The following is a 243,793-nucleotide window of genomic DNA, read 5'->3' on the forward strand; positions in this document are numbered from 1 at the left end:
CAAGGTAGGCAGACCTGCGACCAACCGGTGGAACAGGCCCAGCGGCCGGCCGGGGTGGTAGGCACGTCACCCCAAATGGAGTAGGAGCAGAGCAGAGCCTTTGCCCGCGCCCGGAACAGGCCCAGCGGTCCACGGGCGTGGTAGACAAGTCACACCAATTGGAGGAGGGGCAGAGCAGAGCCGCCGCCCGCGCCTGCAAGGTAGGCAAACCGCCGCCCTACCCTGCAAGGGAGACTTTTCAACTATACAAGAGCAATATAAATATATAGGGGGAAAAAAATTTTCAAAAACACAACAGTTTCACCAAGCAGAAAGAAATGCAAGCAGTATGAAAAGACAAGGAAAGAAAGGACCACAAGCAATGCAGGTCAACTCAACTTTAGAAGAGGTAACAGCTGCAGCAGATGGAATGTCAGATAAAGAATTCAGGATATACATGCTTCAGATGATCTGGAGTCTCAAGGAAGACATTAGACAGCAAAATCAGACAATGAAAGATCACTTCGACAATGAATTACACAAACAAATCCAGGAAGCAAAGGATCAACTATACAGGGAGATAGAGGTTATAAAAAACAAACAAACAGAAATCCTAGAAATGCAGGAAGCAATAAACCAACTTAAAAACTCAATTGAGAATACTACCAGCAGAGTAGAACACTTAGAAGATAGAACATCAGACAATGAAGACAAAGTATTTCAACTTGAAAAGAACATAGACAGCTCAGCAAGACTGTTAAGAAACCATGAGCAGAACATCCAAGAAATATGGGATAACATAAAGAGACCAAACTTAAGAGTCATTGGGATACAGGAAGGTATAGAGCTCCAAACCAAAGGAATGAGCAATCTATTCAATGAAATAATATGAGAAAACTTCCCAGACTTGAAGAATGAGACAGAATCCCAAATCCTAGAAGCCTACAGGACGCCGAATGTGCAAAATCATAAGAGATCCACACCTAGACACATTATAATGAAGATGCCCAACATACAGAATAAGGAGAGAATTTTAAAAGCTACAAGAGAAAGGAAGCAGATTACATTTAGGGGTAAGCCAATCAGGATAACAGCTGATCTTTCAACACAGACTCTGAAAGCTAGAAGATCCTGGAATAACATATTTCAAACACTGAAAGAAAATGGGTTCCAACCAAGAATTATGTATCCAGCGAAATTAAGCTTCAGGATGGAAGATGAAATTAAAACCTTCCACGATAAACAGAAGTTAAAAGAATTTGCAGCTAGAAAACCATCTCTCCAAAACATTCTTGGCAAAACATTACAGGAAGAGGAAATGGAAAATAACAATGAAAACCAACAGTGGGAGGTAGGACAGTAAAGGGGGGTGGAAATAATCAAAGAGGAAAACAAACCATGTTTAGTAACATAAATAAACAAATATGGCTGGAAGAACAATGCATATCTCAATAATGACCCTAAATGTTAATGGCTTAAACTCACCAATTAAGAGACACAGGCTAGTAGAATGGATCACAAAACAAGACCCAACAATATGCTGCCTACAGGAGATGCATTTGATAGGAAAAGACATATATAGGCTGAAGGTGAAAGGTTGGGAAAAATCATATTACTCATATGGACTTCGGAAACAAGCAGGAGTGTCCATACTCATATCAAATAAAATAGATTTCAAGCCAAAGTTAATCAAAAGGGATAAAGAGGGACACTACATACTGCTCATGGAACCATACACCAACAAGACATAACAATCATAAATATATATGCCCCAAACAATGGTGCAGCTATGTTAATCAAACAAACTCTTCTCAAGTTCAAGAGTCTAATAGACCACCATACAACAATCATGGGAGACTTCAACACACCTCTCTCGCCACTGGACAGATCTTCCAAACAAAAGTTGAATAAGGAAACTATAGAACTCAATAACACAATTAATAACCTAGACTTAATTGACATATATAGAATATACCACCCAACATCAAGCAGTTACACTTTTTTCTCAGCAGCACATGGATCCTTCTCAGAAATAGATCATATATTATGTCACAGGGCAACTCTTAGACAATATAAAGGAGTAGAGATAATACCATGCACCTTATCTGATCATAATGGAATGAAACTGAAAATCAACGATAAAAGAAGGAAGGAAAAATCATGCATCACTTGGAGAATGAACAATAGGTTGCTGAATGATCAATGGGTTATAGAAGACATCAAGGAGGAAATTAAAAAATTCTTAGAGATAAATGAAAACACAGACACAACATATCAGAATCTATGGGACACATTGAAAGCAGTTCTAAGAGGAAAATTCATTGCTTGGAGTTCATTCCTTAAAAAAAGAAAAAACCAACAAATAAATGATCTCATACTTCATCTCAAAATCCTAGAAAAAGAAGAGCAAAACAACAGCAAAAGAAGTAGAAGGCAAGAAATAATTAAAATCAGAGCTGAAATTAATGAAATTAAAACAAAAGAAACAATTGAAAAAATTGACAAAACTAAAAGTTGGTTCTTTGAAAAAATAAATAAAATCGACAGACCCTTAGCCATGCTAATGAAGAGAAGAAGAGAGAGAACTCAAATTACTAGCATACGGGATGAAAAAGGCAATATCACAATGGACACTACAGAAATACAGAAGATAATTAGAAATTATTTTGAATACTTATACTCCAATAAATTAGAAGATAGTGAAGGCATAGATAAATTTCTTAAGTCATATGATCTGCCCAGATTGAGTCAGGAGGATATAGACAACCTAAACAGACCAATATCAATTGAGGAAATAGAAGAAACCATCAAAAGACTACCAACTAAGAAAAGCCCAGGACCGGATGGGTATACAGCAGAGTTTTACAAAACCTTTAAAGAGGAACTAATACCAATACTTTTCAAGCTACTTCGGGAAATAGAAAAAGAGGGAGAACTTCCAAATTCATTCTACGAGGCCAACATCACCCTGATACCTAAACCAGACAAAGACACTTCAAAGAAAGAAAACTACAGACCAATATCTCTAATGAACCTAGATGCAAAAATCCTCAATAAAATTCTGGCCACTCGGATACAAAAACTTATCAAAAAAATCGTGCACCATGATCAAGTAGGATTCATCCCTGGGATGCAAGGCTGGTTCAATATACGGAAATCAATAAATGTTATTCACCACATCAATAGACTTAAAAATAAGAATCATATGATCATCTCGATAGATGCGGAAAAAGCATTCGACAAAGTACAGCATCCCTTTATGTTCAAAACTCTAGAAAAACTAGGGATAACAGGAACATACCTCAATATTGTAAAAGCAATCTATGCTAAGCCTCAGGCTAGCATCATTCTGAATGGAGAAAAATTGAAGGCATTCCCTCTAAAATCTGGAACAAGACAGGGATGCCCTCTCTCACCACTTCTGTTCAACATAGTTCTCGAAACACTGGCCAGAGCAATTAGATAGACGAAAGAAATTAAAGGCATCAAAATAGGAAAAGAAGAACTTAAATTATCACTATTTACAGATGACATGATTCTATACCTAGCAGACCCAAAAGGGTCTACAAAGAAACTATTAGAGCTAATAAATGAATTCAGCAAAGTGGCAGGATATAAAATCAACACGCATAAATCAAAGGCATTCCTGTATATCAGCGACAAATCCTCTGAAATGGAAATGAGGACAACCACTCCATTCACAATATCTTCAAAAAAAAAAAAATACTTGGGAATCAACCTAACAAAAGAGGTGAAAGACTTATACAATGAAAACTACAGAACCCTAAAGAGAGAAATAGAAGAAGATCTTACAAGATGGAAAAATATATCCTGTTCATGGATAGGCAGAACTAACATCATCAAAATGGCGATATTACCAAAAGTTCTCTATAGGTTTAATGCAATGCCAATCAAAATCCCAACGGCATTTCTTGTAGAAATAGAGAAAGCAATCAGGAAATTCATATGGAAAAATAAAAGACCCAGAATAGCAAAAACAATGCTAAGCAGGAAGTGTGAATCAGGCGGTATAGCGATACCAGACTTCAAACTATACTACAGAGCAATAGTAACAAAAACAGCATGGTACTGGTACCAAAACAGGCGGGTGGACCAATGGTACAGAATAGAGGACACAGAAACCAATCCACAAAACTACAACTACCTTATATTTGATAAAGGGGCTAAAAGCATGCAATGGAGGAAGGATAGCATCTTCAACCAATGGTGCTGGGAAAACTGGAAATCCATATGCAACAAAATGAAACTGAATCCCTTTCTCTCGCCATGCACAAAAGTTAATTCAAAATGGATCAAGGAGCTTGATATCAAATCAGAGACACGCCGTCTGATAGAAGAAAAAGTTGGCTACGATCTACATACTGTGGGGTCGGGCTCCAAATTCATCAATAGGACACCCATAGCACAAAAGTTAATAACTAGAATCAACAAATGGGACTTACTCAAACTAAAACGTTTTTTTCTCAGCAAAAGAAACAATAAGAGAGGTCAATAGGGAGCCTACATCCTGGGAACAAATCTTTACTCCTCACACTTCAGTTAGAGCCCTAATATCCAGAGTATACAAAGAACTCAAAAAATTAGACAATAAGATAACAAATAACCCAATCAACAAATGGGCCAAGGACCTGAACAGACACTTCTCAGAGGAGGACATACAATCAATCAACAAGTACATGAAAAAATGCTCACCATCTCTAGCAGTCAGAGAAATGCAAATCAAAACCACCCTAAGATACCATCTCACTCCAGTAAGATTGGCAGCCATTAGGAAGTCAAACAACAACAAGTGCTGGCGAGGATGTGGGGAAAAGGGTACACCTGTACATTGCTGGTGGGACTGCAAATTGGTGCAGCCAATTTGGAAAGCAGTATGGAGATTTCTTGGAAAGCTGGGAATGGAGCCACCATTTGACCCAGCTATTCCCCTTCTTGGTCTATTCCCTAAAGACCTAAAAAGAGCATGCTACAGGGACACTGCTACATCGATGTTCATAGCAGCACAATTCACAATAGCAAGACTGTGGAACCAACCTAGATGCCCTTCAATAGACTATTGGATAAAAAAAATGTGGCATTTATACACAATGGAGTATTAATCTGCATTAAAAAATGACAAAATCATAGAATTTGCAGGGAAATGGATGGCATTAGAGCAGATTATGCTAAGTGAAGCTAGCCAATCCCTAAAAAACAAATGCCAAATGTCTTCTTTGATATAAGGAGAGTAACTAAGAACAGAGTAGGGATGAAGAGCATGAGAATAAGATTAACATTAAACAGGGATGAGAGGTGGGAGGGAAAGGGAGAGAGAAGGGAAATTGCATGGAAATGGAAGGAGACCCTCAGGGTTATACAAAATTACATACAAGAGGAAGCGAGGGGAAAGGGAACAATAATACAAGGGGGAGAAATGAATGACAGTAAATGGGGTAGAGAGAGAAGAGGGGAGGGGTGTGGAGGGGAGGGGGGATAGTAGAGGATAGGAAAGGCAGCAGAATACAACAGACACTAGTATGGCAACATGTAAATCAATGGATGTGTAACTGATGTGATTCTGCAATCTGTATACGGGGTAAAAATGGGAGTTCATAACCCACTTGAATCAAAGTATGAAATATGATATATCAAGAACTATGTAATGTTTTGAACAACCAACAATAAAAAATTTTTTAAAAAAAGAAAGACTTTATAGAATCAAGTTTTATCCTTTACATTTTAGCTTCTTCAACCTTTCACTGCTTCTGATTATCATAATAAACTTGGTGAAAAGCCACTAACTATAGCCATGCCACTGCCTGAATGCTATGCTGCTTTAAAATTTCTTCCACCAGATTGATTATTAGTACTTCAGCTTTAAATTCAGCCTCACAAAAATTCTCAGGATATGAACAAAATGTAGACAAATTCTTTGCCAGAATGTAACAAGAATGGCCTATTGTCCAATTTCCAATAAAGTCCTCCTTCTCTGAAACCTCATGAGCCCAGTCATTACGGTCTACTGTCCTGCTCTTCTAAGCTCCCACCATAATTTCCCAATAAGCTCACTTATGACATTCTGAAGCTTTTTCATCTTGTGTCTCTAAACTTTTCATTTCCCCCCCGTGCAAACAAGCTTCAAAGACATAGTCAGTAAACAAAACAAAACAAAACAAAAAAAACAAACAAACATGTTTTATTGTAGCTGGAAGGTACCAGAAAATTTTAATCTTTTGAAAAGTCTTACATATTTGTTCATCAATAATGTTGTTTATATTGTTTTTTAATTAGCTATACATATTCTTGCTTATGAAACCATTTTGTTTTTGGAAGTTCTTAACCCCTATATAGCTAGTTTAGAAACTTTTTTTTTTTTCTTGAGATCCAGCCCAGGGTTCCACACAGGGAAGAAAAGAGTTTTTATCACTGAGACACATGTCCAGCTCAGAACTTTTTTTTTAATCATCTTGCTTTCCTAATTGGTTTGTTGCTTAAAAGAATGAATTGATATATAATACATCAGAGCTATTCCAAGTCTATAGAAAAATTATAATAGAAAAGTTTAGACTGCCTACTATCCACTGCCCCATCTGACAGTAATCTTATTTCCATTTTGAGAATAACTTCTAACTCTATTACAAAAGTCCTGTGAGACTGACATGCCTTTGATGATTATCCCTGTATCCCAAACTAGACATGTTGGAAACTCTTTGCCTGGAATACAATTTTTTAAAAGTGTTTCACCCTTTTTATTGTAAAATAAAACACAGACATAGAAAATCACATAAGACAAATATATGGTTTAGCGAATAATTATAAGGCAAACACCCCTATAACCCTTACCCACATTAAGAAAAAGAATTTTTTCAGCCCTTCAGTAGGCTTCAATTTGCTCATTTCCAAAGACTATTCCCTCCTTACAAAATAGTAATCATACTAAGTTATTTTTTTTCTAACAAAGACAATATTAACCATAGAGGGCTGGGGTTATGGCTCAGTGGTAGAGTGCTTGCCTAGCATGTGTGAGGCACTGGGTTTGATCCTCAGCACCACATAAAAATAAATAAATAAATAGAATAAAGAATTTTTTTAAAGATTAATTCCTTCAAAATAATAATAACCATAGACTATGTATATTGGTATTTTAGGATTTGGAGGGACAGCTTATATTCTAATTCTGTCATAAATGCTCTTCAGATAGTTTTATTACCTAGTACCCCTGGTACTTTCTTTCTAGAATTTGGGGTATTTGAATCTTGAGTAGACTAATAAAAGGTTTTGAAAACAGTTGAAATTTATTCACATCAGTGAAGATTTCCTAACTTAAATTTCACCAATAAAACTTTTTTTTTAGTTGCTCAAAACATTACAATGATCTTGACATATCATACATTTGATTCAAAAGGGGTATGAATTCTTATTTTTCCACGAGTACAGATTGTAGTGTAAAACTTTATTATAGCTGGGCACGGTGGCACATACCTGTAATCCCAGCAGCTTGGGAGGCTGAGACAAAAGGATTGTGAGTTCAAAGCCAATCTCAGCAACAGTGAGGTGCTAAGCAACTCAGTGAAACCCTGTCTCTAAATAAAATACAAAGTAAGGCTGGGGATGTGGCTTGGTAGTAAAATGCCCCTGAGATCAATCCCCAGTACCAAAAAATGAAAAACAAAAAAAACTTTATTATATTTCTTATTTATTGATATCCAGAGCTGCCTTAGTTCTCAATGACCCTTTGACAAATACTGTTTTTACTTAAGTTAGCCAGAGTTAGTTTCTTTGGTTTTAAAACAAAGAAACAAACTGCAATGGAAATTTAAAGTCAGTAGTGAAATTTATAATTTCAGTTCCAACTTTGGAAGTTACTGCTAACATTCTTTTAACAAGAACAATTTGGACAAATTTAAAAATCAGTAACTTTTTTTGGACTCCGCAGAGAACTAACACTTTGGAGTAAATCACTACCCTACAATCTGGAAAGATACATATTTCCAAAGAAATAGAGCAACAAATATCTACTTACTTGGAGTAGAAACCACTGGATACATAAAAGAGTAAGAATACTTTAAAATGTAAATTTTGATAAATTGCTAGAGACTCGAGTATGGACTAATGTGAGAGTGAGAAACTTTAGGAGATGAAGTCTTAGGAGGCCCCCATACTTTCATGTGCTTTCTCTCTAGGAGTCCTACCAAGTTCTTATGGTGATCATCCTAGAAAAATTCCCTCTTGGTTCTGGCAGTGAAAGATAAAAAGTAATATTGCAAACCACATCGATACCTTGCTCCATAACAAATTTATTCTCCTGGAAAAGTCTTTGCCAGAGCATAATTCTGATAACATATTCCAGTTAGGAAAAGAAAATTCCTGCTCACTATAGTCTTCTGTCTCATATAAAGGCAGGGAGGGAGGAAAAGTCAATACAAAATAAGAGCTGGAAAATAGATTGAGAATACTGCAGCCAAAAAGAGTAGGGAAGATGGGATAAAGGCTATATCAGTGAAGAAAAGGCAGAAACCTGTGAAGGCCATAGACCTAAGATATGATCTATAAAATCCTGAGACTCAATCAGAAGATTATATACTTCTCCTCCTCTACACCCTATATCCATCTAAACCAGAAATGTTCTAGTATAATAGCAGTGGTTTATAGCTGTTACAAGACAGACTCTTTTGGACATTTGTCCTCAAAAGTGGAGGTAAAAGAAAAAAAGTAAAACAAAACAAAACAAGAACACTAGAGAAATTTAAAGCCACTGATAGCTATTTAAAAAAATCTTTACAAAGCATGCCTACTAGCAAGATTAACATTCATTCTCTCACTAAAGGCCCATTGCTTAATACAATATGTTAGTTTTTAACATGAAATTACCAGGCATACTAAAAAAGCAGGAAAACACACAATCTTGAAAGATAAAGTAATCTTCAGAAATAGATTCAGATATGTCACAGATGTTGAAATTATAAGATAGGGGGTTTAAATATATGTTAAGAGTTCGAGTATACCAAGTAACAAATGCAAGATTTTCTGGAATATAAGCAGAAAGATGGAAAATTGCAGAAATAATTGAAAGGAAATGCTAGAAATAAAATTAGAGAAATAGGAATAAAGAATGCCTTCAGTGGATTCCACTGGCTTAGATTTAATATGGCTAAGGAAAGATTAGGCGAATTGGTAGATAACTCTATAGAAGCTTTTCAAATTGAAATGCAAAGAGGCAAAGAGTAAAAAGAAAGAAAAAAGAGCTTCCAAGAATTGAGGAACAAAAGCAAAAGGTTTAGCTATGTACAGATGTAATACAAAAGGAGGAAAAAGAAAACAGACCAGGAAAAATATATGAAATAATAACAGCCAATAATTTTCCTCAATTAATGACAGACACTAACCCAGAGATCCAGGAAACTCCAAGAATACCAACAGTATAAATAAAATAACAAAAGGTACCCACAACTAGGCACATATTCAAATTTTATAAAACTTAAGATGAGAAAATCTTGAAAGAAGCCAGGGAAAAAACACACCACCTCATTTATGCTGTAAAATGGATAAAAATTATAGCAAACTTCTCAATAGAAAGCACACAAGTAGTGAGTAGGGATGTAACTCAGTTATAGAGCACTTGCCTAGTAAGCCCTTGGGTTCGATATCTGACAGAGAGAAAGAAAGGAGGGGAGAGGGAGGAAGAAAGAAGGAGGAGGAGAGAAGGAGGAAGAGGAAGAGGAGGAGGAGGAGGAGGAAGGAAGGAGAAAGGAAAGAAAACATGCAATCGAGAAAAGAATCATGTAACATAAGTGTTGGAAGACAATAGCCAAATTATGGAATCGACCCAGAAGGTTATCAACAGATAACTGGATCAATAAAATGTGGTCTGTATACACAATGAAGCTCTACTTGGCCATGAAGAAGAATGAAATAATGGAATTTGCTGGTAAATGGATAGAAATGGAGAAAATCATACTAAGTGAAATAAGCCAGACTCAGAAAATCAAGGGTTGAATATTTTCTCTCATGTGTGGAATCTAGATCAAAATGAGGAAAAGAGGGGATCAGATATCACAAAAATATAGGGAAAATCAATGGAGTATAAGAAGGAGAATAAGGAGGAGGAAGGAAGGGAAAGGGAAAGAAATATGGTATGAATTTAACAACATAATGTTATTTAAAGGTATCAAAGGGAATTTCACTTTATGTATATGTAGAAAGTACCAATCAAAAATAAATAAATAAAGGAGAAAGGAAGATCAGCAGAGTATAGGAAGGAGAAGAGAAAAGGGTGGGGAGAAGAAGTGGGCAAGAACAGGGATTGAAATCAAATTCCTTACATTTATGATTCTGTCAAAATGAACACAAATATTATGCACAATTATAATTCTCTAATTTTATTTTTTCATTTTTTAAAAATACTTTTTAGTTGTAGAAGGACACAGTACCTTTGTTTATTTATTTTATGTAGTGCTGAGGATCAAACCCAGTGCCTCAAACATGCTAGTAGGAAAGTGCTCTACCACTGAGCCATATCTCCAGCCCTTAATGCTCTAATTTTTTAAAAAAATCAACTTAGAATTCTATATTCACTGAAATTATCCTCCAAAAGTCAAAAAGGAATGAACATACCAGTAGTATGGGAAATATGGTAGACAGATCCTAAAGCTTTCCCTCCAAAGCCTCCTATAATTTCAGGCAAAAGGTGAACTAGTAAAAAAGAAATTAGACTCTGTTGATAACAAAATAGATGTTCTGCCTCAGTATTGGCTCTGGATAGATGTTAAAAAAAAATCTCCTAGCCCAAAATTATGACAACCATCTGAACTTTAGAAGAATTTGGAGCCTAAATCTACATTAACAGAATATTGAAATTTAAATGGAATTGCATGTGTTGTATTTCTGGGCCCTTGGAAGAAGACAATACAAACTCTCCCTAGAAGAACAAACTCTTATGCTAGACACAAGGAATTCCTACAGTTAATTTCCTAGTATTATTTAATAATAATTCTAAACTCACAAACACAAAAGAAAATAAATTATCAAATGCAAGAGTAAACCAATAGAACAGATGTTGACACACTTCAGATACTGGATATATAGATAAAAGTCTTTTTAAAACTATGTTTAGTATGTTTTCAGAAATATACATTGTGAGCAATGAGAAAATATAATATTGTGAGCAATAAGAAAAAGACAACCAAAACTAATCAGGAAAATTTTAAAATTAACCATACTGAACTTTTAAAAGTGAAAATGTAATAAATACAATTTAAAACTCAACCAAGTGTTAAAATTATATATAGCTGATTATAATTAATAAATGGATTATGAAACTGAAAAAGTATTCAGATTTTAGCTTAAAGAGATAAGTAAGTGTGAAACACTAAAGATAAATTTAGAGACATAAATAAGAAGGACTAATTAAGAGTTCCAAGAAGAGGTAATTTAAATAAGGACAAACAATATTTGGGGGAAAAAAAATCAAGGCTAAGAATGTTCTAAAGCTTATGAAAGACATCTTTTGTTACATTTAAGAAGCCAAATAAATCCCAAATAGTAAAAATAAAACAAATCCTCACCTAGACATGTAAAGCAGAACAATAAAGACAAGAAGAAAATCTTAAAAGCAAATAGAAAGAAAAGTTATATTGCCCACAGGGGAGACACAAACATATAGCTAATTTCTTGGTAACAGAAATGGGAGTCAGATGGTAGTGCAATAATACACAATTGAGAGATCTTCTGAGATGGAAAACATAATAAAGATATTAGAAGAAGGAGAAGGAGAAGGAAGGAGTGTAAGAGGGGGGGAAAGGGAAGGAAGGAAAATAAAATCCTAAATAGAGAGAATTTATCACCCAAGACCTTCATAGAGGGAACACAAAAAGAATGTTTCAAGAGTAAGTCAAGTGATTCTAGTTGGATGTGCTGAGATGCACTTCTCAAGAAGGAATATTGGAACTTTACTGAAACAGACACTAATGGTGACACATGCTTAGAACCCCAATGACTTGGAAGGCTAAGGCAGAAGAATCACAAGTTTGAGGTCAGCCTCAGCAACTCAAGAAGTTCTAGCTAAATTAGCAAGATCCTGTCTCAAAATAAAAAAATGGCTAGGGATATGGGAATGTAAGTAAAGCACCCTGGTACCCAGTACCATGCACCCCTCCCCACAAAACAAAACAAAACAGGAAACTAATGATTCTCTGGACTGTATATAATGAAAACTGTATTTATTTCTTTCAAACATAGTTTTAGATTTACATATATTTGATTTTCCCATCAGGTTCAAAAGCTTCTGTCAATAAGAATTTGATAGACATGTACAAATTAAAATTTAAAGTTAAAAATATCACTAACTAGGTGAATATAGTAGAAGAATATTGTATATTTCTGTCATCCAAGAGACTTGCTTTTGGCTAACGAGTACATTTCTAGGACAGCTTGCTCTATGTGAATCAGAAAGCAGAGCAAAGAAGCAGTCAGATCAGCAGGAAGAACAAATGTTGCAAATGAAAGAAAACATAGACAGATGGTTGAATCTGTGGTAATCACACTGAACCATTGTGAAGGATGTTAGTTTGGAGCATATACGTAGTGAAATGAGGGGAAATTATTAAATATTTGCAATTGTATTTCCTGATAGTCTCTGCAAAAAGACTATTAATTTACCTACATGATGTTACCCTGGAGAAAATGAAAATTTGACATTTCTGTCAAAACACATCTTAGTTTCATACTTCCAGAGAAAGGGTCTTCACAGAACTATTTATCCTCACTTCTTTTTTTATAAAAAGGATTTTACATTGGTTTAAAGGTGGTAAATATTAAAAAAAATTGCTTACTATAAAGTCTGGTTGCACGTCCTCATTATTTTAATTGATACTAGATGTACTTCAACAATTACTATAACAAATGTGACAACTTTGCTGGTCAGTGGCCATATTGTGAAGAACTCAATAGTTTTTCCCCATCATACCCTACATTTAAAAATAACTTATCTTTTTTCAACATCTTCCCCAGGAATATTTGACCTCCAGAGCAAAATTATTGTTCTTAGCTACATTTATTTCATTTGTATATCAAGAAAACGCAATATAATCTAATTTACACTATAGTATTTTTCATTGGTATCCCTTCAAGGGTTGCATTTTAAAAAGAGTTTCTTTCTAACCAAAATGAAACATTAATTGTTAGAATATCCATCCAAGTTGGCTAATTTCTAAACATCTATTATATCAAGGTCGCATATCAACTCATTTAGGAAAAAGAAGTATTTTGGGGATAAATGGCTATTCATTTGGGGAGAGGAATGAAATGAAACCCCAACCTCAGATCATTGACATAATAATAAAAGACTTGAGATTAATTGTCATAAAGTTAAAAATAAAGGCATAAAAATTTCAAAAAATATAGTAGGAAATATTTTTATTATTCATCATCCTAAGCCTTTCTTAGCATGAAACAAAACTAAGTAAAATGAAGAAAAATGAACGTTTCATTTTAAACCCCAAAGTTTCATCTGAATAAGAATCACAGTTAACTGTAACCCACCTTTAGAGATTCTGATTCAGTAAGTTGGGGCAGACTCCATGAATGTACATTTCTAACAAGCTCACTGATGATGCCAATGCCACTGTTGTGGAGAGTAGAACTAAAGAGTTAGGAACAATTGAGTAGAAGATACCTGTTGTGGTTTAGATATGAGTTGTTCCCCAATAGCCCATATGTGAGACAATGCAAGAGGTGAAATTATTAGATTATTAGAGATACAAACTAATCAGTGGACTAATCCATTGATATGGATTAACTGGGTGGTAAATACAGGCAAGGAGGGTATGACTAGAAGAAATAAGTCACTGGATGCATCCCTTTGGGGTTTATATTTTGTCCCTGGTGAATGAAAAACTCTTTTAATGTGTGTCTAAGATAGAAACTCACTTTTAAATTATGTGAAAAAAAATATGAATAAAACAATTTTTAACACAACACTAACCATCTGTATAGATTGCATGGGAGTGAAAAGAACCCAAGAGTTGGAAAACTAGGATCATGTCTAATATGATCCTGTGCTATAAGCCAGCTCTGCAATCTTGGAAAAGTCATCAAATCTGGATTTCAGTTTCCTCATATGTAAAATTTGGATGTTGGGCCAAGTTATTCTCAAATGTTCTTTCTGACTTAACATTTTTATGGGTTAGAGACATAATACATACTATAGAAGTATACAGCAACAAAAATACTCCAAGTGATACGGAGATTATTATTACTATTTAGGAAACTATATTATAAAGACTTTTATTATTTTTTATTATTATTATTTTTTTTTGGTAGTTCTGGAAATTGAACCCAGGGCTTTGTGTGTGCAAGGCAAGCACTCTACCAACTGAGCTATATCCCCAACCCCAAGACTTTTATTATTTTTAACTAACTTTTTCACATATAACATGCCACTTTTTCCCCATTGCCTATTATTACACTTAGTAAAACAATTAATTCAACCTAGGAAGAAATAAAGATGAAAGAGTTAAGATGGATTTATACTCAATGGCAGAGATTATATCACTACTATTTTGCCAAAACATCATTTGCTAAATTGTATCTAAGAAGATAATCAAAGATCCCACCCTTGAGTTGTTGTCAATTATTTTCCTAATAGTGATGATGAGATGAGCAGTTTTTATCCTTCTACTAGACCCATACCTCTTTGTACAAGAAAAATGCCTTTTTGCAAGATGTCTGCCCTTAGCTAATTTAAGGGGCAGTATGTCATAAGTTCAAGCAAACCAAAGTAATTTTTTAGAGTGGTGGTTAAGCTCCCTAGTGACTCCTCATTACTAAAAGTTTCTACTCTGATTATGCTGGAGGCCTAGAATAATTGTGCTGTCAATTATCAATCATGAATACTAAACAAGGAAAGATTTGAGGAATGAGAATTGATATAAATCCAAGGGATTTTATATTAGATTTCAGAATGCACTGTTTATATAGAACTTTCAATTTGCCTTCATAATGATATTTTCTTTAGAATAATCAGTTTTTATTACTTGAGTCAACAGAGATAATTGGCAACAAAAAACTCAGTTACCCATTATTATAGATGTATTACCAAGAATATGCTATTTTTTAAAAGTAAATATATTCATATACATGTGACTTTGACCTCCTGCCTTTTAAGGAACTTTTTTCCCAGATGGAAATCAGAAGCTATAGTAATCTCGTGTTGAAACAAAAGGTGAATAAGATGAATTCTAAAATGAAATGAGGTCAAAACCCTGTGCAATGACTTTATATATAGTTAAAAAAGGACTGAGAATTCACCGATTGGAAGCATCTTAGAGAAGCAGCCACCTTCTATTCAGGAATAAATAGAATGGAAGCTTTTTGAGTTATTTGCTATTTATTCCTAGGTGGTTGTATTCATGTTTTGTTCTTGTAGAATGGATGTTCTTAGTTAACACTGAGATTAATCTAATTATTTGTGCTAATTGAGAAGCTGTACAAAACAGTTTCTTCTCTTAAACCCTAAATATGCCTCACCTCTCCAGGTAAAATATGAACATGTTATCAGGAGTTAGACTCTTCTTGTCTACACTGCCAGAAACACTGAGAAATTCAGGGAAGGTAAACAAGAAGATCAACATCAAGGAGAAAAATCACTGGTGGGCTAGTGGAATCTTGCAACTACCCTGAAATTACAGTATCTATGCATAAGGGCTGGAAAATACATTTTAAGAGAATTGTTTGTAAATGGGAGGTATCAGCTCTGTGTTCTTACAGAAAAAAACTCTATCATTCAAAATCATGTAAAAGATATTTGTAATAGAAGAGGTAACCTGTGCAATGAGGAAAAACAATACTAATTCATATTTGTACAGTGTTCACAATGCTTTATAAATGATTTTATTCATCATATAATCCTATGAGGGAGATAAAGTAAGTAAAAGCCCAATTTTATACAAAGTAAAAAAGATTTAAATGGAGTACCAGAAATGGTATAGCTAGTACATGGTGGGAAGAAAGGGAGTTTCTTGCACTCAAGAAACTATAATAATAACTACCATTTAATGAATATTCACTATGTTGCAGTCATTATGTCATACATTTTTAAGGATATTACTGCATCTATTAAAATAATATTATTTCTTAAAGACCACAGATGAATGTGTACTAACATGAGGGAGATAAAGAATAGGATAATTTCTTACAAAAATAATTTAATTCAGCAAAATAATTTAAGTTAGACAATGATAACCATTATTTGTTGAAAGCAACTATTTACTGGACACTGTAATAAGCATTTAATCTAGATTTTTTTTTTTTTTAATTTTTTATTGTGGGTTGTTCAAAACATTACAAATTTCTTGACATATCATATTCCACAGTTTGATTCTAGTGGGTTATGAACTCCCACCTTCACCCCATACACCGATTGCAGATTCACATCAGTTACACATCCATTGATTTACAAATTGCCATACTAGTGTCTGTTGTGCTCCTCTGCCTTTCCCGTCCTCCACCCTCCCCCCTCCCCACCTCTCCCCTCCCCTCCCCTCCTCTCTCTCTACCCCCTCCACTGTATAACCCTGAGGGTCTCCTTCCATTACCGTGCAATTTCCCTTCTCTCTCCCTTTCCCTCCCACCTCTCATCCCTGTTAAATGTTAATCTTCTTCTCCTGTTCTTCGTCCCTACTCTGTTCTTAGTTACTTTCCTTATATCAAAGAAGACATTTGGCATTTGTTTTTTAGGGATTGGCTAGCTTCACTTAGCATAATCTGCTCTAATGCCATCCATTTCCCTGTAAATTCTATGATTTTGTCATTTTTTAATGCAGAGTAATACTCCATTGTGTATAAATGCCACATTTTTTTTATCCATTCGTCTATTGAAGGGCATCTAGGTTGGTTCCACAGTCTTGCTATTGTGAACTGTGCTGCTATGAACATCGATGTAGCAGTGTCCCTGTAGCATGCTCTTTTTAGGTCTTTAGGGAATAGACCAAGAAGGGGAATAGCTGGGTCAAATGGTGGCTCCATTCCCAGCTTTCCAAGAAATCTCCATACTGCTTTCCAAATTGGCTGCACCAATCTGCAGTCCCACCAGCAATGTACAAGTGTACCCTTTTCCCCACATCCTCGCCAGCACTTGTTGTTGTTTGACTTCCTAATGGCTGCCAATCTTACTGGAGTGAGATGGTATCTTAGGGTGGTTTTGATTTGCATTTCTCTGACAGCTAGAGATGTTGAGCATTTTTTCATGTACTTGTTGATTGACTGTATGTCCTCCTCTGTGAAGTGTCTGTTCAGGTCCTTGGCCCATTTGTTGATTGGGTTATTTGTTCTCTTATTGTCTAATTTTTTGAGTTCTTTGTATACTCTGGATATTAGGGCTCTATCTGAAGTGTGAGGAGTAAAGATTTGTTCCCAGGATGTAGGCTCCCTATTTACCTCTCTTATTGTTTCTTTTGCTGAGAAAAAACTTCTTAGTTTGAGTAAGTCCCATTTGTTGATTCTAGTTATTAACTTTTGTGCTATGGGTGTCCTATTGAGGAATTTGGAGCCCGACCCCACCGACTGTAGATCGTAGCCAACTTTTTCTTCTATCAGACGGCGCGTCTCTGATTTGATATCAAGTTCCTTGATCCATTTTGAATTCACTTTTGTGCATGGCGAGAGAAAGGGATTCAGTTTCATTTTGTTGCATATGGATTTCCAGTTTTCCCAGCACCATTTGTTGAAGATGCTATCCTTCCTCCACTGCATGCTTTTAGCCCCTTTATCAAATATAAGATAGTTGTAGTTTTGTGGATTGGTTTCTGTGTCCTCTATTCTGTACCATTGGTCCACACGCCTGTTTTGGTACCAGTACCATGCTGTTTTTGTTACTATTGCTCTGTAGTATAGTTTGAAGTCTGGTATCGCTATACCGCCTGATTCACACTTCTTGCTTAGCATTGTTTTTGCTATTCTGGGTCTTTTATTTTTCCATATGAATTTCATGATTGCTTTCTCTATTTCTACAAGAAATGCCATTGGGATTTTGATTGGCATTGCATTAAACCTATAGAGAACTTTTGGTAATATCGCCATTTTGATGATGTTAGTTCTGCCTATCCATGAACAGGGTATATTTTTCCATCTTCTAAGATCTTCTTCTATTTCTCTCTTTAGGGTTCTGTAGTTTTCATTGTATAAGTCTTTCACCTCTTTTGTTAGGTTGATTCCCAAGTATTTTATTTTTTTTGAAGATATTGTGAATGGAGTGGTTGTCCTCATTTCCATTTCAGAGGATTTGTCGCTGATATACAGGAATGCCTTTGATTTATGCGTGTTGATTTTAAATCCTGCCACTTTGCTGAATTCATTTATTAGCTCTAATAGTTTCTTTGTAGAGCCTTTTGGGTCTGCTAGATATAGAATCATATCATCTGCAAATAGTGATAATTTAATTTCTTCTTTTCCTATTTTTATGCCTTTAATTTCTTTCGTCTGTCTAATTGCTCTGGCCAGTGTTTCGAGAACTATGTTGAAGAGAAGTGGAGAGAGAGGGCATCCCTGTCTTGTTCCATAATCTAGATTTTTATCTTATTCTCACAGCCATCTTGTTATGGGAATTATTTACTTCATTTTACATATGAAAATATGAGGCAAGGAGGGGTTAAGTGACTTATCCAAGATCACATAGCTGGTAAGTGATCAGACATTCTGCTATATGTCATGTGATAACAAATATCTGGCTACATTTGAGTTTTTCTCATAATTATTCTTTATCTGGCATGTAAATTCACCTGTCATAGACTTAACTACATAAGTCATATTTTAACTAATTTATTTGTATTCCCCATGATTTTTTCCATGATTTTTAATATGGACATCCCTTTCCCTACCCTTGGATTAAAACTTAGGGAGGCAGGCCCCACATTTTTTCTGGCCACCCTTTCATAAAGTCCTATATTCACATTTGGCCACAAATACAGTCTGAACACAGTAATGATAAGTGTCCAATAGTAGACAATAATAAAAATTCCAAAATTGTTTTAATGTTAAAATCTTCCTCTCACAACAAGGGCCTGCTGAAGTCTAGACATAATCAAGTTGGGAATGAGTACAGTCCTTCCTTTCCCTGCTCTTCTTCCCTTAGTATATTAACTATGGTTCCTGATTTTTCTGTTTCCACCAGAGTAAAAGTTCGGATTGAAGGAGAGAAGAGGTGAAAAGAATGAGAAAGTTCTTGCATGACTCTCTTTGTTGAAAGATGGCTTACAACAACCTGCTGAAACAGATTGCTTCTAAAGCTAGCTATAATATTCTCCCCTCATCCCATTGCTCTTTTGCTCTTTTGTAATGTGAACTTTCTACTCCTTCCATCAAGATTTGGAGTCTATTTTCTTCCTTTTAAAACTGGGATGATCCAATAAAATGCAGCAAAAGTGATGCTGTGTGACTTTCAGGTCTATACCTTAAAAAGATCTTGTAGCTTCTTTTTAGTTGTTGTCTTTTTAAATTTTTGCTCCCCTACCCCACCACTTTTGGGGTCCAGAGTCTTCATTTAAATAAGTCCAATTACCAACTGGAGAGAGAGACTCAACCAGATCAGGTGTTCTAGCCATTTCACTTGAGGCCCAGATATAAAAATGAAGACATTTTAGATCCTCCTCCAACACAGAGCAGAAACATCCCAGCCAATACAATAGAAATAAGCCAGTCGTGCACCTGCCCAAATTGCAGACTCATTAGCAAATAAATTATTGCTTTGTTTTACCCTTATGATTTGGAGTGATGTATGGGCTGTTTGTTTGTTTGTTTTAGCTATAACTGAAACAAAGACTTTGGTTTACAGTAAACACTCATGTGTTTCATATTCCAACATATTCTGGGAGTGTGAATTTCTCTCCTTCACTCAGCTGCTATAGTTATCAATGCATCTTGAAGATTTTTGCAGGGGCTAAGGGTGTAGCTCAGTGGTAAAGTATGTGCTTAGCATGCATTAGGCCCTGGGTTTCAATCCTCAGCAGTGAAAACAAAAAAAACCCCAGCATTCCAATAAAGTTAAACATGAACTTAACATATTGTCCCAGAAATACCACTCCTACCCTAAAAGAAATGAAAATATATTTACACAAAGACCTGTATGCAAATGCTTAAAACAGCTTTATTCATAACTACCCAAAATTGGAGCAATCTGTCTTGGTCCATTTTCTATTGCTAAAACAGAATTATACAGACTAAGAGTTTGGAAAGTTCAAGATCAAGGAGCCATGTCTGATGAGAGCCTTCTAGCTTCTTGGGATTCTGGTCACACCTTTTATTCTCCTTGCTCCTTCAGCTTTGGGAGTAGCAACAGCTTCCCATTGTTGCTAATCTCTTGAGTGTCTCAGAATCTCGGTTGGTTTCTCCAACATTATCCATATCTCTGTAAGCAGTCCACATACTCTTTATTTGAACCATTTGAGTTAAATTTTGTTTCTTTCTTGGATCATGATTGGAAAAACAAGTTTTTTAAAGTCCTTTGAATCTCAATAGAGCTCTTGTGTGCACATGTGCGTTCTCTCTCTCTCTCTCTCTCTCTCTCTCATTATATATGGGGAGTCAAGAATCATTTGAATTGTTCCCCTGTATGCAGTGGGTCATTTTCCTAAATCTTCTTTCAATATTTTCTCTTCACCTTTGTTTTTCAACAATCTGACTATTTGACTGGATATTTTTGTTTGTTTGTTTGTTTTGTTTTTCGTTTTTATATTTTGCTTGAGGCTTTCTGAAATTCTTGATGCTGTAACATTTCTTACTTTCTTTCGCCAAATTAAGGAAAACTGCAACCATTATTATCTTGCTCTTCCCCTGATTCTAGGATTCCAAGTACACAATAGATCTTTTGATATTGTTCCTCACACCCTTGCAGCTATGGTCATTTTTCTAACATTTTCTCCTATTCTTCAGGTTATATAATTTCTGTTAATCTATCTTTTAATTAATTCGTTATTTATTCTATTTACTCATTCTGTGCTAATCACATTAAATGAATCTTTTTATCTCACATATTTCATTTTTTAGTCCTATAAATTTCATTTTTATAGTTCCCTATTCTTCTGCTGAGATTCCTTGTCTTTTCATTCCTTTTGAGCATATTTTTCTTTATGTCTTTTTAACATATTTGTAATAGCTGATTTAAAGTCCCTGTCTGCTATTTCTAACATTTGGGTTTTCTTGGAGGTCATGCTTCACTAACTGTATTTTCTCTTTAAAACTGTTTTCTTCCTCAAGTTATTATGGATCATACTTTGGACATTGTAAATGGTTAAAGCCATGTAGGAGTGACTCTCAGGCATAAACTATAGTTATAGAGAAATACTTTCACCAGTAGAAAGTTTCACTAGGCATGAAAGAGACAAAGAAGAAAATCTGGTCTCTCTCTCCTACTATCTCCCTCTCCACCATACGCTTCCCACTGGCAGAATTCAACCAAGAAGCCCCTGGCAAGAAAGCACAGGAAATAGAGGTTATAGGAGAAAACTCCTGAAAGGACACAGGTATAAAAAGGTGAATGGATTTGGCAAACTATAAATAAATAACCAGTCTGCTTATATAAAATAAATTTGCCAGATTTTGCAAACAAAAATATAGGATGCCCTGTTAAATATGAATTTCGGGTTTAAGATTTTCTTTTAGTGTAAGTATGCCAATTATTCATTTTTTACATTAAATTCAATTTTATCTGGCAACTTGGTTTAGATCACTAAGAGAACACTACTTTTTTAAGTATTTATTTTTAGTTATAACAATATCTTTATTTTAATGTGATGCTGAGGATCGAACCCAGTGCCTCATGCATGGTAGGCGGGCACTCTACCTCTGAGCCACAACCCCAGCCCAAGAACACTACTTTTAATCCAAGTCTATAGCCAACTTTAAGTAGTCTTTGTTTTATTATCCCAGAACTTTTTGTTTCTTTTTTTAAAAATTTTTTAGTTTTCGGCAGACACAACATCTTTTGTTTGTATGTGGTGCTGAGGATTGAACCTGGGCCGCACCCATGCCAGGCGAGCGCGCTACCGCTTGAGCCACATCCCCAGCCCCTTGTTTCTATTTTCTTTTTTCACTTTATGTTGCTACAACTGAATGCCACAGACTGGGTAATTTATGGAGAAAGGTAATTTATTCTTACAGTTCTGGAGGCTGGGAAGTTCAAGGTTGAGGGGTAACATCTAGTGAGAGCCTTCTTTCTGGTGGGAGCTCTACAGAATCCCAAGATAGTGCAGGGCATCACATGGCAAGTCAGCATAAGCTTGCTAGACAAAACTTGCACTTATAACAAAGCTACGCCTACTCTTGCCCATTAACTCATTAATCTGTTAATCCATTAATCCATAGATGGGTAATCTGTTCACAAGGACTCTGCTTCCCAAAGGTCCCATCTCTCAAATACCATTACATTTTTGACTCAGGAATTTGGAGAACGCATTCAAATCATAACACATAATTACCTTGAACAACCATTTCCCTAACCGAACTTAAGGTTTCTTAAAGAGAAAGAACATATCTTATTCATCTATGTATCTGATTATTTTCCATCTCCTCCAACCCTATATTTTTGCATGATCTTGTACATAGTAAGTGTTCAATACTTTTGTTGAGCATGAGGGAGTCCTTTATGAATATTTCATTGCATCTAACTTTTTGTTACATGTTTCTGTAAGATACAGCTAAAGTCACATAATGATTTAGAGGAAAGTCTAATGTCAGGTCAATTGTTATAAGTATTCAGACTCCGTTTTATGCCTTTACTTTTCTTTTCATCCTTTCCTCTCAGACTTCCATAATGAGCATACAGCATAACTATTATCCAGACATCTTGCTTCACAGATTTCATGAAGTTTCTGTGAATAAATGACTGAGCATTGGGTCAACACAGCCTACACTGGAAAATCCAAGCTTTTAAAATGTATTTTGATCTTCATTAAATATTTAGGGGGAAAAAAAACCCCTGCTCCTTGCTCTAGTATAACAGACCGAAAAAGGCTTCCAAATCTGAGAGAGATAAGACCACAGTCCTGAGAAGAACAGTTGACTTTCTTATGGATCTTTTAAAATCCTGCTGTTTTCTCTTTAATTCTGGAGCAAGTTATCAATAGATCTGTTCTTTCTGGATGATTTGCAGGACTCCTGTATTTATTATTAATGAGTTTTCTGTGTGTGGGTGTAAACACCAAAGTTAATGCACAATAATTTTCAAGTAGTTAAATCATTGTCACTTATTTTACCTCTTTATGAAACTTTGAACCTTTCTCTAATGAGTTTTGCAATAATGTTAAAAAGCCAAAATCCCTCAAATCTGAAAAATAAGAGATGAAACAACCTGCTGCTTTCACAGCTCCTAGAATTATGTACTTAAACACTTGATTTTTATCTGTATTGTGTAAATATTTTTTAAATGGGACTATTACTTTTTATTACTCAGGTCATCATATGCTAGTTCATCAGTCCCATAAAAATTATTTTGTGGTCTATCTTCCTTAAAATGTGAAGAGATTTGCCTAAATAATATGTGATAATTGAAGCTTCTCAGACCATAATAATCTCTAATCAGTGTCTCTGAGTGAAAGAAAACCTTGGGTTTAGACTCTGATATTTCAAAGGCTTCCACATGACTCTTCTACATGACCTTCTCAGTTATGAAAGTACCTAATATCTTTAAGAGTAAACTATGCTATAAGCACTTTGCATTTGGTATTTAATTCACTCTTTAAACAACCCTAGGAAAGAGGTATGATCATTACCATTTTACAGTTAAGGACACAGAAGTTTAGAGGAGATATGTAACTGGTTTAAGATCACACAGCTATTGAGAGGCAAGAATCAAATCTAGGCCTACTAGAGAGGCCTACACCAAGCAAGTGTTCATAACTTTTACACCTCTAATTCTCTAACTTCTTTGACCTTAAGTTCCAGCAGTTAAAAAAAAAAAAAAAAGTTATGGAGCAAATTGTATTCCATGCATGTGTGATTATATCAAAATGACCCCCACTATTATATGCTGTTAGATTGTAAGTATGTACAAATAATAATTGAAAATTTTAAAATGTTGGTATACACGTTCTATTAGACTGACATTATGTAGACTATAGAACATGTAAAATTTGCAATTTTAAGAAGATAAGGAAAAATAAATAAAAAGAGAAGCATCAGTAGTGTCTTCACAAGTCCTATGGGTTTTTTGCATACGCCATTGGTGTTGAATTCTCACTCTAGATAATGTTGCTCTAAATTCGATTGTCCAAAAAAATTGTTCAACTTTTTAATGAAAATACTATTCTCAGCTTTTGCCAGATCTAGATACACTATGTATTATTCAGTGGTCTCCAGAGGAACAGAAACAATAGAATATATATGACAATTCCCAGAACATCATAATGAACATTGCTTTGATCATGAAAACTGAGCGGCTGAAAGCCACCATGATTTCATGAAGATTCCACTTCATTGTAGCCATTCAAGGGTTCCAGGCAAACCTCCTTTCTACAAAGCTGTATTGGGAGTGGGCACATGCACCAGACGTACTGCCTGTGCTTTTTCCAAGGTTACAATTATGAGCTATCTTTTTTATATCTGTAACTCCTGGGAAGTAAACTCTTTGCCAACAAAACCAATCACTTTAATTCTTCAAGTCGATGAGGTATAATCTACTAAAGTTTTGTTGGTATGTGTATATATATAATATTGCATGATTTTATTTTTTATTTCTGGAAGTGTGTTCCTTCAAACTTTTTTTTTTTTGGTACCAGAGATTGAATGCAGGGGTGCTTAACCACTAAGTCACATTACCACCTCTTTTTAAATTTTTTATTTTAAGACAGGGTCTTGCTAAATTGCTTAGGGCCTCACTAAGTCACTGAGACTGACTTTGAACTAGCAATCCTCCTGCCTCAGCCTCCAGAGCCACTAGGATTACAGGCATGTGCCACCGTGCCTGGCTCTTTAGACTTTTTGACATTCTTATAATGGCACTTGCAACACAAACACCGATGCATGTGATTTATAACATCAATTAATTAGATAAATAATTTACTTTATTATTCAGAATAGATGTAATAGATATTTACTCATTTTCATTTACACTCTGACCCCTTCCTCAAAGAATTTAGATGGTAACATAAAAATTTTAGTATCTACAATGTGAAAACTTAGAGCCAACAGTTTTTACATTGTGCTAGGTTCTAAGTAATCTTAGTTAATCATGGTAAATACAAACAGTGGTAGATAATAAGTTAAGCTATGTTTAGCTATATGTGGTTGTATTTTGAAGTTCTATCACTCTACTTTTAAAAAGCAAACTTAGTGTACTAAAGAATTAAATGTTGACAGGCAATTTAATCAACAACATAAATTAAATCGATAAATATATGATGAAGATATGGCTTAGCATTTTTCACTGTGGAAATAGATTTTTAAGTTGAAACACTGTTAGCTACCTTAGTAGCTACCTAATTATACAAGGATGGAATATAATTTGCTCTAACTCAGTTTGCAGTAATAAAAAAAATTTTACATTTGTTCTACATTTAAATTTTTTTTTCATGTCACAACATATATTGATGTACCTGTTCCATACTATGAAGGTATATTATTTAACTCCTGATGGTTATTCCTGTCATCTCTCTCTCTCCCTCCCCCACTCTCTGTTGTTGTTGTTGGCACTGGGAATTGAATATATATGAATATATTCAATATATATATATATATATATATATATATATATATATATATATATAATTTATCAATGAGGTACATCCCCAGTCCTTTTATTTTATTTGTTCTTTTTAGTTACACATGACAGAGAATATATTTTGACATCACACATACATGGAATATAACTTCCCATTCTTGTGGTTGTACATGATGTGGAGTTATACTGGTCCTGTATTCATATATGAACATAGGAAAGTTATGTCTGATTCATTCTACTCTGTTTCCCATTCCCATCACTCCTCCCTTCCCCCCATTTCCCCACGTCCAATTTGGATAATATCCATTCCCTGCCCCCTGCCATCTATTGTGAGTTGGTATCCCCCATCAGAGAGAACATTTGACCTTTGTTTTTGGGGATTGGTTTATTTCACTTAGCATGATAGTCTCCAGTTCCATCCATTTACTGGCAAATGCCATAATTTCATTCTTCTTTATGGCTGAGTAATATTCCATTGTGTATATATATGTACCACATTTTCTTTATCCATTTCTTTATTCATCTGTTGAAGGGCACCTAGGTTGGTTCCATATTTTAGCTATTGTGAATAGAGCTGCTATAAACATTGATGTGGCTGTCACTGTAGTGTGCTGATTTTAAGTCCTTTGGGAACATGCTGAGGAGTGTGATAACTGGGTCAAATTGTGGTGCCATTCCAAGTTTTCTGAGGATTCTCCATACTGCTTTCCAGAGTGGCTGCACCACTTTGCAGACCCACCAGCAATGTATGAGTGTACCTTTTCCCTCACATCTTCACCAACATTTATTGTTACTTGTATTCTTGAGAATTGCCATTTTGACTGAAGTGAGATGAAATCTCAATATAATTTTAATTTGCAATTCTCTAATTGCTAGTGATGTTGAACATCACATATTTGTTGACCATTCCTATTTCTTCATTAGGGGGTTAATTTTAATAGCAGCTGGAAATACTAATTGTGTAAAAGAGCAGTCATGGGGCCAAATAGAGGCTACCTGAAAAATTTAGCTCTCTGTTCCATGCATAAATTTCATCAATTCCCAAATTTCCCAGAGTAACACACAATCTTAGTTTTCCACATTTTCTATGTAAACCTTGTCTTCTTTCAATCAAATTTCTTTCCCAGGCCCTTCATATGTAGAAATTTGGGAGTTACCACTAGCAATTTGCAAGTTGCAAAGAGATTCAAGTATGTCAACCTCAGTCCAAATCTCTATATGTTACTGAACTTGTTTTCAAAGAGTAACTAAAAGAATGAAAGCACTTTGGAGTTAAAGAAAAATGAAAATTCTACTAACTTAGTTGTACTAGGAGTGGATAATATTTATTAAAATGTTTGATATAAACCAAAAAAAAGCCCAAGTGGGGAGAGATATGAACTTAACATAGATCCAAAAATTATCATTGAAATAGGCCTAAAAGCAGTGTTGTCACTGCTTTTTAAATAGGAATATATGTTCATGTTTGAGTTGTCTCAAGTTTTTTTTGGTTTTGGTACAGGGAGGGGATTGAACTCAGGAGCACTTGACCACTAAGCTACGTCCCAAGCCCATTTTTGTATTTTATTAGAGACAGGTTCTCACTGAGTTGCTTAGCACCTCACTGTTGCTGAGGCTGGCTTTGAACTCACCATCCTCCTATCTCAGCCTCTGGAGCCACGGGAGTTACAGGAGTGCACCACTGTGTAGGTTTGCCTCAAGGTTTTAATGTTCATGGCCTATATTTCTTTCCATTCTACTCACTTTTGATGGTAGGTGGGGGGTGGCGGTGTTAGTATTGTCATAATTGGAACTATACCTACATACTATTTGCAACTAAGATCTGAGCATTTGGAGCCAGACATGGTGGCTCAGTTGAGTGCCCAAGTTCAATCTCTGGTACCCAGAAAAAGAAAAAGAAAGAAAAAAAAATCTGATCATTTGGGTTTGGGGATTTAGCTTAGTGGCAGAGTACTTGCCTAGGGCACACAAGGCCCTGAGTTTGGTCCTCGGTCCGGAAAAAAAAAAAAAAAAAGAAAGAAAAAAAAGCAAGGAAGACCTGATTATTTAACAAAAGTTTCACAATTATATCTAATTATATTCTAGAATCTCCTCTAGATACTTTAACCATTTCCTCAATCTCGACTTGTCCAAAATTAAACTCATGGTATCTTCCTTAAACCTACCACTCCTCTTCTAATTATTTAATCACTGGCACCACATTTATCTGATCACCCATGTTAGAAGCTTTGAATCTTTTCTCTCTCTTACTTTCCACATTCAATCAACTATCAAGTTCTGTCAATCTAACTTTACTTTTAAAATCCTTAACCGTGAAGGCCCTCATTTTTGCTCACTTGAAACAATGATCTACTAACTGGTCTCTCTACTATCAATTTTGTCACCATACAGTTGTCTCCTACACTATTTCCAGAGACTTTTGAGATGCTACCAGTGTATTCTGAAACTCAAATTGTCCTTGTTAATTATCTGTTTAAAATTCTTAATGGGTTCCCTAGATATTTCTGCACTACTTCCCAAAATGTGCTTCTCTGTTTGAAGATCATAATACACATTCACATATTTAAGTTTCCACAAAATTCCACTGTAAAGAAATCTTGTTAAGATCATGTTTTCTGAACATTGTTTTAAACATTTTCTTCCTCTCCTCTGGCCCTCTCTATTCTCCAATACCACTGAAGCTCTGCTTCTCACTTGTTGAACCCCCAAACTACTTCTTCCTTCTGTCTTCTTCAAGACTTGTTTCAAAAGTCATTTCCTGTTCACAACTTTCCTAACCCCTCCTATGTGCTTCCATAGCAGCCAGTACTTGCTTTGCCACATTGTCACTCAATGTAACTTATCTAATGAATTTCTTTTCCCACTAAACTTCTTGAATGCAGTGGTTATATTTAATCACCTTTGTATTCCCTACATAAGCACATGCTATAATTTGAATCATTATATTTCCTCAGTATTCCTAAATTGAAATCTAATTTCCAATGCAACAGTTTTAAAACTTGGGCCATTGGGGAGATAATTAGGTCATGAGGGCTCTGCCTTCATGAATGGGATTTAGTGTCCTTATAAAAAGAGGTTTGAGGGCTGGGCTGGTGGTGCATAACTGTAATCCAAGCAATTAGGGAGGCTGAAGTAGGAGAATTTCAAGTTTAAGTTCAGCCTGTGCAATTTAGCAAGACCCTGTCTTTAAAAAAATAAAAAATTAAAAAATAAAAAATAAACGGCTGAGAATGCAGCATCCCTGGGTTCAATTCCCCAGTACAAAAAACAAAAACAAAAAAAAGGCTTGCAGGAACATGTTTGCCCCTCTGTCTTAATGAGAAGGCATGGTCTTTGGAAGAGAAAGTGAGCCCTTACCAGATACTAAATTTGCTGGTGACTTGATCTGGGACTTCCTAGCTTCTATAACTGTAAGTAATAAATTTGTGGTATTTATCAATTACCCAGTCTATGGTACTTTTGTTATAGTAGCCCAAATGTACTGGGACTGAAATGTATTTAGCTTTCAGTAAGAGCTGAAAAGAAGCAAATAGTGCCTGGCCTATGTATCAGGTACCAATAAATAAACTCCATTAAATATTAGTTGAATCAGAAACAGGTTTTCGTCAACCATACCTATGTATCTGAAGGTCTTTGAATACAGAAATCTACCCTTCTAATGGTGGCTTTGTATCCTTAACCACCTCTGTGCTCTTACAGACACTGGTATTCTGGCAGTGTATCTCACACATGATAATGTTGTTCTATAAATCTGAACAATGTGGCATTTCATTGAGTTTTCTTTTAAGCTAAATCTTTCAGATGTACAGAACTAAGTAAGCAAAGGGAAGAGGCTGTGGTTAAAGATTCTTGGCTTTGTTCACCAAAGGATATAGTGAAGTAAATTAATGCTGACACAGTGCCCTCTGTCAAAACAGCCTGCTGGTCTAACAAAATGATCATAAGCAGCATATGTGCTGGTTAGGGAAGAGCAGAGCATTCCAGATGGCTATATTTCATTTGATTTTTGAACAGTCAGATTTTTAGAAGAAAGAAGGAAAAAAAAAAAATCTGTATCCAGGTCATTCCTGACTCTTCTCCTGGGAGATATCTAAAGTTGTTTTTTTAAGCACCCACGAATCCTGACTGATACTGACTACGTCATTGTAAGGCTAAGCATCCCCTTAAAACTAGAAGCTAGGTGGATATCTACTAAAAATTATGCTAAAGTACCTTTCCCCACTTCTTTCAATTCTGTTTCCTTTTATTACATATCATGTATAATTTCTATTATGCTTTTTCAGAGCAATTCTACCCTTACTTAGCTTTAACTTAATGTGAATCTATATATTTGGATCCTTTAATATTTCTGGGTAAGTCAGTCTTTAAATATCTCTTCCACTCTTTAATACAACAGAAATAGAGATTATCTGCTGAAAAGTATACTTCAATTACTTTATCCAGTTATGCAGGGAGGGGCCGTTTCTTTTTCTATAGTATGTGATTTCTGAATTGTTTATTTCATAGCAATCACACATGCTGAATTTCATCAGGTCATTATTTATACAGTGGAGAAAAGACTTCTTTGAAAGAATTTTAACCCTACAAATTCCAAAATTATAAAAATAAAAAAAAGTCAATTAAACAAACAAAAAGAATAGCCCTGGCCCCAGTCCCCTGGCATCAAGAGTATTCATAGTATTATAGATGGAATCTCTACTGACTCCCTAGCTACAGTTAGTAGCTACAGTAAGGCTGCTTTTTTCCAGACCAACAAATTAGTTAGGATTTATTAAGGCAAAAATTCCGTTTCTTTGTTTTTCCAATGAAGCAACAGAGAAAAGCATAATATACAACAGAGGAAAGAAATACCAATTTCCTTCTTTTCCCCTCTCTCTCTCTTTTTTGAGAGAGAGAGAGAGAGAGAGAGAGAGAGAGAGAGAGAGAGAATTTTTTTTAATATTTATTTTTTAGTTTTTGGCGGACACACATCTTTGTTTGTATGTGGTGCTGAGGCTCCAACCCGGGCCGCACGTATGCCAGGCGAGCGCGCTACCGCTTGAGCCACATCCCTAGATCCTCCCCTTTCTAATTCCTCCTTTTTTCCCTTTGATTTAAATGGTATTCTAAGGATACTACCTGCACATTCACAATTCTTTTAATACGTAGCCCATCCCTTTACTTGTTACTATGATATTGTCTCAATTACCACACTCAAAATATTTATATTTCCAATATAATAAGAGAAATCTTTCTATTCATGAACTTTGAGATGAAAAATTTTATGTAAATGTATATAAGTACATAGTTGTATCTTGTTTTTTGGGGTAGTCTCCATCCAAAATTATAATCTTGTATCATTGTGCAAACTATACTAACCTCCTTTATGTTTTTCCTCATCATTTTCTATATCTAGAATTTCTGGAACCAATTTCTATTCAAAACTTGCTTTTGAAATGTACTCCTACTGCATTCTTCTTGGCATATATATCTAAACTTGTATTTACTTTCTTTTATTTCTCTGTTTTCAGTCACAATGACAATGCCCCCAATTTAGGTCACCAAAGGACTTCATTATCTTGCTCCTTGCCTTCCCTGAGTCTAGATAAGGAACAAAATGTCCATTTAAGTAAACATGACCTTATTCTGACTCCTATGGCACTCAATCAGGCATCTTAATACAACAGATTCATTCTTATTCTTTATCTATGACTAAAAAGTATTGTTCAAATCAGATGAAGCCAGATTTCAAATGATATATACCATCTTATGTTTTTAAAATCTCATGAGCCAAATACACACACACACACACATGTGTGTGTGTACATGAGATATATATGAGATATTTATATATCATATTTTTAAAAAATATTATTTTAGTTTTTTTTAGCCCTATATCCTTTCTTTTGTTCAACAATTTTAAGGGAAAAAATTATTTAGTATAGTTGATATACTAAATAATTTTTAGTACCACTCTCTAGAAAAGAAAACATAGCTTAGAATTCTATTACACCTAAGGTTCACACATTTTTTTCCTTGGTATTTTATGTTAGACTCAAAGGATTCCTACCTCCCTCTCTCCCTTCTTCCCTCCTTCCTTCCCTTCTTTTTCTTTTTGCCTTGGTTTGTTCCATGTTGTACTTAGTACCTCAACTCGATGCCACTTGATTTTGAGGGTAATCCATTAGATTAGCAGTTAAGAAGCTTGGTTCTAATCCTAGTTCTGCTATAACTAGGTATATTTTTTGTTAAGTCAAATTGTCAAGACTTGACCTCTTTCATCTATACAATGAAAAAGTTAGATTTATTACATTTCTATGTGTTCTATCTTTTTGAGTGTTTTAAAACTTCCTTCCTTTAGACTGGTTCTAAGGGAAGATTGAACATGGGCTACCAAAGCAAATCAATTTAAAAGCCTCTAAAGAGTCTATATACCACAAAACATACACATTTCTCTGCCTTCTCCCTTGTTTGAATACAGTTATCTCATACTAGGCAAAGATACCATAATATGCATTGGAGATAGCCTCTTCAACAAATGGTACTGGGAAAATTGAAAATCCATATGTAGCAGAATAAAATTTAATCCCTATCTCTCATTCTGGATCTCAAAGTGGATCAAGGCCCTAGGCATTAGACCAGAGACCCTGTGCCTACTAGAAGAACATGTAGGCCCAACACTCCATCATGTCCACCTAGGAACTTACTTCCTTCAACAAGACTTCTAAAGTGCAAGATTTAAAAATAAAAAATCAATAAATGGGACTGTGTCCATTTAAATTTCATCTCTTAATGTGTTGTTTGCTTGTGTAACAGCTAAGGAAGAAGAGGCATAATCTCTTCCTGAATATGATTTACTCCTTTACTGAGGATTAACTTAAGTGACTCTGAAATTTGAAGGTGTGAAGGACAAAATAATAAATATATCTTGCATAAGTAAAGAACTCTCTAAACTTCATTATCTAAATGAAACTTTTCTACCTAAATGAAGGGACATGCAGAAAAAAAAATTGGAGTAATTGGCCTCTGACAAGTGATGCTTAAAGAGTATAGTTTTAATAGCAACTAACATGGGTTCATTGATTCATTCATTCTCATTTGATGTGCTCTTTCTTTTTCTCTCATTTCCATTTGCCTAACAATTCCACAAAGTTCCAAGTACCTTTGACCTACCAATAAACTTTCTGAGATACCCCAACACAAAATTCTCACTAGAATTGCCTTTCTCAAGTCAATTGTAACCCTACTTTTTACCCAAGCTGCAAAAATTTTCATCAGAATTTCCTGACTCTAAATACAGGAACCTATGCTTATGTGTCAATAAATGCTATCTTCCTAGATAAAATAAGGTAGGTTTCATAGAAAGAGAGAGGAAGATCTTTCATTTCTTTTGTTGATTCCCAAGTATTTTATTTGTTTTTTATTTTTTTAGGCTATTGAGAATGGGGTAGTATTCCTCATTTCCCTTTCTGAGGATTTGTCGCTGATATACAGAAATGCCTTTGATTTATGGGTGTTGATTTTATATCCTGCTACTTTACTGAATTCATTTACTAGTTCTAGAAGTTTTCTGGTGGAACTTTTAGGGTCTTCCAGGTGTAGAATCATATCATCAGCAAATAGTGCCAATTTGAGTTCTTCTTTTCCTGTATGTATCTCTTTAATTTCTTTTGTCTAATTGCTCTGGCCAGTGTTTAAATTACAGAACCCTAAAGAAAGAAACCAAAGAAGACCTTAGAAGATAGAAAAATCTACCTTGCTCTTGGATAGGCAGAATTAATATCATCAAAATGACCATACCTCCAAAAGCACTATACAGAATTTAATGCAATTCCAATCAAAATTCTAATGACATTCCTCACAGAAATAGGAAAAGCAATCGTGAAATTCATCTGGAAAAATAAGAGACCCAGAATAGCTAAAGCAATCCTTAGCAGGAAGAATGAAGTAGGCGGCATCACTATCAGACCTTAAAGTATACTACAGAGCAATAGTAACAAAAACAGCATGGTATTGGCACCAAAACAGACTGGTAGACCAATGGTACAGAATAGAGGACACAGAGACTAACCCACAAAACTATAATTATCTTATATTAGACAAAGGTGCCAAGAACATGCATTAGAGAAAAGATAGCCTCTTCAACAAATGGTGCTGGGAAAACTGGAAATCCATATGCAACAAAATGAGATTAAACCCCTTTCTGTCACCATGCACAAAACTCAACTCAAAATGGATCAAGGATTTAGGAATAAAACTAGAGACCCTGCGTCCAATAGAAGAAAAAGTAGGCCCTAATCTCCAACATGTGGGATTAGGTCCCAACTTCCTTAATAAGACTCCTGTGGCACAAGAATTAAAATCAACAATCAATAAATGGGATGGACTAAAAAGTTTCTTCTCAGCAAAAGGAACAATCTGTGAGGTGATTAGAGAGCCTACATGCCTACATCTTGGGAGCAAATCTTTACCCCTCACACATCAGATAGAGTACTAATCACTAGGGTATATAAAGAACTCAAAAAGCTAGACACATACAAAAAACAAATAACCTAATCAATAAATGGGCCAAGGACCTGAACAGACACTTCTCAGAAGATGATGTACAATCAATCAACAAACACATGAAAAAAATGTTCATCATCACTAGCAATTAGAGAAATGCAAATCAAAACCACTCTAAGATTTCATCTCACTCCAGTCAGAATGGCAGCTATTATGCATACAAACATAATAAGTGTTGGCGAGGATGTGGGGGAAAGGACACACTCATACACTGCTGGTGAGACTGCAAATTGGTGCAGTCAATATGGAAAGCAGTATGGAGATTCCTTGGAAAACTGGGAATGGAACCACCATCTGACCCAGCTATCCCTTTCCTCGGTCTATACCCAAAGGACTTAAAAACAGCATGCTGCAGGGACACAGCCACATCAATGTTTATAGCAGCAATTCACAATAGCTAAATTGTGGAACCAACCTAGATGCCCTTCAATAAATGAATGGATTAAAAAAATGTGGCATATATACACAATGGAATATTACTCAGCAATAAAAGAGAATAAAATCATGGCATTTGCAGGTAAATGGATGGAGTTAGAGAAGATTATGCTAAATGAAGTTAGCCAATCCCAAAAACCCAAATGCCGAATATTTTCTTTGATATAAGGAGGCTGATTCATAGTGGGATAGGGAGAGGGAGCATGGGAGGAATAAACAAATTCTAGATAGGGCAGAGGGGTGGGAGAGGAAGGGAAGGGACATGGGATTAGAAATGATGGTGGAATGTGATGGACATTATTATCCAAAGTACGTGTTTGAACACATGAATTGGTGTGAGTATACTATGTATACAACCAGAGATATGAAAAATTGAGCTCTATATATGTAATAAGAATTATAATGCATTTTGCTGTTATATATAGATTAAAAGAAAGAAAGAAAGAGGGAGGGAGGAAGAGCTTTAAACAAAATAAGTTGCTTTATAGGAACGTTGAGAACTAAGGCAGCCAATGAGAGATACTTTGAGGCACTTTAGGACCTGTAGCAATCTTTTTTTTTTTTAAATTTACTTATTTATTCTAATTTGTTATACATGACAGCAGAATGCACTTCAATTCATAGTACACATATAGGGCACAATTTTTCATGTCTCTGTACACAAAGTAGAGTCACCATTTGTGTCTTCATACATGTACTTAGGGTAATGATATCCATTTCAGTCCACAATCTTTCCTACCCTAATCCCCCCTCCCCTTTTGCCCTATTTAAAGTTCCTCCATTCCTCCCATGCTCCCCACTCCCACCCCCATTATGGATCAACATCCACATCTCAGAGATAATATTTGGTCTTTGGTTTTTTGGGATTGGCTAACTTCATTTAGCATGATATTCTCTAACTCCATTCATTTACCTGCAAATGCCATGATTTTATTCTCTTTTAATGCTATGTAATATTTTATTGTGAATATATACCACATTTTCTTTATCCATTCCTCTATTGAAGGGCATGTAGGTTGATTCTACAATTTAGCTATTGTGACCTGTATCTATCTTTAAACTACAACAGAAAAGAAAGGAAGAACTGCTAACAGTATAGGCTAACTAATTTGACTAATATGTAAATTCATAGACTTCTTATCAAAATTTGCCTTCTTACATTTTGTTTTCTAAACTTGTCAAACTTGCCAGGCATGAAAGTAGTAGTTCAAGCTACTCAGGAGACTGAGATAGGATTGCTTGAGCCTAAGGGTTCAAGACCAGTCTACACAATATGGTGAGATTCCCATCCCCCCAAAAAAACAAAAAACTTGTAAGGCTGGGGTTGTAGGTCAGTGATAGGGCACTTGACTAGCACCTGTGGGGCACTAGGTTCAATCTTCAGCACCACATAAATATAAATAAATAAAATAAAGGTATTGTGTCCACCTAAAACTAAAAAAAAGAAAAAAAATTTAAAAAGAATAAAATTATGGCATTTATAGGTAAATGGATGGAATTAGAGAATATCATGCCAAGCGAAGTAAGCCAATCCCCCCCAACCAAAGGCCAAATGTTTTCTCTGGTAAGTGGATGCTGATCTGTAATGGGCAGGGGGCAAAAGAAGAAGGGAAGAACTTTGGATTGAGCAGAGGGGAGGGAGGGGAGGAATGAGAAGGGAGGAGTTTAAGTGGGGGAAGATGGTAGAATGATATGGACATTATTGCCCCGATGTATGGGTATGAATTCATGAGTTGTGCTCCATTTGTGTAAAAAAATAAAATTAAAATTATTGAAATAAAAAAATTTAAAAATTGTCAAACCAAAGACATATATTGGGGTTGGGGATGTGGCTCAAGCAGTAGCGTGCTCGCTTGGCATGCACGCGCACTGGGTTTGATCCTCAGCACCACATACAAATAAAGATGTTGTGTCTGCCGAAAACTAAAAAAATTTTTTAAAAAAAGACATATATTATCATTCATTAAAGTTGGTAAATATATTTATGACAATTATTTATTCTTATTATAACTATATTTAAAGATATTGACCAGATATTGACTCCTCTAACCTTAAATTCTTCCTCATTGCATTTTTTCTGATTAGAAAGAACATATGTTTGTATACAACTTTAGAAAATACAAAAAAAAGTATAAATAAGCAAGAGATAGTAAATTAAGTGAATAATTTAACTAGTTGAAGAAAATCAAAATAATACCTAGAAGTGTTTCTTTTTAGTCCTTTTCCTTAAAATCTATAATAATTATATGTGTGTGCATATGGTTCAGCTAATCAATATCCTAAAAACAAACATGCTTATGCAACCTATGTGTGTAAATGTGGGAGGCCATCCTCTCACGTGATTTGAGTTACCTCCCTGGCTGGGTGAGAGGCGCTTAGACACAGCTGTGTCAGAGCTATTCCCCACCCTTTTCCAGGTGTGAGGGCTTGTCCATGCAGAGGCGTGCCTGGCCACTGCCCTGAAGACCCAATCGTCGCCCCTGACCTTGGGATGTTGCCCCCCTTAACCTTCATTGGATGGGATTTTCCCTTGAATTTTTTGTTCTCCAATAACAGCCCACTCCCTGGTGAATTCTCTCTCTCTCACTAGTCTCTTATGTAAACCTCACCACCGCATTAGGTGGCTGAAGGCGGGAGCCAGGAGAAGCCATCCTGGAGCTGGTATTAAAGGTAATAAGAGTCTTTCTTGTCTCTTTAATTTAAAACTCCCTAGCAATGACTTATGAATCGAACCTTCTTTCATGAAGCCAGCACTGGTCTCGTGGCAGATGTAACCTATATTATGTAGTGATTTTCTTGTTCTAAAACATTTGTACTGAACAAACCATGATGCTAAAAAGAAGCCTATTCCCATCTCTATGCTGTGAAATCCCTATAAATACAATGATTGGGTAAAAAATTCAAATATTTTATGAGCCTTGGTTGTATATGAACTTATACTTGAATAGTGCAAGTAGTAAATATGTTAGTGATTTATAAAAGATAATCAATATATATTTTTCTTTTCTTTCCTTATTGAAAATAATGACTGTTAAAAATATGATGCTATACTATAGGGACACAGCCACGTCAATGTTTATTGCAGCACAATTCACAATAGCAAAACCATGGAATCAACCTAGATGCCCTTCAGCAGATGAATGGATAAACAAAATGTGGCACATATATACAATGGAATATTATTCAGCAATAAAATAGAATAAAATCATTGCATTTGCAGATAAATGGTTGGAGTTGGAAGATATAATGCTAAGTGAAGTTAGCCAATCCCAAAAAACCAACTGCCAAATGTTTGCTCTGATAAAAGGAGACTGATTCATAGTGGGGTTGGGAGGGGGAGCAAAAGAGGATTAGATAAACTCTTGATAGGGCAAAGGGGTGGGAGGGGAAGGGAGGGGACATGGGGGTAGGAAAGACAGTGGAATGAGACGGACATAATTACCCTAAGTACATCTATGAAGACACAAATGGTGTGAATATACTTTGTATAAAACCAGAGATATGAAAAATTGTGCTCTATAAGTATAATATGGACTGTAATACACTCTGCTGTCATATATAACAAATTACAATAAAAACAAATAAAAACAGGATGCTATTAATGGATTTATAACAATATAGATTTAATTTATATGACAATAGTACTAAGTACAAGGGGTAAATTAAATTATACTATTGCAAATTTTCTTTATCTGGAGTAATTAAAAATAATCTAAGTATATTGGGATAAACCAAAGATCCATTTTGTAAATCCTAGAGAAAGTAAAAAATAATGAAATGTAGCTAGGAAGTAAATAGAGGCATTAAAATGGAATATTAAAAAATATTTGATAAACATAAGAGAAGGAAAGAAATAAGGAAAATAAGCAAAAAAACAATGAGACAATAGAAAATAAACAGCAAAATGGCATACCTAAATACAACTATATCAATAATTATATTAAATGGAAATGCACAAAACACTCCAATCAGAAAAAAGAGACTATACAACCAAATAAAAAAGCAGCACCCAACTACATGATGCCTATATGAGATATATTTTAAATACCAACACAAATAGAATGAAAATTTAAAAGATGGAAAAGACACTGAACACAAACAGTAAACACAAGAGATTGCTATATTGATATTAGACAAAATACACCTCAAGGAAAGAAGTATTACTAGAGACAAAGAGGGAGGCTTCACAATGATAAAGGATCAGTATGTATTATGAAGAGATGATTTTAATGAATACATATGTAATCCATGATGAATGGTGGCTCCCCAGTGAAAACTCCATCTTAGGGAAAGAGGAGCATGAATTTTGGGTAGACAGCTAGCCTTTTCTGCCTCAAACAGATTATTCACTCTCCCTCTAAAATAGGGTAATGCTTTACAGGATTGTGCTAAGGATTAAATGAATGCCTGTGGTAGGCACTTAGTCATGTAGGTTGATGTTGATGTTGTTACTATCATCTTGTTGAAAACTTTACTTATGAGCAAAAGCTTAGTTAAGATAAATTTGCCTCTCTTTACAGGAAGAATTCTTAAAGAAGGGGTAAAGCAAGCAAGTACAATGCCTATCCCAAAATTATTTAAGGATCAGAGACATGGGAGTGGAACTTGACTCCAAGAGAGGAAAAAAATATTATAAATAGTTGTGGAGATGAAGTTTAAAGGGAATTCCGATCTGGGAAGAGATGAGAAAGCACTTGTATCATGAAAAGATTAAAGTTTCTGTGTGGTGTGAAATATTGCTTTCTCCCCCATCTGTATACATATATGTATGACCAGACAATGAAGAAAATTTGATGATACTTCAGCACAGGTCAATGCCCCTTTCAAGACCATCACCCAGGATGATTCATTCTTTTATTCAACAAATATTCACTGTTATTGACTGTGCTCAGCTGGCTGAAATTCTCTCTGTTCCTTTCACCATTGCATACTTAGTCTCTAGCTTAGAGTGATACATGAGCTTAATTGTTACAATGGACCCTTGATACATACATTTGGTATTTCTGATTGGAGTTCAGAGTTTAGAATAAAGCTTTAAAAAACTTGAGAAAAATATCTTATTATTAATTGAATCTTTAAGTTAGTAAAATAAATCATTTCCACAATGCTCCTAACAACCAGTATGTGTTTTATATGAAATAATTGTTCGTTTTCCAGCTTTATTGAAGTATAATTGAAAAATAAAAATTACATATATTTATGGTGTACAACATGACATTTTGATATACATATATGGAATAATTACTAAAATCAAGTTAATAACATATCTAATACCTCACATAGCTACTTTCGTGTATTTGGTAACAACACTCATGATCTTGTTTTCTCAGAATATTATTAATGACAGTCACTGTGCTGTACATTAGATCTCTAGAATTTATTCATCCTGTATAACTGCCACTTTGTGCCCTTTGATCAACATATTCTCATTCACTCCATTCCCTAACTCCTGGTAACTATTATTCTACTCTCTACTCCTGTTGAGTTCAATTTTTTAGATTTTATAAGTGAGATCATGCAGCATTTGTCTTTCTCTCTGGCTCATTTCACTTAGTATAATGTCCTTAGTTTCATCTATGTTGTTCCAAATAACAGGATTTACTTTTCTTAGAAGGAATATAATGAATATATATTCTATATCCATTATATATATATATATATATATATATATATATATATATATATATATGGATATCCATTCTGTATCTATATATATATGGATATCTCCATATATATATATGTATATGCACATACAATACATCACATTTCCAAATTCATCTATTGATGGACACTTATTACTGACTCCATAATTTGACTTAATATGATTAATGCTACAATGAACATATATAGAAGTGTAGATATATTTTGGATACATTGATTTCATTTTCTTTGGATTTTGCCCAGAAGTAGGATTGATAGATCCTATGATAGTTCTGCTTTTAGTTTTCTGGAACTGCCATAATGTTTTCCATAATGGCTATACCTTGTTACAGTCTCAGCAATAGTTTACATGGGTTTCCCATCCCTACATCTTGGCCAGAAGTTGTCATCTATTATCTATTTTTTGTTGGTGGTTGTTCCTTTTAGATGTACATGATAATAGTGTATTTTGACATATTATACATACATGGAGCACAACTTATTCTAATTAGGATTCCATTCTTGTAGAGTTACACTGGTAGAGTATTCATATGTGATAGAAAAGTTATGTCCAATTCATTGTACTGTTTATCACCTTTTTGATAATAGCCATTGTAACAGGTATGAGAAGATACTTCCTTGTGGTTTTAACTTGCATGTCCCTGAAGATTAATGGTATTGAACATTTTTTTCACACACTTTTTGGGCATTTTTATTGTATGTCTTCTTTTGAGAAATGTGTGTTTAGTTCCTTTGTCTACTTTTTTTTTTTTCTTCTAGCACTAGGGGTTGAACTCAGGGGCACTTAACCACTGAGCCACATTTCCACCCTTTTTTATTTTTTACTTTGAGACAAAGTTTTACTAGTTGCTTCGGGCATCACTTAGTTGCTGAGGCTGGCCCCAAACTGTGATTCCCCTGCCTCAGCCTCCTGAGTTGCTGGGGTTACAGGTGTGGGATACCACACTTAGTCTTTTGTCTATTTTTAGAGGGAAGGGGTACCAGGAATTGAACCCAGGGGCACTCAAACACTGAGTCACATTCCCAGCTCTATTTTGTATTTTATTTAGAGATAAGGTCTCACTGAATTGCTTAGTGCCTTGCTGTTGCTGAGGCGGGCTTTGAACCTGTGATCCTCCCGACTAAGCCTCCCCAGCAGCTGGGATTACAATCATGCACCACTGTGCCCAGCCATTTTGCCTATTTTTAAATTGGACCGTTTTCTTACTATTGAGATGTTTGAGTTCCTGATATAGTTTAGATATAAATCCCTTTCCAGATTTATAGTATGTAAACAATACTTTCTTTTCATTTCTCTTAATCTCCCTCTACAGACTTGGGGAAGTTCCCTGTGATTCTTTTTTAAACAAGTTTTTTTTTTTCCCTTTATTTTCCCACTTCCTCTGTGGGAACTCTCAAAATGCAAATGTTGAGTAACATGTTGGTGGTGTTCCATAAGTCCTGCAGGCTTTTTTCATTCCCTTCATTCTTTGTTATTTTCTTTTGCGTTTACCTGAGTAATTTAAAATGACCTGTCTTCAGTGTAACTGGATCTTTCTGCTGCTTGATCAAATCTGCTGTTGTACCCATATATGAAAATTTTCAGTTCAGGCATTGTCTTATTCAGCTCCAGGATTTTTTTTTTTTTTAATGGCTTCTATCCCATTGTTGAACTTCTCATTTTGTTCATGTATTATTTTTCCTAATACTGTTTAGCTGTCTCTCTGTGTTCTGTTGTATCTCACTTATGTTCCTGGAGATGATTATTTTGAACTTTTCATCAGGTAGTTTATAGATCTAACTTTTTGTAGGGTGGTTGCTGGCACTTATTTGTTCTTTTGGTGGGGTCATGTTTTCCAACTAGCCATGATCCATGTGACTTTGTATTGGTGTCTGCCCATCCGAAGAAGTAGGTCCTTCTTCCAGTCTTTAGATACTGGCTTTGGCAGGAAAACTCCTTCACCAGACAGTCTAGATATTCTGGGTGGGTCTTCTAGTAAGGTCTGTTGGCAATCATGGTACTAAAGTCCTCAAGCAGGTTGGACTGGTATCTGGGTTCACTTAGATTGGCCACGTGCATGGTTCCATGGCCAGGCATGTAACTCTGGTCTATAGGGTGGACTTAAATTTGGGTCTGTGGAGGCCAACCTGATGCTAGTCCATTGGGGTGGGCCTGTTTATTGATACTACATGGTGAGGCCTAGAGCCAAAATCTATAGGGGCCAGTCTAAAAGACTAAGGTCCACCACAGCCAACCTGGCACTGAGAAAGGCTTGTTACCTGGGTGCTAGGTGGTAGGCCTGGAGCCCAAGTCTAAAGGAGAAGGTCTTGGCCTTCGGTACATGGGGTTAAGCCTGAAGCTTAGGTTGGTGGCATAGGCCTGGAATCTGAGTCTGTTTGATCCTAGGGCTACAGGGACTGGCCTGGTGCTAAGGTAGGTCTGTAACCTGTGTCCACAGGGGCTAGTCTAAAGGGGCCGGGCTGGCACTGGGATGGACTTGGAGCCTGTGTCCATGTGGATTAGCCTAGTCCCTGAGGCAGTGAAGGATAGGCTGGTCCTGGGCTGGGTCTGGAGCTTAGAGTTGCAGAGACCAACCTAGGGTCTAGAGTCACAGGGTCTTGCCTGGCACTGCGGTTCCTGGGGTGGGTCTGGTGCTTGAGTTCTTGGGAAATTCACATGCTTAATTCACTTTCTTTTCCCATACAGAGTGTATGTCCCTGCAAGTTGTACTACTTAGGCTTATAGGAGGAGTGACACCATGTTTTATCCCATTTTTTTACTATAACAAAATATCCGAGATTGAGTGATTTAATAGTACTGGAGACTGGAAACTCTAAAATCAAAGTATCAGCAGATTTAGTTGTCTGGTTAGTGCTGTTCTCTGCTTCCTAAATGGCACATTGTTGATGGGAAGAAACATTATGTACTCACCTGGAAGAAGACAGAAGGGCAAGCAAGCTGAACACTGCCTGAGGCCTCTTTTTATGAGGGCCTTAATCCATTCATGAGGGTAGGAGCCCTTATAACCTAATCACTTTTTAAAGTCTTCATCTCTTAATGCCATCACTTTAGATATTTTTAACACCTGAATTTTGGAGGAAACACATTCAAGTATTGTAAAACTGTACTTTCTTTTTCAATGCAACTTTTCTTATTTCTGTGCTACATTCAATTCTGTAATCTCTGACCTAAATTCTTTTGCTCTTATGAAAGTATTTTGGAATTTGGATACTTGTTCAAATTGATGTTTCTGTGAGGAGACAAATGCTGTAAACTCCTCTTCTACCATCATGTTGATCACCCTTCAAAAATTTAATTGTTTTAATCTCCCAACATAATTTTGATTTTCATTTTCATGTTTGACTTACTTTACCATTAGGTGGCACTCCAAATTAAAGCTGAGCATAATATTATTACCTTTTCCTCCTCCTACCCAACTCCCCTCAGAAAGTTTTTCATTGATAACAGCTTAATAAGAAAGTGGTAATCAGTAAGAAAAGTATTTCACATTTTTCCTTGTAATAAATTCTTCATACTCTTACTTGGCAATTAGATAGTTCTTGTTACAGAAGAATCCCTAAGTAAATTCATATATGCCACAGAAGAAATTCTAAGGAAGGAGATAAAAGTAAAAATATTATGTCTGGCTTTCCAACAAATTTAGAACTGAGGAGAGGTGAAATGTAAAAACAAGATCAAAGGAAATGGGAAATCAAATTGCTACTATATATTTTCAAATCCACTCATTTAGAGATCTGACAAATTTGAACTGAGTGATTGGCAGCCTAGGTTATTATATTAGAAGTTCTCAAAAACAATTTTCCTAAGGCTTCTTATTGCATCAGAGGTCAGAATATTCAACTTTACACATAGCCATTATTGTACTAGCTGGATTTTTTTAAAATTAGGGATTGAACCCAGGGTACTCTATCACTGTGCTACATTCCCCAACTCCCCCCACCTTTTTAAAAAAATTTGAGACAGGTCCCCCTACATTGTAGAGGCTGGCCTCGAATTTATGATCCTCCTGCTTCAGCCTCCTGAGTTACTAGGATTACAGGCATGCACCACTGGGCCTAGCTTGTAGTAGATGTTTTATGGAAGATATATATATATATATATACACACACACACACACACACACACAGAGAGAGAGAGAGAGATTCCACAATTCCACAGATAAGATTTTTAAAAAGAAGAAAAAAGACTGTATTATGTGGGATATCAGCAAAGGGGCACATTGTAAGCCTATAGGAAGAATAAATGGTTTAGGAGTAGTGTTAGTAGATCCGTTATTTAAGAGTATAGGATCTTGAAGCCAGATTACCTGAATTTGAACCTCGGCTCTGCTACTTACCAGGTGTATGACCCTGTCCAATTTCTGTAGTCTGTAGATGACAAGAAAAAATATTAATATTTACTTTGTGTGTATTTTGCAAAGGAGGAGTTTGTAGTGAGGGAAAAACAACTTAATTTTAGAATTAGTCATTTTAAATATCTGTAGAATATTTACCACTGACATGAAATAACACCAGTGAGATTACTTTCTAGTGAGATTTTATTATAACTAGGTCATTTTCATTATTTAATTGTCTATGTAAAGGTCATATACTTAGAGAAAGCCTTCTTTACCTATAAAAAGTAGTGTACTTATTTCCTAGCACTGCTTTAACAAATTAACACAGACTGGGTGCTTTAAACAATGTAAATTTACTTTCTCACAGTTCTAGAGCCTAAAAACCCCAAACTAAGGTATTGGCAAGGCCATGGTTTCTCCAAAGTCTCTAGGGAAAAATCTTTTCTTTCCTCTTCTAGCTTCTGGTGGTTGTTGGCAATTCTTGGTGTTCCTTGGCTTGTGGATGGTTCACTCCAATCTCTGCCTCCATTTCACATACTTTTCTCTTCTATGAATCTGTACCTCTATTTCTCTTTTCATAAGGATACCAGTCAATTGATTAGGGGTTACTCTAATCCAATATTACTGTATCTTAATTTTTTACATCTACAAAGACCCTGTTTCCAATATAGTTATATTCTGAGATTCTAGATGGATGTGAATCTGGGGGAGACATTTTCAACCCAATACAATAAAGTGTTGCTAATAAGTCTAACATGCCATAACCATTCTTTATCAAAAACAGATGTTTTCTTAATAGCACAAATTTACTTTTTCCCACTTGTTATTTGTCTCTCTCAACTAGATTTTAGGTTTCATGAAGGAAGGAACCAGTACAGTGCCTGGTATTTAGTTGAAGTTGTAAAAACATTTGATGGAATGAATTAATTGATTTTGACTGGGAGAAATGTGGCAAGTTAATTCAGTATAAAATAAAACATGAAAGTTATTGCTTCAGAAACTTTTCTACCACTTTCAAATCTCATTTTTATAGTGACTAGTAAATAAGCAAAATAAATCAGTTGAATTATAAAAAGTAAGTCAATCAACAGTGTTCAGGATACAACACAGCCTTTTAAATAACATTCTGAATCATGGAATTTGTAAGTATTCCTTCAGAGGTTAAACAGGGAATTGAAGAGGGAATTGGGTAAGAAATAAACAAAAGCTACATACACCTCCCTATCTCCTACCTATACCCCACTTCAAAAATACTACTTTGTTTTATGTAATTTTTCTTGGGAAAACACAGCTTTTTAAAGTTTGAAAATCCCTGCTCTATAGACAAGAAGAAAACAGGTCATTAGATTATTTTTTCTTTTAAGTATTTTGTCTAAGTGGTATTCACTTAAAGCTGAAACAAATAATTACTGTTTGGCATTGTCTTCATGGTAAGGAGAGCTAATTTGAATCTTAACGCTCATTCAATGTTAGTTTTTTTTTTTTTTAAGCAATCATTTCAGTTGGTTGACTTTTAAATTTTTAATTTCTAAAAACTACTTTCAGTCAATATTACAGTTCTGTCAATTTGTCTTAATGTTTAGACACCAACCACATAGCAGTATGGTATCATTTTTAAAAGCATGGGTTTGGAGGTCATATAAAATGGGTTTGAAATTATCTTGGTGATTTTGTTTGTAAGTCACTTCTCAGCATCCTTATCTGTAGCGATAATAATATCTATTTCATAGTATTAATATAAAAATTATATGTATAAATTATGTAAAATCACTTCATACATAGTACCAAATAAATGTTGATTTCTTCCCCTCAAATAGTATATTCAATATTTTCAAGGATATATTATGGCTCTTTTCCTAATCAACTTACTCATGTTGAAAAATATAGTATTTTCTTATTACATAGTGAAGTTTAAAGTTTGCTGATATTAATGCCTAATTAAAAGTTATTTAAAATCAATAAATGACTAAAGGCCTTTCTAAAAATCTAATTCAAAGAGATTAAATAATAGATGACTTATACGACACTATATTGCCCATCTTTATTTATGCATGACTTTTTGAAACTGGCATAAATCTGAAGAATGGGCATAATGCCCTATAAACAGATGGGTATGAGAGCTCAGGTGCCAGAAGTCCAACATGACCAAAGTTCATGTAGAATGTTAAAATAGTAACAGTTCTTGCAATTGGTTTTCTGTTCCTACTAATAACTATGTTTATCAGAAATAGAAAACAAATCCTGAAATATATGAATGTTTATTCAATATCCAGCAGGAATTTATAAATATTTTTATATTAAAATATTTTTGGTATCCTTTAAAATCTACCAGTATGCATCAGATGTAGATAATCTGTTCTTTTTATGGTTATAGTAAAAAAATCAAAAAATCTGAGTTGTCAATTTACAGTCATAGTTCCACTGCATGTTTCTTCTTTCTAGTTGAACTTCTGTCATTTCTAAACTTAAAAATGTTAATTACTTAGTTAATAACTAAGTAATGTAGTAATTATATTGCAAAAATATAGCAATGCAAATAGTAATTTTAGTGGTACTTATATTAGAGAAAACTGGAAGATGTGTAGATAGTCAATAATAGAAAATCGCTTAAATAAATTGTTCTATATAGAATGGTTAAATTATGCTTCATCCAAACAATGCCATGTAGTCACTAATACTATATTTCAGGAGTATGAGAAATTGTCATGATATATAAATATAGTAGGTAGCAAAATGATATGATAATTATATATCTATCTATATATACACATGAACAAACACACATGTACATACACATACATACATATACACACACAATAAGAAGGAATGAAAGCTGGGCATGGTGGTGCACACCCATAATCCTAGGTACTTGGGATACTGAGGCAGGAGGATCACAAGTTAGAGGCCAGCCTGGGCAACTTAGCAAGACACTATCTCAAAATAAAATAAAATAAAAAGAATAAGAAGGACTGGGGATGTAGTTTAGTGCTTGCCTAGCATGTTTGAGGCCTAGGCTCAACACCTAGTAGAAATAAAAAAAAAAAAAATTAAAGAATGAGAGTCGATTTTTTTCACTTATATTTTTCAAAAAAAAAGTACCATGAAAATATAGATCACAAATGATTGTAAAATAATATTTCAAACAATGATAGACTAAATAAATTTTGGAGCTCTTTATTCTTTATCCAGAAACTACTTGCTTCTCACCATCTTTGTTATACCTGTGGTCCAAGTCATTATCTCCTTTCACTTGGAATATTGTTATAGCATCTTACCTGGTCTTCCTGTTTCTCTATTTCTTTTTTTTTCTTTTTGAGAGAGAGAGAGAGAGAGAGACAGAGAGAATTTTAATATTTATTTTTTAGTTTTTGGCGGACACAACATCTTTGTTGTATGTGGTGCTGAGGATCGAACCTGGGCCGCATGCATGCCAGGCGAGCGCGCTACCGCTTGAGCCACATCCCCAGCCCTGCTTCTGTATTTCTTATCTCACTTGGGTCAGATCCTCTTAGCAAAACAGGTCATGTCACTCCTCTACTCCAAGTCTTCCAATGGCTTATCTCAGAGTTAAAAGTCAGTTACCAAAATAGTCAACATACCTTATATACAATCAGAGATATGATAAATTGTGGATAAAGGTGTATTAAGAATTATAATGCAAAAATAAATAAATAAATAATATCTTACATTGATTTATGACCAAGATTCTGTACCCTTCTCTGCACTGTCACCTCATCATTTTTCCCACCTTGTCTGCTTAGACAATTTGCTCACTCCTTTCCAGGCCTTGAACACAACAGACCTTGGCATTTGCAGTTCCCTCTGCCTGGAATGCACTCATCAGATATTCAACGCTAATACTCGTTTTTCTCCAGTTCTCTAGTTGCTCATTATTTCAGAGAGGACTTTCCTTTCAGCCTATCTAATATTGCAATCTACCATACCCTCATCTCTACCCAGACTCCCTACTCATTCTCTGCTTTATTTTTTCCTGGCTTTTCCTATTGCCTGCCTCAAAAGGAAGGGATTAGGGTAGGTTTTGCTAACTTAAGTATCTGTCCCATAGATTACATGATGAGGATAGTATGGGATTTCATTCAATAATATTCAGTTTCTCAAAGCTAACAGCAAGTTTCAAAACTCAAGAGAGCAACTTAGGTGACCTGAACTTAAGTTTTGTATCATTTGTTTTACGAAAAAATTGTCACAGTGATACTTATAATGCCTATATATCAATTTCAGCCATTAGTTAATTAGATGGTAAACCTAAAAATTCCTACTCAGAAATTAAAAAGAAATTTTGTGTTAGGTTGGCTTTCTTAACTGTTACAAAGTTTGTAAGGAGGAAAGGCTTATTGATCTGTTATAATAGATTGGATTGAAATGTTCTTGGTCAATTCTGCTTTCTACATTATGAATATATGCAAACTAAACAACTTTAACTAGGCATATTGCAATTTAACTGTTGTACATTTTAGGTTCTAAAGTCATAAGATTGTCTGACAAATGTAAAATGTAGTGCTATTTTCCTAGCTGTCTAATGATTACTTTTTTAATGTAATAATGCTCATTAACAACATTATTTATTTATTTATTTATTTATTTTTGTGGTGCTAAAGATTGAACCCAGGGCCTTGTGCATTCGAGGCAAGCACTCTTATCAACTGAGCTATATCCCCAACCCTGTCTAATGATTACTAATGATCAGGTCAACAGAGTGACTACTTGGATAACACTAGGGTTCCTTTACTAAAGCACAATTTTTTACTAATGAGGCCAAAGAAGGTTTGACTATGACAAATTCAAACTGATGTCATTTACTTATAGAAAATAAAACCTAATGCTGCTTATAAAAATCTCATTCTTTTAACAGAACTTAAAGGGGGGGATTTTTTTCTTCTTAGGAAATCTGAAATTTTTTAGACTAATAAAAAAAATAGGGTTTAACAAATACAAATTTCTGGATTTTTAATATAGTATACATTTTAATTTTGAATATGTAAAAATATGCTAATAATAACTCTTTATAATATCAAATGCTTTCCAAATAAAACTTTAATAAATATAGGTACTCTTAGAGTTCTTACAGGAGACAAAATTAGAAGTTCTGTTAGGCACAGTCATAGGCTTCTAGGATTTTTATTGTTATCTTGCACTTCTTATATTTTAGAGCCTGCTTCATGAGCATGCAACCTGTGTGATCACATAGGGCTCTGTGCTTCATTGTACTGGATTGTCAGATTAATCACTTGATATGCTTTTTAAAGTAGGGATCACTTGATTTTGAGAAGATCATGTTCAGAACAAGTGAATTTCCAGAACAAGGGAATATGTCTAGATAGCAAAAAATTCAGGGAAGCTATAGCTCAGTATGAACTGCTCAAAATTTCTACATTTATAGTTGTGAACTGAAGTTCACATGAAGCTCCAGCTCTGCCCTAAGTCCACAGACAAAGCATAACTTTGAGTTTACAAGTATAGTGGAAAAATTACTTCTTGAAAAAAATTATCATGCTAACTCATAAGGACTGGTTCTTATGGTTACAGTTACCACCCAGAACAGTAGTCCTTTCAAATTACTACAGTGAATAGATTAGTACGCTGGTTAGGTTATATCTCTCATAATTTAATCACTTTACTTCCTGCATTTACACAGGGCCTTTTGAGGGACATCTCATAGCTAAACCATAACAAATTTCTTGTTAGTTGAAGTATACGAAGTGTTTAAAAAATATTTATTAGCTTTTTAGTAAAAAATACTAAATCTGAAGTTATAAAAAGTTACCTATTATTGAACACTGACCCAAAAATTAACACAGAAAGCAATTTGAAAAAAGAAAATACAGTTATATCTAAATGGCTAGTTGTGATTAGTTAATTTTTAAAATTATCATACCTTAAAAACATAATGGTTAGAAGATTTTACTTAAGTCTGCAGAATAACAAATATAATATGTGGATTAACAAGAGTTGTCTAGAATAGTCAAAGCAATTTTAAGCCAATAAAGCAATGCTGGAGGCATCACAATACCTGACTTCAAATTATACTGTAGAACTTCAAAACAAAAATTGCATAGTATTGGTGTAAACGGTACAGAATAGAAGACACAAAGACAAACCCACACATCTACAATCATCTGATCCTTCACAAAGGTGTCAAAAATCTACACTGGAAAAAAAGGGAGGCTTTTTAACAAATGGTACTGGGAAAACTGGTTATCCATATGTAGAAGAACAAAACCAGACCCTTATCTCTCTCACCCTGCACAAAAATCAACTCAAAATGGATCAGAAACTATGCAACTCCTAGAAGAAAACATAGGGTCAACATTCAGCTTTTAGGCACAGACAATGATTTTTAAATAGGATCCCTAAAGCTCATGAAATTATGCCAAGTGTTAATAAATGTAATGGCATCAAATTAAAAAGCTTCTGCACAGGGCTGGGGATGTGGCTCAAGCAGTAACGCGCTCACCTGGCATGCGCGGGGCGCTGGGTTTGATCCTCAGCACCACATAAAAATAAAAAATAAAGATGTTGTGTCCGCCGAAAACTGAAAAATAAATATTTAAAAAATTCTCTCTCTCTCTCTCAAAAAAAAAAAAAAAAAAAGGCTTCTGCACAGCAAAGGAAACAATTAGGAATGTGAGGAGAGAACCTACAGAATGGGAGAAAATCTTTGCTAATTATTCTTCTGATGGAGGATTAATATCTAGAACATATAAAGAGCTCAAAAAAACTTTACACCAAAAAATCAAATAACCTAATTAATACATGGACAAATGAATTAAACAGAAACTTCTCAAATAAGAAATACAAATAACCCATAAATGGGTGAACAGAGTTCAATGTCATTAGCAATTAGGGAAATGCAAATCAAAACTACATTGAGATTTCTTCTCACACCAGTCAGAATGGCAGTCATCAAGAACACAAATAATAATAAATGCTGGAGAAAATGTGGAGACAAGGAACACTTTTACACTGTTGGTGGGACTGTAAATTAGCACAGCCACTATGCAAATCAGAATGGAGATAGCTGTCTTTAAACAAATTTGTAATAAAGTTATCAATGTCTAGAAGACAGAATAAAGCCAAGGCAAGATAAAAATGTCAAAATTATTCTAATTTTATAGAATGAATAGAAGTTCACTTTTCTAACTATTCACACCAATAAAACATCAAGCTTGTTACTCTTGTACTCAATTTATAATATGAAGCAAGTAATCTACCATTTTCTCCAATATTAAATTATTTATTTAGTTTTCTAAACATAACGTTAAAAACATCATTACTTTTTAACAAGAAAGGATGTAGTATAGTTGCTATGTGACCTACAAATGCCAGTATGTAAATATACATGTATTTCTAACAATAAGGTTATTTTAAGTGCCTTTTAAAATATTTTTTCATAATATCAGATGATAAAAATTTAAAATCACATACAGCAGCTATTTTCCTAATAAATAAAAAATAATATCCACAACTTCCTGTAGGTAATATACAATTATAATGTATTGTATTTATTTTTATTAGCTAGGAATAATTAGGAAAAAAGTAAAAGTGTATGCATATATATATGTACCCATGTATGTCAATAAGAGCTGTTCCCTCAGAGGAGCACTTGGTATACCTGTAAAGATGTTCAAGTGTTTGTTTGGGTCTCATTGAGGCTTACCCTACTTGCCTATTTACCAGCAAAACTTATCCTTTTCCTAGCCTCCTTTCTTTCTGTTGTACTTTTCAATCCTTACAGTATAAATTACCTTCTAACAGTATATAGTTTATTTATTATACTATTTAGTATCTGTAATTTCCTGTTGGAATTTGTTGTCTCCACACTGTCAGAGATCTTCATCTATTTAATTTACTGTTATATTGCAAGAGCCTAGAATAAAGCCTGGAATATAGCACTCTAAGATCTGTTAGATTAAAACAGAAAAGATCAGAAGCATCAAATAGTTTTTAGAAGATGTATGTGTGTGCATGTGTGTATCAACATGCACTTGATATAACATCAGTTCCTACAGATGTTTTGCTCAACTGTAACCTCAGAAATGTCTTCACTGACCACTTCATTTAAAAGCCTCTCATCTCCTTGTCACTCTCTTTATCTTGCTTCATTTTCCTTCACACTTCTTTTCATTGCATAATATCATATTCATTCATTCATTCTTTCTTTCTTTATAGTTTATTATCTATCTCCTCCACAAAAGGGACCCCATCTGCCTTTCTTATTGCTCTATTTTCCTATGTGTGGATAAGTACCTGACAAATGGTAAATATTTGTTAGCATGAATACACTGGGAATTTGCATGCATTAATGTTGTTCTTCATATAAAATAATGACTCAATTGTTTGTCTTCAGACCTGAAGTTGGAAAGCAATCACATGTATTGTTCCCTCACCAATTAAACAACAACAAAAAACAGTTCTTCAGGTTTCACACCATATTAAGTAAGATAGTTTAAAGGGTTAATTAGATATATGCAAGATATTATTGCAACAAATGTTAATAAAACTCAATATTCATCTCAATGATTAAATATTAAGTTTTAGATTTACTCTTTGCTCTTTTATAATTGAAACTATATTACTTTTATTTTATTAGATGTATAAACACTAACTTAAAATGCTGAGATTTTTGTCTGACTTAACTTTAGCAAGGCCAATGCTAAAAGTAAAGTGGCAATTCAGGCTCTTTTGCTTTTTAATCCTACTCTCATGTTTAAAATCCCAGCTGGGTGACAATATCCAAACTGATTGATATTGCTGCCTGTGGGTAACAATATCAGGATTCAGTGATACAGCTTCCTATCTTAGTAATGGGTGGCAAATGCAAAAAGGAGCAGAATTTTTAAGAATATCATTCTGTAAAGAATGTTTCTTACCTGGTTGTTTCATCTGGGCTCCAAAATGTCAGCAAAAGGATCAGTTGTACATGGACTTTTAAAATATTTGCAAAGATGTTTAAATTGCAGAATTTCATAAAGTTTGAAAAATAAATTGATAATGATTGAAAACATACTTTGAAATGAACTATATAACTTAAATGAACTATATAGCATGAATGTTTTAAAGTATTTCTGCCTAGTTTATGAAAACATTTCAGCATGTTGGGAGTTTAAACAAAAAAAGCTTTTTTAATTTTTATTTTTTTCCCTTCCCCTATCCCTAACAATACCAGGTAGAATTTCCCTTTATTCCCTGAGTGGTGGCTCTCTTAATGGTATCTTACATAGAATCTATAATCTTCAGCCAATTTTAAGTTCTTAGAACAGTCACAATTTAAAATTAAAGCATCAGTCTTGTTAAACTTTAAATTTCAGACTAGCTTAATTTGAAGCTCTTCTCACCATCCCCCACCCAGCTACTACCCGCCATGCAGGGAGAGCTCTAGTGACTTTGAACCTGTGTGGGAGAAATCTGTTTTAGACATCTGCTTCTTCTTTCAGTGCTCTTGGTTTGTGGCAGAAGAAAGGGAGAGAGAAAGGGGAAAATGTTTATCCTTAAATGGGTGAGGATGCAATTCTTATTAATCAGATATTGATAATTTTCATAAGACCTTGTCCAAAAGCTACATCTCCAATGAGGTTTCTTTCAAGGAGCCTGCAGAGTTTCTGATTACCAGTTTCCTAATGGTGCCCATCTGGATCAAGCTTACCCCTTTCATTCCTCCTGCTGTGATCAGCCCTTAACTGACAAATGGTTCGATCCTCCTATCTTCCCTGTTGTTCTTACCACCCATTGCAATCTTCATTATTCTTGCCACACTAAATAATGTGTGTGGAGTCCACTGTCCTGCTGTCCTGTCTCTTAGTCTATCATCTCTTTCCAATTACTTTTCCTCTACTCAGAGAACTTCAGAAGTTCTCCTGCCAAGTCAGCATCCTACAGAGAAAAGAAATGTCTTCCCTTCTTTCAGTAATCTCAATCTTTAAAATTGATTCTCCCAAATACCCCTATTCCAACTACATATTGGAAGAACCCTTGTCCACAAACACCATTTCCCTAAAAGGCCTCCTTTGTATCTCTCAGGCCTTTTTTGTTTTTAACGAAGGGTGGGTGGATGTGAATGCTGTTGATTGTGACACTACTTTTTTTTAATACTATGGGGTTATTCAAAGTTATTTTAACTTAGGACGGGGAACCCCACCTCCAGAGTACTTACCAGTAGCTCATGGCACTAACGCACTGAGAAACCGAGAAACCTAATTTGGGTCTCTTTCTTCTTTTGTAGTTTTTGTTTCTACGAGAGAACTCTGCAGATTTCATATAAAGTTCTTCAATTTAATTTAAAAGGTGTAGTAAATATGTATGCTATTTGTTTATTCAAAATAAAGATTTTCTCTTCCATTACTAAAGAGGGTATTTTTGTTTTTTAATTTGATTCCCCACACTTTTAGCAAGAATAAACTAGGATGAGGCTACCAAAGAGGTCTGCCCTACAATTTAGAAGTTCTGTTTTATGATTTCTTCTTGTGCTTTATTATCAAAGTTTCTTCTTAGGGGCATCTGTGAGTTTGTCAGTGATCAATTAACTATCTCTTTGGATTTTGCCATTCAGTGGTTCTACTTACGTATGTGGGTTGTTATGGTTTAAATATGGTTTGAGTGGTTCCCCCAGGGGTTCATATGTCAGAAGCTTAATTCTCAGTGTTGTAATGCTGGGAGGTGGTACCTTTAAGAAGCAGAGCATAGTTGGAAGTTGTTAGGTCATTGGGGATGCTGCCTTTGGAAAGGATTAATTAAGTTGTGGGATACCAGTCAGTTTCTGCATGAGTAAGTTGTTACAAAAGAGCAAGACTGGCTCCTCTCTGTTCTTTGGCTATGTAAACTCTTCTACATACATTACCGCCATTGAACCCTCACAAGAACTAGGCAGAGGCCTGTGCCATGCTCTTGTTGGACTTCCATCCTTGTGAGCTAAATAAACCTCTTTTCTTCACAAATCATCCAGTCTCCGGATTTTATTATAGCAATAGAAAACGGACTAATACATGGGTTATACTTATGAAGAACTCCTTCTTAATTGTAGGATATTTCATTAAAAAGAATAGAGAAGTTTTGGGTATTATATTCCTCCAGGACCATCTTTATCACTCATAGAAACTAACCTTACTGTTATTAATGAAATACAAATGTTTTATGAATACAGTGCTTACCTCTATTCTAGGCAGTTGTTTTTAAAACCCCTTAACTGATTATGACTATAGGTTTTACTTCATATAGAGTGGGATATTACATTAAAAATGGAATGTTGAGAATTAGGTACAAATATTTGGTAGATATCTTCTTATAAACAACATCTTTTTAAAAATTGACGTGTCTTTTAAAACCCTGTAAATAATTATGAAAGAAAAACCTTCATGTAAGCTAAGTAAGTTAACATTTATTTTAAAAAATTTAAAGTGTTATTATTATGGCAGCAAAATAAATCAAGATCACTAGGACAACTATAAAATGTAATAATTTTCTACCTTATTTATTTTTTATTTTTGGTATTGGAGATTGAACCCAGGGGTGCTTTACCATAGAGCTAAATCCCTAGCCCTTTTTTATTTTGTGAAAAGGTATAGCCAAGTTCCTGAGGCTGGCCTTGAATTTGCCATCCTCCACTTGAGCCTTCTGATTTTAGAGATTATAGGTGTGCACCACTGTGCCTGGCACTTAATTTATTTTTTTTATCTCAACAGAAAATATATAACTCAGCCAGCACATTTATGTTTCTGTTACTATTTATTTAATGGCCAGTTATGTAGCCTATTTCTTGTATTTCCTATTTTGGATGCCTCATTAGAATTATTATACTTTTTATTTAAAATCCTTAAATTACATGTAGTCTTATATAAAATCGCTGTCATCATCATGATCGTCATAACAATTATTTATTGAATGTTTGGTTCAATCTACACATTTATATATGCTATCTGACAAAATTTTTACAATTCTAAAAGGTACATTAATATTTCTAATGCACAATTTTCAGATAGAAAAACTGATATTGGAGAGGTTATTCAGTTTGCTCAAAGGTATGTTTTAGTTGGATAAAAGGGTATGTAGGTTTTAGTTGGATAAAATTCCAGGTCTTAGTTATTAAAAACCCTCAAATTCTTAAGCTTTGCTTCTCAAATCCCTAGTGATCCACTTTAATATTTGTGACTTCTCACAAAAACTTCAGTTTTATACTTTCATTTAAAAACCATCTAACAATGAACATAACTACATTTGGATCATAAAGAAAATGATTATATAAATAATCAATATCACTTGATTTGGATGTCCATATTTTTGTGTTTATGACAGTCAGAGCCAAGCTATACATTTTAAATTGTCTTGGGCCATAGAATAAACAAATGAATAAACAAAGAATAATCAAATGAATGATGTGTACATACTAGATAAAGACCAAATACTGCAATTGCTTGTTACTGGAATAAAGGTTTCAAAAAATTACAATAGAAAACTGGTGGGAAAAATGAGTAATTACATGATGATTTAAGTATCCCAAATTCAAATAAACCTATGCTGTCTTAACTTCTAATAATGATTTAGGCTCAGCAAAACAATATTATTTTTTATATCAAAATTAATTGTTATTAGTTTTAAATATTTTGATTTTATTCCTAATTTTTTGAAAAATATAGTTAAAAATAGCTACCTCTGTCTACCTCATTTTCTATTTGTACATATTAGAGTAACTTTATAATAAATTTAATGTAACACTTTAGGTATCCACAACAATATTTTTTAGTATTTATTTTTTAGGTGTAGTTGGACACAATGCCTTCATTTTATTTATTTATTTTTATGTGGTGCTGAGGATCGAACCCAGGGCCTCACATGTGCTAGGAGAGCATTCTACCCGTGAGCTACATCCCCAGCCCCTCCACAACAATTCTTAAAAGGTGTTCTTATGTTGCTGAACATTGAGAAACAGCAATATATAGTATGTAAAGCTAGTATATAATGAGAACTCAATAGTAAAGTTAAATCAGAATTTTAATCATCTATCTGGGTTCCCCATAGTTATTCATTTGACCGACTTTTAACTCTTTTAAACTTGTTGGACGTATTCTGTGACCAGGCTATTTCAGAATTACTTTTTTCACCATTGTAACTGTACTGAATTTACACTGGAGAGTTTTAATGGTTTCTTTGATATTTTTTTTTCCTTATTAGGGATCCTTTGGAGAATCCTATGAAATCTATGGAGACTCTCTCCAGAAGAATGAAGATATAAAAATATTTCATATATTTCAAAAGAAAATGGACTAGGTTTTGGAATTAGAAGATCTGGATTCCAATCCTATCATTTTTTAATCTATGTAATCTAAAGCAAATTCTCTTAAAGTCTCTGTTTCCTCATCTGTGAAATGAAAATACCACCTATCTGAAATAAATGTTCTACAGATTGTCATACAGTGACATCATGTAATTATGGCACTTGCAAATTAGTAGCTGCCAAACTAAGTGCTATAGCAAACTAGGTGCTAACAATATTAACCTCTTATTTTATCTCTAATTAGTATTGTTACAGTTTGTGTGTGTGTGTGTGTGTGTGTGCGTGCGAGCATGCTTAGTTTGCTGCACCACTTCTTAGTTTCCAAAGATCTTACATTCTTCTCATTAACTTATTTATTTGGGTGTTTCTTTCAGGCTACCTAGTTTTTACAGATGATAGTACCCATAGAAGCATTGAGGGTAACAGCATCTTTAATGTTCAGTTCAGAATATTAAATGAGTTTTAATATTGATATAATTCCAAAGGTGATGAGTAATAACAGAAATTCGGTATATGTACAAGTACTTGAAAGGGAAAATATGGCTCACAAGTTTAAGCTGGAGAAGATCTGCTTACATACACGTGACTACAAGAAAATGGGGAATTATACTACTGTATCCACATTATATAGTTTTCTTGAGACCTAAATGACAATGTGGAAAGATATCTTATATAAACATGTTTGATTTTTGTTTCTGGTTCTTAGCACAGAACTCTCAAATCCCTTGGAACTTCCTGGGAGATAGGAGAATCTTTTGTTCTAATGAGGTTACTCTTGGTGGTCTTCTGAATATCTTCAGAATGGGGACTGGTTGCTACAGGAAACAGCCAAGTGAGTGGAGGATTGAAACTTTCATCGCCCTCCACTCCACAGCTCTGGGTAATAGAAGGTGCTGAAGGTTGAGTTGATCAGTGGCTAATGATCTAATCAATCATGTTTATATTCTGAAGTTCCCATAAAACTTAAAAGGAGTTGTATGAGACACTAACAAATTAATCAAAATGGAGGAGGGGGTCATGGGAATACGGATTTATAGTTCATCAGTCAGAAGGGTAGGTGACAACCTACTACTTGCAACTGATATCTGAAGTAGGGAGTAGTTTTGTGGGACTGAGTTCTCACTTGTGAGATTTGATACTATAGTGTCAGGATTGAATCAGAGGATATCCAACTGGTGTTGGCTGAATAACTGATTTCTTGGTGTGTGGGGAAATAAACCCCAAGTATCTGTTGTCAGAAATGTGTTGAGTGGTGTGAGAATAGGGAAAAGCACACTGTTTTTCCCTTCTCTCAGAGATAAAATTCAATGCCTGGCATATACCTGCAATCACATTTGAATAGTGAATGACAAATACTGAGTAGGAACAGAACTTTATATTTAAGTGTGGAAACATTCTATTATTTTCAAAATTGGCTGTATTAAAAGGGCTGGGATTGTGGCTCAGCGGTAAAGTGCTCGCCTAGCACTTGTGAGGCCCTGGGTTCAATCCTCAGCACCACACAAAAATAAATAAATAAAATGAAGGAATTGTGTCCAACTACAACTTAAAAATAAATATCTTTAAAAAATTGGTTGTATTAAAAACATATTCTTATATTTATATCCAGAATACTATTCAGAAAGGATAGAGAAAATTTACAAAGAGTACAGAAAAAGAACTATGAAAATAATGCAAAGCTTTGAAAACTCATAATTAAAGACAGATCTTTATACAACAAACTCTAAAGAGCCATACAAATTCTTTTTATTTTTTTAAATAATCATTTTGGTATTTCAAGCATCAAACATTGCTTGAAATATGTAAGCAAGAATAATAATGTTTTGTGTTTGACATAAGGTCACTATAGGCATCATAATGAAATTTCACAAAAGGCTAAGTTTTCACAAAAATTTTCAGCAATATATAATATATATATATATATAAAATATAAATATAAAATATAAATATAAAAAAAATATATAAAATATAAAATGCTTTTTATAAGTAAACAGTAACCTCAATCTGTACACAAGATTTGGACCCATAAAATGAATGTGTACAATGCAACGTGTCCCCTGTCTGAAATGATGGCATCATTAGAGATGCTGGCCATTTCTTGCCATAAAGTCTCTCATTTTAGAATGGTGAATATGTGTCAAAGTACATTATGACCTAGCTTTTAAAATACATTATTTTAGATCTTATGGTTTCATGATTCTATGCAATTTCTAAAAATGTGCATAGAAACTAAGCCTGTGTTCCAATATAGTTTTATTGAATTTGTCACATATTGGGAAGACAAGCTAAAGGCTTTCTGTCCTTTATCTTTTGAATGATTTCAGAGTTGAACACTAGTCTCCTTAATCTGTCACTGACTTTTCTTAAACTTTAACAACTGGAGGCATTCTGGTAATTTAGTGAAACATTTGCCTTACTGCACAGACTTGTGATCATAACTGTTTAGTTTGTTTAAATGAAACTGGTATCATCTGTGTCCTCTAAAAGTTTCCAATGCGGGTTTTGAGAACACATTTAACTCCTCATGTCTTAACAGTGGTTTCCTTTTTGAAACAAACTGCTCTTCAATTATTATCCAAGCTTTTGATTTCAAAAGCTGTTTCTGATGTGAACTAAACAAATGTGTGTAATTTTCTGTGCCAGACTTTTAACTTTGTTTTCCAGTCCTGTAATATAAGATACATGGTTAGAGAAAATAATGTGTTAGGGGTTCTATTTAACCCTCTCAGAAGTTAACTTTATCCCTTTTTATTAACTCCTCTTCATGATACATGTTTGCAAACACATCTGGACCAACAGATGTAGGTTATATGCTCATTTTTAGCTTATTTCTTGTACTTTTCAGCATGCTCTATACATTCAGTCCTTAGGGATTTATTTCACTGTGTGCTATGAGGTTGATCTGCAGTAGAAAATTGAGTAAGCTTATATAATAATTTTATAGAAGATATTTGCTCAATTCTATTTCATCCATAAAAAATCTTAAATGTGAACAGTTTCAAAGAATACATAAAAATAAAATGTAAAGCCAAAAAAGTAATGTGAAAGATTAAAAAAAAAAGTTATGAAAGGCCAGGCGTGGTGGTGAACACCTATAATCAGAGGCTTGGGAGGTGGAGGCCAGAGGATCGAGGGTTCAAAGCCAGTGTCAGGAACTTAGCGAGGCCCTGAGCAACTTAGTGAGACCCTGTCTCTAAATAAAAAATTAAAAAGGGCCTGGTGATGTGGCTCAGTGGTTAAGCGTCCTTGGGTTCAATCCCTGGTATCAAAAAAAAAAAAAAAAAAAAGTCACTCAAAGCAAAAATTAATAGAATGAGATTATCTTGAAGTAGAGAATATTTAGGTTGTCTCTTCAAACCCAAGATTTTCTTTGGATTGCATTTACTTCAAAATCATCATTTCATTTGTAATAAATGTAGTTTTGCTTTAAGTTCCTTATTTTAAAAAGTAGGTTAATATTCAGCATTTTAATGACCTTCATTAAGGCCTTTAGTATTCAAGAGGAGTAAATAATTCTTTCATTGATCTATGTATATGTAAGTTATCTCATTCCTGTAATTTCAGTATTTAATCCCTTTTAAACAGATTTCAGTTAATTTTTCATTGCTAGCAAAAATGTATTAGTTGGTTATTTGTGAGTTTCAAATTTATTTAGTGTTACGTGCTCTTATTATAATAACTTTTGGGAGGTAATTTTACTTTTTCTTAAAAAATGAAATATATCTTACATAGAATAAATGGTGTTTTGACTGAAAAAACATTTTAGCCAAGTATTTAAACATTCAGCAAAAATGAAATAGTTGAGAAAGGTAAAAAGTATTTCATTGATTCTACTGCATGAGTGGGGGATATATTTTATTGTATGAAATAGGGTTAAAAGGATAAAATTTATGACATTAATTCTGAGATGATTTTTAGATAATTTAATTATCTTGGCAAGATAAGAAGTCGTGTTAGATGATAAAAGTGGATATAATATGTAGTCAGGTAGTACAAACTATTCTAACTTGATCTCCCCCCACCCTTTTGGTGCTAATTAAACATCAGGAATGGTTTGAATAGCAGTAATTTGTTTAAAACCATCCATATTGACTCCTCTGCCTGGCATTTAAAACACTCTAAAATCTTGCCACCCTAGTCAACACAAATTCCACCAGCCCCAAGTTTAGTTTGTGGCTCATAGTCATTTCTGCCTCTCTGTTATAGGCTGAATTGTGCTCCCTGCCTCCCAAATTCATGTTAATGTCCTAATCCTCAGTACTTCAAAATGTGAGTGTATTTGTGCTTGTAGAAATAATTAAGGTAAATGGAGTCATATGGGTGAGCCCTAATTCAATAACGGGTATTCTTATGTTCCTTCCTTTTATTTACATCTATTCGAACTACTTGTTATTCAACATGAAACTCAATTTAGCCACTTGAAGCTATCCCTGTCTTCTCTCCACTTCCTTCTTCTGAACTAGCAGAAAATTTACAGTCTGTAACAGATCTTAGCATTTACTATTACATAAGTAGACATAAAAATTTAATGAGTAATTATATAGGTAAAAAAGTATAAAAAACAGTGTTAGCTTGCATTGAGCACAAGTGTTTTCTATTTCTGTTGCTACTACTGGTGTTTCCAATTTTTTTCTGACTAAATCATTTTACCTCATGGAAAGGAGTTTGTACTTTTATCCTTTGGGTGATAAGGCATCATTATAAGAATTTTATGCAGTAGATACTCCTAAGACATGAACAGTAGAAATCTAAATCTGATGGTAGTCTGGCAGACTAGAAAGATAAAATTCAATGCATTAAGTCCAGTTTAAAAGAACCTCTTTTGAAAGTTCAGATGGAGCCCAGTATGGTGGTGCATGCCTATAATTCCAGCAGATCCAGGCTGAGGCAAGAGAATCGAAAGTTCAAAGCCAGCTTCATCAACTTATCGAGGGCCTAAGGAACTTAGAACCTGTCTCAACCCCCCCCCCAAAAAAAAAAAAAAAAACCAAAACACTAAAAAAGGGGTAGGGATGTAGCTCAGGGGGTTAAGTCCTCCTAGAATCAATCCCCAGTACAAAAAAAAAAAAAAAGGTTCAGATGGAGGTTTATGAGTATATAATAAAGAGAATGGTTGTAAGGATGGATTTTAGAAGATAAAATATATGGGAATTGGTTTAGTTGGGGGCATATGGAAAAGGTTTTAGGCTTGACAACTGTGTATGTAGTACTAGTCCCAGAAACACATATGTGTTTCTTAAAACAGAAAAGCAGCCTTTTACTTAGTATTATACAAATTTTATTGTATGAAAATTTTAAAACTATGAGAATGGGGAAGATTTCTAAATTACTTGGGCAATGTTGATATAAAATACCTTGTGTATATTGTTAGGCCTTCTTTATGAGACAAAGATTTAAAATTTAAAATATTTTACAACTTTTTCTTTACACTTCACCATTTATTGTATCAGTAAAATTTTCTCCATATTATTTTTAATGGTTGAGAATCATTCATTGTAGGTATGTTTCCTAATCTAGTTAATAAACAATGGAATAAAGCACACTCTTGCAATCAAATTACTACACACATCCTTATTTCCCTCATTTCCCCCCCTGGTGCTGGGCACTGAACCTAGGGCTTCACACTTGCCAGGTAAACACTCTATACCAAGTCTCATCCCCAGGCTGTCCTTATTTTCTATGATACATTTCTAGAAAAGGAATTACTGGGTCAAACATACACTCAAGACTTTTGACATATCCTGCCAAAATGTACTCTAGAAGTATCCTGCCAGTTTATACTCTCCCAAATATTGCTTCTGTGAACTTTTGTCAGTACTATCAAGATAAAATTACTTCTTAAAATAACAGTTGAAGATTAAATTAGTAACACATTTTTGTCATTCTTAAGTTTGACTTACTATTATTTTTTAGGTACTGGGGATTGAACCCAGGGGTGCTTTACCATTGAGCTACATCCCCAAACCCTTTTATTTTCTATTTTGAGAGTCTCACTAAGTTGCTTAGGCTGTCTTTGAACTTGTAATTCTGTCTTGGCTTCCCAAGACACTGTGATTATAGGCATGTACCACTGCACTGGCACTATTAAACTTTTTTTCACTCAAAGCTGAAGATTCTTATATTTTAGACAAAGAAATTCAAGTTTGGTGAAATACAAAATAAATCAGACTATTTAGAGAGACTTTCCACCCTAAATGTATTGCTAGTCTTTTGATTTGCTAGTATGCTTCACCAATTAAGCTTTGTTTTTCCTTTCTTTCTCTAATAACCTTATAGGTTTCCCAGAAAAAGATAATACATCTTCATTATCAAGGGCTGGAAACTAGGGATATCCCATTAGTTTAGCACTGTTTTTTTTCTAGCTAGTATTTTACAAATTGTCTAATTATCCCTATAGAAGTTTGTATGATAGAGAATAAATGGGAAGACAGCTACCCTTAGATACAGTGGCCGACGAAGGCCTGTCAGAGATGATGTGTGAGTAAAGACCTGAAGGAAAAGAATGAGTCAGCCACAGAGAAGACTGAAAAATTACATATCAGGCAGAAAGACAATAAATAGCAAGCGCAAAGACTCTAAAATGGAGTTATCAGTTTAGTACGAGGCCCCAATTAAGGGCTTTAATGAGATAAAAGGTTACTTTCTTTCCATATCAAAACTTGAAGGTAAGGAATTTAAGGCTAGAATAGTGTTTTTATCCATAAACTCAGAAGGATCCTGATTTCCACCAGTTTAAGGATTTGCCAATCCCTAGGGTAAGAGTACTTGCAAATGGTCTGAATTCAAATTAGAATTTCAGGCCATCTCATTCCAGGGTACAAAATACAGAAAAAGCAGCAAAGGATTGAAGGGTGTAGCAGGTGCCATTTAAGAATAATTCTTCAAGGGTGTCACATGATATATCTGCTAATATTACACTGGCCATCACTATTACTACAAGGAAGGCTGGAAAATATAGTCTTTATTCTAGGCAGTCATGTATCCATGTTTATCACTACAAAAAAAATGGAGGAAAGTTTAGAGACAACTAACATATCTCTGCTACAGACTAGAAAAAGCCTGGCACATGACAGAAATAGAGAAGCAATTAGATGGGTGAGAACTAGATAAAGTTGGAGAATAGGCAGTGGCCAGAGTATACCATCTTGAAGGTCATGGTAAGGGATTTGGGTTTTATTATGTGTGCATAGAGAAGCTATTTTAAGTTTTAAGTATGGAAGGAACATAACATAAAAATTTGAAATGATGGTTCTGGCTGGTATTATGTTTGAAGGGGGAAATTTTCATGAGAAAGCAGGGAAAAATAGGAGTAAATGATGAGTATGCGGCTATGATCCAATAAAAAATGATGGTGTCTTAGTGGCAGCACTGAAGGTGGTAAACGGCTGAATTCAGAATATAATTATAAGGCAAGTTTATGGTACTGGTTGATGAGTTGGATGTAGAATGTGAGAAATCAAACAAATTCTTAATTTTAAGCACAAACAACCTGACGAATGGTTGTGCTATTTATTGAAATCAGAGACTAAGAAAGAAGATTTAGGGGATGAGCAAGGGGATTCAGATGTTCTGTATGAGACCCATCAAATTTGGGAAGCCTGATCTTTTTATCCATTGCCATGGCAAAATTGCTATTTATAGCCACATCTTTTTAAAAATGGGAGGCATGCTGTTTTTATATACAAAGTCATTCTTCCCTTAACAAGCTATTTTTTTTTTCTCAATTCAAGTCAGTAATTTTTCTGTTAAATCTTTTCTGTAAAGATTTAACACACATGGGGGCTGGGGCTAGGGCTTAACAGTAGAGCATTTGCTAGCACGTGTGAGGCACTAGGTTCGATCCTCAGCACCACATAAAAATAAATAAAAATGTAAAACAAACATACATACATACATATGCCCAATAGTATGGACTGTTTCTCAAGTAAGAAAATCTATCAACTACTCCCCACTCCCCAAAAAAACCCTCAAACTACCAAATGGGCAAATAAAGGTGGACTTTTTGATGCAATAATTTTAAAAATGCACCATTTATTTTTTACTAAAATATCAGTCATATAAGCCCTTAACAAAGCTAGCTCATTTAATGCTGAGAACATTCTTTGAGGCAGTTATTAAAACTGATTTGGCATATGGCATAGGAGTTAAAAAATTTGTTCAACAAGGCTTTTAGTGGATTCATCCTAAACAGTGCTCTCAAAAAAGCAATAGCGTCAGGGTATTTTTTCCCTAACATTTCCATAAATTTATTATGAAAGTATCTGTTGTTCTGTCTCTTCCAACAATAATCCACATAATTAAAACTTTCAAATCAGACTTGTCTCCTTTGGAAGTGATTTTTCTAATTTTACCAATGGTTATACTATTTAAAATCTGTGCTTTTAAGTAAATATAGAGATGGTAAGGATAAGGTCCATTTCTTGGACTTAATCAAGTGGGCCTATATATAAGTCAAATTAATAGATTAAAATGGTAAATAATGGGGCTTGGGTTGTGGCTCAGCAGCAGAGGACTTCCCTAGCATGTGTGAGGTCCTGGGTTTGATCCTCAGCACCACATATAAATAAAAAAGGTATTGTGTCCACCTACAACTAAAAAAAATTATATATATATATATATATATAAAACCAAAAAGGTAAATAATATTTAATGTTACTATATACATGTAAGTATCCCACTTTTTTTTTAAAACATATTTATTTATTTATTATTTTTTTTTAGTTATTGGCAGACACAACATCTTTGTTGGTATGTGGTGCTGAGGATCGAACCCGGGCCGCACGCATGCCAGACGAGCGTGCTACCACTTGAGCCACATCCCCAGCCCCAAGTATCCCACTTTTAATCACTCCATTTCATGGCTTCAAATCACTAGTAATTACATTTTCAAATTATTAATAGCTAGATTAGGTGTTCAATAAAGCATATTCATATGTACGCGTACTCACATATATATATTATGTGTATACAGAGGCAGTCTTTTAATACACAGCCTTAAGAGAAGAGAAAGCAGAAGCAGCAGTAAGAAGAAAGGGTTGGGGGAGGATTTTTTCCTGAAATAAAAACCACAGTGAAGCAGAAAGTTTAATGAAAGGAATGATAAGAGAACATTTTCTACTGGTTACACCAACACCATTTGGAGTTAAATTTATACATCTGCTGGTATATCAAAAAACCTTGTATTCAAAAACATGATAAGGTTATCTTTGATTTCAGAATATGCTATTTTTCATGCTATTTCCTGATTTTGCCTTCAATGACAAATTTAAATTGGATTATAGTGATATTTTGGGGAGAAAATGATTTTATAAAAGAAACCACCAAGAAAAGCAGAAATTTTGTTTACTTCAAATTAACTGTGCTTTACATTAATAAACTCTATTAAATAGAGAACATTTTTTTTACATTATGAAACTACACAATTTCAAAACACATACAGAGGCTTTCTTTTTTTTTTTTTTTTAGTATTTCATTTATTTATTTTTATGTGGTGCTGAGGCTGGAACCCAGCGCCTTGCAAGTGCTAGGCAAGCGCTCTACCGCTGAGCCCCAACCGCAGCCCCTACAGAGGCTTTCTTTTAAACCCAAAATGCACAATAATTCTAAAAACTGAATTTATGGATACAAAGGAATAAAGGGAGACTACTGTATTGCAAAAAAAAAAAAAAAAAGGTTTAATTTCACTTTCAGAGACAACTACTTTTCTGGAAAGCAGATGTCACTCCCTAAAGTTTCCACTAAAGCCATCATCATTTCAAAAGGTCTTGGTGATGACCCAGATGGTTACCCAGGCTTATAAGGACAATGGGGAGTGGCAGCTAAATAAAGTGCCATAATCCTAATTGGCTTGAGTAAATTCATACACCAGTGCTTTAAAAACCAGCTCTGCATTTTTACTTTATACCACCGGTTTAAAAAAAAAAAAAAAGACGGAGGAGTGATTAGACACCAATGGTTTCGGCAGAAGACAACTCACTTCTCAGGAACTGACGGTGACGGGCTGTCGGTATCTGGAGGTGAGTGCACGAGCACCGGAGGCTGAGGGGCTGGGGAAGGAAACGGGACGGACATCAGATTTGCTCCAAGAGGTGCGAGGGCGCCGGTCTCGAAGCGGACGTGGGGGGGGCGGGGAACAGCACACAAACACAAACACAAACACGCTCAGCGTCCCCCAGGTGGGCGGACCGACGCCACCTCACCATTCCCCGCCCCTGGACCCCGCTGCCCCCCTCGGACCCAAGGCCGGAACCCAGTGCGAAGCAACCTGGCTTTAGGAGCAAGGCAGCTGCCGCAGAGGCTCCGCTCACTGTAACGGCCGCGGAGCGACAAGCCTTTCAGTCAGTAGGTAGGAGACACCGTAGAGTCTCGATGTGGGCGGTGGGGGAGTGAAGCATTTCTCCTCTTCCTCTCACAAGCGCGCGGGAAGCAGCTTACCCACCCCCAACCCTGTCGCAGCTCCCACCTTCCGCCGCCGCCGCCTTGAGGGAAGTCGGAGCGACGGGGGTCACGGCGGGGGTCAGAGGGTAAAGGTCTTGCTCCCAGCAGCCTCCGCGGTGGATACGTCGCCATCTTGGATCCGCGGGACAAGAAAATTCATGCGGTGAGTTTTTGGCAAATTTTCGGAAGTCTGGCAGCGGGGCGCGCGGCGGGGGCGGCGGATTCGGGGCCCCCGCAAGGCGGGGGAATGCCTCGGGGCCGGCCCTGTCGCACTCGGGGTCCGCGGGTAGCGTCCCGGCCCGCCGCTTCCCGTTGCTTTTGTCTCGGCTCCAATCGAGAGAGGGAGAGCGGAGCGGGCGGGGAGGGGGGGTGGCGGCGGTGGAGGGAGGGAGGGGGTGTGTATGGGGGGTGGTGGACGGGACGTAAAGCGTCGCTGTACTCGGGCCGCTGCAGCGCCGGCTCCAGATCTTAGGCCCAGTCCTGTCCGCGGGCGGCCGGGCTTTTCCCGGACTCCACTCCCCCGGGCTCCCGCCAGCGCGGAGGAGCGGCTACCGCCGCGCTGCTTCCTGGGGTGAAAAGAGAAGGTGGCAGCGCCGGCAGCCGAGGAGCCCCGGCCCGCTTTGGTCGGCTTTGCCACCTTCCCAGCAGCTGCTGGTCCCTGGTTCTTCACATTCTCTCAATTCACGCACATCATCCTCCACTTGTGTGTTTTTGTTTGTGTATGTAAGTGTAAGATGGGGGACACTGGTTAACGGGCCTCAGGAGCTTCCAGGCCCTGGGCTACCGAAGGCCGTGCATGGTGGAGGCAGGAGGAGTGCAACTGTGATGCTGCTTCTGCCACCGCACCCGGAGGTTGAAGCTTCCGTGGTGTAGTAGAGACCGAGTCCTGGCCGTCCTGGGGAGGCGGAGGAACCCGAGACGCTGTTTTTGTTTGTGAAGTTGCAAGCCCTAATGTTTTTACTTCCGCCGGGGCCTCTCCACTTTTTGCTTTTAGGTCTTAAACTTTAAAGTTTCATGGAAGAAATGAATCGCATTAAGAGAAGCCCTTCCTAATTCTTAGTTGAGGTACTGTTGTATGTCTAGAAAAAGCTTCTGATTCTTGGTAACTATGGCCCTTAGCGAAAACGAATAAGTTTTTTTTGTAAAAGCATTTTTAAAATTTGCATTTATTCTGGGCGCTGTGAGTACGCTATCGTCCCCACAAAAGTCTTACATACGGGTACCACTGACTTCGGAAGGCACCTTAACATCAACTTCCTGCTAGTCCTAGTAGGCAGCTTCACTTTTCAACATCCAAAGACCACAAGTGCACCATATTTTCTTTCATTTTCGTAAAACTCTTGGTCAGAGGATCTTACTCCTTTGTTTATTGTCTGGACAGTTCTTAATAATTAAGTACTCTGATAACGTTTTTGGCATAATAGTTGAAAGTACTGTACTGATCACATGGAAAGCCATACTTGAATTTAAATGTTAAAAGTGGAACACATTTCCTGTCATGCTTGATAGTAAGAATTTTTAGAGCTCAAGAATCATAGGTGCCATTGTCCATTTGCTTGAAATAACATAAGTGGAGATTATTAATAAAGAATGGACTGGGGGGCATAGAAATTTAAAAGTATCTATTTACATACCCAGCTCTACATTGAGTTTGTGAATACTAGGTATATTTGACAGCAGTTCTTTGCCAAATGTCAGTAAGTTGATATCTTACAATTTGGGGAGGTAACTTTATCCCAGGTTTAAAGGGCTTATTAAGAATCTCAGTAGACTGAAATGATTAAATGTACATTCAAATGCATGTCCATCTACATTCAGGTCTTGTTTCATTGAAATGTTTCTTAAATGAACTAGAAGACCGAGATCCTTAGTAAACCCTGTATATTACATTACTCTTTGGTTTGTAGTTGTTTTGTAATATTAAATCTAAAGGAAAAGAAATACAAAATAAACTGAAAAAAGAAAAAAATTCCTCTAAAATTCCTTCTACTCTATCCACTTCTTTTCTTGACTTTGCAAGACCTCACTTAATTTAAAATAGTACTTCCCCCCTTTTATCTAAAGATTTGGATTGTAGGGCTTCCTGCTAATACCTTGAGTGGAAAAATGAGGGCAAAGTGCATGTTTGAATGATTTATACCATCTTCATTTGAGAAGTACCTGATCTTAAATATAAAATAAAGAATTCCAAATGATATACCTCCCTAAAAGAACTACTTCTTTTTTTTTTTTTTTGGTTTATTATTTTGGATGTTTAATTTACTTTTTGTTTTTTCAGAGGTGCTTTATAGTTAAAACGTGAAAGTTCTCTTTATTCAAAAATTAGTAAGTACTTCAGATTTATGAGTAGATTTCATTGGGAATAGTTCCAACCCAGTACTTTTGGGTTTTGTCTCTTTAGTAGATACTGGTGTTAAAAGTACTTAAACTATGAAAAATACCACTAAAGAATTTTTCACATCCCACGAGAAGTTATAGTTTTACCTTTTTTAGAGACAAATTGGCTTTATAAAATTGTCTGATAATGCGGAAGAGTTTTAAAAAGTACTTCATATGTAAATATTGTGAGTAGACATTCATAAGCTAGTAAATGTAATTTTAGTTTACAATTTAATTTTTTGCCCTTTAAAAGAGATGTTCAGTGATAATAATACATTTTTAACTAAAGTTTTTGTTAAGATCACATATTTAAAAATAAATTCAGGATCTTATATGCTTCTTTAAATAAACATTTGAGGACAACTTAATGTGAATAGTGATACAGTCTGTGGAAAAGATACTTTTAAATATTTACAGTTTTATTTGTTACCTGGGCCCCTAGTGGACTTATTAAAACAAAGAAGCAGAAGAAGTTACCAGATAGAGCAGTTTTGGGGGCAGAGTTAATCTGAGTTCTACTGTAATGTTTGAATAGAATTACATACAGTATTTATCAAGATATCTAGTACTATGATAGGAGTCATTCTGGTCCTTGAGACAGGTGATTGTTCTTCCTTATCAAGGATGATTTCTACCTATAATATTTAAAGGAATTAAATTATGACATATACTAGATGTGTTGAAAAGAGCTTTGCTAAAATTGATGTTGTAGACAATTTGTCTTTGTAAAAAAAAAAAGTAGAAGAAAAATTAACTTTTACCTGAGCTTTATTTATTAAGCCCCTTTTCAATTTAAGTAATATATAATTTTTCTTGGTTTTCTGTTTGTCATGGTTTGATTTCTACTTTAGCTCATCACAAATCATGCTGATAAGGCATATTCATTTATATACTATTAAGACTGACCTGGAAATGAAATTCTTACTATTTTCTGACAGCTTGTTTTCTGAACTTTAGATGCAAATCTCTTGGCATGTCACTTAGGGGATATGCTGCATTATGAAATAAGAAAATGCTTTACCTTATTTCTGGCTAAGAGCTCATAGCTTATACAAGAGGAAATGCACAACAGTGAATTATGTAGGAAAAATTTTCTTTCCTGGACACTCTTTAATATTTTGTCTGTTCTTAGACTCAGGATCTAAGTTCATTTATATATAGTTAGGTATTTCATTTATATTTGCCATTTACTCTGAAATTTCCTTTTTCTTTTCATTCGTGTGTGTGTATGTGTGTGTGTGTATGTGTGTATGCATTTGTGTTGGGGGTTAACTGTCACTTCTGTTGCTTCATAAACTTATTTAAAATTCTTCTCTGATATCACTTTGTTCATGAAATTTTTCTTGAGTCCCAGAATTCTCATGCTATGTTGCATTTTATTCTTCAGACTTCCATTATCATATGTGTCACATTGTTTTGTAATTGGCTGTCTCTCCTTACCTTCCAGTGAAACATCCACTGGACTGTGAGCATCTGAGGGGTAGGGCTCTGTTTTGTTTGTATTTGAATTTCTGGTGCTTTCTATACTGCATAATACTTGGTAGGTTCTCCATAAACATGTCTTAACTGGAACTGTTTTGCCAGATTGTCTTTTGACACTTAATACTGACAGAGTGTTCATTTTCCAAGCCACAAACCAGAAGCAACAAGTTTGAAAAGATGGGGAGAAAGATGTCCTGTATTCCTTTACTGTCTTGAATCCTTTCTTATATTTGCTTAATTATCTATGATAAAATAAGTGGCTAGCTTCTTACAGAAATGTGTAGTCTGTATGGAACTAAGAAAATAATGTTAGGAATCAAGTGATTAAGGTCCTGTTTTGCTTTTGACTGTGTTTCTTGCAGTATTTTATATGGCTACAATCATTAGTTGAAGAAGATACTTTGTATTTGTATTTATAAGGTAATACATATTTACCCCTAAATGGGGAGTTCCTGTTAGATTTGGGCTTTCTGAAGTTAAGATTCTGTGCCCCTCCCCCCTTTCCTGCTAATACCTGGTCCAATACTTAGTGCAAAGTAGAAGTTCTCAGTTTGAAAACCATTGTTCTTATGAAATTGGGTGAGAAGGTTTCATGTATACTTATCAGAGATGCAAGATACAAAAAGTTCTGAAAACTGATCTTTTTTTGTTTGTTTTTTAAACATGGTAAATTTCAATTGGAATTATTTCTCTTAACTTAATTAGTATTATATTATCCCTCTTACTGTAGTTTTCTAGCAGCTTAATATAGATATGTTAGTGTGTTTGATTACAGTTGCTGCCTAGACCACTTGGAGGATGTGATGCTATATGTGATATACTTTTTTACTTTTCTTTCTAAAATCTTAAAGATTATAATTTTGAGAAATTTCTGGCCATAAGGGTTTGGATAAGAGATTGTGAGCCACCTTTTGTTTGTTTTAGAGTTGTAGATATCAAAACAGGATAAATGACTTATTTAGTTGAGATGCTAATGTTTGGCTTATAATTTTAGAAATCTTTTCTTATATATTACTTGCCTATATATTTTCCAGGGACTTTTTGAATGACAATGTTTTTTTTAAAAAGAGAATTTGATCTGGTACTCAGGCTACTAATCCTTTCTCTGCTTTTTCTGAATGGAAACTAAGTGTCTTATGGGAAACTAAATCTTCATTTAGTAACTAAAATAAGCAAGAGAAAAGTACTGTGGCCTGGCAATTTAGGTAGCAATAAATTGACTTGATTTTTGTCCAAACATATTGATACACCATTTTCCCACTTATATATTCAGAAGTAAAAACAACTCCATTGTGAGTCAGCATCTGGACAAAATGTAATGATTGATTATGTAAGATGGTATATTTGGTAGAGGAACATTTATTGGGTTTTATGACATATCTGACAGGAATGTACTTTTGTGTTACTTTTACATTGTAAGGTATAGTGCTTATCCTGCTTATAAATTTCATAGTTTTCTGTTTGTAAGAGTCTTTCATATATAAGTAAAATAATAATATTCATTAAGTTTACCATACCAATTCAAAAGATCTGGATTCCTTTGGCCTTACTGTGGTTAGTATTTTAAAAATGCTTTACAGCTTGCAAAGTACTTCCAAATACATTATTTCAATTTTATATGGTTGTGGTTTTGATGTTAACTTTTAAAATAAATTTAACATTAACAATTACAAAGAATAGTCAGGATATTTAGATCAGTATAAAAATTAGAAGTTGGGAATTATGAAGGCCGTTTTCACCTAACTCAAAAGTCGACTTTATTTATTTTAGTACCCTCTATAGAGAAAATGATAAGATTAAGTTAGTGTAAGTGGAAGGTTTGCTTTTTGAAACTTGATCATCTTGCAGATAATTGATAGAGAAATTTGAAAGAGAAGTAGCAGTAGGAAAGTTGTTTCAAACATTATTCTTAACAATACCCAACAGCTGTTCATTTTTTAAAAAATTCTAAACATTCATTTAGAAACACTCAAAACTTAGAAGAATACTATGAGAATAGGTAATAATACATTATATGATGTCGATGCCACATTTTGCATATTTCCTTATTGCACAGTTATTCTGTGAGGCAATCATGTGCTTAAGTAGATATGCCTTGAGCTTTCTCTTGATTTAGTAGTACACAAAATAGTACTTTTGGGATGTAGTTTTTGTGCTTTCTGCATGAGTGAGCATGTCTGGACAGAAAAATAAGCGTCATAAAACGTTCTAATGTGTGCAGTTTTATGAGAAATTCTAGGTGTATTCTTAGACATGTCAGCCTAAACTTTGAGGTCTACAGCAAAACCAATTAACCAGGCAGTAGAGCTAGCAATCTCAAAGTGTTTTAAAATTTAATCTGTAATGCACTTTTGTGTATGTGTGTGAATCACATGTCCCAAAATATATGTATATATTTAAAACAATTGTAATCATATGCTTCTGGGATTTTGTGAAGCACATATTTGTGAATTGCTGGATTCAGTGATCTCTAAAGTTACTGTCAATCCTAAAATTCTCTGTTTTTTATATTAATTTTTTTTATTTATATATGATAGTGGAGTGCATTACAATTCTTATTACACATAGAGAGCACAAATTTTTCATATCTCCGGTTGTATACAAAGTATATTCACACCAGTTCATGTCTCATACGTGTACTTTGGATGATACTGTTCATCACATTCCACCATTATTTCTAACCCCATGTCTCTTCCCTTCCCCTCCCACCCCTCTGCCCTATCTAGAGTTAGTCTATTCCTCCCGTGCTCCCACTCCCTATCCCACTATGAACAGCCTCCTTATATCAAAGAAAATAGGCATTTGGGTTTTTGGGATTGGCTAACTTCACTTAGCATTATCTTCTCTAACTCTATTCATTTACCTGCAAATGCCATGATTTTATTCTCTTTTATTGCTGAGTAATATTCCGTTGTGTGTATATGCCACATTTTTTTTTTATCCATTCATCTATGAAGGGCATCTAGGTTGGTTCCACAATTTAGCTATTGTGAATTGTGCTGCTATAAACATTGATGTGGCTGTGTCCCTGTAGCATGCTGTTTTTAAGTCCTTTGGGTATAGACGGAGGAGAGAGATAGCTGGGTCAAATGGTGGTTTCATTCCCAATTTTCCAAGGAATCTCCATACTGCTTTCCACATTGATGGCACCAATTTGCAGTCCCACCAGCAGTGTATGAGTGTACCTTTTTCCCCCACATCCTTGCCAACACTTATTGTTGTTTGTATTCATAATAGCTGCCGTTCTGACTGGAGTGAGATGAAATCTTAGAGTAGTTTTGAAATTCTGTGTTTTTAAAATATTTATAAGACTTCTTTCTGCAGATGCAAGATTTGTAGAATTTACTTGATGTTGATTTGGATAGAAATTGTTTTAAACTTTAGGTTCTACTGGTTAGATGTTAGCACTCTAGATGTTTTCAACTAAATCCTTTAGTGTTTGGGTGTTCTGTGTTAGAAATTATTTTTAGATTCTGTAAATATGATGGTGGTCAATAGAAGTTTTCATCTTCATCAAACTAATATTCTGTTGGGAAGTAAATACTTTTAGGTAGTCATAACCAATGAAGAAAATAAAGGTGGTTAAAGGTAACAGCAGTTGACTGGTTTTGAAGAACAGATTATTTTAAATAGAGTGTTGAGAGAAGACTGCTGTGAAGGGGTCATTTGAGCAGAAACCAAAAAAGAAGAAAGCCATGCAAAAATCTTAGAGTGAATGGTTTACCAGGCAGAAGAAGTAGAAGGCTCTGAAGTAGGATCAAGTTTTGTGGTTTTGAAGATACCAAGATATTTTATAAACATTTGCTTAGTGCTTTCTGCATGAATGGGGTAAACACTGAAGTGAGGGAAGAGACAAATAAGATGTAATCCATTTAACTGCTGAAAATTTTGTGGTGGATCCTATAGTTACCCATGTCATTGTCTTTTTTTTTTTTTTTGAATACTGGGGATCCAACCCAGAGGCAAGAGCTCTACCATTAGCCTTTAATAAATTTTATCGGGAGCTCAAGGAAGAAGGAATTATTTTTCATTAAGTGAGCTTAAAAGTGTTTTCTAGTTCTGATGGAATTCAGGGTTTGTATACATTAGTGGAAAATGACATAAGAGAACAAATTTAAAATTTTCATCAATTTGTGTTTCCCTAAAATAATGAATGGTTTTAGGAATTTTTAGTTTTACAGTTTTAAATACTTCTTAGAAATCAGTTCATATTGTTTTTTATGTTTAATCAGATTACCTTGTATAGTTCAATAAATGTTAACTACGAGCTGTGCACCATTATACGTGTCCTCCATATTTCTCAAGCTTTTAAGTTTTGGTGGTGCATGCTGTAGAAATGCACTAGACTAGAGCAATCTTATTTTAAGTAATTAATGAATTGGTTCCAGGAGATAGTGCTTGAACTAGATTTCAAGTTTACTACATGGAAGCGGTAGGTCATCAGCAGTGTATTTGTCGGGAGGATATGCTGGATTTAGAAAATGGCAAGGTAATTCTTCATCAATCTTGATGGGGTTCTGGGATCTCATAGTTGAAGGAGTAAAATAGCTGCAGTATGAGAGATCTTTATTTTACGTTGGCTTTTTAGAGTACTACCAGTTTTTTAAATGGCTTTTTTAAAAACAGTAGTGATCAGATTTGTGCTTCAGAGGAAATTTTTATAATTACAAGCTTGATGGTGTATTATATGCCACAAAGTTTTAAAGAATTGTTTTGTCTCCCATTAGACAAATAAATATTTTGTATTCATAGATTTTTTATTCTTGTTTAATTATGACTTCAGAACTCTGTAATGTGTACCATCTGGAAAACTTGTTTGTGATACATATATACTAATGCCAATAGTTGGAAGTTTTGACATTAATAGATGAAATTTGATATGTAAGTTTTGAGGCAGGGGGCTGGGGTTATGGCTCAGTGGTAGAGCGCTCTCACACATGCAAGGCTCTGGGTTCAATCCTCAGCACCACATATAAGTAAATAAAATGAAGTTATTAAAAAAAAATGTTTTGAGGCAGGCAAAATTTGAATGTTGTTATTTGACATAATTTGTAGGAATGATATTTAACATTACTTGGATAAATCAGAATAATACCAACAAAATCTGTAGTGAAAAAAAATCACTCATAGAAGCTGATACTCTTATGTTCTTAGACATGCCTTTTTCCCCAATTCTGTGATACATGTGTTTTTAGATAAAAATATTATACCCAACAGTTATGCATTGATGTTAGATTGCCAGCATTGTTTAATTCTGACATGCAGAAACACCCTAGATGAATGTTCTGGATAAAAAGAATTGATTCCCTATGAATGTAGTTTGAATTATTACTTTGATAGTATGCATTATATACCATTTTATAATGGCAAAAGTTAATGTTTTTACCATGGTGATTTGGAGCTACTCACGTTGTCTACTGGTCTATTTAGTTCATTTTTGGCTGAATAAAATAGAACTGATTATAACTATCTCCTATTAAACACAGTTAAATTGTGCTGAAATTTTACATAATTTTGCCTAAAAGTCTGAACAGCTAGCCAACCTGAATTTAAATCACTGTTTTGCTTTTAATTAGCTGTGTGACTTATCCTCCCTAAACTTCAGCTTTCTCGTTTGAAAAATGTGGATAAATAAAAATATTTACTTCAGAGTTGACATATAAGGACTAAAGGTTCATTTTGTTTTGTTTTTGTTTTTTGGAGTGGGAAATGTTACATTAAAGAAAAGCTTCTGAGGCATTTGAGAACTAGCTACTGTTTGATGCACTGTGCTCTATTATGTATCAAATTTGTAAATGTAAACAAGACTACAGTCTTGCTTTTCCAGTCTAGACATGCTTTTCCTACCAGAAATTTTGTTTAAATGGTGTCTGTGACGTATTATGTGTAGTATTTGGATAATAAATCTTAGCATTGCTCTACCTGTAGCACTTGGCACAGAATAGGGGACATTATAGATTATAGGCATATAATAATTTGTTAAATGGTATCTAATTGATCTGCCATTTACAGCCTGAATAATGTGGAGTTATTTGTAGTAATTTTCTTAGTGCCTGTTTTCATTTATTTTTCTTTTGTACTGGAGATTGAATGCAGGGGCACTTTACCAGTGTGTCCCCAGTTCTTTTTATTTTGAGACAGGGTCTTGCTAAGTTGCTAAGGCTAGCCTAGAACTTGCGACTCTCGCTTCAGCCTACTGAGCCTCTGGGATTATAGGCATGTGCCACTGCACCTGACTTTATCTCTATTTTCTTTGCCTTAAAATGAATAAAATATTTTTTCTTGGATGTGTTTAATGTGTTAAATTTTGATTCTGTAAAACTCATAACAGTATGTTTTTAACAGTGTTGGTTCTTACCCTTTTCTTTGATTTGAGCAAATATTTCCAAAATTCTGGAAATTTAGAGGAAATACTTGACATAGTACCTAAAAAAAAAAGTGTATTTTTAAATATTTTTAATTTGTTATATATGACAACAGAATGCATTACAATTCATATTACACATATGGAGCACAATTTTTCCTATCTCTGGTTGTACACAAAGTAGAGTACTTAGGTAATGATGACCATCAAGTTCTACCTTCTTTCCTACCTGTATGTCCCCTACCCACCCTTCCCTCCCCTTTTCCCTTTGCCCTATCTAGAATTAATTTAATATTCCTCCTGCCCTTGCACGCAGCATATTATGGATCAGCATCCTTAAATCAGAGAAATCATTTGGCATTTGTTTTTTGGGTTTTGGCTAAATTTCACTTATTTTTTGAAAGTTGAAAAAGTCTGCCATCTATTACCTTTGAAAGTATGCTGATTTTTAATGGAGAAATAACATTTTGTGAACATTCCACATGGATCCAGAAGATTCCACATGGATCCAGAATCTAGTCTGGGCCTTAGAAACTTTTAGTTATGTGCTTAAACAAATCAATTAATATTGAAGAACTTTGTCTTTTAAAAAATAATTTATGCCTCCCAGAGTAGCTGATGACAATTAAAGATAATTAAAAGCAAAGTATTTGGCTAACTGTAAAGCATGTTGAAAGGGTTTTAGTAGCTATTTCTGATTACTGGTTGTAACTAGTTAAGATGAATCTACTTAAATATGTGATATTATCTTGTGATGATGTTACATTCATGAGATTTCTCCTTTATGCAGTTTAGTTTAATGAAATATCTGGCTTATTAGACTTTAGGACAGGGGAATTGAGAGATTATTGGAGTGGGCAAAAAACATTCTATGTTCATCATAGCAGGCCATTTAATATAGTACTTGATAATTTTGCATGCTGAAGTCCTGAGTCTTTCTGTTTGCAATTATATATAGTAGGAAGCCTGCTTCATACAGTTCATTCATAGATAAGGGTGAAGATCATGGATATTTTGGGGGTTATTTTTATTATTTCTTGTAACTATTTGCATTTGCATACTTTATCATGGTTAGTCAAGTATATTTTTTGTAAGTAGGCTTGTCTTTTAAAAATTCATTTGTAACTGAACATAGAGAACATCAGTGTAATAGTTTGAAACTACTATATATTCTTTGCATATATAATGTTTGAAAAACTTAAGTTTCCCCCTCCCCCCTTAAATCTGTAAGCTCTCTTATTTGAGGACTGAGCCTTTTTTGAGGGGTGTACTGGGGATTGAACTCAGGCACGCAACCACTGAGCCACATTCCTAGCCCTTTTTAGTATTTTATTTAGAGAGAGGGGCTCACTGAGTTGCTTAGTGACTCACTGTTTTTGAGGCTGGCTTTGAACTCATGATCCTCTTGCCTCACCCTCCTGAGCCACGGGGGTTATAGTTGTGCACCACAGAGTCTGGCTAGTGATGAGTCTTTTGAAGCATTAAAAGTAAATACCATATAAGGAAAGCAGAATAGCACTAAGTAGCTGCAATAGCAAAGTGAGGAAAGTGAATCAGACTAATGAATGTAGAAAATGATGGCTGTGCATTGAAGGAAAAGCACAGCTTATACTGTCATTCTTGTAAAACCTAGTTATTTTAAGTGCTTATTGTGTTTGCTGATTGATTATTTAACCTTGCAGTTATAAAAAGCTACTTTCAAGTAAAATACTTTTTTTGTTCTAATAACATTAAAACTCTATAGTAACTCACTCTGCCACCTCAGAGTAGAGCCTCATTTTTTTTTCATAGTAACCAAGGCAGATAATTAAAAATCAAGCGATTCATCTAAAATTTATTTATATAAAAACCTACAGGGCTGGGGTTGTAGCTCAGTGGTAGAGCACTCTCCTAGCACATGGGAGGCACTGGGTTCTATCCTCAGCACCACGTAAAAATAAATAAATAAAGGTATTGTCCCATCTATAACTAAAAAAAAAATTTAAAAACTACAGATTCTTGACAAAATATGCCTGTTCATAATTAATAATTTAATAATTAATTTAATAAACTTAATGATTTAAATTTAATAATAATTTTATAATTATTGTCAGGCAAAACAGCGTGCTTAGGCATCTTATTCAGTTATGTCCATAATGTGTATTATTCTAAGAAAAAGATAAATTAGCACATTTTGGAAATTAGAGTAATTAGAGAGTTTATTCTTCAGAATAGTCTATATCCCAAGGTAAAATATTGATAAGGCCTTTCTTTGTAATTGTATATGCCAGCATTGGACAAATAATATCTGTGCTAAAATATCAAGACATAACAAAGGTATATGTTTGCTTTTCTGTTAGCTTTAACAGTATTTCAGAAATGATTTATCAGTTGTCTCAAGAAAAAAATGATTTAAGTTTCTTGATTTCTAAAACCTTATTCAAATTGATAATTTGAAAAGTTTTTATACACTGGGGCATCTTCAACCCAGGGAATTCTGAAGTGAAGTTTTTTTTTTTTTTTTTTTTAAGGGAAGACTCTTGTACAGAAATGACTAGTATTATAACTTAGCTATTTTAGTATTTTGGATTCCTCTCTGTGTATGTATATATATACACATATATTTGCTTATGTAGCAGCATGCTAAAGAAGCACTACTGTTAATATATTGGTTTTAAAATTTTTAATATGATGTAAAAAATGTGAGGGAATTGCTATGGTAAAAAGTAATAGTTATGGCATGCGTTTAATATAAGAAGGGTAGTAAGTAAAAATTAGGAAAAAAAGAAAAATTACTTCCAAGCCTGCAACCTCGAAAACTGTTAGCTAGGACAAACATTATTTGTCACTTTGTGTGTGTACGCGCACATATCTTGTCTGTTTCTATTTGTAAGTACTACAGCCTCTTTGTTTTGCTTCCTGATTATTAAATAATACATGGTGTGGAAACTTAGAAAATGAAGGAAAGTATAAAAAAGAGGAGGGAAAAGCTATCTAGAGACATCTATCGTTTACATTTTTGTAATAGAGAAATTGAGATATACTCATTTGTAATATTTACCCAAAACAAAACTCTTAATGGCCAAAGCATAACTGATTTAATGATTTCTTATTGTTGAATATTTCATTTTATTTTTATTTTCAGTTTCATAAATAGCACTCTGATGAACATTTGGCTGAATTTTAGTTTGTATGTTTGAATTTTTTTTAAAGAAAGCATTCCTGTAAGTTTAATGTAATTTTGATGTACATGAATTCTGAAGTTAAGTAGCTCCAATGCTTCACAAATTTTTGTGTCCTTAGTCAAATTACTTTTCAAGCTTTAATGCCCTCTCTTATAAGAGTAAACATAATAATGGTACTTACTTCATGGGTTAGAAGGAGTAAATGACAATATTTACAGCATTTAGCATAACCTATGTACTGTAGGACCCATCTCAGAGAAGGCTTTCCCTAACTAACATTAAGTAAATCCTGTTCTCCATAGCATCTAAGGTTGAATATCCTTTATTCAGAATTCTGGGAAGTAGAAGTGTTTGAGATTTTTGGAGTTTTTTTTTTTTTTTTCATTTTGGAATATTTATATAGACTTTGCCAATTGAGTATCCCCAACCTGAGCAATATGGAATCTAAAGTGCTTAAATTTGAACTTTTTTGAATGTTATGTTGGCACTCAAAAAAGTTTTGTATATGATTATTTCAGATTTTGGATTTTTATATTAGAGATGATTAACTTGTACTGTAATTAGTCATTTAAAAGTTTGTCTTGCATTCTACCACTGGGTCATGAGTGGGGACTAAAGTAATGTTGTTTACTGATGTGTATTTGAAACCTCACACAGCCTGACAAATGACTATTTATTAAATATGAAAAGCTGTTTTTCAAGGCTTTTAATAGTTTATTAGACCAAAGCTGTGCTGATTTATATCCTTATTCTGTGAATTTTCTGTTTTTCACTCTGTTGTCAGTGATACTTAATATAGCTGTGTACAAACATTGTTCTATATTTTAAAGGTATAAATGATATTTTTAAAAATGTGAGTTTTTTAAATTTTTCTAAAGATTGAACTCTTTGTATTGTGTGATGACTTATATTTTATGTGTCTTCTGTTTATTTTCTTCATTCTCACTGATAAGAATAGAGTTAAAACTAATATGGGTTATATAATTCTGTCTGGTCCCTTGACAGGCATCATCCATACTTCTTGGTGTGGGGGAGGAGTAAATATGAGATGAAATTAATACAAACACAGTTCTTTTTCCACAATTGATCACCAAGTGGTTTAAACAGGATAAACTTAATGTAGGAATTTAAGAGAATTTTCGACTACTTTATTGTATCAACACAAAATGTAGTGAAGATAGGAAGTGTTAAAATTAGATTGTACTTTCATTTAAGCTTATGCTGTTTGGAGGGCTTGAAAATCTGAAAATAGTAATTTGCTCTGTGGGGTAGGCAAAGTGTGTACTGCATTAGATACTTTGTGTTACTAATTTATTTGTGCATTAGACAGATATTTGACTCTTATATGCCAGGCCCTGTTGTAGAGAATACAACAATATATAAAATAAAATAAAATAAAAACAAACATTGGTATGGCAGAAGGTAGTAAGGATGTGGAGAAAAAGACTAGGAGTATGTATGGGATGCAGATTTACATAGACTGGTCAGAAAAGTTCTTCCTCGGAAGGTGAATGGGTGAGCAATCCTGTGCATAATAGAAGAAAAGGATTTCAGGAAATGACAACAAAGAGCAAATACCCTGGAGAGGTAGTCTTGGTGTTTTATGATTGAAAAATTGCAAGGAAGTTTGTGTGGCTGCAGTGTAGCAGGAAAGAGAGACAATGGTAGATGGTTACAGAAAAGGTGGGGGACCAGGGCAAATGAGGAAAAAACATTGCTGAACCACCATAAAGACTAACTTTTACTTGGGATAAAATGATCTCATAGATCCTTTTTACATGTTATATAAAATTAGCTGAATTCTTTTCATTTTACAGTTGAATAGAGGTTCTGTTGCGTAACAAGTATGGAAACTTCTCTACTTAGAATGAGTTAAATATCTTAAGTTGAAAGTGCATTTAATACACAACCTACTTTAACAACATGGTTTACCAACACAATATTTTATACATTGCTGTGCTTCCCTGCTGCCACTCAGTACGTTGAAACAATATTGTACCACATGCTCCTAGCTCGGGAAAAGATCAAAATTCAAAGTTTGAATCATATTTTCTACTGAATGTAGATAGCTTTGGTACCATCATGATATAAAAAAAATCTTTCTGTGGAACTAGCTCTTTAAGTTGGGAAGCAAGATATAATGCAGTTAGATTATAACAGTCCATATGTGATGTAAATTCTTTGCAGAGAAATTAGTAAATAAACTTTAGATGGCTGAATTAAATATAAGTACTAAGAGGATCAAGCAATTTGGACCAAGAAAGCTAGTGCTGCTACTGATTTCTGCCAAACGTTATAATTTTTTAAAGTAAGTTAATATGCTACTTAAAAGTTTTAGGAAGACTTTTTTTTTTTAAAGTTGTCGAGGGACCTTTGCTTTATTCTTTATTAATATTGGAGTCTGAGAATCGAACCTAGTGTCTCATATTTGTGAGGCAAGCACTCTTCTACTGAGCCATGACCCCAGCCTTAGAAAGACTTCTTTAAATTTAAATGTATCTCTTGTTAATAGAGTTTCTCAGGACAGGGTCCATTATTTTCCATTTTAATGCCCATAGGAACTACTGTCATTTTTATATTTATTATATTTTAATAAATATAAAGATGTTTTTACAGTATTACAAGTCACCTACTTAAGTGTCCTTTTCTGTGAGTTTTGACAAATTTACACACTTGTATGACCATTACTGATTCAGATTCAGAATATTCCCATCACCTCTGAAGTTTCATTGATGATGGTGGTCATCGTGATTGTCCAAGCAACCATTGACTGACTGTTCTTTTTTTTTTTTAAGAGAGTCAACCAAATGGAAATGTAGAGAGTGTATTTTGTCTGATTTCTTTTGCTACATAATTTTAAAATTAGTATTGCATGTAACATTCATTCACTTCTTTTGGATAGTGTTTTTTTTTTGTCTAGTATTTTACTAACTGGTACCTGAAATGTTTATGGGATGAATGCATTGGTACTGTAATATTCTTAGTTTTTATGAGGAAGATGCTACAACTTTTTCTAAGTTTTGTATGCTGCTAGGCTTAAATTTGTGTATAGATTATCTGACGGATATGTTAATTATGAAAAATGTGCAATGTTTAAAAGTGTAATATGTTTGTTCACACTGTCCCTTCCCCTGTTGATTTATCTTGGAACTCTTTGTTTAACATGAATTGAATGTAAATGTGAAGATTTATTTCTGGATTCTCAATTCTGTGTAACTGATGTGTTTATTCTTATGCCAGTATGATTATAGACTGCAAGTTTGAAAATAGAAAACGATAATCCTCCTACGACCTTTTTCTTTTTTCAAGATTGTTTGGATTAGTCTGTGTCCCTCTAATTTCCATTTGAGTTTTAGGATTATCTTGTTGATTTCTGCAAAGAGGCCAGGTGAAATTCTGATAGGGATTGTGTTCAATCAGTAGATTAGTGTTGAGTATACTGCCATCTTAAAGTGTTCTGATCTGTGAAACTTGGATAGCTTTGTATTTATATAAAATTTATATATAAATTTATATAGCTCTTTAATTTCTTTCCAGAAATGCTTTGTAGTTTTCAGAGTAGAAATTATATACTTCTTTTGTTAAACTTATGCTTAAGTGTTTAAATCTCTTTGGTGGTTTGGAAATAGAATTGTTTTCTTAATTTAGTTTTTGGATTGTTGCTTGGAGATGCAATTAATTCTAGCATATTGATTTTTTACCCTGTAATCTTCCTGAACTTTTTCATTTACATATTGCAAAATTTGTTGCTATATTGTCATTATAGAATCTAAACTATTATTAAACTGCTGTAAAATCTAGACAATTTAGTGTCTTCCTTAGGATTTTCTACGTATGTGATCACCTCATCTGTAGATAGAAAGTTTTACTTCTTGTTCAGTCTAGATGTTTTCTATTTTATTTTCTTGCCTAATTATTCTAGTTAGAATCTTCAATACAGTGTCGAATAGAAGTGATAAGAGTGAACAGTCTTATCTTTCCTGATCTTAGAAGGAAAGTATCCAACCTTTCACCATTAATTACTATGTTACTTTAAAAAAAAAGCCTTTTTATAAAATATCTTTTATCAGTTTGAAAAAGTTTCCTTCTGTTTTGCTGTTTTTATCATAAAGGCATGTTGGAGTTTTTCAAATACTTTTTCTGCATAATTCAAGATGTGAATTTTGTCTTATGAATGTAGTATATTGCATTTTGTATATTGAACAACTTTTATATTCCTGGGATAAATCTTATGTAGATAAAATGTGTAATCCCTTTTATGTGTTGCTGAATATGATTAGCATTTTGTTGGGGATTTTTATGTCTAATTCCATAAGAGATTCCATAAGAGATATTGGTCTTTGTGATGTGATTAGATTTGTGATGTCTTTGTTGTTATCTAGTTAAAAATTCTCTCAGAAATTGAATTAGGAAGTAGTCCAGGTATTTCGGTGTTTTGGAACAGTTTACAAACTAGTGATAACTAATTTCTTTTTTTAACTGTTTAGTAGAATTCATCAAGGCCTGGCCTGGGCTTTTTTTTTTTTTGTAATTTGTCTTTTTCAACAGTAAACTTAAAATTTTTTTCTCTTTTGCTATTCCATTCCCATTTTACCTACTCTTGCTTTCATTTTACCTACTCCTGTTCTCATCTTTATTATCTCCTCATTGCTTTTGGTTTAGTTTGTTCATCTTTTTCTAGTTACTTAAGGTAGAAGTTTAGATAATTAATTCTTTTAATGTAGGCATTTACTACTGTAACTATCCCTCCAAACTTTGCTTTCAATGTATTACATAAGGTTTGGGTATATTTTATTTTCAAGTTCATTCCTAAACTAGAAATTTATTGTGTGTGTGTGTATGTGTTTTTAACCCTGTGGCTATTTAGAAGGATGATTTTTATTTATCTATGACAACGGAATGCATGACAATTCATATTACACATATAGAGCACAGATTTTTCATATCTCTGGTTGTATACACAGTATATTCACACCAATTTGTATCTTCATACATGTACTTTGGATAATGATGTCCATCACATTTCATCATCATTTCTAACCCCATGCCCTCTCCCTTCCCCTCATACCCACCCTCTGCCCTATCTCCTATTTCTAATTTCATTCCCTTGTCTTTGGGGAACTTGCTGTTATTCTGGAAAATGTTCCATTAGCTCTTGAAGAATGTGTTTTGCTGTTTGTTGGCTAGTCTATAAACATCTGTCAGATCTTGTTGTTTCATAGTGCTTTCAATTATCTGTTGGCTTGTTGATCTGTTTAGTTGTTGTACTTCCCCATCTTGTGGGGGGCGGGGGGAGCATTGAGCCTGCCTGGCATGCCAGGCAAGCATTCTACCACAGAGCTGTATCCAACACCTTTTCATTTTATTTTGGTATAGGGTCTTGGTATAGGGTCTTGCCAAGGCTGGCCTTAAACTTGAGGTTCTCTAGCCTCAGCTTCCAGAGTTACTGGGATCACAACTTGCAGTATCACCTGGCCACAACTGTTATTGAAATGGATTATTATTAAAATCTCACAACCACATTTCTTTTTTTTTTTAAGTACAGGAAATTGAATCCAGGGCACTTTGCCCCTGAGCTACATGCCTAGTTCTTCTTCTTCTTCTTCTTCTTTTTATTTTTTCTTTTTTTGAGACAGTGTCTTGTTAAATTACCCAGGCTGCGTGAGCCTCCCTAGACCTGGGATTATAGGTATGCTATACTGAGCCCCAGTCTCCCAACTACTACTATTGAATTGGCTCTTTTTCTTTTCAGTTCTGTGAGTTGATTTGATGAATGTTTATTTAATCTGGTAATAATAGAGTCCCTCCAGCTTTCTTATGGTTGTTTTTTCATAATATACATTTTTCTGTGCTTTTATTTTTCTATTTTCATTTTAAAAGATATATACTTTGGTCAGCATTTTTCTTTTTTCAGTCTGACATTCTCTACAATTCTGTAGAGAATTGTTTACATTTAGGGTTTACATTTAGAGTTGTATAAATTGAATAGATGTCTGTCATTTTGTTGCATTTTTATGTTATCTCTTTTTAGGTTCTGAACTTTATTTATTACTTTCTTTTATATCAAGTGGTTTTTATACTGTAACAGTTAAATTCTTTTAGTGATACTCCCATAGTATTATTTTGTATTACTTTCTTACTTGGTGCCCTAGGGTCCATCTTAACCTTATTAGAATCTACTTTGAAATTGTACTAACAACTCCAGTCAGATTAAAAGAAAAAAATCTTTTATAAAACTATTTTTTTTATCCAGTTTGGTTCTACAGTTAGGCAGCTATATATTACAAACCCAACAATGAATTAGTATTGTTATTGCTTTACACAATTTCATGTTATTTAAAGGAATTGAGAAAATAAAGGAGAGCAAATATGTATTTATAGAATTTGTGATATTAACTTTCTTTTCTGGTTCAGATAAACAGTATGTTTGTAAGATCTGCTAGCTATTGATTCTCTGTGTCAATAAACTGTGACTCTACTTGACAAAATTGACTCATTATTAAAATTCCAATGAAGAAAATCATAGAGAAAATTACTGAAGGAGGAAAAAAACAGTTCTTGAAAGATTGTTCTAAAGAAATACAGTAAATAAAATATTTAATAAACTGAGTTTAATTTGTCTTTTGAAAGATAGTTGCACAGGATATAAAATTCCTCCTGGATGATGTTTTTTTTCCTTTGAACACTTTTTAAAAAATCTTTTTTTTTTTTTTTTTAGTTATACATGACAGCAGAATGCAATTCACAGTACACAAATGGAGCACAATTTTTCATTTCTTTGTACACAAACTAGAGTCACACCATTCATGTCGTCATACATATACTTAGGGTAATGCTGTCCATCTCATTCCACCATCTTTCCTATCCCCATGGCCCCTCCCTTCTACTCCCTCCCCTTTGCCCTGTCCAAAGTGCCTCCATTCTTCCCATGCCCCTTCTTTTGAATATTTATAATATATTACCCCACAGTTTTCTGGTCATCATTGACGAGAAATCAGTTGTTAATCTTACTGTCCCTTGTGTATGACATGTCATTTTTATTGCTTTCAAGAGTTTTTCTTTGTCATTAGCTTTCAACATATTTTCCTGTGATGTTTCTGGGCATGAATCCTTCTTGTAGTTAGTTTGAGTTATTTGGATATTAAGATCTTCTTAAAGATAATTTGTTATATGAGATATAGTCCTTGTATCTTCCTTTATTTTTAAAGCATGGTTTTCTTAAATTAGTAAACATACTTATAATGACTGCTTCAAAGTCTTCATTAAGTCTGACATCTAGGTCTTCATACAGGTAGTTTCTATTGCCTGCTTCTTTTCTCCTTTGTATTACTCTATTTCTTTGTATGTCATAATTTGTGTGTGTCAGGGAACTGAGCATTTTATATAATACATTGAAGCATCTCGGGACACTGATTCCCTCCTGAAGTTTTTTGTTTGCTTGTTTAGAACATTGCTTGTTTAAAATGTTTGAAACAGTTTAATGAAATTTTATATCCCCTGTGGTGTATGAAATACCTGATGTGCCACATCAGAGGGTGCAGCTTTGGACATGGGCATATTTATCTTGGAATGATTTTAGTGATTTTAACAGGGCTCTCTATGTCCTTTCACTTGTATCTCTATTAAGCTCTCTGCTACTGTTGGTATTATCCCTAGGTGTTCCTCTCCAGTAATATTTCTGTTGATTGGTCTATTGTTTTGGGTCATAAATTGTTTCACAATCTGATTGAAATAAATTTTGTGCCCTTTGAGAGTAGATATGTATATATATATTATATACAAGATATGTAATAAATATTATAATTGTGATTATATAATTGTATCACATTAATGTGTTACATATTGCATATATAACATATTAACATTATATCTATTTATATGCCAGTCTTTAATGTTTATTCTGAACCTAAAAGGGTTCATCTTAGCTTCCTAGCTGTCTCTTAACCTAGTTCTCTTAGTAACTAGCTGACTTGTGGTTTAGCTTTTTGTTTCCTTTTCCTTTTAGTCATTTATCACCATATTCACATTTTTGAGATTGCTCTTAGGTTTGAACTTCGCTATACTCTGTTCGGATAAAGTCATTTCTTTGAGGAGAGTTTCAGAATCTCTGCTTTTAATGTTCTTCTCTGAAGCAGAATCTCTGAGCCTCTGCCCTGGGTAAGGTAGTAACCTCTGGAGTGTGGGCCTTACTTTCTTTTGTGTGGAACCTCCATTATATTATGCATCATATGGAGATGGGTTGAAGGCAAATGGGGCATCAGTTATTCTAGGCCTTTCATGTTTAGAGTAGAGCCTGTGTTTAAAGGCTGGTGAAGGAAGGTAGGGGAAGGATATAAGAAATTCTGTTGTTCTTCCTGTCTTGGGGGGTGGGAGAGTACCATAACCCTTAAAAGGGAAGTGAAAAGAAAGTGTCCGCTTTCTCCATCTATCCTGAGTAGAGCTTCCATTATGTTAGCTCGTGGTAGTAGGGAGAAAGCAGTGTGGCTTATGTACCATAGGTTCTTATTATTCTTATTGAGATTCAGTAGATTGTCTTAAATACTTTTTTATTTACTGTATTTCTAAAGCACAACCTCTTAAGAACTGTTTTCCCCCTCCTCCAGTAGTTTTCTCTTTGTTTTTTTTTTCATTGAATTTTTAATAGTGAATCAACTTTGTCTTGCCTTGAACAAATCTTACTTGTTCATAGGACACTTTCGTGAATTTGATAAACAGATATTTTGTTGAGGATATTTGCTTATATGTTCAACAGAAATATCAGTCTTTTTGGGTTTTCATTGTTGTAATGTCTTTGGTTTGGGTGTCAGGCTAATGCTAGCCTTATAAAAGTGAATTAAGAATATTCCCTCATTCTATTTTCTGGAAGACATTGTATCTTCTGTAAATATATTACTTATTAAATATTTGTTAGAATTCCCTGATGAAACTACTTGGGACTAGACGTTTTTCAGCAGGTTCAGTTGTTAAGTAGATATGACAGGCCCCCCCCCCCCTTTTCTGAGTAAGTTTTGGTAGTGTGAAGTTTTTAAGGAATAGGTCCATTTCATCTTATTTGTACAGAGTTTTTCTGGTAATACTTTATTATCCTTTTATTGCCTGTAGTTCTGTAGTCTTATATTTTCTCTGTTATTCTCAATATTGATAGTTTCTGACTTGTCAGTTTGCCTAAGAGATGCATTGATTTTTTTTTTTTTTTTTTTTTAGAACTAGATTTTTTTTTTTTCTTTCTTCCCGGCCTCCCTCCCCCTTTCTGGTGATAATGATTTTTTGCCCTCTTTGTTATTTTCTTTGCTGTGGTCTGTTTTGCCCTTCTTTTTCAAAGTGTAAGCTTAAATGGTTGACTTCAGATCTTTTCAAAGATGAACACTTAAAATTATAAATTTTTCCTTGGGCATTGCTTTGGCATCATTCTACAATTTTTGTTTTATATTTATTTTTGATTAGTTTAAATATTTTACAATTTGCAGTGATTCCATGGTATATGAATTATTTTAGAGAACATTTTTTATATAAATTTGTTCTTTTATTTAGATTTATTGTTAAAAATGACCTAAGTTGTGATTCACTTTGGCAAATGTTTTATTTTCCCTTTTAAAGAATTTTGAAGCTATTATTATTGTTATGGTGTTCTATGAATGTCAGATCTAGTTTGTTCATGGTCATCTATTTTTCTGTACCTTTGCTGACTTTTATTAACTTGGTCTATTGTGACTTTTAATTTCAAAAGAGTATTGAAATTTTCAAGTGTATTGATGGATTTGTCAGTTTCTCCTTTCTGGTTTACCAGATTTTGATACATTTATTTTGAAGCTCTGTTTTTTAGGCCCATTTTGGAGTATCTTCTTGGTGAATTGTCCTTTTTATCATTATTTAATATTTTCTTCATCTGTGGTGATTTTTCTTTTATCGTCCTGAAGTGTACTTATTCACCTATTAATGTGACCACACTAGCTTTCCTTTATATTTGTTTTTCAAGGATATGTTTTTCGAAGTCTGTTTATTAGCCTATTATTATATTTAAAGTGTGTTGCATGTAGTTAACATACTGTTTTTTAAAAGCCACTTTGACAGTGTCCTTTTTAATATAATTTAATATAATGATTATATATAATTATGATATTTAATACAATTGTTAATTACATATAATACCATTATTGATAAATTTGGATTTAGGTAAAAAGTGTAATATATAAATTTTCTATTGCCTTTGCTTTTTTTGACTTTGATTCTTTCCTGCCATCATTAGTTGTCATCGGTGTTGGCGGCCTCCTCCTCCACCTCCTCCTTTTATTACTGGACTATTTTTAGTTTTTCATTAAAATTTATCTATTTGATTTTTAGTATGTTTCTTTGGCTGATTTTTTTTTTTAAGAGATTGTTTAAGAAATTACATGCTTAACTTTTCAGAATTGCTTATTGCATTACTTGCTTAGGTCTGCTGTAATAAATTGTCCCAAACTGGATGACTTAAAGTAACAAAAATTGATTCACAGTTTTGAAGCATAGAAACCTGGAATAAAGGTGTCTCCAGGACCATACTTCCTTTAAAGACTTTAGGGAAGAATTTTTCCTTGCCTCTTTCTTGCAGCTTCTAGTGGTTGCCGCCGTCTTTGGCATTCCTTGGCTTAAATTCTGCATCTCTGGTTTTGGACTCCATCTTTATGTAGTCTCCTGTCCCTTTCTGGATTCAAATCTCTTTCTCCTTTCTTTTATAAAGGCACCGATGGATTTAGGGCTCCAAAATCCAGTATGACCTTGTCTTTGATTGCAAAGTTACCCTGTTGCCAAATAAGGTTGCATTCAGAGGTCCTGGGAGTTAAGTCTTAGATTCTCTTTGGGTATACAGCTCATCCCGCTGTTCTTTTATTAGTTCAAGTGGAATGTGAAAACCTTGTCATCATGCAGTTCCTTTTACTTCTCTTTATGTTCTAATTGTGATCTGCATATTTCAAATACTACTACAAATATTTCAAATACTACTCCAAATACATGGTAGGGTAATTTTTGCTTTAACTATCATGCCTATTCTTAAAAAAGAGGAAAACAGTAGTCTACCACAGGGATTGGCAGGGAAACTCTCTGGAAGCCAAATCCAGCCTGCTTTTATAAATAAAGTTTTATTGGAATGCATCCCATTTATGGTACTTATGTAAGGTCTGTGGTTGCTTTTGCACTACAGCACAGAATTGATTAATTATAACAGAGCCTGGCCTAAAGCCTAAAATATTTACTGTCTGGCTGATCCATTACAACATAGTTTGCCAACTCTTATTCTATATATTTGCCATTTTTGTTGTTTTTCTTTAATTCATGAAATTCTAAGTTTCCTACTAGGATTATTAGCCTTTTGTCCAAATAACCTGTTTTGTTTAATACATCTGTTTATGATGAATTATGTTTGTTAATCTGAAAATGTCTTTATATCAGCTTAATTTTTGAAGGATACCTTTGTTCTATATAGTGTTCTGGCAGCTACCCTCACTAGAATGGTTCACTAACTCTCCCTTTTGCTACAGTCCCCTCTACTTTCTGTTGATACTGATTGCCACTTGATATTTAGTATTGAGCCTATATGATTGTATTTCTTATTACAGCATCAAGAACAAAGTAAAAATTTCACTCCACTTTTGTCTCTATACTGAGAAAATAGACCAAGAAATGTGTGTTCAAGAAAAGTATTAGCATTCAGAATATTTCAGCATACTCACTATGCAAAAAGGGTCTTATCTCTGTTTTCTGACTAGTCTTTAAACATCAGAGTTGACATCTCATGCTGTATATAGCATTATTTTCAAAATGCTTTTTAACATATTAAGCCATTGTGGTTTTTTTTTTTTCAAATCAGCTTTTTCTTATATCTTTTATTTCTTTCCCAGATAACTTTTGAGATGAATTTTCAGCTTAATTTTTGCACTGACTTGCTGGGGTTTTTTGTTTTTTTTTGTACTGGGGATTGAACTCAGGGGCTCAGGGGGCACTCAACCCCTGAGCCACATCCCCAGCCCTATTTTGTATTTTATTTAGAGACAGGGTCTCACCGAGTTGCTTAGTGCCTCGCTTTTGCTGAGGCTGGCTTTGAATTCTCAGTCCTCCTGCCTCAGCCTCCCAAGATGGTGGGATTACAGATGTGTGCCTGCTCTGACTTGCTTTTTTTTTTTTTTTTTCCAGCCAAGTCACATTAAAGTTGGCGTACCCCTAGATTTGGAGCTAGAGATCCTATATTCTGTTTTCCCTGGCTCTGTCTCTGGTTGTTTATGCAAGAGCTTTTATAGGGCACTCCTACCAAATTATAATATCTTTAAAACAAGGTATTTCAACCAAACTCTGAGGCTTATTTCGGCTCTTAGAAGGCTGTGTGTCTACATAGCTCTCTGCCAACAACATAATCTATGCATTGTTACTTTAATCCAGAGGTTCTTAACTTTTTTGTTCCAGGAACTTTTATGGCTCTTGGAAGCATCTGCAACTTTTCTCTGGATGATATTTTATAGATGCAAAACTAAATATATATGCTTATGTAGACCCTGATTATATTGGAATAGAGTTTTTAAAATATTGATTGAATAAACAAACTCAGTGCCATGCATATTAACACAATATAGTGGAAGGTAGTAATTTTTAGACTATTAATGAGTATAAATGATAACTTGAGATTTGCAGTAACTAAAAGGATTATGAAAATATATATGGTTTCAAGTAGTAACAAGTATTACAGATGCTGCTACCTAATATCACTAGGGCTTATTGCCTGCATTTTTAATAAGGAAATATTAAATTTCAGAGGGTTAGTAAAATAAAGATGAAGTTTCTCCCCTCCCCCCCCCCCTTCATAAATTAGTTACTGGTAAGGGGTAGGGCAACTGTATTGGATTAGATTGATCATTTACTCTTGAATCATGGGAAAAGTTGAATATATGAACAACCATGATAGTTACAAAGTAAAAGGGCTCTTCAAGGAATCAATCAGGAGTATTTGCTTTAGTGAGACAACTATTAAAAAACTGGAAAACATTTGTGAAAGTTTATAATGATTGTACTATTTAAGCATCTTTAGACAAAATTGAAACAGGAAATATTAAGTGGTATGGTTTACACAAAGAAACGTGTAATTAGGTTATTTTGCCTAAACTCTAAAAGCCTGGCAATACATCAGAATATCAGGGAAATAAATTTACATTTATGTCTTTAAAATATTTTAAATGATTTGCAGTAACTAAAATTAGCCTTTGATTGCTAGTTGTCTTATCATCAGACAAGATGCTTCTACTGTAGTCCTTTTAAAGAATGATTTTTTGTAAATTGATGGTTAATAAAGAATTTATATTCTTGTGGTTTATTTGTTCAGTAAAATGTATCTGTTATGTCTCATGATTTTAGGTACTTGAGATAACAGTGGAAAATATAATAGACAAGTTTCCTTTGTTTAAGGGACTTAGCATTCTAAGGGGGAAGAGACAGGAAAAAACAAATGAGACCAAAATTCGGAAAGTTGAGTGTTCAGTGAAGGCTTCTCTGAAGACAATTAGGCAGAAATGTTAATGTCAAGAAGCCCACTAGACATTAAAGATTTGGGGTTAGATCATTGGAATGTAGCAACAAAGGTAAAGGCTCTAAGTTGAGAACTGACTTGATGTGTGGAACAAAGCTAGTATGGCTAGGACTTAATAATACAAGGATAAGATAGCCTAACTTTTTTCTTCCTATCATTATAATTACTACTTTGCCTAAATCCCTAATCCTCTTGCCTTTCATGCTGTTAGATTATCTGTGCTTAAATCCACCTCTGCCTACACTGTTCCTGTACCCCTGTGGCTACCTGTGGCTGGAAAGCACCAATGTTGAGTAGTGGGTCTTTGTACTACTTGGTAGTTCTACTTACTGTATTTCTCCTAATCTTTTTACTCTCTCACTTTTTTAGAAGACTATTCATACCTTTTCCTCTCTCCTTAAATTTCTTATATATATGAAAAAATTAATTGATCATACAGAGGTTAATAAGTTTAAGTTAATTTAAGTTTCATTCAACAGGAAGACTACAGAAACACCCCCCATCTTTTAAAAAAATTTTTTTTTTAAAGTTGTAGATAGACACAGTACCTTTATTTTATTTATTTATTTTTATGTGGTGCTGAGGATCCAACCCAGTGCCTCACACATCAGAGGCAAATGCTCTACCACTGAGCTACAACCCCAGCCTCCCCATCTTAATACCATTTTCTTTAAAACCTAAAGGAATGGCCTTTTAATTTTTAAGTGTGTGATTCAGAAATTATTGAAATTTTGTCATTTAAGCTCAGCAGTACTTCCCTTACTATACTTCATTTAGGACTTTAAGCCTTGGTGGTAGAAATCTGTCTTAAAATGCTAGACCATTTTAGACAGATCTATGTATCAGATGTCCAGAATTCCTGAAATATTTGTGAGAGAACTATATACATATACTAGAAGTAGTATTTCAAGAAGACTTCCATGACAGTCTCTTGCCAGATGTCTTTGGGAGCGTGACATCATCTTTAAACACTATGTGACAATCCCTAATGAACTGCTGTGATGCCCAGGCAAGAAAGGGCAACCTGGAAGTTCAGCCACTTCCTTAAGATTATTTAGGTTTTGAATGACTATGCAAATGCTTCATTGTGGGAGCAGTTGTGCTCCATGCAGATGCAGCAGATCCAGAGGGAAGACTATGGTGCTGATGGGCAGGAACACCATGATGTGCAAGGATATCTGAAAAACAACCCAGCTCTGGAGAAACAATTGCCTCATATCCAGGGGAATGTGAGCTTTGTGTTCACCTAGGAGGACCTCACTGAGATCAGGGACATACTGTTGGCCAGGTTTCAGCTGCTGCCCATTGCTGGTGCCATTGCACCTTGTGAAGTCACTGTGCCAGCTCAGAACAGTGGTCTGGAGCCCAAGAAGACTTTCTTCTTCCAGGCTTTAGGCATCACTACTAAAATCTGCAGGGGCACCATTGAAATCGTGAGTAATGTGTAACTGATAAAGACTAGAGACAAAGTTGGAGCCAGTGAAGCTACCCTGCTGAATGTACTTCTCCTGTGGGTGAATCCAGTAGATGTTTGACAATGGCAGCATCTACAGTCCTGAAGTGCTTGACATCACAGAGGAGACTCTGCATTCTTGCTTCCTGGAGGGTGACTGCAGTGTTGCTATTGTTTGTCTGCAGATTGATATTCCAACTATTGGATAATGCCTCATTCTGTCATCAGTGGGTGTAAGTGGGTCCTGGCTTTGTGGAAACTGAATATACCTTCTCACTTGCTGAGAAGATCAAGGCCACCTTAGCTGATCCATCTGCATTCATGGCTGTTGCCCACATTGGCTGCCACCACCCCTGTTAATCCTGCTGCTGCTGTGGCCCCAGACATGGGTGAAGCAGAGGAAGAGTTGGATGAGGATATGGGATTTCATTTCTTTGACCAATTTAGTCAGCTTTGTATGCAAAAAAAAGGAAATAAATAAATAAATAAAGACTTGTTTCTCTTAAAAGAAGAAAGCCGCTATCATTACAGAAAATTAACAGTCACAAAATTAAGTTAATAAAACATTAAATTATGACTAAGTTGATTTTAGGGAATATTGTTGATTATATTTTATTTTTCTTTGTAAATGTAGGCAGCTTCTCATTTTGTGTGTTAATTGTAATCCTTTGAAAACAGTATTATTTAAAATATTCAGAATAAAGTTTAAGTTAATGTGACGATATTCTAAGACCAAATATGATATGAAACTGAAATTCTTAAGTTTATTTATTTTTGTCTGCCCTTGGTATGCACCATTAGTCATCAGTAGAGTTCTGAAAACATTCATTCATTCCATCAAAGTAAAAATTCGTTTATAGGAACAAGAATACAGTTTTGTGATTATAATTTATTTACAAGAAAAAGTTACTTGACATAATTTCAGAATTTGAGAAACTCTCAGCTTTTAAAAATAATGGCAAAGTGCATTTACTTCAAGTTTTATTGAGCTTCTGTGAAATTTGTCACATCTTGTAGTTCTAATTAATAGCCAGCCTGGAACATAATATCCTATTTATAAAAAAAGAAAAGAAGAAAAACTGTTTTAACCTGACTAAATTCAAATTTAACTTAAAGCTGAGTGTATAATGACTACCAAATTACAGATGTTTTAGATGCCATTTCCAACCTCCAAAATATTTGGACATTGTTTTAAATACTATTGAGCAGTGAAGTGGGAGAAAAAAGGAAACATGGAAAAAATTAATTGTAATTATCCACTTTTCTGAATAAAGACATGGAATGTTTAAAATAGAAAATTTTGGAGCTGTAGGCATTTAAAAAATTCCATCTAAAACACTATTTTTTATCTTTGAAAACACGCCTGAGGAAAGAAATTGATCAGTTGTTGCTTTTTTTTTTTTTGCCTTTTCTGGACTCATTAGTGGTCTTTTTTCATCCTGATTCTTTCCAAATTAAGATTGGCATATGTGAATGAATTCGTAGTTGATTCTTTTTTATTGTTGAATTATATTCTGTCATATACTCTATCCATTTACCTATTGAAGAACGTTGTTAGTATAGATGTTCTTCTATGGGTTTTGATGTGATCATGGTTTATATTGTAAAGTTTATACTGCTGAACTGTATTCTAAAGTGACTGTACTTGTTTTCATTTTTGAAAGCTGAGTTTTAGAATTCTTTGTTGATAATTTTTCTTTCTGTATTTTAAAAATTTTCATCCATAGTACCCTGATTTGAACTGTTTCTGATGTCATCCCTACACTTGTGGGCTTTAAGATTCTTTCTGTTTTTTTGGAGGGGGCTGTACTGGGCTGTGAACCTTGGGCCTCTCATATGCTAGGCAAGTGCTCTACTACTAAACTACTTCCCCCAGCCCTTTTTAATTTTGAGATAAGATCTTGCTCTTTTATCTGTGCTGGCCTTAAACTTGGAATCCTGCCTCATCTTCCTGAATAATTTGGATTATAGGCATATGCTATCATACCTGGCTGAGGTTCTCCTCTTTATTGCTGTTTTTTTAGTAATTTTCCTCTATAGTGTTATGATTGTTCCCTTTAGAGGTTGTGAGTTTGTAGTATTGTTCTAAACAAATATGATTGTTGTTTTTTTATCTTTTTCATTCTTCCTTGGATAGTAATTACACGAATGCTAGACCCTTGAAAAGATGCTATTTGATACCATTCCAAAGTTCATAGTTCACTTTTCCACAGTTCTTTTTTTCTTTCTAATTATTTTTCCCATCATTTAATTTTGGATTTTTTTCTACTGCTGTATCTTCAAGTTCATTAAGCTTTTTTGTATTATTGAATTTCCTGTTAATCCTAGTCAGTGTGTTTTTCTTTATGTTTGAATTTTTATGTCTAGAAGATAAGTCTCAGCCTTTAAAATATATTTTTAATTTTCAAGTAAGTATAAAACTCATAAAGATGTTTCATATGCCCATAACTTTTCCTAAAGGTGTTATCTTATATAACTATAGTGCATTATTGAAACTAGTGGTTGATTGGCACAAAATAATCAGGCTTTAGATCTGTCTCAGATTTTACCAGTTTTTGTATGTACCCACGGTTTTTAATGTATTTCTCTTTCATATTAGGCTATTTTATCACATGTCACATAACACCATCAAAACCAAGATACAGAACTTTTCTATTACCATCAAGAAATTCCCTTGTGTAGCCAATTGGGGTCTTTTAAGTGTTTGGAATATATTTTTAATACCTTGTTTACATTTTTTGTCTACTAATTCTATTATCTGTGATGATTTATTTCCTTTTATTGTATTTCACTTTGTTAAAGGTTGTATTTCCTCATTTTGATTGAGTGCCACATACTTAATTTTACATTCTTTTATGCTAAAGTGTGTTGAATTATTTTCTGTATAATTGGGCTTTGTTTTGAGGTATAGCCATGTTACTTAGAATCAGTATGATCTTTTTAGAGGTTGGTTTTAAGCTTTGTTAGTGCCAGTCCAGAGCATCTTTTGGTCTAAAGCTTATTTGATTTTATTGCTGAGGCATTCACTACCTTCTGAACTGTACTTGGTACCCCATGTTAATAAGTCCTTCTAGTCTGGTTGATGCTAACATGAACTCAGAATTGTTTTGACTATTCCTCTTCAGAGGCCTTTTCTCTAGACTCAATAGTTTTGTCACACACACGCTTAAATCATTACTCTGCTTAAACCTTAAGGTAGAAATAAAACTTCCTTTTGTCCATTTGCTCTACAGATTCTAGCTGCTTTGGTGTCTCCCAAACTGTAAATATTTTTTAGACCATTGGTTTAATTCTGTGAGAACATTAGGTTCTCACTGAGTTCCACTTTCCCCTTTTAGTATCCTCAAAACTAGAGGCAATGAACTGGCAGCAGATAGAGCTCACTTTATGTTCTTTTTCTTGATGCTCTTTGTTTTAAGATGACTGTTGTTTAAATGTCTTAAAAAAATTGTTTCTTGTGTTTTTGTGTAGTTTTCTGGTTATTTAAGTTGGAGTAAATGTATTTGTTTACTGTCATGTAAGACATTCCTGCCTTATAGAAAATTTATTTGTAGTTTGGTAAATCTGTAGTTGTCCTTTCTGACTTTTTTAATATTTGTAGGGCTTTGGAGGAAAGTAGTGTATAAATCTTAATATATACACATATTTTTTTCTCATGCTTGTTGCTTTTTACATATTCTCTTTTTAACATAATGCTCACATCCTCTTGCATTTATTGTGCATTATCACATTCCAAATATGAAGATTATGAACACAGTGTAATACCAAACATTTTTATTTAATACAATATACTGAAGATAGCGGTGACAAATGTTAGTTTTTTACGTTACTTGGAAGAAGTAAATGTATACTCTTTTGTATACTAAAAGGAGATCATGATGTTTAGTTTAATATAGATTCCTATATTGGTAAGCATATATGTTGGCTATGGATTAAAACCCTAGGCCATGAAATATTTGAAATTATCCCAAAAGGAGGAAGCAAACAATGAACAAGGTTTTTCTTCATACTAAAGTCTGTGGTTGGGGCTGGGGTTGTGACTCAATGGTAGAGAGCTTACCTAGCATGCTTGAGGCACTGGGTTCAATCCCCAGGGCCACATAAAAAACAAAAACAAACAAACAAACAAACAAAAACAAATAAAGTAAAGGTATTGTGTCCATCTATAACTAAAAAAAATTTAAAAATTAAAAAAAATCTGTTCTCCCAATTGAAGCTTTTTCTTTTATCTGGTAAATTTACAGATTAAATATTAATTTTATTGTTAATATATATTTAGCATCAAAGGATTCAATTCTAATATTTTCTGTACAATTAGGTTGTATTGTTAAAGGTGTGTATGGCATTAAGATTATTAAAATTATTTTGCTTGAGTTTTGATTTTAGATTTTCAAATTTACTAATATTCTGAAATTATGATATTAAAATTATTTAAAAAGGAATAATGTTTAGATGATAATGCTTTTCTCTTTTTGAAACAACTTAAGTTGGAGCCAAATGTCTGTGTCACTTAACAATTCTTGGACATACAGTTTGTTTGGTAGTTTTTTTTTCCTTGCTAAATGATAAAGGATTTGCGTTTTTATTGCAAATATACTTAGGGTTGAGAAACCTTTCCACCTTACTATATTTGAGAGATAGACTCAATTTTTAAGGTACATATGAATTTAGTAACAAATAATTAACAGTATTGCCACATAGTAAGGTATCCTCAAATATTTCATCCTAATGTATATAATGTAAGATGGTAAAAAAAATGAGTAAAAATACAGCTTTCACTGACTTTATAATCAAACATATAAAATGGAGCCAGAAGATAGGTAATCATCACCTGAATTCTTTTAAATATTGAATCTAATAATATTAGTTTTTTAATGATTTGTTTTCCTTAAAAATAGTTATTCCCTTCTTAGCAGATTGGTTTTTAGAGGTAATTGTGTGTGTGTGTGTGTGTGTGTGTGTGTCTCTCTCTCTCTGTCTCTTTCTCTCTGTTGGTTTTACTAATACTGGTTCATTCTCCTTTTGAATTATAAATTAAGATGATTTTATTATCCCCTTCTAAAGTGTATTTCATATGATAATAAATAATTCTTCTAAATTTGAATATAAATATTAATCATTAGCAACATTATTGGTTCATTTGGTATAAATACTACTTAGGGTAATTGTTTTACTTAAATTTAGTTGTAAGACATTTGTCTTGATAATGTGTCTATATAAATTTTTTTGTAGACACCATCTTTGACTCTTTCAATGTTTGATTTTCAATATACATTTTTGTGGTAGCGTTTCTGATGACTACCATCTCTGCTTCATTGATTTTTGTACCTGACGTGCACAGTGCCTAGTTACTTTGGATTTATTTATCTCTGTCTAGGTTAAGAAATGAGTCCCATTATTGTTTTTGCCAATGTGAAAAAAGTGAATTCTGTTGGAGTATGCATGAAATAGGAATACTGAAGGACCAAGGCATCATAAGATTTGGGATTTGTTGTTTTTCAGTGGAGTAAAATTTAACAGAATATTGAATTAGGTTTGCATCTATCAATCATCCTAAAATATATAATGTATTTCCATTTTATGGCATAGGAATAAGCCTCATGAGTGGCATGAATCAATAGCTATATAACTTATATTTCTGTATTACCTAAATTACGTAAGCTTTGGGGAGAATATATAGTTACGTGGCTGAATCTAAATTGAATATTTCTGAGAGTAACCAGAGAATACTTAAAAGAAAAAAATATATTAGGTGAGGAGTGAGCTTTTTTTACCCACTTAATTTTTTATTTACTTTTAATTTTCTTTTTGATAATGATATTTGGGAACACTTATAATTAAAGAAAGTAGGAGTAGCAGGAGAGAGTTTTTCATATTTAATAATTTCTGTCTCAAAGTATGTATGCCAATTTTAACGCTAAATGTTTAAGAGGAAAGATAGAGTATAAGATAATGACTTTTTATTTTCTTTCTCATGTTTTTGTGTATCATATTGGATAGTTTTGCTACTGTTCAAATATTTTCATGTTAGTAATTTTGATGGCTTTTGGATAATTCCACTCTAGAGGGAGAACTGGTGGGCGGTCCTTCCTGTGACACGACCCTTGAGTGACAGTTCTATTTGATTGCCTCCAGTACTGTGAGGAAAGGACAAGACTCTATGGTGAGGACTGATGGACATACATTATCTGAGAAAAGAAACTACCAGGTAAGACCATTCTTTCTTTTCCATTTTTAAAAAAATATTTGTCATATAGCATTAAACTGTTTTGGTGTGTTATATTTAATTGGAACTAATAAATTCCAAGGAATACACCTTAATTTGGAAAATTTGGATTACAATTTTAAAGGTATGTATTGGATTTGACAGTTGTAATAGTTGGGAACATTTTTCTAAATAAAGCATGTTCATAATGTACTTTTTTTTAGTGTCAAATTTTTCTGATATTTTAAAACAGATTATCTGATACATAATTTATGACTTTGTAGCTGGACTCAGGTAATAATTAATGAAACAAAGTGTTGATTGCCTTTACACATATCACTGAGAGACTAAAACCTAAGCCCTGGTTATATTTTGCAAAATAGACTCGTAAAAAATACAGACAGAATTTAATAGAATGTGAAAGAAACAGAAATGAGACACCTAGGGTATTTAAAGATCCAAATTCTGTTAAATTTGTAGTAGTTGGCTGTTTTTACAATGCTAGAGTCTTGTTTCTCGTTTAATAGGTTGGTTAATAATATCCATCCCTTATATAGTATGTAGGAATGCCAAAAAGATATTTGAAATGTAACATTCCTATTTCTTTTTGAGCTTTTAAAAAAGGGTGAATATTAGTACTGTGATGTTGCTCAGTGGTAGAGCACTTGCCTAGCATGAGTCAAGCCCTGGGTTCAATCTCCAGCACTGTAAAGAAAAAAGAAGGTGAATTTTAAAGATAATGCTATTAAACAGTGATTTTTGTAAACCAAACATTTGACTTTAGTTTTTTAAGGGAAAGTTGCTTTATTCATTTGATAGTGACTCTTTATTAAATCATGTAATAATCTAGAATAGAAAATAGTTTAAAGCTCAAATAGGAAAAATACATTTCTAAGGCTTTTTGCACAGACATATGTCAACCTTTTTCTCTCACCCCACTAGTTTCATTCCCTCTAGTTTGTCAAAGGTAACTAGTGTGATAACAGCAGCTTTGGTTCATTACTCATTTATCTACCAGTCAATTGTTTTAGTGCAGTTAATCCTTTTTCCCCTGAAATTGGGAAAGTGAACAGTGGAGAAAAATGAAACTTTTGAGTTTTTCACAGTGTGTATTAGCAAAGAGCCTTTGATTATGAGTTTTGGTTTGGGCACTATCCCTGATAAAAGATAAGTTCATATTTAATCTTTTTAGAGTTTGGTCTAACTTGATTTGTGAAGTTTCTTGCCAGATCTTTATGATTTTAATAAGCCAGAATAAGCTGGAGCTATGTTGAATCATTTCTTCCTGTAACCATTTTTTCTGATTTGTTCTATAGACTTGACCAATATAGACTTTACTGATTATTTGTACTTGGTGTATCTCTTTCTGCCTTATAACCACTTCCAATAAGCTTGACTCATAGATTTTGATTGATCATATTTCTTGGGCCTTTACATCTTTTGGTAGGTTCTGCTAAATTATTTTAAGAATATTGAAATTGTAGGTTATGTGGCATTTCAGTGCTCACTATTCAGTTTGTAAAGTGTGAGTAGAGAATATTTGTTGTAATTGTACAGTTAATTTGCCTCATGGAACCATATTCACATAGAATTCCAAAATTTCTACTTAAGAAAGGAGTAAAACAGAATTGTGCTTTACATGTGAAGAGATTTGCTTATTCTTAGCTCATGCTGCACTAAAAATATCCTGTTATTCCAGTCACCTTATTCACGAATAATAATAGGTTTTTGAGCTTACCTGGAAAATACAGTCTTAGTTAGGGTTTTGCTGGCTAAATTTTTTTTCCTTTTTTCTTTTGTTGTTATATATTGATGCTTAACAAACCTGTTGAAATATCCTTGGAAACAGTTGTTTACGTTGGCATTATAAAATTGTTTTATTTTTAAAGCTTCCTCTGAAAAAAACATGTATAGAAATATGGTTTCCTGTCTAGTTTAAGAGCATATGGGAGAGTCAAAGGAATATTAAGTAAATTACTAAAATAACACTTATATTCATGCTGATAACTTATTTTGTATATTCTGAGATGAAACTCATTTAGGTTTTTAAAAATTTCTGTTAAAGAAATTTTATTATTTTTCATGGGTAAAATTGAATTTCTTTATCCATATTTATTGCTATTTTAATTTCTCTTTGAGGGCTTTTGCTTTTGGAAGGTTCTTGATTCAAGCATCCTGATAATATACTAGTATTCCACAGTTTAATAAGCATAGTATTTCTCCAGTTTTCATTTCTTATGGACTTGATTAAAGCCTTAGGAATTTAGTTTAGAAAGGTGCATTTTTTTAGCTGTGTGCTGAAAGTGATTTTCAGGGGCTGGGATTGTGGCTCAGCGGTAGAGCGCTTGCCTAGCACATGCAAGGCTCTGGGTTCGATCCTCAGCACCACATAAAAATAAATAAACAAAATTAAAGTATTGTGTACAACTATAACTAAAAAATAAATTTTTTTTTTTTAAAAAGTGATTTTCAGATCGGCCGTGGTTAAACCATTGATTTTTATGGTGGTATCTACTTTGTATAGCTTCTTTTTCACCATAAACATAAGCCCAGTTTGGCATTCAGAGTTTAAATACAGTAAAGTTTATTTACTCATATAGATTTGTGTATTAGTTCAGGTCAGACAAAATGGTTCACAGTTCATTCATTTTGGAAGAATTATCAAACTTTCTTCGTGGAAATGTAATGTCAGTTTTTTTATAAAAATTTTCTTACCTTCCTCTAATTTACACTTATTTTACCTGAGATAGGAGCGTACACAGATTTACATCATCTTAATTACCAATTTAATTTACCAATGACTTTTCCTTTTTTATTTAAGCTTCTAAACATTACACATAGTCTTTGTACATTCTGATCTACCATATGGTTTTTACCTTTCCAGTGCCTCTTCTCTTATTCCTTATAGTAGACTTTTCTATTTAGTAACACAAAGATGCTTTTAGTGTCCTGCTGTCACTTTATACTTTCAAGGCTTTACTTATATTGGTTCCTTTTATTTAAAATGCATCTGTTACCTTTCTTCACAAGTCAAGAATTGTTTTGAATTTTTCTAGAAGCTGTGCTACCATTGGTGTAGTGCTTATGCTTTCTTTCATAGATTTTCTGCATACTTGTAGTTTACTGTTTACCATAATACATTGTACTCACCTATCTGTTTGTTTGTTCTTGTTTTCCTGTAGACCTGTGTTTTCTAATACTGTGGGCATTAGTCACAAATGGCTACTTAAATTTAAGTTCGTAAATTAAATATTAAAATTCTGTTTTTGTCAGTCATAAGCCTCATTTCAAATGTTCAAAAGCTATATGCTGCTAATGGCTACCGTATTTGAAGAGTGCAAATTAGAATGTTTCTATTACTGCAGAAAATTTCATTAGACAATGCTTCAGTTTCAAACTTCTTGAACACTAAAACTGTACCTATTTAGTATTGCCAGTACCTAACATGGTACCTACTATAAAGATAAGGATTCAGTGCCTATTAAATAAAAACAGTGAAACAACGGAAATGAAGAAGTACGGAAATATGGTAGGTAGCCTACTACTGATATTTCCAAGATTTTTAGATGTTACTCTGAATGGAACTTTTCAATATGAGCTAATTTCCTCTTTTAATTTTTTAAATCACCTAAGTAATAGATACTCATTGCAAAAATGTTGACAGAAATATTAAAATATAGGGTTGGGGTTGTGGCTCATTGGTAGAGTGCTTGCCTGGCACACATGAGGCACTAGGTTTGATCCTCAGCACCACATAAAAATAAAGAAAGAAAATAAAAGTATTGTGTCCATCTACAACTAAAAAATATATTTAATTAAAAAGTATTAAAATATCTTTTTTTAAATACTTAAAAAAAGAATTGTGATAAAAAAAATACAGTGTGGTAGTTAACCTTCACAACTTTACTCTTTACAGTTTGGAGTATATATTATCTGATCCTTGCTAGTAAATATTTAAATGAGATGTGATTTGTTATCTTTGCTTTTAACAAATATGTATTTTGCAGCTTGTTCAGTATACTTACAGATATATTTCCATGCCCCATTTCTTTCCTTGCCTTCTTGTCTAGAAGTTGTCATTAGTTTGAATTTTGTGTTCTATTATTCTTAATTTTATATTATTAGATATGTGTGTTTCCATGTCTATGGGTGCATCCTCCTTTATGTGTGATGATTTTTGGGGAAGTGGTACCCTGTATTCCATTGTTTTGAATAGGAAAATTAATAATGATTTTCCAGCCACACAAAATCCTGAACAGTTTCCCTGATATCATTTTAACACTCAACGTATATGACAGTTCACCAAGGATTTCTGCATAATATAAAGCATTTAAGACACAAGTTACCTAATTATTTAACACATACAAATGTGTAGTAGAATGTTTCTATTTAATATGTGGGAGTGTTCTGTTATCTCATATACATTAACATTTGTTGTCTTATACCACAAAAAATGGAAGTGTAGCCAGGTGTGGTGCATACTCTCCTATGTATTCCTGGCCTGTAATCCCAGGGAATCAGAAGACCCAGGCAGAAGAATTACAAACTCAAGGCCAGTGTCAGGAATTTAGCGAGAACTTTTAGCTCAGTAATAGAGCACCCCTGGATTCAATCCCCAGTACCCCCATCCCCCAAAAAAGTAAGTAATTGTAAATAAACAATGAAGTATTCCTTTTCATTTTTTGTAAGTTATTTATGGGAAGGTTTTGTCTCTCAGCAGTTCAGGATGCATGTTATAACTGATACTGTCTTAGAATCATAGTTTTGTGGCATAGTTAACATGAATTTTCTGTGGATACTTTCTAGTATGAGTAAAAACATTAAAGCTTTTTAGAATGTGTGCATGGTATACTAAAGATAAATAATTTTAATAAAATAAACAAGGAGAATATTTTATAAATGAATTCTTAATGGTTGAGGGTTTGTTAGGGTAATCTGGTACCCAGAGAAGAAAGTTGGAGGTTTTAGTCATTGCTGCTATTTGGTATTGGAAAAGGTGAACAATAGTGAGCTGATGAAGAAATAGTTTAGAAAATAAGTACCTGATTCAGTGAACTGGTTCACAGTTTTCTCTGCTCCTGAAATTCTTAAAAACAAATGACTTCACTTAATGTTTCTAGCCAGAAATACTGTAAAGGATTAAAATGTATGACTTCATGTTTTGCTCACTTATAGTAATGCAGGTGCTATAAGGAGGTTGGTCTTATTACATTACATTTTTAAATGTGATGCTTCTGTTCATGTCATGATCATGTTAGTAGCAGCGTAAGTCATTTGACTTAATAAGCTAAATATTTATTAAATAAAATTTTAGATTTTATTTGGCATTCCTGGCTCCTCTTTTTCCAGTTTTTCTGACCAATCAAGAATTATCAAGTTAAATGAATCCCCGGTTCCCCATTGTTTGGTTCATTGCTACATGATGCCTTTCTTCAAATGTGTTATATGTTATGGCACTTTCTTCCTTATCTTCTGAAATCATCATTGAATTGACTTTTTTTCCCCTCTGAAAAGCAAATTTCAAGACACTTGGTTTATGACACCTTTAGTGTCTTGGTAATTTTTTATACTTTCTCTAGACTGAAAGTAATTTTGCTGAGTATTTAAAACCCACTCACTTATGGTAGTAGTTTGATAGCATCATTGTGTGCTCATTGTGGTGCTTTTTGGGGAGAATTTAGGCTGTAGACTTTCTATGTGAAGTATTGTTTTCTTTCAGAAAAATAATTTACATGCAGTTAATTTGTTTCAATTATGAACATAAAGTATATGTCATTAAATTGAAAGTTAACATATTAGTACAAATATTTCTGTGAACCAGAGAAAATGTAGAAGTAAGAACTCTTTTTACACAGTCATTGGCCTTGCTTGTATTCTGGGATGATAGCACTTAAGGTGACAATTTAGATGTTGTTGTTAATTTTTTAAATGCCCACTAAAAATAGAACAAGTTGAAAGCAAACCAAAAGTCGTTGAACATGTTTGAAATAAAATCGATGACACAGAATCCCCAGGAACCTAAAAATATAAGCAGATGAGAACTAATAAAAAGACCCATATTTATCAGTTTTTCTGGATTAAAAAAAAAAAAGTAAAGGGAAGCCTTGAGATGTCCAATAGACCTAAGGACTGGGAGCACCCAAAGTAATCAGTAGGTATCTACCGATTAGCCACTTTGAAATTGGGATAGATTTTGCCAAGTTCATTAGGTAAAGAGTGTAAAGGGCCCATGGAAAGGCTAGAATGACTGGAGCGGCCTAGCTGCCTGAACTCTTAAGAGTGATCTACCAGTGTTCCCTCCTTAGGAGAATAATCATGTAGAGAAGGACATGCACATCAGAGACATTGGAAGGAGAAGGGCCAGATAAAAATGGGAAAAGGGAACAGAGCCCAAAAAAAGTCTCAGAAATCAAGCCTTCGTGTTTTCAAAACTACATGAAAGCAACAGAAGAGAGAACTTTATGAAGTTAGAGAAATTATATGAAACAAAGCCATAATTTAAAATTTCAAGAGCATTAAATCCACAAGACTTCTTCTAGGAATGTGTTTGGGGATATTCATATTGATCTGATACTTGAAAATATCAGAATTTAAATTTGTGTGTTTGAGACTTTTTTTTCCTATAGCAATTAAGTAAACAAAGGTGTTTTCCTAAAATATTTTTCATTTCACCTTTCATATTTAAATTTAATCTATCTGAAATTGATTTTTGCATGTGGTGTAAGATAAGAATCCATTTTTCCCCCCTGTACCTAGAAATCCAATTATGAGCATCATGTATTGATTGTTCTACCTTCCTTGACTAATCAGCAGCGGTGCTAGCTTCCTAACTCTTTTATAAACTCTGTTTCTTTATATTCATGGGGTTTGTTCTTCTATCTCTGTTCTGTTACTTTGATGTATTAGTCTATGCCTATACCAATCACAGCTCTTAAACTATAATCCTTTGTTAAATATTGATATCTGTCTCTGTCAATCCTCATCTGCATGAATGCCTTGACTTTTCTTGACCTTTTGCTCTATGACACATTTAGAATAGACTTGAAAAAAAAACTACCCTCCAAGAAAAAACGGATTGTTTATATGTGAAATTGCACTGACTTTATTTTTATTGGAGATGAATTTATAAGTTCATGATATTCTTTCTATTCATGAATTCATATACTGAGATCATCTATATTTTATCTCAAATTTTTATATTTTTAATGATAAATTTGTAAATTTTCATTCATTTTTGTTGCCCTTTTTTTGGTTAGTAAAAGGTATTTTTTAAGATTATATTTTACACGTGTTCCTGTTAAATTGTAACGCAAGTTACTTTCTAAATTGAATTTTGTAACCATCTGTGTTGCTTAACTTTTTTATTTTTATAATTTATGGAATTTTTGGATGTTTTCATGGAAATAAATATATCATTTGAAAATGACAGTTTCAGAACTTCCTTTGTAATTTTTACGACTTGCATTCCTTTTCTGAATTCATTAGTACCTCTATAAAATTTTGAAAACTGGTCTGGGGTTGTGACTCAGTGGTAGAGCGCTTGCCTAGCGTGTGCGAGGCCCTGGATTCTATCCTCAGTGCCATATAAAAATAATTAAAATAAAGGTATGTGTCTAATTACAGCTAAAAAATAAATATTTTTTTTAAAAAATGTTGAAAATGGTTAATAGTAATATTTCTCTTATTGTCTTACGAAGAAACTTTTAAGTTGTCACCACTAAATATGTTTGATATAGAATTTTTCTGTAAATATATCTTATTAGGGTAAAGAAATTGTTCATAATGCTACATTTATATATATATAAATGTACACACACATATATATATGAGTGTGTATGTGTGTGTGTGTATGTGTATTTCCCCACCCCACCCCCGCTGCAGAACTTTTTTTATTTTTAAAATTGTTTACTGTATGGCCTTTCCCCTTTTTTGATCAGTCTTGGTAGAGATTGATCAGCTTTGGTAGTAATCAAATTTTAGCTTCATGTAGTTATTTTTAAATTTTATTTTTGTTTAGTATTTATCAGTGCTCTTTAATGCTTTCCTTTTGTATAGGGTTTGTTTTACTGCTCTTTAATCCTAAGTGTTTAATTTTCCAAACTTAAATCAAGTTTCCTTTGCCTTTCTGTTGCTGGTTTCTCATGTAATCTCATAATGATTAGAGAATGTGGTTAGTAAAATACCAGTCATTTGTTCATATAATTAAAATGTCTAGGTGCTGAATTTCATTTCCTTCCTTCTAGGTTCAGCAATATATTTGAAAATAAAAATGTAATCTCTATAGTGATTTTTTTCATTACTGTATCCCTATCTGAGAATAATTAGCTGACATTCAGCAAATATTTGTTGGTTGGATAAATCAGTATTTTGTGGGGCATTTTAAATTGTTCTTGAACATTTTAATAATCTAATGTGTTACCAAAAAACATTATATATATATATATATATATATATAAAATTTTTGGGTCTCAGCTGAAATTTCATGTCTAAGGGAAATATTTTCTGCTTAGTTCTCTGTTTACATATTCCTCATTGTAATTTTACAGGCTGTGATGGTGTTATTTCTGCTCTTTATTGTTATCTATAATTAAATAGATTTGATGGTTCTTTTTCTTCTCTTCCTTTCTCTCCTTTCCTTCCTTCCTTCCTTCCTTCCCTCCCTCCCTCCCTCCCTTACTCTGCCTACTTTCTTTCCTCACTTCCCTTTCTTTTTCCTTCCTTCCCTTCTTTATGGTATCATTTCCTTTCTAGCTAATGTACTAAAAATTTTTTCTAACTCATTTCTAGTGATAAATTCTTTTAGGTTTTGTGTGTCTGAAAAAGTATTTCTTTATCTCCATTTACAAGAATATTTTTTCTGCATAAGTAATTCAAAATTGGTCATTATTCCTTTGGAACTTTAAAGATGTGCTCCAATGTCTCCTGACTTATTTCTAACAAAAAAATCTGTTGTTATTTTATCTTTAGTCTTCTGTACATAATGAGTCATTTTCTCTGACTACTATTAAGATTTGCTTTAAAATTTTTAAGTTTAAAATTTTTTAAATGCGATACTTTTTTTTTGATGTGTGATTTTGATTGTGATGTGTCTTGGTATAATTTTTTCATGACTCTAGTGTGGGGTTTTTGAAATTGTGACTTTATAATTTTTATCAAATTTGAAGACTTTTATAGTTCTTTAGACAGCCCTGAGGTTGTTCCCCATCTTACTGTCATTGTGTTCATTTTCCCTCTATTTTTTTTTTTTTTTTGGCGGGGGGTGGTTGGATTCTGGGTATTGAACTCAGGGGCACTCAACCACTGAGCCACATCCCCAGCTCTATTTTGTTTTTTATTTAGATATAGGATCTCACTGAATTGCTTAACACCTTTGCCATTGCTGAGACTGGCTTTGAACTTGTGATCCTCCTGCCTCAGCCTTCTGAGCTGCTGGATTACCGGCGTGCACCACCACACCTGGCTTCTCTACATGTTTTATTTAGGGTAGTCTTTTTTTTTCCTTTGGCGGTGTGAGATTGAACCCAGGGCCTTGTGCATGTAAGGCAGGCACTCAACCAACTGAGCTGTATCCCCAGCCCTAGGGTAGCCTTTTATTATGCTTTCAAGTTCACTAAGCTGTTTTCAGGATGCCAGTCTACTTTTGTATATGAAATGTAATTAAAACTTTTGTTGTTATCTGTGTCATTTCTATCACTAAAGACTATGCCTGTTTCTCTTGATTTTTGGGTTTTTGTTATTTTTTTCCTAACTATTAGCTGTTATATTTTATTACTTCTTTGTATGCTTGGTTATTTTTGCTTGGGTACCAGTCCTTGGTAATTTTATTCTATTGGTTGTTTATGTTTTGTACTGTTGTTACAGTTTTTTAGATTTCATTGAGTTGTAGTTAAGAAACTTAGAAAGCATTTGATTCTTTTGGGACTTCCTTTTTAAAAAACTTTTATTAAATAGAACCACAGTAGTTTTTAGTTTAGGACTAATTTTCCTCCAGATATGGACCTAGTACTTTTCTAAGTACTTTATCCAGTACCCAGTGAATTATGTTTTTCTACTTTAGTTGGTAGTAACTTTAACTAATTTTCAGCCCTGTGTTAACTTGTATGATTGATTCCTCTGTTCTTTTGAGTCGGTTCTTTTGCCAGCTTGAGATAATTCTCTCATAATGCATGTACTAAGCAGTACTGGCTCAAGACTCCAGAAACCCTCTCCAAATCTCTAGAGTGCTTTGTCTGTAATTCTATTCTAATTCTCTAGCCGGCTTACTCTAGCTGCCTTCAACTACCCTGACTCTCAGCTCCACTTCTTCAATTTATAGAAGTTTTTGTGCTCCACCTACCCAGGCTTTTTCTCCCTTCATTGCAGCCTGAAAACTCTTTCAGTCTCTAAACAGTCTGTCTGAAAACCAGGGTTTAGTAATCTTTGTTCCCTTTTGGGGGAAGGGTGTTCTACTCTTACTCTTAGTTAGAAGTGGAAGTTACTTTGTTTTATAAAATTTTAAGGTGAGAATCACATTCCAATATAGAGAAAAAGCTTTTGTTCAGTATTCAGTCAAGGTTTGGATATTTTCTGTTGTTTATGTAATATACAAAAATATCAGACCTGATCTTAGCACCAAAGGTCATTTGGAAAGAAATAGAAAACAGTATAGATCATTAAATAAAGTTCAAATTATAATAGAGACATCACAGCCCTGATTTCATTTGGAATAAAGCAGAAAATTATACCATTTACTTTGAATTCCCTCCTTCTAAGATTTCCTCAAATCTACAGGCCTATAAATTCAGTGGCCAAAACATTGGACCATATCACTTGAATCCCCTCCTTCAAAATTCCCTCAGATTTGTAGGCCTGCCTGTAAATTCAGTGGTCATTCATCATCTCATCTAAGGTAATAATTTTATTAATTAATATTTCTTATTTTAAAAATCTGTTATACAGCATAGAATAGGATATTACCTATTATTTAATCTGGCTCAGTAAATTGAACACAGTATAGTAAAATGCTAATGAAAATAGGAAAGTATGTTTTCAAGGGTATAAAAAGGTAAGGAAATTGCTAGGAGAGAGCCTTGTGGCTTATGATATTTTAAATCCTTTATGTCAGGATAAATGTACTATGGTAAAGCTAGGAAAATGTGGTTGTTAGTCAAGACCCCTGAGTTCGAGTCATTGTTCTCACCTTCTGACCTTTGGGCCAGTTATAGACAATTTTTGAAAAGCTGTGTTTTTAATTAAGAGAATGAGATTATTTAAAGATGATTTATTTACTTTCGGAAAATATTTCAGTTAAAAAATATAGAAGGAATAAGGAAAATAGAAAATCACCGTTAGAATACCATAGTAATAGGTGTTGCAAGCAATATCCATGGATGAGTGCTATAATTAGGGGGCAAAAATTTAACGACAGATAGACTGCATGCTCTCAGAGTACTTCTTCAAAACATTATTTTAAAAGAGAAAAAAATAGCAATGTTGAGAAAATTAGCAAATGTATCACCTTAACCAACATCCAGGTAACATTACCTGTAACAAGAAATGTTAATATCATGTGCTCACGTATTGGAGTCTATTGATTTTATATGATGCATGTAAGAAGGGCATGCCTGTGTGGTGACGTGCCATTAAAAATGGATAACTTCAGTCTTGTTATGGGAAAACATCAGACAAATCACAATTGGGGGACATTCTACAATGTATTTGACATGACCTCAATGTTGTGAAAGACAAGGAAGTACTTGAGTAAAAAGTCTCAGGTTGGAGAGGACAAAGGAAATGACACTAAATATAAGTGGTCGGTGAAAGGGCTAATTTTAAATAGACGGGGAAATATAGACAGGGAAATTCTTACTGAGATGATTCCCTTGATAACTGAAGTGAGTGAGATAGAGTAGAAAGCCATATGGGTATATATCTAGGGAAAGAATACTTCTAGAGGATACAGCAAATACAGAGATCTGGAGACAGGAATATACCCCCGTGTTTGATGATCAACAAGAAAACCAGTGTGGTTGGAGCACTGTAAGAGAAGGGGAGAATTAGAGGTAACAAAGGGTAAGGTCAGTAAGGTCTTTGAGGCATTGGTAATGGTGCAGTAAGCCATTGTAAGTGTGTTTTTGCCTCTGTTTCCTTTTATTTGTGATGTTTCACTATTCTGAACATCAAATGGATAAAGTATGTAAAAGTCTAAAGTGTAGTATTTAGCATCTAGCACTTTTGGTAGTAGATGCTCAATAAATGTTTTTGAGAATTGATTTATATGGTAAAATGTTTAGACATGTTTTAAAAGAAAGTCCCATGTTTCCTTGCTGAAAATACTTTTCAATTTTGACTGCTTCGTATACATAACCAGGATTCTGGTACACCAGTGTATTTTTAAAATATAAACATTTTAAAATAATATGTCACTTTCGATAATATCTATTTATGCTATTGAGTTGATATTGTCTTGAAATAAGCATCTATTACTTTTAGTATTTATAATAGAATTTGTTTTTCTATGAATCAAAATATTTACTTTTTATATTATTAAACAAGGTTTATGTTTTTATAACTGATTAGGATTGGGGGATGTAGCTCAGTGGTAGAACACCTTTTTAGTGGGTAGAAGGCCCTGGATTTGATCCCCATCACTGCCACAGAGAGTGATGGAGAATAACTTGGATATTTCATTCAAATCCTATATTCAGATTTTAAAAACCTTTCTTTGAATTTTTTTATCATTTAGTTTGATTCAAATGCCCCTCTATCGAATGGTCTTTGTTTTTATCAGTGTAGAGCACTTAAGAAATTAATTTCTTCCCAATAAATATACTTCATAAAAAGTTATCTATTTTTTTAAAAGTTCACTTGTCCGTTTTTAGAAAACATATCCTATGTGGTCGCTTTTTGCTGGATGATGGTGTTAAAATGTATGCAAATCTTAAATTTAATGTTGAGTACTTAGGAGAACAAGAGACTATTTAAAGAGTGGATAGGCAGAATAATTGAACAGTTGTCTTAATACGTTTTCATGATGGCCAGGTAAGCCTATCCTTGCGTTTTGAAAAAGTGTGCAAGTTTATAGAGAGCCACCTTTAAAAAAAAATTTTTTTATTAGTACTTTGAATTGGTCTGCAAGGTGATATCGGGGTTGGGTAATAATGAGAAGTGAACAGGGAGTCATAATGTTGAAACTGGACATTCAGATCTTTATAGCATGATTTCCTTATTTTTCAAAGAGCAGAAGAATCCCATCGTTTATCATGTTCTGGTTGGACTCCTTTCTTATCGTTTGCTGGAGTTTGAACTTCAGAGCTATGGTGTCAACCCTGCTGTAATATCTCAGGGGAGCTCCTAGTGTGGGGCTGGTGCCATGGCTCACCCTCCAACCTTTCCTTCTTCACTTCAGCCTCCAGCTCTGAGCTTTCCAATCCCCAGAGTAGCAAATGTTGAAAGAAGTTGCACAGGTAAGTATGTGGCGGGAAAAGCTGGGGGAAACAATGCTACTGTTGTCAATATTTGAGGGTGGATATCGGGCCATTTTACCAGTGAGCCAATCTTGTTAGTTTAGAAATAATAATGTATTTTAAAAATTTTTCTTCATAAAACTGTCTCATAAATTATTATATAAAAATCTAGTGCTGCAAGAAATAGTTTTAATTTTTGTTAATATGCAATAGGAAAAAAACTTACACTGAGTAAACCATTAATACTATAATACAGAAAAAGGTTGTTAGATTTAAAAAACAAAAAAACAAACAAAAAGAGTATAACAGAACCAGAAAACTCATGTTCCAGAAAAGAAGCTAAGAAAATTAACTAGGAAAAGCATAAATCCATAGATTACAATTCTGTCTTATAAAATGAGGTCCTGGAAGGTGGCATTTTATTTTCCTTCTACTAGCTTTAAACTGCTGTGTTTTTTCCAGAGGTATTAGGTGACTGTGTTTTAAAATCTCTACAGGAATAGATATTTCAGACATCTTTTTTTTTTTTTTTTTTAAGTTTTGACAAGATAACTGGGGCATGTCTACCAATCTCTAGGCTTGAAGTTATCAAAACTTAGTATAGATGCAGTGAAGACACAGACGGTACAGTGAATACCCTTTGAATGAGAGAATACATTTACCAAATCCTCTGTTTATGTGAGAGAGACAGAGAGAAAAGGGGGGGAGGGTGCCAACGCTCTGGAATTTATTGATTTCTACCTGTACAAAAAATACTATCATTACAGATTTTTTTCCCTGAAGTCATGGTTTTTAAAAATAATTTTATAGTAATATAGACTGGGTCTTCACTACCTTACTTATTGTTACTATATTTGAGGCTCTTGCTTCTCAGAAAGCTTTTAAAATTGAGTTTTTTAGCTCTCCCAGATCCAGTCCATGTAATTTATATTCATAGTCCATGTAATTTATATTCATGCTTTGTAGATTTTGTTCATATAAGAAGACATTTGGAATTGAACACAAATAAAACAGATTGTTAATATGGCCTGTGATTACTAAGATTTCTTCAGAGTGTATGAGATTGGAACACCAAGTATCTAGCATTTAGAGTTTAGAAACAGGACCTCAAAAGATAGAATTCTCAATAGTTCCGTGTTTCTAACTCTTTAAATTGTGGCATTTTAAATTTTACTGACAGCCTTGTAGAAATATATAACCCTCAGCAAAGTGGACTGTAGATCCATTTTTTAAATCTATATTCTAAATCTCTCTTCTTTCCTTTTTTTTTTTTAAGACTGATCCTTCTTTTAAAGATTGATTTAAAAAATGTACGTCATTAGAATATTTCCTTTATGCTTAGAGGATTTGTTTATATTTTAAACTTACAGATTTGTCTACTGTTACATGTCCTTCCACTTGGGTTTTATAATTTTGCATTCTAATATATATAAGAAGAAAATACTACATTAATTTTAGTCTCTAGTATTAGTTTTCAACTCTTATTTCTGTTTTATTATAAATACTAGTTATAGTTGATTATTTAGTTGGTATATGATTATGTATTTTTTTCCCCCTGTGGATTAGCACTTTTTGGTGTTTATAACTTTGTTAAAATGGTGCACTTTACCTTTTAAAGCTTATATGTTGGTGATTCAAATTTCATTCTGAATAAGTCTTACTGGTTTGGAGAAACCACAAAATCTGTATTTTCAAGTTGAAGCATGTGTTAACAAACCTTCCAGATCAAAATCAGATTGATAGGGAGCACTTAGAGAATTTTGGTAACACTGTTCAGAGGATTTGTGAATTTTGGGGGTGCATATTAAGGGATATGATGTACATAGTTTTAAGGAGTATCATTTGAGCAAACAGTTTCAGACATCAGATTGCAGTTTTTGTATTAGCAAGAGTGATGTCTCTTATCTTTCTGTCTCCCTTGCCCTCTCCTATCTCTTTGACACAGGCCACCGTGTTTTCTTGGATGAGCCTTCCAGAAATGTATAAAATATTTCTGTAACCCTTGGAGAGGACTCTACCAGGATACTTACCTACTCTCCAAAGTAATGATTGTGTTTTTCCAAAGTCATGTTTCCTGTATGTCTACCTGTTAACTGCTTTCTGTTATTATTCAAGATGGCTTTTATTGCTTATTTATTGGGCATTCTGCATTTTCTCTAACTTTGGCATGCATTACTTTTATTTGTTTTTATGTTATTTGATTTTGTGAATTAAAAATTCTATATTTAAAATTTCTCTTAGCATCTTAATACTTTTCTTGGTCCATTCTAAGCAGTCATGAAATATTCATTATATATTTATCATATTAGAAATATCAGACTCCACAATATTCTGGAACCAGGAAGACTTTTGAGTAATATCCTTCTTATGTGAAAAGAGAGAAATCATTTGTTCTTTTTCTAAAAATTTCCATGTGTTTAAGATCTTTGTTCTCTAAGAAGCTAGATTTTTTTTCAGTGCTATTTGTTGCCCTTTTTCTCCTTTTCTTAAATCCATTTCCTTCCTTCTGTCCTTCTGTCCTTCCTTTCTTTTTTTAAAGTTTTTTAAAGGAAGAATTATTTAAATACCGTGAATCAGAATAGGCAGCTCAAAATTCTACTACAAAGTGTTAAAAATTCCTACAATTTTCAGGTTGAATATAAGATTTGATATAGGCATATTCTAGTTCGATACAATTTGGGCAGTGATGAAAATACTAGTTAGATATTATGGCTCCTCATGAGTAGTTTGAAATGTTAATGTTATTACCTCTTGGTAAAGTTAGGTAAATATTATTACATTGCTGTGATTTTTAATTAGTTTCTGCTTACTTTGTAGACAAGAGAAAACTTATGCAGGTATAATAAGAAAGTATTGATACTGAATATAGAATTGGAAGGGACAGTAAAAAGTTAAATTCTATAGTAGCAATCAAAATAAGTTACTAAAATATTTCTATTTGGAGAACAGAACTTTTTCCCCTTCTTCTCAGGCCAAGTATAACTTGCAGTTGGCACTCTATCCTTTATAATGCAAAGTGAGTGCAAACTCTTGTAGCTTGAAGGGAAAATTTGGTGCCTCTGAAGAAGTGGAAAGATATTTTCATTGTTGTAAGAAAATTGGTTTTATGATGCGACTCCTTTTAGCAATAAAACCCCTTCCTACATTAGAGAGAGAATCCACAAGAAAAAGTTATTATTAGGGATATGTTCTCTTTTCCAGATGTATCTAGTTTCTAGATGTATCTAACATATTTAATAATAAAATATTCACATTAATAGCTTTATAACAAAATTTAGAATTTTCTTATAATCATCCTAATTCCAGTGGAGAATTAAATTATGCTCACTATATTTAGAAAGTACTTAAAAGTGTTTAGTTCTTTTAGAATGTGAAAATAGGATATATGTAATTTTTATTTCCACTTACTTGCAGCCTTCCTGACTTTTTTTTTTTTGGAGATGCCAGGACTCGAACCCAGGGCTTCACACATGCTAAGCATGTGCTCTACCACCAAGCTAAACCTCACTCAGTCCAATAATTACTTTTTAGTTGATGGAATAGTACTCTATCTTTTAAACATAATTTTATTATAAAATTTCTCTAAAATAGATAGTCTTATAGAGACTGGCTTTTGTCTTACATGCCTGTAGTGAATCAATCAGACCATTCTCTTTATTATTTGTCTTATTGACAAACATACAAATACTTGATTGTGGCATACCCTACTTACTATCATTCACCACAAAACAAATGTTAATTAATTTATGTATATATTATCAGATACATAAAATCTTGGGCAAGTTACCTAACTTATCCGGTCCTTAGTTTTCTCTGCTACAAAACAGATATAATAGTTCTTCTTACCTCATAGCATTAGGATAATTACATGAATAAATTTAAAGCACTTGGAATATTGCCTGGCATATGGCCAATAAAGTAATTTTTATTGTATAATTACAGTTGTGATAAAGTATTTTCAGTGACTATGTAAAACAGGAGTTCTGACTTAGTGTACAAGTTTCAAAAAGAATGAGAGAAAGAGCATTTGAAGTAGAAGCATCACTGGATGCAAAAGCCCTGAGGTGAAAAAGAACTTGTGTTCCAGTAACTAAGCGTGTTCCAAAGATTAGTGGTTTCAGGGACCTGTGAAGAGAGATATCAGAGTGAGTATAAGGTTTGTTGATTTGGGAAAGCTGTTGGGCAATTTTGATCAGAAGATCCATGAAGATAAGAAAATTTTACTTAAAAACAAAACAAAACAACACTTTAGATGATGTGAGAGAGTAGATGTAAGAGGAATAAAGAATAGATTAATAAAGACCTTTTTACCCCTGTATCAAAATAAAAAATAGAAAGGGCTTGGGGTGTGACTCAGTGGTTGAACGGCCCTGGGTTTAATTCCTGGTACCAAAACACACACACACACACACACAAGACCTATTTGTAGACTGTTGGCATGGCAAGTAAATGACAAATAGAGAAAGAAACAGATAATTTAATTGAATATTTAGAATTTTATCAACTTGGGTTAATTGTTGAAGATTATAAAGGTTGCAATAAAGGGTTAATAGAAGTCTGTTTGTCATCTAGTTTTTTGTAACTGACTTCCTTGTCTGCCCTCTTAGCATTGAGATTTTGCCTACTTTTCTTCTACATGCCTTTGTGTTGGCCTTATTCAAAGTTTTGGTGTTTCGTGGACTTTCTATCACTTCTGAGTCCTTGCATATGTTTTCTCTTTTACCAAAGTTTGCTCCCTCCTCCCACTTCACCCTTTTTTTGTTTTTTAATCAACCAAGGGTTTGTCCCAACCTTATTTCTTTTTATAATACAACCTTTCTGTTTTCCTCAGAGTTAAATGTTCCCTTAATTTGAGTTCTCAAAGCACTGATAGAAATTTTTTCATTGTAATTGGTTGTTTATGGGCTTGTCTCCTGCCTTGCTTGTACTTGTTCGAGACTAGGCCTGTTATTTAGCCTTTGTCTTTATCAACACAAATTTTCACAAAATCTCTGTAGTAAACTCACAATGTTTATTGAAATATGAAAGGACATTAGTCAAGAGTTTAAAAAATACTAGTCCAGAACTAAAACTAAAATGAAGATAGGAAGAATGACAAAAACAGACAAATGTGAAATCTATGAAAAAAGAATTCTACTTGGTGGATAAACAGAACAAAGTCACTCTGCAAATTAGTCTTAAGTGTTTCTGACAGTTTACTAAATTAGACTTTCTAAGTAGGAAAGCTTAGCAGCACTTTAAAGTATGCTGCTAAAACCTTGAGTTTAGACTGGGGAGTTAGAAAACACCCTAAATTTGCCATTAAGAAAGAACTCTTCTGCCTCGGGATGGGTTTCCAGGGAATAGGATTTCATGCTTCACCCAACATTTGATAGTGTTTCAGATAACAAAATTTCAGAGAAAGTTTCTCTCCAGAGGCCTTGCTGAAGAATATTTATTTTAAAATACTGCCCTTTTTGGATGTAGTCTGAGTCTGTCTTTATATATTCATGTATATATTTTCAAGTTACATTTATAAAGTGTCCTAGTTTTATATCTCTAACAATTTAAAAAGCTCCAGGCTTTTCTTCTCATTTCTTCTTTTCTTGTATCAGTGTCCACTCTTTACATGTCTTTTCTGAAATTGTTGATTAGATTATCTAAAGTTTGGTGCTTGGCAGTTTTTTTTCCCTGTTATTATTCTAGTTTACTGCATTTGGCTTTGAAATACTATTTTTAAATGTTAAGAATACCATAATTTAGGAATTCATAACTAGTCCAAACTAAATAACTAGGGGGGAGCATACTGGGAAAATTCAGCCAATTTAGTGCTTTCATTTCGCTCTCCCACATAATTCTCTCTCCGCCACTTTCAGAGGCCAGCTCTTTTTGTGGAGTCAGGCTGGTAGAGAGGATTAGTATAAGCTATCTTTCTGTGTGCTTTAGAATATGCTGCTTAGTTCTTGTAGAATCAGGGTTTGGAAGATAAAATGTCTTGATTAAAGATTTAAAATCTGTGTTCAAAAAAGGTTTAGGAGAGATTGCTTTTGGTATATACATTTACCATTCTTTCTTGGTACAATCTCGATTTTTGCTGCTTCTTGTCCTTATAATATGGTGTGAGAGTTAAGAGAAGGTTGTCAGTTAACAAGGTTACACCTATAAGCCCTTGATAAGTCATTTGTTCGAAATTGACAAATTGTGCATAGAAACAATTCTAAAATGTTTTATATCTAGTTGAAGAGAAAGTATGAAGTATAAAGTATTTAATTATTAGAAAATATAAATTATTTAATTTCAACTAGATTTTTTGGTGGGGTGGGGGGCGTGTACTGGGAATTGAACTCAGGGGCACATGGCTACTGAGGCACATTCCCCAGCTCTGCTTTGTGTGTGTGTGTGTGTCTATGTATGTATGTATGTATGTGTGTGTGTGTGTATATATATATATATATATATATTTTTTTTTTTTTTTTTTATTTAGGGATAGGATCTCACTGAACTCCTTAGCAGCCTCGATTTTGCCGAGACTGACTTTGAGCTCTCAATCCTCCTTCCTCAGCCTCTCAAGCCACTGGGATTTTACTCAAGTGTATTGGCTTAGTTTTAACCAGTTCTAAAATCTCCATTTAACACATCAACTTTAATGTATAGCCAGTAATTCAATGTAGTATTGACATATTCCCTTTGAAATCAGTAGACTTTGATTTCTAGGTACCAAACTTTATTCTTTTTCAAGAGGAAAATGTGAATACCATACCTTTTTATTTGCCACATTTGGTCATTTAAATTGGCTCTTCTTCTAAAGTATATCCTTTACCTAGCCACTTCTTACCACTTCTACTGCTGCCTCTATAATATAAGTCATCTTCATCCTTCTAGCCCATTTTCCTGCTTATAGTCTTTTCCCTCCTTAGTCCATTCCTCATGGTGTAAATAGAGTCATTTTTTAAAAACATACTCCCAATTATGTCAGTTTTAAAAATACAGCCTCCAGATATCTCTTCTTATTTCTTGTCTCACACAGTAAAATCCAAAGTTCCCCAGACCTGCAAGGAACTAAACGATCTGGTTCTTAACCTGTATCTCTGACTTAATTTCCTACCATTCACCATTACTAAATTCATGCTGTTTGAGTCATATACTAAGGGTCTTGCTGTTACCTTCTGAACTGAATATTCTTCCTACAGGTATTTTCCTTGTAGTTCCTTTAGTTCTCTGCTTGTTTTCTTTCCAGTTCCACCATCCCTGGCTATTGTAAAATATTTTCCTATTCTTTTCCAAAAAAATCATCTATGTAAAGGACAGCTCTTTAAAATTAAGTAAATTATAACTTTATGAAAACTTGTCACTTTTATTTTTTTTCTTCTAATTTTGCCATAGATCAGAAATCTTTGTCTTATCCCAGAACCCATCCCTGGTCTGAACCTCACATTTGGGAAGCATTCTATTCTTATCTCTCATTTTGCTGAAGAAATATAAAAATAATCGTCATTCTCACTGATACGTAAATTCTGTATTGAAGCACACAAAACAGAAATGAGTTTCTGCATTTTCCCTCTCTATTTCCCTCCTTTCTTCCTCTCCTGCTTTTTTTCCTTCTCTCCTGCCTCCTCACAGTGCTTAAAAAGTCCAATATTACTGAAAGAGGAACATTTCTGAATTTTCCTTTGAGACATTGCATTTTACACAATTTTAAGCATAAAGTTTTTCATTCTATATAGTTACTTTCAATTTTGGCATTCTAAGAGTCTATAATTGTTTTTAATAGTAAAGTTATGCAAATGTTGTCAAAAGAAGAATATACTTTGTATCCATTTGAACTAATTTATGTGTGTAAAATTTGATGAGATATGCTCTAGTATTCACCTACAATTTTATTGTATTATGTATATTTTATGCCATTTTCCCATGTGTGTTCTTTCTTAGAATTAGAGCTCAGGAGTAAAGGTCCTATAAAGAGAATCAAATGTATTCTTGGTGTTTGCAAATCAAACTCTTAAAATTTCATGTATGTTGAGTCTTAATTTGTAAACTATAGCATTATTTTTTGTTTTTGCTACTGTTTCTTTTTTGAATTAAACTCACTAAAGAGCCCTTTTTGCGCCACCTCCCAACCCCCAGTGCTTAGGAGGTTTAATAGCCATGTGGGATTCTAGTTTGGAATGATCTTCAGAATTATATATCATGAGAGTCACCAGAGTCCTCTGCCCAAATATTAAGTACCTATGTTCTAATGAATTAATAGATTCTTTAAAATATCTGTATTTCACACCTAAAAAGATTAACAGTCCCCAGATGTATAGCAAAGTAATGGTTAAATTGTCCTTAGACTGCTATTCATCTGTACCCCAGTAGCTTTTTCTGAGACACCATTAGGAAGGATTCCTACAAATTTAATAGAGGACTTGAAATGTAAAGAAATTATTTAATAGCATGGATGATTTCACCAAAGTTGCACATAAAATTTGGTCTTTAGCCTGTAGAATGTCAGTTCACCATGTCTACTGGTAAATAATAGTGACTAGAGTGTTTCATTTTGAAATAAGACAAAGGAATTTTTGCTTGTGTCTTACTTGCAATTGAAGAAGATACTCTTATCCATAATGAGTGTTTAAGTCATACCAAATTTGAGGTGAGATTCCCTTCAAATTTGTACTTTTGAAAAGATATAGTCACCTTTTATTCAAGTCTTTACAATTTTTCTTCATCACTAGCATTTCAGCTTCTTACTCTGAATTTCAAAGTACTATCAGGGAGAAGACATATTGACCTGAAAATAATTTACTTAAGTTGGTTGATAGTTTTGGAAACTTTATAGAGGTCACCTTAAAAATAACCAAATAAATAAAAATTAGCACGGATTTTAGTAATTTTGGTGTGGACTCAAAATTGCTAGTGTTGGATATGGTAATGATTTTAAAAAACAAGAATAAACAGTAAAAAAGATAAAAATTTATACCAGTATGATGAAGGAAAAATTGCCTGCTTATGGGTGGGTACTTGTGACTCAAGATAAAATTCTAGTGTATCACTACATGCTGATTCAAAAAATGCTATCTCAAATTTTGATTGTAAAGAAAGATAATGTGCTCTGGAAGACATAATTTTAGAAGTAGATAGTAACAAGACACTAATGTTAAATGATGCATGTAAAGATTGTGAGTGATGGAATTTAAACTTTTAAAAAGAATCTATGGGAAATTATCTTTGGGGTTATTTTTCAAGAGTGATATTAAATTCCTTAATAAAAGTAAGCAGAACTCTTGCATGAGACAGGCTTTAAGATTCATCTTTTACATTGGGGACTTAAAACTAAATGTCTAATGCTGTGTTGTTATAGTCAGATTTTATCATGAGCCCATTTAGCCCTTAGTTGTTCTACTTCAGAATCTCAATAGTATTCTCTTAATTTGGAAGGTAAAGCTGTGGACACTTTTCAAAATACTATTCTTGATAAAAGTAATATTTTTGTTTAGGTGACAAACAGCATGTTTGGTGCTTCAAGAAAGAAGTTTGTAGAGGGGGTCGACAGTGACTACCATGACGAAAACATGTACTACAGCCAGTCTTCTATGTTCCCACATCGGTCAGAAAAAGATGTAAGTTCATTGTTTGCATGTATTTACTCACCAGTGTCTGTTTCTGGGTTCCTGCAAAGCAACATGTAAACTGCGGGGTTCTGTGTGGTTGAGTGTTAGGCACAGTGCTAGGCTTTGGAGATACAAAGACAAGTAACTTTGATTCTAACCCGGAAACATATTGCCCTATGGTTCTTACCTTGGGACATGATAGTAGTGTGGTAGGAAGTACTCAAAGACTTAGTGTTAACATTGTATGTATGACTTTTAGATCATCTGTTTTTTTGTTTAACATGGGAAGTAACTTTTGTATTAAAACTAATGGACACATGGAGAACAGATTTGCATAGATTTGAAGATAAAATGGCAAGCATAAAATGGACAATTTTCTGGCTTTAGGCTTATACCTTAAATAGAGTATTTTTTTCTCTCTTCATCCTTGGGGATAAAAATGTTTGACACACTGCATTCAGGATATAGTAGATGAGATAGAGACATAATCCCATTACGGGGTTTAGAATACAGTGAAATCATAATTAGCAAATGGGTAAAATTTTTAAAAATAAAATTTTGAATTATATTAAGTCATTTTAAGTTATAATTTATACCTATGTCATACTAGTTGCAGTTGTCTTATACTTTTTACCTATCCAATCCTTTTCCTCTTTCAAAACTTTACATATTTGATGTTCCTAATATTCTTTCTATGTGACAGTCTCCTCTATTAAACTAATGAGATTTTTACTAGTTTAAAGCACTTATAATGTTCTACGATTTGTAACAGTGATGCTCATTTTCTTTAAAATCTATTACTAGTAAATAACTGTCATTTTAGAATTTCACAAATTAGCTTGACCTAGGTTTCAGATAGGATTTTAGTTTTTTGTTGTTGTTTTTAATTCTGTTTTTTTAAATTGTCATTTTGGAAACTGATCAATTGCTTTATTAGGACTCTTTTCAAATTATGTGTTTGGTGGCTTGGTTAATAATTAGTGTGCACTTTAATAGCTTATGGAAGAATGTCATCTAATATTCTGCTTGCTGTTTTCTTACTCTAGTTATTTATTATTTGATATAAATTATATTTGAATTATTATTTACACATATGTCTATGTTTAAATGTTGACTTTGTAGATTAAAATTGGGGATGTATATTTGATAGTATTACAGAAACTGTGAAGCTATGACTTGTGTATTATTGTGATGGTTTAGTGAGATTTAAGTTTGATAGAAAAATGGTAGTAAAATTCTATAGATTAAAAAGCATTTATTTTAAATTAGGAAGATATGAAGCTTTCAAACAGAAATCTAAAATAGAGCATGTGTAGAAGGTAAATTTCAGAGAAATGCCTGTCTTCTAGAAAGCAGAAACACTGCATTTGTGTGAGTTCTAAAATCAGAATTAGTACATGCACTCACATTTATACTCAAATATTTTGGTTATCATTTCAATCATGTTGATTTTCACAGAAGTTACTCATCCTGGTTTACTCTATGAAACTTGATTTTTAACCTTATTAATAAGGTACTATGACATACCAATTAACAACTTGGATTCTAAAGCAATACACACGTGTTTGATTCCCGATTGCCTGTTAACAAGAATTTCTTCAAGCATCAGTTTCTTCATCTATAAAGTGGTGATAACAACATAGTAGCTACCTCATAAATTGCTGCTGATACTGTTTCTTTTTTTCTTATTGATAAAGACAGGGAAACTACAAATTTGTGAAAGTACAGATGAGAAGAATAAAATTAAAATTACTCATTCTTACCAGGAATAATTTCTAGAATTTTGATTTTATACTTCAAATATCTTCATTAAAAATTTTATAGTTTTTAAAATTTCTAGAACATACTGACATTTTCCACCAGAAATTTTGTACTTATTTTTACTCTCATTACCACTGTTCATTCCTTTAATACAACTATTACCTTTTATTTGCTAATAGAGAAAATAAGTTTATTGTTTTAATGTAGATTAATGTCACTAATTTTACGCACAAACACACATGAACACATGGTTGTCTTTTTCTTATAGTTATTGGCCATTTATATTTCTTTGTGTGGGTTATCTATCATTTCCTTTTTTGCTGTTGATAATGAGTCTTGTTATTACTTTCCACATATTAGGGTTAATAACCTCTTGTCATTTGATACAAAAATATTTTTCTGTATTTTTCACCTTTAATTTAGTTTATGGTATTTATAATATTCAGATTTTTTTCATTTGATTTCAACGTGATCCCTCAATCTTTTTTGCTCATTTTCTTCTTTTAAATTAAAGTTTTGTTTTAACAAATACATGGATAAAATCAGATTAAACATGTCTCCTCAGATATTTCTGTTTCTTTATGGGATCATAGGATTTTCTAAAACTGTTTCAGTTTTCAAAATATTTAGAAAGACCTTTACTGATAGCTTTTTCTAGTAATTTAAAAAAATTCTTCACCTACGGCTTATTTCCATTAGAAATATATTTTGGTTTAAGAAAAATATTTTGGTTTAAGGACTGGTATTGTAAGGTTTCAAACATTTTTTCCCTAGTGAAGTTATCCAGTTGTCTCAGCACTATTTATGCTTTATATCATGGGACAGAAAACTTTACTTACAGTACCACATAGAAACTAGGCTTTGTGAATTAAGGGAAAAAATCAAAGGTATTATATAATCATTTATATTGTAAAACCCATTCTTAGTTTATACATCCTACAAAAACTGTCCGTGTACTGATTTGGCTCACAGGTAGTAATTTGTCCACTTCTGAACCTTTCACTTATGACTAATTAAAATATTCCCTTTAATATATTAGTGTCTTATGTGTTCTTGGGTCTTTTTTAAACCCTTGGTCTATTTATCATACTGATTCCATGTCAGAGCTACTATTCCAATTGCTGTAGCTTCAGCTTTAAAGACTATTTTAACATATTAGGTAAAGTCTTATACATCCCTTTTTTTCCATAAAAATGTTTTTGACTACTACACATAAATGCCAATGTTTACCTTCCTTAGAAGGATCTCTCCTTTTAATCCTATTCTTTTGGGCTTTCAAAAAGTAGGCTTTTGGGCTCAATTGGTAGAGTGCTTGCCTCTTGTGCACAAGGCTCTGGGTTCAATCCACAGCACCACCAAAGGAAAAAAAAAAATAGGCTTTTATAGTTGCTATTTTCATTGCATCTTTCAGATTGACTTTTACTAATCTGTAAAAAATATTTATTTCATAATCAACTACCTTACAAAACTCTTACTAGTTTTTTTTTTTTTTTTTTTAAGCTATTGGAAATGTGGGACTCGGAAGTCCCTACTATATAAGTTTCTATCTCAGCTTCATGATTTACTGGCTATGTTTAGTAGCGAAAGTTACTCGATTTCTGTTTTATCTGTTTTCTCATTTCTACAATCGGAACAATAGTAGGTGACTCATGGGTTGTTGTAAGGACTGAATGGATAATTATATGTAAAACTTTAAGATGAAGAAATGATTAATATTGCTCTTAATATGATTATTAATAACATTTCATTTGATTCTGTTTGATTTTCTAGGTAAAGTATCTGCAAATAATGATTATTTTCATTCTTTATAAAAGCTTATAAAGAAAAATATTTTAATATACCAAATAAATTGGACAATTTTATTATTTTTTCTTTTTGTAAGTAAAAAGTATTTTTAATTGTAATTTAAAAAAAAACTGCTTAGTGGTTGAGTGAATCTTCAAGCCAGTTTAATGAGATGTTAATAATAGACTTTATGTGTGAAGTTTTTGAACGGGCTGAAGCAGTGGTTTGAGTTAATATTTCTTTAAGTAGAACTCATTCAATAAATATCTTATTCTGATGTCTGCAGAAGTGATTAAAATCAGTATGTTAATGTCATTGAACTATATACACTTAAAAATGTTTAATAGTTAAAAATCAAAATTTCTGATTTACCCTGTTCATATAGCATAAAAGCTAACTATTGCTGCTTCATCTGTATGACTGTAGAGGCATTTAGGAAAGTATTCTCTCTGATATTGTGTGCTAGTTAAATTGGTAAGTAATTTTTTTAGAGCTCCTCCTTTGATAATAAAGACCTTTTATGAGGTGCCTGTACATTTATGTGACTTTATATATAGAATGCTCTATTTGATATTTTGAAATATAAAAGTGATGTTATACATAATACAGATGTTGTTACAATAGTTTAACCAGATTAAGTTAATCATAGGCATATATGAGCATATTTTCCTTGTTATAGTTATTGTCTTTTTGGAATCTTTATAAAAATAAAATCCAACCAACTTGTAGAATTTTAAAAATATATATATTTGCAATTTTACTGCTTACACATTTTTTCTAGTTTATGAATCTTTGTAAAATGTTACACATTTCGATGATTCTTAAGCATAACCATTTGAGAAGCACAAACTTGTGGGAATCTCTTTTGTTTTAATGTATGGTGAAAAGACAAATGAGATGTGACACATATTTCTTACTTTTAAAAAGCTCTTAAAACTAGAAGGAGTAGACTGTGTACTAATTCTGCCAAATCATTTTGAATTCATACCTAGCTTTCATTGTTAACCTATAACTGTTATAACAACAAAGGTTTCTGTCATGCCAATTATAATGAATAGTTTGTTAAAATCTAGTATAAAATCTAGTATAAGCATACCTTTTGTCACTCATTATCATCATCCTCATGATTAGTGTTTGTGTATAGGAGTTAGGCTGATTAAATCTTTACCTATAGGTGATCTTCTTGTCAACTTACTTTCCCCCAGAATTTCCTGAGGCTTTTTCTTTCATTATATCCAACTCCTTACTAGAATTATCATACCCAAGAAGCCTTCCCTTGACTTCCCTTTTCATAGATGGCATTGTATATACTATAATCACTATCCTCTAAATTCTTTTTGCATTTAAAAAAAAATCAGAGCAGGGTCTAGGCGTGTAGCTTAGTAAGCACTTACCTAGCAGGCTCAAGGCCCAAGGCCCTGGGTTCAAACTCGTGAGAGAGAGAGAGAGAGAGAAAGAGAAAGAGAGACAGACACAGGGAGAGATAAGATACATCAAGTATCACTACCTGAAAGTACATGTTTATTGTCCTGTTTACTAAATTTTAAGCTTACCAGTGACAGAGACTTCAATTACTGCCATGTACTTAGAATCTATAATATTTAGGAAATAGGAGACTCTCAGTGTTAAAGAGAAGAAGGGAATGGATAATGAAAAGTAGCAGTTACCATTTGCAGATGGGATTATGAAAAAAATCTCAAAAATCATCTTGTAAACTTTTAAAAGAAAGTATGATTTACTTGTAAATGTCAGATTTTTATATGGCAATGATGATCTCATAAAAATTAAGTGTAATTAATAGCCAGCGTTTTTTAGAGTATGCTCGAAAAAAATTGGAATTAAATATTAAATCATTTGAGGGGAACTTCCAAAACCCATTAAACTCATTGACATTCACATACTCTTTAGACTCATTATTTTAAAGATAAAACCCTGATAAAATATATGCAATCAGTGTAGATACAATTTCAGTGTATCTACAAAGGAATCACAAAAAAAAAAAAGCTCAGTTGTGTGTGTTGTCATCCTCATCATTCTCATCATCTAAACAGTAAGCATTATCTATGATATGAGTGTGCTTTATCCAGAGTGCTTCAGATTAGAAAAGTTTCAGATTTCAAATTAACTTGCCTAGACTTTGGTTAAATATCCCTAGTTCAGATGCATGAAATCTGTAATGATTCAAAATTCAAAATCTTTGAGGGTATTTTTGTTTGTTTGTTTGTTTTTGGAAATTTGACATAATAACACTAAGTCTATACTAGTGAGGATTTCTTTTCAAAAAAATTTTTTTGAAGTGAAAGACTAAGCCAGTATTTTTGAGAGAACATTGAGGCGACTACTTTGGAAGTGTAATTAATAGACTTTGTTAAAAACAATGCATTTTAAATGCCTTTAAAATGTAAATATTTAAACCAATTATTTGTCTTTCCATAAAACTGTACTTTGGTTCTAGCCTGGAATTCAGGCAATACAATAAAAAGATGTTCATAAGCATATTTTTTTAGTAAAAAATTTTTAGTATTAATTGTTTAATACTAAGGAATTAATTACATTGATAATTTCACTATTTTTACAAATATTCTTTATATGTAAACATAGAAGTATTTTAAGGAAAATTTCTTGAACTAGTAAACTCATTTTATTATATCTAATTCATAAACTGTCAGGTTCTGTACCTTAGTATTTTTTTTCCTGCCTCTAACCCTCTCTTGCTCCTTTCTTCTTTTTGATGTGTTATCTTCTCAGTCTTTCTTTCTATGCGTGTGTGCTAGATTTCATTTTTTAAATGATCCTATTTTAAAAATGTTTGAAATCTAGACAGGTGTGTAGTAAGTGACGCATGCCTGTAATCCCAGCGGCTTGGGAGGCTGAGACAGGAGATTCATGAGTTCAAAGCCAGCCTCAGCAAAAAGCAAGGCGCTAAATAACTCAGTGAGACTTTGTCTCTAAGTAAAATACAAAATTGAGCTGGGGATGTGGCTCAGTGGTTGAGTGTCCCTGAGTTCAGTCCCCAGTACCAAAAAAAAAACCAGTTTGAATTCTTTCTAGATGTAGGATTCTGTATGCATACACCCTTGTTTTGTTTCTTTGTGTGAGTATGTGTGTTTGTGTGTGTGTGTAAATAAGATGTAGTTTAAAAAAAATCATGTTTTTTATGGAGTGACAACATAATTATAGGAATTTGTTATCACCATACATTTAACTGTATCATACAATGAATTTTTAAAAGATTATTTGAAAAATTATTTCATTTTTAAATTTTTTGTTGTCAGGGAATTTTTATTTGACAAAATTTTGTTGTGATTTGAAGCCCAAAGGATATAATTTCTTGACCAAATTTATTTAGTGTTTTTTAAAATAGGTTTTATGGTTGGATGTAAATTTGTCAGAGAGAGGGAGTAATTTTTGAGAAGTGATCACTGTTAGGAAGAATACGGGAGGTAGAAGACTTAATACTTTGTTGCTGTGGAGATCTGGTAGGAACCAAATTTGCCTGTTACTAAGTTTTTACAATTTTTAAACAAAAATTGAAACTATTTGGTCATGAATGTCAGAGTTCTATCTATTAATAATGCAAATAATTTTTAAATGTAATTCTGTTTTATTGATTTCCTATGTTAAAAGATAAAGGAGTTCTTTGGATCAGGAAAATAAGTAATTAGAATCACATTATATTAGTTCTTTTTGTTTCTCGGTTTTTATTATTTTCATTGCAGTGTATATTATAGATTTATTATGATAGTTTTAGACTGAGAACACAATAACAACTTGTTGGTTTCATCATTCTAGTGGTTATGTGACATTTACTCTTCTGTTTACCTTTAGCTTCTCTTAAAAAAACACAAGTTCTGCATCTTCTTTTATCTGAAATTTGTGAAGTAAACTTCTTAGTTTAGCTCCTTGGCAAAAAGCTATATAAATTTAGGGTGTTACTTAATAAATTTCCCAGTCTGATGCCCCTCTGTCTGAGAAACAATGTCTTGCACTGAGAGGAAGATTAGATTATTAGCAGCTGCTGTTACAATTGTTGAGCACTTACAGTGTGCTGTATCTTATCTCATTTAATCTACACTCAATTCTATGAGATTGGTAGTGTTATTTCATCTTATAGGAAGGAAACTGAGCTTCAGCTGTTTCATAGGTTAAGTGGCAGAACCAGGATTCAAACCCCAACTCCAACTCTAACTCTGGGCTTTCTCTGTTTATGCTGCATTAGCTATTGTAATGTCTCTTGTCCTAAGGTTTTGTATTTGTGTCAGAAATGCACCTTTTATCATTAAATTTCAACATTTAAAAATAAATATAATTTTTCTGATGTCTGTTAACAGTAATCATTGCTCTGTCAGAGTACATTTCTTGTGCATTTTTGTTGCTTTCATCAATAGCATTCCTGTTCTGTTCACATTCTTTGATTCCTCCATTTTTAGCACTGATTTATTTCATGAAATAAACTTTCAGCATCTAAAAATATATACTATTAGGAATAGATTTTATGATTTTGCATTTTTGACACATTATAAGGCACTAATTTTAACATCTATATAGCTAATCATCACTTATTCTATGTGGGAGTGTTGAAGGTTATAAACTCTTTAAACTACTTTCATATTCCTGGAATGTACTGTTTATAAACCTTCATGTAGTAGAATAAAGAAAATGATATTTAATATTATGCACTACAGTAAATGGGTCACCCTACTACTCTTGATCTCAAGTAACTGAACCACAACTACTCTACCTTCATGTTGCGCCTTACTCCTTACCTCTGCCCTTCCATGCCGAGAGGGCTGATCTCTTGGCACACTTTTAACACATTTGTGCATCTGTAACCTTCATGAGAAAGTAGACTAAATGTTCTTTAAAGTTTAAGTATTCAGTAGGCATAAACTTTTGAAAACAGTAATGTTTTAAGTTGTTCATTTGAAAGTGTTCACTTTATGTCATGCATTTTCACCATTGTATTTGAAACCTAATAGCTGATAATGATAACAAAGGCATAATTTTTAAGCATTTTATATGTATCTTTTTCCTGTGTCACCAACTAAAGCTTTGCTATATATTATGTGTCTCCTTTGAATCTTGTTCTTGTATTTGGAAGTGAATCTTTAACATGCTTAATATTTCTAGTTAATATTATGATAATAATTATAACACCTAAGAATAATTTGATCTCACATATTTTGATCTATTTGGTTATTAAAAATATATAGTTTGCATGATAGTGTAATTGTCTAGATTGTACAGCCTCTGGATTTGAGAAGAAATATTTATAAGGTTTGATACTTTAATAGAAAATTGATTCCTGTATTATAAATAGTGCTGTTTTTGGAATGGTATGTAATTCAGCCCTGCCCCTGGAAAGTCTGATGTGCATTACCAGTTTACAACTACTATTGCATAAAAAGTTTTGTGAGCTAATCTAGAATAATTAAAACAGCTTAAGTATTTTGATATGAAAATAACATGAACTGTGTATTATAAACTTCATTGTTTAAATGGGTTTTCTTAACTGTGGTCAATGTCATCATAATTTTCCTTCCCTGGAAACCACAGCACAGCAGTCCCTGTAGATAGTTCTCTCTTTTTTTTGAGTCTCCTCTCACCACCTTTTTAGGATGTAAAGTACCATTAATTCTGCTGTCTGAATATTTTGTTTGTAGTCCTACTCTGCTGTTCTAGTTTGATATCTCACTGTTTCCATTTCTGTTTCTGTTCTAGGATTTATCTTCCCAAAGTTCATTTTGATCATGTAATTTCCTTGCTTAATATTATTTTTCTCTTTATTGTCATCCTTAGTAACCATCTTTGTATAACATTTATGAGGACTGTTTGCACTCTGATCCCAATTTTCTTGTATTTTTCCCATTCTTATATTCCCCATTTGGATGAGCTTTGTCTCCTTTTCTAATTATCCTGTTATCCAGCCACCACTATTTCTTATTGTTTTCTCACTGACCTTATTCTCACTGCATATCCTTGGCCTGGTAGGCCCCTCATCTATACCCTCATCAAATGTTATCCCCTATAGAGTTTTACTGATATATCACTCTTGTGCAGAATTACCTTCTCCAGTGATTCTTTATGCTTCTTAATAGCATTGCCACACATGCCTTAGAATATAATTTGTATAACTCATTCTTTTTCCCCACTGGATTATAAACCTTTTGATGGCATAGCCCATACCTTATTATGCCAAAGTGTTTTGATGGTTGTCTAATATGAAACAGGAAATACATAAACACACTTACATATGTACATTTTTATTTACTCAGCTTAAGTATCTATATATAGTATTACTACATTGCTGTGTCTGTGAAGAAATGTAAAGATGAATGTTTCATATGCTATACCTTCATTTATATTCTACTAGGAAAAAAAGATATTGGTGCAATAAATGCATTGTATAAGTACCATGAAAGTCATATCATTTACCAATAAATTATATAAATCATATACCATGTCTTTTTGTATGCTTTTTACTTGTTTCTTTGCTCTTGTATCTTCTCTCCACTTTTAAGACTTCATGTGTGGTTGTTCAGTTTTTCTCCCAATTTGATATACATAATTTAATTGTATGTAAAAACCAGGGAGTATTCTTACAACATAGAAAACTTTTCTATTTAGAATTTGTTTAATATTATCTAGGAATCAAGTCATCTCACTTATAAATTTATAAAACTGATTTTTTTTGAGATGTTATCCTTGTGTTTTTGTTAGATATGTTAGCCTTTTTTTTTTTTTTTTTTTAAGGGAAGCAGTAATGCTGTTTTAGGTTAGTATAATTTTTAGAAAATTTGTATTAAAAATTATTTCCAGTTGCTGTTTGATTTATCTAGTTATTATCTCTTAAGAAACATGATTACATATTTATGTTTTGAAGAATGAGAAATGTGCGTTAGACTGATTTTTATGGTGTGATATACAAGATTTGTAAAATATAAATGCAATGCTTTGTGCTCTTTCTTTATGCTCTAATGTAATTAATTTGTTTCTAGATGCTGGCATCACCATCTACATCAGGTCAGCTGTCTCAGTTTGGGGCAAGTTTATACGGGCAACAAAGTAAGAATTTTGTATTTATTCTGGGATACTTTATTTAAAGAGAAAAATAAATAACTACTACATAAAAAACAATGGATGCTGCCCTTTGGGGTTTATTGTAGGGCTTAGCAGGAAAAATTCTTAATTTTCAGAATTTTCTTTATTTTACTATATAGTAAAACCTCATTATTTCAGGCCTCATTCTAAATTGGTTATTACTTATGTATAGCATAGATTGAAATTTATTTTGATATCTTTTGTATCTAGATGTTCCTTTGTAAAGTATTGTTGAAATTTTGGGTAAACAAAAGTAGGTATTCTATTTTTCAATTAGAGGAAGTTAAAAGATTTTTTCTTTTCTTTTCTTTTCTTTTTTTTTTTTTTTTTTTTTTTGGTTTGGTTGGTTTGATAAGATTGTTTCATTTGTGTTTTTCGGCCTGTCATTGTAAACCTATTTCTTAGCAGCAGTGTATGATTTTTTTTGTTTGTTTGTTTTGGTTTAGCAGTGTTTCTTCTTTTGCTTTAGATCTCTCTGGTTATAGAATCTAGATTTTTTGACTCACATTTTTTTCATTATATAAGATTCTTCTTTTTAGAAGTATTTAATACTTTAAAAGCGCTTAGCATAGTGCCTGGCGCATAGTAAGTGCTCAATAAATGCTAGCTATTACTATCACAAAATTTTTATAAAACTCCAAATTATAAAATATCTTCATATTTTTGCAAATCAAGTTTTTAGAATGTTACATAGTAATAAGATTTTATCATCTCTAGTATCAAAGATCTGTTGATTTCTCATTTCTGTTAATAGCATCTCTGTTAATGAAAGGGGGAGGGAGTTAAAAGTGTTATAAATTCTCATCAAAGATCATAGAATAATTGAGTAACTGGAGTAGACATCTAGTGACTACTTTAACCCACTTCAGATAAAAATTAATTGTTTAATTTGGAGCTCTTCTGGTATAATGGGAAGCAACATTTTGATTGGTATCAGAATAGCTCATTATATCACTTTGCCCTTCACATTGATTTTAGTTTAGTAGAAGGATAAAACTTATTTTGTATACAAGGGTTATTTCCATCTATTTTTCTATCTTTTGTGTCTTTCCTCTTTTGCTCTGAAACACAATTTTGCTAGTACAGGAGTAGTAAATAAAATTTATTAATTCTTTATATGTATTTTAGCAGTTTTCCTGTAATTAAACAAAAACATTTACAAAACTTTTTATTACGTAAAAAACATGTGGCTTATTTATCCACAAATGTTTAGCCTAGGTGTTGAGGAAATATTATTAGCAAGTAATGTGTTGTTTTTAGCCTGTGCTTTTACCCTTCTTGTAAGGCTTACACTAGAAATATGTAGCTATTTTAAAACTATATTTTATTTAGAACAACTGCGAAGACCTAATTTTTCTTTTGAAAGTCCAGGGTTTATCATTGCAGAAAGTAGACATAGAATGGAGAAAAATTTATAAGTGAGAAGCTGAGGTGATTTTATAAAGGATAATGGCAGTGATCAGCTGTCTGGATTTTTAAAAATCTAAGTTTTTTTTAATGTATAGATGTGTAATTATAATTGGGCTAAGGTATAGGATAGATTTGGTTTGAAATACAGTAATATCATTGGTATGATGGACATTGACATTCAAATTTAAGTTATCATTGTGTTTCTTGCCTAATAACATACAGAGAATAATTAGTGAACAAATTTATTTTTCTTACAAAATGTGTTTTAAAAGAAACCATATATGATAGGTATTCTCTGTTGGACTGTAATTATATTGAATGGCTATATTCTTATAATATCTGTGAAGCAATTTGAATACATAGTTTACTTTTTTAAACTGACATTTCAGGTATTAACCTACTGAAAAATTGAACCTTAGATTAATAGGAACTGAACTGTTTTGATTCAGGATACAGTTATTTTCCAGGCTACACCTTTAGAAGCTGTAACTAGTGAAAAAATGATAGCATGGGTTGCCAGTTTCTTTTAGGTTCAGAGACTCTAGAGAGCCAAATGGATCATATAACTGGCAGGTAATAGGAACACCCACATCGTCAGACAGGAGAACACAAGCTACCATGTGGGACTTGGAGGTCAGAGTTTTAATAGTTTTAACTAAGTCAGAATGGTAAAATTTGAAGGATGGAGAGATTGGAACGTAAGTGGGATAGATTAGAAATGTAACTCTCAGGGCAACTTATTGTATTTGTACATTGAGATTTGTATAACTCAAAGCTCTTTTTCTCAACTGCCATTGAATTCCATCATTAACTCTATTCATATTGGCAAAGTTCAATAGGGATTTGTGCCATTCAAATATGAGGTCTGCTAGTAATCTGTTGTTCTTGATATTAGAATAATTAAGAGGTGGGAGAAGTGGAAAAGAAAGAACACCCTCTCTAGAACTAAGACTTATAATAAATTTAAAACAAGAAAGTGAGTTCCTTTTGGAATGGGTATACAACTATTGAAGCCTACATTTTGCCAGATTTGAGTAGAAGGATTGTGTAACACATTAGGTACACTGAAAATACTGGTTTGTACAATCTTAGATCCTAGTGGGTATGATTGTATCCAAATGTGTAAGTGACTTAGCATCCAAGGGTTTGTGTACCAGGTGATAACTGTAGAAACCAGTAAACATAGTGTTAAGTTGCATAATGTTCTCTACTTGTCTTCTTTGAGTTTATACATAAGATTTGAGCTCTGCCTTATAGACCCCTGTGCTCTCCAAACTGTCTACTAGATTAGAATGAATAGGGGACAAGGAATTCATTTCTCCTGAATGTTAATTAAGTACATTGAAATTGTAGTGGTTTAGTTGATGTTTTCTTATTTATGAATAGGATTTAGAACAGTGTAGGAATAGAGAAAAAGGAAACTACCATTTATTGAACGCTTCCTTATGTGTGTATTGTCTTATAGTCACCCGAGTTAACTAACTATCTAGATGAATTCATTATCTGCATTTGTATCTGAATCCTGAAAAGGACCCAGACCTTTAATAGTTGTGAGAAGAAATACATCTTTCCTTCTGGAATCTGGACTCTTGGGCTGGGAATGGTGGCATAATTTCATGCTTCCAACAGACATCCTTTTGACCTTTCTTGTTTTTAAGAACTCCTTTGTGAAGGCTCCTTGCTTTATGCAGAACTAGAGCACAAGTGGAGTGGCTCAAAAGTGATGCTGCTAACAATGTAAAATAAATAAAAGACAATTTTTGGTTGCTTTAGGACTTTGTAGGACACTTTAACAGACATTTAATACTTAGTAATTTGTATTGAATGCTCTGGGAAGCCTTGCTTTCAAGTACATGTTATAGTAAGGAGGTATGACATGTATATATAAAATATTTAATAACAGCCTTTCAGGCTAAGACAGTATTTTAAAGTTTGGGGTGAAAAGCACAGTAAGCTACAATGTTAGAGGAAAACTCCAAAACAGGCAGGAATTGAGTTTGACAGATACTTACTGAGTCCTGTTATACATATTATACTGCAAATGGGTATAGAAGAGACCACTCTTTCACACCATCACTGTACAGTGTACTGTACAGCTGTGGTGTTACTGCATTTACTTTTGCATGTCTTTGTTGCCTTCCTGTCCTTTGTACTTTGTACATGACAGGCACTCAGTAAATATTTGTTGAATGCATGATGAGCGATACATGGTTTCCACATATAATCTTAAAAGTATAGGTACATAGATGGTTTCACTATAGAATGGAATAAGAAGTTAGGAGTTTTCTGGATATTTCAAAGGCAGGAGTAATCATCTGTCTTTGACAATGATCAAGAAAGGATTTACATATGAGGTCATGTTTGAAATTGACTTTGAGGAGACTCTAATTGTTTTAGCAGTGGGAACAATATCCGTAGCAGGGGATAGATTTTGGAATGGTCCACTTTGTGAAGGCAAGGGAAACCTAGTAGGCTGTTAAATTGATTTCAACCAAGAAGTACAATCTTCACTTTTCTGTGAGATTCATCTCAAGATCTTTGCTACTTTCCAAATTCAAGAGCATGGCTATAGTGTAAAAAGTTTTGCCACATAAAACATTTATTTTCTGTTGAAAACTGTCATTCCACTACATGATACCATTTTATCTTCACCATAGGAACACTTGTTGACTTTCTTTCCAGAGGTTTGTTTTACCAAAATAAAACCACAGAAACAGAGCTAATATTTATTGGTTATTTAATGTGTATCAAATGCAAATTTAAGTGCTATAGGTTAATTTATTAAATTTTCATAGTTCCTTGACAGGTTAAGGAACCGGCCCAAAGTTATATAGATAATAAGCAGTAGAGCTAGAATTGCATTACTTTTAAAGTAACTCTATGAATATGAGTTGAGAATAGCAAATTCTTTGAAACCTGTAAGCTATATACTGCTTCCTGACTATCAAGATCCTAGAAGGCCATTTGTACATAGTAGAAATTACTAGTGTTAAATCCACAGATGCCAACAGCCTACTGAACCTTCTACTGAAGATAGTGTGATAGGATTTTTTCGTTAATCATGTATTATTGAATAACTACTCTGAGTATGATATTATTCTAAGAACTCACCAGGAATATGGCAAATAACAAAGTTCCTGTTTTCATAGTGCTTACGTTTTAATGGAGACAGATGATAAACATGCAGGCAACTAATTGTGTTACTCTGGTAGTAAATACCATAACAACTAAGTCAGGTTTATGGGGTAAGTGGATAGAAGTAATTTGTTGCATTCAAATACATCTCTGAGAAGGTACTATTTGAATGGAAACCTGAAAGTTGGGGATGGGTAGTCCTTGGAACAATTTAGATGAGAACTTTTCAGATATAGGCAACAGCAAACATGATAATTCTAAGAATATAAAAATGTCCAGGCATGGTGGTGCACACCTGTAATCCCAGCAACTCAGGAGTCTGAGATAGGAGGATTACAAATTCAAAGCCAGCCTCATCAATTTAGCAAGGCCCTAATCAACTTAGCAATATCCTATCTCAAAGTAAAAAATATAAAGGAAAAGTACTGGGAATGTGGCTCAGTGATTAAGACCTCTTGGGTTCAGTCCCTGGTACCAAAACAAAAAGGAATGTAAGACTGAATTTAATGTGTAAAGGAAGAGTGAGAGGGCCAGTGTAATGAATTAAGAGAGAAAAATCAATGAATTAACAGGTTTCAGATCATAGAAAGTCTTATAAATGTTTGGTAAAGAATTTGGATTTTTCTAAGTTTAATGGCAAAGATTTTAATATGCAGTTTCATTCTTAATATCTCTTTTCTGTACAGAAAGTGTGCTTGATGGGGAAGAAACAGGCTGCTACTGTACTACAGTAATCTGGGCAAGAAGGGGTAACTTGGACTAGGGATAGAGGTGTTGAGAATTGGTCAAACTTGAGATATTTTGAGGATCAAGCATAATTTCTGTAGTTTGAGACCTGAATTACTTTGTAAGTGTGTTTAAATTTATAAGGGAAATTTAGATTGAGAGGAAGTGCAGAATATACTTGTAAGATTGCTGTTTCACGGGTAAAGATTCTGTAGAACGGTAAAACCTTTTTTATTATTTAATTAAACAACAATCTTCTGTAGGAACCCTCTTCTGATCTGACCCACTCTATCCCTGAATCTGAGTTAGCAGTCCCTCCTACATGTACTCAAACCCACTAAACAAAATAAACACCTGAGTAATAGCACTTATATATTTATTTTTAAATAGGCCTTTGTATCTCTGCAGAACAAGAGAAGGGAAAGTAATCTTTGTGGGAAAATGATAATGAATGGTAAAGGTATAGGGACAGTATTGAAGAGGAGAATTACGCAAAGGAGAAAGATTATAAATCAAATCTGTAGTATGTAAATAGCAGAACGTTAAGATTAAAGAAAAAAATACTTTGGTTCTGAGAGAATTTTAACTGTGATTGGACTTAATTGTATGGAATAATTGTTTTCAACCATGGCCGAACTTAGAAACACTTGAGGAGTTTTTTAAAATCTTACTGCCCATGAATTATCCAGACTCCAACCAAATCATAATTTTGTAGAGATGGGACCTAGACATGGAAATTCCTGGGTAATGGAAAAATTAGCAAGTGCTATAAAAAGTGGAAAGTGATATTGATTGTAAAAGGGCATTGAAATACAAGTCAAAAAACTGAGCATTCTTTTTATACCTTATTGCTTGGGCAAGTAACTTAATGCCTGGTTTGAGTTCATCATCTGTAATTTGGTTGTTTGTACTCTGAAGTCTATTTTATTACTGAATCCATTCAATTTAATGAAGGAAATTACAAAATTGAAATACTTTTATGGAGAAGATTAATCAGCTAAGTGCAGGAGAGGTTGGAGTTAAGAAGACATTGAGAGAAAGCACCATTTTGGGGTTGGTGGCCTTTTTAAATGTGAGTGTAACACTGAGTTTCTATAGGAAGCTTGATACTTTGAGAATGGAAAAGGGGACACTTTACCCTTTCTTTTTTCAGGATTCCGTCCCCCTCCCCCCAAAAAGATTCAGGAGCATTCATTTAAGTAAAAATCTTGAGGGATTTGGTTGCTATGATTGAATTGTTTTTATTGTAACTTGTATTATTAATATTGTTTATCTCTAGCAAAAGATTGAATTCAGGATGGCACGTCTTGCCATAAGTATAAAAAGATACACTATTAACCAGTTGTTACAACAAAAATAATTCATTAGGTCATATTCTTTAGGGTTTCTGAAAAATGACCAATAAGAAATTTAATTAATTCTTTGCTTAGCACCTGGCCAAATAAGAGGTAGGAATCTACTTGTATATGTTCCCATAGTCCTTTAAGAGAAAAAGATCAATGTAGTATTATAACCATTTAAATGATTTTTTGTTTTTTCTTTTATTCCTTATCATAAATAAAAAATGGAGAGGATAAATACCTTTCCTGTAGGTTGTTAAAAAGAAGGACAAGAGGACTGAGGATGTTGCTCAGTGGTTAAGTACCCCTGGGTTCAATCCCTGGTACCAAAAAAAAAAAAAGAAGGAGGAGGAGGAAAAGAAATGAAGTAGTAGTATGTAGTATGTTTGGTTATGAAGTGCTCCATAAATTTTTATTTTGCTGTCCTCCCACTTACTCATGTATGATCATGGGTGTGTGTGTGTGTTTTCTGTTGTAGTTGTGGGTTTTTTTTTTTGGCAGTATCAATGTTTCTTTTTTTATTTATTTTTTTTTAGTTTTCGGCAGACACAACATCTTTGTATGTAGTGCTGAGGATCCAACCCGGGTCGCACCCATGCCAGGCGAGCGCCCTACCGCTTGAGCCACCTCCCCAGCCCTGTTGTAGTTGTTTTAACCTACAGTCCAATCTCTTTAATTCTTTTTTTTAATCTTTTGTTAGCTCTGTATTCTTGGGCTAATAGTTTGGAAGTGATTTTGTGTTAATTATTCTAGTAAAAGATGAAATTTTCCCCTACTTTCAGCCTATCCACTGCTGATAGTTTGACTCAGGTAACTCAAATTTAATGACTTAGTATATTTTATTGCCTAAATATAAATCATTGTATGTTCATTATTCGGTGCTATTAATACTTTATTGTACAACACAATTTTAAGTTAAGTTTAAAATAACCCCATTACTAAATATTCAGGAATTAATGATCCAGTTTGTAATGATCTTTTTATATCTAGTTCAATAAAACTAAACTAAGACCTTTGAAATTTATCTATTCACTTTTTATGAAGAACATGAATTTTGAGGTCTGAAATGAAACAATAATATTTATTTTCTTTATTTCATAGTCTTCCTTCCCTCTTAGCACTATGAATTAATTCAAGCATGCCAATTCTTAATTAAATTGTGTATTTTCCTTTTTCAGAAGTATCTTTGCTAATATTGATAATCTCTAAAATATTTCTGAAATTATAAATTTTTATTATACAGCATTGAATGTGTGTAAACAGAGTTAAAGAGGATGAATCTCCATGAGTCATTTGTAGGGTTTCTTGTATGTTAAAAAGGGTCCAAACATTTACTAGATTTTTGGAAAGTGTTTTAATGATGAGTGGGTAGAAAAAGTGAAAGGGGAAAGGAAAACTTGAAAAAATGGGCAGGTATTAAAATGAGAAAGCAAATGAAGGGAAGATATCAAGAGATGGAAATTTGGAACAAGTTTTGAGGTAGAATAAGTAGATCAGTGTTAAATTAGAGTTGTCTTCAGCACTCAATAGTGTTGCCATTTAAAGAACACTGGGTGTTAAGAGATCTAATTTCTTGTCCTGGTTCTTTGTGTCACCTTGGAGAGGTCAGTTAACTTATCTGAGCCTCAGATTCCGAATCTGTAATATGTCAACATTGTACTAGGGTCATTTCTGGATGTAAAATGGTGTATTTTTTTTAGAGAACATTAACTATGGGAAACATCCTCCTATAGGAAATTTGCAGCTATGGCTGACTACAGGACAGCCTGTTTGGGGAATAGGGATTTCAGGTCCCTTAGGTAGGAGCCTTTTCTTTCTATTTCACTGCTATATCACCTGAAGCTAATGCAGTAGGCACTCAGAAATGAATGTTTGAATGAGTGATGGGAAAATGTGATTTTGGTTATCTGTTATGGGAGCACCTAGGGGGCCTGGAGGAAAACTGATATGCTTGAGGAGAGAGGGAAATGACCAATTTCTTTTGAAGAGAAAATCTTAAGTTAGCTGATTTTTTAATCTCTTGTACTTCCTTATTTTATCCCATATTCAGAGAAAGTGGCTATAGCTAATGGGATCCTCATGTTCACAAAATTTAAGAGTAAACAAAATAAATGCAGTGACCAAGTCAGTTCCCTTTATGTGACTGGGAAAGTGACACATTGTCATGCCAATAAATTTTATAAAGATGTTTGAAAGAAAATATTCATGGTATATACAGAACTGTATTTATTTGGAGGTCATAGTTTTTAAAATCTTCAGGTCTTTGAAAGTTTTAGATCCAAATTAGACCAGTAAGGTGTGTGTGTGGGTGGGTGGGGGATGTCTAGCACTAACATCACCTACTTACTAATTAGCTCTTCCTCTGTCTTATTACTTTCACTTAACTTCCAACTTACAATACATTTAGTTGATCAATGTGCCATTCCTCAGCAGACTAGAAACAGAAAACATTAAAAATATGGGTAAGGATGATGAAGGAAAGGAAACATTTTCAGGCAGAATGACAACACAAATGACAGCTGTACATCTTTACTTTGAGGAATAAAAGGGTAAAAAATAAACATATACATATAACATTAGCTATCCATGATAATTACTCTGTATCATTAAGAAAATAACTTACAATTTCATGTTATCTGAATAAAAGTCAATAAATGTCAATACATTTTTAAAACAAATTTGTCCAGATTGGTTAATTTTTTAAAAAAAAAATATTTTATATCTCAATGGTAAAACCCTTACTAATCTTAAAAATAACACATATGGAACATAACCATCCCTACATCTGACCCGAGGAGGACTAGATGAACAAAATCATTATACTTCGAAATCTTTTTAAATGTCTTAAATTTTTTGTTGCTATGTCTTTATCAGGTTTTTTTTTTTTAAACAGTTGGCATTTTATGTTGGGTTTGTAACAATTGTAATACTGAGAGATGTATAATAGTAAAGAAATTTCTCAAATACATTTTAAAAGGATCATATAAAAATTAAACCTACTTCTGCAAAGGGGGGGTGGATGTCTTTCTGTGTACATCAGTTGTGAATTTAAACAGAAACACACAAGATTGCAAAATTTCTTAAAGGTATATTTGTCTGTACAAATTTTGCAAATTTGCCTTTAATAAATTTGAAAACTATTCATTCATAATATTGTAGCATTCTGTTGCTTCTAGGCTTTTTGGCTAAGATCAAGCATAGTATAATATTGTAACATAATCATTGACAGACATAGTTTATTGTAAGATAGAAATATGAAAATGATATTCATTCAAAATGAGATTTCAGACTAGAATTTTTTGTTAAAATCACAGTCCATTTGGAGTAAATTGAATATATCCATTTAAAACTTGCATATTACATTAGGTCATTTTAAAATGTTTTAAATTGCCAGCTCCAGAAGATGGATAACAATTTCATTCCTGATGGCAATGAATTTCCTTCTTCTGAATTTTTTTATTAGGTGCACTAGGCCTTCCAATGAGGGGAATGAGCAACAATACCCCTCAGTTAAATCGCAGCTTATCACAAGGCACTCAGTTACCGAGCCACGTCACGCCAACAACAGGGGTACCAACAATGTCACTTCACACGCCTCCATCTCCAAGCAGGTATTTATTGGTGGACCAGAATATTTCTCCAAAAAAAAAAATGTATCTTTGTAGAGCAAGCAAGCTTTTAATTTTTTAACAAGGTGATGATTGAATTTCTGGTTCAGTGCCTTTCACCAAGAAAACAAAAATACCTAGGCGCATTTTATTTCATTGCCGATTGATTAGTGCAAGATGTTTTTATTTTATAGCTAGCATACTAGTTGTCCAGTGGGTGAATATCAAGGGTTAATCTCTTCCTGGGGAGCTTTTTCAAAAGCCATATCTCTCTTCCTCAAAGATGTACAATTTAAAATGACTCCCCAGATAATTCTGATCCTTGCTCTCTCACCACACATTTATTACTTTAGTGTGAGTAAAAGAAAAGGAGGATGTAGATTATGCAGATTATGCATATTAGTATGAAGAGGATAGAATGACAGGAATTTGGAGTAAAATTATTCTAAATATATGTGAAATACATTTAATTTTTATCCTAGTCACACCAGTAGTTCTCTCATTTTAGATGTCACCTATTTAGTTCCACTATAATTTGCCCGTTTTTAAATTGGTTTGTTTACTTTAATTTTTCTTTTTAAAAAACTAGAATGACTAAAATAAAGAATTTAATAAAATGTAGGAATACAGTTTGAAAGTATATTTGAGATTCTAGGATTATACCAATTGATTATTTATAGATAATTTTAATGAGTGATTGTAGAGAGCTTATTTAGTATAATGGACTTCTTTTTCAGGGGTATTTTGCCTATGAATCCTAGGAATATGATGAACCACTCCCAGGTTGGTCAGGGCATTGGAATTCCTAGCAGGACAAATAGCATGAGCAGTTCAGGGTTAGGTAGCCCCAACAGAAGCTCGCCAAGCATAATATGTATGCCAAAGCAGCAGCCTTCTCGACAGCCTTTTACTGTGAACAGGTAAGATGTTTATTGATACTGTGTATAATTGTCTTTTTGGGTATCTTCAGATTTTCCTTTTCATATTCAATGCTTTGTTCTTGAGTCTTGGCTTCTGTCTCATAAGTGTGTTTCATCATATATTTATGAGCAAAGATTCTGTTACATATCACAATTGTAAAACTAAAGATACATTCTTTTGAATTAAGTTTGATTTTAGAAAGCTCATTAAATCTTTTTGTTGTTGTTGTTGTTGCTGCTAGAAAAGGATTGTTCTTGGGTTGCCACCAGGCAAATTTTTATTGATATGTCCTACCTTTATTAATTGAGGTTGGTCACCTGTGTGGTAAGAGTTCCAGATTGGTGAATAGGACTAGAGACATGTTTGACTATTACTGCTTTGCTTTGGTTAAATATATTCTCAGTGAAATTCGTTTTGTACTTTGGAGGCTTATTGACCAAAGACTTGTAAGGTTATGTGAAGAGTATTTAAAAATAGTATTGTGTTTAGGGATTCGAAACAAAAACATAAAGTTGTTGTGTTTTTTCACTCCTTTTTGCATTGTCCATTTGCATATACTGTGCAAATGAGAACTATTTTGTTAGTATTTTCAAGCTGTTTGGGTAATTTATATGAGTTATATCTAAAATATAAGACTTGAAAAACATCATTTAAGCTTGATTGCACACACACTTTTTTTTAAAATGGGGGATTGTGGGAGTGCTGTAGGATCTTGAGCTAAGTATTATCATTATGCCCATTAATTTGCTTTCTTCTTTCTAGTACTTGTAGTATCTGGATTAAAATAGGTTATTAGTACATTTCCTGTTTGTTCTTCATCCCATAAGCTCCAGTTCTTTTATGTAGATTCATAGTATTTCTTTTATAATTTTATTGCTCTTTAATTTTTTAAAAAATTATGTGTCAAGGGTCATCAAAATTCTCATCTGATAGCTTCCTTACCATATAATATTTCTTAGGCTTTATCACATCTTTCTGCATTCTTGTAATATTGTTCATTGAATGTATGAATTTTTGCCTTTCCATATATTTTCATTTTGTTTTTTTAAAAAAATACTGTTATAAGTTGTCAACGTAAAGTGAATCTCTAAGTCCCTGCTTATTTTTATTATTATAAGTTGTATTTATTATAAAATGTTCTCATCTTTGAACACTTACTCCATGTTTGAGGGTACCTATATCATCAGCAGTTCTAACATGTTAAACAAATATTTTCATTGATTTACCTGCTCTTCTTTAGAGTGCTGTTTCTCTAGCTGCATATTTTATCAATAGTTGTTTGGCCGTAGTTTTACAGATTTAGGAGGGAAAAAACTCAGCTTAAAACAAGTTAAGCCTGCTCAACATTGATATACTAACTGTCTTTTGTCAGATCATTATTTGATGTCAAAGGTATATAATTTCATTATAGAATCTGCATTAATAATTCTTGTTGACATTCTTAATTTGCCTTGCCCTGAGTTCAGCTTTGTTCTTTTTTTTTCTTTCTTTCTTTCTTTCTTTTTTTTTTTTTTTTGCTTTTTTTTTTTTTTTTTTTTTGCTTTTTCTTGTCATGCTTAGGCTTGTGCATAACAAGTAGGTGGATAGAGGCATTTGTAATTATTTACAAAATACCAGTCATACATTAATTTGGAATTGGTACTATGGAGAGATATTCTTTCCATTAAATAGATGAAAAGTAAACTATTAGATAAAAATGATGTGTTTTAGAACACTCAATTCAGTTTTTAAAAAGCATCATTTAATTCAGGTCAAGTAAACATTTGTTGAGTGCCTGTTATATCTTAATAAACACTAAAGGGCAGAGGATGCAAGGATGAATATGACATGGACTCTATCCATGAGTTTATATTTTGGTTGGGAGGATATATTATGATAAGTATTAATAAGTTTCACCAGTAAAGGAAGTAAAGTAAAACAAGTTTTCAGGAAGAATAGTCTTAAACCTACCTGCATATTTTTGAGATTAGGAATACTTTTAGTGTCCAGTAAATTGGCTCACGAGGGACATAAAATGGTACCCTTTAGCCTCTGTTTTCTTGAAGTTTCATTCATAAATTGTTTGTTTTTTTTAATTAATCTGTTTAAGATGTTTTAGTTCTCTCTTGTTCATGAAAAGACTTTTAGAGAAGCTTTTAAATAAAAATAAAGATTAAACTCAAAAAGATAAAATCAGTATTGATTTTGAAGCATATTGTTGTTTGTATGAGGAGACCAAAAGTATACACTTTTGTTTTTCTTCATCTCAAAGTTAGTATTCTTACTGTATATCTAAAATTATTTTCTATGTACCCAGTATGTCTGGATTTGGAATGAACAGGAATCAGGCATTTGGAATGAATAACTCCTTATCAAGTAACATTTTTAATGGAACAGGTAAGCTTATTCTGGAGCTAGTACCCTATAAAAAATACAGTAGATTTCTGAAATATAAAGCAATTCAACATACTGGTCTTTAAATATTGTAGAATTTCTTATTGTGTTAAGTGGTAGAATTTAATTTAGTGAGAAATTATTAGGAATAGGCTTTAATAAATGGTAGAGAGATATAGTTAAAGACTTTTTTTTTTTTACTTGGCATGGTAATACCATAGTGATTTGTATTATAACATCAGGATTATTTCCTTGACACAGTGGAAGAGCCTAAACATTAATTTAGTCTATATTTATGCCTCAGAATTCTTTTTACTTCACAAAACTTTTTCTGTCCTCAGCCCTGTCACTAGGAAAACAATAATCTAGACTAGTTTGGGTGGTATGATATTCTGATTATAGAGATACAGAAAACCTTTCCGATTATATGGAGCGCTTACCATTCTTTTCTTAATACTAATTTTGGTGTTTAACCCTTTTGAATTTTTCGCCCAGTTGTATGTACATAATTCAAAAATTTAGTTGCATGAAGAACCAATTCTCATTTTGACAAAAAGTTCCTGTAGTCTGTTGGTTTATTTCTTTTATCAACTGCTTCAGCCAGAAGCAAATAGGGAGCAGCGTTGCTATTTTGCTTTAGGTTTTACTCTCTTCACCCTTGCCTCCAGACCCTTTCCTGAGAAAGGAAATAAAGGATGTTGTTATGATTATTGGAGCAAAATTGGGCTGGATTTCTGGGAGAGAAATACTTGTAAAGGAGGAAGTAGGTGAAAGAACAATTAGTGAAATGGTGTATATATTGGAAGCATGAGAGAAAATTTAATAAGGAAATGTCATTGGTGGCTATGGGCTTTTAATTTTAAAAATTTTAATGTATGCTCAGCAGCATAGGTTGACCATGATTAAATCATTTGAAAAAAATTCCAAATTCAGCATTTGTATGTGGTGGTTTTGTGTTCAAGGTGTTAAAATACTACAAAGTACTATATCTCATTGTTTCTAAAATGTACATATTTTTATATTATAATTATCTGTGAAATCAGGCTGCATGCCACAGTTCAGTCAGGTTTTTCCACAAATGGAACATAAAGTAACAGTGTATCTGACAGTGTCATCTTAGATTCTGAATTATGGTTCTGTACACTGCTATAAAATTTTAGAATTCTTTTTAAAATTCTCTTTTAACTGAGTGTTTTTAATGTGGGAAAATTATTTTCAAGTTTTTCCCTAAAAATACAAATTTGGGAGTTTATTAACTTTTTAGGTTAAAATATATTCTCAAATAATGGCAATTTTGAATTGCATCTTGTAAGTCCTAAAGTCATATTAAAAGTTAACATATATCCAAAGTTTGTAATTATTGTGTAATCAGATAATTTAAGATATTATTTTATAAGTGGAAACAATATGTAATTTTAAAATTTCTTTTGTCTTGTTCACATAATAGTATATTTAGTTGAAAATTTATAAACTAATTTTTAAACGATGGGGGTATGAATCATTTATCTTTACCCTTGTAGTTTTAAATTATCACCTGTGTTAATGGAGTATTTTTTTTTCCTTTAAACAAAATAATCGAAGGTAATAGTTGAGATTCCTTTAATTACAAAATTCAGAGAAAAATGAGAATGAATTTGATAATAGCAAAAATTTGAAAATAGTTATAAAGCAAAAAAATGAAATAAAAATTAAAGCGGTAGCATAGGGTGAATTGGAGGTGTAGAAAATTAGGTTCTTCAAAAATTAAAATAAAGGTTGTAAGAATACTAAAAGTTGAAAAAAATCAAGAGATGATTACTGTAGGCAAAGTAGAAAAGTTGGGTTAAATTTTAATTTTAAAGGAAGCAGACTGGCTTAAATGAGTAAAAATAAATTTCATATATTTAGTATATATTTATTGAGCGCCTACTGTGTAATAGGTAATACAAACTTCTGAGGTCGATCTGTTTCCTAGTTACTCCCCAGACATGGGAATCCTACTTATACCTCTGTCCCCAGAATAAACACACACACACACACACACACACATATTTGTATATGAAACCAGTAGGTTACAGGGAAGAAGTCCTCAGGTGTTCTTCACTGTCCCCCAGTCTCTTTCTAGCCATTTGGAGGTAATTTTATTGTCACATGTGTGTGTAACTGAAGCTCCCAAGCATTCCACATAAAACCTCCACCAAATACAATGAAGATATCATTTACAACAATCTCCCTCTTGTTAGCTAATAAGCTGTAAATTTAGGTTGCCATCTTCCAGCGGGGGGAATAATATACAGTCTCACTCCATATTCTCTTAGGTTTCCAGGATTTGGGGTTTTAATACACTGGTTGCATATTGTTTTCCTCAGTTGTTCATGAAATCATTCCACAAGTATCTTTTGAGCACCTCCATATAACCTAATACATTATTTAGGAACAAGGCACTATTGTCTCAATTTATATTGTGATTGGGTTTTACGATCTTGGTTTAAATGTTTGTGGAACCAATAAATATTATTCTTTCTTATTATTTAGATGGAAGTGAAAATGTGACAGGATTGGACCTTTCAGATTTTCCAGCATTAGCAGACCGAAACAGAAGGGAAGGAAGTGGTAACCCAACTCCATTAATAAACCCCTTGGCTGGAAGAGCTCCATATGGTAATTAAGCTTTTTTATGATGGCCAATGCAAACTTTCTTTTGCATGTACACATATGTACGTATGCATGTGTGTGTGTTGGAAAACACAAATATATATATATTTGTGTTTTCCAATCAGGTTAGTATAATTTCGTCAGAATTCACACAGAAGAATTTCTGTGTCTTTCAGAATATGTAAACTGTAAAACTGTACAGAAACCCAAAAGGAAGTCCTTATTGTTATTCAAAAGTTATTTTCTGCTGATATCTCTGCATTCACCTAAGTGGCTATGTGGTCTGCCTTTTAAAACTTGCCTTAATTGATCCCACATTTTTTCAAAAGCATGTATTCCTAGTTATTAAAAATGAATGTCTATACATTAAAGATGTTTCTTTAAACCAAGGTTTCTTGACATTCACACTACTGACATTGGACTCAATAATGCTTTGTAGACAGGGGATTTGGACGTGCTATCCTGTTTGTATAGAATGTTTAGCAGCATTCCTGCCTTAAGCCCACAAGCTGCCAGCACAATCATTGTTGTTTCCAGACATTGGCAAATGTCCCCTGGGAGAAAAAATAACCCCTACTGAGAACCACTGTTCAGGGAATATATAATAGTTTATGTAGACTCTTGATCATCATTAATACCCTTCATCATCCTTTTTCACTGTGCTAATAGATAAAGGATTTGGCTAATAAAAGTTAAATAAAAATAAAGGGAGGGAAGGATGCAACAACAGTATAGCAGTTTTGACGTGAAAATTCTGTGATGGCGGTATACCCAAATTCTGCCACATAGTTGGTTCCTTTTGGGAAGACTCCTAATAGAGACAAAGAGCAAAACAATGCATTTAGAAAAGGGATCAGTTCATCAGTTATTCTAAAGTAGAACTAATAATATTTTTCCCATTATCAACCAAGAACAATTTCTGTGTCTTTCAGAATATGTAAAAAAGGCAAAGTTTTATTGTTCATATTCTAAAGTTTCTAAATTAATCTTCCAAAAATTGATCTGTCTGGGAAGTTGAGTACCTAGCTGCTTAGTTCTCAGTTGAGACTCTAATGTTTTTAACCTTTCCTCATAGGTCCATTTTTTCATCCCTTTAATCATTCCCGTTGCTCTTCTTGGACCATCTCTAGTTTCTCCATATCGTTCTTGAATTGTGGAGCCCCAAACTGCATATTGTTCTCCAATAAGGGCCCGACTAATGCCAAGTATAGTGGGAGGATTATTTCCCAGATCTTGCATGTTTTACATCTATAACATGGAATCCAAGAAAATCTGAAATAATATGGAGTTGTTTTATAATTGATTGCAATTTGCTCACTCTGTAAGTTACTTTCAAGTAGAATACTTCCATGTTCTTTTAAAATTTATTTTGTTCATTTTTTATTTGAAAGTTAACTAGTATTTATAATATTTAGCCAAATATTTAAAGCACGTTTTTAAACAAAAAATTTTAATAATCCTTACCAATATCATATCAAATCATATTTTTAAGAACCTATGTATGGCATTAGATTAGAATTACGGGATTACCCACTAATTTCCCTTGCATTACTTTGTGTGTTGAATTCTTAATCAGTACACCAAAATTTAGTTCTTCATTGCTGTCCTGATTACTAGTTTTTTGAAGTATGCTTTCATAACATTAAAAAAATCTTGTGGTATATTATGATGAGGAAAGTTAACTTTTTATAGCATGTAGCAAAATATCATGAATATCAATTGCAATTCTCTGGATTATTTTTATTACATAGTTGGAATGGTAACAAAACCAGCAAATGAGCAATCCCAGGACTTCTCAATACACAATGAAGATTTTCCAGCATTACCTGGTTCCAGCTATAAAGATCCAACATCAAGTAATGATGACAGTAAATCTGTAAGTAACTGAGAATTGTATATGTGAGTGATATAGTTTTCTTCCCTTCAGATTTATATTAACAGTTACTTACTAAATACTTTTATGAAACTGTTTATCTTGAATATCTGTAATAACCTAACTTCTGAAGAATGCAGTAAAGCTTTATAACTTAGAAGATAGCCTATTTTTTTCCTATTTCATATAGGTATGCAAATTTCTGTTGAACTTCTCAGAGTTAATTTAGACTTTTATTGTAGTCCCTGTCAGCTGGATCCCATGAAGTTTGATAATATAGCCTTCTAAGGAGCTGTGTTTTTCTTGAGTAAGTTTTCTCCTTGAAGAATCTTTATACACATTTTTATACCTGTGTTGATTCAGCCAACTCAGCTTCTTTCTGCCTTAACAAATGTATTTATTTGTTCCACATTTCACTGAAAATAGCCTTTTGTATGTGTGACGGGAATTTGTATATTATTAAAATCAATAATAAAAAAGATGATTGGGTAAGAATTCTAATAAGTTTAACTTTTTTAAAGTCCGTGTTTCTAGCTAGTCTTAGAGGTTGCTTTGGTGATATTTTAGGTAATGTACTATTTAGTTCTTCTAAGTGAAAATATCGAAGAGTGTAACTAATAGTGTATCTCAAAGCAGAAGCCCGAGAGGGGTTTTTCTCATTGATTTAAGATCCAACATAGTTAAGAATATTTTCCCTGGATTTCTTGTCCATTAGATCTTTAAATGTGGATGATATGGGATTTGTTCATATACCATGGGACAATTATGGAAACAGAATTTTCATGTAGAACTTGAAAAGCAGGTAAAAATGTACTACCAATTTAAATATGGTAAAGAATGAATAGTAAGGGATTAATATACTGACGTGAATGTATGTACTTAAAGCATTTTAATGTCACATTTAATTTTTTTCATGCTAGAATTTGAATACATCTGGCAAGCCAACTTCAAGTACAGATGGACCCAAATTCCCTGGAGATAAAAGTTCAACAACACAAAATAATAATCAGCAGAAAAAAGGGATCCAGGTGTTACCTGATGGTGGGACTCTATAAATATGTCAAAGATATTATAAAATGCATTTTCTTTACTTTTTCCTCACAAATAAAAATGACTTTTTTTATCCAGGTCGGGTTACTAACATTCCTCAAGGAATGGTGACGGACCAATTTGGAATGATTGGCCTGTTAACATTTATCAGGGCAGCAGAGACAGACCCAGGAATGGTACATCTTGCTTTAGGAAGTGACTTAACAACATTAGGCCTCAATCTGAACTCTCCTGAGTAAGTTTGTTTCTTTTTTCACATTTGCGTATAATATTTCTACTATTTAATCTTAAACTTGTAGCTTTTTATCGTATCACCAATTATATCTTTTGCTGACATTCATTGTTACTGTTACCTGCTTACTTTTTGGGTTATTTGTGTCATATTAGTACCTGATTCATCGTCATCTGTATTATTATTCCTCTTATAATTGGGTCCACTATTATAGATGTATATGTGATCCTTTAAAAAAAATCCTGAAATCTTGGTTCCTTGAACGTCTTTTTTCCAAAAACTTTGTTTTCTCATACTTCAGCCACACCTTACGTTATCCTTTTGATTTGTCATTGCTAATAATTACAGTCTTTGCATCATTTTAAGTGATGCTGTTATGCTTTGACCATTACTTCTGTTTTCTATCTGTCTCCCTCTAGTATTATAACTCTTATAATCATTTGGGACCTTTTTTTTTTTTTAATGTATTTTTTTGGTTGTTGATGGACCTTTATTTTGTTTATTTGTTTATATGCGATGTTGAGAATCAAACCCAGTGTGTCACACTTGCCAGGCAAGCACTCTACCACTAAGCAACAACCCCAGCCTACTCCTTTGGGACCTTTAATCCATTGATTCTTATACATTTTCACCGTTCCTTGGTATACCTGTCCGTCTTTCCCTTTTGTGAACTCATTTCCTTCTCATTGATTAAATGCTGTGGTCAGTCATAATTGTTCATTTACATATACCCTTGACTTCTTTGCCCCTCTTTCACTTTCTAACACTTGCATGTAACTACAGCCTGGTCGTTTTTCTGCCTGTTCTATTCCTGAGTGTGCTGCTGAACTCAGAGTAAAGTCATACAACTTTACTGCCTTTCATTATGGCCAAACCTCAAAAGCAGATCCTTAATTTTGCCAGATCTACTTATACCTGAGATGCCTAGTCTATTCTTTTTTCTTTTCTAAACAACTATGTTACATTTCTGCAAACCCCTAATACCTTCTCTCCCTGTCCTTACTCTCAGATGATGACCTTGCTTTTTATGTGTACTTTTCTAAGAAGGAGGGTGGATCAATCAAAAAAGAACATGGGGCCAGGCGCAGTGGCCCATGCCTGTAATCCGTGGCTCAGGAGGCGGAGGCAGGAGTTTTGTGAGTTCAAAGCCAGCCTCAGCAAAAGCAAGGCACTAAGTAACTCAGTGAGATTCTCTCTCTCAAAAAATACAAAGTAGGACTGGGGATGTGGCTCAGTAGTTGAGTGCCCCTGAGTTCAATCCCTGGTACCAAAAAAAAAAAAAAAGAGAACATGGGCACTTTCTACTGCCATCTGCAACTACTTTATTCTTATCTTTTACTGTTTTACTTTCTACTCTAACACTCTCTTGAAAATTCAAGGATATGACAGTTTTCACACTTAATTATTTCCATTAGCATTCAAATATACTACTACTTCTCCCGTTTTAAAAAAGAAATCTTGTCTTGGTCCAGCCTCCTTCTTTGTTGAGTTTATGTCCTATTTCTTTATTCTCTTCAAAGCAAAACTGTTCAGAATAATCGCCTGTTTCTCCAATTTGTCCATCAGGATTTTGTCCCCACCATTTCACTAAAACTGTACTTATGAAGGTCACCAAATAGCCTCCAATATTAGTAAATTCAGTGGTTTCTTCTAGAATTTCTTTCTCCTTGAATTGGAAGACACAATTCTTATCTGATTTCACTGGTTGGTTCTTTTTATTTTATTTTATTTTTTGCTGATACCTCCTTCTCTTTTGACCTTTTTGTGTTCTTCTTTTATCTATTTACTCTCTTAGAGACCAGTTTCATGGTTTTAAATACCATATATATTGAGGAACCCTCTCCAGCTTCTCTCCTGGACTTGAGATTTCCAGATTCAATTAAATATTATTGAGATGATCTTGCTCAGATTTAGTGCATCTGTAGCCTTCCTAATCTTGGTTTATACTTCCAGAAGCTTAATATCATCTTTAACTTCCCTTTTTCTTTTGTACCCTATATCTAGTCTTTTTCCAAAATATATACATAATTTGTGATCAGATTATGTATATATTTAAACTGCTACTAGTCTGATTTGAATCAACATCCATCCTCTATTGTCTGGCTGTTCTGTTAACCAATTATCAGGTATTCCCAATTCTTTAGTTTCTAAATATTGTAGTAGCCAGGACAATCCTTTTTAAATAAGTTATTCCTTTACTCAGTACCCATTAAGGATTTGTGGTTTCATTATAATTAACCCCTCCCCCCCCCAATTTTTATAGCCCTACAACATCTTGCCTAGTCATTTCGTCTCCCCAAACCCTACCTCAAAAGCTTTTTCGTTTGTTCACTGTGTTCCATCTTCACTGGCATTCTTGCTATACCTAAGATTTCAATCATGTTCCTGCCTTAGTTGATCTAAGAAGAGTCTAACTAGAACAGTTTCTACCTGGTAGTTAATATGATTATCTCCTTCAGTCTTTGTCCAGATCTGACCTTCTCAGTGGTACCTAAACTGACCACCCTATTTAATTATGCAATCATTTCTCTTCCCCTAACATGGGTTATTTATATATTATCCTAAATTTTTTTACATCTCTAATCTTTCACACTTAATCAGAAAGTAAATTTTATATAGTCAGCAATCTTTGTTTTGTTTACTTATATATCCCAAGCACCTAAAGCAGTGCCAGACATATAATGGGTACTCAGTAAATATTTGGTGAATTTGAAATTTGCTCTTACTATTGTGGGAGGTTCATATAAATGGGAAAGTAATTTAACTTGAAGGCATAATATTGATGAATTTAAAGCATTCTTAGTTGAAGTCACTTAAAAATAGGAAATTTGAATCATACTTTTTTAAAATATTGTGATAACTTGTTTATATTATTACAGGAATACTGAAAGAAGCAATCCCACTGTATTTTTCATATGTATAGATATGTATTTCAGTTTTCTGCTGTGTAAGTCATAGTAAACCCAAGAAATTAGAAGTAAAGATGGTCATTTTATATTTGAGGTCTGTTTTTCCTAGTTTTTGTGAAATTAGATTAGAAATTTGTTTTTCTACTTTGGATTTCAAAGTGGTTTTTTTTTCACCCCTTATTCAGAAATCTCTACCCCAAATTTGCATCACCCTGGGCATCTTCACCTTGTCGACCTCAAGACATAGGTAGGAGAAGCTGTTTATGTTGAGAACTTTTTGAAAGATATTTATAACTGAGAATCAGTTAATAAGGCTTTTTTCATTCTATTATCCAGACTTCCATGTTCCATCTGAGTACTTAACGAACATTCACATTAGGGATAAGGTGAGTGTAGTTTATTATTCTACTCAGTCAGCATGAATTTTATCTATTTTTCAGGTGCCGATTTTCAGTTTAGACAGCATAATATTTTTAAAATAATTAACAGTGGTCTTGGGGATATGCTTTTGTATCTTCATTCAACTTATATGACAGTTTTATTTCTATTTTTGTTTATGATCTTAATATTTTGATAAAGTCCTAGATTGTAGTTTAAAAGTAAAACAATGTTAGGACTGGTAAAATATTTATCACAGTTATTAAAAGGATGTAACCATAACCACATTCAGTGGGAATAAACTTGTGGAAAATTTGATAAATTTTCTTCTGATATTTTTATTTTATGCCTTATCCATGAGAAAGAGTTTTTCTTAAAAATAGTACATAGGTGCAGTTTTTTAATGGAACAACTGTACATCTTTTAAAATTATTTATGACCTTGGCTTTTTTTTCTTTTACTTTGTTTTAATTACCTACAGTTCTAATTATAAAGTAATTATTAACAGATTACAGTTTTTATCTGTTTCTTTCACTGTAAGAAAGAAAATGGTAGAGTTCATTTCCATTAGAAAAAAATTCAAATGAAAAAAAATGAAATCTAAATTTTTGAAATTGTGAAAAGATGACTTAATGGAAGTGTGTGTGTGTGTGTGTGTGTGTGTGTGTGTGTGAGAGAGAGAGAGAGAGAAAGAGAGAGAGTGTGTGTGTGTGTGTCTGTATTTCAATGACAGCATTCTGATTATGTACCACACAGTTGTATGGTCAAATGGATATTGATGTTGTGGACAGGCAGATAAAGAGAGAAATATATCCCAAAATGTCTTTTAAGTGTCTGAATACGTGGAAAACAAGAATTATGATAACAGGGAGTGCTGGTATTTTTCATTTGTGGATTTTGTGATATTCTGTCATCTCTACTATAGAACTCTTTTGCTCCAGTTTACATATTGGTTGCAGAACATTTCCTTAGACCAGTTTGAGAAATGCTGAAAATCGGTTGCATTTGGTAACCGCCACCTGAACAGGGGTCACATGAATGGGGAGAAAAATAACATTCAAGAATGTGTGACAGCCAAGTAAACACTTAGGTGTAAAACATCAGATAAACAGACACATTTTTTGTTATTGTTGTTTTGGGGTGCCTTTAAGGTTTATTTTAATTTGAAAATTTGAGACTGTTGAACTCACTTATAGTTTGGTGACTGGTTATTTTCTACCTTGTGAAGAGAAATATAGTCACTTAAATCATAATTCTGTATTCCCATCTGAAAACAGAACCAAGTGATTTGTGAATCACTGTCAGGTATAGATTCAGTCTACACTTATTATAAGCCTTCTGTATACATGATTCTTTCATAAACCCTCACTCATTTAAATTCATTTACTTTTTAGTAACTTTCGTAGGTGTCTTTTTCCACATTTTGCAACCGAAGCTCATAGATGTTAAATAACTTGAATGTGGTCATAGAATTAGGACTTGTATTTAAGTTCTAGATCTTTGAGCACAATATTCTTGTGTTATTGCCACATTGGATATTAATAAATCCATGTAGTGAGATGATAATATTTGGTTTCACTTGGAAATTTTTATTTAGCTTTTTCCCATTGATATTATCAAATAGAAGTAACAGACATAATTGTTGTCATTTGAGTAAACCAGTTACCTGCTATGAAATAAGTTTCTGTGTATCTTAAGATCTTTGTTCTTTTTCTTTTTTTTTAACGTCAGTGATAGCAATTATATGTTAAGATTTTAGATTTATTTAACATTTCAGAATAATTTTTCTTTTCTAGCTGGCTGCAATAAAACTTGGTCGATATGGAGAAGACCTTCTCTTCTATCTCTATTACATGAATGGAGGAGACGTATTACAACTTTTAGCTGCAGTAGAGCTGTATGTTGAAAGTTTTTTAATCACTTTTTTATTATAGTGAATCTTGACTATTCCGAAAACTTTTTAAAATGATAATGCCATAGTTGAGTAAAAATCTTTATCAATAAGTTTATTTTTACATTTAATAAAATACCTTTAGATTGAAATTATATAATTACAGTGGCTTCATAATCGTATACATAAAAAGAATTTCACAATTAAATAATGCCAAATTTATAAGAAAACAATCAACTTGACTCAGATTTGGTGAATCATTTTGTTAAATGTATGAATTATAAGGTATGCCTGTGGTTCTTTTTAGTCCTTATGGAACCACATATATTAATTAGAAACCAAATTTCATCAACCAATAAACATTTGTTGATTATTATATAGGCAAGGCACTGTGCCTATTTGTTGTGCATTTTGAAGTGCTATAAAATAAGGTCCATATTATCCTAGTATTATCATAAGGACCACATTATTATAGTTTTTCTAATTATGTTTTTATAAATGGCCTTGAATCCAATACTTCAAAATGTATTTAAAATGACTGTGTTGATAATGAATTGTATAAGTTTTTATTTCAATTGAGAGAAATTTCCCATTTTCCCTCATTTTTATAAAATAGGAATTATCATTTGTTCCTTTAATTTGTTCATAAGTAAATTGACTCATCCATCTATAATTAGCCATTGTTGTCTTTATGTCTAAAAACTACCTCATTGTGTTGGAAGGAAAGTGTTTATTTACATGAAGTCTTTAATGTCCCTTTTGGGGGACATTAACTAATTCTGAATATTCCACAATTTTTAAGTTGTATAAATCCTCACTAGTTTTTGCATGAACTCTAATAAGATTTTGAGAATTTTGGATTGATAATATTTGAGTTAAAAAAATAAAGTAATACAATCATTAAATTTTTCAAAATGGATATTGTTTTCAACATAGTTATAAAATTACATCAATTTAAAAGTTTAATTCAATAATAAACATCTCAATATCTGTTGAGTGTTCAGAAGAGCAAGTCAGGAATGAAGTTTCTAGAACATGTTGAATCTTTATTTGGTCTGCCCAAGTTTTTATTACTCATTGGACTTTTGACATCTCATTTGTTTGCATAAAAAATTAACTTTCGTTAAATAAAGGTATGGGATTTAGTAATAAATTTGCTTTCTGGATAAATTTAAAAATTATTTTTCTATATTCCATTAGTGTTGTATTTAGTAACAGTAAAGACTCAGAAGCCTTGTAAGAAGAATCCATATTTATGTATATTTTTGTGTGTAATTTTTTCTGAGAAAGGTTTTTCAAAATATAGGAAATGTTTGATGTGAGCCACAGGAAATAATTACCCTTTTCTTTTAAAATTTGAAGTTTTAATCGTGATTGGAGATACCACAAAGAAGAACGAGTATGGATTACCAGAGCACCAGGCATGGAACCAACAATGAAAACCAATACATACGAGAGGGGAACATATTACTTCTTTGACTGTCTTAACTGGAGGAAAGTAGCTAAGGTATATTTTTTTCAACGTGCAACTGTGTAAATCTAGACTTTAAAAAAGAAGTGTGCTTTTTATTCTGTTTATGTGTACCAATATGTCCATTCCAATAATGTGCCAGATCTACCCACATCATTTTTTTCTCTACGTGCTTGACTTGATTTTACCTCTAGGACAATGTAAAAAGAGTTAATTTCACTATAATAGGTAAACTTGGGAAGAGATTTGTAAATTTGCACAAGACTTTATAACATTTGAAATTTTTTTTTGTCTAATGAATTGTAAAATAAAGATACCCTTTTACAGGACAAGTCATGTATTTTCATGTTATTGTTACTGTAAGCAAGGATGAGATTTCCCTAAAAGGAGTACATAAAAGGCTTTTTATACTTGCACTCATTATGGGAAAGATACATGAATGTTTATTTGCAAATCATTTAAAGGAAGAAAATTGCAAGGATTAACCATTACTACTTCGGTGACAACTATGCTAAATATGAGGGGGAAATGGGCTGTGCGGAAAAGTTGATTGTTTTATTTTGGTTTTGCAACTTTTGCCTCACGAAAATGCCCTTATAACTGTCCCATGTGCAAAATTTCCATCAGTGTAAACATATATTTCACATGTGTCCACTACCTTGTGTGTACTTAAGTCTACTCAGTTAAGAATATAGCCTGTATTATCCAATTTCACCAGTTATTTTCCTGAATTGGTTTTCTATTAATGATTCTTAGGATTGTAAACTCAGTAGTTAAATTTACTTAAAACCAATAAAATTTAAACAAACAATGCTCACAATCAGTTCTTTGGATAATGTTTTAGCTATTAGTTTTGAGTTGGTTTGTGGTTTTGAATCAGCTTTAGTAAACTGATAACTTACATTTTAAGAAAACAGTTTAAAATGCTTAACAGATATCTGTATAACAAAAAAGTTTGATATCTCAAGATTTCATGTAGAACTTGGATCAAAAAAAGAAGTGACCCCAACACAAAACACCAAAATAAAAAACATACAGCAGGCTAAACCTTATTTTTATTGTTCTTTTCAGATTTCTTTACTTCTCAAATCAAGTCCATATACTAAATGAGTTAAATATTAAAGTTAATATGAATATCTTGGTTTCCAAAAGAATGTATGATTTAACATTTTGGATGGAAATAATTGTGCAAATTAAAAAATAATACATGAGACATTATGTGTTTTACCTATTTAAGAAGTATGTTATCTCAGAAAGCCATAGCCTACATGTCATGTATTTTGTTTGTTTTTGAGGGGGTGGGTACCAGGGATTGAACCCCAGGGTGCTTAACCACTGAGCCACATCACCAGCCCATATTATTTTTTACTTTTGAGACAGGGTCTCACTAGGTTGCTTATAGCCTCACTGAGTTGCTGAGGCTGATTTTTGAACCTGCAATCCTTCTGCCTCAATCTCCTGAGTCGCTGGGATTGTAGGCGTGCACTACCACGCCTGGCCATGTCATGTAGATGTTGCTTTCCTCTAGGCTGTCATGAAGATTAAATGCAATTTAACACACAGACATGCATACATATATATCATGAGTATAGTCATCGTATTTGATACATGGTAGTAGTTGTGGCAGTTTTGTTGCTATTATTTTTATCATCACTGTGATAGCTTACTACTTCATTCTTTCAAACATGGAAAAATTGTAACTGATTGTTTTTAAGTCACTGGTTCTCAAACTTTAGCTGACTTTTCAGAATACAGATTACTAAGCCATACGTGGACTGTTTCTGATCTAGTAAGTCTAGGTGGTCTGAGAATTTGCATTTCTGACAAGCTCCCAAGTTATGCCAGATATGACACTGGTCCTGCTCCACACTTAATTCCGAATTAAGGGATACTATGGGGGAGAGGGTGTTTTGGGAGGGGAAAATATTCTACTTGTAAATAATTGAAGTTTTTTGCTCAGTATCATTGTAAATTTCAAGCCTATATATGCAAAAAGGAATAAATGTTTGCAATATACAGCTGTGTAGTTGTAGTTAAATTTTAGTTAGACATGTATCAGGAAAATAACTTTTGTGAGAAATTTAGTTTTCCATAATTAAGTTCTCCCTGTAAAGCTAAATATTCAGAAATAACTTAAACATTAATATAGAGCCCTTTTAACTTTCCAACAAAAGTAATTCATCATTCAGATAAATGTTAAAGAAAATTATATCCATCTAAAATATATATGAAGTATATATAATAATACACACAGAAGTAATTCTTCATTCAGATAAATGTTAAAGAAAATTATGTCTAAAATATATATTAAGTATATATAATAATACATACAGTATATATAGTTAAAACTAATTTTGACTTATTTTATCTGATATCCTTTTTAGTTGAGCTTTTGTCTTTTAAAAATTTTAGCTGTTAAGTGGGAAAGTAAGATTTGAGAAATATTATTCTTCTCTAAGAAATCTCAAGTTAACAATTTGTTGGCCACTTGCATGATGATATCACCCTATATAATTTTGCTAGAATTACTCGTCTCACTAATTTCATGTTGTGATAATTCAAATAGCGTATACATAATCTTAATGAACACATTTTTAAAACAATTTTAAAAGAATTTCTTCCACAGTGAATTTTTAGGTGATGCGGCCTCTCTTTCTCAGTTAAAGACTTGAAAATTTGAGAAATTCTTTTAGTCCAGTCATCTTTAGATCTAATAGGATTTGTTACACTAAGGATTTTTTTTATCATTGCTTGATATACATGTGGGTTTTTTCCATTAATTTTGCTGATACATATTAGTACATTTTATATTTTCATAATATATGCTTTTCTTCAAAATTATTACTCATAATTATAGTTAAGATAGTTTGCTGCTTCCTAAAATTTAAATTAATATGGATTTATTAAGTAATAGAAAGCCAAAATTTTGTGAGAATTTTTGGAAACATTCATACAGTATAAGTCTCTATATAATTAGATCACTGGTAACATTGTCTTTGCAATAATTACTTATTTGGTTCCTTTGAATCCAGTGTGTAATTTCATTTCTGCTTGAATTAAATAACCTTTTGAGAGTATATAACCTTATTTTATTACTGGGAAAACCAAGTCATTAAAAAGTTACTTAAAAATCAAATATTCTGTTCCTAAAGCAAATGAATAAAGGTTTTTTTGTTTGTTTGTTTGTTTGTTTTGTTTATCAGATGTGAATTACACTCTCGCTAGGAGTTTTGCACTATTACAAGCATTAGGTAATAATGTACAGACACATTTCTTGCTCCTACGAAATGTTCAAAGATGTGCATGTATGTAGTTATATGTATACATTTTACAAACATGTAAGAGATCTTACAACTTAAGATTTGTGAACCAAAGCAATGTGTTTAAGCTTTATATATTTTTAAAAGGAGAAAATACATAGAAGACTAAATATGACCTGTATAATATCCATTGAATACTATTAAATAATTAAATATTTTTAATTATTAAAATATTTATGCTCCCTAGGTTTAAACTAATCTTTTTCTAGAATGTTGGGGTAAAAATGTATGTAGACTAATAAAACCAGCCTGGTTTAAATTCTAATAATAATTCATTGTAGGTCATCCGTTTGAATGAAATTTTAGTTTATGTAACTTAAAATTTTATGCATTTTTATACATTTTGAAAACTAATATGCCAGTTTTAATTTGAAAAGAATGATTTTAAAAAATGATTTTTTAAATTACTAATTTGGATAATCAACTTCAAACAATAAAAATCTTTTAGTTCCTAGGTAGGGGTAGGGAAGAGCGAAAGGCAGCTACCATAGTTCATTAGGCAGATACTGTGGCTGTGGTAGTTTTGGTGTTTGTTAGTTTTTACTGTTAAGCAAATAACCTTCATACTATGAATCATCTGAAAAGAACCTTTTTAAAAAGCCAGAGTCACAACAATGTTCTTACTTTATAAACTAATATCATGAAATAATTTTTTTCAAAATTACTTTTGGATTGGATATATTTGAAGTAAATCTGTTTTGGAACTTGGGCTAAACATATTTTAAAAAATGTGTTACACTAGAAAAGACAAAAGCTTTGGTGTCACATGGGTCTGGATCCTAATCCTAGGAGTTCCACTTATATGCCTTGGGTAAGTTACATGTGAACTTCGTTTCCTCAGGTGCAAAGTGAAAATAATATCTACTGTTGAGTTTAATATAAAAATTTGGGATAAAATTAGCCATGTCTCTAGTTTTGGCACATACTAGGCTTTTAATAATTATAGCTTTGGCACATACTAGGCTTTTAATAATTGTAAGTGGTTTGTCTATAGTTGTAATATACTTTAAATACGTGATTCTATATCTGAAATTTTGATTACATGACTTCAGTTTTCATTTTAATAATGGAAACATTATGAAATCAGTTTGAAACTAGACACAGGTAAAATATGTTAACGCATGGTTGCAAATGTCACTAGTTTAATCTTTAATATATAATTCATATTGAGAGAATCTTTATATGGAAATATGTAGTGATAGTCAGTGCTAATTAAATTCAGGTTATAGTATTAGTAATTTTAGAGTGTCTGTTTTTTGCAGCTGCAGAGGTGTTTGTTGTTTTTCCCCTCAGTATACATAGTTATATTTGCATTTCTGTTCTTTAAGCATGGAGGAAAGGAGTCTGAAAAAATTACCATTCTTAAATTTTAAAACTCATGGAGTTTTGAAAGTTTGCTTAAAATGAACAATCTAATTATCGGATATGCCTACAGCAAAAGTACTGTCTTGCTTTGGCAGTTTGGGGTTTTGAGTTTGTGAAATGGGAAGTTCTGGAGTGTGAGTTTTAAGGTCACTGTCTTCCTCAGATTTTTATGAAGTTAGAAGAATTTTACTTGTTTAAAATAAAGCATGATAAAGACAAATAGGAAAAATCTTCATTTTGAACTTTTTCATGAGCAAAAAGTAAATTTTTAGGTTTTTGAACTTTTGAGAGTATGAAATGGTCTTTTTTTTAAATACGCTATAATCTTCAGTGCTTTGCATTAAATGTTTAGTGATTTTTCTCCCTTTAAGTACAAATTTATAACATTTTACTAAATGTTCATGAATAGTCTCAACTTAGATGCAGAAATTCTACAATTTTGTACTTATAAAATAGAATAACATTTTTCTTTGTATTTCCATTCTTCTGTAGTTATTTTAATTGGTTCATATGGTAAAATGTATTCTGATAAAATTTTGAGATCAAAAAGATGAAATCAATTTATTTCATGATTTTTTTTTTTTTTTTTTTTGGTAGGAGTTCCATCTGGAATATGATAAATTAGAAGAACGGCCTCATCTGCCATCCACCTTCAACTACAACCCTGCTCAACAAGCCTTCTAAAAAGACTTCCCTTTTCTTGGGGTATGGCTGTCTCAGCACAATACTCAACATAACTGCAGAACTGATGTGGCTCAGGCACCCTGGTTGTAATTCCTTGAGGATCTGGCAATTGGCTTACGTAAAGGGTCACCATTTGAGGTCCTGCCTTACTAATTATGTGCTGCCCAACAACTAAATTTATAATTTGTTTTTCTCTAGTTTGAGCAGGGTCTGAATTTTTTCATTTATTTTCATTTTTGCCAGCAGACAGACTTGGGTCTGTAAAGACAAGCAAGTACACTGACAGAAGTTTACCATTTAGTTTCTTATATGTAAAAAAGAAAACCCACAAAAGACTCAACAAAATTAGACCACAAAATTTGCTTTGTTCATTGTAGCACTATTGGTAATAAAATAACAAATGTTTGTGCATTTTTATGTGAAGATCCTTCTCGTATTTCATTTGGAAAGATGAGCAAGGTCTGCTTCCTTCATTTTACTTCCCCTTCTGTTTTTGAAAGGCAGTTTCGCCAAGCTTAATGCAAGAATATCTGACTGTTTAAAAGAATGATATTGCCACAATCTCTGGATGGTCTCCAGGGTTGTGTTATTACTGAGCTTCATCTTTCCAGAATGAGCAAAACACTGTCCAGTCTTTGTTACGATTTTGTAATAAATGTGTACATTTTTTTTAAATTTTTGGACATCACATGAATAAAGGTATGTATGTACGAATGTGTATATATTATATATATGACATCTATTTTGGAAAATGTTTGCCCTGCTGTACCTCATTTTTAGGAGGTGTGCATGGATGCAATATATGAAAATGGGACATTCTGGAACTGCTGGTCAGGGGACTTTGTCGCCCTGTGCACTAAAGGGCCAGATTTTCAGCAGCCAAGGACATCCATACCCAAGTGAATGTGATGGGACTTAAAGAAGTGAACTGAGACAATTCACTCTGGCTGTTTGAACAGCAGCGTTTCATAGGAAGAGAAAAAAAGATCAATCTTGTATTTTCTGACCACATAAAGGCTTCTTCTCTTTGTAATAAAGTAGAAAAGCTCTCCTCACTGCAGTGTTGACTTTGATTTTAAATTGTGAAATTATTTCTTCAACATGAAAATTAGAGGGAAAACAAGTTTTGCAAATATCAAACTGAATGGTATGACTGAATTTAAAGTGTCTTTTGCAGCTTTCAACAAATAATTTAATAGAACCATAGCAAACCATTTTACTTGTAGATTAAAAATGTAGACAAAAAGATTAACTGGAGAAAACTTTTAAAAATGGATTATGGCAGCATACGGAACATTCTCGGGGCCCAATGGGAACACTTTTTCTCTGTGAGGAATTTGATAGAGTTTTGAGATCTATCTTTATGAAGTAATGCACAAATTAAGGTAAGACAAAAAGCAAGGTGGGGTAGACTTTACCTTCAGTTTGCTGGCCTGGATATTTCATTTTTATGGGTTGATGAATTCTTTTCTCATATAAATACTATATTTAAAAATGTTTAAAGACTGAAGCTACCAAAGCAGAACTATAGTAGAAAAAAGCCAGTGAGTTTTAAATTTTTAAATTTTTCATTTTTAACCTATTTTTCTATAAGAGTGAACGTTTATTGACATTTACCAAATCATTGTTTGAAAATTAAACATTTATGACATTGATGTGTTTGTGTATCAGGAATGAAAAATGACTTAAAATTTACCTTTTTCTATGTATTTTGAGATATTAGAAACTGACAAAAATATCAGGATTTTTTACTTGTCAGAATTAAACCAAAGCATCTCCTCAGTAGGAAAGATGGCAGTTAGGTTATCATAAGTATTGTGCAAAAATAAAATAAAATAAAACCCTACCATAGTTGATATAAACCAGAATCAAATGCTAAAAAGCAGTTTCCTTAAAGATTACATCTTTTCATAATAATTTGTTTTGTAAAATGTACCTTTTACAACATAACCATAAAAAATAAATAGGAAGAAAAACACAGTTAATGGAGGGAATCTTTATTCTGATGAATGAAAACATAAATTAAAGTCTCAGCTGAAACATGATCATGATTGGGACTATATGACTCATAATGAAGACAGCTCGTATCAAGTGATTTGTTGTGTTTTTCCTTCTTTTTTAACTGCCGTAGACATTAAGTGTACACTTTCCAGTTTTCTGGGGTTTTTTATATCCTGGATTATCAAAATTTTTATAACTTGTTGATATTAGAAGTTACCTATTGAGTTCAAATACACATTTAAAAATTTAAAAATTATACTTAAAATCTTTAAAATATTATATTAAACTAATACAACACTCAATTCTTTGTACACGTACAGGATTTGACTTAAACTTACTAAATTTATGATTTTTCTTAGGTTTAATTCTGTTCATATTCCCCTGTATAGCTAGTTGAATACATTTGTACACTGTTACATAAATTTTGAGATGAAACTATAATTGGCTTTCTGGAAACAAAAGCTCTATTTAGTTGTAAAAGGAAGTCCTTTAATCTATTTGGTATTTCTTGAAGTGGTACTATAATTTATATGGTTGAATTTCATTTGCACAAATAGTTTTCCTCAGATAAAATGAATTTTAATTAATAACAAAGTTTATTTAAGTTCTTACAGTATTTATAATAAAGCCAACCATTTAACTGGTCTTTTATTTTTTTGCCACTGAAATCGGGACCCAGCAGGTGCTTGATTAATACTTGTTCACTGAGTGGTTTAATTTGATATTTCAATTTGAAAATAAAATGTACAAATTAAAACATTGGGCTTTGAAATAATTTACTTTTACTATAATTTCATTTTCGCAAGAATATTTTTAAGCATCAACTAATTTTCAAAATTTTTCAAATGTTCCTCTCTACACTAGAATCGATTCTTCCTCTGAATCCTCTTTCATTCACAAACCATATATCTTCCATTCTGTTATATCCATTATCTATAATATATAAGGCATCTGAGCATGGCTCTGAATCACTTATTTCATTTAACTTAGATTTGCATTAATAATAACATCAATTTTGCAAAAACAGTTGCTGAAAACCTAAAAGTGTGTGTAGAAACAGATGTATTAAGTGTTTTTCTTAACCATGTTTTGTCTATGTAGTTTATAAAGAAGAAGCAGAAATACATACTAACTAGATTCCATTAGCAGTCTCTGCAGGGTCAGGGTGTACTCAGTGGTAGAGCACTTGCCTACCATTCTTGAGTCCGTTGTGGTTCCATTCTTAGTGTTGGGGATTTAAAAAAAAAAAAAAAAAGAAAAAGTCTGTGGAGAATGAGATAAGCCAGATGTTTGTCGAGATGTCTTTACTTTCTAAAAGCTAGATCCCAATGACATGTCCCAACTTTTCTTGCCCACTGGCATTACCTGTGAATTAGATCATATCATGAATAGAGGACACATCTGGGATATGAAGTGCATAAATGCATCAACAGTCAAAATTGGGATCTAAAGCTAACCCAAAAGCATAGTGTATTACGTTTAATCAAGTAGGGTATAGTGAATCAGAATAATGATATAGTTTTGCAGTTTTGATGTGAAAATAAAAATGGAGGGTGTTAGCTATAACATGGCTTAACATTGTTTATATGTAAATTAAGATCAATTGTGATTCTGTTACTAAAAATAATGAGTGTAATCTTCAGCTATATTAAGAAAAGTGCACTGCTGAAAACAACATGGGGATCCTGCTGTCTTAAAAATACACATCTGAAATGTCAGGTCAAGTATGAATGCTGTGTTTTAAGAGCTGTCACATTAGCCAAAGGGAAAGGAGTTGTGGCGTGCTTCCTAGCTACCAAGCAATATACTGAATGTTTAATTATTGTGTCCTGTTCAAAGAATAGCTTGATAAGGTAGGTGGGTGTTAGTATCCCCATTTTACAAAATTTAAAGTGTTACCCACCAAAAAGGAATTAGGGATACTTGTCATTAGAGAATAAACTTTGGAGACCTAGTATTTGTCTTTTCAAGAACTGTCAATGAAAGACATTAATTTGATGAAAGAGTAGAAAAAGGACCAATAAGAGATTTCAATGCAAATATTTAAAAGTAACATGTAATTTTGTGGGGGGTAGGGAGGTTGAACCCAGGGGGTCTCACACATGCTTGGTAAGCACTCTACTACTGAGCTGTATCCACAGCCCCATAATAAGATTTTGAAATTAGCTGCTGTGCAAGGCACCGGACTCAACTTTTATAAAACATAACCAAAGAGAGACTGGCTGAAGAGTGTTCTTACCTAAGGTAAGAAGTTGAACTGAATGATTTTGTTTCTGTGGTTAACTGAAAAAGTTAAGGAAGTGAGATAATTATTGTATTTCAGCAAACCTAATTGCCAACAATTTCAACAATTATCAATTTATGTTCCACTAAGGAAGAAAAGGTTGCTTAAACTATAATAAGCCACCAGTTTTTTTCTGTGAGTCATGGTTATTTTTTTAAATGTTTCATGAGGAGAATGTGCATTTTAGTATTGATGAGATGTAGAGCATGAAGAAGAGACAAAGGGCAGCTAAGGGGGATATACATGATAACTGTCTGGTAATATATGAAGAACTTATTCAGGAGAGAAGTATGTCTTAAAACCAAAAAGTGGAACTTCAGAGATTACGGTTCTGTATTAAGGTGCTGTCCCACTGCACTACCTGCTTCATGAAGTAAGGATTCTGTCAGTAACACTGTTTCAGCAGAAACTGGGAAACTCAGAATTGTTACTGACATGACTGTTGATTAGTAAAAGTTGGATTTGATAAATTCCAGGCCTCTCTCCAGCTCTTTTCAGCTCTTGACAGGTTGATACTCTTGATCTGAAGCTGGGGACTAATGTCAGGGCAAAAAAGTTTACACTTAATTTTGGCAGTTCTGGGGATTGAATTTAGGAGCATTCTACCACTGAACTACATCCCCATCCCTTTTTATTTTATTTTGAGGCAGGGTTTCACTAAGTTGCCCAGGCTGACCAACTGGTGATACTCCTCTGCCTCAGCCTCCCAAGTAGCTGGGATTCCAAATGTGCACCACAGTACCTGTTTAAAAGTGTATACCTAAAGCACATTTTTTTTCTGTGAGTCATGGGTATGGTTTACTTAAAATCACTGCCTTATATTTGGAAAGAAATTTAAAAATTAAAAAGCAACTTTAGTCAATTTTAATTTTCCCCCCATTTTTGATATTAGGAACAGGAATATGAAAAAATACTAAAATATGTGTATATGTTCACCAGTGTTGTTCAGTTGCATATTTTAGTTCTGTATTCAAAGGAAGCAATAGTTTTTGTTAAATTTTAAGGTAAATGTTTAGCCTGAAATGTTCAGTGTATTAGTGTGCAACTTGCTGTTTTCTGCTGTGACAGTGATCATATAAATTAGATTGAGCAATATTTGTATTACTTTTAAAATTTGATCATAAAATGTGGCTTATAAAAGGCTCAATTCGGACTGCAATAACTATAGGAATTCAATCAAAAGTATCTTCTAATTAGATAATTCTCAAGTTAGTGTACTGAGAATTACCTAGGGAAATATATTTGTTTTGTTTTATTTGTTTCTTTTTTCTTTTTCCAGGGCTAAGGACCAAATTTGCACGTGCTAGGCCAGCATCTTGCCACTGAGCTAAATCCCTAAACCCACTGGGGAATATATAAATGTCCTTTTTAGTACCCACCTTCAAACACTGATTTTCAAATGTCTAGAAAGAGGCCAGAGACATGTAGGCTAGCAAATATCACAGATCATTTCTGAAGTTACTGAGCTATCAATCACGATTAAAATTCACTCTGTCTACTATAAAAGTACTAACTAGAATAAAAGCTTAAAAGGTTTTGGTGAAATCTCACCAAGTTAATGTGGGATAATTCCTGTGTTCATTTGCTTTTTTCCTAAAATATCTAGTGTTCTAACAGACCATGTTATTACAGTAGTATTTATTAGCAGAGCAAGAGGAAAGCTAGATCCATTCTAAAATAACAAGTGTTTTACCTCAGCTATATTTCTGGGAATATTGTTACCATATCTAAGATATCTATGTAGGTTTGTATGCATAGAAACTGCTAACTCATTAATTGAATTTGTCCAGTTGTGAACATTGTGACTTGACAATATTTTAATGCTTAAGAACTCTATTCATAGGGCTCTGTAAAAAGCTTATCATTTCCATGTCTTATCAATTTTCTGTCCATTTAAATGGCTTTTTGAAAATGTCATGAAACTCAAAATGGTCAGAATTGTCATAATTTCCTATACTGAAAACCTAAATTATTACATAAATAATATATGATCACAAGTTGACACACTAAAATACTTTTAGCTAACTTATGTTTTATATAGTAAAACCAACTTTTCATTCCTCAGAAGATTTATCTTATTAAATCTAGAATGTTCAAACTGTGTTCTAATCTATTTCTAAGGCCTGATTTGCACCTGCATTACACAAATATGTTTTGACATATTGTCAGGTGAAATGAGTCTGACTTTATCCCTGAAGTGTTAATTCCTTTAAACTACATTTGAGGGTACTAGCTGAGGAAAACAAATTGAATTCTTCAGGATGAATTACAGCAGATCTTAATTTGCATAAGCATTTCTTTAAATGTAATGCTTTGGTAATTTGCATTGGGGGCCTAAGTGACATTTTGACCTCATAATTTAATTACAGTAAAGTTCTTTTTTCTTTCAGGCTAATCTGTTCTCTAGTGCATGCTTAAGATAGTTTTTATAACAACACATAAGAGTTCTTCAAACATTTTTGGAAGAAGTGCCTCAAATTTCAAGGGTGATATACTGTCCATAAATGACTGCATCTGCTTGATTCTTTTTTAGACTCAGGTCTCAGTACTCATAAACTTATAATAGAAACTTTTAAACATTTTTCAAAATTTATATATTTCAATAAGAAAACATTACATGAGGGAATGGCATAAATAGTTCCAGCTTCTTGTGTATAAAAATAAAGATTTGGGGCAGCCAGAATGTTTCAAAGCTACCTTTAAATCTGTTACATACTGAACATTTATTTTAAGATGTAGTTTTAATTACCATATGTAACAGTGCATGAAAAATGGGCTGCCTTTGAGTCGTTAAATATTTCCCCTCTTAAGATTTTTTTTTATTTTGAATGTTTTAAGTAACTGTCTTCAAATGATTAGTATTCGTCAAGTATAAAGTAAGTTATCTATTACATAAAACTTACACCTCAATTTTTCAAAATGAAAGTTTTATTACTCTACTGAGAAAAACTATTTCTAGATTTCCTTTTTTATCAAAAGTTTTCCATTTTTTTTCCAGTTCATTCTAAATAATGTAGATCTAACATTTGAATATTAACATAGTTGACTTGCAAAACTAATCGGAATACAAATTCTTGCTAACAGAGATAAGTCAAAATCATTTCTCTGGCTTCTCTCTACATTTGCAGTGACATGTGATGTGATTTTGATGGTGAATCTCAAAACCATTGTCCTGGAAGTGAGGGTAAGTCAGATAACGGAAAAAAAAAAAAAAAAGTGCAGACTTTCATTTCAGTGCTAAGAAGGGTGTCATTTACAACTCTGAATTGTCCATTTTCTTAGCATTTGGGGAGTAAGGATTAGTTTCCTAAACCCTCTGGAGAAAATACTGCAAAAACAAGATTACCATAAGAAACAAAGCCTAAGAGGCACATAATCACTATCTTCTTCGCACATCTGAAATGGAGTCATTTGTAAAGCTTTATCCTATAAAACACCAGAGGGCAGAACTAGGTACCATACATGGATGTTATGGCAAGGCAGATCTAAAATATACAATAAGAAAGAACCTAATAATTTTTTAAAGGTCCCCAAAAAGGTAGCATTAAGAGTTCAAGGTTTTGGAAGTATCCAAGCAAAGGCAAGAAACACTTTTATAATTATTAAGTGATTTCCTGCATTAAAAGGATAGGATATCCTTCTACCCTAAAATCATTTAATGACTTGTTTAATTAACATCTAGTTTTTCCTTGTGTATATCTTCAAATTTTAGCTTGAATTTCTTAAGCCACTAGAAACCAAAATACATCTCTGTCCCACATAAAACAGTACTACTTACTTGCTTTGCATCTGAAAAAGCTACTTTCATCATAAATGTGTTTCAGAGTAAAATTAAATGGGGACTAGATTATTAGGTCCATCATTATCTACTGTTCCCTTCATAGGTTTCACAGTAGGACTTTTGATCAACCCTAACTATCCTTGAATGTAAGTGTATACATACACTTGAAATCCATTTGGAAATGTTTCTTTCATTACCAAATACAGAAATTTCTTATGGGTAGCACAGCATAGTAGGAAAAGAATGTGTCTCAATCTACTGCCCTGTCAATATGTGTGCAGCCTTGAAAAAGTTAATCTTTTGAGTTTTGTTCCTCATAAAACAAATTAAGGCATTTGTGAATAACTTAGTTTATGTCAGTTATTCAGTAGATGTTGGCCAATTTCTCCAAGACACTGATATTTATTGTGGGGAAGATGATTTCCACTTATCTTGGGATATTTTAATTTGGCTAGGTGCTGTTTGTTACATAGCAATTCTTAAGTTTTTAAGACCATGGCAAGAACAAAATAAACCTAGAATTAAATCCTAGAATGTTCAAACTGTGTTCTAATCCAACCTTTTCACTTCAAGAAGAGGAAACATCAATTATTTACCTTGCCTCAAATGAATTACTATTCAAGTTGTGAGCCAAACCTTTCCGTGTCTAGCTAGTTCCAAAGCTGACTGCACATAAACATTCACTTCAATTATCACAAAAGACCAACAGTGAGAATTTAGCACTACCAGTGTGATACTACAAACTTAAGTATCTGTTTTTTGCTTTACTCAGTTGCAAACAAAGACTGAGTGCAAACAAATCTGAACTTGTAAAAATATACCAAATACTATTTCAAACAAAATGCAAAGACTTAAGGAGCTTCCTGGCTTATTTTCAATAAGGTGATATTTAAGATCCTTTCCTGTTCTTATATGCTCTCATTGTAAATATCTAGAAATAGTAATGTTCTCAGTATAATCATATTCTCAATATAATAGGAAAAGTTTAGGGCCAGTAAAAGATACAGGTAGAAAAAAGCAGTGGCCACAGAAGAAATTTATTCCGAATCCTAAATTCTGTGGCTAATTACAAATATTTATGGAAAGAAAGTTAATTTCTTGATAATAGCAAGGTGGAAATCAGTACAATGGTAAAGTTAAAATCAAACAAAAAATAATTTTCTATAATTACATCTACTGGATCAGAAAGAAATTTTTCCTAGATGGTTTTCTTTTGGATCACTCTACTTTCATTATGTTTATTTTTACCTAATTATTCCAGGTGCAAAGGTCTAAAATCTATCTAGAATATGAATTTTAATGAAAAACAGGTGATGGTAAAATACTCATCTCCTTGCCAGTGTATTTTAGCAATTCAAGTGTTTAGTAGCAGTGTGTCATCCAAAATCTTCACAATTTGCCAGTTTTTTGAAAGTGTATTTTCTCAATGTGTTAAATTCCCTTCCATTCCTAGCATAAAAAATCCTTCCTTATGCCGATTCTTTTTTAAAATGTATGTTTAGTTGTTGACAGACCTTTATTTATGTATTTATATGCAGTGCTGAGAATTGAACCCAGTGCCTCACACATGCTAGGCAAGTGCTTTGCCACTGAGCTACAACTCCCAGCCCCTTATGCTGATTCTTTTTAGGATTTAACAAAATGGTATATATATTAAGTACAAGATTGAATTCTTTAACTTAAGTCATGGAACTTTTAAAAGAATATTGATCATGAGAACAAACATCATAAAATAACAATGACTAATATCCTTGTTTAGATAAGTTTTATTTTCCTTTAAAGTTTCTTAAGATTGTCCATGATTCCCCTGGGGGGGGGGGGCGCGCACTGGCTGCAGACAATGACACACATTAAATAAGTGGATCTGGTTCTGAGTATTACATTTCTTATCTTAGTTTCCGTAGGCAGAACACTATCCAGAGAAGACTAGCTTTCCTGTGCTGCCTCTCCTCTGCAAGAACAGAAGATGCTAAAAGACCTCAGAACTTCTGAGGTTCTGACAATTCTTACTACCATTCTGCTACCATTCTGATGACCTGTTTTCTGAAACTGAACAGAAGATATATCCAATCTTCCCAGGGAATGCTAATGTAGTTTTACCTCAAGAAAAGGAAATAATAGCAAACATTTGAAGTATTTCCTTTAGGATAAAAATATAAATTAATCTGTGAAGTCTTCTGATATCTTTTGACTCTCAGTAAGAAAGACATGAAGATAAAGGAAGACAAGCAAGCTAATTCAATATGAAACAAAATTAAATGTTTAAATAACAGAAGACTGGATGGCAACAGTTTCTTCAATTATTTTGAGAATGTAAGCAAAGAAACGGACTAAATGGAAAACTAAATGGATTTAAAAAGATGTAAAGAATTTAAGTTAAGGTCTGGGGTTATGGCTCAGCAGTAGAATGCTCGACTAGCACGTGTAAGGCCCTGAGTTCGATCCTCAGCACCACATAAAAATAAATAAAATAAAGGTATTGTGTCCAACTACAAATAAAAAATAAAATATTTTTTAAAGAACTAAAAAAATTAAAGTAATGTGTCCAACTACAACTAATATATATATAAAATTTAGGTTAAGACAAAAATTTATGATATTGTTCCATATACTTAGAAGACCATCTTCAGTTCTGAGGGACAGGTTTCATTCATAGAACACTTTAAGCTCTGGATTCAGTGAAAATTGAATCATATTCATGATTATTATTGGCCCCTCCCATTCCGGTGGTTTTTTATAAACATTATTATGAATCAATTTTTCCTCAAGATTCAATCCCTCAGCATAATTGCTCACTGCTGTCACAGGTCTATATAGGGGAGGCTGCAGCTTTCTTGAAAAGATTACAATAATCTGCAAAGGAAGAAGATTCAGAGTGAAGATTTGTGAGGTCAGGTCAAGTTGTTTCAACCATTAGACTAACTTTTCCTTTCAATTAATATAATTCTCACAATCGTCTTTATGCCAACAGAAAAGGAATAGTATAATTCCCAGATAAAAGATGAAAAATAAAAAAATCTCTCCAAAAACTTGAATGATATATTAAAGAACATAGCCTTTTCTGGATACGCAAGGTTTCCAAACCTTGCATTTTCTTTATTTTGAAAAACACATAGCATACTTGCCTTCCTTACCCATTGCTTGGAAATACTTGTTACCTATCACATAAAGGAATGTTGTACTTCAGAAAAACGTATCAGAACTGTAGTCAAAAGTAGAATTTTAAATCCAAGAAAGAGTTCTTTGATTCCGTGTTTGATATTCACCAGGAACAAAATTCAGTTTGATTAAGAGTTTATTCATTTGGGATTTGCAAACTAAGAAAAAGATGTATATTATGAAAACTGAATATTCCAATTTTATTCTTCAAAAAGAAGCCGTTCGAAATAGTGCTCAAGTTTGATTTTATGATAGAAATGCGGTTTGGAAAGATAGTTTACAAAATAAAATAAAGGTCACGAAAGGAATAGAAGCTGAAGGATGGAGGGAGCGGGAAGAACTAAGAGAGCCGACAGCTCTAGAAAGGGTACCTGTCCCAAAGTGGGTCTGCACGCCGCTGTCGCCTTACACAGCGCTCCTGGTAATCTCATCTACCAATTCTGGGTGGGCCCCAGGTGCAAGACTCCTAAGGAGGGAAACCACATAAAGGATTCTGTTCTCCTGATGGGAAAAGTGGTCTCTACAGGCTGCAAGCCTCTCCACCTGTTTCCTTTGGTTCCTTCTCAGTCAACTCCAACTAGGGTCCACTCGGCTGCCCAAGACCTACGTTTGCCGCGAGGTCCACTGCGGACCTAGGCAGCAAGTTTCCTGATGTTGCCAGTCGAGGAATCCTGCCCCCACGCGCTTTGCCTCTACAGCAAACTCCGCCCTACTCAGCCTATCTTGCTCGGATCCTGCCATCCTCTGGGCCCGGCTGGGGCGCAAAACTGGGCCCTTGTTAAGGCGGTTAGGAGGGATGGCGGGCACCCGCGGCAGGACCGTTAGTGCGCTCGCCCCTGCGGCGTGGGCGCGGCTGGGTCACACCTCCCATAGCGGAGCGCGGCGTGGATACCTGCAGGGGCCTCCCGGGGCGTACCCCAACTCACGCCGGTCGCCGGTGGGCTTCCATCTCCGTCCACTCGGCTTGGCCGCGCGGCTGTCCTCCCTCCCTCATCGCCTCCCGTGGGCCTCCCCAGAACACCGCTACTTGGCAGCTGGCTCACTCTCCCGGCAAACTGACCAATCCTTTTTGGAGTTCAAGATTCCCGCCGCTCCACTTGCACTACGTCGGTCCCCTCTTTTCTTTTTTTTCCCCTTTAACTTTCACCTGGGTTAGGCTATGCTGAACCTAAACTTTCATCTAGGATGTCTCTCCCAGGGGATTTGGAGAGGATTCGAAAAGCAAGTAGCCGCTGTCCCGGGTGTACGCCTACAGGCGACGCCCCGGGCGGGGAGGGGCGGAGCAGGAGGGCCTGGGTCGGCGGCGGGCGGGGCGGAGCAGCTCCCTTACGGGGAGCCCCCGGGCTCGTCCTAGCCCGGCCGCTCCTACCCTAGTACAGCTGCCAGCGAGTCCGCGGAAAAGCGGCCGGCGGGCGATGGAGACTGGGAGACACACGGCGAGAGGAGGCGGGGTTGGGGAGGCGCGGAGAGCGCGGGGGCGGAGGCTGGCAGGGGGCGCTGGAGGCTGGAGCGGTCCGTGCGCTCCCTGCGCCCGAGGGTACTGGAGGCTCTGAAGCGGCTGCCGCACCGGGGCCGGGCGGCGGCTGGGCCGGGGCGGGGGGCGCTGCCGCCGCCGGGGGCGTCGCCGGCCTCGGCCCCTTTGTTCTCGCGCGCTCCCCCTCGCCGCCCACTCCCCTGCTGTCGCGCGGCAGCGGCGGCGGCGGTGGTGGCGGCGGCGGCTCCTCCCGCCCGAAGCAGTCGGGCTCGGCGCCGGGGGCGGGAGGGGGCGGGGGGAGCGCGCCAGCCGCCGAGCGTGGGGGGCGATGGCGAAGCTCCGGGTGGCTTACGAGTACACGGAAGCCGAGGACAAGAGCATCCGGCTCGGCTTGTTTCTCATTATCTCCGGCGTCGTGTCGCTCTTCATCTTTGGCTTCTGCTGGCTCAGTCCCGCGCTGCAGGATCTGCAAGCCACGGCCGCCAACTGCACGGTGCTGTCGGTGCAGCAGATCAGCGAGGTGTTCGAGTGCACCTTCACCTGTGGCGCCGACTGCAGGGGCACCTCGCAATACCCCTGCGTCCAGGTCTACGTGAACAACTCGGAATCCAACTCCAGGGCGCTACTGCACAGCGACGAGCATCAGCTCCTTACCAACCCCAAGGTAAGGACGTCCGCCCCTGGAGCCCAGGGGCTCCAGCGAAGAATGCCTTGCTCCTGCGGAGCCCTGGAGATTTGGAGACAGCATAGGGTTAGACCCGTGCGGAGTAGTTCGGAATGGGTTCCGGTTGCTAGGAGGAGACAGGCATCGAAAGCTGTACTCAAACCCAGAGTGAGTTCATCAGGGAGCCCCAGGGATCCGGTCCTTCGGGTGGGTTTGTGCAAGTGACAATCAGTCGTGCCCCCCCAAAATCTCTTTATACACCTGTCTTGTCTGGCCTCAGATTTTGAGGCCCAGACGCAGCCGGGTCTGGCGCTTACAGGACGGGATTTGGAGAAATGCAAGCAGCAGAGAAAGTTAACTTTTCCTTCCATGAAAGCCCTTGGGCAGCGAGGATCCACCTACAGTCAGCGACGGTCCGAGCTGCAGCAAAAACTTAGATGTAATGACTTTTGTTAGGAGGTCGGGGGGGGGGGGTCTCTTAGCCCCTGGAAAGATGTTAAGAGAGATCCTTTCTTTTACCACTAAACAGACCTTTTAAACCTGGCGTCTAAAGATAAACGTGAAATTCTACGTAGGCCCATTTTGGAGGGTCCTGTGGGATGCTAGTGACTCTGTGTATCTAGGGACAATCAGGAGCGGTCTGTAGAACAGTACAACTTACTGAAAATAGAAAACCCTCAGTGAAATATACCAAACAGTCCTTTCCTGACAACTTTCGATGTCACAAGCATAAAAGAAAAGAAAATCTGGTTAGGACTCTCGGGCTGGAGAGCTGAGGAGACTCAGAAAACTGTTCCCAGTGGAGAAAAATACTTATAAAAAGCAGTGAACTAATTGAGCTTCCTAGTGCATCTGCTTCTGCAGGAAGGGTTTTGTTTCTTCCTTTGGTCTTTCCTATTATCTTTGTTGCTTAACTATCAAAGTAAGGGTGTGTGTGTGTTTTTAAAAGTTACTGACACTTTTTCTCTTTGTGAGGGCCCTGCCTGAACACCAAGCAGGAAAGCGGTCCAAAAGAAAATGAACTATGTGTTCACAGGATAACTTTGTATTAAATGTGGCAAATTGCATTTATATTTGTCTCCCAAAAAATTCTGAATTAATATTTTAAAGTATTTAAAACAAACTTACTATTGCTGTGTAGTAAAATTCATGATCTTTTCTTCAAAACAGGAAATCCTTGAATATGAGAAAAGAAAAATAATTACATTTTAGAAGTAAGACTCTTCTTAGAAAAATGCTCATGCTAACAAATTAATATTCATTTGCCTTAAAATGAAGATAATACAAAGAAATTAAGAAATATAGGAGTAAGAACATAGAATGCAGAATTTAGAATATGATGTTCAAGCTCATGAAGAAGTGAAAATTTCTCAAAGACATGTTATAAATTAGTCTGCTTAATGCTTAGTTATATTTAAAAAGAAATATCAGGGTTTTAAAAACTATTTTTTCATTATCAAACCGGTAATATAAAAAAAGGGTGCCAAGGAGTAGTAATGATTTAGAAATTATATGATAGTTTATCATTTAGTTTTTACAGTTGGTAAAACATTGCTAATTACTTGAAGACTGTGGTTTAGTCACTAATAAATTAATTATATGTATGTACATGTATGTGTATATACATGTATATATATATATATATGTATATACATGTATATATATATATATATATATATATATATATCAGTAAATGATTAGTATCTAACCACGACATTAACAAATTAGAATTTGCTACAGGAAGGCTGCTTCACAATTTCCAGGCAATTATTCAGGATCTGGCAGAAAAGGTAAATTGAAATCATTAGGACATTGATTTTTAAATCACTGGAAAGCAATCACAATTGTTTTATGTAATACCAAGATATTTCTCTCTGTGTCTGTTTCTCTCTCCCCTCCCCCCCTCTCTCAAATAATCTGGTATTTTCCAGTATCAGTTCGGAACTCAGCAATCGTTATTTTAAAGAAGTACCTGAACAAAATCACATCTTATGAAGGGAAGTATTCAGGAAATGACAGAACAGGAAGATGATATATTTATGTTACAAAAAGTGAACAACATCTCTATCAACTTAGGCCAAGTTTCCTCAGTCAAACCAATATTTCTCTCTTTATCCAGATGACAGGGTGTTGTGGCACATATAGGACATAAATTTGCTTTTCAACATCACCTTTTTATTTTTGATCAATTAAATACTCAATTTGGAAATTTTTGTAAGCAATTTGTGTTGAAAAAATTCAGTGCAACTACAATATTGTGGGAGTCAAGTACATGAGCGGATTGTTTACCCAGTGTCCTTGCAATTAGATAGTGTCCCCTGCCCATGCAGTTGCACCTTGGCCCTCTAGACCTTTTCTTGCCTTCCCTTACTTACCTCTTTAATGGAGGTTTAATTTTCCGACCCATTCCTTTCATTCAATAGATCCCAGCCACCTTCCACCTTCTCTTCACATCCCACCACCACAGGAAACCACTTAGGAAATCTCTTAGAAAAATAGAACAAGCACTTTTTCTTCTCCCTTGAATTTGCTGCATTAATCACAATAAAAGACAGGACAGGGAAAGAAGTTTACAAATGTATAACTTCATAAGCCATAAACTACTAAAGATGTTGATTTTTGACTAATAATTTCTTTAAAATTAAGTTCTCTTCAGTTTACTTACATTTTTCTTCAAGTCCTTATTCTCTAAAGCAGTCACTGTATCTATCATGTAACGTAGTATTCAAGGCAAGTAATTATCCACGAGAGATGACATGTTCTGAGGATTAACCATAGTGAAATCTAAATTTGGGGTTCACTTTCTCTTACTACTCTCCCCATCCCTCCCCTGTCCCTGTCACACCACTGTCTCTTTGTAACTCAGGGGTTAAGTGTGCCAAGACCTTGGGTTCTCAACTACGGTTGCACAGTGGAATTATCTGGGAACTTTAAAAAGAAATTCTTATGCTCGGGTCCAACGCTCAGAGATTTCAACCTTCAGAGATGTCTTGGGTGGGGCCTGGGTATTGGTGTTTTTATTCGGAGTTCTTCTCGTGATTCTAATAGGTAGATAAGAAATGAAAACCACTGTTTTGGACAGTGACCTCATCTACTGTTTAAGAAAAACAACAAAAGGACTCATGTAATTGATATTTGTGTTTTCGGGATAAAAGATCTTGTTGACACTACTGAAGACAGGAGGTTGATATAAAAAGAGAAACCCAAGGAAATTCTTAAGGGAAGGAAGAGAATAATTTAAAATTAGGTGGAAATGATCATTTAAAATTAGTTTAAGTGAAATGAACTCATGCAATTCCAGACGTTTGGATTTGCATCAATATATACATTGGATGGCAAAGAAAAGATGAATTTTTTAACCTCATTCTTTTTTTTTTCTTTTTTCTTTTTTTGTGGTGATGGGTGCTATATTCTTATATGTGGTGCTATATTCTTATATGAGGGATAAGAGAGAGCTGGTGATTAGAGACCACATGTTTAATTTTGTTTTGATTTTTTTTTTCTTCCACTGATGATAAAAACCTAGAAACAAAGGATAAGTCTGTTTCTAAGAAACTGGTACTCTACAAGTGACAGAAATACATTGGCGAGGAAAACTTAGGTGGGAATGAAAAAGGCTTTGGGCTTTAAGTACCATCCCCTGATGCTGTAGGTACCAGCTACATAAGCTGTAAGCACTGTGGCTTCTATGGCTTCTTGGAATTCTTCAGGTCCACATTGGTGCACCCATCCCCAGCACACAATTAGACAGTGTGGGCTGCTGGAGTTCATTTGTGGACTCCTTTTTTTGTAACATATGTTTAATTTGTTACATTTTGTGCTCTACAGAGTCCATCTCTCCTCTCAAAACTACTTAGTAAAAGGCTCTGCAGGGTTGTGACTTCTCTGTATCAGTAATACAGTCTTTATTTCTACATGAAGAAGTGGCTTTCCTTGTTTTTTTTTTTCTTCTAGTGAGTATAATGAATAATATTTGGTGTAAACTTAAAATTCAATTGATCAAATAATTTTTCTTTATCTATTATGATCAAAGAACCAAGAAAGAAACCAGAGGTCATACAAAAATGAGTATTTAACAAAATAGTGTCTACTCTGTGACATGTGTGCTTCTAGGATCTGAGTCTAGAACAGATTGAAATGAAGTCGGTGGCCTCATGGAACTTACATTTTCGTGCAGGGTAACAGACAAGAAGTTAATTTATAATGTTATGAAATGATAGATGGGTAAAGAAAATTCAGGCAGGGTAAGGGAATAGACAGTGATGGGAGAAGCAAAGGGCTGCTCTCTGGGGACAGGATGCTCCAAGACCACCGGCCTGATGATATCTGCACAGACACCCAGAGAAGGTGAGGCATATGAAGAATCTGAAAGGAGATAAAGCATCAAATCTCATGGCTATCTGGGGAAAGAGCATTCCATAGGCTGAGCAAACAGTAAGTGCAAAGGCCCTGAGACAAGTGGCTGCCAGGTCTGGGTGAGAAACAGTGAGGACAGCGCTGAGGTTGGATCACAGTGAGCGGGGCAAAGAACAGAGGCAGATGATTAAGGTCCCCAGAACAAGACAACTTTGGGTTTTATTCTAAATTTGATGGTGAGCACCTGACCTTGAGCAGGGCTGAGATCAGACTCAGACTTTGTAAAGATGTAAATGATTCTTTTGGTTGATGAGTTAAAAATGCAAAGTATGTGCACACATACTCACTGTGAAGAGCAGGAGGGACAAAGGCAAGTTCAGAAACAGGGTTCAATAGAACAGATAAAAGATGGTGGTGGCTGAGATCCATGGATAACTTTGGTAAAATTCACCGATAGGTTGAATATGAGAACTGAGGGAAAGAGAAGTCAAGTATGACGCCAAAATTGTGGCAAGCACAGCTGGATGAATGGAGGGGACGGTCCTTTTGTTAGTTGGGGGAAACTAGAGGAGAAGTGGGTTTGGAGGAGTGTGGGTGAGAATCAAGGTTACTGTTTCACATCTGCCCACCGGATGTACACATGAGGAAGCCCTTCAAGGAGGTTATTATCTAGCAGAGGAGGTAAGAACATAGGTAACTATCAGAGGAGGCAGAATGTCCAGTTCCACAGGGAGGCCCCAGCAATATGGTATGATCATTGAGAAGGAAAAGGAGAAAACTTCATAAAGAAACATTTTCCATGAGTCTTGCTGAGGAAATTTTTATGTTGGTGCTGAGGAAAGGTAAGGAGAAATGACGAGAACATCAAGTAAGAGAAAATGCTGGAAGCAAGGCCAAGAGCTGTGTGGTATGGGATGTGTTGGGGGGTCCCCAGGTAGACTGGCATGCCCCAAACACAGGCTCCATAAAAATCTTGGGGGAAAAGCAGGAGATTAAACTAGGGCCAGTAGTGTAAAGGTCCTTTACAGGCAGGACAAGTTTGATGGACACTAAGGGGCCTTGACAGGAAGAATAATGTACCCCTTCTCAAAGATGTTCACATCCTAATCCTTAAAACCTGCAAATATCTTCTGTTTCATAGCAGAGGAGAATTAAGGTTGCAGATGGAGTTAATGCTACAAATCAGGGAGATTGTCCTGATTTATACACACAGGCCCACTATAATCACAAGGGGTTCAATGTGGAAGACACGGGCAGAAGGGGAGGTCAGAGGAATGCAATTAGAAAGACTCAACTAGCCATTGCTAGTAGCTTTCAGCCAAGGAGTATAGGCAACCTCTTTTTACAAGGAAGTGGGAATAGGCAAAAAAAATAAATTCTCCCCTAGACCTCCAGAAAAGAATGCAGCCTAGATGGAGTCTTGATTTTAGCCCAGCGGGATCCACTCTGGACTTCTGACCTCTAAAATTCTAAGAGTAAATTTGTAGGTTGGTTTTATTTGTTTGTTTAAATCCAGGGGTGCTTGACCACTGAGCCACATCTCCAGCCCTTTTTATTTTTTTTATTTTGAGACATGGTCCTGATAAGTTGCTTAGGGCCTCACAAAGTTGCTGAGACTGTCTTTGAACTTGCAGTCCCTCCCGCCTCAGCCTCCCAAACCACCAGGATTCCAGGAGTGCACAACTGTGCATGCCCAGCTCTTCTGTTCTTTTAAAATAACAGTGATATAATTGCAAATCATTAAATTAATTACATGGATTTTGAAAATTTTTGCAAATAAATGAATTTGAATAAATTCACTTTATGTATTTTATTTGCTTTCTTAAGTAGCAGAATCCAGCAAATTAGGTCTCTAGAAGCTCTGGATACTGAAGCACATGCAAAGAAATATCTCGACTTATATATCATCTAATTGATATATAAGATCAAATGAAGTTTGAAACCTTATCCGATGTCCAGTTTACTAATTCTAACTTAACCATATTACAGCAGCATGTGTTGATGTTCTGTTTCATTGGAGAAAGCTAAATTCTAGAAAGTAGAATTTTAATCCTTTTTTCTTTGTAATAAAGTTATTATGTAGTTATTTTTGTCAGAACAACTTTATTTTAAAATAGATTTAAAGAACTGAAAACCAGACGATAATACTTGTGAGAGCTAAATTCTCAGTTCTATTATAATTACCTTTTATTTTCTCTATTTCAAGGATAAAAATGGCAATAAAATTTATCATTATTTTCCTAAGACCTGCTTCTATTGGAGTCTTTTATTTCTATCAATAGTACATCATTCCCTCCTATTAATACTTATTTTTTTAACTTTCCTTGACATTTAGTCAAGACAGTTATCTTTTGCTTTGATTATTACAATGCCTCTTCACTGTCCTTGTATTTAATATATTTCTTCTTCTATATTGGTGGTTCTCAAAGTATTATCAGTGCGCTAGCAGCACCAGCATCACCCCTAGAATTCCTGTCCCACCTGTGACCAACTGAAGAAATTCCACCCACATTCTGTGTTGAAGTTTGAGAATTTGCAGAGTTAAAAAAAATAAAAAAGTAAATAAACCAAGCACTAAGGGGGGGGGGGAATTAATATAAACAAACAATCCTAAATAAGACAACAAAAGAGAGAAGAAAGAATTTAGGCAGATGGAACAAGTAAAAAAAAATATTATTAGATTTAGACCTAAAGATATAAGTAATTATATTAAATATAAATGGACTAACTCCTCTAATTAAAATACAGAGATTGGTAGACTTGAAAAATCAAACCCAAGTATATTTGGTTCAAGAATACCAACCAAAAAATGGCAATGGATGTATGTAGCTATTCTTCCAAAGAAGGTGTATAAATGACCAAAAAGCACATGAAAATATGTTCAACATAATTAGTTAAAACAAAAACACAATGAGATATCATTTCAAACCCAACAGAATGGCTATTTTTAAAGACAATAAGAAGTATTGTTGAAAGTGTATAAATCACACATTACTTGCAAGAATAAATACAGCCACATTGGAAAACAATTTGCCAGTTTCTCAAAAACCTAAACATAGAATTAACATATAACCCAGCAACTCCAGCAACTCCATTCCTAGGTGTACTCTGCAGAGAAATGAAAACAGATGTCCACACAAAAACTTGAACGTGACTCTTTGTAACATTACAACCCAAGCATCTGTCAACTGATGAATGGATAAATAAAATTTGCTATATCAATACAACAGAAAATTATTTGGCTATAAAAAGGAATGAAGTTTAATACTTTCTACAATATGGATGCACCTTGAAAACACACCAAGTATAAGAAGCCAGACACAGAAAACTACACATTTTATAATTCCATGGGCATAAAATGTTGAGAATATGGAAATTGATAGACTGAAAGTAGACTTGTGGTTGCTTAGAGCTGGGGAGTATAGGATAATTGTATTTGACAGCTAAAAGATACAGAGTATCTTTGATGTGATGAAAATACTCTAAAATTGATATTGGTGATGGTTGCACACCTCTGTGAATCTCCTAAAAACCTTTAAATTGTATGTATAATTAAATGGTTGAGTTGATGGCATGTGAATTATATTTCAATAATTCAAAATTATATTTCAATAATTCAAAATAATTCCCAAAAATAATAACAGGAGATTTGCTCTACAAATTTTGGCATTTTAAATAATTTCTTAAGAGTTGTTTTTTTTAATATTTAATTTTTAAATTTGTTCTTTTTAGTTATAAATGACAGTAGAATGTGTTTTGACATATTATACATATATGGAATATACCTTCCCATTCTTGTGCTTGTACATGATGTTAAGTTACATCGGTCGTGTATTCTAATATGAATATAGGAAAGTTAGGTCTAATTTATTCTAGTGTCTTTCTCATTCCCATCCTCCCTCCCTTCCCTTCATTTCTGTTTGTCTAATCCAATGAACTTCTGTTCTTTCCTTCCATCCCTTATTGTGTGTTAGCTTCCACATGTCAGATAGAACATTTGGTCTTTGGTTTTTTGGGATTGGCTTATTTCACTTAATGCAATACTCTCCAATTCCATCTATTTACTGGAAAAATGCCATGATTTAATTCTTTTTTATGGCTGAGTAATATTCCTCTGTGTGTGTATACTACATTTGTATGTGTGTACATACAAATGTATACTACATATGTATGTGTGTGTGTGTGTATATACACACACACTTCATTTGTGTGTGTGTATATATATATATACACACACACTACATTTTCTTTGTCCATTCATCTGTTGAAGGGCACTAGGTTGGTTCCATAATTTAGTTATTGTGAATTGAGCTGCTATAAACATTGAGGTGACCATGTCACTGTAGTATGCTGATTTTAAGTCCTTTGGGTATATTCTGAGGAGTGGCATAACTGGGTCAACTGTTGGTTCCATTCCATGTTTTATGAGAAATCTCCATACTACTTTCCCTAATGGTTGTACTACTTTGTAGTCCCACAAGCAATGTATGAGTACCTTTCTCCCCACATCCTCGCCAACATTTATTAATTGTATTTTTGTTAATTGTCATTCTGACTGGAGTGAGGTGAAATCTCAGCATGATCTAATTTGTATTTCTCTAATTGCTGGAGATGTTGAGCATTTCTTCATGTAGTTGTTGACTGATTTTACTTCTGTGAAGTGTCTGTTCAGTTTCTTTACCCATATATTGATGGGATTGTTCATTTTTTTGGTGTTAAGTGTTTTGAGTTCTTTGTATTTTCTGGAGTTTAATGCTCTATCTGAGGTGCAGATGGCAAAAATTTCTTTCTGCTTACATTCTTGATCGTTTCCTTTGCTGTGAAGAAGCTTTCTACTTTGATATCGTCCCATTTATTGATTTTTGATTTTACTTCTTGTGCTTTAGGAGTTTTATTGAGGAATTTGGTTCCTAAGCCAATATGATGGAAATTTGGACCTACTTTTTCTTCTAGTAGGTGCAGGGTCTCTGGTGTAATGCCTGGGTCCTTTGAGTTGAGTTTTGTGCAGGGTGAGAGATAGGGGTTTAATTTCATGTTGTTACATATGGATTTCCAGCTTCATTTGTTGAAGAGGCTATCTTTTCTCCAATATGTTTATGGCACCTTTGTGTAGTATGAGATAACTGTATTTATGTGGATTTGTCTCTGTGTCTTCTATTTTGTTCCATTGGTCTTCGTGTCTGTTTTTGTGTCAATACCATGCTGTTTTTGTTCCTATCACTGTATAGTATAATTTAAGGTCTGATATTGTGATGCTTCCTGCTTCACTTTTCTTGCTGAGGATTGATTTGGCTATTCTGGGCCTCTTGTTTTTCCAAATGAATGTAATGACTTATTTTTCTATTTCTAGGAAGAGTGTCATTGGAATTTTAATAGGGATTGCATTAAAACTGTGTAGAGTGTTTGGTTGTCAAACACAATATTTGACAGTATTTATTCTGCCTGTCCGAGAACATCAGAGACCTTTCCATCTTCTAAGGTCTTCTTCGGTTTCTTTCTTTAGTGTTCTGTAGTTTTTATTGTAGAGGTCTTTCACCTCTTTTGTTAGGTCATTCCCCCATTTTATTTTGGAAACTATTATCAATGGGATAGTTTTCCTAATTTCTCTTTCAGTTGATTCATCACTGTTGTATAGGAACACAATTGATTTATGGGTGTTAATTTTATATCCTGCTACTTTGCTGACTTCATTTATGAGTTCTAGAACTTTTCTGGTAGAGTTTTTGGGTCTTCTAAATATAGAATCATGTCATTATCAAATAGGTAAAGTTTAAATTCTTCTTTTCCTATCTGTATCCCATTAATTTCTTTCTTCTAATTGCTCTGGCTATAGTTTCAAGGGCAATGTTGACTAGAAGTGGTGAAAGAAGGCATCCTTGGCTTCTACTAGTTTTTAGAGGGAATGCTTTCATTTTTTTCCCATTTAGAATGATGTTGGTTTAGGTTTTTAAATGTTGAGGTATGTTCCTATTATCCCTAGTTTTTCTAGTGTTTTGAACATGAATGGATGCTGAATTTTGTCAAATGCTTTTACTGCATTTATTGAGATAATCAGGTGATTCTTGTCTTTAAGTCTGTTGATGTGATGAATTATTTTTATTGTTTTCTGTATGTTGAACCAACCCTGCATCCCTGGGGTGAACCCCATTTGATCATGGTGAACTATTGTTTTAATATGTTTTTGTATGTGATTTGCAAAACATTTTAAGGATTTTTGTATATATCTTCATCAGGGGTATCGATCTGAAGTTTTCTTTCCTTGATGTGTCTTTGTCTGGTTTTGGTATCAGGGTGAGAGTAGCTTCATCAAATGAGTTTGGAAGGGTTCCCTCTATTTTTTCTATTTCATGTAATAATTTTCTATTTCATGTATTAATTTGAGGAGGGTTGTTGTTAGTTCTACTTTGAAGGCCTGGTAGAACTCCGCCAAAAATGTGTCTGGTCCTGGGCTTTTCTTTGTTGGTAGGCTTTTGAAGGCATCTTCAATTTCATTGCTTGGCCTGATTCAATTTGGGTAAGTCACATGTGTCTAAAAATTGACAATGTCTTTATGTTTAAATTTTCTATGTCCTGTTTCAATTCAGATAATCATACATCTCTAGAAATTTGTCAATGCCTCCAAGATTTTCTATTTTATTAAGAGTATAAATTTTCAAAGTAATTTCTGATTTTCTTCTGTAGTTCAGTAGTGTCTGTTGTGAAGTTTTTTTTTCATCACAAATCTTAGTGATTTGAATTTTTCTCTTCATTAGTTTAGCTAAGGGTTTATCAATTTTATTTATTTTTTCAAAGAACTGTCTTTTTGTTTAATTGATTTTTTTTGAATTTTTTGTTTCAATTGCATTGGTTTTGGCTCTCATTTCAATTATTTCCTGTCTTCTACTGCTTTTTGGTATTGATTTGTTCTTCTTTTTCTAGGGCTTTATGATACAATGTTAGGTTATTTATTTATTTATTTCTGTTCTTTCAAGGAATGAGCTCAATGCAATGAAATTTTCTCTTAGGACTCCTTTATAGTGTCCCAGAGATCTGGGGATTGAACGCAGGGCCTTATACATGTGAGGCAAGCACTCTACCAATGGAGCTATAGCTCCAGCTCCAACCTCTAAGTATTTTTTAAATTTCATTCCTGATTTCTTCTATTATCCATTTGTTATTCACTAGCATACTTTTTAGTCTCCAATTGTTAGAGTACCTTCTATTTTTTATTTTATCATTCATTTCTAATTTTATTCCATTATGATCTGTAGAATGCAAGGTTCATCCCCCCCCCCCCCCCATTGGCTAAGAGTTGCTTTGTGGACTAAGGTATGGTTTATTTTAAAGAAGGATCCATGTGCTGCTTAGAAGAAAGAGTATGCAGTCATTGATGGATGAAATATTCTGTGTATGTCTGTTCACTCTGAATTGTCAATTATATTTTTTAGATCTATTGCCTCTTTATTTATTTTTCCTTTGGAGGATCTATCCAGTGGTGAGAGAGGTGTGTTAGAGTCATCCAGTGTTATTGTGTTGTCATCATTTGATTCTTGAAATTGAGAAGGGTTTATTTGATGTATGTAGATACTCCAATGTTTGGGGCATAAATATTTATGATTGCTAGGCCTTGTTGATGTGTAATTCCCCTAAGCAGTATGAAATGTCCTTCTTTATCCCTTCAGATTAACTTTGGCTTGATTTCCACTTTATCTGATATGAGGATAGAAATCCCTGCATGTTTACGAGATCCATGTGGATGATATGTTTTTACCTATTCTTTACTTGAAATCTGTGGATGTCTTTGCCTATGAGGTGAGTCTCTTGGAGACAGCATATTGTTGGGTCTTGTTTTTCAATCCAATCTGCAAGTCTATGTCTTGATTGATGAGTTTAGGCCATTTACATTCAATGTTATTATCGAGAAATAATTTTTATTCTCTGTCATTTCGATTTATTTCTGGTTTTTACTTTGAATTAGTTTCTCCCTTGATTGATTATTCTTCTAGTGTAGTTCCTCCCCTTGCTGATTTTTTCACTTTTATTTTTCATTTCTTCTTCATGAAATATTTTATTGAGAATGTTTTATGGTGCAGGCTTTCTAGTTGTGAATTCCTGTAGCTTTTATCATGGAAGGTTTATATTTCATCAACGATTCTGAACTTTTATTTGCTGGGTATAGTACTGGCTGGCAAACATTTTCTTTCAGAGGTTGGTATATGTTATTCCAAGACCTCTGAGCTTTGAGGGTCTTGGTTGAGAGATCAACTGAGATCTAGATTGGTTTCCTTATAAATGTTACCTGTCATTTTTCTCTGTCATCCTTTAAAATTCTATCCTTATTTTGTATGTTAGGTATTTTCATAATAATATGCTTTGGTGTGGATCTGTTGTAATTTTGAATATTTGGGATCCTCAAGTGTCCTGAAGTTGATTTTCCATTTCATTCTTTAGGTTTGGGAAATTTTCTGATATTATTTCATTGAAAAGATTGTACATTATTTTGGTTTGTATCTCAAAACCATCCTCTATTTTGGTAAATCTTGTATTTGGTCTTTTCATGTTATCCCATATTTCTTGGAAGTTCTATTTATAGTTAACATCTTTTCTCCACTGTCAACTTTGTTTTCATTGCCTGAAACTCTGCCTTCTAAGTTGTTTAGTTTGTTGGTTATGCTTTCTTTCTTTCTTTTTTTTTTAAAGAATGATTTTTTAAGTAGTTGATGGACCTTTATTTATTTATATGTGGTGCTGAAATTTGAACCCAGGGCCTCATACATGCCAGGCAAGCATTCTACCACTGACCCACAACCCCAGCCCCACTGTTGGTGATGCTTTCTATTGCACTTTTAATTTGGTTTATCGATTCCTTCACTTCTTTGATTTCTGCTTGATATTTTTTCAGAATCTCTCTTTGTTGAAATGATCTTTCACTTCCTGTATTTTCTCTCTGATTTCACTCCTTACATTGTCCTTTGCCTCAAAGATCAGTTTAACTATGTACATCCTTAAATCTTTCTTTGAAAATTCTTCCATTGTTGTGTCAGTGGATACTATAATTGATGCATCTTGGTTTATTTAAGGCCATTTGTTCCCTTGATTTCCCATGATGTTTGTGTGTCTACCAATCTAATGGTATAGATCTGAGGCAGCAGAGTTTCTGCCCTGTGGATTTGTAGTGTCCCTGAAGATTTCCAGTACCTCACCATTTAGGGGGGCATAAATAATAACAACAACCCATACAAACAGTATACAGCAGTAAATCAAATAGTTTCTGCCATGGCATCTACAATGATAAATTGTCACAATAAAAAGAAATGATATGATCAGTTATTGCTCACAGTAAAAATAGTTAAGTTTGCAAAAGGGTTAACAGTTTTGAATGGTGGATTGGATGAGAACAGATATGATGTAGGATCTGATCATTATGATGTAGGAGGAGAGAAGATAGAAGTAATTAAAGGAAGAGTGAAAGAAAGAATGATAGAGATTGGCTTGCTGAGAAGCTCCCTGTCTGCTTTCTTGATTTTTCATGCCATGAAGAAGCCAGGAAAGCAACCTTCTCTATTGCACCATCTTGAAACTCCCAGAGATTTCTTATCCAGTAAATGATGTTACAACTCCCTATTATTTTGAAAAAAAAATTAAATATTAATTTTGAAAATAAAAGTTGTTTGGAAAGAATTATTATTTTAAAATTATTTTGAAAAATAGTTAAATAAAAGTATGCATTTAATTGCAATTAAAATTACAGTTTTGATGAAATGACATTTTAAAAGTATAAAGACAGATTTATGGAAGTATAAATAAAGTTTCGGTAAATACTTAGATAACTTTTTTTTTTCCCATACCAAGGATTGAACTCAGGGGCACTTAACCACTGAGCCACATCCCCGGCCCCATTTTGTATTTTATTTAGAGACAGGGTCTCTCACTGAGTTGCTTAGAGTCTTGCTTTTGCTGAGGCTAGCTTTGAACTTGTGATCTTCCTGACTCAGCTTAGATAACTTTTTTGGGGTGGGCAAAGCCTTTCTAAACATGACACTCAAGGTGTCAGCAGGACTATGTGTCCCTGAATATTCTAGAAACACATCTTTGTTTCTTACTAGCTGAAGGTTGCCTGCATTCCTTGGCATTCCTTGGCTTGCAGCTGCATCAGTCCAGTTTCTGCCTCTGTCTTCCCATGGCTCTCTTCTCTACATGTCTCTGTTTCTTCTTCTACTCTTATAATAAAGACACCAGTCAGTAGACTTAGGACCCATCCCAATGCACTGTGGGCCTCAACTACTTATATCTGAAAAGATCTTATTTTCAAATAAGATCACATTCCAAGGTTCCAGGTGGACATGGATTTGAGGGTGGTCACTGTTCTCTGCATGCGTATGCTGTGTGCCTCAGTAATACTACATCTGGCAGTATATCATAAGGGAAAAAAATTACAGAAAGATATAATTGTTGAAAGATATAAATATATTAGTTGCAGCATCACATTTCACATGCAAAACATCTGAAACAACCTAAATATCTAATAAGGTACTATTATTATTATTATAATGTGTGTACTATAAATGTATATTATATCTACTATTAAATAGATACACATTATATGAATGATGAAATATTATGCATAGAATTTATGGAAGAAATACATGTTTTACAATAAAAGGATTTTTGTTAGTGATGAAAAAGTAGATTACAAAACAGTGTGATTCCATATTTGAAAAATAAAAATGTTTGTTTTTATGTATGTATACACCCTCCCCCCACCTCTGCCCCCCCCACACACAGATTTTCTCTCTTTCTTTGTAACTTCTTCCGTTATGTGTGATTTTTAGCTACATTATTCTTGGATAAATAATAGTAACAGGGCTTCAGTTGAAAAATGCAAGAGGATGTGAGATTTGGTTTGGGGGTTCATGTAAATTTAAAATTTGTATATGGAAGCAGACAATATACAAAGGAAAGATAAATGACAAGATGAAAAGCACACACCATTGATTTTATTTTTGATTACCTGTAGCTTCTAAATTTTCTCCAATAAAGATAGCTTATTTTTGTGGTGAGAGAAAACCCAGAAGCATTACTTTAAGTGCTCTGTGAAAGACTAAATAATGCAACTGGGCTCTTGATGTCTCTGACTTTCTCCATTCCATACTCTTCATAACTGGTGGAAAATGCCTACTTGTACAAATCATTACAGGTCACATTACTCAAAAGGATCTGTAGTCATTAATTGGGCAGTTCTTTATTGAGCACCTGCCACAGGCAAGCTCTGCTCTGAGTTCTGAGAATGCAGTCAGCATGAGCATAACCCCCTGCTGGGTTGGAGCTTGCTCCTGGTGCCATCTTTGGAAGGCATCACACAGTGCTGTGGTGGGTGCATTTGCTGCTTAGTTTTAAGGTATCTGCCTCCCCATCCCTGGAGCTTGCTTCCATTCAGCTTTATCTCCCATACTCTTCGGATGTACTGAAAGTTTTCTTGTGACTCATATCAAACACCTTGCCCTTCAGTGTTTCTCAATTAATGTTTATTTGATTTTGCAGAGCAGCTATTACAGAAAAGTAACAACACAAATTTATGGTATTAAAATTTTGCAGGACTTCGAAATGCCCATTGGAGATGTGCTGAGCATCTTCAAGTACTGCAGAATTGTCTTTGTTTTCAGAAAGATGAATTCAGATGTGCATTCTCAGCAGGTTGTTACCAAGGAAGTCTTCTTTAAAAACACAAAATCAGAAACTAGAATGAGGAAATAACTACAAATACAGGAAAAGTTAAAATAATTTCAAGTGAATAATCAATTCTATGCTAATAAGTTTGAAAACCTAGGTGAGATGGTGATTCTCTAGAATAATTCAAACTTCCAAAATAAAACAATCCCATAGAGACTACTCACCATAGAGGAAATAGAGAAAGTTCTCAAGGAACCATAATTGTAAATGTTTCCAGGTCAATTGTGTGAAAATAGGGAACTTAACCCTGCTTTAAACTATGCCAGATAACATAGAAATAGTAAAACTTCCCTATTCTTTTATAATTTTAGGATTACATTAAAATAAAAACTCATTATAATATATGAAAATTACCAGATAGTGTCTCTTAATAATATTTTACTTAATGTCCTACATGAAATAATAATAGTAATCTTGGTGTTAGAACTACCAGAAGTTTTAAACTTTAATTTTGTTTATTTATATTTTCTAAAACATTTTTCCAGAGTCACATACCTCATCCTATAAGCCTGAGCCCACACGATAGTAGTGGTGGTTTTGTTTCAGTGATTACAATGTCTGCAGATAATGGTTCTGCCATTGAAGCAGTGACAGGAGTAAACATCAAGGATGAATAAACAACATGAATCAGCAAAAGGACTTGTTTTGGACTTGTTTTGGACTTTGCAGTGACTAAGTGACTTTTTAGTTGTAAACATGTTTTGGTTATAGGATGACTAGATAGTATGCCCATGTTAGATAAGTTGATGATGTAACTAGGTAGTGTGCTTATGTTAGATAAGTTAGACATAAACAAGTTTGTTGTAAACATATAGAGTATATAAGCGCGAGGGAAACTCCATGTATTTGCTCACAATCAACTCTCATCGCCTGAGAGTAAGATCGTGCAGTGTGAGCCAGTCACCTCGTGTATTGCTTTGTGTGGTGTGCGAATAAACCAGCATTTCAAAAGGCAATCGAGTTCGTGCTTGGTGTTCGCGTACGTCGCGGTCCGGGGTCCAGTGTAGATATCCGGAAGGGAACTCCTGGTAACCAGACAAGGCTGAGAAGCTGCTCGTGACAAGCAGGTCTAATTGTATTAATTTTCACAGATTGATTTCATAAAAATTACATATTGCTAGGTAGGAAATGTAGCTAACACACCAGAAATTAAATCAAGATAGACAAATGAGGGGGTGTGCATTGTGTGACCAAGATTTAATTTCCTCACTATATTCTTTACCATCAGGGAGAAAATGACTAAAATGGTCAGAGATCATTGATGGTCCCTTCACAGGAAAGAAACGACTTAAAAACAAAAATGAAAGCAAGAAGCCTGTGGTTTACCCATCAGAAAGTTTCTTGGTAGCAAGTTTTGTTTGTTTTTGTTTTTTTAAGAATGGGGAAAGATGGTCTGTAAAGCCCTGGTATACAGTCTCTTTGGAACACTACAGTTGTAATTTATGAAGATGTACACTCTTTCATTCTATTCTTAAACATGTATGCCTAGATGCCTGTGAAAATGAGTTTGTTTCTTCTTTGTAATTGCTTACAAAAAAAAAAAAAAACCTAGTAAATTTTTAATGTTTTTCATTTGAGGACCAATTAATAAATTTAGTACAGCTATGCAGGGGTCTTCAAAGAAAAATGAGCTGGATCTCCCCATGCAGATAAGAAAGCGAATGGTCTGTTAGCAAATGAAAGAACAAAGAGCAAGACCCAGGAGAGTGCTCACCTTCATGTTAAAACACAGTGTAGAAAGTGCCAGGAGGAATCACAAGTGGCTGCTAAGCACCACTGCGTGGGGACGAGGGTCACTGAGGGGAGGCATTTCATCTCATATAACAGTTTCCACTGTTTGCATCTTTACCTGGTATATCCATTATGCTTTCTTGTATTTGGTTTCCTCATCTACAATATGAAGATTATGATACCTGTCTTCCTGGGTTATGAAGATTGTGAGGTAATATGTGGAAAGCATTCAGAATAGTGCTTCACACTTTGATGAACAATGGCTAATGTTATTTGAAACATAGTTTAAAAAACCAGATAGTACTGCAGCTTTATTTGGGGGCGAGTGTAGGATACCTCTTCCCCATGCCCTTTTGCTACCTAGAGACAACTGCTTTTGCCTGTTTTATTTATTATTATTATTATTTGCTATTATTTAGCTTCATGTTTTTAAACAACAGTTTCCCGGATGTGGACATTTTAGATACTGTTGAAGTTGCCTATGACAGAACGTGAGGATTTAGTTTCCTTACAACATCCCATTCTACCCTATTTTTTTTAAGAAGTTTTTTTAAATTGATTTTTTAAAAAATAAATGACAGCGGAATGTATTACAATTCTTGTTACACATGGAGAGCATAGTTTTTCATATCTGGTTGTATATAAAGTATGTTCACACCAATTCGTGTCTTCATACACGTACTTTGGATAATGATGTCTCCATTCCACCCTATTTTTATTTCCTTCATCCTTTAAGTATAATTCTATTACAGTGATTGGCTGAATTAATATTGAGTGTTTAACTTATTTTTAACAACGTAATGTCCCGTTCATTTCTGTAACTTCCCTGGAGCTCATAATCATCCTTTAAAATTTTTTCTTACTTTGCTATGTACCTTTCTCTTAATTTTCCAAAATTCCCCCACATTAAAAAATTATATAAAATCCCTCTGTCTTATAGTTATTCACAACAGGTAATCTTTTTTTCCACATTTTTTTCCCCTCTCAATTTCTTGAGACATCTTCTCTGGAACGTTTCAGCCTGCTGCCCAAATTGAACTGGATGCACCTGAGACCTATTGCATCTCTCCTGTGTCTGGTATCCTGCCTTCTTGACTCCAAACCTTCCTCTTTCTTGGTTTATTCCCTTGGGCTCTTTGTTTATTTTTGGAATCCTTCCTGAGAAAGGGTGTATGTATATATAATTTGTAAATCTTAGTGTCAACCAGTTATGATTCCAAGACTTTAACACATGCTAAGTTATTTAATAAAAACACAGTTCATTGTTTGTTAGCCAGCCCTCATAAACAACATCATTGTTCTTAACAGAAATAAATAATCGGATGTTCTGTCCAAAATTATGCTCACTGAATGCAAAATTGTTTCACCCATCAAAACTGATCATAGGTTTTACTTATTCCCTAGCACGCTGCAGAGTCATCTGGGAGTATACATATACATATAAAGAAAAACAGGCCTATATTAAAATTGCAGCTGGGGAAGGTGGTAGTACAGAAAGAGAAGTTGAGTTGAGCCATTTGCTTTAGACACTTACTTGCCTGCAAGACCTGCTTCTGATCTGTAAATCCCAACTTCATGGTCAGACATTCAGATCCTCCTGGGACAAAACAGTGTTTTCTCAAAAGTAGAATAGTCATTTGCCAAAGAAAGGATAGGTCTGCTTTATACCATCGGGGCTCTCCGTAGGCTCCATATTTCTCCTGATCTGTTGCAGACCTCTTGTAAACTGTATGAGGCATTGGACTATAGAGCTGAATTGTGACTTCTTCCTTCTCTATAGCCTGGAGCAGGTTTTCCTGGCAAGGTTGTGGGTTACTCAGTAAATAGGTTGGAGTAGCAGTCCCAAATGTTGATATGTGTTTCCTCCAAAATATAGAGAGCCAGAAAGCATTGTGTCTCTTTCTTAGTTTTCAGGAGTGAATGATAACAGCAATTTGCTTTTCATGTTGGAGGAATTTCCAGAAATTCCCTAAACCAGTAGACCCTCAAAAGAGTTACTGAGGGGTCGGTCAGGTCCCTGAATTTCCACTCTCTGGCACATCAGTGCTTTACCAAGGAATCTAGGACACTTTGTACTCCCTGCTTTCCAGGCCCAATCAGCATGATATCATCATTTTACAGACAAAGTGATGTTCTGTGGGATTGTGCAGGGGTCAAGGTCCCTGCAGACTAGAGCATAACAGAGAGAACTGATGCAATCTCAAATAAGACAGTAAAGTTCACACCATTTCTGCTAGGTGAAAGCAAACTGCCTCTGTACTTTTTGTCCACAAAGATGGAGAAAATAGTATTTGCCAGATCAATAGCCATAGAATAATATCACACATAGTTTATTTGGTCCAGTAGAGACTGAGTTTGAAACAGTAGATGAAATTGGAGTCACCACTGATTCATTTAACAATACAGTCATTCTCCAAGACTTGTCTGCCTTCTTCAAGAGTCAAATATGCTAGTTTAATAAGGGTGAGATAGACTCTAACCTCTGTGACTTCCCCTAGGGATACAGAATTGGCTTATTCATTTTCTATTTTGGGAAGAAGTGGGTACTTTCAGAGTTACCCACCATAATATCCTTTACTCCATGAGTAAGAGGGTCAAAATGTGAGTTAGGGCAGTTGCATGTATAATCATTCTCTTCATGTACATATGTACAGCATCTGTCCATTCAAGGTCTGTAGGAACAACCACAGGAAAGTCCATGGACTTACTGGGCCTATCATGAAATTGGAGTCTTAGTTTTCTTAGTTTTCAGGAGTGAATGATAACATGGCACCAACTTAGGCCAAAATCCCATTTTCCTCTGTCTCCTTGAGCACAGCTCTGAGCACAGTCATACAGAGTCCCTAGGGACTGGAGTTAGTACAGAACCGGTGTCCAATAATACTTTAAATGTCTGCCCTTTCCCCGCTGCACAGTTACTCTGGTAAATGTCAGTATGTTCCACTGAAAAAAGTTAGACCATGTTCAGTGGGCCCTACTTAATGTTCTGCCACAGAAAGAAGAGTCTTTCTTCAGAGATAAGCAGCCACCCCCCACCCGACCCCTGCCTTCATTCAAGGCTATCTGGGCCTGGGATTCCAAGAGGTATAAAGTGTGAGTCCTGCCTTACATCTCTTATATCACATTGACTTGTAAGACTTCTCTTCAACAAAACTCAAGGTTTTTTGTTTTTGTTTTTGTTTTTTTTTTCAGATATATCAAAGAGAACCTCAGAAGGTCTCCACCTATTTTAGTCCTCAGTGTCCCATAATCCATTAACCACTATGAAAAGTCCCTGAGGATCAAATTGTTTTTATTATGTTCATGAATTCTGTGGGTCAGGAATTTAGGCAGAGCACAAGAAGATAGTCTATCCCTGTTCCATGATCTGAGGTTCCAGTTGGAAGACGTGAAGGCCGGAGGCTGCAATCATTTGCAGGCTCTTTTATGCACATAATCAGTCAGTTAATGCTGGATATTGGCTGGGGACCTCAGTTCCTCTCCATATAGGTCTCCCTATGTGATCTCTCTGCATGGATTAGTTTGGGCTTCCTCACAGAAGAGCATTTGGTTCCAGGAACAAGCATTCCCAAGAGAAGAGATGAAAGCAGAAGCTTTGTCATTTTCTGTGATTGAGCTGTGGAAGTCACACTGCATGCTTCATTTCTGCTATAATCACAACCTTATCTATGCTGTAGGGAAGAGAAGATAGACCCCCACCTCTCAGTAGAGGAGTGCCAACAGCAAGTTGTACGAGTGCATAGGACAGAATATTTATTGGCACAGCAATCTTTAGAAAACACATCCTGCTACAAATAGAAGCCCCGTTTTTTCTTTTTTTAAATCAATGCATCTTTCCATCCTGATGCTAGGAAACTTATCATGGATAGGGTTTCTTGGTTCCCTTCATGCAGAACAAGTTTTTACTTCATTATTATGCTCTATATAGTCATAAAGAGTACTGACCATCTCCATAAGGATTTTTTAAATTTCATTTTGGTGCTGGGGATTGAGCCTAGTGGTTCACACATGATAAGCACACACTTTGCCACTGAGACACACCCTAAGCTCTTCCTCAAGGACTTAGAATTGGAAGCATAAGCTATTGAACAAATTTTTGCATGTCTTGTCATGCTTATTATAAATAATAACTACTGAGCTTCATCCAGATTAAAATTCTTGTTTTGGTCTGATTGCTTCTATTTAGATTCAGCCTCTATTTTTGGCAAAGACAGTGTGTTTTTATTTTCTAATTCTAAAGCTAAATGAACTCTTTTCCCTTGAAGGTGGAATGTCATTCTCAGTTTTAATAATATCACCAATTTTAGCAGTCTGCCTGAATTAAAAAGTTATATGAATATTATTAAATTACCAAAAAAAAAAAGTAGCTGTGGCATCTATACGCTTGGTGGGTGAGTGGGTATACTCTCTGGAGGGGAGTGAACAACTCGTCACAGAAGCATTTAAGGAGAGAGGAGCAGTTCTTTAGGGAGTAGCAGGCCAGGTCATTTGGTGGTTTTCCAATACCATCTCCCATGCCCCTTCTTCAAGCACATTAGATGACTCAGTCTTTCTGGAACATCCACACGCAGTCTTTGCACATTGTGTTTCTTCTTGGAATGTCACCTTCCCAACCCATTCTCTGACGAGCAAATTCCTGTTCAACCTTAATGACAAAAATCAAAAGTCAGCCTTCTCTCATCCCCCCACAGCTAAAATATTCCCATCCTCTCTTTTAGTCACAAAGCCCTTTGTGGATATGCTACCATTACTATAGCGTATGTTCTTGGGGAGGTGCAGAGGGAGAAGGGAGTGAGTAATAGCTAATCTTTGTATCCTATCCAGTTCTCACCAACCAAGAATGGTTTGTTGCGTAAATTATCAATTCTAAAAATCTGTCATTCTGAGGCAAGAGCTGTTAAAAATGCAGATTCCTCATCTTAATGAATCAGACTACCAGGAGGGTGGATCTTTTTGACAAGCAAGCCAAGTGTTCTGTGGAACATACTTTGACAAACATTGTCTTAGGCTGGGTACCACTGTAAGAGCTCATTTTAGCTTTGGTTCTTAGCCTTGCTTTTCACATTTTCTGAGCCATTTATTTGACCTTTAGAGTCTTCTATAACATCATCTTCATTTAGCTTTTTCAGATATGGATATGCATTCTAGAACCACCTGCCCTAGAATTTAATTTTTTAGCTGACGTATAATTTCGTATGTGTTTCTTCAATTAACCTACATTCATAAGGACTCTGTGTGGGTGCGTGCATGTGCATGACATTTGAAACATTGTGGAGTTTATAAATGGCTCAGTTATACTTTTTATTCCACAGAGCTTTTCTGATTATATGTTTATGTCATCAAAAATATCATTAGAATTACAAATCATAACTGAAAGTGTTATTACAGGATTTCAAAAAAAGGGAGGGATTATGATATAAAATATGATTAAACCTGTGTTCCAGTAGATAATATGTTAAGAATTCATTTTCTAACTAAATTTATTTGGAAAGTATTTAATCAGCAAAACCCACTTTAGTATTACGTCTTTCATTATGTCCTCCCTAAGTGAAATCAAGAAAAAACACTGGAGAAAAAATTTCTCCATTTCTATTTCTTAGATAATACTTCACATAGAATCCAAGCCCCAATATTTAGTTAAATAGACCACATGTTTTAAGCAATAATTTTTTTAAAATGACTCAGAAAAAGAAGAAAGTGAATTCTGCCTACTCTGCCCACATGATAAAAACACAGTCCTCAAGATACTCAAGACAAAGAACCCACTCAAGAAAGGTTCTCGTAAAAATGTAAATGCATTGTGGTGGGCCGGAAAAGAATGCTGTAATAAACATTGATAAAACCTAAAATAAGATAATGGAAAAATAAGTAATAACACAATCAAACATTCCACATTGAGTTATTATAGTGTCTTAATAAACCTAGTGGAGGTTTTTATGTTAAATTTGGAATATATTGCTCAGTTCCATCAATTTTGTTCATGAATGCAAAAAAAAATCAAAAAAGATTTTTTTCCCTACAGAAGGAAGGAGTCATATATTTTCTTTCATATGTGGAAATTAGAGAGGAAAAAAGGAAAAGAAAGGTGAGGGGGCAGGGACTGATGAAAATTGAAGGGAGATTAGTAGAAGAAAGGAACAGGGGTGGGGAGGGAGAAGAGAAGGGAAAGGGGAAATAATGGGGATGATATTGGCCAAATATTATTATTATATTGTGTGTGTATGAATATGTAACATCAAATCCCACCATTATGTACAACTATAATTCACCAATAAAAATGTGGGAAAATTTTTTCTAGAAGATAGGCATTAAACAACTATATTTTATTGCATGCTGCTTTTTTGGTATGTGTGCTTCTAGAGATCCAACCCAGGGGCTCTTTACCCCTGAACAACTCCCTAATCCTTTATTTATTTATTTATTTTAGACAAAGTCTGCCTAAGTTGCTAAGGCTGTCCTCAAACTTGCAATCTTCCTGCCTCAGCATCCTGAGTTGCTGGGATTATAAACATGTGCCACTGTACCTAGTTTCTCCTGATTTTTTTTTTAAAGTGATCTCATCCAAGTTCTGGCTGCAAACAACACAGGTTCTTCTGAAGGTGTTTTTTTTTTTTTTGTGTGTGTGTGTGTGTGTGTGTTAATGGTATTAGAAGTGGGGAAATGCTTTGCAAATGAAAAAATGATACATATCAGAATTGTGTGAAGTTGTTTCTCCAAGGGAATATTGTCCTCCGTGAGCACAGGCACTGTGTCTGCAGATTCACCTAAATGAAGTTACATCCATAGCGCCAAAATCCAAACTTGAAGACAGAGGCAGGAGCAAACACAGTGCATTTTTCTTGGAACTGATCAGGAAAATGAAAGGCTGCACAGAAACAGTATGCTGGTTCTCCAGAAGAGGCATGCAGAGGGCAGGGCATCTCCCAGATCAGGGAACTCCAAAAGAGAGAAATGGGAAGCTCTACAGACAGAAATGTGGAAGGTAGTGTGGAACAGTGTCAAGAACACTCTGCAATCTGAGCCCCAGATTGTTTGCCATGGTGATCTTGGGAATGTTTTCTTAAATCTCTCTGTCTTTACGTTTCCTCATCTATGCAGAGGGCATGATTATAATATTTGTTTATTTGGGTTAATGAGATGCTTGACACAAAGTCAGTATATGTTAATCATTATGATGAAGTAGTGATGATGATGATGATATGATGTAGATTATTATTTGCCCCCCCCACCAAAGGAGGGATATATTCATGGTGGAGCCCTTTCAGAGAATGGAAAACCATCACACTTGAATGACCTAGAAAGAAGTCTGTGGTTGATTTTCCCAGTTTTGCTTCTCTAGAACACTGCTTTGAATTTTCATTTCTAATGTATTTAAAATTCTCACCATCTATAATGATCTATTGCGTAGAATTGAGAAGGGACATAGGGAAGATCTGCAATAGGCCTCACAGAAAATTTAAGGACAAATCAATTGGAGAAAAAAGATTTGAGAAAATATAACATTAATGATTCTTAAGAACACAAAATTTAGTCTTGAAATTTTTCCTTTCAAGACAGTGTTTTGCAAAGTTTTTAGAGTGTTACATGATATTTAATTTATGATATTCTTTGAAAAGAATGCAATCCGGAATACTTAATTTTAAGTATAAGTTTTAAGGATACTTAATTTTATTGTCAAGTTATTTTCTGCAATGTAAAAAAAAAAAAAAAAAGGTCTTTGCTCTCAGAATCTATCCACACTAGCTCTAAATTTCCTAAAGCCAAGAAATGTATATATTTTGTTTCACATGAAACTATATATATTGATCACTTGAAAGCTCAACATATCTAATACAAAAGTTTCCACACTCAGTGAAAGTTTTTGTCTGATTGTTTTTAGAAACATGCATGCGGTCAAATCTTAGAATTGGCATTTTGTAGACACATTTCTTTTAAAACAATTTCTCCCCCCAAAACCTGAATAGTAAAGAATTCAAATTGAGTTATCTTTCAAAAATTGTAAATATACTTTAATTACTTTTGGTTGTTAATTATCATTTTTTGAAATACTGAGTCTACCTCTTGTGCAGGGATAACCATTGCTAAAAGGGCTTTGATAAATTTTGGGACATTTATACCCCACAGTTTCTTCCTTCAAAACTGAAAATTTCTCCTTCCTAGAAATACCACAATAAATGGGCACTTATTCTTGCTTTATAAACTAATTGACTGTGTATAGAAAGAAATTATTTTAATAGAAAGGAAATATCCAACACATTGTATAAAGTTAAGCAATTGGAAAAATCACGATCCTCTTATGGATGTTTTTCTAATGCAAAGTCCAGACCTCCAGGGAGGGATCTCCCACACTGATCTCCTTTGCTGGCTGGAGTCTGGGGGCTTCATCAGGGTTCCCAGCCTCTCCTCAGTGGGCAGGATCTCTTCTGGGAAAATCACTGCAATAGTGTTTGTAGTCCTGTCTTCTGTTGGGTTCTCTCTTGATGTGTCTCCAATAATGTAGTCATTGAAATGTAGTGCTAGAAATTATTTTGGAGATTTTACAGGTTAGAAAAAATGAAATCCAGAAAAGAGGAGACATTTGTCCAAAGCCCAACACCTAATGAATCACAGGACTAAAGCCTTTAGTCTCCTTTGCTTCTAAGCCTAAGTGCAGCATTGGAAGAACTCAAAATCTGTATCTCACAGCTTTATATTACTGCTAGTAATAAAAGTGACACTATATGTGCACAGTAGTCCAGTCATTAAAATAGTATTTGTATAACATGTTGTAAATTTGTTTTATATAATAGAAAACAACCAAATATATTAAAAATTTAAGCACACTGTATATTTTTAAGGTATTTACTGAAAATAGCTTTATCATCTTGAATAAAAAATGTACAGAAGACCTTTATTAAATCAACAAACATTTTTGAAACTGCATCATTTCTAGAAGGTCCTCAGTGTGAAGACAGAAAAGAAAAACAGCAGTCCTTTGCTCTCAACCTGCCAGCTCCCAGGGGAGGCTGACAGGCAGTGTGAGACTGTGGTTCTGGCTGTGATATCATGAGATGTGCATCCTGGGGTAGCACAGGGGAAGAGCACCTAATAGGCAGCAAAAAGAAAAGGTCCCCCAAAGAGGTGACACTAGACCTGACTCCAAAGAAAGGGATGAAAGAAAAGGGACATTGAAAGGAGATAAAAGTTTGTGCCAGGCAGGTAAATGTCACAGCATGTGGCAGATTTGTGGCTTCTGTCTAGCTGTATCCCAGGATTAAATGAAGATGTAACCAGACAGGGGCCAGATCATAGTTTTGTACATAGTGCTCAATTTTTTGAATTTCACCAGAAATAATGGGAAGGCATTGCAAAATGATTTGCTATAAGTAAAAGAATGTAACTCAAATTGTACTCTAAAGCTAATGCTTTGTCTTGTTTTGTGTTTCTGCTTCTTGATATCAGACACCTTGGTAAAACATCTGTGAGTAGAATGTGATAAAATCACTGGAATCTATTTCTAGTTGTAGACCTGACAGGAATCTCAATTTCCTCATCTATAGAATGGAGATCATTAGAGGGCTGTTGTAAGAAATACGTTGAGTGCTGGGCTTGGTGGTACATGCCTGTAATCCTAGTGGCTCTGGAGGCTGAGGCAGGAGGATTGCAAGTTCAAGGTCAGCCTCAGCAATTTAGCTAGGCTCTAAGCAACTTAATGAAACCCTGTCTCAAAAAAAAAAAAGCCAGGTGCAGTGGTCATGCCTCTCATTCCAGAGGTTCGGGAGGCTGAGGCAGGAAGATTGCAAGTTCAAAGCCAACCTCAGCAACAGTGAGTCACTAAGCAACTCAGTGAGACCCTGTCTGTATTTAAAAAAATACAAAATAGGGCTGGCGATGTGGCTCAGTGGTCAAGTGCCCCTGAATTCAATCTCCAGTGCCAAAATAAACAAATAAACAAATTAATTAATTAATTAAATGGCAGAATATTTACACAAATACTTTTTAAAAAATCAATAAAGGGCTGGGGATGTGCTCAGTGATAAAGCATCCTCAGTGCCAAAAAAAAAAAAAAAAAAAGAAAAGAAAAGAAAAAAAATGTACACAAGTTCTGTCCCATTCAGTACTCATTACAGTCTCTGGCATATTGTAAATAATAAATATAAGCTGGAATCATCTTCATCTTTATAAAAGTCTGAATTGGAGAAAATGGCTTAGGATGTTTAGGGCTCATTTTAACAACTGGAGTTAAAATCAGATTTTCAGTGGTGCTGAATCTGTATTGTTTAGGGTAATTGAGCCCCCTGAAGAGATTTACTCTGTCAGCGGCATGGCTAGGAAAAAACATCAGTTAGCAAAATACATTGATTATATGCTTGAAGGAAGTTTTCTGCTGATTTCATTGCCTAAGAGAATGTAAGAAAAGAAAACTTAAGTTTCAGTGATTGAGAAGTAGGATCTGGAGACGATCTAGGCATGAGCTTGATTTAATAGTTAAAAGTGGAAGAGAAAAATGCCAAGGTCCACAGATAGGAATTGATGATAAAAATGAACTTTCCCCCGCTCCCTCTGTTGACTGGCAGGCTCCCCAGAAGAGAAGATATATTATGCTTTTAATTTGTCATTGGATTGTAATTCTTTGTTTATGAAATGTCCTTATATCCTAATGGCTAAAGGTATTTTAGTCACTGGAGGGTTTTTTTATTTCTTTTCTTTTCTTTTCTTTTTTTTGCCATTGTACCAAATTGGAAATTTGAAATATAGTGAAGCAATTTCAATTTGGTTGTATTTAAAAATTAGGTTTAAATTGGATTTAACATCTGCACAGTGCCATCTCCCTGTAAAAATGGACCAGGAGCCAAGGCCACAAGCAAGATGCCAGTTGCTGTGGGTCCTTGTGGATAGTCCCAATCCAACTACTTTGACCATATTAAGATGGTAAGAGTATGATGGCTAGGGCTCTCTTTGGCAATTTTTCCTGTCTCATGATTAGAACACCTGAGCAGGAGCTGATGGGTAGCATTGTGAAAACCCTAATGCCTAGTGGTGACACCGTTGGCACATCTGTGGCCATCAAGATGGGCATTCGAGGGGCTGAGGCTGTAGCTCAGTGGCAGAGTGCTTGCCTAGCACGTGTGAGGTACTGGGTTCGATCCTGAACACCACATAAAAATAGACAAATAAAATAAAGGCATTTGGTCCATCTACAACTACCAAAAAAAAAAAAAAAAAAAAAAAAAAGATGGGCATTCAGTGCTAACCAGGGCAGTAGTTGCCCTGGTTATGCTTTCCTATCAATCTGTGCTTTCCTATCAGTCTCAAGCCATGCACTATAATCAAAGAACATCTTTGAAGAAAAATGGAGTATATTTTAATATTCTCTAGAATAATAGCTGTACTCTCTGTGTTCTATTTTGTTAGTGCTCCTATATTCCTCCCTGTAAGAGAGAAAATCAGAAGAACTTGGAAAGTGTCATGAATTGGCAACAGTACTGGAAAGATGAGATTGGTTCCCAGCCATTTACTTGCTATTTTAACCAATATCAAAGGTAAGTCAGTATTTACTTGTGGATATTGATGTTGTCTGTAGCCTGCGTAATTTATTATACTGGCAAATCACATATTGTGCCCACTTGACAAAATATGCACCTTGGAAGTAGACTCTCTCTAGCTGTAGTCTTCATTCTTTCTAGCATATGGAGACCCCTTCATGCTCTATAGGATAGGAGAATCTGCAGGAAAGAAACAGAGAGAACTTGTATAATAGAACTTACCCTCTGGAGATACCGAAAAGTGCAGCAGTGCCTTGTATAGGACCACTGTATGCTACAAGTGTGCTCTGAGATTACAGATTAAAGCACATAAGCTAAACAGTGTGCAGATTTATCAGCATTTCAGATTGCACAGACTCTTAAACTTTCCTTTTCCTTTATATTCTGATGAAGTGTCAATAGAATGAGTTCACACCATTAAAACTTTACTTGACTTACAAAACTTCACCAAGATTTTATCTCACTCCAATTAGAATGGCAGTCATTAACAATATAAAAAATAATGAATGCTGGTAAGAATACACTGTTGGTGGGATTGGAAATTAGTACAGTCACTGTGGAGATCAGTTTGGAGGTTACTCAAGAGATTAGGCATAGAACCACCTTATGACCCATTCCTCAGTATTTATCCTAAAGAATAAAGTCAGCATACTAAAGCTGTGCATACATACCCATGTTTATAGCAGCACAATGCGCAATAGCCAAGTTATGGAACCAGCCTAGGTGTCCCTAAAAAAAATAGAGAAAATGTGGTATATATATATATATATATAGATAGATAGATAGATAGATAGATAGATATAGATATATACACAATGGAGTTTTAGTTAGCCATAAAGAATTACAAAAATTGTGACATTTTCAGGAAAGTGAATGGAACCAAAGATCATGCTAAGTGAAATAAACCAGACTCTAAAAAGTTCCTAGGTTTTCTTTCATATAAAGGGACCTCATGAAAATAGAAGAGATACCAGTAGGGTAGCAGAAAGTGACCAGAGGAGGGAAGAGGGGAGGGAAAGGGGAGGTATGAGGGAATGAAAGAGATGAATTTGTGCTAGGTGCATACATAAATATATCACAGTTAACCCAACTATTAAGTATAATTATAACACACCAATAAAAGTTTTTGAAAACTTTACTTGCTTTAGAAGGCACTCAAATTTTGCCATACAGATCAAATCAAGATGATTCCTTGGACTACAGTACTTCAGTATTCTCCCAGATTAATCATAGTAATTTATGTTTCAAACATTTATTTAATATTTAAAACTCCTTTTCTGTACATCTCCACTTGGGCGTACCCCAGTTACTTCCAACCTTCTCTTCCTCCCATGATCTCTCCTTTAGTGATTGGTGCCATCATTCCTTTGTTTACCTATCCCAGAAAACTCTGGTACCTAATTTATTTCCTCCTTTACACTCTTTAACCTGTATTCACCATCATGTGGATTTTACAAACTTCTGTGATGACTTTTCTGTGCCTTCTTGCCACCACTGCCTTAGTTCAGTTCCCCATTATTTCTCAACCCTGCTAATGCAGCAGTGATGTCATAGTTCTTACTACTCTAGATTCACTGGGCTCATACTCAGTCCTGTGATGTTGGAAATAGCCGCATGGTTCAAGATGGCCTTTCCCTCACGGCCCAGCAGGTGGCACTGGGTATCGAGGGGCCACCTCTGTTCTCCACCTGTCCTGTCATGCTTCAGTGGGCTAAACTACCTTCCTCATGGTAGCATGGTAGCCTCTAGGCAGCATTCAGGAGAGGCAGGCCTCAGCTCTGGAATTAGAATAAACATAACTTCGTTATGTATTCTGTTGGTCAAACCAAGTCACAAAGCCAGCCAGATGCATGGCATGTTGACAGATGACTCCTCCTGTTAGGAAGAGCTGCAAAGGATTTGTGGCCATATTTAATCCACCACAGCAAAATCTGACCCAGTCTACCACCCCCCAGCCTTATCTCCCTGCTTAAACGCTTTGCAGTAGCTTTCTGAACTATACAGTTTCAAGAATATCTCATACTTTCATACCCGTGTCTTTTAATTTGCTGCTTTTGCCTCTCAACTGCCTTGCTGAGGACTCCTGTCAGATATCACCTTCTCTGGACTACACTCCTTTCCTTGATCCCCAACTTTGGTTTAGTTGCATATCAGTTGAGATGCCATCTGCTACAGGTAAAGAGTGTATTCGTATTCGAAATAGTATAAACAATTAGAAAATTACCTTCATACATGAAGGAATGCACAGGTAGACTGACAACAGGGTTGTCTGATGCACTGACTGACAATTGCATCAACCAGAACCCATCTCCTTTCTGGATTTCAGTTCTGCCTTTGTGGTTACAGTATGACTTCTACAATTCCAGATATTACAGCCAGACACAGCATTGTCCAGAAGCAGAAACAGTATATTTTTCCTGGCATATTTTCCTTGGGAGTAGGAAACCTTTTTCCAACTTTGCACAGTCAGCCTCCCACTCTGTATCCTTGTTCAGAGTGAGTTTCCTTTGCCTACCTAAACTAATCACAAAAAGAACAATCAGAATCTACCCCTGAGTGGAGGGTGGGACATTGTCTCCTAAGTCACATGGAGAAAGGAAGGACAACCCCAAGTGCCAGCTACCAGATGAGTCTCTCATGTCCCATAGTCTCCTGTGTACAACTCTATCCCAGAGGTTTGCAACACTCTCTTGACATAACTGCTCCAGAGCAGCTTTAAAAACACACACCACTGGCCAATTAAATCAGCATCTTTGGTAGTTAACAAAGGCATTAGCATTTTTAAAAGAATTCAGCTAGGCACAATGGTGCACACCTGTAATCTCTGGTTTGGGAGGTTGAGGTAAGAGGATTGCAAATTTAATGCCAGCCTGGGCAATTTAGCAAGACCCTGTCTCAAAATAAAAATTTAAAAGAATTGGAGAAAGAGCTCAGTGGTAGAGGCCCTTGGGTTTAATTTGCAGTACTGAGAAAACAATTCAGTCCTGGGAATTCCGACATATGATCAGGATTTAGAGCACTGCTCTGCCTTTCACCTGTTACCCTTTAATGGAATCGTATGTGTATCTATCTCCCTAACCACACTATACACTTGTTAAGGGTATGGGTCAATCATTCTTTGTGGTTGTTTCCTTAATGCTTACACAGTGCCTGGCTCTCAAAATAAATATTTGGTGAATAAATGAATGCGATGTACCAAGTTAATAAGGGAGGGTTCTTTGCTTCCAAGGAATTTGTATTCATTGGTGAAAACAGGTGCTTATGCAAAAATAAATACGATTTCCCCTCCTAGAAATAAAAGAGATCTGAGCACAGTGGTGCATGCCTGTAATCCCAGTGGCTCAGGAGCCTGAGGCAGGAGGATCGTGAGTTCAAAGCCAGCTTCAGCAATTTAGTAACACTCAGTGTCTAAATAAAATATAAAAAGGGCTGGGATGTGACTTGGTGGTTAAGCACCCTGGGGTTCAATCCCTGGTGATACCAAAAATATAGAAATAAGGGAAGATCTTGGGCTGGAGTTGTGGCTCAGTGGTGGAGCACTTGCCTAGCATGTGTGAGGTACTGGGTTCAATCCTCAGCACCACATAAAAATAAAAAAACAAATAAAATAAAGGCATTCTGTCCATGTACAACTACAAAATTAAAAAAAAAATAAGGGAAGATCTTGAGAATGGGATGACTACAATAAAGAAAGCAAGGCTTAACTAGGTATCTTAGATATGTATGTTATATGCTAAGCAGTGGGGAGTTTTTATCAGGAAAGGTAGCTTGGGGTTAGATTTCTAAAAAGTCATTAATGCCTTTAAGAGACAGTCTTTTAAATATAGGCAATAAAAATGCATGCAGAGTTTTTTACTTTTAATCAAAGACTGACATGATTTAGGAAGTAACTGGTATAGCTGAATGAGCATTAGACGGGAAATATGTGTTAAGGCAGGCAGGAAGGAGAACACTGATGTGAGAAAAATGACGTTTTTGAGTGGCTACCACGTGCCAGCCATTGTGAATGACATTTTATTGAGATCATGAAATTTCTTACACTAGTTCTAGGTGCTAGTCCCACTCAACAGATGAGGAAACCAAGCTTTAAAGAAGTTAAATAACTTACCCAAAGCACACAGCTATTAAGTTAAAACAAACAAACAAACCTGGAATTCAATTAGTCTGATTTTCAGAGTTCCTTTAATTAACCATCTACTAGTCCTGATGAGGACCTAACTGAGTAGTGGAGATGGAAGTAATGAACAGGGATTGTTCTATAAAAAGACATTTTAAAGTTTAATGACAGTGTAAGTGATGAGGCAAAGGAAGGTGTCAAATTTGACTGAATGTGAGAAAAGGATAGTCCAGCTCTGGAAATATGCTGAATTAGAGGGACTCGTAAGATATCCAGAAGATGCTTTGGTTCAGAAGCAAGAGATCAGGGGAGAGAGAAGGGAAACTGCATGGAAATGGAAGGAGACCCTCATTGTTATACAAAATTACATATAAGAGGAAGTGAGGGGAAAGGAAAAAAAAAAACAAGGGGGAGAAATGAATTACAGTAGATGGGGTAGAGAGAAGAGGGGGGGGAGGGGAGGGGAGGGGGGATAGTAGAGGATAGGAAAGGCAGCAGAACACATCAGACACTAGTATGGCAATATGTAAAACAGTGGATGTGTAACTGATGTGATTCTGCAATCTGTATACGGGGTAAAAATGGGAGTTCATAACCCACTTGAATCAAATGTATGAAATATGATATGTCAAGAACTATGTAATGTTTTGAACAACCAATAATAAAAATTTAAAAAAAAAAGAAGCAAGAGATCAGGAACAGTGCTGTGCAGATTTGGGAATCATTGGCACACAAGCTGCAGTTGAAACATAGAGAAAAAATGCATGTTGGGAACTCGCAGAGAAGAGAAATGTTGACGGAAATATATGTAACTTACAAGCAGAGGAGATGGAGGAAGAGTGGCCCACAGGTGAGAGGAAGCTAGAAGAAAATGCTGTCTTGAAAGGAGCGTGTATTAAGGAGAAGGAAGTAATCAAGAAGAATGCTGAGAAGTCATTGCTTTTGACAATTAGCAGTCTGTAGTGGTCTTGTAAAAACACTCAGTGGAATGAAAAGGCAATCTGCAGAGTGGAAAAAAATGTTTGCAAAGCATACGTCTGATAAGGGTTTAATATCCCAAAATGTGTAAAAACCCGTACAACTCTATAAAGTAAAACAAACAAACAACCTAATTTTAAAATGGGCTAAGTACTTAAATCATCTCTCCAAAATAGACATAGAAATGGCTGATGGATATATAATCCATTGCTCAGTATTGTTAATCATCAAGAGAAATGCAGATCAAACCCATAATGAGATATCACCTCACATGTCAGGATGGCTATTGTGAAAAGAAAAACAAGACGAGTGTTGGCAAGGATGTGGAGAAATTGTAACCCTTGCATACTGTTGGTGGGTGTACAAAATGGTGCAGCTATTATGGGAGAAAGTGTGAAGATTCCTCAAAAAATTAAAAGATCTGCCATATGATCCAGCAGTCCCACTTCTGAATGTTGACTTCAGGATTAATACTTGAAATTGGGATTGTGAAGAGATATTAGTATTTCTAAGTTCATTGCAGTAATATTCACACTGGCCAAGATGTGAAAACAACTTAAATGTCCATGGACAGATGAATGGATAAAGATATGGTATTTTCCATGCATTGTGGCACACACCTGTAATTCCCAGCTACTCAGGAGGCTGAGGCAGGAAGATTGCTCCAGCTCAGGAGTTCAGTTCCAGCCTGAGTAACATAGCAAGACCCCATCTCAAAAACAAACGAAGAATATGGTATATCCATATGATGGCATACTATGCAACCTTTAAAAAGAAGGAAAGTCTGCATTTGTGACAGCATAGATGAACGTTGAAATAAGCCAGTCACAGAGAGAAAAATATTCTATGATTCCACATACATGAAGAATCTGAAACTGTCAAGGTCATGTACTGAAAGAGTGGTTACTAGTGACTGAGGAAATGGGAAGTCACTAATCAGAAGTCATGAAGTTTCCTTCAAGTAAGATGAATAAGCTCTGGAGACTGGCTGTACCACATTGTACCTATAGTCAACAGCAATGGATTGCACACTTAAAATTTTAAGAAGGTAGATCTCATGTTAAAAGTATTCTGACCACAATAAAGTGAAATTTCCCATTACTAGAAAAATAGTGGAGATGAGCAGGAATGGACACAGAGAAATGAACCTGTTACAAACTAAAACTGCTCAGTAAGAGAGAAAAATTGAATGTATATAGTAAACAAGGCAAAAGTGGAACGTGCCCTGAAGAAAATGAAATAGGACCGAATAAAAAGGTTAAGACGTAGGGAGGACTTTTGTGTGAGGTGGAAGCCCAGCAACGTAGCCCATCACTATCAGAGTCAGGTGCTTCACCAAAGCTTCCCGCCCAGACCAGGAGCTGGTTTCAGAATGCATGTGACTTGAACTTGCATTGGAGGCAAACTGGGCACCTTCTCCTGCCCCCTGTCCTGACTAGCAGGGGATGCCCACCCTCTGCACTTGGTACCAAGTTTTGTAAAAGCTGCATCCCCTGACAGAGCTATCTTCCATGAGGCTGGAATTCTGAATATCTTCAATACCAATCAGGAAGGACCATTCCTTTAGAACTTTCTAAAAAGAGCTAAACACATATTATTTGCTGAAAGGAAACATTTTTGCTATTCTCACAACACTTCTGGCTCCAAGTGTGTGTGGTTTTTCCCACTCCAAGCAGTTCTTGAATTCTCTTCGGACACCTCTGGTATCCTTCATTTCAATTCAATTCTAACACTCCTAGAATTACCATCAGAATCTAGAAATTAAAGAGCTCAGTCCCACAAGGCCATCCCCCTTCAGACACCAGTCTCATATCCCGAGGTCCCATTTGACCAACCTGCACAAAGTCAGAGGTTCTCAATAACCTTTCTAGCTTTCAATAATTTGCTAGAGGGTCTCACAGAACTCAGGACATGCTTTACATACTATGGCAGTTTGTTGTAAAGATCCAACCCAGGAAAAGCCAGCTGGAAGATATACACTGGGCAAGACACCCTCTCCAAGCCTCAGCTGCCCCAGAACCTTGATGGTTTGGATCTCTGAACCCTGTTGTTTGGAGTTTTTAACGGAGGTTCCATTTCACAAGTGTGCTTGAGTAACTCATGGCCCATTAGTGATTCAGTCAGTCTCTGGTCCCTTGCCCTCTCTGGAGCAGGTGGTATGGAAAGTGCCAACCTTTAATTACCTGGAACCTCTGGTAACCTGCCCCAATCCTCCAACACACACTTCATTAGCACAGACTCAGGTGAAGCTGAAAGAGACTTACTATGAACAGCAGAAGAGGCTCCACTCACCCCTAGTAACCAGGAAATTACAAGGGTTTTAGAAGATCCACCAGGAACCAGGGACTGAGACCAAATAAGATCCCTGATTATGTCACCGTACACCTCTTCTGTTAATTTTAGTGCTGCAGATTTAAGCCCGTCATACCTTCGTCACAACGGATATACATTTTCTCTCCATCATCTCCCTGTCCCATTCCCAAACCCTGGGGGTGTACATAGAAGTGGGGGTGGTCTATCACAGCCTGGCAGCACTCGAGACATGATTTTTAAGTGACTTGGGGAAGCAGGAGTTTGGAGTTTGGCTCTTTCATCGTGACATATGCGAGAGGAAACAACAGTGCTGTTAGGAGGTGTGAAGATGGCAGCTCCCTGGTGCCATCTACTCTAAGTACACTTTTTACTACTGCTAAATAGGAAACTAAAATAGACTTACTGTATTGACTCCCAGATGCTCCTGATCAGATGAACTTTATATTTAAAGTAACCTTTCAGTTTCACGCAAACTCAGGAAATTAGGGAGAATGGTTATCAAGAAGCTTCCATTTTCAAGAAAAATATGTTATTTTAAAAAATCTAAGGCAAAGATGATGGATTCTTAGCTTTCCTCTGTGTCAGCCTTGTGGAGGCAAACTGTATTCAGGAGTGGAATCTGCCGTGTCCAGAGCAACCACCAGCAGCCACGCCTGCTCAGTCACCATGTGGTCAGCTGGCACTGCTTCCCACCAAGGGCCGTGTCCATTCATAGTGGTCTTCTTCTGTTATCTTTAGTCGTCTTCCTCCCTTAACGTCAGGGCTCATAATCTCCTTCCATTAGATTTTTTTTTTTTTTTTTACACTTTATAGAACTAAGTTCGTACTTCTGCTCCCTTTATCTCTTTCTTTTTCTTTTTTTTTTTTTCTTAGCCTTTTCCTGGTGTTATGGTTTAGATATGAGGTGTCCTGCAAAAGCTCGTGTGTGAGACAATGCAAGAACTTTAAGGACTGGAATGATTCGATGATGAGACCTGTAGCTTAAGTGATGGATTAATCCATTTGAATGGATTAACTAGGTGGCAACTGTAGGCAGGTAGGGTGTGGCTAGAGGAAGTAGACCACTGAGGGTGTGCCTTGGAGGTTTATGTTTGGTCCTTGGTGAGCAGAGCTCTCTCTCTCTTTGCTTCCTGGTGGCTATCTTCTGAGCTATTTCTGTCTGCCACGCCCTTCTGCCATGATGTTCTACCTCACCTCAAGTCTCAGAGCTGTGGAGGTGGCCAGCCATGGACCCAACCTCTGAAATGGTGAGCCAAAATAAACTTCTTTTCTAAAATCGTTCTTGTCAGGTATTTTGGTCACAGCGATGAAAAGCTGACTAAAACATCTGTCTTGTCTTTTCTTAGTAAAAGCCAGCAAAGCCCCTTAACAAGCATGCTTTGATATCCTCATTCCATTGTCAGATAGCTTCTCTGTACAGGTAGTATCAATTTGGTTCCTTGAAAAGGGAACATTTTCCCTGGAAATGCTTATTCATTCCTCTTCAGATCTAAAGGCGAGGAGTTATCAGTCTTTAGTTTTTGAACTTTTCCTCTTACGCAGAGTGGGATATTTTTCTGTACAAGTCTACTTTTTGATGCTTTGTTTTGTACATCTGAGTTTACAATAGTTCATGAAGAATACAAAGCAGGCTTATATAAACACACACTCATGAAATGAACAAATCTGGCCACACCACCTGAGTAATCTCTTGAATTCACACCTCCACCACTGCTGTGGTTTAGGCCACCATCTGGGTTGTTGAAATGATCCTCAGTTGTTCTTTCAGCCTGGGTCTTTATCTCTTCCTTCATCCATAGTACACTAGGTTTTGTTTTCACTTTATATGAACCTCTGTTGGATCTTGTCATCAGTCTTGGTTGATTTTTTTCTGCCTTCTTATTATCCGTAGGATAAAGGCCAGACTCTTCCAATTCCAACTTCAACTTCTGCTATTGGATTGTGACCCAGTCATGGGGGATAAAAAAAAACAACAAACAAACAAACAAACAACAAATAAAAAAACAGCAGCAAAAACAACCACCTCTGCCACAGACACTGGCCCTGCCTTGGTGGAGCATGTAGTATATATATAGTCACAACACTGTAATGACAAAGCTGGCAGTACTGCAAAGGAGGAGCTGAGGGTACTGTTCTGAGCCATTGTAACATCATGGGAAATTTCAAAGACCTGAGTAAATGATAGTTAGGTCCAGATGAGAGGATGTTCTAGAGTCAGTTAGGTAAAAGTGAGGGGAAGAATATTTCAGAACAGAGCATCAGCTATACAAAGGTTCTGAGGCCACAGAGAGGTTGGTGAGTTTTAGGAACAGGAAGAAGAGCTGTGAGAGAGAACGTGGTGTTGACACGGGAGGGAGAAGTAGCCAAGGTTTGTATGGATCTTAAATGCAGTGAGCAGCCATGGCTGGGTTTTATGTAGGGGAGCAGTAGCCTGATCCAATCTCAGTGTTTGAACTTTCTCACTGCCAGCTCCAGTCACCTCAGGTTACCATTTCCCAGGTACCTTGATACCTTTGTCACTCCCCCCTCTCTTGGGGACACCTTCACCTCTTTCACTTCTAGAAATCAGCAGAGCACAGTGGTTTTAGAAAGAACCCTGGAGCCAGCCTTTTTCTCATGGTGTGGTCTTGGAAATGTTACATTAGCCTATCTGCCTCAGTGTCTCTTGTAGAGGGGGGCACATACTAAGGTTACTGTGAGGATATGGATAAGAAGGCACATATTTAATCCACAGTGGCTCCCCTGAAAGTGTTTTCTACCACTATCGGTGTTTTTACTACTATTAAAATTCACCTCAAGCCAGGCGCAGTGGTGCACACCTGTGATCCCAGCAGCTCAGGAGGCTGATGGCAGGAGGATGGTGAGTTCAAAGCCAGCCTCAGCAAAAGCAAGGTGCTAAGCCACTCAGTGAGACCCTATCTCTAAATAAAATACAAAAAAAAAAAAAATAGGGTTGGGGATGTGGCTCAGTGGTCAAGTGCCCTTGAGTTATCCCTGGTACAAAAACCAAACAAGCAAAAATTCACCTCAAATATCACCATGGAAACTTCTCTCACATTTGCAGGTATTACCGAGTACTTCCTCTTCTGTGGGCCCACACTGCCATGGTTGCTTTTATCACACTGCTATGGAATTAATAGAAAGTGTACTTACAGATTATGAATTCCTTGAACCACTGTGTGATATCAGGCACTGGGTTTACATTTTTCCTCTACTCCTGAGTAATTGTAAGACTGGGATAAATTGTCCACTTTCTCTGTCTTGGTTTCTTCACCTACAAAATGAGGGTAACATTACCTATCTTGAGGGTTTTATGTTTTCTTTTTGTTTTGATAAGGATCACCTCTGCACAATGGTGCATACCTAGTAAAAGTGTGTTTTTCTTCCTTTGCCTTATAAATTTCTAACAACTAAGACACAGTGAACTAATCAGTGAACAACCTGGTTATTCTCTGATTGGAGACTTAGGTAGCACATGAATAAATAATTGGTATTTTATTAATGAATAAAGTGATAGATTGCATAAAAACTAGAAAGAGATTCTGTTGTAAAAATAAAATAAATATGTTTTACTGGTGACCCTGAATAAGATGTATCTTAAGTTATTCATGCATGGTGTGTTTAGCCTGCAGTATATATTTTGAAATCAAATTTCCCCTTAGCATTTTAAAGAAAAATGAACCTAATGGCCTGAGCTCAAATTGAGTGGAGTGCGCTACACAGCACAGTTTGAAAGTCATTAAAATAGAAAATTAAAAGCAATCACTTGTAAAAGGACTGCTCACTTACAGGGCTTAGTTTTCTTATCTATAAAATTTAATAGACTGATAGTTTAAATGATCTCTAAAATTCCTTTGAACTCTCAAATCCTATGGTTTAATGATTCTCTAATTCTGAAGATTTGTACAATTACAATGATTAAGATGCTAAATAAAACCCTAATGGTGCAAGAGAGAGAAAAATCAGTAAAGAACTAAATGGTTAACAGTCTGGAGCAGACAGTCCTCCTACCTCAACAGTAATGGAGTTTCATAACGATGACACTGAGTCATCAAAAAAGGTTAAATTTGGTTCAATAGACTCTCCTTAAAAGGCAAGGAAATGTGTAATGCATTTTAGAAAGATTTTTACCAATTGTATTTAAAATATTTTCATTAGTTTTTATTCAACTTAAAAAAAAGTGAAACTTCAGTTATTTTGAAAATTCACATATGCGAATGCTTCTCCACGAAACAAAAAATACCATTTTAGAAGATCTTCTTGTCACACAGTAGATTATCACTTTCTTTCATGGTGTTATCCTTTTCAGTTTCCTAGATTTCTTCCATAAAAATGCCACCACTTTAGTCATTCACTCTCTTGTTTATTCAGCAAGCTTTATTAGCCAACAGGCATCAGTGGTCAGTGATGGGAAGACGTTGCCTCTTCCTCAAGGAATTCACTGTGTCAATAAGTGACTGCAGCCGGGATGTTAGAGATACCTGCGTGCACACACAGTATAGTGTCTGGATCCGCTTGAAAGAGTAGGAAGTGGGCAGAGAAAAGCCTTCACAGAGGAAAAGGTTGAGTTGAATTTTAAAGAATGAGTAGGAATTTTCCAGATAATGCTAGAGAAAGGGATCTTGGGGGAAAATAGTAGCATGTACAAGCATTAAGATTGGAAATATCTTAGGAAACTGGAGCCTTGTATACTTGGAGGAAGAGAGATGATGCACTGGAAGAGACTGAGTGAGATAACACTGCACCTTCACGCCATGCTAAAGGGTTTAGGCTTCTGTGTGGTGGAGTGACAGTCATGTGGATGTTTTAGAAAGACCAGTCAGGTGGCAATGTGGAAAACAGACTGGATTATAAACCCAAATTGGAGAAACAATGAGCAATTTGGAGATTATTGCACCCATCTAGACAGAGGATGAAAAGAGCTTGAGCAGAGCCAGAATTAGGGAAGGAAGCAAAGGAGGAAGTGACTCAACACTTGAAATGGAATCTACAGATTTCGCGATGGACATAATGCATGACATGGCAGGGATGTTCAAGCATAAAAGAGGATAGAAGAGGGTGACTTCTGCCTTATCTCCTGAACAACTCGGTTGAAGGCAATGTCAATGGGAGAGGGAAGAGGTTCTGGGATAACCTTTGCTTTCCTAATATAAGTACTACACCTCTTGCTTCCACTGTCCTGGCAGGAAAGATGCTGGCTGATGCAGGAGGGCTAAAGCTACTATACAACCGTGTTAGTTATCTTTTCATTGCTGTGACCAAAATACCTGACAAGAACAACTTACAAGAGAAAAAGTTTACTTTGGGCTCATAGTTTGAGAGATTTAGTCCATGTTCTAGGCCCAAAATGAGGCAGAACATCCTGGTGGAATGACATGACAGGAGCTCTACTCAGCTCATGGTAGTCAAAGAGCAAAGAAAAAGGGGAAGGGGCCACAAGGAGGATGCACCCTTACAGGACACGCCCCCAGTGACCACCTCCTCCGGCCATGCTCAGTTAGTTACTACCTAGTTAGGTCCATTCAAACTAGGATGGATTGATTAGGTTACAGCTCTCATAATCTAATAATTTCATCTCTGAATATTTCTACATGAACCTTGGAGATTTGAGGAGACACTTCATATCCAAACCATAACACAACTCTTAAGGTGAGAAGCAGGAGGACAAATGTCCACATGTTGGTAGAGCAGAAAGAGCCAGGTGCAGTGGTGTACACCTGTAATTGCAGCTCCTCAGCAGCCTGAGGCAGGAGAATTGCACAACTTCAAGCCTAGCCTCAACAACTTAGCAAGACCTGTGTAAAATAAAATTAAATAAAATGGGCTGGGGATGCAGCAGCTCAGTGATGGAGTTCTGTCCTAGCATGTGTGAAGCCCTGGGTTCAATCCCCAGCACCACAAAAAACTGAGCAGAGTAGTAATAAGGAGTCGCCTCCTGGCATTAGGAGTTGCTGTCCCTGCCCTGGCCTGCCTACCTCAAGATTTCTTGTACTTTGAGACAATAGTTATGCTTAGATATGTGCACCCAAGTGTGCACATGTGTATATTTATACTCAGGTGCACATTTATACAATGTAGTGAAAAGGAATTGGTCAACTGTAGTCTATTTTTATAATGTTTTTGCATTCTAAAAACAGATTTAGCTCTGAAAACAGATGAAGCTCTAAAAAACATGTTTCTTTTAATATGTTTATATGTTGGATTTAATTGTACCGTTGGCTTCTAAGGTTGTTTTTGGTTTTGTTTTCAGGTTTTTGTTTTGTGTGTGTGTGTGTGTGTGTGTGTGTGTGTCATGCTGAGGATTGAACTCAGGAGCACTCTTCAAATGTGCTGCATCCTCAGTCCTTTTTATTTTTTATTTTGAGAAAGGGCCTAAGTTGCTGAGGCTGGTTTCAAACTTGTAATCCTCCTGCCTCAGCCTTGCAAGTCGCTAGAATTACAGGTGTGTATCACCATACCTGGCTTTTTTTCCCCCCAGTTCTTTGTAGGGCAAATTACTGAAAAAAACAATAACAACAAAACTTCATCTTTACTTGTGGACCACTTAGGATACAAATTCTAAGAAATAATGTACATATAAAGAAGAACCTGAATTTTGAATTCCTTACATAGGAAAATTTTGATGACTTCTGAGTGAATTACTAAATAATATGTTTAATATTTGAAAAAGCCTTAATTACTTATTGTTTTCTGTTTACCCTGAAAAGTATTATAATCTATCATTAGAGAAGAGATGATTCTGTAGTTATTTTTAAAAGGAACATATTGGCTTTCTCTTTAGACATTGAGTTCAATGACATATCCTGAGTCTTAAAAAACAAAACAGTGAATCTGCAATCTTATCCAAATTGAGTCTTTTCCATGTACATTTGTGTCTGGTTCCATATTAAGAGAGATTACATCAGATTTGAAGGCTGTGTTTGGTCTCCAAATCTGTACTTTTTAAAAAGCAGCATTTGCTAGGCTTCTCATAGGATGCTATGGAATATGTTTGAAATTCATTCCAGCACCCTTTCTCAGTCTGACATCCAAACACCATACATTACTGAAAATGTGAATTTAAGGGTCTGTTTTCTGATGGTTAATCAAAGTGGTTTCATGCTTGCAAATTGATCTTCTAACAGCTTTTATCCTCATCATAATAAAGTTAAGAATTTGGTGTTATCAAATCACTTTTCATTTAAGATATTTTACACAGCCTTCAAACAAAGCCCCGAGGGATTTTGGGAGGAAAAATACATGAACTGTAGGACAAGTAGGTCACAGAGAGCAGCCCCATCAGATGGTGGAATGCAGGGCAGGGCTGCGCGTCAGGAGACTTTAGTTCTATGCATAGCTCTCCCTGTGACTCAGTGAATGACCTTGAGCTACTTATTGAAGGGCTCCTGCCTCAGTTTCATCTGAGATAAAATGGGGCCAGAAGGAGCCTGGGACACACGTGGAAGGTACTGTGGAGTTTATACTCACATTGTCAAATCTGGGAGGCACTTTTTAGTCCTTTACTCCAACTCCAAATGACTCCGCACCACATCATTTTCTGGAAAATGTTTTCTCCTTGACCTGAACGACTCTGGTGACAATGGACACCACCTCTTGGAAAAGCCCATGCCATCTTCAAACACTTTTAGTTGTCGAGAAATTTGTGTTGGGAAATATCTAAAATAGGGAAATCCCTAGGAAAAAAAAAAAGTAGATTTGAGGTCATCTGAGACTGGGGTAGAGGGAAGCAGGGAATCCCTGGTACAATGATAGCAGAGTTTCTGTTTGGTGCTATGAAAAAGTTCTAGAAATAGTGATGGTCGTGGCACATCTATTGAACCTAATGCCTCTAAATGGTATACATACATATCAGTGAATTTTATGTATTCTATTCATTTTGACAATTATAAAAAGACCATTTTTTTAAATTAATGTATTTAATGCTATGATCTCACAGTGAAGGCAGATCGTGTTGTTTGAGGTGGACAGCCAAAGCAACAAAGGCTCTAAGGTCACAGGCCAGAGAGGAGCAGGGCCAGGATCTGAACCCAAGTCCTGGACTGCAGACTGTGGGTGTCACTAGATCCACACTGCCATCACTGTGGAATCAGATTCCCTCTCATGATGATGCTCTTCTTACTGTGTGTCCTGAGCTGGCCTATGCAGAGGAAGACAGAAGCACATTTCTACCACCATTGTTCTCTCTAGAGACTAAAACAGAATCGTGAGAGACCTGTTGGTTTCTTTGGCAGCTGTAACCACTGCTGATTCATGCAGAGCTGATAATCCATTAAATTTACTCTCCCCATATCGGTTCGATACATACACTTCTCTTAAAGCAAGCTCCCCCATTCCAAAACTTGTGAAATGTGTTTTCTGGATCTCAATGCAAGAATTTTGAATTTATCCCTCTGTAAATACAAGATATTGTTTTTGACTGACTGTTTCAGTCTCATGATCATTTTGAGTCTTGATTCTGATACCCATCACAATAACTCCAAATAAGTTATTCCATCCTAATACTGTCCTAATAGGAACTCAGAATAGTTTAATTCCCTCATTCAAAGATGCTGGGAAAGACTGGTATATAGAGACCTCATTTATTCTGCCTTACCCAATACTAGTCAATGCCTGTACATCATGCCAGAAACTATATGAGTGCTCTATACCTATTAATTCACTGAATCTGCACAACAGTCCCACAAGGCATTGTTATCATAATCATCATCTTATACCTGGGGGAACTGAAGCACTGAGCAGCTAAGCAGCTTGGCCAAATTATATAGCTGGCAAGTGACGGAGCCGGAATTCAAACCTCTTTTTTTTTTTTAAGTTGACACTTATAATTGTACATATTTATGGGGTAGAGCATGATAATTCACTGTATGCATATAATGTATAATGATTAAACCAAGGAAATTAGCATTTCCATCTCCTTATACCTTTAACATTTCTTAGTATTTGGACCCTATAAATTGCTCTCTTCAAGTTCTTCATGAAATATGTACTAGGTCATTGTGAATTGCAGTCACCCTACTACAGTCACCCTACTCTAAGTTATTAGTCCTCCTGTTCCTCCTCTCTACCTGTATTTTGGTACCTATTACCCAGTGTCACTCTCTCCTCTTACTAGCCTCTAGAATTTACTGTTTGGCTCTTTATCTTTTTTGAGATCAACCCCAAACCTCTTTATTCAACTTCTAGAATCCATGCTCTTAACCCTTAGCAATAATGCAGCCAACATCAGCCAGTCCATATTGGACTAGGATAACAGAAGGAGCTCTATTAAATTTAATCAACAAGGTTGCTACTATAACTTGTTTTAATTTAAAATTTTATTTTACTAAACAAGTTTATTGGTGCATTATAATCATACATATTCGTGGAATTCATTGTTACCTATTCACAGGTACACACAACTGGTGGTGAAACAATCTGAATTGCCACACAAAACATTCGTGCCTTTCTTTGTGCTGTATCTTCTATCAAGAAATTCTTGGTCCATTTTTTCCCCCCAAACTCTACATTCTTGTTGTTCTTTCTATCTGTTCACAGGATACTGCCTTTCTATTTTCCCAGATAAACTTAAATACTTCTTCTCTTTCATTACCCCTGCACTGTGTACCAGTGTCCACTATGTTTTGAAGTAGATTTCAGCATAAGTGGATGGCAAGCATTCACAGAGCACCTCAAGTGGGTCAAGCTGATGGTGGGAGCATACACAGAAGAGTGTTCCTGCCCTTAGGCTTATAGCTTACTAGAGAGCGCCAAAACTAAGGATGTCCCTGGTGTCTACCTCTCTGTAGGTATTTTTCAAATGGTGAATGACTGAATAGAAGAGAACCAAGTACCAAGAAAGTCCTTGAAAGCACCCTATCTTTGTGCTTTGGATCAAGAGAGACCTAATTTCAACTACAATGGCTATTTGCTTGGTAAAATTGCAAAATCACCAGCCTTCGCCTATGAATGTCAGTCAGCTTAGGCTTCATTGTGCAGCCTGAAAATATCAGAAGCTTGTAACAAGGAAAGTTCATTTTCTGTACATGTCTGTCTTGGGTGATACACAACTTTGCTCCATGTAATTATCACTGCAGGATTCTGGATGAAGGGATATTATTGCCAGTCTCATGGCAAAAGAAAACATATTCCCTATGAATACCATTGCCTGTAATGCTTACTGATTTTTAAAACACAACGTTTAGTCCACCAATTAGACAATTAATTATAATTTGATAGTTATTTGAATATCGAGTATCATGTGCTACCAGGATCAAGTTAAGGCTTCTGGAACATCTAAGAGAGACTTGGATGGATTGATGATGGTCTTTTTAATTACTCAAGTTTTAAAATGCTATTATTCAACAGTAAGTCTCTGTTTTAATTGTTACACATATTTCTCAGTAGTACTTTTGTTCTCCAAGCATACTTATAAACAATTTATCATTTAGAAAAAGATATTCAAAATTAATTGAGCTAATTTTATCATGGAAAAGTATTTCAATATCTGTTCCATGCATTTTAACAGATTACAACAAAACTGAACGTAAAGCTGTTATTTATGTATTCTTTACTATGTAATTTAGAGGTTAGGATGAATGATTCATTTCTAGCCTTAATAGAAATGCTAGCCTATTTCTGTCTTCCTACATGTAGTAGCAAAGTATCTATGCTCTGCTAATTATTTAATTAAATAACGGGTACACAATTCATTGTAACAAAATGGCTTTTTAACAACCGGGGAAACTTCTCGAATGACAGTATGATTACAGGGGCAATCTTTCCTTCAAGTTTTCAGAATAAACAAAAGACACTCAATTGACTTGCCCCCACCCAGTATGTATTTTTCAGATCTTTTCTCCAGAGCTGCCAAAATTGTGACACGATACTGATGGAGGGGAAGATAAAAGAAATTGTGGAAGCTGATTTTTCTTCATGGAGAATCTAATTACAGGGAATTGGACATAACCTAATCAGACATTAGCAGTAATTTATTGAGAGCAACTTTTGGAATAAATTACTATGGAACTTCCAGTGACAGTTGTTGTGCACACAGTGGGGTTGTCTGAGTTCAAGATAGATTTTAAAAACTAAGCCGGGAGGAAAGCAGAAATGATAAAAAGAATAGTAAATATGATCACTTGCTCTTGGAAATTGTCTGAAAATAGTTGGCAACAGTCTATAAAAACACAAGCAAATATGCATGATTGTTTATGCAAATACATAAATAGGCATTTGCAATTTCAATCAAATATATGTGGCCTTTGGGGGAAAAAAAAATCTGCCTGAAGTCCAAGATCCTGTCTCCCGCCCACAAATTTGCTTCACTCTGCCACAGATTTCCATTTGCTGCTTTGAAGCCTTTTTCTGTCCCACTAACATTTATTGGGCTTGCACTTTGAGCTTAGCAGGGTGTGATGCTCTTCTAGGTGTGGGAAGCCCTGGAAAACATACAGGCTCTGCAGAGACAGGCAGACCTGCCATGACTATGGTGCTTTGTGGGGACATTTGAGCCACAGGTGACGTTGTGAGCCCACGTTGGTCTGCCCTTACTTCAGTTTCACTATTGAAGAAGCCCTTGCCATCTTGATTTTATATTAAAAAAAAAAAAATCACAGAGAAGAAAATGTTTCTTGACCTCCTTTTAAATGCCATATTTCAACTGCACGCAATATGCCCAGTATTGTTCAGAGGGTAAGATGATAACAGTGACATTTGAGGGGATTCCTTACCCACCTCATTTCCTTGAGAACCCAAATTCTGAAGCTCTTGCCAGCCTTCCCAAGTCCCCAATGGAATCCCTGCTCATGTGCATATTTTGGGTGCATCAGTATGTTTTTCATTTTCTCCCTGGAAACGGTTTCTCACACCCACACTGCAAGAGTGCGATCTGTGATTCTGTCGCCTGCTCGTTTTCCGTGTCCTCCTTGCCTGGAGCGAGGGCTGAGAACATGATTCAGCTTAGGGAAGTGATACAAAAACGTGGCTGTTAAAGATTTTTGTAAAAGCATCTTGCTATGTGTCTCGTGTAACCTGTGACTTCACCTGACACCAGCAGGTTTGAACAGTACACTCTGAGATGTGGGCTAGACCTAGAAGACACATGCTTTTAGGCCCTTGGATGTCACCTTATTTAATTTCAAAGAGGGGTTCTACACTGGACTTTGCTCAGTGATTGAGCCGGTTTATTTGGGAACATAATGGCTCGCCTTTAAAACTTCCCTACTTCTAGCTAAAATCTGATTTAATAATACTGTATTGAGAAAAGCCATTGTATGGGAGAACGTAGGCTGTTAAAGAATAGAATGGGTTGTACAGAGAAATTGCAAAACTGTGTTTTTATAAAATAAAAGTGTAAGGATCAGAAATTGACAGTACTAAAACAGCATGATGAACTCAAACTCCTCTTCTTACCTCCAAGCTTTCCTGTGTGGAAATTTTACCTGTTTTACACCAGATTTTTTAAGAAAGACTTGAAGGATATTGAATGAAAAACATGGAACATCAAAAACATAATATAGCATAGGATTGTGGTTAAATTTAAAATGGGATTTAGAGTAACTAGTGATGTTATATCTTGTGAGATCGGAGGAATGAATGAAGAACATGGATGTGTTTAACAAAGAATAGGGTTGAAAAGGAGATAGCAAAGATGTATCACAGAGAAAAAGAAAATCCTATATTAAATAGGGAGGCATTTTCTTAGGGAGGATTGGAATAGAGGATTGTGTTAGGATGTTGAAGTTTCATTAATGGTGTGTTTAGCAACAGCTGGTAGTGGTGTCAGTAGTGGTGTTGTAGTTAAGTAAAGGTTAAATGTAGGAAAATGGTGTGGATTAAGGAAAGAGAAGTATTTCACCCTGTGTGTGATATTTGGGCAGTCATCTTTTGAATTTAAATGCCTGTGTCTTAAAAAGGCAAAGGATGAAAAAAGTTAATATTTTTGTTATAAGTTGGAGTGGGATACTAGAAAAGAAGTTTATTCCATAGGATTTAAAACAAATGTTTCTGTTGATGATTTCTTAATGACTAATTGCACAAAGGGGCAGAAAAACTGTGTTACTGAGGAACTGGTTCTGATATAGAGAAGCAGCTGAGGGTAGTGTGGCTATCTGAATAATAGCCTCCAAACATGTCTACATTGTCATGCTACAGACTTCGGTTATCTTTCCTTGTTACCTTGAAGGTAAAAAAGGACTTTGCAGATATAATTTAAAAATGGATCTTGAGAGGGGGAAATTACCTTGGATTATTTGGGTGCATTCTAATTGTAATCACAGTGCTCTTAAGAGGAAGGGGAGCCAGGCGTGGTGGTGCTCGCCTGTAATCCCAGTGGCTTGGGAGGCTGAGGCATGAGGATTACAAGTTCAAAGCCAGCCTCAGCAACTTAGTGAGGCCCTAAGCAAAATAGCAAGACCCTGTCTAAAAATAAAAAAAATAAAAAGGGCTGGGGATGTAGCTCAGTGGTTAAGTGCCCCTGGGTTCAATTTCTGGTACAAATTTAAAAAAGGAAGGGAGAATCTGAGACAGTAGCAGGGGCTGCACTGACAAAAGCTGGAGGGTGGAGTGATGCCAGGAATTCCACCACCCTCTAGAAGCTGGAACAAGCAATGAAACATTCTCACAGAGAGCCTCCAGAGGGAATGAAGCCCTGCCAACATCTTTTTAGCCCAGTGAAACAGATTTCAGACTTCTGACCTCCAGAACTGTAGGAGAGTAAGCTTGTGTTGGTTTAAGCTGCTGAATGTGTTCCAGTAGCAATAGGAAGTAAATACAGGTAGTCATCTGCAGATAGTGCTGTCATTGACTTTTACAATGAACATCTGCCAACTCTTCTTCAACTCTGAGCTTTGCAAATGCCACAGATTGCCACAGATTCTGTTTCTGTGCTGTTATGTTCTGTGGGTTGACAAAATCAGTTTTCCAAGGTCGTGAAACTTCAATGTGGACTAGATTTGAGGTCATCTATGCTGCAGAGGGTTTTGTAGAAAAACCCTTTCCACATAAATACCCTCATTCAATCTTTTTAATAAGGGCTTTATTTTCTTAAAAATGAGGAAACTCCAAGGTTTTTATTTATTTTTTTTTAAATACAATTCTTCTAAAACATTCATGATTTGTTTTATGCAACTAAGGTTCTGAACCATCCAGACTTTTGTGTGCATGTGTATGGTGGAGGGCAGGGGGCAAGGAAGAAGATAGGGAGCCAGGGTTTTTCTTTCCTTCAAATGACCAGTATTTCCACCAAATTATTATATAATCCATTTTTCCACACTGGTTTGAAATGGTATTGGATTTTGACTTTAAAGCTGGCACTACAAAGTAAGTACCTGAGTTGAGAACTATTATAAGAAAAATTTATGTCTCTGTTGAAATGCATTCTGCTGTCATGTATAACTAATTAGAACAAATTTTTTTAAAAAGAAAAACCTATGTCTCAAATAGGAGAATGTAGATATCTTCTTTTCTCCAGTTTATTTCTGCTTAAAATTTAAGTTTAAGCATTTTGGCCAGAAAACACTTACAGTTTTCTGTGAAATAAATAACTTACTTGGTAACTCAGAGAAACCACAGGCCGAATTACTGTGAAGAACAGGAATACTCTTCTTAAGAAAAACCCACAGGAATTTCTGGAACGAAACTGTGATCTAGTTTACAAAATGGTGTGCCTCTGATGAAATCAGGGAGCTGAGAGTCCTGCCCCCCAGCAGGAGATGCCTCTAAGTGACACAGGTCATTCTTCCAGAGCAGCTGGTAGACAGTGTAGAATGTGAATGTAATGCAGGGATTACCCTTAATAGGTCTCTGATCTCAGGGTTTTAAGAATCAGGTTGGGAAAGTGGACAGATGTACAAAAATAATTACCACACAGTGTGAATAGAACCTTAAAAGAAGAGTTTTACTCAGCTGTGACAGTTTCCCAGGCCTCTTTAGAAGACATGGTTGAGACAGTTACTTGTGTGTGCTGCATCTGTAGGGGACAGTCATCTTAATCAGTAGGGGTCACTTACCAAGCCCAACACCTAATAATGTAGTATTGTTAAATGATGGTTATAGAGTAAATTTAGATTATAACTAAGAGTCCAGGGTTATTGGATTATTTTATTTATTATTTTTTTTTTGCTTATCTCTGAGATGCATACCTTAGAGTTGAAAGTGATCGTTGGCTTGTGAAAGCTATTCTGTTGATTAATTTTGCTCCCTGTACAGGACTGGAATGCTAACTGTTAGGGACACAGGAAGCTCAGGGGGTATGAAGACTTCTATACCAAAATGAATTTTCATTTCTTTGGGGCCATGAAACTCTGCATGACTGCCTTATATGCCAGAAGTTGCTTCCATTAGTTGGATAAGGGAAACTCCTAGAAGGCATCTCTTAGCATCTGTTAAATCTCAGGTATCTTCAGTTAAAGTATTTATGACAACTGGGGTTCCAAGTGGATCCTCAACATAAAGAGTATTGTAAAGGATCTTGAGTTCTGGTCTCTGTATTCGCACTGCTTTTAGATTAGTTGTTCAACTGCCTTCCTGTAGTCCCACAGGAGAAAGCATACATTTTCTTCTCTTGGAAAGGTCTTAGGATTGTTTCCAACAGCAATTAGACATAGTGACTAATTACTCTTAATAAATTATACCAAAACCAAACTCACTTTTGGGGAAGTGTGGGGGGTGCAGGAGATCAGACCCAATTCTTTGTGCGTGCCAGGCATATACTTTACCACTGAACCATGCTCCTAGCCCCAATATATTTATCAGCCAATCTTTATTATTTGAAAAAAATTTTTGAAATAAATTTTTTGTAATTAATTATATATGACAGTGGAGTGCATTTATGCACTTTGATATACATAGATGGGATATAATTTCTCATTTTTCTGAGTGTATATGTTGCAGAATTATATTGGTCATGTAGTCATACATATACATACAATAATAATGTCTGTTTCATTCTACTATCTTTCCTATCCCCATATCCCCTCCCCTTCCCTCCCGTCACTTCCTTCTACCTAATCTAAGGTAACGCTATTCTTCCCTAGCACCCCCGCCTTTGAAATATTTTAGAAGTCATCAATCAATAGAACACATCAGGTATTTTCAGGGGGTGTGTTTTAATTCAGGCTCCTTCTAGAAAGCCCATAACATGTAATCTTGCTGAGAAACAATACATATTGCAATACACTGCTATAGTTTGGGTTTGAATGTCCTTCAAAGGCCTATGTGTTAAAAGCTTGGTCCCATGGTTGGCACTACTGGGAGGTATATTTGAGAGGTAAGGCCTAATGGGAGATCCACAGACCATTGGGGGTGTGCCCTTGAAGGGAATGGTGGGATCACTACCTCTTCTCTTTTGCTTCCTGGTCATGAGGTGAGCAGTTTTTCTCTGTCACATGCTTCCGCCATTGTATGCTGTCTTGCCACAGGCCCAAAGTAAGGGGGTCAACTGACTGTGAAATAAAACCACTAAAACTATCCAGAAAACACCTTTTCTTTTTATAAGTTAATTGTCTCAGATAGTTTGTTAATAGTGGCAAAAAGCTGATTAACACCCATCAAGGTTTTCTTGATTGAATATCAATTGCCAGTAATATCTCACTGAAAATCTATGTCATGGTCACTTCTCTCCAGAGAACTAGAAAATCTATGTCATGGTCACTTCTCTCCAGAACTAGACTGAACAAGGTACAGTAGCACATGTCTATAATCCCAGCAGCTCAAGAGGGTGAGATAGGAGGATCGTGAGTTCAAAGTCAGCCTCAGCAACAGCAAGGCCCTAAGCAACTCAGTGAGACCCTGTCTTGAAATAAAATACAATAAAGGGCTGTGGATGTGGCTCGCACCCACCCACCTACCCAAAAATACTAGGCTGATGCATTTGATTTAAAAGCACTATTTAAATCAGTTGTTCCCAGATATGAATTAGCATATCTGTTAGCATTGCCTGAAAAACTGTTTGAAACTTGAGTCTGATTTAGTAGATCTAGGGCCTTGGAATCCATATTATGAAAACTCAAATGATCTCATCCTTAGACAGCTTTGTAAAACTGCTATTCAAGGTCTTTTAAATGTAATGTAGCAGTTACTTTACCTAAAAATGCCCTCAAAAAGTTAAGCCCAAGCAAAAAGTTTGTTCTGACAAAGTGTCATGTTTCCTTTTCTTGTATAATGACAGTTGGGTAACTCATCATGCACCCCCCCCCCATCTTGAGTTCCAGAAGGTTCAGAAATAAGTTTCACTTATACTTAATGCAGTATCTGTTCTTAGCCTGGGTTTTTACTATTTTGCTCATCCTAATTACATTGTACTTGCTCTTTACTGTCAGATTAAGAATTTTATCATATTCAAATCCTTTGATTTGCGTGTTGCAGTAGCACATGCATATACATATGCCTGCTTTAAGAAGGGTTTAGTGAGTCCCCTAAAGATTGAGAGGATTGAGGCTGGGGGTGCAGCTCAGTAGGAAAGCACATGCTTAACATGTGCAAGGCTCTAGGTTCAATCCCAGGGCTGATTAACTAACTAAATAAATGAGGATTTAGCAAGATAAATTAGAAGTGTGTGAGAATAAAAAAATAGGCAAGGCAATAGGAGTGTGGTTGGCATCCGAATGTCATTTTATCTGCAATCCCAGCTACTACAGCAAATGAGGCAGGAGGACTGCAAAGTCAAGGCCAGCTTGGGCAACACAGTGAAACCCTACCTCAAAACAAAAACAAAAACTTTTGGTTTTACTGTTATCTATTTCAGATTCTTTTTGAAAGTAGGTCATGTTATAAATAATAAGATTTAAAGCAGGCCTAGATAGCACCTGTTCAAAGGCTTGGAGAATGAAATCATCACATTTTTGGTGTCCTTTGGCTGTACTACCATGCCAGAGGCCTGGCATATGGAACTGAAGTTATGCCTGCAGAATCATTTTGATTGAAATAATGATGAAGCATTTTCAGACTTTAAAGTCAAAAGGCATAAGTGCAAATTCCTGTAATGATGTAGTACATTATTTTTTTGTAGAAATGTGAGAAAAACTTGACAACTAAAAAATTCCCATGGTTTATAATATACCTGATATGTAAATGTAGCTACATAAATGTAGATACTTGTATAAATGCCTGTTTTAAGAAGGATTTAGGATGGGTGTGGTGGTGCATGCCTGTAATCCAAACAGCTAGGGAGGCTGAGGCAGGAGGATCACAAATTCAAAGCCAGCCTCAGTTACTTAGTGAGGCCCTAAGCAACTTGGCAAGACCCTGTCTCAAAATGAAATGGGCTGGGGATGTGGCTCAATCGTTAATCACCCCTGGATTCAATCCCCAGTACCTAAATAAATAAATAAATAAATAAGGGTATAGTGAGTTCCCTAAATATTGAGAGGATTGGGGCTGGAGTGCAGCTCAGTGACAAAGCACATGCTTAATGTGTGCAAGGCCCTGGGTTCAATACCCAGCACCAAACAAATAAGAGAGAGAGAGAGAGAGAGAGAGAGAGGATTTAGCATGAGAAATTAGAAATGTGTAAGAAAAAAAAAAGGCAAAGCAATAGGCATGTGGTTGGCATAAGAATGCCATGTCATCTTGCTAGTTGGGCCAAAATCTTAACTTTCTAGCAGCCTACATGAAAAGAAAAATTCTCTGCTCAGAGAAGCGAGAAGTACTTGTGATAACAAATCTAGAAAGATTTCTATTTCCTGTACGCTCTCATGGAGAAAGCACTTTGAAGTGGGTCATCTTGTCTCTCGGTACAGTTTCTATTGTGCAATACTAGTAAAGTGTAGTGCAGGTCATATTTTTGTATGAACTGGATAAGTTAAGAAATTTCCTGTCCCATATGCTGGAGGGTAGGGGCAAGGGAAGAAGAAGGGATCACTTTCACTGTTAGCCAAAGGAATAAGCATCATGGAATGGAAGGACTACCATTTGGTGAGACAGTTTAAAGGAATAGGTTTTCTGTATTTAGGGTGACATACACCAAATCTTTGTCTTTTTATCTCAATTGACTAGTGTTACTGCTAGTTTATGGGATATCTTTCTATCCCTTAAAACAAACGTTTCTCCTGGGCAAATTTAGCATCATGGTCTCCCCCCTAACCCCTGTCCTGAACCTGCCCCTCCCTTTCATCTCTAAAAACCCAGGGCCTTGCATATGCTAGACAAGCACTCTGCCAACTAAGCTATGTCCCCAGCCCTTCAGCTCTCCTCTTTCTTATCCTGTGGTTCCTTTATGTAGTGCATATTCTACCTAAAAGTATGTAGAGGCCATGAAAATTACCTGGGCAGGAGTGTCAATTAGACAGCTTCGGAAATAGCCAGCTAAGTAGCTTCATGGTTCACATTACATTTTTTAGCTATTAAAACATTATACTGTGCTTCTTAAACTCAAGTACATATAGAATCACCCCAAAATTTCTCCAAAGTATAGATTTCTGGACCCTACAACCTCAGGTTCTAATATTGTAAATCAAGTGTTGAAACCTAGGAAACCAATTCCATAGATGAATCTAATTTGAGAAAAGCTGGCTTAAAGGCTAATAGTACAGGTTTAAAAATTAAGCAGAGTTTCAAATCATTGTCATTATGTTAAATTATATAATCTTGGGCAAAGTGATTGTCCTTTGCCTCAGTTTCTTCACTTGTAAAGCAAAAATTAAAAAATTTTTCAAGCACAGGGTCATTTTAAGCATCAAATAAAATGAAACATCCTGCTACAGTACTTGGCAGGTAGTAAGCATCAATAAATGCCAGTTATCAGAAAAATAAACAAAAATGCTTAGTGTTATTATCATCACATTATACTTTGAAAGCTGGACTTAGGATAGTGCCAGCCCCTTGGAATGTTTTTCTAACATTACTACAGCATTTCTTCTTCTCTTATATCTGAGCCTTCCTCTTCCCAGGGTTTAAAGTGTTCTCCATTAGAGTTCCTGCACACTCTTGCTTGCATTTTTGAAGTCCTTATACACAGAATAGCCGTCCTTTTTTGCCTTGGGTCTACATTCTTGAAAGTTCCTCTTCATTCTTACCATATAATTGTGGAAACTGAATTCAAAGCCCAAATCCCTTTACAAATAATTTCCAGCTACACAATCCGAAAGCTGCCCGCCTGATAAAATTGGAGGATCCTGAGGCATGAAATAGAAAGAGACATGAATTATTTTTTAAAAATGGGTACATTTATATTTAATATGCCCATCTCAACAGAAAGCTTTTGAAGCAATTGCAAATTCAACCTGGTTCACTCAAAGTAAAAAAAAAAAACATGGTTAAAACATTTAAAATGTTTTAAAAAGATTGCCCAAAGGGTTCTTGAAGGAGGTAGAATTCCAAGAAGTTTCTAAATAAAACAAATATCTGGGTCTAGGATTTTCCAGTTTTTGTTTTGTCTCTTCCTCTCCCTCTTTACTCACTTTTTTTTCCAGGACATGATCTTCAGACTGTGTTTCAGAGAATATGTATATGATGCGAACTACTCTCATCTGGCCTGTTTTTCTGGCTTAGTGTACAATATTGTGGTAGAGGCTTCAACATCAGTAATAATGACTGTAGAAGGAATGCCAAAAAGATCCACACTGACACAATTTAATAGAAAATTAGCTGTAAAAACACATTTACTTATAAAAACGATACACACATTCACTAAAATAGTGTTAAAAATCAAAGCCCTCCATCCTCCTCCTCCCTTTTTTCTTTTTACTTTTTCTTCTTCTTTCTAATGCTATTATAGTTTTTAAGTGTACCGTTCAGTGGTATTAAATGCACTTACATCTTACCCTTTTGGATGAAGAATCTAGGTCTCATCTTTGTACCAGTAGATTCCGGAGGAGTAGGATAATTCTTCCTAGAAAGAAAGATGCTCTGGAGAAGGAGCTTTAATCATTCCTTGCACACTACTTAGGTAGAGTTACCTGACAGCTGTGGGTACCTGTACCTGTGGGAAGAATCATGGCAGTGTTAGAGGTGCAGATTTCAAAGACTCTGAAAGGTGGCTCTGACTATCCTGTGCCCTGTTTTTGGACCCTGACCTCTACTGTGTCAGAACCCAGCAAAAAGTTTCTTTAAAGTTCGCCTAGAATATAAGAATGCAGGGCTGGGGTTGTGGCTCAGCAGTGGAGCACTCGTGTAGCATGTGCAAGACCCTGGGTTCAATCCTCAGCAGCACATAAAAATAAATAAATAAAATAAAGGTATTGTATCCAACTACAACTAAAAAATAAAAATATTTTTAAAAATTTTTAAAAAAGAAAATAAGAATGCAATATGGGCGGTTCATCATTAGTGGCAAGCAGTTGTTTAGCAACAGCTGTGTAGAATAACAGGCAACAGCAAAATCACAGTCCTTCTGACCTTACTGGGAAAAAAGGACATGTGCATTGACATGTACACATAAATCAAAATTCTTGACGACAATATATTGCTACAGGAGTTCAGAAGTTGGAGTAATTTCTACAAGTTGCAATCATTTTTATCTAATTATTGCACACAATGTAAATTTTAATTGAAATAAAATGTCTCATGTTATATGCAGAATTTGAAATTATGTACCCAAAGGGGAAAAAGGTGCAAGAATTAGGAAATGTCAAAGCCAGTTTGTACAACTGTTTCTGTTATAGCCACATGACAACTTCACTATAGGTAAAAGAGAAATACCCGATGGCCTTTGTCAATCTGGTAGGAAAATAGGTTCTGAATTATGAGAGCTATGACTAATGAGTACTCCTTAGGAATGCACTTCTCTGTTAAATGCACTGCCCTTGTGGTCTGAAGTCTTTGATGTTCTTGAAGGCAATTGCACTAATTATTCTACATTATTTTCTTCTTTTTCTGGTGGAAGCATAATGACTCTAGTATAACAGAACAAATCTTCCTGTGGATGAAATGGAAATATCTTGTAAAATATAAATATCATTTATGAAATCTGAATTCCCAGGATCTCGACAAAAATGAGAGACCAAGGTTCATGGCGTATATCTTCTCTTCACTTCCTATCAATGAGATCAATGCAGAAATTGAAAATAGAGCCCCACATTGATAAGACAGAAATCTAAATATATCACTAAGACTTTGAAAGATTTTCAAGAAAGTGGTCAGAGCTGGGGAGGTAGGTCAATGGTAGAGCACTTGCCTAGTGTGCACAAGTCCCTGGGTTTAATTCCGAGAATCACAAGCTGGAGGGACATCAGTAGTTCGGAATTATGGCTCATCCCACCCAGGAGCATGCAAAAGTGCAATCAGTTCAACTGTTGTCTGCTTATTAATGAAATCCTGGTTCACATAGTGGAGCTAAGTTGACCTGAGGGCTAAACCCTATGTCGTTCTAACTGATTCAAACAGTGATTTTAACTGACATGTTTTTTTTTTCTGAATTAAGATCACTGGGGTCCCATCTGAGTGTTGAAGTTTGTCAGGGAATGCTCACCCATCAGTAATTTTTAGATTGATTCAAACCCCTTGATCGGTGGAGGATGAATGAGAAAGTGGAATCCATTAGGCAACTTATAATGGAGGAAAATAGCAGAAGTGATTGCTGCACTTTTGACAGACTGCAGCATGTAAATTATATTATAAATGATGTGCAAATTTGCACCAATTACTTGATTCAAGAGCTCCCAGGTTTGAAGCACAAAGTACTGTATTTGTAGTCAGAGCAAGGTCTTCACCTTAAGGATGATTATTCCTGTGGGAAGGAGATCCACTTGGGCCCCAGAGTGTAAGAGTTTTCAATGCAATGCCAAGGCAGTTGACTGCTTTTTCCTTTCCTCTTCTCCACTGTCTTGCAGACCAGATGACGTGCTCCTGCATCGTACGCATGATGAGATTGTCCTCCTGCACTGCTTCCTCTGGCCCCTAGTGACATTTGTGGTGGGCGTTCTCATTGTGGTTCTAACCATCTGTGCCAAGAGCCTGGCAGTCAAGGCAGAAGCCATGAAGAAGCGCAAGTTCTCTTAAATGGGATAGCCTTATGGGAAGCAAAGCACAGAAGCTGCACGCCTGGGCACATGTCCACCTGCAGAGCCCGTGTTTCCTGGAGCAGGAGATGGAAGGGGCCGAGACAGGTCTCCGAGAGCCTCCTCCCTCAGTGGCAGCAGAAACAGGCACAACTGGAAGACTTGGAACCTCATAGCTTATATTCCATGTGTCGTAGCAATGGCTAAAGGGTCAAGCTCTTAGCTATATGGAGTAACTGTTTCAGAAAACCCTATAAGAAGTTGATTTTCTTTGGAAAGTAACAGTATATTATTTGTATAGTGTAGTATACAAACCATTATGATTTATGCTACTTAAGAATATTAAAATAAGAGTGGTCTGTGTACTTTTCTATTTCCTTTTTTTTTTAATGCTTAGAATACCAGGGGTTTAAAAAAAAAAAAAGGTTTTCTGCTTTTCATTTGACTCTGCTAGATTTAACTTTTACTTGATAACAAGGATTCCTGCAGAAGCCTTGATTATACTGTATAACCTTCAGTTTCCTCAATTAAAGAGTGTCTTTTGATTCCTCCTGGAAGAATGAATTATGCACTGGTAATTCCAGTTATTTCTGTGTCTCCATGTCCTCTACCACCTGCCTTGGCCTCACCCATTATTTTTTACTTCTTAAGAGAGTGAGACGATTCTGAAGAAGGCCTGTCCACACTCTAAGAGCACAGGGCTCCTTGATTGATCCATCCATGTTATTTCTGATTAATATTTTTTTTAATCTCTGTGCACTACAATATACATGATGTGAAGGACACTCTTCAGCTTATAATTAAAAGCTGTTTTCTGTTTTTTATATTTTAGGTCAGAAAACAATGCAAAGTCAGTTCGGAGCATTTTTTCTTTTCTTTGTCCTTGCTTTGATGTTCTGGAAGTAATACAGCGAGATTGCCACAGTTTCATTTACTTAGACAAATCTGGAGATGTAACCCAGCTCCCACCACTGCTGCTGGGCTTTCTGTGCCTTGATCAAAAGGTCATCAGGGAGACCATACTTCTTTGCACCTGTTCATAAACTCAGATTCCAAATACCAATCACAGGTCTCAGTAAATATCAAAATTATATTCATTTACCATGTAGAACCAAACCTTTGTTTAAATGAAATGTAGATTTTTTTTTTAACGGAGGAACCACTGACAATAGTTCTTTCTGCTTCCTTTGCATATTCTACAGACATGTTTCTATTAGGAGAAAGGCAACTTGGAATGTAAGGACAAGTTCCCCTCAATTATTCCCATAGGATTCAAAAAAAGATCTGAATTATTGGGAATGATGATTTCCTGAATTTTGGTCCATAAACCAATGTTTATTTTACAATGTAAATTTTTGAGAGCATTATAATTCTCTATGAAAGAATGTTGGATGAGTCTGATCACTTTTTTTTTCCTAATTCAAGCGTTACAGGTTTCACTGTGAAAAAGACCTTGAACACACTATTTATGACATCCTTTGAAGTAGCTACAGTGCCTTGACTTCAATCCCAGTTTTCTGTTGCTGTGTCCCTGTTGTCTTAGCAACACAGTGACTATTCTGAAGCAAGTAACATGAAACTGGGAATCAGAGAAAATCATCATCTTTGCATTGCATGGGTAGGGAGATGAAGTCTACTCTCTTCATATTATCTTTATCCAAGAGTCCATGATTACTTGATGACAGAGAGTAGATAAAATTTAACAGTGCATGGACATATGTTTATCTTGAGAAAAGGAAAGTTGATATATATCAATCTGAGTTTTCATTTGTCAGTTTGATACTCATGGTTTATATTAACTAAATGCTTCCACTTAGGTTCAAAGAGCATGTACAACTGTATTGTATGGTTGATTTTTTGGGCAAGAGAAGAACACTGAATCCAGGAGGTCTTATGTAGTTTTAGGGTCTGACTTGCTTATAGCCATTTAAATTTGAGGCTCCTTATTTATACTTAAAAAAGGTTATAAAAGGCAAAGAAGCTTAACTTCTTAATATTTTCATTCTCTTTTTGTATATATCAGAAAATGGACCAAGCTGCTATAACAAAGAGGCTACAAAATGGGATGGCTCATGTAAGATAGAAGTTTACTTCTTCCTCATATGGCATATCCAGAAGTAGTGGATGAGTTGAGAGTCGGTAGGCCAAGTCTCTTTCACATGGTAATCAAGGGATCCAGGATTCACCTACCTGTTCTTCTCATTACCAAGGGAGTTGTTCATTCCATGGTCAACAGGTCTCAGAGAAATGCATCTACTTTATAATATGGAAAAAAAAAAAAAAAGGAAGTTGGGAGAAGGTATTTCTTTTTAAGGAAGTTTCATGCATCACTTGTGCCCAAATATGTTCTTCTTTACTTATTACCTAGCTCACCCTAGCTTCAAGGAAGGCCAGGGTATGTTTCCAGCTAGACATGTACCCTAATATACTTCAGGGGGAGTATTTCTAAAAGGAAAAAAGGAGAGAATGAATATAAAATAAAAGACAAGAAAGATGGTCAGCCGTCAGTGGCCCACATCACAATGAAAATCTGCTGAGCAGGCATGGCAAAGATTCCTCGCCCTGCCAGAAGGCCAAGTTCTCCTTGGCTGAACTGCAGATCTGCTCTCTGGGAGAAACTCCCTCGTCTATTGGCCTCTGTGGCCCCTTAATTTGAACTCTAGAAATGTTTTGCTAATCAACTCCCATGGTCACATCTGAAACTTTTGAGGGGTCTTACGGCTTTAGCAGCTCCCTTTCTGCTGGTGCAGACTTACAGACCTAGATTACCTTAGGGAATTAAACAACAGGCCCTTACAGGCCAGGATTATAGCTCACCAGACTGT

The 243,793-nt window shown here is 34.7% G+C and overlaps 2 protein-coding genes, 1 long non-coding RNA gene and 2 pseudogenes across 6 annotated transcripts; 4 read left to right on the top strand and 1 right to left on the bottom strand.

Annotated features, from left to right (window-relative positions):
• Positions 1 to 64,889: 64,889 nt before the first annotated feature.
• Positions 64,890 to 68,398, bottom strand: LOC124083870 (uncharacterized). The gene is made up of 2 exons (XR_006848941.2): positions 68,211 to 68,398; positions 64,890 to 67,992 (listed from the first exon to the last, which is right to left on the bottom strand). It is a non-coding gene; the product is annotated as an uncharacterized LOC124083870 (long non-coding RNA).
• A 3-nt stretch (positions 68,399 to 68,401) lies between these two features.
• On the top strand, positions 68,402 to 169,018 carry Cnot2 (CCR4-NOT transcription complex subunit 2). 4 transcript variants are annotated; one of them, XM_058574642.1, is made up of 17 exons: positions 102,928 to 102,982; positions 116,367 to 116,424; positions 118,370 to 118,466; positions 125,883 to 126,005; positions 136,541 to 136,607; positions 146,718 to 146,865; positions 147,600 to 147,782; positions 150,080 to 150,159; positions 152,671 to 152,796; positions 154,542 to 154,666; positions 155,584 to 155,704; positions 155,792 to 155,948; positions 159,040 to 159,101; positions 159,191 to 159,240; positions 161,029 to 161,129; positions 162,486 to 162,630; positions 167,877 to 169,018. In XM_058574642.1, exons 4-17 carry the CDS (start codon positions 125,895 to 125,897, stop codon positions 167,961 to 167,963), a joined length of 1,563 nt encoding a protein of 520 aa, XP_058430625.1. In that variant the 5' UTR covers positions 102,928 to 102,982; positions 116,367 to 116,424; positions 118,370 to 118,466; positions 125,883 to 125,894; the 3' UTR covers positions 167,964 to 169,018. The 4 variants fall into 4 exon arrangements, with proteins under 4 accessions (XP_046286567.1, XP_046286566.1, XP_046286568.1 ...); XM_046430611.2 differs by lacking the exons at positions 116,367 to 116,424; positions 118,370 to 118,466 and adding an exon at positions 68,402 to 68,546 and having other exon boundaries at positions 102,840 to 102,982; XM_046430610.2 differs by lacking the exons at positions 116,367 to 116,424; positions 118,370 to 118,466 and adding an exon at positions 68,407 to 68,546 and having other exon boundaries at positions 102,910 to 102,982.
• Positions 72,249 to 101,093, top strand: LOC131423685 (large ribosomal subunit protein uL10-like; annotated as a pseudogene).
• An 11,932-nt stretch (positions 169,019 to 180,950) lies between the features above and the next one.
• Kcnmb4 (potassium calcium-activated channel subfamily M regulatory beta subunit 4) lies at positions 180,951 to 241,333 on the top strand. The gene is made up of 3 exons (XM_046430734.2): positions 180,951 to 181,326; positions 210,517 to 210,644; positions 240,801 to 241,333. The coding sequence occupies exons 1-3, from the start codon at positions 180,991 to 180,993 to the stop codon at positions 240,967 to 240,969; spliced, it is 633 nt and encodes a 210-aa protein (XP_046286690.1). The 5' UTR covers positions 180,951 to 180,990; the 3' UTR covers positions 240,970 to 241,333.
• On the top strand, positions 209,971 to 210,281 carry LOC124083893 (reactive oxygen species modulator 1-like; annotated as a pseudogene).
• Positions 241,334 to 243,793: the final 2,460 nt, after the last annotated feature.

This window comes from Marmota monax, unplaced genomic scaffold, assembly GCF_021218885.2.
Source record: "Marmota monax isolate L192 unplaced genomic scaffold, Marmota_monax_Labrador192_F-V1.1 WCK01_AAM20220418_F8-fsc00056, whole genome shotgun sequence".
Classification (NCBI taxonomy): Eukaryota; Metazoa; Chordata; class Mammalia; order Rodentia; family Sciuridae; genus Marmota; species Marmota monax.

Bases quoted from the DNA above. Each gene is read 5' to 3' on its own strand.
- Kcnmb4 (XM_046430734.2), top strand. From the start codon at position 180,991: ATGGCGAAGCTCCGGGTGGCTTACGAGTACACGGAAGCCGAGGACAAG. The intron at 181,327-210,516 runs GTAAGGACGTCC...CTATTTTGTTAG, and splicing joins AGCTCCTTACCAACCCCAAG to TGCTCCTATATTCCTCCCTG. The intron at 210,645-240,800 runs GTAAGTCAGTAT...ACTGTCTTGCAG, and splicing joins TATTTTAACCAATATCAAAG to ACCAGATGACGTGCTCCTGC.
- Cnot2 (XM_046430610.2), top strand. The intron at 126,006-136,540 runs GTAAGTTCATTG...ATTTGTTTCTAG, and splicing joins CACATCGGTCAGAAAAAGAT to ATGCTGGCATCACCATCTAC. The intron at 162,631-167,876 runs GTATATTTTTTT...TTTTTTTGGTAG, and splicing joins ACTGGAGGAAAGTAGCTAAG to GAGTTCCATCTGGAATATGA.